We start from the raw sequence: 251,198 nt of genomic DNA on the forward strand, positions 1-251,198 counted from the left end.
TTGAAGTCCCCATCCCGAACAAGAAGAAATCAGAGGAAAAAGGGCGGAACGTGAGATTGCTACTGACGGGAAAACAGTGACAGAAAAATAACAGAGGATATCATATCATTGTATAAAGCATAACACGGCTCAAAATATTGCTTCTTAGCAGCAATTTGACAGAACAACAGCAGAACACCAATAGAAAATTCCCTCTTCGCGATGCACAGTCCTTGAGAGGCATTTTAAGATCTGCCTATATAACGATCCACTGAAAAATTCATTTTGATTTGGAGGTAGAGTTTGCACAGTGTAAATTCGCATGTGATTTAGAATTAAAATTAGTATTAAATAGAAGTTTTGAATAGTTTTCGAACTGAAGGTGAAGATATTCATTTCTGTGTGAATGATAATCTGTTATTGAACTGAAATAATAAAAAACTTGTTGTTTCTTTTTCGTTGGTGTAGATATTTATTCAACAAGAACTTGTTAGCACTGATGAAGGGAACAAGTGGTTCCCGAAATATCGGTATTTGCAAGAATAAATATCCACACCAACGAAAAAGAAACAAGTTTTTTTATTATTTCAGATAATGAATCGTTGGAAACACCGCATAATTACACTCTGTTTTTGAAGTCTTGTAGATCATGTTCGTCTGATAGTCAGGAACAAATTGTTGATAAATGCCGGTATTAAATATTATTAAATGCCGGAATGAATTCTTCCGTTTGTGATTTTTCTAGTAACCATCTGCGACATTCAAAACAAATATATTTGGGGACCATGCCTGCTATTTTTTTCCGAATATAACTGAATATCTGAAAACTTGAGCTCGACATTGGCTTTATCTAAATTGGGTGACGGCCCAAGAATCAAAAACTTGATTGATACTCATTACATATCATCAATTATAGAGCGTTAACATATATGTTGTCTTTTAAATAATTTTAATAGAAACCAGTTACATAATGAAGCTATTTTTTTTATTTATTTACGAATTTATTTACTTATCACATGTAAATATATACACAACTATCTATTTATACTATACATACATTATGTGGTTTTGTAATGGTAACATAAGGGGCCTACACACTACACTTCCTTGTTGCCGGATCGTAGGTGTGCAAAACAGCTGTCGAGAAAGGTTCTGACTACTTAAAATGATTTTAAAAGTTCAACTCCATAAATTAAAGAAATATTGCTTCCCCTCATTCTCAACCCACGCCACACAACTGCTAAAAGGGATAAAAATGTATGGGCTAACAGCTTCCACATTTCGAAAATATTTTGCTACCGAACCATCAGTAACACCTCCGATAGGGAGCTCCTCACCATGGCATTTGGCTATCGGAAACAGTTTATGAATGTGCGCACGCTCCTCAACAACGGTATCGAAGCCTCCTAGAATCCTCTCTTTTTCCAACTCGAGCGAGAATTCCAGCTGTTGTGACTCTGGAAAGTAGTTTTCTCCTTCTTGACCTCACTGACATTGTGCTTTTGTACTCTAGAAATCCAAGCGCTAGCAGACGCGAATCCGGTGTGAGACTGCTTGTAAAGACTACTGCAAGGCGTACTCTCATGATCTGGGAACCGGTTTTTGGCAAGAGGCTGACTGCAAGATTCCTCTCGAGGTTAAGAATCTAAATTGTGCAGTGCTGCCCCAATGACAATTTCAGATATGTTTGTAAGAATACTAATGACGTAAGCATCAGTGGCTTTTGGAAAACAATTATTCAAAAAAAAATTACGATGAATTTATCGTAAAGGACGAATTTTCTAACGGCAAATATAAAAACTATCATGAACAAATTTTTGAAGTACATAGATTCCTCAAGAAGTCAATATTTGCTAGTTTTCACTCCACCCAGATTGCAGTCTCCAGTGAAAACAACAGCATGAGCACAAACCTTCACAGTTCACGGACGCGGTCAAGTAGCATCACGTCACCTCACTAAGCTGCATCTCAACGCAAATGGTAAAAAATTCAAACAACCCGCCAGAGAATGTTGATTGGGCCACCATCAAAAGTCCCTGGGGTGGATAAAGATTGCGGACTCAACCCAAAAAGTCGTTAGACCTGGCTAGGTACGAAAACGTGGCGGTGGATCGATTCTCATAATGATTTTAAAGTGACTAAAGGAATTCTACCATTGCACTGGTGGAGAGAGCGGAAGCTGCTATAAATAGCAACGGTTGCACCACCATATATCGCATCACAAAAGAATTCGATGGTCTTGTGAACCTGCCAGGGTTACATGCTTTCACCGATATTATTTCTTCTTGTTATCGGTGACGTTCTTCATGCTCAATTGTCTGAAGAACGTGGAGAACTTCAATGGATCATGACGTCTTTTCTCAAACAACTCAACTATGCTGATGACATCTGTTCGCTCTCTAACCAAGTCATGGACCTTAGCTAAATGGATTTGGAAAGCGTGGCAAGTAAATTTAAACTGAAGATAGACACCAAGAAAACTACGGTCTCCAATCTGACGGGTCATGGCACTTTTCCTATTTTTATGAATGGGCGCTATACGCAGTAATAACGCTAGATTCGTTCTCGTTGCCTGCTCTGGGAATTTGAATTTACAGACATTTCAACACCAAGAGCAAATTGAGATTATCCTGTGCTAATCGTTTTTCTGTATTGCTATATGGGAGTAGCAATACAGAAAAATGAATGGAACGTGATCCCGACTGTCAATCCTAAGCTCTAAGCTTTCGTTTACACCGGAGCATGCTGGTCTGACACTATTTCAAACGAAAAACACTGTCGGTTCACTGGCCTGCCACTAATGGGCGACGAAATCCTTACAACACCGTTGCTACTAGCCAGCAAAGCCTATTTCAGCCTACAAAACTGTTCGCTTCGGAACGTTTCACCAAAGCTCTTACAGCGGGCGACAATGATCTTGCCAATCAATTCTCATGTATTCCTTGGAGACTTGGGTTCTTAGCAGGGAAAGTTGCAAACTCTTAGCTGCACTCGAGAGTAGCCTAGATAATGACGAAATTTATTAGCTGTGGAAAAAATCCGGCTCAATAAGCTGCGGTGAGCGGGTCACCTAATGCGTATAGGGTAAGCATGATCCAGCCCGGAAAGTCTACAAAAGCAATATATATGGTAGAAAAAGAAAACGTAGTAGACCCTGCCTCAGATGGACCGATGGCATAGGGCAGGACGCCAAAGAACTTTTAAGAATATCGAATTGGTGGATCTTGCCACAAAGATTGTTTAGGGTTCCTTACTAAGGCAGGCCTAGACCGGATACCGATTGTTGCGCCGACGATGATGATAATGTATCTATCTATCTTCAATTTATGATTATTGACAATCATCAAGGCAGTAAATTCATATATATTGATTTCTGGGAAAAGCAGAGCTGCAGAATGATGTAAAGCGGCGGAATTGTCGAAAAAAATTCAAGAAATCGTAATTACGTAGTTATGGCTTAGGAGGATGAAGGCTCTGAGGTGGTATATACGCTATGATGTCACGATAATTCATTACGAGTATTACGTCAGTAAAAAAATTCAATCAGGTTTAAGGGGAAATCTTCCTGTTTATAGGCCAAAAACCCAATAGATCATCGTAAATGTGTGGAAGTAAGTGTGTATTAGCAATCTTGATTTGTCCTTCGAGCAAATTTAAGGATATAGTCTCAAATAAAATCAATACGTAATGTGATAAGAAATTAAATCGATGTTTATTTAGCCTAAAAGTTTGGGAGCATTAAGATTCAACCACATTCATACCAATTTACGTCTACAAACAAACTTAACACTAACTAATTTGCACTTTTATTCGACAGTCAGTTAATATCTTTTCTTCAGTTTTGTGTATAAAATCACTTACTGCCACTCATTTCATTCTTTTTCCGTTGCTTCCGCAAAGCATTGATTCTCGACTGAAAATTATTGCGGAGTTGATTCAGTCTCCCGATCTCTTCTTGCATTTCGATATATTCCAAATAGGATAGTTGATTCGAGACTAGCAGCTCCTTTTTCTGTTCGATTACATTGAAGGCTTCCTGTTGCTTCTCAATCAACTTGCTAACATCGATGTCGCCGACCTCAGGAGCAGCGGGTTCTGCACTTCTTGAATCATTCTCTTTATCCTTTTTCGCCTTTTTGTGCTTTATTTCCTTTATGTCAGGTATCTGAAAGGGTGTCAAATAGTATAAAATGGTATGAGATTAAGAAATGCCGCTTTACTCACCTTTGCAGTTGACTTTTCCATCGTTGCTAATAATTCTCCAAGACATGCAACACTTCAGCCTGGAGCTGTCACATATGTAGCAGCAAACATTGAGCGTGGTAAACACACGTGCTCGCTGACAGTTATCTGACAAACTGGGTTCGAGGAGGATTGGCTTGTTGCTTAGGAAGAATTGTCTATTTAAGAACTTTGTAAACTGTAATTTGCTGCCAGTGGTTTTCAGATCAGGAAGTTACTATGGATAGTGAAGGTTGGTGCCGCTTGCAGTTTTTCTATTAATTCTGGAGCCAAAGTGTAGTGTGAAATTTTTACCGGGAAAAAGGGCTCAGGACACAGAACGCCTCTGGTCTCAAATTATAGTTATTCCAAACAAATATATTGTGACTCCCTATATCACCACAACTAGCAATATTACTCAAATATCTCTAACCTTAGCAAGCCTTTCTTGGCCCTCCTTCAAACTCTAGATAGACACTAACCAAGATAGCTTAATGATTTCCCTCAAAATAAATAAATTTTTAATTTCAATCCAGAGACTACTAACGGAGGTCCGCCAGTCATAAAAATGGATCAGGATTGGAATTCAGATGGCGATGACTGGAGTGAAGAAGCAGACGATGATGCAGAGCCAACAAAATGCCTTTTTTGTGAGGAGGTATCCCCTTCGGTAGAAAGTGCGATTAAACACCTTCAAGTTAAACATCGCGTTGATTTATTGGAACTGAAACGAAAGTTTCTAATGGATTGCTACTCGTACATAAAGGTCAGTTCACAAATATGTCCAATTTCGAAAAGAGTTAATCATGGAATTCAATTTCAGATGATAAATTACATTCGAATTAACAAAAGCCAAGATAGTGAGTTCCGTAATGCAGACACACCTTTTTGGGATGATAAGAAATATTTGAAACCCGGCGACTATGAGCCTTGGCTGACATTTGGTGAGTAAACTTTAAAGATCAGAATTTCTTCTGTCTTTATTCTGTTGTTTTTCTCTTCCACTAAGGATAGGAGTAAGATTTTATTCATAAGTCTCATAATACTATTCTGTAGGAACAGATCAAACATTGAATCAACAGTAAGTGCCTTTGCCTAAATCAGGTTTCAGACACATGGCGTAATAAATATTATCGTCATGAAAGGCGCAATAACTGGTCTAGGTCTACCTTAACACAAAATTTCGATATTCCTAAAAGTTGCCTGGCGCCTGATCTACCCCGCTCCATCTGAGGCAGGGTCTGCCACGTTTCCTATTTCTGCCATAAATATTGATTGCCTTATAGAATTTCCTGGCTGGATCATCCTCATCGATACGAATTAAGTGGCCCGCCCCCCAGAATCTCTTGAACCGGATTTTATCCACAACCAGGTCGTGGTATCGCTCTTAGATTTAATTGCTACATAGACTACGAAATCGCCCATCTTCTTGAGGAGGCTAAAAATTCTTCGGAGGACTCTTCCCAGCATGGCTAACAGTTCGCAATTTTTGTTACTAAGAACCAAAGTCTCCAAAGGATACATGAGGTCCGGAAATACCAAAGAGCTTTGACCCTATGGTGAGACGTTTCAAACAGAACAACAACTGTGCGCGGATTTCGTCGTCGTTGGTGTTATCGGTTGTGATTTTCGACCCTAGGTAGGAAAACTTATCAACGGTGTCAAAGCTGTAGTCTCCTATCTTTATTGTTCTCATTTGACTAGTATCATTTGATCCTGTTGCTTCTTTGGTTTTTGATGCTGACGTTGCCCCCGTTTATTTTGGTTTACTTTCATTAATGTGCAGCCCAAGATCTCGCCCACCCTGCTCAATCTGGATGAAAGCAGTTTATACATCTCTGGTTGTTCCTCCCATGATGTCGATATCGTCAGCATACGCGAGTATTTGTGTAGCGGCGGCTACGTTAAACGCAGTAACACGTCGCCTTACAATTTTCAACCCGCTCAGCAGGCGTTGCTCGACACGGTCGCGAAGGTGTTGGTTCTCTCCTTACTCCGTTCAAACATGTTAATACCGTAAATTTTGCGACTGGTTTCGCGAACTTATCTGCACTTACGGCGACAGGGAGGTGAACGTTAGCCTCAGATTACACCGAACATTTTCATGGCGATTCATTTGGGCGGACATTAGCACCCCCATTGTAGGCGCAGACTTGGTCGACCTACAGAATAAAGGCTCTATAGACCCCGCAACCTCTTTCTAGTCGTTGTGAAAAATTTCCACCTGCGCAAACGACACTCTTTCTATTGTTTTCGAGTACATTACCGACGGCATTCGCCCACTCCTCCGGAAATATCGCGACATTACTACTGAAAGTAGTTTCTCCCAACCGGGTAAGCACGATGTGCAGCAATACATCAACACTACCGGCTCCCCGATCTTCTCAAAAGGGCATTCCCATCACCTCAGAAACTAGCTGTTGCAAAAAAAAAGAGTTCAATGATCTCATGAAACAGCTTCCAATAGCTGTTGGTCATCTCCACTCCATAAGGTCCCGAGGCCAAACGGCGAATGACTTTGCGCAATCACTAACAAACTGTCATTTTCACGAACTTGCATCTGGCCAAGGCGTATCACCAAATCCCTGTTGCTCTCGAAAACATACCGAGAACGGCTATCTGCACATCTTTCGGACTCTTAGAGTTTACCACATTTGGCTTGTGTAACGCAGCGCAGACATTTCAGAGATCACTCTGTCCTACGAAACTCAAACTTCTGCTTCGTCTACATGGATGATGTTTTGGTCGCCGCTTCTTCCGAATCTGAGCAATGTCTCCTTGAGGCCGGGTTCGTCCTAAACGTTGAAAAATGGAGATTCCTACAGAAGTAGGTAAAATTTCTCGGCAACAAGATCACCCCTCACGGAATTGAAGCAGACCCAGCGAAGATTGAAGTGATCAAAAACTTTCCCCTGCCATTATTTGACATGTTAAACTTCTATCGTCGTTTCCTGCACAAGACCGCTCATCATCAAGCGATCCTCAACGCTTACTTGTCTGGGTCCAAAACAAAAGATTCCCGTGAGGTTGCGTGGTATACTGAGGCCGTTCAGGCGTTTGCCCAAAAGCTTACTGATACTCCTCTACTGGCATTTCCCCGGCCAGAAGATGCATTTACATCAGCATCATGGGTCACTTTTTACAGGTCAGGTTATCGCGAGAGTGATCTGTCGCTTTTACCTGACATTGCATGTTGGTCCGGTTCAACCTCAGCAGTCTTATCAATTTGGTCACGATATTGAATTCTCTCATGCCATGCCATCATAGGCCGCTGCCTTTGTCAGGCAATGATTCACCATCCAACACCTTGGTATAATTGTCCGCCTTCATATTCATCAGTTCGGTTGTAATTCTCTCGGTTCCTGGCAACTTATGATTCTTATGCGGATGAATTGCACTGTTTCTTCCACACTTGATGGTGGCAGCATTTGTCCGCCGTCTTCATTTGACGGGACCTCCAACTCGCCGAAATTCTGATTGTAGAGTAGTTCACCAAAGTACTCAACCCAATGCTGAAGCATTGGTTATATCCATACGATCGGAAATCGAATATCCCTCTTTGTCTCGTTTGTAAAACTACCGCTCTTGGTGCATTTGCTCCATGTATTTTCGAGTTAGCAAACCTATTGTTTTTCCCAGGCTTCCTTTTTCTGTTTGTGAAGTCACTTCTCCACTCAGTGGAGTTCGTAATAGGTCTCTGCGCGTGCCCGCATTGTTTGAGGGCGCAGCATTCTTCCGTTCCGTTGCTAGGGTAAATTCATCGCCGCACTAATAGTTGCGACCTTTTTTGCAACTCTGTCCAAATATGCTTGTGACCGTATCAACGACGACGTTCTTCAGATAATTATGAAGATCATTTGTCGATGCTTCAACTCCGTGAACTCTTTTAACAGCACTAATTGCATTCCCCCTTATAGATGGTACAGAGTTGTTTGTTACGGATGTTTTCAGTGTTCATTCTCACTTGATTTTCCGAAGGTATTTTAGGCGGTATTCCTAGTTTCAAATCTGAAGCACCATGACAACGGAATAGTGAACCGGGTCTGAGATGATCACCTGAATACGCGCTCCGTCAATAATTGAATGTTAAAATCTCCAAGCATGATATTGACATCATAGTTGGGGCAGACTTTGAAGATCCATTCTACTGCCTCATAGAAGGTATCCTCCAACTCTACCATCTCTGTAGTAGTATGAATGTTAATTAGGGCATAGCCTGTCGCTTACGTTTTCGAAGCCCATAACAGCAGGTTTCATGATTAAGAAGCACATCTCTTGTAATGCTGTTCCATCAGCATTATTTTGGTACATGGTATGGCTAGCTGCTTGACAGCTCCTGTATTCTTCAGAAAGCGCACCTTCCATGAAAAAATGCTCAAATCGTTAGTCCGTTTCCGTTGTCGGATTCGCCGTTGTAATAACCATCCAGTCCAAGGCTCCTTAAGTAATGAACCAATTTCGTTAAAACATTTTTTATTGGAATTAAAGTTAATTCATTATAAACATTTCTCTGGCCGCGTTTGAGAGAAGAATCCTCCGAAGAATTTTTGACCTCCTACATGAGGATGGACGATTCCATTTCCTACATAACAACGAAATCTGTGAGCGATACGACGACCGTTTGGTTGTGGATAAAATCCGGCTCAACAGGTGCGGGGGTCACCGAATCCCTATGGATGAGGATGTGTCCAGCCCAGAAAGTCTGTAAGAGATCTATGATAGAAAAAGAAGACAAGGCAGACGCTGCCTGAGATGGAGCGATGGCGTAGGTCAGGACGCCAGACAGTTTTCAGAGGTATCGAATTAGTGGACCTCGACACAAAACCGAGATGTCTGGAGTTAGGTTGATGCCCCGTTGATGATGATGACGACTTCTCTGATTATGGCAATCATAAATTAAGGCTACACAAAATCAAACAATCACAACGGAGTCTAATAGAAGTCAAGTATGCAATCCATGAAAGCAAACAACTAATCTATTTTTTTTCTTAATTTTTTCTCTTGTTGTCAAAAATTGAAAAAGCATGAATTACTTTCTATCCGTCTTCATGGCCGTCATCCTGACAAGTAGTCGCGTTGCTCAGGCGGCTGTGTTCCAAGTTGCTCAGTCGTGTTAAGCTGCGGAGCTCCGTCGAATCTCCGCCAAACCGCTCACACACTACAGCGCCTCTATACACTTTTTGGCTGGCTTCATAACATCGGTTTTCCATATAAGGTTGTAGCCCTACCGAACCCCCAACCTGGATGACTAGTTGGTACAATTTGTCCCGTTTTGAAGCGCGGGAGATTCACCTTCATCCTTTTGCGCCTGCAGCTTTCCGTTAAGAAACAAGTCCCAGTCATCAGCACGTGGAGATGGAAATATAGTTGGGTAGTAGAACTATTGGTGTTGGTTCAACAGGCATTTTCCTGGCTTCAATTTTATTCTGTACATTCTTCCGAAGGCCATCATGACTCTTGCAAATGTTTCTCCAAAATGCGGTTTAACTGATTTGCTAATTTATTTTCAAATTTCGATTGAAAAACATTGGCTATTCGTTTTCAATATTTTGGAATCGCAGAACCCAATTCTGAGGGTTGAAAATGATTACCATGAGCTACTAATGCGTATAAAATGCAAAAGAAAAATTTATTATTTCAGTTATTGAACAAAAACCAATGAAGAAAATTAAATATTAGTAAAAAGCTTCAAAATTTGAACTGAATGAATGCTATGATGCTATATTTTCTATATTTTGTAATGATTGTTTTTATTACGGAATGGGTATCTATGACTAAATAACCATCCGGGCTTGCAAGACTAGATCGATAAAAGGCGACTGGAAACCACGAAGCTGTCCAGGTTTTGGGATTGCGATTAGGGTACTGCTGCGATGAGAAAGGTGAAGAGCTTTGGTGGTAGTAGCGGATGCTCATGCTGTTTTCCAAAGCCTACAATATCCGCATTGATGTTTTAACCTCTGTAGCTCCACGGAACCATAACAAAAAAGCTATCTTTAAAATGCGTATTCTTCAAATCGGTGCCGAACATCACCGTAGTTCCGTAACCTAATCAGCCGACAGTAAGGAATCATCAAGTTGCACCTAACATACAATATTCCATAGTAGTGCAATCTAATTCTTCACCTTGTCTCAGGCTGCTCCGCTGACTGCTTGAAGTATACTGGACAACCAAGCTTTTAGGTTCTCGCACTGTAATACTAGTTGTCGGCAGTCCATACACAATGAGAATGGTGAAATGCATAATAGCTCTCTGTGTTGATGGGAATAGCCCACGTCGTAGAGTTTCAATCAGTTTCGACGTCGACATGGGGCACTCGAACCGCTATAGATCTCCGGAAAATTCGTCGAAGCCCTCATCTAGCTGTTCCGTCCTTCTCCGCATCAGCTTCCTCAGGTCATAATCATCGCACAGCGCAGATTTCAGCAGGTCTAAATTCAACTGGGCAATGGATCGGTAATGCCACCAGTACCCATTAGTTCCCTTCGGATACTACCTTGTCGTGGTGGGGTCGCATGTAGGATTTGGTTTCAAAGATAGAGGACGCGACTCTGGAAGACGAGTACACGATGAGGGTGTTCATGGATATTGAAGAGCCTTTGACTGTTCGCCTTCTCAAAATTTGGTGTAGCTGTGTGGTGGGTGTGTGCTGTGGGGTGGGTATTGATCACCACCTGACAACAGAAGCAACTAAAGACTACCATGAGAAGATGTGTCATCGCACCTCCTGTGGAGTATGTTGAGCTTATGTGGATGCCGTGCCTGTGCTCACTGTTAGTCGAGATTTCGGACAGGTGTATAGAAATATACAACGCGCCCATGATTTCATTGATAGTTGGTACCTAAGGCGTCGCTTTTCAATAAATCCAGAAAAAAAACCACAGTGATCTTATTTACAAAAAGAACTGAATAATCTTTGCCTTCCAGAGGTGAGGGGCTATTCTAGATAAGAACTTCTTGGAAACATACATATGGGGGTAAAGATGAAACGAGCTCTCGCAGAGTTTTCTTTGTAAACTGGCCTCAAAACAATAGCTGTATGTCTGAGTATCACCAGTGTCATGAGCACGACATTCGGCATAGCTTTAAGTATACCACTTAATTTGCAGCCCTTTGAATTATTTTTTCACTGCAATGAGAGCATCTCATAGACTAATTAAATTAAATCTATGAGGAAACGGGCATGTAGGCACAGAGCAGGGAAAAATTATTGGGAGAAATGAATCTAGCTTTCGCAGCGCCTTCTAATGCGCCGGATCCCCATTTATCTGTTTAGTAAAAGATATGGAGTTATCCTCAAACACAGAGAAAACTACGCCGAACCAGAAGAATACGTGGCAGGATATATATATACTACTTTCTACACCGATGATTCAAAAACAGAACAGCTTCTAGGACAGCCTACTTTTCGAATAAAAAGGAAAAGTGGGCTTTTCCCTTGAGACAATATGCAACCGCCTTTCAGACTAAAGTGATTGTGATTCTAAAGGAAGCAATCTAGGTGATTGATGAACGGTTGAAGGGCAGTTATTGAAGGCAATAAATAGTCCTTGGTCAAAAAAATCGTCCAGCAATGTAGAAAACGAATGAAATCTATTTTTAGTTTCAATATAGTTTAACTTTTCTGGTAGAGCGAAATTAAATTTCGCATGCCTTAGCAAAAGAGGGTTCAATTTCATCCATACCTAGACCGGAACCAGCAATTGTTTATCTCGACTTCGTAAATGCGGTCAGGTTGATTCTGGTCAAAGTCGATAAAAATGGATTTCAAGCGAGAATAGGGGAAAATGAGTCCAAAGAAGGATGTCGAAATCATACTTATAAATAGACAACTTTCAATGACAACCAAATTAGGGAAGTATTGTAGAAGGATGGAAGGAGGTATCCGAAAAGTCGATATATTGGGTTGGGGAAAAAGAAATGTCGTGTTTTGTCAATAGATGAGACACTTACGCATATCTTGTGTTGTACGGGGTCATTCTTTACGGTGATTTGAAGACGACAATCTGTGTGTTGTGATCGTACATTTCAGAGTCAAGTTATAGCGCATCAAAAATGGAGTCCACCAAGCAAGAAATTCATCATATTTTACGTTACGACCGAAAAAAATTGTGAAGTTTATGGGCCCGATACTGTAATGATTCGCACAGCACAGCGGTGGTTCGATCGATTTCGTTCTGGTGTAGTGGATGTCGAAGATACACCCCGTACTTGTAGGCCAATCGTCGTAGAAACCGATAAAATCGTCGAAATCATCCGAGTAGACCGGCATTTGAGCATTCGCTCGATTGGCCAGGAACTGGGTATAAACCATAAAACCGTTTGGAACAATTTGCAGAAGATTGAATTCCAAAAAAAGCTAGATGTTTGGGTGCCACACGAGTTGACGCACAAAAATCTCTTGGACCGAATCAACGCCTGCGATGCACAGCTGAAACGGAAAGAATTCGACCCATTTTTGAAGCGGATGGTAACTGGTAATGAAAAGTGGATCACGTACTACAACCTCAAGCGAAAAAGTTCGTGGTCGAAGCGCGGCGAGCCGGCCCAAATCATCGCCAAGCCAAGTTAGCCTCAAAAGAGGGTTGCGAAAACTGGCTGTCTGAGTTTTTTGCAAATAATAAAGGGGGGTTCTATAAAGGGGGGATAATGAAGTTGTCTTTTAAATGGCAACAAGTTTGCGAACAAAACGGCGCATATTTGACTTAAATCGGATAATTCTAAGTATGTTAAATAAAGCGTCAAATTTCGATCACAAATACGACATTAGTTTTTCCCCAACCCAATATATAGAATCAATAACAACTAAAGAATTCACCAGAGTACGATCAAATCTACAGGATTTAGTCCACTTGATTCTATTGACAACCAAAATGATTTCGTTTTTGTTTGGAAGAGTATTTCATATTCGCCCGTTACCTTGGCTAGCCATCTCGCATTCAGGTCCCCTTTGGGAGGTAGCCGATCACCAATGTTGTTCTCTGGTGGACTATTTAAGATATATCTCCTATGCAACAAAATCATTTTCTCGCTGCCAAACAATAGCCTGGTCGCAAATGGGACTTGTGTTGAACTTGGGAGGTAAAGTGCTCCTCATTTGCAAACGAACGTGACGAAACACGGTCTCTTTCAAGAGCACTAATACTCCTGTTGTTGTCCTTATCCAGAAATAATTCTTAAATCAATTGCTGATCGCGATATGGTCGATCTGATTTGATGTTCATTACCGAAACCGAAACCCGACTAACTTTATAGCACCCGCTGTGCTTTCGCATGCTCCTTCACTTGTGCATTTGAGGTCTCTATTGAATAAATGCATTATACAAGCGTGAAGTATGATTAGTATGGATCAAAAATTACTTCACTCGATTTTAGAATTTCAATTCGGTTCAAGCTAAACAATGTATTTATTTTATGTATTATTATTGAAGAGGATAAGTGTATTTCAATGACTGAAAACCAACAAGTCCGCCCGTATTCACGAGCATCTTAAATTTAGAAATTTCTAGGTTGCTAACCCACAGATTTTTATCCCTTTTAGTCACTTTTTACCACAACCGAAAAGAATTTGAATGAATTATTTATTCGCAATCCATAGAGGAGTCGGTATCTTTGTGGGTCTTTGATGCGTTAAGTTAATATTGATTCCTAATTATAGCACATGAAAGTTGTGGATTTTCTATTGATGTAATATTTATTCGTAGCTTTAAAAAAAAATTTCACATTGCCTATTCCTTGAACATTTCCTGCATAGATTTCGAATCATTTGGGGAAAACATTCCTGCATCGCAAGAGAAGCAGAAATTGGTATATGCATTTGACGACTTCGAAAGTATGAAAGCATTAGTACTTCGTTTAGAAGATGAATTAAAGGATAAGAACACACTTTTGCAACAAGCGGCTCAAGACATCGGGACGATGCGATCTGGCTTCCAAAATTTGGTTGAAAAAGAGCCAAATCCAGAAACTGCTGACAGCAAAAGCAAAGAATCGGGAAATAGTGTAGGAAGTATACCGCTGGAACGGGACAGCAACTATTTCAGCAGCTACTCTCACTACGGAATTCACCATGAAATGTTGTCGGTGAGTTGAAGAATTGAATTGAGTTGAATTTCGCCCATCCTTCCTAGTCCCATTAGATTCGTTTCAAAGTTTTTCTTGTTTACTATGATAAAAAATATTCTATATAATTCGAACTTTTTTTCATTTTCAGGATGAAGTTAGGACTTCAAGTTACAGAGACGCTTTATTAGGAAATGCTGAGTTCCTTAAGGGAAAGACTGTATTAGATGTGGGTTGCGGCACTTCCATCCTATCTATGTTTGCCTCGAAAGCGGGTGCCGAGGTTGTAGTAGCTATTGATAATTCTGATATTATCTACCAAGCCATGGAAATATCTAAGTAAGGATACAGCTTATTTGATTTTTTTCCAAACGTTAACTTTTCTACTTCTCCAGGACAAACAATTTCGAGAATATAAAATTCGTGAAAGGTCGCCTTGAAGATACCGAATTGCCAATAGATAGATTTGATGTGATTGTATCCGAATGGATGGGTTACTTTTTAATATTCGAAGGCATGCTGGACTCAATTATTTATGCACGCGACAAACATCTTAAGCTTGGCGGCACATTACTTCCAAACCGGTGTAACATCAGCATAGTCGGACACGGAGATGAAGCGCGGCACCAACACTACATAAGCTACTGGAAAGACGTTTACGGGTTCGACATGTCTTGCATGCAAAAGGAAGTGTTGCGCGAGGCAATGATTGATATTGCAAAACCTGAATTTGTTTTGACTGAACCAGTTGTGATAGTTGATTACGATTTGATGAAAGTTGATGTGAACTATTCTAATTTCTCATTTAACTTCAATCTGTTAGTCCTGAAGGATGGACGCATGACATCAATTGTCGGATATTTCGACACTTTCTTCGATTTGCCGAATAAAGTTTGGTTTTCAACTTCACCTGAAGCTAAAACTACGCACTGGAAACAAGTTACATTCTTTTTTAAAGATCCTGTCGATGTTAAAAAGAATGACCAGATCAAGGGAACGATAACTTGTAAACGGAGTATACGGGATAAAAGATCGCTAACGGTTCGAATTAAGATCTTCGATAAGGATTATACTTATAATTTAGATTAGAATAATGGAAGTAAATTTAAATGTGAAATGAATTATTCACATTGAATCACGTATTAAATCAAATATATCGGAGTCATTTGTATTTCAAACACAAACGCAATTTTTTTACTTGAATCCTTCAACTTAGAAAACTTTTTGTTCAGCGATTGAAGAATCTTAAGTCCGCATCCGCTTGATGTCGGACCGGACAAAATGGAGAGCAACTTGTTTGTGTGTATGGTGGGGGAGATCAACTTACTCCCACTCTTTTTGGGCTTACCATCCAAGGTTCAGAAATTAAAAGGGGAACGAAAACGGCTTACAGTTTCGTAACATTAGAGACATTTGAAAACCGAAATTGATTTAATAACCAATCATCAAGGTGACGATTTCGGGTAAGCTGAGATCTCATCATCAACGGCGCAACAATCGGTATCCGATCTAGGCCTGCCTTAATAAGGAACTCCACACATCCCGGTTTTACACCGAGGTCCACCAATTCGATATCCCTAAAAGCTGTCTGGCGTCCTGACCTACGCCATCGCTCCATCTTAGGCAGGGTCTGCCTCGTCTTCTTTTTCTACCATAGATATTGCCCTTATAGACTTTCCGGGCTGGATCATCCTCATCCATACGGATTAAGTGACCCGCCCACCGTAACCTATTGAGCCGGATTTTATACACAACCGGACGGTCATAGTATCGCTCATCGATTTCGTCGTTATGTAGGCTACGGAATCGTCCATCCTCATGTAGGGGGCCAAAAATTCTTCGGAGGATTTTTCTCTCGCCTGGTGAGTGCATAGGCGCTTGCCTTATTGACATGGAGAAGGCCTTTGATAACGTCTGGTTGGATGGACTGATTTTCAGGTTCCTGAAGAATGAGTTTCCCAGCCACCTCGTAGGAATGATGTGTAGTATGCTGTATGGCAATGCTTTGTTATTACGGACGGAAATCTCACTACTAGTAGAGAATTTTATGTTTTGAATGGATTACAGCAAAAGACAATGACTGCACCTACACTTTTCGCAGTATTTACCGGCGAATTACTCAATTTGTTCGAGTTTAATAAATCTCCTAAAAGGTAGTTGGTTGCCTTTGCTAACTAAGATGCAAGTTGAACTTCAGAAGATGTTCAATGATATTAAGTTCTTCACGAACAACTGGCGAATGAGAATCAATGGGCAAAAGTGTGTTTTGAAATCCTTGGCGTACGCCACTAAGAACTCGAGAAGAATTGTCGCTAACGAGGATAGTCCTGAGCGCATTCTTCATAAGAAGTGCGTTAGATACCTGGGTGTGCGTCTTGACGAGTGTCTCCAATTTAACGAGCACGTTAAAATCGCGCTAGAAAGCGCTCGCAAGGCATTCATGTCTCATCGTAGACTCTTTTATGCTCCACATCTTAGCCGGAAGGTTAAGATTATTTGCTCTTACTTTCGTTAAACCGGTGCTCACGTACGGGTGTCCTATCTGGTTTGATTTGAGAGCTAGCCAAATGGAGAAAATAAGGATCTTTGAAACGAAATGCTGCATTATGTAACTAATGAGGTGATGTATGCAGCTGCTGCTGTGCCGAGAATCGACACAGTTATCATCAGATTGATTCGGAATCATATAGTGCGATCTGTTTCGCATGGCGAGAACCCTTGGGCCAGCCGTTCTACCCAAATGATGGTTATTTCGAAAAAACTCTCACGACAGGCTCCATTCCTCCCGAAGCGTTCGTGTATGGGGAATTGTCTAATTCTTGATTCTGCCGCTGATCCGGTTATGTATCATATACATAGGCGGGCCACGGACAAAAGGGATAGAATATCCCCCGAACTTGACTGTGGGGGCTCCGGAATTCGACTGGAGAGAAATTGATATTAAGCAGGATGAAAAAGAAAAATCCTGGTAGTGGTGGTTGGGAGATGCTGGTTAGCGGCGGCCGTGCTCAGTTCTGTCATTTGTTTCTTGGTGGGGCTTTGTAAATATGTACATATTGAACGGGTGCTGCTTTTGCCTCCAGTTGTAACTTATACATATATATGTTATTATTCTTTGTCTCTTTGTAAATATTACAACTGTTATTATCACTCTCCCTATGGATGTTATTAATAATAATAATAATCGTTGGCGCAACAATTCATATTGGATCAGGGCCTTGAAGTGTGTTAGAGCACTTCATTCAAGACCGTAACGGTACACTACAGTATACTGTAGGAGGCAATGTGGTCAGCATTGCGCTCGCAATGACTCGGGTACTCATTCACAGCTGAGTTGACTGGTATCCGACGGCTGATGGATGGATGTTATTGTAATGCGATGGATGATATTGTAAAAAGAAAAGAAAAAAATATATAAACCGAAAAGTAAATAGTTTTAATTATGATAGTTTTAAGAACAATATTTTAAGTTAAAAGTATCTTTTAAAGCGATTAAACATTTATTATTCATGCATTTCATATTTCTTTATCTGCCACTAAGGCCAAGAGAATTCTGTGGCGTTTTTTGAGCATTTCCCGACAACCTATTGTAAAATTAGATTTTTATTTCTTACTGTTTCTCTTCTCTGGCTGTACATCGTTAACCACAGTGGCCGTTACATTTAAGTTATTTTTGTTAGTTTAAAAGATTTTTTTCTTTTGTTCATTTTTCCAATCTATATACTATTGTTACCTATTTCTTAAAAATCAAAAATGATTTTAAAAACAAAAAAGGTCTTGGAACCCAGAATTATACTCAAAGTACACGAATGGGTATCAAATGGCAACTCTATATTTGCGTACGACTCCACTCCTTGTCCAAAGGCTACAAAGAACAAAATTTTTACAAAAAAGGCCAAACAAGAGCTTTTATTCGGCCTGGTAATTCACCGTGACTTAACCCCAATAAAAGTCCTTCAGGATCAATGAAAAACGTAAAATGTTGATGGCGATTAATCATAGAAGCGATGAAATAAAAGGTAACTGCATTAAATGTATTGAAAGTATGTCATGAAGAGTAAGAGTTACCAACAAAAGACGGCTTGACTAAATACTAAATTTTTATTTTATTTTCAACGTAATGAAACTATTTTATGTATATTTCAAATGTCTACTCACTACTATTTGACAATATAAATAATTTGTGATGATTGGTTAAATGTTTGTTATCTTTCCTTGCACATAAACTGAAATTATGTCTGAGTGAAATTATGCGGTGTTTCCAACGATTAATTATATGAAATAATAAAAACCAAAAACTTGATTCTTTTTCGTTGGTGTGGATATTTATTCTGGTAAATACTGATATTTCGGGAACCACTTGTTCCCTTCATCAGTGCTAACAAGTTTGCTCATCTGTAGGCAATAAGGTTGTATTTATACTAGTCTAAATCTATACTATATACTATGATGTTCATTATCCGCCAAAGCCCATACTGCGCTCAATCTGTCAAGCAATTCTTTCGAATTTTTGACGGATTGGTTTCCGTTAATAAACCCCAATTTTTAGCATTCCTCGACCAACCATTTCGCAATGGTGTATGTAGGGGAGTTAGAATCTGCAATAATTTCCCTCATCATTGCCTGATTTGTGCATTTTTGGTTGGCATCTAATTCTAGGTAAAGAGGGGTTTGGCATCCGCAGCCGGGCTGGATTATCAACCACTAGAGAGCATTCTTTGAGGGCCTTCTCTACTCGTTTTATGGATCCTGGTAGCGGGTCGTTCCTTAGTTCGAAGTAGTTTCCTCCAGTCAACTTCTCCATTACTAGGTTATCGTAATGTTGCTTATCCATAATTACGATCGCATTACCTTTGTCCGCTTTTAGGTAGTATACCGGCTTTTTCAGTTCTCGTACGATATTGCCCATGAATTTTATAGCTCCTTCCACGTCTACTACAACGTGTTCAACTGGCAGGTCAGTTTTTACAGCATAGTTCCAACCCTTGTTTAGGAGATCCATTTCCTCCTTGCTGAAACTAATAGATGATCTATTAATAACTTGATTAGGAATAGTACTTACCGTTGGTTTTTCCTGTCTAGTGTGCCGCGAGTTTTTTATCAACAGGCTGAGCTTTTTCCTTAGCAAAGTCCGTTTGCGTTCCTGTTCACATTCGTAACCCCGTTGAATTTTGAAGAAGGTAGATTCCGCACAGTTTTCTGTTGCTGCTAATTGCAAGTGTGCATTATATGCCCTCAGTGTGGTAGATGCTAATTTGGCATGCAGCTTTTTAACACTAGACCTAATTAAGGTTTCTTCGACTGATCTAGTAGGATTAGAGGGTAAACTTAAACCTGACTTAATACTAACCACATGGGACTTGGGCGTAACACCATATTTCAAGCATAAAATTATTATGTACTTTTCAAAGGTGGCTCTAAAAATTTGGCCATCCACTGTAAATAGTACAAGCAACTGCAAGCAGGCCACAGACGCCACACTGCATATCATAGCGGAAGCCCATACAAACTCAACCTGACCATAAAAAGTTTTTCCATTGACGGAAACGTCCCCCGTCTTTAGAAGAAATTATATCGAGGAGATTGTAAATTGTCCTGTTTTTCGTTAGAGAAGTCTGAAAGTATATTTTTAGATCATGCCACATATGGGAAAATTCATTAAACTCCCTTTTTTAAATCCATATATCCTTCTTTCATTCGTATTCTCCCTATGGAACACCATGCAGTATTCAAGGTAATTTTTTTCTTCACTAAAAGTAGCAATTTCATGTACTTTTGAACGTGGGGCGCGGCGTTTTGTCCTTGGTGATACTGCTTGAGACGCTCGTTTGTTTATAACAAGAATTACGCCTAAAGTATTTCGTTAAAGCTGAACCCACCGATTCAAGACTCCCTGTCTCATGCTCGCAAGCCAACGACAAACGCAGAGAATACCAATCGACCTATGCCACACTATAGGAAACTGAGTAGTTGGATCTGCACAACTAGCTTTTAGAAACGAGACTATGAAGCTCGTTTGAATGTTGTTTTTTAAACAACAGTAGGGTTGTTGTGAAAGTACCTCGATTTATAACAAAAGGACCCAATCACTTTCAAGTAGTATTCGCCGGACAGTATTTAGTGGCCGCCTGTCCTACAGACGGTTTATCTTCCGCTTTCTATCATCGAAATGAATAGTGACCTTTTTTTTGTTGAATTTATTCAATGCCTCGATCTTCTGCATCAAATCATACATAAAATGGAATACATTAAAAAAACATGTTTCAAAATAACTTAAATTAATTGTATATATCCCGCATAAAATTAAGCGGTCCCCGCTTCCACTTCGGTTGCCGGCATGTCAGGCTCTTCATCATTGTAGATATTCTCCGCCATTTGCCACACTTGCATGATATTATCCTCTGACACGGAACAAATAACCCACGGCTCATTGGGATTCCACGAGAAGTCCGAAATTTTGGCGGTGTGTCCGCCATGGATAAACAGCAACTCTGGTGGTCCATCTTCTGCGTCTTCAGCACTTTGCTCTTCACCGATTTTCGATAGATCCCACACATGAAGACGACGGTCAGTTCCGGACGATGCCAATATTGTTTCGTTATGGGGAGACCATTGTACCTGGAAGATTTCGTCTTTATGTGACTCGAATGAATGTAGTTTCAGCTTCAAGTTCCGTAGATCCCAGAGCGCCACAGTTTTATCTGCAGAGCCAGTGGCCAGAATGTATTCCGAGTACGGATTAAAGCTCAAACAATTGACTTCAGCTGTGTGAGCGTCGACTGTGTGCGATGGTTTCGTTGTGTTGTTGCATCGAGTATCCCAAATCATGAGCTTCTGGTCGTCCGCCACCGAGCCGAACAAAGACTCGTGGAGAAGATGCCACGCGACATCTTCCACTACGGCTGTATGTCCAGTAAATATATTCTTCGCATCAATAACTCTGTGTTCCTTTGGAGTAGCGTTTATGTCCCATAAGCAGATAGTATGATCGTCACTGGCAGAGAGTAAATAGCCATTCAAATTCGGGTTCCATGAAAGGCCATATCCTTCTTTCTGATGTCCGCGTAAACGCAAGTCCGGATGACACTCCCCACTAGGCTCTGGTTTGCTTGGATGCTTTGTATAATCGAAAACAAGCACATCACTCGAGGGTGTCTTGGTGGCAATTACGCAAGCATTTTGTGGCATGTAACGAGCTCGATTCACCTCCCCCTCGTGATTTATCTTGATTTCTATCTCGATTTTACCGGAAACCGATCCAAAGCCTCCAAACTCTCCTTTTTCGTTGTCATAGTGCGACGCATCAAATTGTGCGTCTTCATTTGGTAGTTGGACGCTGGCGATGAGAAGGTGATTCTGCTCGTCGGATGTGTGAGTACCAAGGATCAGTCGGTGAACTGAGTAGTCCTTGCCCTCTTGCTTTGTGACATCAGGAAGCCATTGAGCCGTGAGCGATGGCCATTCCAGGGCGTGGGTCATCACCAAATCGTAGAGAAAAGGAGTGTTTTTCTTCCATATTTTGTATTCCTCGTTGATAACGCGCTCCTCGACGGCGTCATCAAACGATTCCGCTGGGAAAAACAAAGAAGGAAAATGTTCAGTCAGAAATACTTATTTACTTAATACTATTGGGTTATATGGGACTCAATAGAGCTGTTAATCGTGTAATCAACAATGAATAACTCATTGACAATCAGTGTAACCCGCAACGCTAAAGGCTTTCATCTTTCCCTATCTGTCTTGGAACCGATCATCTCCTCGCTGGCAGAAGGTAAATTGGAGAAATATAAATGCAAACAAGTTGCTTCACGTGGAAAGGCCGTTGGTTCGACATATTCCTAATGCTCCCGCCGATAACCTAGCGAGCTTCGTTCAGGACGACAGGCTTCGCATTTTCCATTCATCTACTCCACATTGCCAGTCTTACACCTAGTACGCAAATAATCAAGGAAATACAGACTCACCATTGTCACCGCGGTCCGTCATTTGTGGTTCTTATTCAAAAATAATCTTCAAACGCAACGAAGCTCCTCTTAGCGCCAAAACCAGACGCCTGTCAAGTGGAAAGGTGAGAACAAACCGAACATCAGATCAAAATATTTCGAAATATAAAAATCCAACACAACGAATTTTGCATGCACGATCTTAAATGAATAACATCCAACATATTTCACTTACGGTTAACTTCTGAAATTGTAATTCTTGCAAAGACTCAAGATCCTTCAGAAAACACCACCACTCGCCCTCGTAAATATACCGGGTATGCACATGAAGTTGGTTGATGTTGAAATGGTTAACAATACAAGACATTTTAGATTCAATTATTCTTTAATTTGGTTGAGAAATTTATTTTCCCTTTCAAATATCAATTACTAACTACAAATAAATATCTATTTTAAAATTGAAAAGATAAATTTATTAAATTTTTATTTTATATCCACATCCCGATCCTTACAATTAGCTACGATAACTTATTGATCGAATATGGGCATTATTAGTTGTCAAAATGAATGTCAAGCTTTTGTGAAGCTCGGTCGGGGTGGTTTTTGTGGGTATTTGTCACTGAATTCCACTTTAAATAAACGTCTTCAAGCGGAATACATACTCTTTCCGGAATGAAATTGAACCTGCCCAAGTGAAAACTAACATATCGAAGACATTAATGTGAAATATTCGCATAAATTCCGTTCAGAAGAAAATCCCATAAGATGTCGGCACAGATTTTCCAATTTTTTATTCTATTTATTCCATAAAATCTCATTTTCATCATTTAGATAATTTCTCTTAATACTAATTAGGACTTGTAGGATATATACATTAGCGTTTTTCAGGATAGTTCAGGGAATTTACTTATCATTTATCTTTTTATTTGTCTAAATTTTCTCATTCTATTTTGTTTTTTTTTTCTCAACGATGATACGCTCTTCTTGAATAAAAACAAATCGCGGACATTATATTCAATTTTGCTTGTGCTTGATATATTTTGTGAATTTCCCGGTTTGAATATCGCTCGGACTTACTATGAATATACAGACAATAACAAATGTTAATGATTGCGTGCCGTTGTACCTGCCGCACAGCCTCTACCTCAAACCTCAGGCGAAGTTCAATGTGTCAGTTTCGTTGCCATCGAATAAGTTGGGAAAAACTATTTCCAACTTAGATATTATGGACAAATTGAATAATGCCATCAAACCGGACAAGGTGACGGTGCTAAAGGTAAGTTTATAGCTTTATAATTTTTTTCTTGTTTTGTTATATAGCGCCTCGTTTTCTGCGGCGTACAAAGTTTAATTGTGTATCTGTGGATGATAAACTAGCAAGAACATAAAACAGTCAGAAGATCATCATCATCATCAACGGCGCAACAACCGGTATCCGGTCTAGGCCTCCCTTAATAAGGAACTCCAGACATCCCGGTTTTGCGTCGAGGTCCACTAATTCGATATCCCTAAAAGCTGTCTGGGGTCCTGACCTACGCCATCGCTTCATCTCAGGATCGGTCGGGGATATATCGTCCCTCATGTCAAGGAACCGTTCTCTTCTTCTCTCCCACGACTGGATGCAGCCTGCCCTGTTTCCTACTACTCCCTTCCTTACCTCTTTCCTTGTCTAGGTCAATTCGGCAGCTTTAATACCAATGTTGGTACTGGTCACGACCGTTTTCCTAACCTCAATTAAAACTCGTCAGTCTACTTTCCTTTCCCTCTCCACTATTTTCAAAAAGAACCTCCAAAAAAAATGATTTTCCTAACTTGCGGAAAGAGGCTCTCATCACCCCCATTTACAAAAGTGGCAATCGCACTCTTGCTGAGAAATGCTCCATTTCGCTCAACTTCTCCTGTTCCAAAAGCTTGGAAAAGTATGTCAGCAACTGGTAGCCCGTCCATTTTAGCTACCTCGTAGTGAAAGAGCAACACGGCTTTATTAAACTTAGGTCCGCTGCCTCCAACCTGTTCGACTTCATCAATTTGATGGTCAGATGTTTAAATTCCAATTCCAATCTTACCTCTCTCAGCGTTTCCATATCACTCGTAACATGGTTTGCCCCTTACCTTTCCAATTGATTTTGCCGCATATCTTTTGATGACTGTACATCTCATTCTTTTCCCTCACCCTCTGGTGTCCCACAAAGCTCTATTCTGGGTCCTTTATTATTTTTATTCTCTATCAACGGCCTTTCCTCCCTCCTTGTATCTGCTTGCTCTATGCAGATGACCTTATTCTATGCTATTTTCGGCTATATCGGTGCCTATGGACTGTATCTCCGTTCAATTACGTAGCCACACTGATTCGCTGGTGCCCTGTTAATGGTAGCGCTAAAAGTCAGTAAGTGCCACTGCATGTACTACTCGTAGAAATCCTCATTCCTTATCAAATCTGAACTACAGTCAAAGCCTCGGAGTGATTTTCGACAAAAGCTCCACTTCAACACCTACTGCCTCAAAGTCATCATTCCTTCTGGGGACAATATATACTTGGTATGAAATTAAGTTACCGGGTCTCGCACATAGATGGCGCTAGCGTCACATTTAATATACTATATTTTTTGATAAGAGGTGGAAATCTTTAACTTCAGGGTTCACGATCCCTGAGAGCGTGGAATTTTTAAAACCGCCTCGGGTGAAGCTGCAACTGAAATTTCCTAATACAGCGGCTTTTTTTGCATATTTAAGTTTCGTTTTTATTGGGAAAAGACCTTGTGGTCCACCCCAGCACTTTGATTGGCTTCGCTGAGGAACTGGCTGTTCCTCAGTAACTTATATCTTTAGGCATCCTTTATGTTAGCAAGTCGTTTGTCTTTACTCTTTTCGTCATCTCATTATATTAGAGATATCCGCCAATTATCGGACTTCGTTATTTTCATGTGATCGTAGTCGGTGGCTATGTTTGATTGCTTGGTCCTTAACGACCACTAACCAACTGTGCTTTCAGGTTCCTATGCAGATCCTGATTACGAATGAATCACCAGTTTATTTTGGAACGTTTGTAGTGACTTTCAGGTTTGAGTCTTTGCCACAGCCCCAAAGTTGGATGCCGTACGTCCGTCCCAATAGCCAATACATCCGTGTATATCTAGCATTTAACTCGTCCTTCTTTCTTAGGATGTGTTTTTTCCAGCTGAGCTTAGCACCGAATGTCATACCTAAATATTTTACATCACCCGCCTGTGGCACACCGTTTCCGTTTATGATGACTTTAGCTGGATCCTCTTTTTGTTTGTGAAGTTAATGTATATTGATTTGGATTCGTTTAATTTCAATAGCTGTTAGTAATTTTATTTTTGCTTCTTCCGTAGTTTTACCAGTGGGAAGGATAGCAGTGTTGTCCGCAAATGTCGCTATTTTAACTTCTTCACAACAAGGTATATCATTGGTATACAGGAGAAATAGTATTGGGCTAAGACACTACCCTGCGGACTTAAAAGATCGGTTTTCGATCTTCGTTTCGAAAGAAAAGACTTGGTTCTTCCTCGAGTACAATTTTAATACTGAATCAGATACAAATTTCTTCTTAGGTTTACACTTACGTTTCTAATACATATTCTTATCTTTTGTGGGAATTTCCAAATCTTATCTTTATCTTTACCTTATGCTTCTAAAATAACATCCCTCATATTTGTTATTTCAATGTCCTTCGTACATTTCATTATCTTATACCCTAATGGCCTACGGATTTCGCATATCTCAATGACCGTCTTGCATTTTTCCGACAAACACCCGATTTATGTTTTACAACCCATTTGCTAGGTATTGATGATGCATTATGATATTGTGGTGCGTCATCGAGTGTAACGTAACAGTGGTGCACCGGCTGCTGTTCAGAGTTTGTTCCCTCGTATTTTACACCGAATAGACGCTCTCTATGCAATTTATACAACGATTTGCTTCAGTCTCTCAAGGTAAAGCCTTTCAAATAGCTTGGCTGTAGTAGGAAGAAGCGAAATTGGTCGCTACGATTCGACTCTACTTGGCTTCTTCCCTGTTTTGGAGACTATTATAACTTCGGCCACTTTCCATTGTCGAAGGACGTATTTTAATCTGCAAGCTGCATTGATTATTTGTAATAATTTGATTAGACCCTTTTCTGGCAATTCATTTAGATCTCCCTGTAATAAGTTCATAGCTAGAAGCTTTATTAGGAGGCATATTTGCTTTAATTTCTGTCCTCAGCTCATTTAGTTTTACATGGCGATTGGGTAATGATCCATTTTTCTGACTCGGGTTTAGCATGTAGACGCTTGTGTGTCTAGATTCTGAAAGGATGGATGAGCAGGAGTGTTTCCCCAAGCCGCCTGTTTTATCTTCTTTGTTAGCAGTGTTGATTCGGTTATTTATGCAAATATTTTCTTGGATGTGTTTTTTGAATACTGCCCACTTTGTTTGGCTATTAGTCAGCCTGAGAGGATAGTCTTTTCTCTTCACTTTTTCGCTAATCAGCATCATAACAGGCGAGTGATCGGACATTATGTTTATTATGGATGTATTCGTCTGAAATCCCCTTAAATACAAAGAAAACAATGACATCGGTTGTTTTTGCTATGTCAGTCGGCCAATATATAGGCTTACCACTCTGCGGCAAGCGATGGAAAAACTGTTGGAATATCGACACCAGTTGCACCATCTATTCATCGACTTTATAGCCGCTTATGATAGCGTAGCCAGAGTAAAAGTGTACACGGCCATGAGAGAATTCGGTGTCCCGACGAAATTTGACCAATGTACGAGGCCAGATAAAAGCAGTAGGATCACTCTCAAGAGCATTCGACATGAACAACGGTCTACGACAAGAGAATGCCCTATCATGCGTCCTCTTTAACCTGGCCCTTGAGAAAGTGATCCGTGATACTGAGGTAAATGCAAGAGGTACGATCCTCTTTAAGTCCACCCAACTACCGGCCTATGCTGACATTGATATTGACATAATTGGAAGAACCACCCGAGACGTACAAACTGCCTTCATCCAGATCGAGCAGGTGGCAATTGGCGCGAGATCTTGGGCTGCACATTAATGAAGGCAAGATAAAATATATGGTGGAAACGTCAGCACCGGAAACCAACCAACCAACAACATCAAACCGCACTGGTCAAACGGGAAGAATAAAGATAGGAGACTACAACTTTGAGACCACTGATAATTTCTCTTATCTAGGGTCGAAAATCACAACTGATAACAGCTACGAAACACAGTCTGTTTCAGCTAACAAAAACTGTTTCGCTCGAAACGTCTCACCATAGGGTCAAAGCTCGTACCGTACAAAATAATGATCTTGCTAGTCCTCATGTATTCCTCAGAGACTTGGGTTCTTAGTGAAGAATCCTCCGAAGAATTTTTGGCCCCCTACATGAGGATGGACGATTCCGTAGCCTACATAACGACGAAATCTATGAGCGATTCCATGACCGCCAGGTTGTGGATAAAATCCGGCTCAATAGGTTACGGTGGGCGGGTCACTTAATCTGTATGGATGAGGATGATTCAGCCCGGAAAGTCTATAAGGGAAATATCTATGGTAGAAAAAGAAGACGGGGCAGACCCTGCCTGAGATGGAGCGATGGCGTAGGTCAGGACGCTAGACAGCTTTTAGGGATATCGAATTGGTGGACCTCGGCGCAAAACGGGGATGTATTCTACAAGGTAGGGCAAAAGCGAGATTTCCTGGCTTTCCGACACCAACTGGGCAAACACTACGACGCCTTGAAGAAACTGGGATAACACGAGATGTTCCCAAAGCTGACCGGCCTCGAAGCAGCCGTTCTGCTGAAAATATCGCTGCTGTTGCCCAAAATGTCAAAGAGGAGCCCGGAACACCGACCAGACGACGTGCCACGAAATTGGGCATTAGCCGGCAGTCCCGAGGCAGAATTTCGATGGAAGATTTGAAGGTGTTCCCTTACAAAGTGGAGATAGTACATTAGCTGTTAGCTGGTGCCGCCAAACGTGTCTAACCTACCCTCCTTCCATCCTGAATCTCAACGGCGAGGTGGACGATTTTTCATCGAAAATTATCATGAGTGATGAGGCTCAGTTCCATCTTAGCGATTACGTGAATAAACAAAGTTCAAAGTTATTGCATGGTGTGCTGCTTACGCCTCGGGCCAATTTTCTTTGAGAAAGCCGCGGGCCAAACTTCGACTGTGGACGGGGCGCACTACAGAGCTATGATTACCGATTTCTTCTTCGTCAATTGGATGAACTGGGGCTGAAGAACATGTAATTTCAACAAGACAGTGCAACGGCGCAGATTGCTCGAGCCGCAGCCGATACTCTGAAGGAAGTATTTCCGGGTCACTTTATCTCTCGTTTTGGTGATTTGCACTGGCCGGCCAGATCACTGGATTTAACCGTTCCAGACTTCTTTTTATGGGTTTTTTTTTTTTGAAGTTGCGGGTCCACATCAAATACAGCAACATCGGGTGATTACCTTGAGTGTAATTGCAACCTTGGCATCTTTTGCACTGGAATATTAGATCGCTGACTTTTCACAGTGCTTCTATTTTGACCTTGATATTAGGGATAGTTCTTTAGTTGTAAATTTTGCTTGGGTCTTCACACCCTATTCATTTAAATTTTTCTCTTTTTTCACAGCGTCTAGGATCTTAAACCCCTTCTTCATTAGGTCGTCTACAATGTCCTTTTTTGGCACGTTGGATGGAGTCCCCTATCCATAACCTTGAGATGCCCGTTGTTTTTGTCTTCATACGTGTACCATTGGATTTTTTCCATGTTCAGATTTTTCGAGAGAGCTCTGTAGTCATCTGCGTTTACAGTATGTACTTTCCAAACATTGTTGTTTATACCAATTATTGAGCACTCCTTTATCATGCATGCCGATAGAAAGCTATTAACTTTCTGGTACTTAATAATTCCGCTTATATTAATCGGCGGAGGAAGTTTTACTTTTAATATCGTTAGATTTTTCGCTTCATCGGTTTTCGCGGGAGTTTGTCTAATGATTTCCGGAGACGAGTCTGCCTTTCTTTTCTTAGACGCTCTTCTTGATTGCAAAATCCAGTCAGTTTCACTGGCCATTTTTTATTTTTCTATGTGGGATCCTCTTGGTTCATTTCAACCAGGGGTGCGGCACATCGCTGGGAGTGAACTAGTCTGGGTTGTTTTTTTTTTGAGGATTTGGTTTTCCTGCTGTAGTTCTTTAATTTACGAACTAAGCTGTAATGTCAGTTTATGTAGCTTATTGTGTGTTGTACCTACATTGGATATCTGAACCCATTAAACCCCTACTCTACTATAACTGCTTTGAAAAATGTCAATAATAAATTATCACTATATCAACAAATTGCAACGCTAACATATTTTTTTCAAACATTGAAAGATTTCAAGGTTTTTGTGCCAAATAAACGGCATTTGCGGGAAGGTTTATTTTTCTGCTCTAACTTAAAATACAACCGAAGCACGTCGTTAGCTTGAGGGGGCATACAGGAAACTAGCAACGTTTAAAACTACCTGCGAAGCTTTGTTAGAAGGCTTGAGACGTAACGATTTCGAAACCGAGGACAAGGAACGATAGGAAGGATATCGATTGTTGAGTCGTTGATAATGATGTCCACTGAAGCTGGACAATTAGTTAAAATTTCATGAAAAAGAAGCGCATCTGCATGGTTCATCGCTCAATATAAAAAAAAACATTCTTTCTGAAGAGTTGTAGTCGTTGTAGACTGGTAAGATCATTACGAACTGCTCACAACTGAGCACGTTCATTACCTTGAAAATGGATGCTTTCAACCAATCGTGAATTCTGCTATGATATTTCATGAACCGACGCAACCTTATTGAACAGGCATTCTGCGACTGATGTGCTTAAAGGTGAATATGCTGTCAAATATAAAGAGGCAACTACAGTTAAAGACTTACCGTCAAGATAATAAACGGAAATCATCGACACAAGTATCAGGGTTTGACTGAAGACTGATCAGTAGGCAAACTCACAACAGAAAATAGTTTCTAAATCCCCTGCGTATAAAAGAAGAGGAAAACTCTAAAGACGTCAGTATAAATTGTTGGAACATCTTGCCTAGTATTCTAATATTCGTAACCAAGTTGGTGGATTGTAATAAATTAGCTACAGTAGAGCGACTCGTGATCTATTACCAAAAAATACTAAAAATGCCGTTGATAGTATAATCACGATCATTGAGCCAATTTCAAAATTTTGCCCTTGCGGCCTGAAAGGAGAAGTTTTCTCCATCGAACTGCTACGCGATAAGAAATGGAACCATACAAACGGTTTATTCAAAATATCTATCTCAAAATTTTCCATTGATAAAAACCCCGAAACGTAGTTGTGCACCTAGTAATTGGAGCTTATTCTGTTTACTGCCCGTTAAATAAATAAAAGAATTTATATTTTGTTCGAATCAAATCTAGGATGTAGTTCTGAAAATTATGAGAGAAAAGCAAGAAAACTAACGCTTGAAAGTCTGACGAACAAGTGAATGAAATGAGTTCGAGGTACGCATTGAAGGGATCTTCGTTTGTGAAAGCGGGAGTTACTATATAAACGCAAAAATGCTGTGTTTGACTTTTGAAAGATGAATACCACTCGCCATTGCGATAAGCCGTTTTCCCAAATTCTGATAAATTTTGAAATAAATTAGATAATTTAGGTAAATCTGATAACAACGTTAATAATAAACAGACAAATACACTAGATCATTTCCGGCATTTTGCATACAATCCGCAGCAACGAGTGGTTAGGTTCCAATTTTCTAACGGGTCCGCACCCATGTGTTACCGGTACTGCACTTGGAACCCATTTGAAGCACCGGTTAAGCCAGGATGCCTTTGAATATGCGCTGCAAGCCTGAGTAAAAAAATATTCCGACTAGCAGTTTTGATCGAACTGTCTTCTAGATGTATGTAATCAGAAATTTTCCAAAGATACCAGGATTTGATGCTAAAGTTCAATATTAACAAAGATAAGTTAGTTCATGCCTACGTCTTTTGCTCCTTGGACCCATTTCATTTTAGTAGGAAAATGTTGGATGAGTGCTCCGAGTGAACATATTGCCATATCAGTCTACTCTCTTTTTTTTATCTATTTTCCTTGCGAAGAGGTGCATGCAGATATCCCTCCAAGTATCATTCTAAACGGGTGTCCTTCTTTGGAATCTTAACTAACACCACCTTCTTCCACTCTCTAGGAAAGGTCTGGAATTGCAAGGAGTTCCGTACAAGTGAAAGTCGCAGATCTGCATAAACTGCAGGTGCAACGATAAATAACTCTGCTGGGAGACCGGCGTGCACAGTGGCTTTACTCCGTTTCAGTGCATTGATGGCCGAGATGATTTCTCTTCTGCTTCGAGGAACAGCCCGTATCCGCATATTACGGTGGACATATCTTTGATAAGAGGCGTAACTTCACCGGATGTGATACGGCCGATTACCGTAGTGAAGTATTCCTTCCACTTCATTTGTGGATGAGAAGTCATCCTCTACAGGAATGTTTGCAATCGCGTTCCAAGTTCTTTCATGATGCTGTATACATTTCTGAAATCACTGCGATCTGCAGCTGCTTCCGCTTTCCCAAACAGCGCAATAGAATCTGGATTTCGCACAGTATTGGGGCTCGAACGCTTCACGCCCGCTATCATGCACAGTTAATAAAGTCGTCAATCCTCTCTGTTCATCGATCCGCAGTCAGCCAGATCTTATGACGTCCCTTGAGAAAAAGAAAATTTTTAATTGCAGTCTAATACGATATTCTCAAGCGGGTTACTGAGGTAGCAAAATAGCTCTCCCATTGTCGGAGGACAGCAGTATGGTAACCCATTTCATGGCTGATGTCAGTGCCTGTTATGACATCCAGGAGCAAGTCCTAAATCTACTCTTGATCGCAAAGTGGTCAATCCGATTGCTCGTATGGTGTTGAGAATTGACTGAAACCATTCATCATTGCCGTTACGGTCGACGAGACCGTGTTTGCCTATCATATGTCCAAACAAAGTAATGCCAGAAATCACCTTGGCAATCAGATCACTCATCACGATCATAATGTTTTTTTAGGAAGCCTCTCCTGAACTGCGTGCAATTGCTCATAGAAAGCATCATTCTCTATTAGAAGTTTCCGTTGGTGCATAGCACTGTACAATTGTGACGCTCTTTAACCTGGACTGGAATCTAGCAGTCAGAATACTGTAATAAAACCGGCTCTGCGGTCATAAGAGCACGTCTTGCAGAGGTGTCAGAAACAACCCGACACCGAACTCGCGTCTGCTACCGATTGGTTTTTAGACTGCAAAAGTACAGAGAGGGGGAGGAGTATTTTCCAGAGTCCCAACATCCAGTTGGAATTCTCGGTCGAGTTGGAGAAAACGAACATTCTGGGGAACCTCCATACCGTTGTGGAGGAATGTGTCTACATTCCAGAAATCAATCACAGTCCGTTTACAATAGTCAAAGCTCTAAGGTCAGTCCCTAACCGAGGCGTTGTTAACATTTTGGTGGCGGTAAAATTTCGAGAAAATATGATAAAGGAATGACTTTTGATAATTAACAAATCAGATTTTTTCAGCTATATTGATTTACTTTTATAAAAGGTTATTTCAATCTGACCCAGTCTTAAATGCGCATTAATTTAATTTCAGGTATCGAAAAGCACCTTGGAATTTATCCGATTTGAGGGCGAACTTGAAGATCGAACAAAATTACGTGGCGTATTAGCGCGACTAGATGGCTTATCGTTAAAGATTTCTAGCTTTACTGAAAACTTCAAAGTTCGTGCGTGTGAGGCCAAAGACGATTTTCCTACTCGCCACGACTGGGACTCGTTCTTTCGTGACGCTCGCAATATGGATGAAATGAAACCAGGCGAACGCCCAGATACAATTCACATCTCCAATCTACCGATTCGCTGGTTTTGTCCACGACACATGGAAAATGAGGAAAATGTGAAACCTAGTGAAAACATCTTCAGGCGAATATTTGAAAAATTTGGTAGTGTACGCTGCGTTGATATACCAATTTGCGATCCTTACCGGTCGCAGATGAAAACAGAAATTACTGGCATGAAAACGTTTACTTTCGATCAGGAAGTTATGTTTGAAGGGTACGAGGAAATCGAAGTCTATATATAGTATTTCCTGGTGGTAATCTTTTCTTCTGCTTAGGTATGTTCAATTCAGTGAATATCTGGGTTTCGTCAAGGCTATGGACGAATTCCGTGGAATGAAATTAGTGCGAAAGTTGGGCGACAAAAATCAAGCCGTGAACATTTCCGTGACATTCGATAAAACTAAGCATTTGAGCGATGGGAGCATAAAAAGGCGAAATATAGTTAGGGATCGACTTATAGCAAAGGAGAAGGCCAAGCATGAGGAAGAATTGAAGAATAAAAAGCTGGAGGAAGAGAAACAGGAGCGGGAAAGGTTTGAGTTTGATTTGCTAATTTGAATTTCCATTTCAGGAGACAGCGTATCAAATATTTTTTTGTTTCGATGTTTGTCGCCTTTATTTTTCGCTCGAAAACAGGTTGTTGATCTGCCCCCGTACTGATGGGGGGAATTGCATTTAGTTCGGTGTTTAACTAATTAGCAGCAATGTATAAAGCAAAATCTAGGGGAATTAACGGTCTGTTGAGAAAATTGAAGGCAACATTCAATGTTCACTAATGGTTTTGTCTATGTTATCGATTTTATAGGTTTTTATGAGTTTACATTTTATAGAAATCATTCAAAGTCGAAAACATAAACGCTAAACTGAAGATTGCTTTAGATAATTTGAAAAGTGATTTGAAGTGAGTGGTGTCTTAAGTCAAATTTGAAGAGATAGCGATCAATTGCAGGAAACGACAGGAGGAGCTCAAGCAAAAGGAGTTAGAATTGCAGCGTCAACGTGAGGAACGACGGAAAGAGAAGCATTTAAAGAAAATACATGAAAAGGGACAATGGGATCTAACAAATAAAATCCGCGCTGAGGAAAGGAAATTGATGATTGCACAGCGCAAGCTGGAAAGTCTACGTCTTTTCGAAGCCCTCTTCGATCGGATAAAGGTAAGCTGAAAAAGGCAAAGATCCTTGGTCTGATCCAAACTTCTTTTGCAGCAAAAAGAATTGTCTTCAAAGCAAGCAGATACCTCTACGAAGATTAAAAAATTAGAGACGAATGATCTTCGAAACAAACTTGCAAGCAAATACAAGACAGCACAAGAGGAACTTCTTAATAAGCAGAGATCCAAGGTGAAAGAGGTTAAAGGTAGAACAGGTTTGCTGCCTTTGATAGACAAAAACAAACTAGAAGATCGTTCTCCTAGTATAAATTCAATAAGTTCGGATGATAGTGTATTAAGCGATTCCCATCAAGCTAACAAAACCAAGAAGAAAAGAGCAAAGAAGAAACGAGAAGATGAAGAATCAGAACCTTCTATTTCGTCTTCCGAATCCGAATCAACAAAGGCCAAAACCGAAGCAAAGCAGCCCCTCAATCCTTTCACTGCTTTGTACAATCCGGAAATGGCAGCCGAAATGTTTCAACAGTTGACAATGTACCCCTACGCGGCTGCCTCCATGCTTCCAGTAATGGCAGCGGCAGCGGGAATTCGTCCGGGTTTCTTTCCCTCAGCCCCTGGTCCGCGTCCCAGTTTCCCATATCGAGGCGGTCGTTTTCCACGCAGAGGCGGACTTGGTCGAGGTATGGGTCGTCGTCGAGATACGTATTCATACGACAACGACCAGTACGTGAGATACTTCAAGAAAACATCTGGCTTGAAAAATGGTGATTACGACGGAAATGACTACCATGATGAACATGATCATCACAGATCTATATCGTATTCAAGGTAAGTTATCAAGTAAGTACACTGGAAAAGTTAACCACGTTCTTTATTTCAGAAGTCGCTCTCGATCCCGAACATCAAATCGGTCTCGGTCGCGCTCCCGCTCTCGATCGAATCATCGTTATAGGTCGAAATCTCGTCGGTCACACTCCCGTGGTCGTGGTAGGTCAAGATCTCGCTCGCATCACACTCGATCCCGATCCCACCGTTCATCAAAGTCACGTTCACGTAACAGGTCACATAGACGATCACGTTCTCGATCTCGATCGAAATCCAAGTCAAAAACTACCAAACTTGTGTCAACCCGCCGATCCCGGACTGTCTCGTCATCGTCAGGTTGGTCACGATCACGTTCAAAATCACGAAGTCGTTCCTGGTCACGAACTGATCAACGTGATAAAAATGAAGACAGCAAGCACGAGGACGTCTCCCAACGCAAAATAGTACTTCAGCCAGAAAAGTTAGTTCGATCGGCAAAAGAAATTCAGCGATCTGTACAACAAAAGTTGTATGAACGCGCCCAACAGGAAGAGAATGCGAAGAAACACCGAAAGGAGTCGCATAGCGATAGAACAAAAGAAGCATCGACTTCTAAACGGCGTTCAAGTTCGGTTGATAGCTCTAAATTTATCTCACCAAAACGGAAAGCGAAAAGTTCGACTCCAGAAAAAGATTGGAGCCGTTGATTGAATCATCAATCCGTAGAGAGTAGTGTGTAAATAGATTAATGACGCATTAGAAAGTATTTTAAGTCAAAAGTGAAAAATAGCTGTTTTTGTATTTCTTTTATTTGAAGTAAAATTAACTTCTAATTTATGCTATTGAGTTTTCTAGTCGAGTAACAATTTGTGCAATGTTCAGTCTTGTTTGAAATCACTCTTCCTTCTTCGTCTGACTCACATGACATTTCTCTATATGTCGCTGCAAATCAATCCTTTTGAAAAATCCTGCTTCACAGCAATTACACAAAAATGGTTTTTGGTCTAAATGAATGAGTGAATGTTGGGTAAGATGCGAGGCCTGCGAAAAACTTTTTCCGCAAACACTACACAGATGTTTTCGCTCCTTTTGATGGACACTCATTACGTGTTTCTTCAAGTGATCCAAAGTTGCAAATTTCCTGTCGCAAAGGGTGCATAGATTGGGTTTGGTCTCCGAATGAACGTATCGTATGTGCGCGTTCAGATTCACATTAGCGGTGAATTTTTTCTTGCAATATGGACAGGTGAATGGTTTAACTCCAGTGTGCGTTTTCAAATGATATTTTAGTCCAGCCATCGTTTTATATGTTTTATCGCAAATTGAACATTGTACGGAGGAGGAATGGGCGGAAAGTTGTGCTAACGCTGTTATATCGTTTAATGTATCTGTCGCGTGTAAATTGGAGTGCTCTTTAAGCTTTGCACTTCGGTTGAAAGCCGACCCGCACGCGTTGCATATGAGAACAAATTCGTCGTGATAGTGAGCCAAATGTTGGGTTAATCCATACTGTCCGGGAAAGTGCTGCGTACATTGCGGACATCTGTACCGCCCGACTTCAAATACCTCTGCGGGGCGAAGTGATGTATTGAAATCTTCTTCAAACGGTGTTAGGCTTAATTCATCCCAACAAAATGAATTCTGATCCTGATTCAGCAAGATATCGTCTAGAAATTCTTCGTCCATGTCTTCAAGAAACTCTTCAATCATGTCTGGTTCAATATCATCAGCTTTCTCTGTGAAAATTTGGCTGTTTGTCATCACTTTGCGAGGAATTGGATGAGTGCTGTTGATATGTTTTTCAATTCTCTCTCGACCTTTGAACGAAGACCTTTGACATTCATTGCAGTAATATTCCCGATCAACTGTATCATGGGTTTTCTTTAGATGTTTCCAAAGAGAACTCCTTGACACAAATGATGTTTGGCATCTCAGGCACTCATACTTCAAGTCAATATGATTATTTGCTACATGATCGCGAAGTACTTGGTCATCTAGAAAGAAAGTTCCACAATGCTGGCAGACATTCTCAACTTCGTGAGATTTATGGTGAGAAAGCAGTTGCCGATGTGATGTAAATAACTTTGAGCATTCTTCGCATGTATATCTTCGTTTTCGATTAGACGCTTTGCGTTCGGACTCTATGGTTTCGATTTCCTTGTCCAGTTTAGGCACTATTTTCCGCCACTTCGGATTTTCGGATGTTAACTGGTCTGACAAGGTTTCTTTTGCATTAAGTATTTTTGAATAAAACTGATAGCAAAATCTCAAGCTTTGCCAGCAAATGGAACAAGCGGCATTCGGAAAGTCCTCTAGGTACAGTGTCTGGAAAGAAAAAAATTGTAAATAATTTATCACTCATGCGCGGAATTATTGAATTCGATGAAAATATCTATGAGAAGTTTACTCAGGATAACCAATCATAATAAAGAAACGAAAAATGTGGTTTCGATTAATAAAGACCTGTTGTTCAAGTGTTAATAATGAAGCAGCGATTGCCATTGATCTATAGGCTGCAGTAATGTCATATTGGCAGAAATTAACTTCAAGTTTTTCAAAAGAGGTAGAGCGTTCAGGCGCATTACCCAAAACTAAAAGGAGTTCATGCTTGAAGCCATTTTTGTCACGGTATCTTCTTACAGCACGCATGCACGCACGCGTATCATTAAATACATTTTTTGCCGGCCACGCATTTTCGTTTGGTGTCTATATGACAGACGAATTTTCTTTTTAATGAACCTTAATCGTTCGTGGATTTTCCAAGTGGTATAAGAAAAGATGTTTCAATTCATAATCTAAACTTGCATTACCTCTATAAAAAATGTTAGTCAATCTTTAGCCGTTTTGAAGTGACTCTGCCGTTTGTTCTTAGAAATAAAAGCGAATGAAGATAACTTTTTGTAAAATAGCCCTACCACTGAACCGCCGATGCAAACTATACACGGCCATGAGAGAATTCGGTATCCCGACGAAACTAATAAGAGTGACTAGGCTGACCCTGATCAATGTGCGAGGCCAGATAAAAGCAGCAGGATCACTCTCAAGACCATTCGACATCAAGAACGGTCTACGACAAGGGGATGCTCTATCATGCGTCCTCTTTAACCTGGCCCTCGAGAAAGTGATCCGTGATGCTGATGTAAATGCAAGAGGTACGATCCTCTTTAAGTCCACCCAACTATTGGCCTATGCTGACGAAATCGACATCATGGGAAGAACCACCCGAGATGTACAAACTGCCTTCATCCAGATCGAGCAGGCGGCGCGAGATCTTGGGCTGCACATAAATGAAGGCAAGACAAAATATATGGTGGCAACGTCAGCACCGAAGACGAACCAACCAACAACATCAAACCGCACTGGTCAAGCAGGAAGAATAAGGATAGGAGAATATAACTTTGAAACCGTTGACGATTTCTCCTATCTAGGTCGAAAATCACAACCGATAACAGCTAAGATGATGAAATCCGCACACGGTTGTTGTCAGCCAACACAACCTATTTCAGCTTACAAAAACTGTTCCGCTCGAAAAGTCTCACCATAGGGTCAAAGCTCTTACTGTACAAGACTATGATCTTGCCAGTCCTCATGTATTCCTCGGAAACGTGCGAACTTGCGAACTCTTGGCCACGTTCGAGAGAAGAATCCTCCGAAGAATTTTTGGCCCCTTACATGAGGATGGACGATTCCGTAGCCTACACAATGACGAAATCTATGAGCGGTATCATGACCGTCCAGTTGTGGATAAAATCCGGCTCAATAGGTTACGGTGGGCGGGTTACTTAATTCGTATAGATGAGGATGATCCAGCCCGGAAAGTCTATAAGCGCAATATCTATGGTAGAAAAAGAAGACGAGGCAGACCCTGCCTAAGATGGAGCGATGGCGTAAGCCATGACGCCAGACAGCTTTTAGGAATATCGAATTGGTGGACCTCGCCGCAAAACCGGAATGTCTGGAGTTCCTTATTAAGGCAGGCCTAGACCGGATACCGGTTGTTGCGCCTTTGATGATGATGGAAATAGCCCTGTAGATGAACTACATTCAAAACAAATTTAGGCGCTAATTTCGATTGTTAACGAAATTCTTAAATAGGAAAGTTTAAAAGACGTTTGAACTGATGGTTGGTCTCAGAACCAGCCTAACCGAAAAATTTGAAGAAAATCGCAAAGCTGCCACTATACTGTCCAAAATATCCTCCATACCGATAGCTATTTAAATAAACTTAATAAGCCTTAAGTTCAACCTAGAATCATGAAATTTAAATGAAGACTGACTGCATTGCCGGCGGCGAAAACACCTCCGTCGACAACCGACGGCCTGGCACGAGGTCGGCACGTAATACTTAAGAAGAACTTGAGCGAGAACCGACATCGTCGCAAAACAAGCTTCCGGTTTTTTCATATGCCTCTTATACACAAGATTTTGTGCAGCAACAATAACATCAACAGCAACCACTGATACTTAATGCGGTATAAGCAATTCAACACCAACTGATATCGGCTTCAAAACCTACAAGGCAACAGCTGCAATATTATCAGCAACAGCAGTGAGCACATCAACAGCTCCCACATCTGTTGGTGGATTCATCTTTGACCAACAAAATCCTGTCACTGGCAAAATCGTTTCTGTTGCAACTTTCACGTCAACCGCGACGACTACGGCAACAACCGGCGGCAACTAAGCATCGACCAGCACAGGTTATCATTTTAATTAGCCAGTACCATTAATTGATTCTACTGTTTAATCAATTTTTAAAAGATCAGTAAATAAATAAAGAGCCGACGCGGGGTTTTTAGAAGAGAAAGGTTCCGTTCCGGCCTCCGCTCGAGTCGTTCTAAGTGTGGCTGTGTTGTTTCATTGCTTCGGCGGGGCGTAATTGAATTCTTTTTTGTTTTTTTTTCTCTCCTTTTACTCAATTTTCGATTCGGCCGTCAGGTTCCTCTCCGGTGTTCCGCCTCCACTTCACTCAGAATCACGATCCCCCCTGTGGCAGCGTCTTGGAGAACGACATGGCGACCGTACCTTATTGCTCGAAGTAGCTGGGCGACGAGAAAAGCTCGGATTAGAGTTTTTGAAATCGTTCTGGTTGCAGCGGCTCCCGGAGAGCACCCACGCTATCTTGACTCGGGCGCACTCGGGATCGCTGAAGGTGCTGTTCGCCACGGCCGCGGAAGTGTCTAGAGACACACGTCGTGAGGTTGAAGATGTTAAGCCAATCGTCACGACACTGGCGGACGCGGTCTCCAAGCTTACGGCGACTGTAAGAACTTTGCGTTCGGGAGGTAGATCTCGATCGCAATCACGGTCTGCTTCCGGAAAAGGGCGTTCGGGGGGTCGCATGCTGAGACCCTCATCCATGAAGTGGTACCATCGTAAATTCGGAGCTCAAACGGCTAAATGTAACACCGGATGCAATTTCAATATAACGAAAAACTAGACTCGCTACACGAAGAGCAGCACCACGTCGCCTTTTAATTTTCGACACTCTGAGCAGAGGTGTCGGTTTTCCTCGTACCTCGTCCAAACACCTTAATACCGCAAAACTTGCGGCAAGCTGCCGTGAACTCCTCTCCCATTCGCACTTATGGCAGGCGAACGTCAGTCTCGGATTGCGTCGAACGTTTTCGTAGCGATTCGTTTTTGCTGCCATCTGCGCAAACGACACTCTTTCCATTGTTTTCGAAACATTGCCGACCATCATATTCGCGCACTCCTCCGAAAACATCGCAACATTACTATTGGAAGTAGTTTCTCCCTGCCACTACAGCATCACATCAACACTACCGGCTCCCCGATGTCTCCCCTATCATCCCAGAAGCTAGCAATTGCAAAGAAAGAGTTCGATGATCTCATGAAACAGGGTAGATCTGGCCAAAGGCATATCACCAAATCCCTGTTGCTTCCGAAGACAAACAAACAAACTTAAACTTGTGCTTCGTCTACATGAATGGTATTTTGGTCGCCTTTTCTTCCACATCTGATCAGTTGGACTATCTCAACGTCTCCTTGAGGCCGGGCTCGTTCTAAACTTTGAAAAATGCAAATTCCTACAGAAGCTGGTAAAATTTCTCGACCACATGATCACCCATCATAGAATTCATCCAGACCCATACAAGGTTGAAGCGCTCAAAAACTTTCCGCTGCCAACTACGGAGGATCTGCGAAGAGAGAGCCTGAGGAAAAACTCCAAACACAAATTTAAAGAGTTTCCTATCTTCGCCTCAAACTCCTACTTACTCTGCGAGACCTCAGACAAGGAACCCAGGCCATTTATTCCGGCCGATTTTCGCAAAGAAAGTATTTTATGCTGCACACGATCTTGAGTACTCAGGCATCAGGTGAGGTTGTAAGATCAACAAGCACGTAAAAAAGAAGAAGTATGCGTATTTCCTCGGTCGACCAAACACTGCCAGACAATCCACCTCGACATCATTAGCCCTTTGCGAGACTCGCACGGATACTAGTATTGCCTCATAATCATCGACAAGTTCACGGGGTGGCCTGAAGAAATACCTCTGACTGACGTTACGGCACAACCATGTGGTGAGGCCCTCTGTCGAGAATGGATTCGGCGCTTTGGGGTGCCAGCCGTAATCAAAAATGGACCAGGGAATGCAGTTTGAATCTACACTTTTCTCGGAGTTAGGAAAACTCTTGGGTTTTGGTCTGATATCTCAGAGAAAACAACGGGCATTTCAACAACCTATGCAAAGTCCCACAAAAGAAATGTTTAAAATATGGTATACCTTTTTTGTGGGTCGAAATCAAAAGTTTCTTCTATACTGAAGCGCTGACCAGTAAGCCAGAGATAAGATGTAAGATTTTGAATGCCTTCAACGAGATTTGAACCATCTTTTCCACAAACAGCGGACAAAATCAAGCCATAAGAGCACTCAATGACGTCTTTATAGAAATAAATCGTCCCTCGAACTTATGTCAGAAAAAATTCGCCATCATGGCCACATTCCCACCATATCTAATAAAATACAAATATACACATAATACACCCCTAAGTCCAATAGACCGTTTAGAGAAGATCACTAAATTTGTATCCTATCTCATTGGCACTGATAGAGAACGCGGATCTTTACCGTCGTCAAAAGGTGCCTCTTGCACAAATGGACCAGGATTAATATGAATTACCGAATCGGCTGCCATTAAATGGGCAATTAAAATAGCAAAAAAACGTGGACTTCAAAAAATCGCCTTCTTGACCGATAATCTGGGAACGTGCACAAGTATTATATTGGACAGCCGCCCAGTATCTAGCATTTATCGCATCGTTGAGAATTCTTACCTTGAAGACGCTCGGTTTATCTGGATTGTCGAACATAGTGGAATCCACACGACTAAAAAAAATTTAGAAATTTAAACTCTTACGAATCTTCAATTCTCCTCGATTGTCGACTTGAAGATAGTTAATGTCCCGAAAAATGTATAGCCCCTGGAATGAGGAATGCCAACACATCTTCTGCACAAAAAGAATGTTTTTTACCAACATCTTCCGGTAAATTACAAATGGACTTGTGTCTTCTGCAATCGACTTGAAACCCAAAAGAAACAAGTTTTCATTACAAAGATAAGGTAGCCATTCTCCCGACACATGAAAGAAAGTAGATAATAACGAATATTACAATAAATACCAGCAACTTCGGCGAATGTTCGGATAGCTGAGTTGGCGGATACCAGTCGACTCAGCTGTGAATGAGTACCTGAGTCAAATTAGGGTAATAATCTCGGGCGAGCGGAATGCTGACCACATTGCCTCCTACAGGGTACTGTAATCCTTTAGTGTACCGTTGCGGTCTTGAATGAAGTTCTCTAACACACTTTAAGCTCCTGATCCAATTGGATTGTTGCGCCAACGATTATTATTATTATTATAATATCCGGCAGTGAAGCAATTATAAAGATATCATGTTGCTGAGTACCATCTATAAGATATTCTCCGCTATCTTGTCAGGCCGGATAGCCCCGTACACCTAGAACAATATCGGACCACACCAAAGAGGCTCTACTCCGGGTAAACCAGTAACAAATCAGATTTTCTCTCAACGATATGCGATGGAAAGACTGTTGGACTATGGACATCAGTTGCACAATCTTTTTATCGATTTAAAGGCCGCCTTTGATAGCATAGCCAGGATAGAACTGTACAGGCCATGGGTCGGCATCGCGACGAAATTTATAAGACTGACTAGGCTGACCCTAACCCATTTTCGAAGCCAAAAATAGCAGGATCACTCTCCGGACCGTTCGGCATCAACAACAGTTTAAGGCAAGGAGATGCCCTATTGTGCATGCTATTTAACCTGGCCTTGAAAAAAGTGACCTGTGCTGAGATAATTGCGAGAGGTACCGTCCTTTTTAAGTCCACTCAAATATTAACCTATGCTGACGATATCGTCATCATGGGAAGAACAACTTGAGATAGATAAACTGTCTTCTTCCAGATCGAGCAGGCGTCGCGAGGTTTTGGGCTGCAGATCAATGAAGGCAAGACGAAATATATGGAGAGAACGTCAGCACCTAAAACCAAAAAGGAGACAACTTCAAATTTTACTGGTCAAATAAGAACAATAAAAATAGGAGACTACAACTTTGAGACCGTTGAGAATTTCTCCTATCCAGGGTCGAAAATCACAACCGATAAAAGCTTCAAGGATGAAATTTGCACAATATTATTGCCAGCCAACAACCAAGGGTAGAAAAAGAAGTCGTGAAAGACCCTGCCTCAGATGAAACGACGGCCTAGGCCAAATTGGTAGGCCTCGGCGCAAAATCGGGATGCCTGAAGTTCCTTATCAAGGCAGCGTTAGACCAGATACCGATTGTTGCGCCGTCGATGATGATTAATGGGCAAAACATCGAAGGCGTTGATCAATTTTTATATCTAGGAGGCGTCGTTTCTGCGGGCGATGACGCCAAATTGATGAAGACTGACGCATTAACAGCGCTAAATCCGCCTTCGTTCTTTGTCCAACATTTGGAAATGCAACTACCTGTACACTAACATCAAAAGCAGGACATGGACAGTGACCGCCACTGTCCAGTGTTAGTTTCCGAAGATCATAGAGGACCCACTGAACTCATCATATACGCCTAGACGCTGTGAACCAACTCCGAATTGTAGTAGCAATACTTACTTCCAGATTGCGAAATATTTTCAGCATTTCCTTTATATTACGGGTCACGTCACTACTTTCTGGTTCGCCATTAATTCTAATAGAAATTAACTTCTCACTTTTCATTCGGCATAGTCTGCATGGCTCCATATTCCCGCCTCTCTCTCAGTCAACTTAAAAATCCAAGTTCACTAGCAACAAGCAACAGCTGATTGCCATTTATTTATCAGCTCCAGGCTTCGTTGCATGATACACGAGGTCAGATATCATGCAAGCGCCAGAGGGCTTGCGTCATCATTCTGTTGTCAAATTCGTGAAACGTCAACCGGATTGTTTTCAACCAGCCAGGGCAGGCTCCAACCAGTGTCGAAGGTGATCTGGAGTTCTGATAAGTGTAAATTTGCACTTGCGTTATTAAAAGGATGTTTCTCGTGGCGGTGACGGGCGGAATCGCAACTGGAAAGAGCACAGTTACGAAAATATTTCGTGAAAACGGTGTCCCAGTGATCGATGCAGATTTAATTGCTCGTCAAGGTAATGATCCAGAGAAGGGGAAGTAATAAACTTTGAACTATCAGTGTTGCCGTATTTCATATTCAAGAGTTGATTAATCTTTGTTTGATTTCTGAGGACGCAGGTGTGCCTCGAATCTGTGAGAGGGAAGTTTGGACACTATTGATTTAATTATTTCTAATATGGGTCCGGTTATGGATAAAATCCGGCTCAATAGATTACGGTGGGCGGGTCACTTAATCCGTATGGATGAGGATGATCTCCCCCAGACAGTCTATAAAGGCAATATCTATGGTAGCAAAAGAAGACGAGGCAGACCCTGCCTAAGATGAAGCGACGGCGAAGGCCAGGACGCCAGACAGCTGGATGTCTGGAGTTCCTTATTAAGGCAGGCCTAGACCGGATACCGATTGTTGCGCCGTTGGTGATGATGAATATGGGGAGAAGAATTTTATCGCTTCTCGGGACAGCTTGTTGAAGAATAACTGCTGAAACACCTACTCAATTAGCACAGGTTAACTTCAACCCAAACAGCCGGTTAACCTAAAAAAATAAGACTTCCAGGCCCTTAATGCTGAACAATAACTTCTATTTCTTCTTTGATTTACCAAAAATACTTTCATTCTAGCCCACTGTACAGTTCTAAACAACTTTGATTCTGAACAGTCTTATATTCGTTAATAGTCTAATCGAATTCTCTTAAACTTCCAGTGGTAGAAATCGGACAACCAGCCTATCGTGAAATTGTAGAAATATTTGGCGATGATGTGCTCAAAGAAAACGGGGAAATCAACCGTGACGCTCTTGGGAAAATCGTTTTCAATAATCGGGAATTACGGGGAAAATTAAATCAAATAACGCATCCTCGAATACATCGACGTATTTTCATGGAAGTTATTCAGAATTTGCTTTCAGGCAAGAAATATGTTGTCATGGATTTGCCGCTGCTTTTCGAGACGGGCATATTGATAGATTTTATATATAAAATTATAACTGTCACTTGGTAGGGATACAAGAATATTTTGCCAACAGGAATAAATAATAACAAGTGTATTTCCATAGCAATGACGATCTGCAAACGCAACGATTGATGAAACGAAGCAACCTGACTGAAGAGGAAGCACGGAAACGAATAGAATCCCAAATGCCACTCGAGCTCAAGTGCCAGAAATCACATTTCGTTATAGAGAACTCAGGAGACTACTCGGCGACTGAAAGTGCGACTTTAAACATTTTATCAGTATTAAATGCAAGCAAGCATCATTGGCGTGTTAGAGCTTATTTGTTGTTGGGATGTAGCATTCTGATTGCATCCTTAGTTTACTTGGGAAAAGTTTTTAATTTATTTTAGGCACTTTTGTCGTCCATTTGAAGTATTTTCGCTAGAAAAATCCAAGAGTTGCGTTTGAAGTAATTAAAGTGTGTTGAATAGTACAATTCCTACGAAAGATGTAGTTACCAAACAATTTTAGATGGTATTATTCTATCAAAATAAATACAATGAGTCCAAAACATCCCTTTCTCCTTCCACTCTATAAATCAGTTCTGTCACTCTGCTTGTCCCCATCTTGTATCGTCGCCATTTCCAGGAAATTTAAACTGTGTCCTCACATTTTTCCGACTATTGTTAGACGTTAGCGTCAATTTCTTCTAAAAAAAACACAAGTGCAGTTCAAAAGTTCACTTTGTTATTTTGGTTTAAACCTCTAACAAAAAAATGAGATATACAACTTAAAACTCTTAATTCCCTAAGTAACCATAGAACGCGTTTTTCCTCCAAGAATTTGGGCAACGGCTCCGCATTTTTTGTGTGCAACTTTCTGTTCGATAGGTAGATGAAAAGACGTGAAAATTAGTCGCGCAAGTCAGAAACAACAGAAGAATTCTATGCAAAATTTTTACATTTTCTATTCTCATTTGAATGCACACTCAAGAGCTCTTTACTCTCATCTTACTTCACGGCGGTCTTGAACCGTTCAAGACGTTGTTTCGCCTTTTCGGCATAGTCGACAGTTGCGCTCGTACCATTCGCCTTGGGTTCTGAAGAGGTTGTGGAGTTATCAGAATCATTTTTGCCTGCTCCAAATCGCTCCTGCCGTTTCATTAGTTTCTCTTTCCGCTCGAGTTGTACCATCCGAGACGAAACAGAACAACCGAAACGTTCTGCACGTTTTTTGAGGGTATCGATCGATGTCGAAGCCGACGTTGCACTACTTGCAGAGGTAATGCTTTCAGCGTTTGTCGACTGCCCGAATCGCGCAGCTCTGGCCAATTTCGCCGTGTCCGCTGACGCTGCCGTTCCGAACTTTTTAGCGCGCATTTCGAGTCGATCTTTCATTGAAAGTTCTGACAGTTTGATCACTGTCTTTGCCCCGTCTGATGCTTTATCGTTAGTGGTTGAGGCTTCTGAGGGTGAACTGGTCTTTGAAATTTTCTCTGGTGGTTTACTATCTGGTAATGTTGGCGAAGTCGCGGATGCAGACGTGTTTGACGGGAGAGAAATCGATGTTTTCCGCTTCAGAACAATCTTTTTCTGTTGCTGCTGCCCTGCAATGGTGGTTGCGATGCTTTTATCTTCATCTTTGTCTGGTGACTGTAGAACTGCATCTTCATTCGATAAATCGAGCCCTTTTTCATCTTCGTCAGTAAGAGCCTCATCTAGCAAATCTTCCGTTATTGAAGTGTCTTCCAGGCCGAAGTCTCCCGTGTCTCCTGCTAAAAGTGCTGTTTGCAGTCTCTCTTGCAATTCATTCTTATTGCCTGTGGTTGGACAACCTCTCAATTTAAGTTCGCGCTTCAAGTCCGCTACCTGGAAACGATTCAAGTATGTTAAGTGCCGGCCATTGAGAGGCTATGAACGATTTTAACCATGTAACGAGAATTACCTTCATTTTCAGGACATCGTTTTCTGCCATGGTCACTGAATTGGTCAATGAAGTGTAAATACAAACTATTCAACTTATAAAACACCAACAAAATATTAATTTTCGCTTGGAATCTAGACGCGAAATGTTTGCCCACAACTCTTGATGACAGCAACGAAGTGTCAGAACCGATGAACTGAAGTTGCCAACAGTTTCAATTCACGATAGACAGTCAAGAATGTCGCAGTGATGCTACAACTGTGCGGATGGTTTCTGTTATATTTCAATTGGAACCTCCTCATTGCGTCATGATTTCATAATTTGTAATTATAAACATTGCGATATTTCTTGATCTGTTTTGTTGGAATTCTTTTATATAAAATCTATTTAATAGGTTTACATTTCATATTGTTAGCTATCTGAGGTTTGTGTTCCGTGGCAGCGACCTTTTTCACGGTTTAGCTGATGGTTTGGGACTCTAGTTTCAGGGAAAATGCAATTTTGTATTATATATAAATGAGTAATGAATACTAATGTCGATCATAGCACGTAAACTACACTTACGTAGCCGATTTAATGCAATATGTGTCAATTGCTTCCAGGATTTATGGAGAAACGTACAGAGAAGAAAACATAAACCAAAAAGGAAGAAGAAACCAATATGTGGAAGCTACGAAAAATCTTTTATTATTTGCGTATTCTTCGTTTCACGTATACTTCCAATTTTATGTTGTATTCAAAGCAACTAAGGATAATGCTATTGTCCACTGCTGCTCCCTTGCATTCTTACCAGCAATAATCACTAAAAGTTAATTGCGGACACCACAGAAACTGCATTAAGAAGAAGATAAAAAATACGATGAATTCGACTATTTCACCTTCTGATAGTTTCCAACACAGGCTGAGAACTTAGTTCGAGAAACAGATAAAGGCCCACCCTTTGGGACGCCTAGGCATCGAGAATAAGAAAACCACCGTCTGATCCTTTGCCTACCGTCTTCGTTGCATAGTTAGTTTAGCTCTTATATTTGTCGATCAATCCTTCGAGGCGTTCCACACTTACTTTAGCTATTATTTTGCAACAGTGGGGAGCACGCGGATACCGCGGATTACCTTCGTTGGAATCTTAACGACCACCCCCTTCCTCTATTCTTTGGGAAAGATCTTTGATTATTAGGATTTCCGTATAAGTGCAAGTTACAGATCTGCAGAAACTGCAAGAGCAATGCCAAATAGATTATTATTTGGGATAATGAGGAACCCTAAGCCCCCATCCATTTGATGTTAGACCGGTCAGTTTCGGTCACGCTGCTCCCCGGACAAAACCGTTACTCCTTACTTTTGAATGGTAAATAGCTTTTCGGGTGACCGTCAAGTTCAGTGCTTTTATTCCATTTGAATGCATTGATGGCCGAAATGAATTCTCTTCTCCTTAGAGGAACAGTCCATTTCAGGCATTTCTTCCACAAAGGGGGGGGGGGACCCCACCTGATGTGGTACTGTTAAGAACAATGGTGCAGTGTCCTTCCATATTCTCAAAGAGAGTGAAGCCTTCAATCCCTTCCGTTTATCGATCCGCTATCGTGATTCCGCACTCAGTCAGACCAGACTTGCGTAGCACCCGAAAAAAGAGCGTTTTTAATGGTTGGGTAACTAGTGGGTAGAATAGTGAATAATTCAAGATATCTGTTGTACGATCAGCAAGATAGCTCTTCTATTATCTAGTGACAGCAGTATATATATGTGATCGATGTTGAACTTAAGGGGTCGCAGCTCTTTAGCTCTGAGAGAAGTAGACAACACGCAAGCTAAAGCAAACGATAACGATTCCATTCGAGGCCAATGTAATCGCCTCCCCTCTTAAGCACGTCCAGAAGATAACTTTGAAATCTACTGCTGATCACAAAGCGTGTTGCCTTCAAACAGTTGCTACCAATGATGATTCATTGGGAGCTACTGAAGCCTACAAATCTCCTACCATCTTGTAGTTAGAATTATGTTAGAAACCGGCTCACAGACCAAGGGAACGTGCCTTGCCGCCAATAATAACCCGACATAGGGTTCGCGTCTGGTGCCACTTGTCTTTCCAGAGTACAAAAACACATTGTCGCAAAGAGGAAAGGGATACTCTTCAGAGTTCCACCCTCTTACTTCGCTAATGCCCAGAGTGTCAAGCTTACATCATAATAACTCTCACTCGAGTTGGAGAAAGCAAGCATTCTGGGGATCCTTGGTACTGTTGTTGAAGACGGTATACATATTCTAGAAACCAATTGTAATCCGCTTGCGATAGCCAGATGTCCTAGCCGCGAGGTCAGTCACTAACCGAGGAATTTTTAAGGTTTCAGTTGCAGTAAAATTTCACAATTTGCAGGTTGCAAACGGACCAATTTATATCCTCCGATAGCCGGAATTTTTATATTTTTTCGTTAAGGGTTTTAGTAGAATTCCTTCAAAATAACGTTTTGGATACATTTTAATTGAGGCATCAACGATGCGGATGGTATTTAATTTTTGATTTTTGTTTTGGGAAAAAATAAGCAATAAATGCCTTCTAATGGAATGCAATAAAATGGGCCCTTATTTGAATTGGTGCTGGTTATTGTTGAAAGTTAACTAAAACTAACTAAAAAGTTGCATGTGCTTAATTATGTAGTATCGAGTGTACGATTGTGAATACGTACACTTAAAATCACTTGTCACCCTGTATATTTTGAATTTCTCTCATGACAGTTCTTCACGCGTTCCGTACACCTAATTTGACATTTAACCACGTGTAGTTACTAGGACCGTCGGTTCGGGAGTGCTTTCTGTCATAATTCACTGCGTTTAATTCTTATTTTACTGAAAACATTTGACAGCACCTACCATGGTTATCGTTGAAAAAAGCTTCCCTCGCGGAGGCACCATTGTACCACGTTCAAAAACAGACGAAATCGTGAGTAGCTTAAATTGCGTGTTTGCCGGTCGATTTAATTTCGATAAACATTTCAGGAATTTGGTGCCCGGCAAGAAAAACGGAAGAAGGACAAATCCAAGAAGAAATCAAAGAATGACGCGAGTACAGACATTTCCGAGGATATCCAAGCCGTCTCTGCTGAGTTGCTCAGTCACAAGACCATTCAGGAAGGGATGATCATAATGGGCTTAGTGAAAAGCGTAGATCCGACATTTCTTCAAATTTCACTTCCTGGCCGAATTGCTGGTCGTGTTCTGGCCTCAGGCATATCTGAATCTTACAATAAAGTGTTGCGTAAATACGTAGATAGCGAGCTAAGCAATCCAGATGAATTCAAACCTTTGCCTGAACTCTTCCATGTTGGGCAAGTTCTCTACACGAAAGTCATGGAAATTTCGAACACAGAACATGGACGAATCCACATTAACCTGTCGCTGAAGCCCGAAGATGTGCATTCAAATTTCAACCATCAGCAACTGCGAAAGGGGCAAATGTTTTGCGGCGCGGTCGAAGAAGTGCACGATCATGGTTACGTTATCGAAAGCGGAATCAAGAATCTCCGTTGTTTTTTGCCCTATGACAGCAGTGAGAAGGGCCTCAATGTGGGCCAACTGGTTTTCATGAGGATCGAGAAGATCACACAAACCCCAGCTGCAAGTACTGCTGTTTGCAGATCATTGTCTGGCGGAAATCGGAAAGTGAAAGATTTAGCTGATCCGAATTTGGATTACATTTTGCCTTCAGTTACAGTCAATTTCACGATAACAAAAGCACTGAAGGATGGACTGCAAGGAACTATCATGAACGGAGCGTTCACGGCTTATGTGAACGAACATCAACTCGAGAATCCACTGCACGTTCCGGCCGATTACGAAGTAAATTCAACAGTGAACGCTAGAGTTCTGTACGTCATGCCTTTGTCGAAACTTGTTTATCTTTCGCTGCGGACCAACCCTGTAAACGAGGAGGGAACTCAATTGAAGCGCGGGACGATTGTGGATGAAGCAACTGTCCACCACACCGGAACAGGAGGGATAATCCTGGACTTAGAGGGAAAGGGAAAAGGCTTGATTTCCTTCAATTCCATCAAGTCCAACTTCATCGGAAACTACGATCAAGATGAGATTTTCGCAAAATACAAGAAGAATTCCAAGCACAAGGTTCGTGTACTGGAGTATGATATCATCGACCATTTGTACACTTGTTCCGATAACCCGGGCATCGTCAATGAGAAGTTCTATACATTGGAGGACCTGAAGCCAGGTGAGTTTGTAACTGGAATCATAGAAAAGAAGGATTCAAGTGGGGGCTACTTCGTGCGGGTCGGTAACGTCCGTGGTCTCATTGAGAAGATGTTTCTGGCTGCGACAGCTGGCAATTTGCAGGAGAATGCAAAAATCCGTTGCAGAGTCACATGGACCCACCCCGAGCGCAACATTGTCTATTTGACGAATCGAAATGAATACATGTCGAAAACGGCAAAACTCCTCATGGAGGGCTCGGCTGTGAAAGCTAACCGGGTGTTCGTCGGAACCATAGTGAAAATACACGAAAAGTGCTACATTGTTAGGTTTTTCGGTAATATCAAGGGAATACTCTACAGAAATCAAATTTCCGGATACATGTCGAACGAAACGCTGTCGTTTTATGTGGGCGCAACTATGAGTTTCCGCATTGTTTCGAAAGACGGAGATAAGATCGTGTTGGGTCTTGCCGAGGAGATGCACAAAATAGGCGAAGTGCATGAAGCGACGATTACGAACATCATTCAGAACGGTCTCGAAGTTGCCATGGCGGGTGAAGGAGATGAGCAAGTCAAAGGGCTGGTCCCGGTTCGTTTGCTCTCTGACTTTCAAGAGTTGGTTGCTGCTCACCTGAAGACGTACAGTTTGGACGAACAAGTGACCGTGGCTTGTGTTCTCAAAAACTTGTACAGCATTCGTGATGTGAGGGAAGTGCTCGAACATCCCGTTAAGCACTGGAAAGATGTTCGCCCGGGTGATATCTTCAAAGGTTGGGTGAAAAATGTGGAAAATGAAATAATAGAAGTTCTGCTTCCCATTAGGAATTTTGACAAGCTGGTGAAGGTTCATTTGGATATGTTTCTGGAGCGCGCCGTCAACGAACCGAACATTGTGCTTGTACCAGATCAAACAGTCTATGTTAAGGTGCTGAGTAAGGAGGTTATGACGAAAACTCTTAATGTCACCGCCAAGCTTACCGAGGTATGGGACTGCGAACTAAAGAGCACGGGGCAGTGCTTTGCACAGTTTCTCGACGAAACCAAAAAGATTAGGAAGCGTTTTAAGGCGCTGGGCAAGCCGATAAGTGCATACTCAATTGGAGATAAAGTAACGGGGACGATAAGTAATTATAGTAAACTGGAAGGTGACTGGATCGTAGAACTACCTGACAACGTTAATGGAGTAATAAAAGCTGCAGTAGGAGCTAACGACAAAAACATGAAAGTTGGAAAAGAAGTTGAATGCTCCATTCTATGGATAGACTACTCATTAGAGGTGCTCTATTTGACTCACAGAACGTCCGATAGTAACCACATTTCCAAGGGTTTGAGCTTAGATGCAAAATACCGAGATAAAGTAGGAATCAATGCTAAGATTCTTCTGCAGACAAGTGATTTTGCAATTTGTTCGCTGAAAAAAGGACAGAATCCACTTATATTCGTCCCAGCCAAGTTGCATGTGAACGACTTCGAGAGTACAATGGCCGCAAGTATGAAAGAAGGGGAATTTTGTCGGCTAGCATTTATCCATGATAAGTATCCGATTGCAGTGCTAGAAAACACCTGGAAGCTCTGGAAGCGAATTGGAACTGCTAAACGGAAAATTGGATTGGAAGAAACCAATACGGAGAAAGTTCCTGCGAAGAAACGTAAAGTGCTAAAAGAAACTGTTGAAGAGGACTCTCACGAAACTATCACAGTACGCAAACGGAATTACGTTTCATTGCTGCAGAATTCAGAGCCGGAAGCAAATGGCAGAGATGATTTGAATCTTTTCTTCAAGGATACTGGAGCAAATTCTGAAAAGGACACGAAAAAAACATCAAAACGCACGAATACTGTTGATTTGCACAACAAAAAGTTACGCAAAGAAGATACTACTGACGAAGAAGAACATCGCACGAACAACAAAGCACCACACAAAAAGACAAAAGTTGAGTCGGAACGCCACCAAAAACCAGAGGAACGACCCAAACACAAAAAACCGCAAATTCATCCCGTCTTGCCTGGAGCAAATGATTTTTGGTCTACAGATCTTACAGCTCTAGATACATCCACAAAAGCACAGTCGGAAAGCAGTGACGAAGAAAACGAACACGAGGAAACTAGTCCCAAAAAGAAGAAAAAACTAACAGCGGCAGAGAAGTTTAAAGCAGCCCGCGAGGAGGAAGCCCGTCTTCGTCAAATCGAAGAAAACTACGCAAATCCAAACAAGCAACCTGAAACTGCGGATGAATTCGATCGTTTGGTCCTGGCAAATCCAAACAGCAGCATGACTTGGATCAATTACATGGTTTTCCACCTTCAGGCAGCAGAGATCGATAAAGCGCGCTCCATCGCTCGCAGAGCTCTAAAATCCATATCATTTCGAGAGGAGCAGGAAATTATCAATGTTTGGGTTGCTCTACTCAATCTAGAATTACGTTATGGCACGAAAGACACATTTACGGAAATTCTGAAAGAGTCTACACTTTGTAATGATTCATTCAAAATCTATTCGCGATGCTTACAAATTTTGTCGGATGCAAAGAAAGTTCAAGAGCTGAATGAATTGGTTCCGACGGTGACGAAGAAGTTTAAAGAAAAACCGGAAATTTGGAAGTATGCAGCCAACGCATACTTTGAAGTAGGTTTAGTGGACAAAGCGAAACAGTTGCTGAATCGAGCGCTTACTGCGTTACCGGAAAGAGATCGTGAGTATCACTTGTCTACTTTTAGATTTAACCAGTTTTTTTTGCCCGGCTTTTATTAACACTTCCGGTTTTCCTTACTTCAGACATCAACACAATAGTCACATTCGCAAACCTGAATCACAAATATGACGACAAGGAAACGGCACACACATTGTTAGATCAAATTGTCACATCTTATCCAAAGCGAGTGGATGTCTGGTCACAGTATGTTGATATGCTGATAAAGGACAATGACATCGAATCTGCTAGGTAAGCGCTCTCATTAGTTTTCAGACAGAATTATCTTTTTTAAATCTATCTAAATTTATCAACATGAAATTTAATGCTTTCTTTTCAAACAGGAGAACTCTAGAACGTGCAGTTGCGCAAAAAATACCAATCAAGAAAATGCGAACGTTATTCAAAAAATATTTAGAGTTTGAAGAGAAATTTGGAAATGAGGAGACCGTGCAGAATGTTAAAGACATGGCGGCAAATTATGTTAAGAATGAGATTAGCTCGTAGACGTTATGTATGGATGTTTCTATTAAATTACATATTAAGTATTTAAAGTGGACTTTTTTGTGGTTTTGAATGATGGCAACTTGCAAACACCTTTTGATGATTCTGAAGCGCTTCCTTCAAAAATAGAGAATGTTGTGTTTTCCCTTGCTTTATCACTGCATACAACCTCCCACTCTTCACTTTGGATGGTGCTCGCTCGTCTATTAGTTCTCCCTTTATGTGTGAAGGGGTATTTTGGGCGGGAGCAGAACATCAATAATAATAATAATAATCATTGGCGCAACAATCCATGTTGGATCAGGGCCTTGAAGTGTCTTAGAGCACTTCATTCAAGACCGTAACGGTACACTAGGAGGCAATGTGGTCAGCATTGCGCTCGACCGAGATTATTACCCTGATTTGACTCAGGTACTCATTCACAGCTGAGTCGACTGGTGTCCGACGTCAAATCACGATACAAATCCCACTGCCGCCAGCCATCAACCCTGGACCAAAATGGCTATGGAAGGATGGCCAGAGCGATGTATGGAGATAATATGAAAGTTAAGGGGACTTTTCACAGTCAGTAGTTTTTTTATTCACTAATTCAATAGAATATAGTCGCAAGAACCATCCTTCAATGTTTCAAGTCGAAATTAGCAATGATTTTTTTTGAAAGACAAGTCAAGAAATTTCATGCAAATCACTACTAACAAGAAGACACAAAACAGCACATTTTTCATATGAATTGTTTTGTGTTTTTCCGGATTCTTTTTCGGATTGGATGGGATGGGTAAGGGGGGATCGGCATACATGCAATAGGGGGTGAACAGTTTTTTTTAAATCAAATATAGTCATGTGGAGTATCAAATAAAAGGTCTCGGTTAGTACTTTCCGAAGCTGGTTTTAGCTTTGACATTTGTTGAGAAGGTGGAGAGTGCGGGGGTTCGAAATTGATCATTTCTTTAACGGACCCATTCTCAGAAACTAGCCAACCGAAAAATCTGAAAAAAACCAAGAGGCTGCCGATATGTGGTGCTAGGCTAGACCGGTCCAACAGCAAGTGGTTGTGAACTTAGGATCCCTCACTTATCCTAAACAATAATTTAGCTTTAGCCTAGCTTAGGCTCAAACTATTGGCAGTTTCAATTGGATATAATTCGCACCCTTGGCGTGTTTTTCCAAATATTTAAAGGAGCGTTTTCCATTTGATGCCACTCACGGTCACGGTGCTCCCAGGGCAGAGGTGAGGTAGCGTCTGACGAGTTGCCTCTGTCCTGGACGAAATAGTTTGTCCTATATTTTTTTTTATATCGTCTTTGTCTTCCGGAGATGAGGGGCACAACCCTTCAACTCTCCGAAAAAGTGAAATATCTGGGAGTACTTTGGAACAAACACCTAGAGATAAAGATGAAACGAGCTCTAAATTTTTTTTTTTTGGAAGAGTAGGTTGTCGGACTACCAACTAAACGCTTCCCTGTCATCAGAGAAATAGCCTAAAACCGTTTGACACATTACCTCGAGCTAGCCCTCCCGCTTTACCGGCTTTGGGAGCCTTCAAGTCAGGAAATTTCTTTCACTTACGGGAGGGGAGGGGAGGAATGGAGTTGTTAGTTCAGGGAACCACTTACCATCCGATTCCTCCGCCGGTCGAGTTCAATCTTCTTCGCAATAAGAAGAGCCTGAAAATAATGCGTAACACGATTCCAGCTGCCAGCGCTATTCAGCATCTTTTTGACAATGTATCTGGAGAGAGATACCCCCCCTGTGTCTGCCTCTCAAACGAGAAAAAGGAGAAGGAGATCGCGCCTTCCCAATCCTGTGCAGGTAACTCTGAAAACCTCCATGCCAGCTTAGAATTTGGGTAAGGAAGTAATCAATCTCACCGTGCGTTCGGTTGAACCACGGGTCTAAATTGTCGATGAGCCGCGCAGTCCATCTGCTCCTTGGCTCATTTTGCCAAGAGAGTTGCCATTCAGTAAGGGTGCGCTGACGTTCTTCACGGGCAACCACCTCTCTTAAGCGCTCGCCCTTACGGCGACAGATAGCTTTGCGTTTCTGGGCAAAGAGGGCAACGAGGATCACTCCCGCGATCACCATCACGGCCGGTTCAGAGACGATGCGATAATCAGACGCCATTCGCAAATCTCTCCGCCTCTGCACTTGAGCAAGGCGCTTACAATGTACCTCCTTGTCAAGGACCTTCGCGCCAGAGCAGAACCGATTGCGTTGCTCCCAAACACTTATAGCTTATGTGTAAGCGGATTTTTGCCTCGACACGGGGACTTAGGCTTCAGTTAGTAATGTGGATATATGTTGCTATGATTAGGCGGATGTCCGCTTATGCATCCGTAGTTTGGTGGGTTAAGGGGGTCATCCCGTGTGCCGGATCCGCGGAATCGAATTTTTTTTGGCATCAATTGCATCTAGATATAGTATAGAATACATGGGAAAAGTGATTTTTTGATATTTGGAGTCGTTCGGATATTATAGTGTTAAACACGTAATAAGTCACATGTCAGATTTATGTCGATCGCTGTAATAAATGACTTCACTAAAAGGACAAGAATTGCAGCCAAGGCTGTATATGTGTTTCTTCAACTAACCTAAGATTTATGGACTAGGTATAGCAGATTAATTATCAGTTAAGATTTTATCGCATCACATTCTACTTTTTAAATGTGTTTTTCTCGAAACTGCATATTGAAAATCTGCTGCCACCATAGCCCAAAATCTATCCAACGAAATTCTTTGAAATTTTCACGACTTATTTAGAACATATTTCTACGGTCCGCAAACTAGGATAATTGTGATTCATTCAGTAGTTTTTTTATTCATAAAAGAAGCCTTAAAAAAACGCCAAAATTCACGAAAAAAAAAAGTTTAACAAGGCGCCAAAAATGTAGCTTTTAATATTTTTTAATAATCCTAGTTTGCGGAATGTATTATAGTTAAGCCTGTACGTTAAAATTCCGTTTACTTTTTTTTTTAAGATGATCGCAGCGTCCTCTGGCGTGGCAGCAGAAAAACACCTTCTTCTAGAAATGGGTGTATAAATTGCTCTGTATTTCAATAATGAATTATGCTATCGGGCTGGAAAAATTATCACGCATGCTCAAGATATCAATAAATATATGGTGGGGTATTTGTATCTCGAAAAGTAGATTCAGTTTTTGCAATGCAATACATCTGTTTGGTGGAAGATATGATGTTATCTTGAAACGAAGAGAAAACTGGGGCGAACCAGAAGAATGCGTGCCTACACCGATGGATCAAAAACAGAAAATGGTTCTGAAGTAGGAGTCTACCTCTCGAATAAAAACGAGAAGTGGGCTTTTCTGTTGGGACAATACACAACGGTCCTTCAGGCTGAAGTGTATGCGATCCTAAGAGCGGCAACCTGGATGATTGACGAGCAGTGGAACCAGTAATTGAGGTGTCAGTAGCATTGGTTGATGCTGCTATCAACAACTGAGAACAAGCTTTCCATGATAGGTGACGAAGCCTTAATGCTGCTAGACATACCAAACTTTTCTTGTCAGAACCAAACAAGCATACCGCAAAGTTTATCCTGTCGAAAAGCAGGAAGACTTGCAGACATATTTTGGGCATTTTAACTGGCCGTAATTTACTAGCTGGGCATATTTTCAAAATAGGAATTCTCCAAGATGATACGTGTCCATCCTGTAATGAGAAGTGCGGAATCCACAGAACATTTTCTATGTGACTCCCCGCATATGGACGCATCAGACATAAGATTTTTGGTGCTGATGTGCTAAAACTGCAGCGGGTAGCATCACATCTACTAACGGAAATCCTACGATGCATGAACGAATCCGGGATATTCTATTAGACTGGGGAATCGAGTACAATGGACCACTAAGGTCTGGGCGCTCAGAGGCTTTGCCTCTCCCCTACCTCAAACACACTACACACACATGAGTAAGGATCAACCTGGGGGATGATAGAAGCACCAGTTTACCTTTCGTACTTTTATTGAAACAATTCTACGAATTCTTTTATTAATTTTATTTTATAAAAAATATCAGAAGATACATTATTCAATTCATAAAATGGTAATGTGTTTTCACACGATTTTAAAATCTTGTTTTGTGTCATTTCTTTTTCAAATTTATAAATATTATCATATCAATTTAAAACAAGGACGTAGGACCACAATTCACCTATTATTTTCTACAATTTTCCACATTTTTTATCTTCACTTATATTTATATGAAATTCAATTATTTTAAATTTTAGCTAGACTTTGTGCTTAACCAAAGCGAAAATAAAAACATTCCGATGCAGGTTCCACAAATTGGCAATCAGTTTCTTCCTGCATCGTCTTCGAATTAATTTGTCCTTTAACTAAAAGACATTAGAAACTATACAGGGGGTGAAGAGATATGTGCTTTTGTTGGGTGTGTTAAATAAAGAAAGTCATGAAATGTGAAAGGTACAATTAAGAGTGGAGGATAAAAGTCAGATGTGCGCTAATGAATAAAATACCGGGTGGAGAATAAAGACTAAAAGTAATAAAATAAATAGAAATAAAATTTGCTTTAACTAATTGCAAAGAAGATTAACACTTAATACTTTATGCTATTGAGTTGCCTTGATAGAATGAAGGTGCCTCAATGTGTCCAACTGGTTTTCACTTCTTTCTTGCCAAGTTACCAAACTTCGCATTTTTTGATCGGATTCATACGCGTGCCTTCGGGACAATTGAAATCTTTCGAGAAGTCACGCATGTTGCTGATTGGTCCTAGGACACGGAATTCGGCAGGTGAATGGACGCCAGTCGTGATGCGCATTTTGAGAGTTTCTGAAAATTTGAGGAGAGAGGATGCTATTAATATCAATTTAACAGGAATTCAGGAATAGTTTTTGATTATTTTCTGCTTTTTCTTTTTTTAAATTCTTGGAAGGAGAAGAGGGGTTATGCTTATTTCGTATCATAAACCATTTATTTACCTGCTCGGTATACTGAACACCATGTTTGGGCTGCTGAAATCCAGAACATCTGTTGCGGGCTATATGGAAGTCCAGGCAGACGTGGTTCTGGCCCGTTCTTTTCGGCCCATTTCTTATAGGCTAGATAGGACTCCTTGATGCCTCCGTTATCGGCAATGTTTTCTCCTTGTGTATTGATTCCATTAAGCTACGAAAATCAAAGATTGGGAATGTCTGCTTCGGAAGAGTTCGATGAAAGTATCTTACCTTCAACCCAGTTAGTACTTCTGTGTAGTTTCCATATTGCTCAATAATGCATCGTGCTTTCTCCAAGTAAGCCTTCTTCGTGTTTTCTTGCCACCAGTCAACCAAGTTGCCATCTGAATCGAACTGCCGTCCTTGATCATCAAATCCGTGAGTGATCTCGTGACCAATTACGTATCCAATCGCTCCATAATTCATATATTTTGGACGATCAGCTGAGAAGAATTTTTCTTGGAGAATACCCGCAGGGAATTCTAGAAAGGAAGATGTTGGTGAGTAGAAGTTTTACATCAGCAGTAAGTGAGTATCACTACTTACGGATACTGTTTTCAATTGATGAATAATAAGCGTTAACAACAGCGGGTTTGGCGTGATTCAACCAATCGGTTTTGTTGAATGGCTTTCTCAGCTTGTTGAATGAATAGTTAGTTCCGAACACGCTCATTTTCAGAATCGAAGGCAAGTAATTGTCAGGATCAATGTCTAAGTCTTTGTAATATTCTTCCAACTTGCTATCCTTCATGATTTCATCAGGGTATCCAATGTGTGTTGTCATGCGGTGGAGCTTGTTGAGAGCTGCTTCTCGGGTTTTTTCATCCATCCATGAAACTTCTTTCAGGATCTTCTCAAATTCTTCCCGAATTCCATTAACCATTTCAAGAGCTTTGGACTTGTCGTCTTCTTGGAAATGTTTCCTTACGTAGAGTGCACCGACCGCTATTGGAAGACTATATCAGTTGAAAAAAAGTATGGATTAATATGTAGGTCCGGCTAACAAGTTATAAAGAATAAGATTATTTTGTGGATATTTGAAAGTGTATTTTTTTATTTTAATTCGAAGTAATCAAGGAAAGACTAACAGAAGTTCGCTAAGCTGGCGTTTTTTGTTTTTTTTACAATGTCGTATTTCATCCCATTTTTGGAACAATTAGTCAAAGTAGGGAGAAAAAAGTGTAGAATTACTGAAGAGAGACGAATTTCAACTTCGGATGAAAGGAGTTTTCAGACCGACAAATTTTGATGCATGTCATTTATTAGAAGTGTTTTCCCTACTCCTAAGTCTAAAATTGACAAAGATTCAGGATTTTCGTTGGAATATGCCTTCAAACGACCTGGACTGTTATGGGCGATCTTGAGACTGTCAATCTCCACCAATGTAGTGAATAACATTGTTTTAGTTTGAATTTAAAGTAGGGAGTAACCATATATACAGAGATTTTTAGGGAGTCAAATGGGGCCTTAATTCTGTCGTTAGTTGTAAGGGGGGAGTGTTGGTGGTGGAAATGTGCACACTTAAATTACGAACCTATTCTCAGGAGTCACCTAACTGGAAGATCTGAAAAAAAATGTGGTTATGCTCCTATATAGGATCTAAGCTTCAAAACACCCTGTTCCGATTCCAATGTTTGGTCAAATAAAGTACTTTTACAAACTTTTACATTTTCGGAAATTTACTGAGGCACCTCCTTAAGTTCACCCTAAAAATATAAAATTATATAACCCATAATATGAAGCATAATTTTGGAAAGTTTTTTGAAAATTCAGTCATTATTAATAAAGTTAAAGCACATGAGATTTGTCCATTTTGCGCGAATTTACAGCACCCTGAGACATGCCAGTATAAAATTAAAGGGATTGGTCTGCAAAAAGGGAAAGAATGGAAATGATCGTGTCCCGAAACAGTTTTACATAAGAAATACATTAAACCTTTGATATTTGAAAAGTCAACTTTTCGGTTTCCGATCTAAACGAGCATTGTCTACAAATAGGGAAATCCGTTTTTCCTCAACACCCGTATCATTTGTTGCTGTCCGCGTGTTATTAACAGATTCTAGACTGAGGCTTGCCTTGCAATAAATATCCCCAATCTTCAATCAAAGAGAGAAAGATCCATTAAGCCATCAGAAAACCAAGAACTCGACGTCTGAGCATGCTAAAAATTTCAAGTCGTTGACAAAATATCGGTGTTCCCGTTACAAAAAACTTCGATACAGCAGATGTATTCGAGAGCAATAAATAACAATGGATAAAGCACCTTCAACTAGTGCAGAAGGCCATTGTAACAGCAAAACGTTGAAGTTCATGTAGGACATGCTTGCTGCTGTGTATGAACAGAAATCTCAGAGTAACGTTCACAGGCTTCCGCTCAGTCTCTCCCTTTGCTTCAGTTTCTACTACTACTTAATAGCATTGACATCATCAATGGCGCAACAACCGGGATCCGATCTGGGCCCGCCTTAGTCAGGAACTCCAGACATCCCGATTTTACGTCAAAGACCAACAATTCGATATCCCTAAAAGCTGTCTGGCTCCATCTCAGGCAGGGTCTGCAACGTCTCTATCATAGATATTGCCCTAAAAGATTTGCCTGGCCCGCCCCCGCAACCTATTTAGCCGGAATTTATCCACAACCAGACGATCGTGGTATCGGTAATAAAATTCATCGTCGTAGTTGGTGTGGGTCGTGAATTTCAACCCTAGATAGAAAAAGTTATCAACGGTATCAAAATTGTAGTCTCCTATCTCTGTTGTTCTTATTTGACCTGCGCCATTTGATGCTGTTGTTTTTTTGGTTTTTAGGGCTGACGTTACCATCATGCATTTCGTCTTGCCTTTATTAATGTGCAGCCCAAGATCTCGTCTACTCGATCTGGATGAAGGCAGATGGTACATCTGTGATTATTCTTCCCATAATGTCAACATCGTTAGCATGGGCCAGCAGTTAGATGAACTTGAAGAGGATTTTGCCTCCCGCATTAACATCAACATCGCGGATCACTTTTTCCAGGGCCAGGGCAAAAGGATGCATGATAGGACATGCCCTTTCGTTAGACTGTTGTTGATGTTGAATATTCTCGAAGAGTGATGCTGCTGCTTTTATCTGATCTCGCACATTGGTCAATGTCAGCCTAATCAGTCTTATCAATTTGGTCGGTATGCAGAGTTCTCTCATGCCATGTACAGGTTTACCCTGACTATCCCTGGCTATCATAGGTGGCCTTGTCGTCGATGAAAAAATGGTGCAACTGATGGCTATATTCCAGCAGCTTTTCTATCGCTTGGCGCAGAGAGAAAATCTCATCTGTTGCTGATTTGATGATGTTGTGGGCGTATGGAGCTATCCGACCTAGCAAGATAACGGAGAATATCTTCTTGATGGTCCTCAACAACGTGATAACTCTACAACTTCTACACTGCGTGATATCCCCTTGTATGGGACACAAAAACGGTACGTGAATATCGTACTTAGACTGTAATCTGTATGCGCAAAAATTCCATCATCTACAATTATAAACAGGCCCCTAATGGCTTTGTCAATTAGCATGCGTATGAGAATTGAGTGTAAAGTGCCAGAATTTTATTTCTCCCCTCACAATCAAAGCAGCTCTCACCAACAACACCGAAAAGGGATAATTTTCTGCAAGTAGGTACACGGTTCATGAAAGTATTATAACCTTTAAATAAAACAGGGGCCTGAAATTATTGTCATGAACCAGGAAGCTGGATCTGCAAATGTTAGAAGAGGGTGTCTGCAAATATGGGGTGGGTGCAGAAGTGTGGAGAATCCATTTAAGTGAAGTTTTTCTAGGGGTCCAGGACCATGGTGAGGATAGTAATATTTGGATAGTGGCCTCAGTAGTCATTGTTAATGATTCCATATCTCCAAGCGGTCCACGAACTTCAACCTTACGCAAATAGGTAGGACCACTAATTTATGGTATCGGGATAGATATCATCAATATAAAGGCACACACCGGAGATTGATGGATTCCTCAACAATGTCTTTCTACGTAATTTGTTGCGAAGCCTTTCCCAGGTTGATTATTCAAACACAAAAAACTTCAGAAAGTCTAACTTAACATCATTCTCACTGATGTGTGGATAAGCTTGTTGAGGGTCACATTTGTGAGGAGCTAAGGTCATATTCATTTGAAAATCAACTAGCGTGATTGACTGTCTATTCAGTAAATAGAAAAGTCGATCATAATATTCAGAGCCAGTGTTACTAAAAAAAAATACCCATTGAACCCAGCAGGTGCATGGAAGATTTTTTTCAAAAGACGTCCAAACGTCTCGACAAAGTAGTCTAAATCCTACGATCTGACAATGGCCTTGAAGTTGTCAACAGCCAAATTAACGAGCTTATCAACTATTTTAGGATAATCCACCAAAAGACCATCTTGTATACACTCTGGTAAAAAAGGGCGAACGGACTGGAGAACAGAATCATTTAAGATGTGGGCCAAAGCAATGAGCTTCGACCTAACAGAGCAGAGCGAGAGAGAAAAGGTCAATTGAACTCTGGAATAGCAAAAGCATTCTCTTGGCTGATTTTAAAGCCTTTGGAAAGAAAATGTCGTTATAAATGTTCTAAAAGAAAAACAACGTGAGACCAAAGGTTATCTAATTTGATTATTAGAGCAACACAGGGTGGAACTGTAGAGAGATACCTTTAAAGGGAAAACAGTACAAGAATTGCTCTATTAACGAAATGACGACAATCTACGCTTTGAATCCATCTACTGCAGTAGAAGTAGCCATTAGAGCGAACAACCCCGTTCGGGAAGATGAATTTGATGAACTCTGAAGAGCATTTTTCGGAAACACATGGATGGATGCCAGGACTCGAGTTAGGTCTCGCTAGATGGTGAACAAGGAGATATAATCTGAGATGCAGAAATGAACTGAAGTTACTGAGGAAGCATGCCGAAGTAAGCTCATCACAAGTCGAACAAGAGGAAACCGAAACCTGTCGACAGCCGTAGAGAAGCCTTGATGGAAAAAGATGGAAAGCGCTAATCGGCGACGAACTCAAATCGGTTATCGGTCAATGAATCAGATTATCGTCGACTTTAATGAAACATTCAGCTCCCTCTGGTGGTCAAAGGGTAGTAAAGGTCCCAGGGAGAAATGTGGATTGGTACCCACGACGGAACATAAAACCTGGGAAACGCCTGCTGAACCAACACCAACAGCTCTACTACCAAACCTTATCTCCAACTCCACATGGTGACCACTGGGAACTTTTTCTTAACGAAAAGTTGCAGACAGAGAAAGATGAAGGCGAGTCTCCCGCACCTAAAAATGGTAATCCAGGTTGAGGGTTGGGTAAGGCAACCCTAAACCGAAAGCAACTCGTTAGGAACCCACAAATGGAGCCTAGGAGTGGATTGACTACACAACAACGAACCCAGCTACGACAACGAAATAACGATTTGCGCATTTTCTCATGGGGCGTGCGCTCCCTGTACAGAGAAGGAGCTACCAAGCAGCTAGTCGATGCCCTGTCAAAATATAGGGCTGATGTAACAGCGTTGCAGCAATGCGTTGGACAGGGACCGGTTTCCTGGAGAAGCCAGAGCCTCTACACCATATATTATAGTAGCCATCCAGTAAATCATGTGTTTGGGGTAGGATCCAGTAAATCATGTGGTGGGGTAGCATACTGGCCCAAGACGTACAAACTGCTTTCATCCAGATCGAGATCTTGGGCTGCATATCAACGAAGACAAGACGAGATATGGTGGCATCATGAGTACCAAAAATTAACCAACCAACAACAGCAAATCTCACTGGTCAATCGAGAATAATAAAGATAGGAGACTACAACTTTGAGACCGTTAATAATTTCTCCCATCTAGGGTCGAAAATCACAACTAATAAGAGCTATGACGATGAAATCCGCGCACGGTTGTTGGTAGCCAGCAGAGCCTATTTCAGCTTATAAAAACCGTTCCGTCCGAAACGTCTTACCATAGCGTCAAAGCTCTTAATGTACAGGACAATGATCTTGCCAGTCCTCATGTATTTCTTGGAGGTTTGGGTTCTTAGCAAGAAAAAATGCGAACTCTTGGCACCGTTCGAGAGAAAGATCATCCGAAGAATTTTTGTCTTCCAACATGAGGATGGACGATTCTGTAGCCTACACAACAACGAAATCTATGAGCTATACCATGACCCTCTGGTTGTGGATAAAATCCAGCTCAAAAAGTTGGGGTGGGCTGGTCAGTTAATCCGTATGAATGAGGATGATCCAGCCCGGAAAGTCTATAAGGGCAATCTATGGTAGAAAAAAAAAAGACGTGGCAGACCCTGTCTCGTATGGAACGATAGCGTAGGTTTGGACGACAGACAGTTTTTAGGGATATCGAATTGGTGAACCTCGGTGCAAAACCGGAATATCTGGAGTTCCTTATTAAAGCAGGCGTAGATCGAATACCGGTTGTTGCGCCGTTAATGATGATGATGTTGATCCAGCTCCTTAAAGAGATTGGAGTCTATTAATGCTATATATTTTTCAACAGAATCAATGAATCTGAACTTGAAACTGTTCGAAATAAAGAGAGCTTCCCTCTCCAGCGACCTGGCGGAAACCACATAGGTTCCACGAACAGCAAAGTCTGGGAATGTAATAATAGTTTAGTCTTGTGAAGAGGCGCGTAGACAGAGGTGGGGATATCCGGGGTCCTGACCCTTTTCAAGGAATCAGAATAGAAATTTAAACGAAACGAGGAAATAATAAGGGGTGAAGGGTTGCACAATTTTCATTCCGGGCCCAGTTTTTGTATCGAATCGCCGTTTGACAGATGCATTAAAATAATTCGGGCCACAACCAACGCCGATACTGGCTTTTTGTCAAAAAGAGAAGCAGAGATGCAACCATGCTAGTAACATACAATACAATACAAGCCGAAGCAGAATTGATAATCAACCCGAGATCAAGCGGAATTTGAGGGAGTTCTAATAGCGCAAATGCCATAAAAAACAAGTTGGGAAATCGGAACCTGGACACTTCAGGTACGAAAGGTTTTGTGTATTTCTTCGTACGTAGAGCGTAATATCTCCATATATTGTATTATGTGAGAGTATCCACTTTCGGGTGATATTGACATTTATAGTCTTCAATTTTCAAAGTAGCAACAACTTTGACGTATTGTAACTTTGTTAGTACTAGTGCGATTTCCACCAAACTTGGTACGATCATGCTCTACATTATAGCCTATGTCACTGCAAATTTCGTGGTACTAGGATGAACCTAAGGGGGGTTGGGATTGGGATCGGTAAACTTAAATCGGGATCAGAAAGAAACGGAATCAGGACCTCATTCGATCTTTTCATCTTAGGGGACAGAGAATAAATGCCGCTTACAAACTAATACTTCGAGCACTTATAGCGGGTGATGCGAGTTTTCAAAAAAATATATTAAGATCAGGAGGAACACATCATACAACGACTTAACGTATTTCGGAATGATACAAGACTTCGTAATCAGGATAATATGCTACAGAGCTCCGCACTATGTGGGAAATACTTCTGAAAATTCGCTCGGAGCAAGTGGTTTACAAGATACCGTGCGGAAGAAAAACTAACGAGGAATGTGAGAACAAGAAAACAATTTCTCAAAAATAGGATCGCTGGGCACAAATCGGATTTAAAGAATAAAAGCGGACATAAAACGTTGCTGGCTCATCATTATCTAAATGAGAACCGTGTGCCACTTTTTGGTGAGGTTAAAATACTACCCAAGGAACACCACTCCAAGTGATGATACTGGAGGCCCTCCACATCTTGAAGGGTATCAATAACATCTATTGTGACATTCTAGACAATATTGCACGGAGGGAGGCACAGTCACAAAATTAATGTTGAAATGTTTCTATGGATGTAGATCGAGCGCATGAGTGATGACTCGATCTTCTTGCATCAGGAAGCCCATATATAACCAGTATGCCAAACAGCTTAAGATGAGGAAAGCAAACATGATGGGGATATCGCAATTGCACATGGAAAGGAGCGGAGAATTGCTGGATGTATTTTATCAGTAATTCGTCGGCAACTTAACGTATCTGTCAGTGTGACATGACCGGATATCGCGTACGCTATAATTCAGGAAACTCAGTACATGGAGAGTTCCTTTAAGATCCATTTTAAGTGCAGGAAAAGGGATTCCCAAATACCGCAAGAGGACCACGTTGATGGTTCTTTATTTCCCAGCCAGGAGGAGTGTCATTATGCTCATCTATAGCGATGTCGACCCCGCGGAAACATTACAAATGAGCTGGCCTGTATTGCATGACTATTGGCAGCGAACCTCAAAATCATATTAAATGATCCCAGAAGCCAGGACAGGGCTGTCCAAAATATTAAAGGGACCATAGTTTTAAGAATATCTATATTTCCATCAGCCTATATCGATCGAGTCATCTTGCTGGAAAGACCGAAAACTTCGCTGAGCTATTAGGTTCCAAAGAAATTTATTTAACACTATTGTTCCACGTTGCATTTTTTTCTGCGCCCAAAAGTTGACAAGAATATAAAATATATAATTCGAAAAAATAAAAGTGATAAAGATCAATAATTCAACAAATATTTTTTGGGTACGTCTTTTTAGCCTAGTGAGCGAACTTTTGTTAGTCTTCTTTTACAGCCTTGGGCAGCAGTATGAGTATGAGAAAAAAGTCGTTTGGGGTATTCCAGTGGTACATATTAACTTGTTGTTTCACGAATAAGTGGCAAAAACAAAGCATACCCTTTAAAAAATACACTTTAACAGATGACATTAAATATGTATGATATCCTATTATTCAGTAACTATAAGTAATTTATTAAATAACACAAAATGTCCCCAGAAGAACTTGAGTTTTGGATTGGAATGGATGTGTCGAGACTCCGAATTTCATTGGCATTGTCCTATCTTTTTGATCATTGTGCTGATCGATTTTCGGGAATATCTTATGGGTAGAATTCAATTCAAAATTCAAGTTCTCGTTCAGATATATATAAATAAGTAATGCTTAGGACCTAATATAGAGCTTTTTTGCATTATTTTCATGATAGTTGTGGTAATATCTACTGCGCTAAGCCAACTACTAACTTATTTTCTCATTTTTTTCTGAATATTATAAATAAAATGCATTTACTGGGTTCTACTGGCTTAAAAAAAGCTGCATTTTAGAACGCTTTAAAGTTTCTATAAAGCTATGGCCCAGTCAATCATGGACATTTGGGATAGTGCAATGCAAAAGAAAAAGGTTACGGCCTCATTGCGTAGGTGACAGTTATTTGGCTGTGCATGATGTGCTGTACGGGGTAATGTGACCGGGTTTTTTGCTTTTTCCTCAGGTATTATAAACACTTGTTACATAAAGGCTTTCAATATTCGTGCATAATTTGACATTTGGTTAGATGGGCAGGGATTCTTTGGGTGGTGCCAAGCAGATGGAATACCTGTGTTATAAAAATCAGTCTGACTCTTTGTTATTCTTCATTCAATTCATGTTAGAGCATCACTTTCATGGTTTAGTATTTAATTTAACATCAATAACCAGAGTAACCAAAGTAACCCGGTAACGACCCCAATACCGCTCCAATATACAATATGGAAAATGCACGGGAGACACCCACTGCGCGGTTAATATATCAGCCTCTAGCTTTGTGTTGAAGGCCACTGGCAGGCATCACGAGAGGTGAAGGGTGAGCGGATGATTCTCCCCGGGCCCCGAATATTGACGTGGATCGGGAATAGAGAGTTTAACAAAAGAAACTCTTTTTTTTTATAAAATAGGGGGGCCATGTTCACCACGGGTCTGGATTTCATTCTCGACAGTCTTGCTCACGAGTAAATATTTTGTGAACGCATTCAAAAGGGTGTTGATTGGTTCGGTCGATGCAGAAGGTATGGGGATAAACAACACATTGCCAAAGACTTTAGATCAATCCATTCTCATTCCAGGCTGATCCCTACGGAAACCTAATAATGTATACATCACAGATTAGGGTGGTGATGTAGCAACATGAGCGCGCAGTGGTCTCTGACCATTGAAGTAACGCATATAAAACAATTATATAATCGATTACGGGAAAGCTTTCATCATAGATTATCAACTGCTGCGAGATGCAGTTAGCACTGAATGTATATCTTGAATATGCGAGGGAAGTTGCCGAAACTGAAGTTCCATGCATAGACTGACCAGCAAGTACTAGATATGTGCGTTCGTTATGCTTTAAAGTCGGAGTTTTCTCTGCTCAGGAGTGCTATAAAAACAGAAACTTATTCTGGAGCCAAGCAAACCTCACGCCCATCTTTCATCCTACATGGTTTCTGAACACAATCGTGGAATTATTTGAATGGGTAATCTACAGTAGGCTAATATCGATCACAGAAAATTTCTCGGGTAAGCATTTCGGATTCTGGAAGGGCGACATCTATAGCCAAGGTAAGCAAGACGGTAACAAGAGTTGCGGAATCCACAATTGAGGCAGATATGGTAGATCTTATGCGATAATTATTTTCGATGTGAGTAATGCTTTTAATTCTGTCATTAATATGATCCCCCAAATAGACGCAGCACCTCGGTCACAGCTAAGCACCATGGCTGTCAGTTTACTGAAATTAGCTCTCTCTAGGTCCTTTTGCTGTACCTCTGTCCAGATCTGCCCGAAAAGCCCATACCCTTCCTTCCTTTGCTGTTTAGTGCTACGATTCCACTGCATTGCATAGCCAGCGATGGAGTTCTTGCCCTTCTTTAAAGTTTGAGTATAGTTCTCCGTTCGGGATTGTGTCAGGTCTGTACCCCGAAATATGGCATAGGCAGGTGTTAACAACGGCTTAAAGCTTCAGAGTAACATTGTCTGCCACTTTACAAGTGTTGCAGCGCAGGGGAGCACTGACGCGGGAAAACAAACTTGATGTTGGTGCAAGGTAAGGTATCTACGTCGTAATTGACTTTGCAGATGATATCGAGCTGATCATCATAGTAAGACGTCTTGAGGAGATAGAGATGTTGCAAACGAGATAATGTGAGAGCCTAATATTGACATAGTTTCGATAACCAAACAAGGAAAGGAAATATCTGGGAGGAACAGTTTGCTTGTAACCGACGCTCAAGTATCTGGTAGCATGACCTCTACCAGATACTTGAGTGTCGATCAGAATCTGAATTCCAAGCAATTTTGTGAGAGTATAGTGACAAGAGCGTCTGTGATCAGTACATTGTTTGCGGAAATGTTGCCAAATAAAAATTGTTAACCCGTTCTTAACGGGGAAATAATATTAGGAAGTTCTCAGAATCGATTTTTTTATTGCATGAATCGTTAACTTAACTATCCCAGAATAAACTGCAAAAATTTCAAAATGAAATTCGTGTTCCTTTAGATGTTATGAAGGTAAACCTCGCGATTATGCGGACGAACAATATGAATATAGGATGATATTATATTTTTAAGGGTGTTTTTTTTTGTATAATTAATGAAAAAAGTGGTGAACAATTTTAAATTCTTATTTTGATTATTTGTACTTGCATCGAGGTTCATATTCTTAGAAAATAAGTTAGTAATTTAAAATTAAAAGCACTGTTTCAGATAAAAATTGGAGTCGCTACTCGTTCCGAAGATATAGCTAAGAATTTTTTACAAAATGGTGGCAGTAGGACCTGTTTATATGATTTTTTGAAGGTCCTACGGGGTGAGCAGTAGAACTACTTTGGATCACCATCTCTAAACATAACAAAACTGTTTTTGGGGACTATATACATAAGCGGAGCTAGCAAAGTACACCTGATTATAATTTTAGATTTTTTTTTCGTAGAATGCCCAGGCTTACTTAAATTATTTATTAAAAAATTATTTTCATCAAGTGTGAAAATCGTGTGTACTTGACTAGATAATGAAATGAAGAAGTTACAGTTAAATTTCAATGTCGATCGCATGAAAACACTTCGAGTTTTATTGTTCGCCGATTCCGAACAGATGGTTTCGAGAAAAACGCGTTTGAAGTTTAAAAACGCTATAACTTTTCGAAAATATGTACTTCATTCTGCTACCCCAGTACCATACCAATGCCTTTTCACAACCATATTTTGCACTTGGGTTCTTTTCTGGTTGTTGTAATGCTAGGCCGAGTTTCTTGGCCATATTAGAAAGTGAGTGTTTAGTGGCTTGAATGAGGTTTTCTTCTTAGGAGTTACTCCGGAGAAATTAATTTTAAAAATATTAACTTGATTTATACTAGAGCGCTATTGATTATGAATTTAGGGATGTTTTGGCGTATTTTTAGCCAATAAATGGATAAAAAATTCCAAACAAGTATAACTCTCTAATATGAGCAACTCCAGTCAGGACCACTGCTTTAGAGAAAAAGTCAAATAGGAAAAATCTACTAAACGCATCACATACATATTGTGCCTATCGAGAAGCATTTGACAAAGCAATAACATGTGTGACAGTCGACATAGTTTCCATGAACGAAGAAATCTAAAAACAGGAGTTTTGTCTCCCAGTGCATTCGTAGAAATTGTATGGTGGAAAAAAATCATTGCGTATGTTCAGCCGCATAAAGTCTGGGGTTATTGCCGTGTGCATTAGTATGCGGCCACGTGGCTGCGAGCATAGCGATTTATCCCAGCGGGAACCAGAAAAAGCGCTTCCTCAAAGAAGCATTCATAATTAATGGCAATGGATCTTAGTGGATTCACTGACGGAATTATGCTTCTAAATTTCTCTGTAGGAAGTTTGGTGTAAGCAAACAAGCACAACAATGTCGTCAATTGATCCATGTTTGCTCTCCTAAGAAGTAAGGTGGAGGGTTTCCATAACTTTTTGTTACTGGTTTTCGGGCATACGCTTTTTGAAAAATTTTTGTGCTTCATTTTGGGTAGTTAAACGGGTGTGTCTGAATGGCTCAAATGGTTAGAGCGCTGGGTTGTCGTAGCGGAAGATAGCGATTTAGTAGGCATGATTTCCTTCAATCCAGGAACAAATCTAGGATTAATCTTTTGGAATCCAGGAGGAAGTAATAGGAAAGCTTTTTACTGCCCCCGTACAATAACAAGTAATTTTCAAATTAAATGAATTGTCGTGGAAAGGGAATGCATCCACACCTGTCGAGGCAGCAGTCAATTATCACCACGGCCCAGTTAGCTATTTCGTCCCTACCCCACGAATACGCAATGACATTTCGTGCTTACAAGAGACTTGATTTGTTCCCCCTGAATGTAGTTTTCTCGACATAGACCTAATGTGTTCAAAAGTGTTGAAGGGAAACTCAACGACGAAGCATATCCGGCATCAGGGGAATGTTGTTACCCTCACTCAGGGCTGGCAGTTGTCACTGAAAAATATCGTCACGCATACGCTGGGTTTCGCGATCAAAGGGTAGTAGGTCCCAGAGCGAAACGTAGATTGATACCCACGTTTAAGGCGAGTGTCTCGCGCCTAAAACGGGACAAATTGTAAAATTGATAGACCAGTAGCTTACTCCAAACTACAATTTCATTACAGCGCCACAAACCAAATAACGAACAATATCGAATCGCGAACAATGAAGATAGGAGACTACAACTTCGAGATCGTTGAAAATTTCTCCTATCTAGGTTGTTGGCTGCTAACAGAGCCTATTTCAGCTTGCAAAAACTGTTTCGCCCCTAAACGTTTCACCATATGGTCAAAGCTCTTACTGTACAAGACTACGATGTTGCCAGTCCTTATGTATTCCTCGGAGACCTGGGTTCTTAGCAAAAGAAACTGCGAACTCCTGGCCGCGTTTAAGAGAAGAATCCTCCGAAGAATTTTTGGCCTCCTACATGAGGATGGACGATTCCGTAGCCTACATAACGACGAAATCTATGAGCGATATCACGACCGGCTCAACAGGTTGCAGTTTGCGGGTCACCTAGTCAGTATGGATGAGGATGATCCAGCCCGGAAAGTTTATAAGGGCAATATTTATGGTAGAAAGGGAAGACGACGTAGACTCTGCCTGAGATGGAGCGATGGCGTAGCTCAGGACGCCAGACAGCTTTTAGGGATATCGAATTGGTGGACCTCGGCGCAAAACCGAGATGTCCAGAGTTCCTTATTAAGAGAGGCTTAGACCGGATACCGGTTCTTGCGTCGTTGATGATGATGATATGCTGGGTTTTCGCAATAATATAGAAAGCGGTTGAGAAGGCGATCAATTATCACTCGATGAGTTAAAGGGAAATTAGAAACCACAAGACGAAGTGATTATAATAAGTAAGAGTCTCATATAACCATATGGCAGGAGTCAGCAGTAGGTTTGGATTATAAATTTTGAAAAAAAGACTAAATCAATTTTAATATGGCTGTGTTTAATATAAAACCTTAAAAAGGACGATGAATTCATTGGCGGCAGTTGCGATGCTCGCAATACCACGGGCGAAGCAGTACCTGAACAGTCTCTTGGTACTTTCCGCAAAGAAAATGGACCCCTGCCAGAAGCTTGGCTGATGATAACGTCCGTGGCCGAGCGTTTGTGGACGAGATTTGGGTACAAATGTATCCAATGCCCAATTGACAGAACAGAACAGTGACAACGAGCGATACCGGATATTCGACGTAAAAATCATAATAACAATAATAATCGTTGGTGCAATAATCTAATTGGATCAGGGCCTTAAAGTGCGTTAGAGCACCCTCTTTTTCGAGGAAAACGCATCCGTTAATGAAAAATATTACAGCGGAAAATATCCTCTTAGTGTGTATAGAGAGGAGGTGATTTGATTCGGGATGGAGCCAGAGCACCTGGTTTGAAAACTTACAACCATAACACTTCGCGAATTTTTAGACAGATTTTCTTGCCAGCTCCTCCGACTTGAAGCCCGTAGAAAATGTTTGGTCCAGACTGAAGGAAAGTGCGTTTATGGAGCCCAAATAGGAAGCAGTTGATTGAACGGATGAGTGAGATGGTGGTGGATCTTCAAAAATTGCACGAAAGGTTCTGACAGTGAATTTTGGACTGTATAAAAAATGGAGAGAAACACAATTGTTATTATCCCCATATTATGTAACCCAATATGTATCTTTTATAATGAAATTATAAAAATTAATTTTCTTCTTTTGTTTTAACTTTTATAGAAAAAACAAAACAACTTTAATTAAACCTTACCCTCGGTGAGGGTGGGAATGTTATGGTGGGAGAAGAAGTCTGTCTTCCTTTGCAATCCCCATGAAAACTGGTGATAGTCGCCCCCTTAAAAATGTTATGGCGCTTCAAAGTGGTGCTTTTTTAAAAGGTTTTGCGTAAAATAAAATCTTATTAAAATTGGTTTACTGTCTGCCTGTCACACGGTTTTTTTTCAGAAACGATTACTCCTGTAGACACGAAATTTCGTGGAAAGGTGCGAACTGTGAACCCCTAGTGATCATTCATGCTCAAAAGCTATTCAACCGAAAAATCTATACCGATATCTTTCCAAATGAAGTTAATAAGGGGCCAATACGACGGCCACGAGTTTTCATCTGGGTTGCAGAGAGGGACTTCCTTCTTTTCTCCCTATAATAACCTTATCCTCTCCATAATAACCTTAGTGTCAGAAAGTAAGAGCGATAAGTGACGAATTCTCTCAAAAGCGTAATACGGGATTAAACCATGCCAACTGATCGTTAAAATAAATATGTAGACATAGCAACGACATAGATTTTTGCAATGAGGCTATGACCGGCAGTCTCTAACGATTTTCTAACAATTTTAAGTTAGTGTTTCTTTTTTCTTGTTGAGGATGCTGGGAGTCCTCAGTCTGCACCCACTTGGTGACGGACCGGACCACTTGGGAAGCAACTTACTTGCTCTTTTGTAGTCCTTTTCTGTTAAACCATCAAGTTTTCAAAAAAGAATGAAAAAGTTGACTGACTGTTTCATCCAGTGCAGAGGCAACTCATCAGACGCTGCCTCACACCTCTGCCCTGGGAGCAGCGCGACCAAAAGTAACGACAGATGGTAATCACCCCATTTAAATATAATCGCAAACACGTAATAGATCACGTTGCTCCCAGGGCAGAGGTGAAGCAGCGTCTGATGAGTTGCGTCTGCCCTGGACGAAACCGTCAGTCAACTTTTTCGTTCTTTTTAGTGTTTCTGTTGATCTACAAATATGCAGTGGTACTTCATCAAAGATTAAGTCATTGAAAATAATAGTAACAATGCGAACCTAAGTATTTCGTTTGCGAGTTTCAATAATTCAAATATTTTTACATCAGGCCAGGTTTCGAAAGAATCGGGATGAATAATCAAATTCAAGTTATTGAATAATAAACTGTGGATGTGATCAAAGTTTATGGAATACTAACGACTAATGCTAATCTACCAGTATGTACATATTATTTAGAGTAAATCTTTGCAACAATGGGGTCGACCAATTAAATCTTCATTAATAAATTCCAGGTTACAAATTATAAATAGTTGCTAATCCTGTACGCAGCGTTGCGGCAGTTTGCTTGAGCTTCAGCGCCCAGGACTTTCCGAGAAGCTCTCATTCATTTTCAACTGTTATGGGTTATGTACTCTAGGGAGTAATCGATGATCACAGGAAATAACTGGATAAGTTGGCTTTCTATTATAATAAGAGAAAGTTAGTTAAGTTGATTTATGATTAGCTACAGTATTCATGCGTGGAGTGTGTGCAAAAATTTACAACTTGAAGTCATAAAAAGTTGGATTTCGTGAATTTATTAACTTCAAGTGGCAGAGATTTCACGCTCCGAAAGAATAGTAAATCTAACCATCAACTAACTTAACTAAGTTCGAGTGAAAGTATCTAGTCATTGACTCCGCGTATTGTAGAAAGTAAAAGCACAATATGCTACAAGCCATGTGTAAATTCTAGGAATGCACCCATTATGCATGCAATGTTTTGACTACATAATTCAGGAAGTTTACTAAATATGTTATTCACTGGACTATTTCGGCTAGATCATGCGTATTTTTAGCTTACTGAGAAATTAGGTAGTTTCTAGTCTCTATAGGTAGTTCTCCCAATTCAATCCCATTTACAGAGTTGTTTTCCAAACTTATTAATTTTATCTATTTCGCGTATACCATTGCATATCGTTAGTAAAAACGCAAATTAGTTTGTAACGTGTTCAGTTAATTTCATGGAATCTACGTATTAGAAAAAAAAATTTCTTCGGATAATTTCAAAATTCTTAATATATAAAAAAAGTATCTCATTAAAAAAGGAATTGTTTGCAATTTTTAATATCGATATGCATCTCAAACACACGAAGAGGACGCGTACACACACTCAACAGAGAAATGGGTAAATTTCTCCAGAACAACATCCGTACCCGTATTCTTGTTGATCACTATCGTACTCATTACTGAAAAATTGAAAAGATAACAAAAAATTAATAATTTTAGATTAATATGTACAAATTTCAATTCAAAGTTTCACCGAAGCTGGTTGGAAAATGTTTGGATATACACAAATTTGAATCTCTCCTTTGCTACTGATGTGTAAGGTTAGAATTTATGTAGGGTGGAGTTATTTACAGAAATTAAATAAGAATAAATGTGTTAGGAAACAATTTGTACCGATAATTTGGGGTACGTAAAGGCATTAGGGCGACAAAAAAAAAACAAAATATAGCAGTGTATTACGAGAGCTTTAGTATATGGAGTAAGTTCGGTTTTTGAATATTGAATTTACAGACAGTTTAAGTGTGTTAAATCGTCACATAAAGAAGAGTTTTACTTTTCTCTTCCAATCACCTTGTGGGAAGCCGCATGAAAGTACTATTTGTTAGCTTGCGAACTAAGTGCATAATACACTCTAAACAGAACAGCGGTATCATCCGCTGTTAATTCGGCAGAATATGGATATTTACATTTTTAAAAATTAGAATAAATACAACTTCAGCAGGGACAAAAAACAGAATTTCATTATTAGTCACAAAGTGGTATTTGCGATGATGTCATTTCTACTAAGAGATCTCTACGATGATTGCATTTTCTGAATTATTGGGCCCTACCAAATTAATCCAATGGTTTCATAGTTTGCACGAAAAATGAACTTATTTCATAACATTTTTTTTTTAATTATTAATTATGTATGCAACCTAAATTTAGTGATTGGATGGCGAAGACAAAAACACAAGATTACTTCAAGATGCACTGAAATAAGCGCAACATCAGCATATGGAAGCCTTTGAAATTTCCCTAACCAGATAACCGTCGACATAGATTCTTGACTCTCACAATGAATGATGAATAGACATTGTGGCTCTATAAATGCAATTTCAACTTTATATTTGTTCGTTAAGCAGCGGTACTTACCTTCCACTTGTTATATCCACACATTCCTTCCAACGTGGCTCCTGTTCTTGGCGTCCGCTCAAAACCGTACTGTATTGAAGTTGACGTTTTCGTAGCTCCTCTGTGAGGAAGAATGCTGAAAATCCGTGGATACGCCACATTACATAATTGGCAATAGCTCTTTTCGGTGTCCTCTTTATCAGATCTCCTAGAGCTTCGAAGAACGTTGGTACCGAGACAATAACGATTTCATTTTCATCGACATCGAGACCCTCTGGTAAAAGGGCGTTAATGTAGTTTAGCCATGATACATAAGGATATTTGGTTTGAATATCAGCAATAGTCATTGGATTGTAGAGAGCTGATGAATTCCGACGTTTTTCATTAGGAAGTGATATCTAAAATCAAGGAGAGGATAAGTTTTAAATTTCTATAGACCAATATTGTGTATTATATTATCATGAATGTGTAAGGTGGATTCCTACCGAGCCTGACATTTTTGTGGGCTCAGAATATATATTTTAATGAAAAACAAGTCGGGAAACCCGAAGCATCGTTCATGTAATAATATTTGGGTACACGATAGTTTCATTTATACATACAGTGAACCAATTAAAAAGTTGGATTATTATTCTCAGATATCTCAAAAACCATATGATATTTTTAAATGAGTTATGAAAGAAAAACAGTAACCCTTTATAGTAGTTTTCTACTGTTATAATTATTTTATTAATTCTATGTTACACATAAATATTACAGAAAAACAAAAAAAGTGACCGTTTATCGCAGCCAAAACAAACTTGGACACTTCAAGTTATTATATCATATCGCAGCACATAATATGGTTGCTGCTCAAAAGAAGGCACCATTATGTTTCTTGTTGTATTTAGAACTTTTGGGCTCCCTGATATATACGAAAATGATTAAATCTTTGCAATTATCGCACGTTAAAGGGCCGAAAATGAGCAACGCGCAGCAGTTCTGCGACTCCAATGAGCTGATCATTAAATATTATAAAAGCATTATGAAAATAGCTCAAAAACAAAAAAACCAACGTTTACTGTTTGTCATACAATAAAAAACTTCTTTCTGTTTCTCGCAAAACAGGTGGTGGTGGAACAGTGAAAAAACATAAGAAAGAATTCCAAGATAACTACAGTATCTTTTGCAAAAAATTTTGGAACAAAGGTATAGTAACAGATCTTCCTCCTTTGATCAGGGCTTTGAAATGTGTTAAAGCAAGCACTTCATTCAAGACCGTAACGGTAGACTACAGTATACTGTAGGAGGCAATGTGGTCAGCATTGCGCTCGATCGAGGTTATTACCCTCATTTGGCTTAGGTACTCATTCACAGCTGAGTCGACTGGTACCTGACGTCAAATCACGATACAAATTCTACTGCCACAACCGCGACCTTCCGCACGATAGCTTTGCGCTTTAACCTCTCAGCTATCCGGACACAATTTCTGAGAATGGGTCCGTTAAAGAAATGATCACTTTCGAACCCCCGCGTCCCCAACTTTCCAATAACTGTCAAAACTAACACCGGCTTCGGGAAGCACTAACCAAGACCTTTTATTTGATACCCCACATGACTATATTTGGTGAAAAAAATATACCCCATTTTAAATGAATGGAGACCCCCCTTAAATTAAATGTAGAATTATGTATGTTCGCAGTTCCAGTTGTGTGTGACGGACAGACAGAGAGTAAACCGATTTTAATAAGGTTTTGTTTTACACAAAATGTTAAAAACGTGTCGAATTTGCTGAATAGATCGTTAATAAGACAGAATAGCTTTGGAAAACCGGTAGTTTTTATGCTGAGTCTAAATTCAACATTTTCGGTTCTCATGGCCTGCAATCGGTTTGGAGAAGGGTGGTCACTGCCTTACAAACTCGTAATATTGAGCCAACAGTTAAACACGGCTGTGGCAGCATCATCATGTGGGGTGCTATGGCGTCTAAAATAGGATTACAGCATATAAACCAAGAAAACGCCACTAAAATCGATACACTTGACATACCAAGCCAGTACATATTAGTTACGGTTGCTATATAGTACAGACTTAACTACAGTCCGCAAACTAGGATTATTAAAAAATATTACAAACTAAATTTTTAGTTTGGTTTGTTAAACTTTTTTTTTGAATTTTGGTGTTTTTTTACGGCTTCTTCAATGATTTTGGGCTATGGTGGCAGCCGATTTTCAATATGCAGTTTCGACAAAAACGCATTTAAAAAGTAGAATGCGATTTTTAGCCATAAAACCTTAACTGACCTTAATCTGTTATACCTAGTCCATAAACCTTAGGTTTCTTGAAGAAACACATGTACAGCCTTGGCTTCAATTCTTGTCCTTTTAGCGAAGTCACTCGAACGTTATTCGGACTGATAAAGACGAGCTTTATTACGACAATCGACATAAATCTGGCATGTAACTTATCACGTGTTTAACACTATAATTTCCGAACGACTTTGAATATCTAGATACAATTGATGCCAAAAAAAAAATTCGATTCCGCGGAGCCGACACACGGGATGACCCGCTTAATCTCCCGCCGCAGTGAACCTATTGTCCAGTGCCGAAAAAGTCCCGATATTGTTTAGAGCCAATTTTTAATTTGAAGGGCAGGAGATTGATGATGTAGTTATTTCACGGGACATCTCTGTTACTTGGATAGATAATTGGTGCAATAGTTTTCAAGGACATAACGATTGAGACACGATTTTATAAGGAAAGCAGTGCCAGCAAGGTCTTACCTTCAGGATGTTTTGTATCGTAGAGTGTGCATTTTTGGTGCCGAAATTGTATTTCCGTGTGTTTCAGAGATGAGCATGATATCTATTTCGTTGTTATTGAGGAAACATTTCAATTCAAATTTATGTTGGTTTCAATTTCAATAATAGTTTGGGAGTTTGTCCTAGCGAATTTCTAAAATATGACTTGTTTTTTGAATAACATCCATTAAAAACTTAGATTTCGATTTTGGTTGTCGTTATCTTCTTCTTTTTCTTCAGCCTTTGTCCCGTTCACAAGCGGGGTCGGCTCGTCGTGATCGGCTTCGCCATTTGGCTCTATCGAATGCCTGATCTGGGTGCAATCTCGAGACTTTCAAATCCCCATCCAGCGTATCAAGCCACCGTTGCTTAAGTCTGCCTTTTGGTCGTTTACCATCGACTTCGATGTTCAGACCAATCTTGGCAAGTGAATTCTCGTTTGCACGAACTGCGTGACCATACCATCGAAGACGCCTCTCTCGCAACTTTTCCACGATCGGTGCAACCCCATAACGATCGCGGATATCCTCATTTCAGATGTGATCTAAACGTGTGACGCCACTAGTCCAACGTAGCATCTTCGTCTCCATTACCGCAAGACGCCGTTCATTGTCTTTTATGTTCGGCCAACACTCAGAACCATAGAGAGCGACTGGACGGACGACATTGCGGTAAATTTTAGATTTGAGACGTTCGTTGATACGTCGATCACAAAGGATACCAGTTGTGGAACGCCACTTCATCCAGGTTGCGTTAATGCGTGAAGCAATTTCATAACGCAGTTTTCCATTGGCTGATAGCGTTGACCCGAGGTATTTAAATCGCTCAGTTCTGGGCAGATCACTGCCGCTGACAGTGATTGTGCCTGTTTCATGGGGATCGGTCGTCAAAAATTCAGTTTTGTTTAAATTCAATCTGAGACCGTGTTGCATGAGGCGATCATTCCATTTTTGAACAAGTTGCTCGAGATCATTTTTGCTATCAGATGCTAGGAAAACATCATCTGCATAAAGCAGTGTGTAAGGCGCTGGACGTTGGATATCCCGTGTGACGGTGTCCATAACAAGAACAAAGAGGAGTGGTGAGAGGACACTTCCTTGATGAACACCAACAGAGACACGAAGCGGTTTTGATACACCCGCCATACTTCGAACTTTACTTTTCGGATCGTGGTAGAGCAATTGAACCCAGCGCACGAGTTCTTCTGGCACGAAGTGTTGTCGTAAAGCATACCAGATGAGTTCGTGTGGTACACGGTCAAACGCTTTCTTTAGATCCAGAAAGGCAATGTAAAGAGGGCGATGCTTCTCACGGTGTTTCTCCATGAGTAATCGCGCAGCGTGTATTGCGTCAGTAGTTCCGCAGTTCTTGACAAATCCGGCTTGATTCACGGTTATTTCAACGATTTCGCGAATACGGTTGTCAAGAATGCGTTCAAAAATCTTCATGATATGGGAAAGTAACCGGATTGGACGGTAATTTGAACATTCTGCTGGGCTACCTTTCTTTTTCCATATTGGAACAGTGGTACTTTCTTGTCAGTCAGATGGTGTTCTTCCTTCCCCAATAACCCGGTTAAAGAATTCACTGAGCCACAGTGTTGGGTCCCAGCTCTTCGCTTTCCAGAGCTCAGATGCGATGTCGTCAGGTCCTGTTGCTTTCCCCGATTTCATTTGTTTTATTGCCTCCTCGACTTCAGTTGGGCTGACTGGTGGAACTGCTCCAAATGTAGGCAATGATTGTGGAAGTGGAGGATGAGCAAATTCTTCAGTTGAAATCTGCTCGAAGTATTCTCGCCATCTATCCGTTGCGACTCGACGGTTGGTAAGCAAAGTACCGTTCTTGTCATTAACACAACAGAAATGTTCGATATCCTGTGTGCGTTCATCACGGCTTTTAACAAGTCGATAAAGATCTCTCTCGCCATCCCGAGTGTCCAGTTTATCGTAAAGATTTTTGAAATGGTTTGCTCGGGTGACAGCGACCACTTTCTTTGCTTCCCGGTTGGCATTCTTATAAATTTGCCAATTAGCAGGTGTTTTATCGTCGAGAAATTTGTGGTAGAGGCGTTTCTTTTCACGGATCTTCATTTCAACGTCATCATTCTAAAGCCAAGTATCTCGGTTGATGTACTGCTTACCCGACTTGGTGACCCCGAGGGTTGCAGAGGCCGCTTTGTGGATCGTGTCTTTCATTTGGTTCCATGATTCTTCCACATTCGTAATGGTTGGCAATCGTATGAGTGAGACCTTTTCTTCTTTCTTCTCACCAAATCACCACCATTTAATGCGCGGCGGGCCAGTGCGTTCCTCACGCTGTTTTATCGGTGGCTTAATTCGCAGGACGGCAATCAACGGCCGATGTTGAGGTGCGATGGTCTCATAGGGAACGACTTTGCAATCAGTAACAGTGGTAAAATGTTGGCGTCTTATGAGAATATAGTTGATTTGCGTTTTATTGTTCCCACTATAAAATGTGGGAAGATGAGACAATCGTTTGATGAACCATGTATTCATAAGTACAAGATCATGGGTGTCCGCAAAATCGATTATACGCTCGCCACCTTCATTGCGCGCTCCGAACCCCTTTCCCCCATGGCACCTGTTACCGTCTGCCTTTTCACCCACATGACCATTAAGGTCGCCGACAATGATTATGTAATCGTCAGCAGGCACGTGACAAGTCTTTTCATCGAGAAGTTGCCAGAAGGCATCTTTCTCGGCATCAGGTCGACCTGTCTGTGGTGCATACGCGGTGAAGAAGTGAATAGTGCGATCAGCTGATATAATGGTGAGCTTCATCAGCCGATCGTCAAACCGTTCGACTTCTTTAATGGCATCACGGAAACCCTCTGAGATGGCAATGCCAACACCATATTGAGTGTGTAGGTTAAAAAAATAGAGAAGTTTGTAGCCATTTTTACCGCGTTCGCGTTCAATGTCGCAGCTTTTGGCACCAGACCATCGGGTTTCTTGCAGAGCGCAGATGTCAATGCGCCTTTTCCGAAGGGCTCTTGCGAGTTCCTCCGTCTTTCCAGTTAGCATTTAGCGTGCAGACACGTATTTGTTTTGTTTGTCGTTATGTCTTTTTCTAATTCAGATGTTTGGGTTCGATTAGAGATTTGTTGCAATTTACGGTTCGTATAGTTTGAACCTTTACTCCAATGGATATCAGGAGATTCACTCTTTACTTACACGGAGCACTAACTCAGATATTTCATTTGATAGCCCACATCGTTATATTGTGTATCATATCCAAAACGCGTTTCATAGAACATCTACACTCAACTAATTTTTCAAACTTCAATTAATTGCTGTGATAAGCAGACCGAAATATGTGTTCGTTTTCGAACGTAGAGAGCAGGCTATCTGCCCGACTGAAAAAACAAGGATATTGATAGCTCGACGGAGACGATAGTTGAGCCAACTTCATTAAGCTAGTTCCAAAAGAATGATAAATATTCCATGAAAGTGAGTTTCCGACATCATGTCAAAATCAGAAAGATATAAATTCCCCATTAGAAGAAGAGGATGGAAAAGCGACCCGTTGAAACTTCGCAGGGATTGTCACAGAGCCAGGCGAGTGGCCCAGAGGGTGAAATATATATATAACTTATCGTAAAAACGATTCAAGCTAGATGTCCAACGGAGTAAAAAGGAATGTTTAAAGATAGACATTGTTTTCGACCGATTCATAAGCCGTCTATGTTCGTAGATCATGGGGTAATCTATCTAAATAAATTAATAAAGGTTTATTCCCGCATCAAGCGAGAGGTAGTGACTACCTCCAGAGAGTTCTACATCGGTTGTCTGATCTGCTCTGATCCGAGAAGAATTGGCAATTTGTAGAACTTCATCATTCTCATCGTTACGTTAACAGTTACGAGAATGGGCGGTATACAGAATAAGGTTCTGAAGCTTCGTTCCCCGTTGTCCGAAGCATTTACACTGGGTTTTCTCTTTATTCTGCCTGGTAGTTATCCTAGATTTAAATCTTTGAGAAGGACTTTTAAGTCGCTGGAGTAGTATTCCTATCTTTTAAAGATTCCCTCACTCTATATACACAAAAAACTTAAGGATATCCTCTTCCTCCATTAGAGTTTCTAGCAGGCGCTGCGGCCAATGTGAGGGCGAGAACGAGGTGACTCTCCACTTAGTACGCACTTAGTCGATTTCTTCAGGCGTCAGCCGATAATACCCTGAAAGATTTTCTTCAACATCAAATCCGCCCGTTGCTCATTTTTAGGAGACGTCACAAAATTCACGTTGCATATGCTTGCTTTCCATCGAATAATAGACCTTGTCCAAATGGCTCTCGACTTCGAGATGGAGTCAAGCGGTACCAACAAAAGCAAGGACCTCAGTGTGACGAGTGTCGAAGAATTTGTCTAGGTAGTGTTGCTTCTGTCGATGGCGGCACCCAATTTGATATTGATCGACACATTAAAGGCCCTAGATCCATTTTCGCTATGTTGCCAAAATCTGGGAGTGTAGATTTTAGTTATACTTTGACAAAAGGAGTCGTGATGCCATGCAATAGAACTCACTATCCCTGGATGGCCGATGTGTGGAATGTGCTAGAACTAAGTGGTATAGAATAGCGAAAGAGAAGTGCAAGTTTTTCGGAAAATACTGGAAGAAGTTGAATAACATTGCCATTGGAGGAGGGGCTATGGAATCTCGATTATTACTTCGGGTTCGGAATTTTGGCATAAGACTAATAACATGATTCTAATTCTCATATGAATATACGAGTATATAAAGAGAAAATAAATTTAAGTGTATAACATTCCATACTCACGTTTGCCAAATCAATTTCGAATTGCAAAGACTCTCTCAATTCATTCACGGCTCGAGTGCGTTCGGCTCCAAACAAAACAGCCATATCCACCATGTAGTCATAATATGCCCGCACAATCTTATCCTCTAGTCCTTTAACAAGATACTCCCGGCTTACGCCAATAGCTGCTTGGTCCAGCTGAATAATGGTAAAAAAGTGTTAATTTTCTCTTGTTTCCTACTATGGGCTAAGTAAAGTATTCGAACATACATCGATCACTCGTCGAGTCGAATTTTTCAAGTCGATTCCAACGGAAAAGTCCAAAATGTAATCCATGCTGAAACCATATTTTCGGAAATTTTTGACAGAGTCTTGCCATGTCCATGAATTTTCGTCCCAGGCGTCACCTTTGATCACAGGCCAGCCTCCTAGTTTTTCAGCAATCTCGACAATTGGTTGAGTGCCTTTTTGCTCGATTAAAGCTGGAATTAGATATTATGAAATTTCAGGTTTTGCTTTTAAATAGGGGATTAATCTTTTTTGAAAAAAATACAGTGCAAATTCGAAACTACAAAACACAACACATTCATGCATATGAAGAAGTGCTAAAAATAGTGGACTCTAAAATCGGGACCCATACTCACTTTTGTTCATACACGCCTTATACAACTTATTGGCCAACTTGAATGGTTTCGCTACCGTTTCACTTGGTTCCTCAGTGATCAGTTGCTTCAGCTGAATCTGCAGCTTGTCACCAATGACTGAGAATGTGTTGACCTGTGTTTTTTCATCAGGAATATTTGTGTTCTTCAAAAACGAACCACATGCAAAGTTATAAAAATCGTCACATGGTTCTACCGAGGTGTCCAGTGCCTCCAGCACATTCGATGCCGTATGCACACATTCTGAGGTCAAGCAAATATCGTCCTTCTTCGATGTTACTTCATTTGTCTCTATGTCAGGATGCTTGGAGATGATATGTGTTGCCGGTGGGGCTCCCAGAGCTTCAGCAGTTCCGGGTAATTCTAACACTGAAAAAATAGGAATAAAAAATCTATATGTAGTCAAAGAGTAAGTAGTATACAACCAACAAGCATTTTATTGCATAATATCGATAAACAGAAGATGAAGATGAAGTTGCAGAAAATTTCGAGGTAAACCTAAGAGCTGACTGGTTTTATCTATAATTATGAATTTATGATGTGTCATTACACTTCTCGTGGCCGTAAATATCATTTATTAGCAGACTAAACACAATTTGTGACGTCAAGGGGGGTCAACCAGATCGTAGTATACGTGTGGATAGTATGTGCATAAAAAGGGGAAGAACAGCCGCTACAGCCGCTTGGATTCAGATGGTCATTCTGATGTGATATGTACATATATTGACTTAAAAAAGAAAGGCTTAGAAAAATAATTATCATGTACAAATCTAGTAGCAAAAAAGGCAATTGAAATAAACTCTTTGAAGATATCAGGTTCGATCTACGAAAGAAGAAAAACCAATTTTTATCATGATGATTCCAAGAGTAGCAGTTATCATTATGTTTAGATCATGCATAGCGAATCAATTTGAAAAGTAATTGGGGATTCCATTCCTTTTGCTCCCCTTTTACCACTTTGCTTAATTTTTGCCTTTTCCTTTTCAACCATCTGGTGGCAATGGATTACTGAATCATTATGGGGCCGCATCCTTGATAGTATCACAAAGACGAAGTGGTCGCATCATCGCAAAACGATTTCCCCCATGGTGTAATGATCGAGTTGCTTGCGCGTCAGCCTCTCGATCCTCGTTGCCCCGTATTTAGTTCCGGTTTGGTTATGGATGTTTGTGTTCATCTTTCTGAAGTTCCGCTGATGTAGACTTATCACTTACAAAATATAACTATGATGGCAATGAAATTGAAAGGTCTCATTAAAAAAACAGAGTGCGCGGATGTCCTATACTGCACAAAGGAGTGAGCAGGAGACACGACCAGTAGATGAAAACTGTGAGGCACAAAGTCAGCACGAGAAGACTCGACTTCATTATGGTATGTTGCACAATGCTAAACGCAGTGCTGACATTTCACTTTAGACTGATAACATTAAAAGTACAGCTGCAGAATAATTATGTAGCTTATCTGTACATCAGGGGCGGTACTTTATTTTATATTTGGTTGCCGTAAACTACGTGGGACATAGAGCGTCAACCATAATTATCCGTCATCATTGTTGGTCTCTTGTAATGTTTTTTAGCTCTCCCCGATTTTCCAAGAAGTTCACTCTTTTCTCTCCACTTTCCTACGATGATTTATGCTAAAAAACGATATGCGATCAATCGGCTGCAAGCGCTTGCAAATCCACACAAATCAAAGAAAACACTCTATCCACACCTTTGAATTTACAATGGCTTCTTGAGGTTTGGCAAAAGTGCGGATCCGGTGCAGTGCTCATCAACATTTTCGAGTGGGTCGTTTAGAATTTGTCTTACTTGAGCAGCAAAAAAGTTTTCCCGCCGCCGGAGGACAGCCGGATCGCGGAGACGGGCCGTGATGAATTTAGGGGCAGATACTCTTTTCGTCGCGAGCGAGTGCAATAGGGACACGCAAGCGAAAGTAAACGTCCATTAGATGATGGTCGCTTTCTACACCGATGTCCGCACTTTTTGTATTATGTACATTAAGAAGACAGCTCTTAAGGTTACTGCTATATGCTGGTCAGTTGAAACCTAACGACGGGAGAATAAAGTGGCAGTTGTGGCAGAAAAATAATTAAGGGAGGGGATTTATGGAGAATTAAAATATGAATTAATCAAGGAATCAGGAAAGAGAGTCGATCTATGCTCTATGCTCAGTTAGGTAAGGTCTTAACCAGGAGAGAACAGATGATGAAAAAGTCATTCAACGATAGTTTGGCGATAGTGCAGGGAATACTCGGGCTGTCTGGACTTCTCTTCCTGCATTTAAAGATTTATGAACGAAGAACTCTAACGAATATGTTCTATGCACATCATTGCATGAAGTAAAAGCGAACATTTCAAGCGGCTGTCTAAGGAAGCTTATTCAGACCACCGAGGCGGCGCCTACAAAACAGTGATGTCCAAAATCAAAGGCAAACACTCTCCATCGATTAGTTGCCCTAACTTGCTAGACGAGATAGTGATGAACCTCTTCTCGCAGAATTTAAATGCCGCTAGCCTTCCTTTTGCCCAAGTGGATCCCATCGAAATCCCAATGTAAGATAAGAAGAGATCTTGGAAGCTGCAAAAAAAAATAATAGAAAATAAGGCTACTGACTTGGATAGTATTCCTAATAAAGCCCTTAAGACAGCAGTGAAGATAGCGCTAAATATATTTGCCGAGGTATTCACCGCATGTCTTAAGGAAGGAGCATTTCCCACAGAGTGGAAGAAGCAGAGACTGATTCTCATATCCAAGCCCGACAAACCGCTGGGCCAACCTTCATCATGCAGACCCATATGCCTTCTAAATAATACTGGCAAATTATTTGAACGTATAATCTGTAACAGATTACTTCTAATTGCTGAAAAGGAAGGCGATCTCTCTGAGAATCAGTTCAGTTTTCGAAAGGGGAACGAGCACAAACACTGTGCAGTGATCACACTCGATGCGAAGAATACTTTCAATTCCCCGAGATGGAGCAAAATACTTGACTGCCTAATGATTTTAGGCGGGCCGAAGTACCTGGTGCGTATCATTGCCGACCTCTTAATCGCTAGGCGTTTGTGTTGTGAAACAGATGAAGGAATGAAACTATATTAAACGACATGTGGAGTTGCACAAGGGCTCGTCCTAGGCCCACTCTTGTGAATTATTATGTATAACGGAGTACTGACGCAGGATCTTCCTGGTTTCGCGGACGACATTGGCGTGCGATTGTTGCACGCCTCCTCGAAGAAGTCGAGCTTTATGCTAGTGAAGTAGTATATTTCATGAAGTCCTGGTTAGAGAATGCTGGTCTACTTCTCGCAGAAGTACTTATTACCGAGCGGAGAAAGTGCAAGCCCATGAAGATCAAAGTTGGAACAAAAACTATTCACCAGAGGCTAAACTAGAAATCACATGTGGAGTGTTCAGCAACCAAGGCATATAACATTCGAGTACTGATTGCAAGAATGCTTCCAAATATAGGTGGCCCAAGGCCGAGCCCACAGTTAGATACTAGACAGCTACCACCCTTCCCCTTGCCCCTCAAGGGGGGAAATCAGTGCGAGTACACACGATTTCAAATTGTTTTGCCCTTGAGCATGAGCGAGATGTAACGAAAATTCGATCAGCTGTGTTTGACATATCGCCCGGACTTGCCAATGTTTTGGTGAGATTGGCAAGTTTTTGCTTATGGATAAGTGAATGCGTGAAACAACTTTTTGCTATATGGATCAGCACGCCGTAATACCAGAATAGCAAAAGCTCACCAATCTCTCTCTTACCAATACGATTTGACGAATATTATGCCTTTTCCTTGTTTAGCGTTTCTGATGTGTACAGATAAGCTTCTGCAAGCACATTCGCAAGGGGGGTCATTTTAGTAAGGGTACTGCCTATAGTAGATCTACTGTGGCCGAGCCGTCGACTCCTTATTTCGAGTTGTTGCACGTACGGAACAATATGCGATGAAGAGGCCTGCGTGATAGCAGCAATGATCCCCATTGAGATTTTGGCGAGAGAAGGAAGACGACTTTACGATCGAGCGTATTTCACTGGAGAATCTCCTGCCTGTCGATGACAGCTCGCACGAAGTGAAACTATCACGAAATGGTAGGAGAAGTGGAACGAGTCAGAAAAGGCCGCTGGACCTACAGAATCATATGGGATATACCGATATGGATCGAGTGACTCCACGGCAAACTAGAGCATATCTCTATCGATTTGGGCATGCTGATTCGTTTTTTGTTTTATTTCATTGCCCGAGATTCGTATACCCGAAAATATAGTGGAAAATATGTTGAAATCAAAGAGAAATCGAAAGGGTCATGGCGAGCACCCAGGCAGGAACAAGTCAGCCGGAAAACTGAACGAGAGGAAACAGGAATATTAACATGAGTGAAAAATAAATAATACCATTTGGGAGTCGTACGGGGAGAGTGGAAGAAGAAGGAGGTGGTTTTAGTGGGTAAGAGTTCACAGGTAAGAGTTCACATAACTGTGTGGTAGGAGTCAGCGTTACCTTTTGAAACTTTCCACCTCCCATCGGCGCAAAAAAGACGGACAGACAGACAATGAATCGATTTTTATAAGGTTTTGCTTCAAACAAAATCTCAACAAGTGGGGAAACCGGAAGCTGGGCGCTTCAGGTAGGAAAGGTTTTGTTTGCTCCTTCTGTGAGTATATTTAAGTGTAGAACTATTCCATTTGTACGTAGCCCGTTATCTATTTGCATTTAGCATGTCTGGCTACCCACTTCAATGTGATATTGATGTTTAGTTGCAGTAATAGTATGATTTTGATCAAACTTGTTTCATATTATATTTTATACTTTTGTAACTCTGGCATAAACTTAAGGGGGGTTTTACTCAATCTCCTCAAAAAAATGATATTATACTATTATTAACTTAATTTGAATAGATATCGATATGGAGAGTATTTTGAGGTCTGGACACCATATAGAGGCAGCTTCATGAATTTTTTCAGATTTGTCGATTGGGTAGTTTCTGAGAATGGGTCCGTTAAAGAAATCATCACTTTCCACCCCTCCCACTCTCCGCCTTTTGAACAAATCTCAAAACTAAGACTGGCTTTGAAAAGTTCTAATCGAGACCTTTCATTTAATACACATTCAACTACACTACAGTTGTGTACATTCGGTGAAAAAAAAATTTTACACCCCACTTTTACATATAATTCAACCTAGAAGGATATCACTCACTGCATGTCTGGGGGTCCACAGTTCCCACCTTCTCACCAAATTTCGAGTCAATTGGTATAGCCGCTTCTGAGAAAAGTACTTATGACAGACAGACAGATGGACAGATGGCTCTGATGCGACACTGATGACGGACCGCAGGAGTACGTCGTTTTCACAGTTGTCCTGCAGGGCTCCGTATTGGGTCACTACTGTGGAACATTATGTACAACGATGTACTTAATCTTCCCCTCCCGGAGGAAGCCACAGTGGTGGGTTAGAGACATTGCAAACGCAAACACTAACAAACTGAGTGCAGTATATAGGAAGACAGCATTGAGGGTATGCTCTGCCTTCAGGATTGTCTCAGATGATACAGCATTCGTCATCTCTAGAATGATGCCGATTGACATCTTGGCAGATGAGATGGCGAATATATACAATGCGAAGCCAATCTCTTCCTTATTATAGACGAAGAATGCTGAGAGGGAGAGATCCATAAATAGATGGCAAGAGCGGTGGCGCTCGGGAAAGGGTCGGTGGACTCACAGGCTCATTCCTGCCATCAAGGAGTGGTTGGAGAGACGACACGGTGAGATTAATTATAATCTCACCCAGTTTATCACGGGGCATGGAGGTTATCGGCAATACCTGCACAGGTTTAAATTGGAGACCTCACCCGACTGTCCAAATTGGGATGGGGTCCCAGAGGACCCAGAGTATGTATTCTTCAACTGCCCGAGATTTGTGGAAGAAAGGAGGAAACTAGAGGATACTCTAGGAGAGATGCTGGTACCAGAAAATCTGGTGCCGAAGATGCTAGCACATCAAGAAAATTGGGATGCGGTCAACTCCATGATCGCATCAATCCAAACCATACTGCGAAAGGCAGAGGAGAGGAGAAAGGCGCGGTCACGTGCGCCGCGTATAGAAGAAAGGTGACTAAGCCAGAATGAGCTGACTCCGCCCCGTGATGTAATACCTTATGGTGGTTCCGCGGGGCAGGGACGGAGTCGGGAGTGGCTTTAGTGGGTAAAAATCCCACATGCTGGTGTGTCCAGACCAGCGTCTTTTGAAGATTTCCACCTCCTGAAAAAAAAAGACAGACAGACATTGAATCGATTTTAGGTTTTGTTTTGCAAACAAAACTTTGAAAAGGACTAGCTGCTTCTTCTGGGACTTGAGCCTTTTATTTTATGCCAATTATTTTCGTTAATTGTGATGTCAGCATCTTATTTGCATGGTTTAAGATGGAGTAAATTCGAGTGAAATTGATAAGTTTGAACTGTCACAACTTTTCGCGAGGCTTTGCGCCATATTAACGTCTATGTTTCTGTAAAACTTGGTACTCCTAAAATCAATTAAAAGCAGGTTTTCCGGTCAATATTATCAAGTTTATTTGCGAAGATATCGTAATGGGAAATATTTTGGGGCCTAAATTTCATATAAGTTCATTAAGTTTGCACATTTGAACCCCTTTTATATTCGTAGGCTAACGCACAGATGGAACTACTACCCTAACTTTCGAAAGACACGCCGGATTATTAGTTTGTATGATAGAGCCTTTTGAGTGAAGTAACTTTTGTTAGTTTGAAGAAAATAGATAAAAGGGAATTTCGTGTGTCAATAAAGCATTATGTAGACTTTGTACCAGGTAAATCAACCGTTAAGAGGTGGTTTGCTAAGTGTAAATGAGGTGGAATGAACACCGAGGACGATACACGCAGTGGATGCTGTTAACGATGAAAATATCAAAAAGGTCTACTAAATAATTTTGGATGACTGCAAAATGAAGTTGATTGAAGTTCTGAAGGTATCAAGGGAATGTCTTGGACATATCGTACATGAATGTTTGGGTGTGTGAAAGCACTGTTCACAGTGCGTGCTGCGAGAGCTCACAATCGACCAACAACGAGTTGACCATTCTGAACAGTGTTTGAAGCTCTTCCTCCATTAAAAGAACCGAAATATATGCGCCGATATTCGACAAAGGACGAAACATGGCTCCATTATTTCACACCAGAATCAAAACGATCGTGATCCGAATGAACTGCACGTTGTGAACCGCCTCCAAAGCGTGCAAAGACGCCACAGTCTCCTATCAAGGCTACGACATCAGTATTTTGGGATGCGCATGGTATGATATTCATCAACTTTCTTGAGAAAGGAAAAACCATCAACAACCACTATTACAAGCGTTATTGGAGTATTTGAAGGATGGAATTCTGGCCCCATTTGAAGAAAAAGAAAGTGTTGTTTCATCAAGACAATGCACCGCGTCACAAATCAATGGAGACGATGGCAAAATTGCATGAACTGAGCTTCGAATAGCTTAAACATCCACCAAATTCTCCAGATCTGGGCCCTTGTGACTTCTTCCTGTTCTCAGACCTCATGAGAATCATCATCATCATCATCAACGGCGCAACAACGGGTATCCGGTCTAGACCTGCCTTAATAAGGAATTCCAGACATCTCGGTTTTGCGCCGAGTGTCCATCAATTCGATATCCCTAAAAGCTGTCTGGCGTCCTGGCCTACGTCATCGCTCCATCTTAGGCAGGGTCTGCCTCGTCTTCTTTTTCTTCCATAGATATTGCCCTTATAGACTTTCCGGGCTGGATCATCCTCATCCATACGGATTAAGTGACCCGCCCACCGTAACCTATTGAGCCGGATTTTATCCACAACCAGATGGTCATGGTATCGCTAATAGATTTCTTCGTTAAGTAGACTACGGAATCGTTCATCTTCATGTAGGGGGCCAAAAATTCTTCGGAGGATTCTTCTCTCTAACGCGGCCAAGAGTTCGCAATTCTTCTTGCTAAGAACCCAAGTCTCCGAAGAATACATGAGAACTGGCAAGATCATTGTCTTGTACAGTAAGAGCTTTGACCCTATGGTGAGATGTTTCGAGCGGAACAGTTTTTGTAAGCTGAAATAGGCTCTGTTTGCTGACAACAACCGTGCGCGGATTTCATCATCATAGCTGTTATCCGACCCTAGATAGGAGAAATTATCAACTGTATCAAAGTTGTATTCTCCTATCTTTATTTTTGCCGTTTGACCAGTGCGGTTTGATGTTGTTGGCTGGTTCGTTTTCGGTGCTGACGTTGCCTCCATATATTTTGTCTCATGAGAATGCTCGCTGGAAAGAGATACTGATGAACGAGTTAAAGAATGAAAATTGACTTTCCTGAACTGGCGTAAAATTGCTTGTAGTTTGTAGCGTTTGAAGTGTTCTTCTTTTCAGGCTGTAGATGAGTTTTTAGAAACAGAAAAGAGGCTTCCGCAGATACTAACAATAGATTCTCCCCACAATTAAGAGCCAAACCACTGCATTGGCTCACACTTGTAATCAACACCTTGACTTATCTTCGAGTACAGAAGCACATTTAATTTTGAGCATTGATGGAAATATATATTGAAAGACCAATGATTCGCACCCTTTCAATGAACCTCTAATAAAATTCCTTCCGAGCTTGAAGAGTTGAATCTTCAAATTTCAATTTCAAAAGTGTCTGAAAGGGCAGGTACTCTAAGATAGTCGGGTCTGTTGGTATTTGCGAATGCTGTTACTCTTCGGTTGCATGGTCTGAGCACCACTGGCTCCGTTTATAAGTACTCTATTTTTCGGGGGCTTTGATACTCCACGTTAGTAGATTCATCGTAGGACCAGAAATATAAGTGCTCAAAGTTAAGATACCCCGTTCATGATTTGAAATGAAAAAATCTATTCTCAAGGAGCAGACCTTAGGGATTCTATATGAATTCGTCACAAACTTACTGATACTGTATCAAAATCTTCATATCATAACCATATAATATAACATTGCCTTACCTTCATGATGTTTATCAGATAAAACGACTGAAACTAATGCTATGACCAATGCTGCGACAGCAATTAGAGCAACTATACTAATTAATGTTAATGTTCGTTCCAACGTAGTGCGGCGCCTCCACCAACTCGGATTTCTGAAAGAAAAGAAGAACAATTAGAGCCAATAAGAAAACTTCCTGCCTATTCGGGAAGGTCATGCAAAGTTTTTATTTAAGAAAAATAATGAAAATTGTGTCTGGCGAGGGAATTTATAAATATAGGAAAGTAGATGAGAGACCGTGAGCCGTAAGTATAATTTCTGTCGTTACTTTAAGTAAATGATTCCAGTTGATAGGGTCATATCCTTAAGTGTGCTCAATGCATTCCTCCAAATGGATCTTAACAAGAATTGAATGTCATAGTTTTTCTCAGGATGCGTTCAATTATATTATAAAATGTAGACTATTCATAGGTATGTTTATGAACATGTACAACTTAAAACCGTATGAGTGTTACTACTGGAGTATAAGCTGGAAAACAAACACCGTGTCGTAATTCGCTTCACTGGATACATAGCCCCGCTCAATAAATCGGCGATGAGCGCAATTATAATCACTTGCACACAAATCTAAATATTGTGTATACGAGTATATCCGGTGGCTCTAGTAATTAACGGAATGTCGCGTAAATTGCGCATACTATTATCCATACCTACATACTTGTCTATCAGAAGGTTTCTTTGAATGCAATTGCAACTCAGAGAAGCCTGTAAACTGAAAACCCAATCATCAGGCCCATCTGTACTAATTACAGTTTATAGCACGCGATTCGTAACTAGCAAATATTCAGGATTGTAATAAGACCACAAAGATACTAATTCCTAGCTTCAGATAGTTGTGTAAATAGTGGGAATCATTGGATCCGCTCAAGAAATGATTCCCCTATTTACGGTGGGGACGGTAGCAAGTTACTTGACCGGATCAAACAGAAAATGAAATGCTTAGTTTTTTTATGTTGTACGTAATTCGTATTTAATTACAAAGTGAGACGCCGTTCGACAGAATGTGAATGAGTACTCATATGGAAGCAGAGATATATAGCAGAAGTTATTATTAACCTGGATTATTAGTGAGTTACGTGTTGAGTTTGTAGATACTTTCGCAATGTATACAATATTCAAACAGTATATGTCAACAATTTTCAAAATAGGGTGAGAGGAGTTACTTGCGAGGATTAGTAGGAGTCTTTGCTATAATTTTAGGTTTGTTATCTATAGTTTCACTTCTAACGCACTAAGGTTTCCCATATAATGGGAGAAAATTAGGCGAGCCCTCTTATTGTATCTTTATTTCTATAAAGTCTTTATTCCGAACCCCGGGAAAATTAAGGGCCTGGGGGCAAGGGGGCAGCCAAATACATACTAGAAATTAGGAGAACCCGCATAATTTTCTCCCTGGATGTAAAAATGTCAGTATCTGCTTTGTAATGTAAGCTTTAGGTCCAGAAGAGATGAAGCTTAAAATATAGAGGGGTAGACCCTTGACATTTTAAAAATTAACCCTCAAACGTGGCATAGTACATCAGAGAAGAGAAAAATTTTTTATTTAATTTAAAATTTTTATTCCATGGCCCTGAGAAACTCTGAGTCTTAATACTGTTGTGAATTATCTTTATCATAGATCTGATAATTTTGAACTTTCCAGGACATATTTTTTTTTCAAAGTTTTGATCCATTCTCGAATGCTCCAGGGTTCAGCGAGCAAATAGTTGGTGTGTGCAATGGTTTTTTTACTTAAGGTCGTGGGTTAACTAAACCCTATATAAATCCTATGCAAAAGCAATCAACAACATTTTAAAATGACGTATGAGAATCGAAATACTAGCGATGTGGCGTACAAGCGGGTTTAAAATCTTAAAAACATCACTTTAAACAAAGTTCAGATTTAAAAAATAATGTCTAATTGGAAAACTATGATCAATTTGATTATGTCCACGGAAGATATAGTGAGTGTAAACACCAAATGTTAACAGAAGAACAGTTAGCCCCTCCCGCCTTAGCGATATTTATTAGTGTTTTGTGTTCACTCCTTAGTGGAGTATAGGTCACAGTCTTTTTGTTACTATTTTTTATTATTTATTTTTTATTTTTCAGTGAGATTGTTCCTCAGTTGCAATATCATCACACTTAACGCTGTGCAAGTGTTAAGTTCATAACAGCGAGATAAACACAGACATCCATGATGACTGCGATTTGAACCCAGAGTAATGAGACTGACGCTCTACAATTTCAACCATCGCGCCGCAAGTGAGATTTCAAGTCAGGGAATTCCCTTCAGCAGTAGGAGGGGAGCGAAAAAAGGAAATGTGACTCCTTTGCCGGTCGATCTCATTGCAAAAAAATACCATAATATAATGCACAACACCGCTCTATCTATCAGTACTCTTCAGCGTCTCTTTGACAATATTGTCCGAAAAAAGCTGCCTTATGTCGGTATACATCATAACGTTGTTGGCAAATCTCATTTGATCCTCCACGAGAAAAAGGAGTGATTGGTAACGTCCACTACCCCATTGTAGAACACACAGCCAGGGAATTGTGGCTTCCCAATCTTGTGCAGGTAAGACTGAAAATCCTCCTCCTTGCTCAGAAGGGGGGTAAGGAAGTAATAAAGTTCGCCTGAGATCAATTGCACAGTCCCTGTTTCCCTCAATTCGTTTTTCGAAAAGTGTAGTCGTATGTTTTCCTTGCTCCCCACCTCTATTGAATTCTCTCCTTTGGGCTTGTAGATGGTCTTGCGTCTCTTAGTAGTGACGGGGATCACTCTTGCGATCACTATCACTGCGGGCTCTGAGAATTGTGCGGTAGGTAGACACCACCTTCAATGCCACGTGTTTGTGCCTGTGTGCTGCTTGTGATAAATCTCCTTGCTAAGGGCATGCGGTCAGGGGTTGCAGGGGAAGACGAAATGTGCGGCCCTGGGGGTAAAAAGGCGCCTACTGCTTGTAGTCGACTTAGTGCTAAAACTCGTGCTGCATACGGGCTAGGCACCGGTAGATTTGCTAATAAGAGAGTGTAATTGGAAGTAGATAAGTCGCATTTTAACAGGGGACGACGAACGCATTGCTGGTTATACCATGCAATGGACCCCTTTTTCCGAATGACCGACGAGTCGGTCGCCCTAGAAACATATCGCGCACCTCCCGAAAAAGCTACGTGCTTCGTGTTTCTCTGTGGGATTCATCGATTCGATTTTGGATATTCACCCCTCCTACTTCGTTTCGCTTTTGACTGTCAATAGTGGTTTTGCGTTGTAACGCTTAAAGTATGGAAGGAATTGAAAAGTATCAGGGAGCACTGAATGAGTCGTTCGAAGCAGAGTTTGTCGTTGAAGACTACGCTAAGTGAGTACTATGTCAGATGACATTTGTTGAAGGGTATTGGCAAGTCATTTATGGAAATTCTAGAGCATCAAAGAATCGAGGTACGATTAGAGGAAGAGACAGTTCATTGGAGGAAAGATAGAGGGAAGCACTCTAAGTTGTTAGCATATAGCCGACAAGGGGATCAACAATAGGGATCTTATATATGGGAAAATGGTACACCAAAGAAAAAAGAAAAAAAAAAGATAACCTATAGGATCGGTTAAAAGAATGAAAACCATATAATCATTTATGGTTAAAATTGAAGAGAAAAAATATCTGAAATATCTTATATATCTTATGATACACAGAGAGAATGACTTTAGAAAATCAATGTAGATAACTTGAACTTCATATCGATAATTTAGATAAAAGGTCAGTTGCCCTTTAGTTATAAGGTGCTCAACCAGTTGTTGATAGATTTATCCTGAATTTCGGAGTAATAGTAGAAGAATTGAATAGAATGATAATTCTCAGCGAGAGTAGTATTGTCTTTTTTATGTACAGGAATAATAATGGTCTTATTTGTTCAGGAAAATGGTTTCTCTGAAGGTTGTTTTCAAAAATGATATCAATGACCAAGTTAACTAAGGAAGAGATGGGAAGTAGACTGGAAGAAGGTACAGTGTGAACGGTGATGTGAGAAAGAAAGATAATACCGTGAAGAGTTATACAAAGAGAAGAAGTAACTGCAAAGTAAAACACAAAATGGTAGTTAGTAGTGGAGCTTCCGAAATTGAAGCGAAGACCCCTCGCCTGTGGAGTAGCCAGAGTTGTAAATTTAATTGCAGGGATGTAACTAGGTACTAGGTCAGATAGTATTAACTTAAAGTGACTGCGATGTAAACCTAGTGCATTGTTGCCAAGTTTATGCACAATATGGGAGTTAAGACTACCAATGTACTTTCGCCAGTTCTCAGACTATTCACAATTTGGAAGAAAAGTCTGAAACTAAGAAAAGCTTCACTAAAGCAAACTGGTAAATTGGGCATGCAGTCCTGAAGTTTACGATTTGTTTCTTTTGGTGACCCTTGAGTGAGTGTGTCTCTTTGCTATCTTCCATCAGTTTACCGCAGGGGAGTGTTGAAGGAGATGAGCCAACCTTGCCTTTAACCTAGTCACAAATTTCAAAACAATGGTAAAAGCTAACCTGGAATTGATTAGTTGAGGAGGCCATTTTTAGCGGAGGACCACTAAAGTGAATAGAAGAAGCGCTTAGGTTTAAGATAGATGAAGTCTGTGTTATCGCTGTGCCGGGACATCCAAGATATTGAAGAACTCCTCCACTCAACAGTTTCAGCTTCGAAAGAATGGTCAATGAAATTGCGCTACTTTCACTACATTTGATATGTGGACGACATAGTTTCTACCCACCAAAGTTGTTTTAAGATTTCAAGGCCCACCAGTTGCAAAATTCATAGGACGTAAGAACAAAATGCGTAACATTTTGATAAATGAGAAGTACCAGGGAATCTGATATTTTTTTTTTATTTCCCGTTTGTGCGAGGCGGGCCGGATTACGAAACAATAATGTTTAGATTCTTGACTACGATAACATGCTGTTTCATTGAGCTTAAACTATGGTAGCTTGTTTGATAAAACCATTGTTGTTAGTTTTGTTAGATAGTAGAATAGTAAAACTTATTTATTTAGTTAAAAATTGCTAATGAGTGAGCAAGATATTTCCAAAATTGCGGCATTATTTAGATTAAACTTATGAAACAAAGTCATCATATAATCAACAGAAACAGGATGAAGATTTTTGCAACTTAATTGTGAGTTCCTTATATTGTCGAAACCATTATTTTAGGTTTCTTTCATTAAAAATAAGCTGATTAAGCTTGATTGATTGAACCTCGAAAAGTATTGAAATGAACATTTATGGAATGCACCAGAAATCTCTAAGTTTTTATTAATAATTTTTATAGTTTTGTGCAGAATCAAACTTTATTAAAATATCCCATTCGAAGCGTATGTTTTTCCTTAGCCCCGATTATATAAAAACGATATCCATTACGCATAAGGTTTGAGGAAAATAAACTCAAAATAGTATAGGAATTTTCACGGCTCATTTGTTGCCGCAAATTTGTCACACAAACGTAAATCTCAACATCATTTCCACGGGTCATATAAATTAATGTTTCGGGTATAATTAGGTTTTCTGAGTAACTGCCTCTCGTTTTTCCCAGACTAGATAATTTCAACTCATAGCTTTATAAATTCACGACATTGTCATCAGTAAATCAAAACTGCCGTCATACAGTTGACACATTTCGCTCCACACATCTCAATATCCAATTTACGTGTGAAGCTTCAGAGCTATTGTAACAGAAATGTCATTCTACAATGAAAAATATGTTTACAAACTAACACTCACCAACTGAAAGGAAGAGCGTGGTACGCCAGAAATGTAAGCCGGAGGAGAAAATAATATTTCTGGAGCATTTAATCTAATAAATCTAAACAATAAATCATACTTCCATTGATCAAAATCTTAGTTTTGAGAACGACGAGGAAAAACGCGAGAAAGAAATGTTTAATTTGATTCTTTTGATGTTATTTTGGAATAAAGTTTTGATTTAAGCTTCTCCTTCATCCTTGCATGATAAATGGGGGAAAGTGGGGCAAATGTGAAATATTAACTCATGAAAAGTGTTTTCGTTCCCGAAGTCATCATATGTGTTTTGTGTAAATAATGATAATGATCATAAATAATTTATTAACGAATTCATTTCAGATAAATAACTTCACCATCGCCCGAAAACGCGGCACATGTATTTTGTTTTCGATTCAAGTCCGATGACATATACTTACGTGTCTAGTAGTTTGTAGCTTATTGTTGGGACCTCATGAACATTGAACATGTCTGGTTCTAATTGCGAGAATAAGCACAGATTATCACTTCTCAACTTTCGGCACGCACTCACAAGTTCGTTATTTTTATCTTGTCCGGTAAGTACGCATCACAACACGGAATTTTTCTTAACGTATTATGGCTGGAATTGAATATTGTACTAGTCTCCAATTTAGTTTCAATTCTGTAGCTAAAGAGTCGGCAAACACTAATGCCTACGTAATTATTTATGTACTGTGATTTAATAAATTAATACTAATTGGAAATATCGCATTTCTTTACTATTTGATGAGATAGAACGAGACAAGTTGCTGGAGTTGTTAGAGAAATGTTTATATACTGGTTGATAAGCAATTGAAAATACAGGTAGAGATTGCTTAAGCTTAAATGAGATAAATCAAGGCGTAATGAACAATATTGCACAAGCATAGAGTAAGGTCGTATCAAAACACAAATAAAGTATGCACTGAAGTTATTAAATAATACGGTTTACAACTTTTTGCCATCATTGTTGTCGAGGGCATCTTATGTCAAGTATCTTGCCCCCAGCAGTCGTGATAGTTCGGATCTTATCCTTTAATCTACGAGTTCAAGGAGTCATTGTACTGTCTTCCGTCTTTTTTGTTGAAAAAAAAACCTGAGACAAAATGTCAATACCACATCGAATTGATTGCCGAGTATGTTCAACGTATATGCACCACGTATATGTACACTATGTATACATGTACCGGAATATTATTATATGAAAGATCAACAAAACCTTTCATACGTGAAGCGCCGAGCTTCCCGGCTTGTATCAATATGTACTCTTACATACGAATTACGATAGATGAAGACTATCCATTCACTTTTGAGGTTTGGTGTGAAACAAAACCTTACTAAATTCGATTCAATGTTTCTCTGTTCGTATGTCTGTCTGTCACATCCGATTTACTTGGAAACGGTTGAAGCTTTTGTCAAGAAATTCGATGAGAGCATGTACTCCGTGTTCCCCATATATTTGAATGAGCTCGATTACTATTTTCTTATTTTTGACATTGGGTGAAAATCGGGGAGGACCCAAAATGTGTACCCCGAAAAGGGAAACAGGTGTCGTTTTCAGAGCCTATCGAACTGAACAATCACAGTGATGCACCTATGAAATATCTAGACCTCAAAATATATCCCATTGCGATATAATATAATAAAGTTAATAATAGTGTATTACTATATTTAAAAATTTGCCTGAAAACTCCCTTTCAGTTCATTCTAGAAGTTCGAAATTTGGCACCAGTAGAAGTGATATAAGACACAAGTTGGAAAGTTCGAATGGAATCCAATTATTACTAACAAAGTTACAGATTGTCAAAGTTTTGTATTCGACGTGAATTCATTGTACTCCAAGACATGTGTGACGTCACCATCATGTAAAGTGAACTCATATCAAAGTGCACTGATTTGAGTAGTAACTCGCTCCGCTCCGATCTTCAATAGACAGTGGACTCATGACCACTCATCCCTAACTGAAACCCGTCCGGGAAAATGGCCAGAAAGTAGAGGAATCTTTGCAAAAACTTTAAACCCTCGTATCTTCGTTAATATTGAGAATTTCGAGAGAGGGAGCTGAATTCATAATCACTTGTATAGACGGGAATTATACCTTTGCGATCGATACCGACCAGCCACAACATGGTAGTGTTCCATCCACGTGAATATAATATATGTATATCTACATTAGTATCAGCAGTATACGACTTTTGTACTTATATATGTACATATGTATGCTTTGGTGCATGTAGTAAAGTGGAAATATTCAGATACGTGCTATCAATTTAGATAGGTATGTGCGTAAATACATATATATGTATACATCGGTAATAGACAATGTTTTTTTAGGATTAGCATAATATTCATGTCTTTAATATGTACATATATCGGGAAGCCTAGAAATACATATATGAAGGCAAATTTTGAATTTGTAGCTATCTTCGAAAAGAAAAACGTGCATAGAAAGTTCCTCACATGAACACAAAATTTTTATGGAATCGTAATCAGCTCGTCATATGACACCCCAACCATTCCGGTTCATTACAAAGTCATAAGACCAAGGTTGACTTTCGTCAACCACGAGAAATGAAAGCTCAATTGAAAAATGACGTCAGGACGGCCGCAATTAAGTGCAGCTTCGCACAAGGTCCCCTCGATATGTGCCTACATGCCGCTATCCTAGCTACTTACGAAATGTAGGCGGGGTTTTCGACTAATCTGTTTCTCATGGCTATGTAGGCGGGGTTTTCGAAACATCCGCCCTTTTAAGCTATTTCAAAAAAATTTTCTTCGGTTACCTGATGCTAATCACGTTACCCAAGTATGCAACTTCCTTTAATGGTAACTTTCCTTTTCCAAATGATGAAACTGAGGTTAACGTGCTACACACAAGGGACCAATTTGCTGAAAAGTCGCAAATACGAATCGACGGTTCATGTAATGAGTAGCAGGTTGTTCTAGTATACAAGTGCATCCGTCACTGCATGATCTGACGTACATTACAGAACTCAAAATATCGATGTGATCAGAAATGATAGAGCGGCTGCCTTAGAACTGTGAAACTTGATTTAATCTTCCATATTTTATTGTGCAGTATCTGTTAGAAATATCTTTCAGATTTAAGTTCATGATCTACGAGAGGTAAGACTTCATTGGACGCTATACGATTGAGAATTGTGGTGAAGTACTCTCTCCAATTCTTCAGCTGGCCATCATTATGGATTGGACCGTTAATAACCCTCACAGGACTATCTGCGGTGTACGGTGGCGAAATCATTGCTATTTGCGGCAGCTTCAGTCTCCCGTACAATGGTGGAATTCATTTAGTCGCAGCACACGCTGCTCTGCAGTGTTTTACGCTAACTCCTGTTCGCTCGATTGACAGAGCTCGCAGTTTCTTGCGTTTATCGATCCTACGCGACGATTCCGTAGTCAGTCTAGTTTTCTAGCGTCTTATTGGGACGTGATCGGCAACTTGACAAGTGCCGCAGATAGAGGTACTTTGACGATGGCTTACAGAAAACATTCCCTCCCATATATCGAAAATCTCTTTTAGTGCTATAGTGTACTGTACAATTGCAACACTCCCTACCCTGTCAGAAATTCGACAACGGATCAGAAGAACAGAGTGCACCTTACGGTAGCTGTCGTAAATAGTCTGACACTAGATTCGTATCTACTGCTGCTAGCCTTATCACAGTTCAAAAACGCAGTACTGCAAAGAGTCCTACCATCTCATTTCACTTAGTCCAACTAACGTTGACGTAATTCTCGATCGAACATTCATCGCAGTTAAGTTCGGATTTCGCCATTAAGTAACGAACGGTATAAGTGGGAGAAATTACGTATCGAATTCAGGACAAATGAAGGCACAAAGTATTAACTAATACCATTTTTCATGATCCGATGGAATCGAATTGGTCCCTCATTATTCCGTTACTAAGCCAAAACTTTTATCTTGGTGCTGCTTCCCTCACACTTTTTTGCACCTTCTGTTTGTTTAATAGACAATTTTGAGAGCGCCGGAGATTGACATCATTTGAACACACAACAGCGATCAAGGCTCAAGTTTACTATTGGCAGTTACAATAACGTGTTAATCAAGGCTTCAACAGCCCTAGTAAACCGAGACACCTGCCACTACTCAGAAGTTTTTCTATGCTGGGATTAATTGGATCATGGCACTGAGTGTCATATAAGGGTTGCAGAGCGTCTGTCTTTGTCAATCGCCTATACGGTACAATCTGCGAAAAACTCCTCATGCTTGGATACTCATAAATTGAAACGCAGTTTCTGTTAATCCTTGGAAGGATTTTCCCAGTTAGTGGGACCGTTGAAAATCCGAGGGCACCCGAGTGTTGTGGAGAAAAATGGTGAGTTCCTAGAGATAGAATTGTTCCCGCATCAACACTGCTAAATCCACCAAAAATATAGCGCTATTGTTCTGTCTGTTCTGCTATCTAGAACATGGTTATCACTTTTGCTTGCAGGCTCTAAGCAAAGTTTTTCCAAGAAAGCTCAGCTAATCAACTTCTTTGAACAATGAGCAACATTAATCTATCGTCGCTATATTAATAGTATAGGATAGTAGGATAATAAGATTTCCAACAACCTTTCTAAATCTAATCTAAATGCCTCAATTTTATGATTCTAGGATAAACTGAAGGGGGTGAGTTGGAGGCGGTACCGTAAATTTACTGAATATAGTAACGTACTATCTTTATTTGAGCTGATATCAAGATGGAGGGCATTTTGAAGTGTAGACTTCACTTTCATGGTAATTTTTTCAGATTTTTCGGTTGTGTATTTTCTGAGAATGGCCTCTTAAAACAAGTGGCTATTTTCTAATCCCCATAGTCGCTCCTTTTTCAACTTGACGTCACCTAACTACTTCGGATCGTACTAATCGAGACCTTTCATTAGAGATCCCACAAGGCTATATTGGGGCGAATTTTTCCATGTATGGGGATTTAGTTTCCCAAAGAACCGCCTAAGGGATAATTTAGAAATTTACGAGTAATATAGCAGAAAAGTACATTGATCTCTTCAACAGAAATTATATCTGGGGTAACACTAAGAACTATGCTAATAATTTTCGTAAGTAAGATAATTGCATTGCATTCAAACAGATTCGATCAAGTAATAATTCCGTCCGTCTATCCACTCAAATTTCTAAATTATACACGTTACGGTCCACTGTTTATGATTCTGAGCGCTCATGTTAATTGCATTATCATTGATCTCAAATTGTTGGTCAATTCTTTTCGTGAATTAGACCGCAACTGAAACCACGACCCTCAAATTATTCCATGCTTGGTGTTTTGTTAACTTTAATCATTGTTATCTGTCGCGTACCGCAGGTAGTTGCAGCTCTATTTCTTTGATTCTATCAAATTAAGTCTCCGTTTTTTGCATGCAATATGCAAGCAGAAATAGGTTCAACCTTGTAATAATAAGCAATTTTAGTTATATGGTAGAACAAAGTAGGTAAATTGATTTTGCTTGATTACTTTTTAGCTTTGATTGTATGTAATGTCATGAATTGAACTTTTGCTTATTTTTAAAAATACTACGATGTTTTTTTTTTAAATTTTCCTACGAAAATTCAATAAAAAGACACAATATTTTTTTAAAATTGTAACGTGTACTATGAAATGAAATTTAGATTTAGATCATGACTACTAGGGAAGTCAAGTTGTGAAATAGCTTCAAAATTCGGATAATGGCGAGCCCGTACGTTGATTAAATCTAAGAGCTGTTTAATAGAGTTGTCTACATGCTATATCATCCGAACTAGGTGTTAATAACAGCGGATAACTCACAGCACAAACGCGAGAAGATAGGATTACAAAGAGTAGAATAGGCAGGAATTGGAAGATCTTTCAGATTGGAGTATTTTATAGTTCGCTATGTACATAACTTTATATCAAGAAATTATAGGTATGTAGGTAATAGGAAAACTGTAGAAAATTGAAGGGAATTTTATCGATGAAAACTTAACAACAAATTACATGTTTCAAACCTATCAATGAAGAAATATGCAATTTCCTGGAGTTTTTCGACGATAATTTTATTTTCTTCTGTATAAAATTCATAACGATTTGCCTTAAAATAATATTATACTCGTAATTGGTGGATTTGAACCTAAGGTTTGAATGGGAAGACCATAGAGAAACAAAAGGAGAATAGAGTATCAGACGAAAGACACATTATTCACTTAGCTAAATTAAGAATGTGGTTGTAAGGTCAATCTGCTTTCCATATTTCCGAATTTAAATGGTGGCTAAAAAATAAACAAGTCGGGAAATCGAAAGTGGAAAGCTTCAGGTATGAAAGGTGTTGTGTATTTCTTATATAAGAATATTTTTTCCATTTGTAAATAAATCGTTATGTTTACCAGGCTTTAGTAGGATACAGACATTCAAAATTTTAGAATGCAATAAATTTGCACAGACAAGTTTGACCCATTATAACTTTATTAGTGTGCAATTTCCACCAAACTTAGTAGTACCACGCTCTACAGTATACCCTATATTATAATAGGTATTAAAATGGGAACGGGAGGTATGTAGTTAACTTTTATATAGTTTTCGATTCAGTGTAAATTAGATAAAATATAGATGTCTAAAGTAAACCTTCAAAAACGCGTTTTTCGGGTGTCCAATAATTTAAAAAAAAACTCGCAGACACTTGTCATGTACTGTCAAAGTTGGATGTTATTAAATATTCGTAAATAAAATTATTATTATTCAGTTAAAGAAAAACAAGTTGGAAACTGGAAGTTCGGTTTCAGGAATGAAAGATTTTGTGGTTGTGTGTCAGTATATTTGGGTACACGATGATTCAGCTCGTAATGTATATAATTTGAATATACTCGATATTGAATTCAATGTAGTACTGACATTTTATCCACTAGAGAGTAGTAATTTGACCCGAAAGAGGCAACTTGGACATACTATAACATTGCTAATAATGGTAGGATTTCCATCAAACTTCCCAGTATAATGCTTCATATTAAAGTCTACATTATTGCAAGAGAATAGGATGAATTTAAGGAGGGTCGACAATAAATTTTAAAAATATAATTAATTTTATTTGAGAGATATTGCATCGGAGAGTATTTTAGGATGTAAATATCACATGCATGGGTTACCATAATTTTTTTCAGTTTCGGTTGGATAGTTGCTGAAAATGGGTCCATGAAGTAATTGATCTCTTTAGGAGCTTTACACATCTCCCATTTGCAACCAATGTCAAAACTGACAACTCGAAAACCGCCGATCAAGACTTTTCATTTGATATTTTCCACTCCCTTTTACGTGTATGGGGGGACCCCTCCCTTAATTCGCCGCATGTATTGGGGTTCATAGTTCCGGCCTTTCTAACAAAATTTCGTAACAATAGGTTTGACAGTTTCTGAGAAAAATGCGTGTAACAGACACACAAGTGTACAGGCAATGGACTGATTTTAATAAGGTTGTGCTCTCCACAAAACTTAAACAAATCGGGAAACCGGAAGCTAGACGCTTCAGGTATGAAAGGTTTTGTGTATTTCTTTTATAAAGAGATTTGAGTATGCATTTGCCCCATTAGCATGTAGCACTTAAAATATGTATATATTATGTGAAAATAGTCACTTGCAAGTGATATTGACATTCACAGTCTTGAATTTGCAGAGGAGCGACAGATTTGACCTAGTATAACTTTGTTAGTAATAGTGTGATTTTCACCAAATTTGGCAGGATTATGCTCTATACTATAGCCTACATTGCTGAGAAATTTTGTGATTCTAGGGTGAACCTAAGGGGGGTTTTCCTGTCAATTACTAAAAATTATAGTAATGTACTATTATTAATTTTATTGGAACAGGTATCGGTATGGAAGGTATTTCGGAGCCTAGGCACTATATAGTGGCAGCTCCCTGATTTTTTTCAGATTTTTCGGTTGATTAGTTCCTGAGAATGGCTTTTGAATCTACTTTTGATTGTTTGGATAGGAGTGGAAGCTACTCCAAGTATTGTTTTTTTGTTATCAAAGGGACAAAGAAAGGTTGCGCTAATCCATTTACGAACCGCTTAGTTCGAATTTTACATCTGGTTATATCTATAATATAGGCTGAATCGATCATTTTAAAATTTGTCACATATCCAAAGGACATTCTGGTGAGTGCCTCCTTTTTACCTGCGACAGGTGGTTCGCTCGCAATATACAATACGTACCAAATTAAAAAATAGTTATATGTTCCTGTCATTGATAGCGCTAAGCCTGATACCAATAATGATTCCTAAATATTATTTTTATAGTATAAATTTTTCGTTCTTTTTGATTGCAAATATTGCTGATAATACCTAGAAATTTACAGGTTTCACAAGGCCAGAATTGTATAAACTTATGGAGAAGTGTAATGGAAAAGTGTTTCGCGAAAAGCGCGAAAATCGCGTTGTTGCAAGATAAACTTGAGAATATTACTCCATGCTCTAATGATAAAAAGTATTTTCAATAGACTTCGACTTGGACCAAGTTTTGTCATGTCCAACAATAAGTTTGAAGAACTGTCTCAAAAATCTAAGTAATTTCTAACGGAAGCACTATTGATGCTGAAAAATTTTACGTCTTCAGTTACGAAGCAGCCAAAAATATGTATACAAAATTGTATGAATGACACCTTATATCACGCTCATTATAAGCACTTCAGGCAATCATAACTGACTGCAATACTCGTATGAATATTTTTTACAGATTACTGTTGACTTCGGATCCTTATTTAAGCTCAATTAGACCAAAAGTAAATAGAAAGATGCAGGGTACATCGATATAATGAAAATTAAATCGGTGTTTGCTATCAAAGGTCACACCTAGGTCCTCATAAGAGGCACTCTCGATTAACAGATGAACATCAAGATAATGAACGGGAAAGGTTCTTAGTGAATAGCAGAAAGAGTAGGATTTCTTTACATTAAGTGGCAACTTGTTACAAACGCACCACCAAGATAATGAGTCAATGGTTGACTGAAGGTTGTCCTAATCAGTAGGCAAACCGATAACAGAAAACAATTTTAAATCGCATGCATATAAAAGGCTAGGACAGGTAAATAAGGAAGGAAGATCATTCACGAAAAATTAAAATAAAAATGAACCGAGGACGGACCCTTGGGGCATTCCCGATGAGGGGAAAATGAAGGAGAGATGCAAGTATTAAAGAAGACATGATTTAGTCTATTATCCAAGTGAGATTTTAACCAGGGGAGAATACTTGCTGGAAAAGTATACGATCAAAGTTTGACCGACCGTGTTGAAAACCGCAACATGGTTTTCAACACAATAAGGTAACGAAAACGCAGTCTTTTATGTATATAAAGGATAGATATAGACCGCTAATTGTTGGCCTTTGTATTGTCGTCTTTTCGTGTAAGAACTACTTTCTACATATCCGGAAAAATACCTTCGGGAAAACGCTTGTCATAAATGTTTACATTTTTTAGAAAGGAATTCGAAATACCATCAGAAAAGTTTGAATTCTCGTTACTAAAGTTATAAACTTTGTCTTATATCGACATTACCGCAACGTTGGAATCTCAGATGAGCTTTGTGTATCTCACGAGAGCTATTACAGTCGGTATCGTAAGTTTTTATTATTTCAATTAATTAATCGTTGGAAACACGGCATAATTTCACTCAGATATTACAGTCTTCTACGGTGTACTAGACAGGAAAGTCACGCAGACTAGGAAAAAAGAGGAGAACGAAACAGGGAAGATTTTTTTTAAAAAAGTTGTGAAATACTAAAGCCTGGTCGCATGATAAATTTTCTAACGCACCACTACAGTCAACTGCTTTTTTAAGGTAAGGTGGAAAAAAAATGAATCGACTGTCAGGAATTTTCATCAATACCAAATCGAGAATGTGGTTCCACAAGGAAATTAGATATATGATATTATAAACGAGGCACTTTTTCCGAGAGAAATTTGGGCAGTGAGCGACTTATACAGACCATAGAAATGAGGTAACCTGAAATGTTACAACGTTCAATTTCATCTTCCTCCGCTCTGACAAATTCAATTCAATTGAATTTTTTTTTAAGGATATTTTGTAAATTCTTGTCCTACGGGAATCTTCACCGAGGGATTTAATGAAATTCGCACTAAAATTTTCAGTCTTATTGTTTTTATAATTCCACTTGTTAGCACTGATGAAGGGAACAAGTGGTTCCCCAAATATCGGTATTTGCAAAATAAAATTCTCCACTAGCGAATAGAAAAAACAAGTTTTATTATTTCAAGAGAAGAAGAAAAATGGATAGAAGATATTACTGACCATCATCAAAAGTGAAATAAGATCTTTCATTCGTCTAAATACGCAATGAAACCTCGACTCCTTAGAACTGATTCAATGCTAGTTGAAACGATATTACCAATCACTTTTTAATTTTGAAAAGGATTTCTGTTTGCAGAATTTACATTGTTGTGAAATGTGGAAGATGTCCTTTCAGCAGTTTACTGATGAATCATTTGCTGCAAATTTTAGTATGTTTGATACCGTCATCAGTAGACATCACTACCAGTGACAACAACAAACTTGTAAAAATATAGGTATAAAACGCAAAATGTTATCAGAACGATTGTATTATACAATGTACTCCAGAGGTGAATGTTTACGTTACGTGATGATCCACTTTGAATTTCCTTATCAAAATAAACCACAACAAATTGACAATTACCATAAGACTTTAAAAGTGGCTATCGTGTCAGACCACGTTAATTACTCAGTTTCTGCGTACGACGTCCATATGGCTTAGCCAACTATATTATACAACAAGTTGTTGATTAATACAAGTATAAACGCCACAGTAATTAAAATCTAGCCGCAAAAAAATCACATTGAATTTAAAATTGTTGCATCAACTTTAATGTAGATGGTTAGTTGCTTGGCTTGAACTGACACAACAAAATTTTATTTTTGGAGTGTAAATACCCCAGTAGTTTTTGAATGGTTGAACTTGAGGGTATGAGTTGAATATTGGATTAAAGGCAAGACTGGCCGATGGGTGCTGGCTACATACATTACAGAAGGATATGGTCCCCCCCTTACATGTAAAAAGGGGGTGTAATTTTTTTTTCAATCAAATATAGTCATCAAATGAAAGTTTACATTTAGTACTTTCCCAAGTCGGTCTTAGTTTTGACATTTGTTGGAAAGTGGGGGTAAGTGATCATTTCTTTAACGGACCCCCGGACGGTGAATAAGTGTGCTTTAGCGAGTACTAAAACTGTTTCCCGCAGCGAGGCGTGGTGCTGTTGATGCCGCTGCCTCTGCCCCCATCGACCCTTGGTCATTAGTTTCTGCAATGACCTCAAGACGATCACGTTCCCTGATGAGACCCGAGATTGTGTCGCTGCCAGTAATAAAGTGGTACTGGTTTCCAACCCACTACACAGTCACGTGCGTCCATTGCGGGAAACGCTCAACGAATCTCTAGTGAAACAATCGCTGCCACAGATAGTGGCGAAACCATGCACCTACTCATCGATTTCCATTTTATACCTAACTGCCAGGTCGTCAGTGCGTAACCTTCAAGACTCTGAATTCTATCATCATTTTTTTATTGGGTAAAAGTTGAATTTTTTTGTCCAAATGAGGAAGGCGTGTATGGCATCTCCGGTTAAAAAATGTTAATGCCTGACTTGAACTTGAAAACTTGAAAATTTACGGTTTTCCAAAAAGGGTATATTTTCGCGTAATTATGGGATTATTAATAATAATGTGGTCGCAACAATCCAATTGGATCTAGGCCTTCAAGCTTTCTAAAAAACTTCATTCACGGTAGGACACACTAGGAGGTAATGTGATCAGCTCGCTCGTCATTATTATCCTGATTTGACCCAGGTATTCATTCATAGGTGAGACGAGTCGTATTCGACTAACAGTCACGATACACATTTTTCTGACACCAGTGGTTTTATAACTGTGACTTTCTATTGCGACAATTTAGCACTCTAACTACTAAGCCCTCTGAATGTTAATAGGCTTATAGGCCAGGGGAACTCGCACCCTTCCTCCGCCACCCACTCCTGTAAGCCCGCCTTCCAAAAGGCCTGGCTTAGTGTAAAAAAAAAATATTTAAAACAAACGCTTTTCTTTGCTTCAGTTTCCCCATTATAGGACTACAAAACAACGACTAAATTGTAGAATTACATGCTCCAAAAACTAGGGGTCACCTTCATTACAAATAATTCAGAAGTAATATTCATATCAGCACTCGAAACTTGCTAGTTTTACTCATCCGTCAACCGCTCAATAATTAGTGAAATGATCAATCTATGCACATGAGTTCTTTATATAATCGTCGAACGAAAAAAATCGATAAATTATCTTATCCTAAATGAAGCTTATATTTAAACAAAATCCAACAATGAATGAATTTAATGACTGGAACACATTTGGTTCTTGCCAGCTCAATAATTTATCATTAACGCTTTTGAGGAAATACATGGCTCAATATAAAAATAATGCAAATTCTGTGCCTATGTAGTTATTATCGAATAGAAGGCAAGGCTGTTTGCCATGACCTTTTTGGCATTTTTCAGTATTATCTATATTTGTTGTTCCGTTCTCGTTTCTAGTTTGGAGATTATTCACTGCTTGGGTGGTGCTCAAACAAGCATATCATTTGATGATAGTTCTTTATCTGATTTTACACGACCTTTTGATTTAATTTTAACAGAAGGAAAAATTGCTTTCCAATGTAAATTTGATAAAAACAAATTTCGTTCAATTTGGCGTAGTGCAATAACCGCAAATTCGTTCTCAAGAATTTTTTTGTAATTTTTTTAAACATTAGCAAACAGATGAGGAGATGTTGAATTTGGTTTATGATATCTAATTTTATAAGCTGCCTAACAGCATTACTGAGTAGAAATAGAAATTTTGTTTCTCTTGACTTAACAAAGGGACCGTTTTTATATATTTATTAAAATATTATAAACGTGACAGTTGAATTTAATGTTCACCATTTCAAAAAAAGAATAGCATTTTCAAATTTTCCGCTGATAACTAATCTACATTCATCTAATTTTCCACAATTTTTTTTTTTAATATTTCAAAACTAGATACTTGATTTTAACTATTTCATAGAGGCATGAATCACTGATAGAAGAAACCACTTCATAATTTTAAACTCAGAGTTAATAGAAAGATTTAAAATAGTGTAGCAACTTTTAGTGGCCACTTGAACCTAATTCAATTCGTTAGACAAAAAACTCAAACACGTTTCTCTACTGCAACTACCAGAAGAATAAATCATTGTTTACGGATAATAAAAAAACATCTGAGAATTAACTCAAAGGTGTACAAAATACAATAGTATTCGTAACTATTCAAAGGTTGCTGCTGTTTTCAATTAAAATTTTTGACTCAGAATCACACTACGCGAGTATTGTAATTTATCTGAAAGCTTAATTAACCACTGCATTTTCAATAACATCCAAAAAAGATTCGATAAGTGATTGGCAATCTGTCCGTCCCATCTCATCTTGGAAACAATAGTTAAGCACAGGAATTTAAGTTAAGTCACTACAAAAAAAACACATTTTACCCGTATAGAGACTAGAAAAGTTATTAAGATTTATTATTTGTTTATGTTTCACAAGAATCAAATGCCACTACTGTTTAGCTTTATTTTACTTTGCAAAGTATTTTGTTATAAAACCCAATCTGATTCTACGAAGCTTTTGCATTACTGAGCTCAAAACGCAATGCTTTGATTATCGCATATACTTTGATACATACATAGTGAGTTTTTTGGTAAACAGTCGCCTATAAAGTGGTATTTTGCGATAAAAGTATTCACTTGTATGTATACACAATTTTATTAAAGATGCCGAGTTTAAGGGATCTCTCTGAGCTGATAGAAAATTAATTTAATATAAATATAAGAAAAGTGAATTGAAGTTTCATCCGGAACAGATAGAATTTTTCAGATACTGCGTCATCTCTGGCTTGGGACGAGAGTGGCCACAAGTGGCAGGTAGATTATGGATGCTTTGTTTTTATTAATTCACCAACAAAATATGAATTGGAATTATATTCAACAAAAACAGCTGAGATTCAAGACTTAGCTGACGAAGTCATTTTTAAAGTTTTGTTTGCGAAACAAAACCTTTTTAATATCGGCTCAATATCTGTCTGTTCGTCTGTCCATCTGTCCGTCTGCCTGTCGGTCTGTCATACGCACTTTTCTCAGAAGCGGCTGTACCGGTTGACAATAAATTAATCGGGGAAGGTAGGAACTGTGATCCCCCACATATGTAGTCACATCTCTTTCTACATTAAGTTTAAGGTGAGCTCCTCATAAATATTAATATTACATTAAAGTAAGTAGTTTGACATGCTGAATATACATATAAATCAGATAGTACTGCTCTCAAATATACTTACATAAGAAAGAAATAAAACTTGTCATACCTGATGAGGAAGCCCTGTTCTCAATTAATAATTTCAGTGGCGACAACTTTGTCAATTAACACCGATAATTTCTTAAGGCGCTACGTTCGCATAATCAAGCAAGCAAGAAAGGTAATTGGTCTTGTTTTAAGGGGGCTTTCTTGTGTGACCGTTCCGAGAAAAGTCTTTACTAAGTTACAGCAAATAGAATATCACGAAGCCTTTCTGACGTGTATATAAAACAAAATACGATTTTCTCAAAACCACTTTTTTCAACAGGTGGGAAATATAACTAAAATTTTGTTTAACCGATCCGGCTGACATTTTTACACAATATTCTACACATTCGTAGTTCTGGTCCGAACCACGATTATGTATTAATAATTTTTTATTTTTATTCTGCATTTTTAATTAAAAATTGACCCGATCTTCCATGATTTTGCTTTACAACTGCGCCAACTGCAATTATAATTTTACCTTACTAAATAAGTAAGGTAAAATTATAATCGCAGTTCAAACGATTGCCTCTATACAGAATAAGAAAAAGTTTGAATTTTTGGTTTTAGATTACTAAAAATCGAGGTGTGCTTCCCATCGATAACGAACCTGTATTAGATGAGCCCAAATTCGCCAATTGAAAATTTTGTATCATAATTCAAGACTCCAATAATAACATATAAAAATATAGAAAAAAATTAATTTATTTTTATCGTCAAAAAAATCTTGAAAACGGTTGAAATATTGAGCGTCACATAGAAAAAGCCCTTTAACCTTTTAATGGAGCTGAAAGCGGTAAGTCTATCGAATAATTGGAGAACATTTTATCTTCATTAAGCCGGCTTCATAGCAAACACTCAAACTTCTAATAATAGCATTATGACATCCCCACTTTGGAATTGAAAGTGAAATCTGTCGAAATTTGAAAATCATATAATTGAACCAGACACAAATAAGATGAGAGTAAAGCGACTATTGATGTATTATATGTATTTAGTCTTACATGACTTCACTACTTCTACCGTTTATGCGAACCTATATTACCTTTGAAATGATTCTGAATATTTCTGGAATTTCCACATGATTTTATTCAATAAGAGGTCTTGATTAGTACTTTTCGACGCCAGTCCTAGTTTCGCGTGGGGTCGAAAGTGATCGTTTCTTTAATCGACCAATCTTCAGAAACTATCCAACCGAAAGATCTGAAAAAAATCATGGAGCTGCCTCTATATGGTGTCCAGGTCTCAAAATACTCTCCGTATTGATATCTACTCAAATTAGCTTAATAACAGAATATTACTATATTTTTGGGAAAATTAACTTGAAACCTCCCTTAAGTTTATATAATTAGTAGTAATATAGATTGTTGTATGAAGCATCGCATCTGCATTTTGATAAAAATCGTACTATTACTAATAAAGTTACAGTAGCTCAAAGTTGTATTTCCCGTGTAAATTTACTACAACTCCAAATACTAAATATCAATATCACATTAAAGTGAGTGGTTTGATTAACCAATTGTATGTTAGAAACGTCTACATCCAGATCGATGCGGCGAAAATCGTTTTATGTTCCTCAAAAAACCAACCAGGCCCGCACATAGAATTCCTGCGCATGTACTAAAATGTATGCAATGTTGGTTGATGCGCAGAAATTCGCTAAGTAGGAGGATTTAAACTACTGTTTCCAAGGAGAAAATTTTATATCCATTTATCAAGTTGTTTCATACCATATGGCGGATTTCAAAAGGTTAAGAAAAACTCGATTATTTTCGATCGAAATGTGTTTATTCCTCAAAATATTCACCGTGTTGGCAAATCTAAAATTCCTTTTTAAAACCTTTGCTTCAACAATTTTTCAAAGGACGAAATTACAGCGTATTGGTTGGAGTAGCATTTTTCATGGAAATAGTTCCCCAGGCTCCGGAAAAGATGATAGTCTGTTGGTGAAAGTTCTGGAGGAAAGGGGGGGAACTCCTGTAGCTTTTACAAGGTCAAACGGGATACGTGCGTTATTGTGTAACACAATTGGTCCATGTCCAGGACTCCGTAATTATCGTTTCGCCGGAATTCAGGAAAGGCTAGTAAATGACGTCTTCAGAAATCCATCAAACAATCACCATGGCCTTCATAGGGTGCAGTTCCGCTCTTGCTTGGTGCCCGGGAGCTTCTCCGCGATCCAACCACTGTCCTGAATGTTCTCTATTATCGCACAGAATCCATTTTTCAGCACAAGTTAAAGTTCTCTTCCTTCTTATGTCGCATGTTAATTTATGTGGAACCCATCGATTGAGTTTTCTCACTTTTCCAATTTCTTTGAGGTGGCAACTAAAGGTTTTATACATTGAAGGTCTTAGCAAGGCATTGTCAAATTATCGATGTATTCCGCTCAATTTCTGCTCGCAGTTGTTCCTCATCAGCACTGCCACCTTCCTGACCACGTGATTCATTGCCCAAGCCAAAATTGCTATCTGGGAAATTGACAAACTATCGTTGCACTTTGCGTCTGTTGCAGGTATCTGGTTCCAGAACTGTATTTTGTTCTATTTTAAACAAAAACAGGTAAAGGACCCGAATATATCTTGTTGTATACATATCCATAAGAGCGAAAAGGATCATCATCATCAACGGCGCAACAACCAGTATCCGGTCTAGGTCTGCCTTAATAAGGAACTCCAGACATCCCGGTTTTGTGCCGAGGTCCTGGCGTCCTGGCATACGCCATCGCTCCATCTTAGGCAGGGTCTGCCTCGTCTTCTTTTTCTACCATAGATATTGCACTTATAGACTTTCCGGGTGGGATCAGCGAAAAGGATGGATATAGTAAACCGCACAGGTAATAAATTAGACAGTAAAAGAAAGGTATTCACCTCTATTTGCAAACATGAAACTTATTTTGAATTTTACCAAACACGCCTGTTCACCTTGGAAGCACTTTCAAGACTGACAGGAAATCCCACATTTGTTATGAAACTACTTGATATTTTATTATTTATTACCTTTCCGAAATAACCAATCAATGGACCCCCGATTATGTTAAGAGATGGTACGGAGCCGCGACTATAGACCCTCAGGCATTTCATTTGGCCCGTTGTAGTTAAAATCACTTATTCAACAGTCTCCTGCCTATGAAATTCGCAGATTTTTGCGGATCTGAGAATGTTTTCTAGAGGTCAAGAGTACACTGATTTTTCGCTAAAGAAAATCTTGGCAAGATATCTTATTTTAAGGTCTGACGAGGCCGGCAGATGCATATGAGACACAGGGTCGCCTCCTTCTCTTTTACATTTCAACGCCTAAATTCTGATTAGGAGATGTTTTCCTCGAAAGGTTCCGATTTCACCCAGATTCGTTTAACGTTTTGTAAATTTTACACGATTCCCATTGAACGGTGCGATAACGACGGACCCTCTTGATCATAAAGAGCACCTCAATCAGAATACAAATATTTGCGAATTGGAAACACAAATTATTACTCTAATATGAATCTCGACAATAACAACCATTAGATACTGTTCCTAAACCCTCTTGTATCTCGGCGACTCTATAATATCCTGAAATTGAAAACACTGACACAAACAGAAATCTGTTAACAATGTTGACAATTTTTTAGCATAAAGTCTTTGTTTTTCTTTACTTGTAGCTTGTCAGTTAGCATATTGGTGATGGTCATCTGAGTCGATTTTTCTATTCAATGTCTCTTCCAAAAATTTATGCTAATCAGAAACGGTCGGTTTTGACATACACTGATCACTGAAAGATTTCGATCTTCTATCTACTAAGAGCTGCCATCATCCAATTTACGCATTTATTTAGTAATATCCAAGATTTTGTCCACTTTCGTAGAAACAGGAAATGGTCACAAATAATGATGACCCTTAAGTAAGGTAAAGATCCTGCGCTTGTCAGATAAGGCTACTTCTATCGCTATCAAAGCTATTCTGTAATAGAAACTGTTGCTACCCAAGCTTCATCACTAGTTGAACGAAAAGTAAATTATTGTTCCTCATCAATTTGGGGTGGAAAAAAAATAAAAAAATCCCGAACAAGTTTATCGGCTAGCCTACATGATAAACTCTGCTTTGGAAGACGAGATTACTGAGGTGACGCGGACATATTCTTAAATATTCGTTGCGCTTGCTCAAAAATATACCACGCAAAAGTCTACACGATCGCTTGAAGAGTAGAAGGATAGGTTAGATTGAGATATTGGGAGAGTTGAATCCCCAAGGAGTCAGGTCTTTTATTATGCCCATTGTACTACCATATTCAACTGCCTCCTACGCATCTAAGACCTCTTTCCAGATTCTTCGTGGAAGAAAGCTTTCCCCAAGTACCTTCGTATAGAGTTTGAGCAGCTGCATATGAAATACAGGGTTCTCCTCTTTTAACATTGATTACATACAGCCTACTATCCCGATTTTTTCATTCTATAGTTAAGCAAGTAATCCGTCTTTTCTATTCATATCTCTCTTCTTAAAGGATGATTAAAATGTCGGTCTAGAGGTCTCACGTACTTTCACAAAATGAAAAGCAACAACTATTGATTTTTGAACGTTGATGAGGGATATAAGAGTATTTCAAATTTAATAACTATGCACTAGAAAGGTAAAATAATAAAACGTAATAAAAATGTAATGTAAATGCGTCCAATAATAAAATGTAATGATATAAAACAAGCTCTGACATCAGATTTGAAAACTTCGGCGATTCTTTAGAAAATGAACACTAAAATCAAAGCTGTCAAAGATGGAAGTCGAATGGACTTTAGTCATTTAATTTTATGTTAGAACACATCAGAATAACAAAATAGTTGGGAATTACATTAGGTTGTTGAAAAGAAAAACCGTACTGGAAAAAACGTACTCTACAAAGCGGCTTCAAGGTCTTGGGTGCCTATTTACTCTAGCACACTTCGATCTGTTGTCCTAGTGCTTAGTGTATTTAACAACCTGTACCTAAAAGCACTACCGGACTGCAAACTGATGACTTTGATATTAACAGCGAATGTTTCCAACCCGGAAAAATACACGCTTGAATGCTCTATTATAAAAACCTAAAGCTAAAATAATCAACATCCAGTACTTGTCATACCGACACCAATTTGAGTTGCTGATCCAGTGCATAGGAGTTGGAAACGAACTAACAAGTGGAATCCTATTCCGAAAAAAAAAATAAAAAACAACGTTCGTCATAACAATGACTTACTATATCATCATGTAGGGCGTGTTTTATCCATTTGTAGAGGACACAATCAAAAGGTTGACCTGAACCTGAAAGTCGCTTCCTTGGCTTCAAACGTACTACAATTTATAATATTTTTCCAAATTCACGTTTTTTTTCTGTAAATAGCTTTTCTTATTTTATATTTGCAACCACCCTTAAGTTTGTTATCAAGAACAACCTAATTAAATGCCTAAAAGCCAGCTGAAACAATATCTGATAAGCGAATATCTAAAAAAAGCTGCAGCGATAAACATTGAGTACTCTCAATGATTACGGTTAAGGCCGATCGTCACTGATACAAATGCGTGATTTTACTTCCTTAGAAATTGGAAACGATAATCAATTGCGCTATCAGTTCTAACGCAATAATGCCGGATTGCTTTGTTGTGATCGTCAAATTATAAAAATTAGTGGAATCCATGATTAAGTATGGATGAATCGTCCCATAATTTCAAATGATTTTGAAATAGATAAAATTAGCAATTACTATCTGATTGTTAGCCAATTTTATATTAATGGTACCTCGAGAATCGTTTCAAAATTAGATCGAGGTGAATTTACTTTGAAGAGTTGGTATGCAATAATAGTTGGGATATTTGGAAGAATGGGGATAATGTACTCACTGGAATGTGAATCTCCCATATAACTGGAGGGCGATTTGTAGACAAGAAAAGATTGTGGAAAAGAGAGCAGCGTTTACTATTTTTTTGAAAATAAAGGCACATCCAATCTGGAAATAATCAATTATTTTCAAGATTGGGTTACTTTAACAAACAAGCAACAACATCAAAGAATGGTGTTGAATGGTCTGGGAAAATTTTCGAGGCCATGAAAAGTCCTGATGGCAGGTAGAAAGTAAATCCAACAGGCGACCTAATAAACTAACCATTTATTGCTAAGGTTTCAAGTGCAAAGCGATTAATAAGAAACCACTTTTGTATTTTGACCAGCACATCTATCACACCTGGTAGCAATGCTCCATTGAAGCTCCCCACATTCTCCGAATAAGGCAGCATGGAAAATGTTACAGTACTGATAACAAGGGGGAATACTATGGTCGACAAGATGAAACCCTGCGGACTCCGCTTTCCAGTTCGAATTCCTCTCAGATTTTACCTCGATGCAGCATGTGAAATTTTGCGATGCCATATAGCACTTCGATGAAGAGCAGATGAAGTAGAAAAACCATTCCAAGATGATCCGCAGGTTATGGATGTGGTCAGTGAAGTAGAATCCAGATCGGAAAGTATTTTGTTCATTATCGATCGTGCTTTCGAGGTACCCTTAGATGCACTTCAGGATAATTTTAGCTACTATTTTTGCGACAGCAGGGTGCACGTACACACCTGGGAAAGATCTCACGAAAAGTGGAACTTGATCGTTAACGTTAACGTCCCTGGCCGAGCCATCAGAGAACTTGTGACCACTTGCACATTCTTTCGTGGAGGGGTATACGGGGTATATAAAACACCACGCTAGTTATGATCGCATAGGCTATATATATATATATATATATATCTTTGGCTTGATTTTTTTGGGAAATCAAACATGGCCATCAAAACGCTTGCTAGTTCATTAGTATGTTCTGAACAAGCAAGCATGATGGACAGGCTTTCCTAAGGCAACTCTATACATTAACTACTCTCTTTTTATCCTTAGGGTCAAACGTCTGGATGCGTCACAATCCATTTCGGCAAACTTTCTTTTGATTTGTGCAAGTGCTTGCAAATCTACACAAACCAACTAAGCCCTACACTGCATCTACTCTTTGAGTATACGACGGCTTGTTGAGGTTTGGTAAACATGAGAAGCCTTGAGAAGTATAGAACAGCGGAAAAGTTAACCAACAAACAATAGTTATCTCTAGTAAAGTCAATTGTCTTTTAAAAGTTCACGGGACTATGCTGCAACGCTTCAACGAAGTATACGCACGATTGTTGTTGGTTTTTGACAATGTGGTTCAGTTTCTTCCAAGTCTTTCCAAGAACCTTGTAATACCGGATCTGCGTGCTTGGCACTTGTCGCAAACTCCAAACCTCTGGCTTTATTTTAGGGAATTAACCAACGCCATTCATATACTTGCTGCGTTCGTGTATCCTGAGCAGGCGAACATGACGTACAGGCTTTGCTAAGGCAACTCAATGGCTCTTTTTTTTTATCCTTATGATCGCAATTGTCTGATTCCTAAGTGTATAATGCTCTATGGTAGCATTACAGGAAGTTTAGCACGTCTTCGTCTGTTCACCCACTCATTTTACCAAAGCCCTTCAAAATGTGTGGATTTATCGCAGGCGCTTGGGGCAAATCCCATTTGATTTATGCCATAAAACCGACACTCGATCGGATCCAGTACAGGCGTTTACAAACCTATACATACTAAGCCAAACTTTCTTGGTCGAGGTTTGGCAATCGTGCGGAGCCACCATAAGAATATGGAGTTCAATTGGACGGTATAGTCTGCAATGCAATTTAAGGGCGAAAGACACATTAGAAGACCTATTATATTTTTAAATTAAATTAATTAAATCAAATTTGGAAAAGTTTCAATTTTACATTACCAACTTATTTTCTATGAATATGAACCTTAATGTGAAGAAAAATTATTTGAAAAATCGAGTTGCAACAAACAAAATTGCGCTCGTGGAAGGGACTGACGCCACGTAAATACGTAAATACGCTATTTACGACGCCCACCTGGGCGTTTGGACCTGATCCTGTACCCGCTCCATTCTACGCTCATAAAATCTAAAGGAATACGAATTTTGCTTTGGAATTTTTTCAGTGTATTCTTGGATAGCTAAATTTACGATTTATGCAATAAAAAAAATCCATTCTGATAACATCCTAATGTGTGACTTGCGGTCACGTTCAGAGCAGAGGCAACTCATCAGACGCTGCCTCACTTTTGTCCTTGAAGCAGTGTGACCGAAGTGCTTACAAGGTGGCATTTGCTCCCTTATTTAATTCAAAGCACGACATGTGTATGAATTATAATGAAAAACCGCCTTGTAAAGTTCAGGCCTAACCAAAATTTTGTTTGGGAATTGAGGAATTCCTAAGTCCGCCATCCACTTAATGGGGGACTGGACCAGCTGGAAAGCGGAACTCTCATTCTTGAGCAAGCACACAAGTTGCAATGTGGTCTCGACCCTCAAGGAGTGACCTTTCCACTGCCACTTTCGACTTTTAGTCAACTAGATCGTTTGAGATTGTGTAAAGCCACAATTTCTATCTCGTCATCACGACGGAGACAACAGTTCATGAAAGCTTCGAGTTTTCAAAACACAGTGGAGATAGACGAAAGCCAGCCTTTTAAGGTATTCCTTCATACGTGTCAGTATTATTGAATAGTTTTCTATGAAATAAATTGTGTTTTGTTTGCAAGGTACATGTCTCCTTTTTCAGAAAAGTACTTGTCATTTAAAAATATTAAGATTTGTATTTTTTATAACAGTTTTAGTGTAGTATGAAATTCGGGTGTTAATGATATACCAGTTCCACGGCAAAATCACAGCGTTCGACACAGTTTCGAATATTAACTATGTATTTGATGCTAAAGTCACTTCTCAACTCAAAGTAAATCGTTGGTTTAAAAAGTTTCCTGCCGGCAATTTCAACCTATTGAATAAGCTACGTGGTCGACCTAAGACTCAAGTGGATAACGATGCGCTGAAGGCCACTGTTGAAACGGATCCCAGGCAAAGTGATCAAGGACACCAATGATGTCCGGTGTTTTTGAAAAACAATCTTTCGTCACCTGGTGAAAATCGAGAAGGTAAAAAAGCTAGACAAGTGGGTGTGGAATCAACTAACCAATGTGTAAAAGCAAACACTACTCGATTGGAACCTTTTCAACTGAATCGTAAAAATGAACCATTTTGAACCATGTTTAATGTAAATAACTAGGCGATGTTTCTTTGTAGTATTTATTTTGATGCGCACTTCATCCATTCCATTCCATACGATAACCATTTTTGAGTCGAATTGTTCCAGGTGATGAAAAGTAGATCATACATGATAATCATAGAACACCGTGTTCAACGCAGCGACGAAAATAAATTACAGGAATATTGTCTGAAATCCAAAATTCACCAAAAGTTGGTGATGGTGTTCTTTTGGTGGTTTGACTCAAGAACCATCGACTACAGCTTCATGAAATCTGCAACATTGATCACGACGGATGTCTACTGCTAGTGACTAGACGAAATGATGCGGAATCTTGGAGTGAAGTGAAGTAACCGAGATTAACCAACCGATAGGCTCTTATCTTCTTGTATGGCGACGTTCAACCATGTTCCGCCAAAGGGACCGTAGCAAAACTACGGGTCTTGGAGTTGGAAACTCTCCGTCACTCACCCTACACGCTAGATGTTGCACCTATTGATTACCATTCGTTCGAATTGATTGACTGATTTTTCGCCGTCAAGAAGTTATCTGGCTTGGCGAGGAAAAAATTCAATTCCACAGACGCTGTGAAAAGGACCTTTCAGTAGTTCATCTAACCCCATCAGCCAGACTTCCAATAAATGATTTATCGTTTAGATGGTAGAAGTGTGTCGTTAGCATGGACAATTGAATATATTTCTTTAAAGAATAAATAGTTTAAAAAGTAAAAAAATGTATTGAGCTTAGACTTTTCATTTTCACTCAAATACTAATCATCACCCTCTAGACGGATGTCCTTAAGGATCTTAGCGATCATTCCCTTCTTATATGTTAATCATTGGGAAAAATCTCAAATTTCCTGGATTTACTTGCAAGAGCGGTAACTATACAACAAGTCGGGAAACCGGCGCTTCAGCTATGTTTTGTTTACTTCTTCTATGAGTATATTTGAGTGCAGAACTATCCCATTTGTAATATATATGCATTTAGCATGTCAGACTACTCACTTTAGTGGGATATTGATATTTAGTTGTAGTAAATTTACACGGTAAAGTCAATTTTGAGCTACTGTAACTTTGTTAGTAATAGTACGATTTTGATCTGATTTATTGGGGATAACATGCTTCATATTATATTCTATACTACTATCAACTTTTATAACTCTGGGATAAACTTAAAGGGGGTTTTACTCAATTTCCTCAAAAATATGGTAATACACTAATATTAACTAATTTGAACAGATATCGATATGGAGAGTATTTTGAGGCCTGGACACCATATAGAGGCAGCTTCATGATTTTTTTCAGATTTTTCGGTTGGGTAGTTGGGTGAAAAAAAATGTTACACCCCCCTTTTGCATGTATAAGGACCCCCTTAATCCCAACGTAGAAGGATATCACTCACTGCATGTCTGGGCGTTAACAGTTCCCACCTTCTCACGAAATTTCGTGTCAATGGGTATAGCCGTTTCTGAGAAAAGTGCGTGCGACAGACAAACAGACAGGCATACAGAGAGAGATGCTTCCAAATGTAGGCGGTCCGAAGCACAGTCGACGATTACTCTTATCGCAAGTCGTCAGCTCTGTACTTTTATACGCGGCACCAGTATGGGCGTCGGCGATAAAAATCGGAGAAAACCGTAGCCAACTTCAAGCTACATATCGATTAAGTGCTCTCCGAACATGTTGCGCCTACCGAACAACATCTTATGAGGCAGCATGTGTGATTGCGAAATGATCCCGATGATTCTAACCGATGAGGCAAGTCGTCTATGAAAATCATGAAGCAAGCCTAAACAAGCAAAGTGAGCGTTTGCGGTTACTGGCTGCATGGCAAACAGCATGGGACCAGACGGATAATGGCCGGTAGACACACAAGCTTATCCCAGACATAAGTATGTGGACTATGCGGAACCACGATGAGACGAGTTACGATCTGACTCAGTTCTTAACTGGACACGGTGGATACAGGAGTTACCTTTATAGGTTCGGTCTAGATGAATCGCCTGTTTGTCCCACGTGTGAGGGTACAGCCGAAAATGCAGAATACGTTTTCTTTGCCTGCCCCATATTTAAAAGCTCAAGGAGAAAGCTTGAAACAGAGCTAAATACCCGTTTAACGGTGGAAAATCTGATAAAATACATGGTGCAATCAAATACGACATGGGACGCGGCAGTTCCAATGGTGAAACGGATTCACCAGCAACTAAAAGCAGCAGAAGTACAGCGGAGACATAGAAGGGAAGTTACTGCAATTAACGCCACGCAAAGCGGTAGCAGCTCGTTTAGAGTGAACAGCTAAGATCTGAACAACCCCGCGAAGCAATACCGGAACGGTGGTCCCGCGGGGAGAATGTGGAAAAAATATGGGAGGTTTTAGTCGGTAAGAGTGCGGCATGCATGTCCTAGATTCCAGATGCGTATCCATGATGGATTTCCCCCAGCCAAAAACAAAAACAGGCAGACAGATAGACAGACATTGAACCGATTTTAATAAGGTTTTGTTTTGCAATGGGAATATTACTCTGGATAGCAGGCGGATACAGTTATTTTTTCGAAGCGGGACTGTGAAATAGTGAAACGGTCGGTAAGCAATGATCTTGCATAGGCTGAAACGGAGTGGTTGTCAGTTCAAACGACGATCAATTGGAAAATGGAATTATCCACTCATTACACGCTTGATTGAATTTGCTCCTATTAAGGAAGTGGTCTCTAAAGTTGGCGAATGCAAAATATTGAGCTTATTTGAAGCAAAATGGAAATTTTCCCTCTGGAAAATAATTTTCTCTTAAATACCCGGCATTAGGCTATATTACGTTTATCTTTGGTCGTTATGATGGATCTCAAAGTTATTCAATCGACGGTAGCATAAGTAAAATACCACGCTGATATCTTTCTAAAGTGACATTTATCACCAGACGAGACAAGTGGTAATTTAGTTTTGAAACAAAGTGTTACCCGTAAACTTTCTCCTACACACCTAAGCACTGATAATCTGCAAAATAACAAAGCAATCTAGTTACCATATAGATAAACAACTTTAAAAATTGCTTCCTTCGAATACTACAACATTACATATATATTCAAGCAGTTCCCGCAACTTTCACACACTACATACCTTCACATCTCTTACCTTTTTTATCTTAACAAAACCCAGACATTTTGAAATATATACACGTCGTCTATTTGCAAGTTGCATATCCAAATATTTTTATTTACATTTATTGTGTTGGACCATGTTATACGATTATTGGACACTTGGCTTTCTGCATTTGCATAACAATCTTAAAAGACGCAAACAGCCATGAGTACGTTATTTTAGTGGATTTTTACAGCATCAGTATATCATGAATGATGATGAATATTGTGCGATAACTAAACTAACACTGGAGAGTTGTGTGATTGTTAACAGTCACCAATTTTTTCATTGTTCTCTCCAGTGGCAAGCTGAAGTGAACGACGTGGTGAAAAAAACTCAGCCAGAAAGCAACCGTGGTTTTTACAAGTCCAGTAATCCATTTTGCTATCAATAACGAGTCATCCAAAATAATGATTTAACTTTAAATGATTTCTTTTCCAAAAAGTCTTTTATGAAGAACACACAGGAAGCATCCCATGATTTGGGTGTTTTACATACTATCAGTGATTATTTATGCTGTGGGAATTCCCAAATAATAGTGGTTGCCCGTCATTCGTCAAGGTTACTTTCCGTTATTTGGTTGGTGAGAAAAATACGTTTAAATTTCGCTTCTATGACGTATTTTTGTACCTAGAAATGAAGTCATGATGTCTGCGGGAAAAAGGAAGACCACAGCAAGAAAGGTATTTACATATTATTCGAAGCAAAATGATTAATGTTGATATTGTTTGGAATACGCATGGGGCAAAAAAATGACTAATTGAATTAAAAATGCCCACATTTGTAATGAGAGTGAAATGTGAATCATGGGACGAATCAAGGGATTTGTCGTATCTTCCAAGAACATGGCACTTTCAATGTAAATTAGTTAGATTTTAATACAATTCTACACACTTTGGAAACTAATTGTAATTGGGTTTTAGTCGCCCTCAACTGGAAACAAGTCGAAAACCGCAGTGGGACTTTAGGTATGAACAATTTTATGATTATTTTCTTCAATAAATGCAGACGAGTAACAACTGTGTATACAGTTATATGTACATATGTGCATGCATTTTTAATGTGTCAGTGTTTATTTCATGATCATTCTATAACTAGGTGATATTTTTGAAACCAGTTCAGTTCCAGTTACTAATCTCCAAGGTCAAAACAAACAAATAAAATGTATGTGATGCAGTTCCATCATATCTTATATATAAGGGACGATTGGTTTGGACCTTTTTTGACAGATCATGCGTAACTCGTGTCAAACTGTTATGTCATTTTTATTCAGTATTGTTTAACAAGTGGCCAAAGGGTAGTATAAGTCCCAGGGCGAAACGTGGTACCCACGATGCAGCATAAAATCTGGGAAACGCCTGCTGAACCAACACAAACAGCTCTACTTAAAAACCCTATCTCCACCTCCACGTGGTGACCGCTGGAAGCTCTTTCTTAACGAAAACCTGCAGACGAAGCGAGTCTCCCGCGCCTAAAAACCGGACAAATTGTATTATACCAACTGGTCCTCCAGGTTGAGGGTTGAGTAGGGCTGAAAACCCTACGCGGAGGTTACGAAGCCACAGCAGGAGCCTCGGACTGGACGGATAACACAAAGACGAACCCGGCAACAACAAAGAAATAACGTTTTGGGCATTTTTTCATGGAAAGTGCGCTCCCTGTACAGAGATGAAGCTGCCAAGCATCTAGCCGATACCCTGTCCCAATATAGGGCTGATGTAACAGCGTTATAGGAGATGCGTTGGACAGGGACGGTTTCCTGGAGTAGAGTCACTACACCATATATTATAGCGGCCATCCAGTAAACCATGTGCTCGGGGTAGGTTTCATAGTCAACCAAAAAATGAAACCTGGTGTTATCGGCTTTGAAAATATAAGCAAACGGCTATGCACTCTGCGCTTCCGAGGCAAATTTAGAAATATAAGCCTCATTAACGTTCACGCCCCTACAGAGGAAACTGCAGAGTCGGAGAAGGATACTTTCTACGAGGCAGTAGAGCGAACCCACGAAGCCTATCCCAGATATGATGTCAAAATCATACTTGCGGATTTTAACAGTCAAGTAGGAACGGAGCCCCTATTCAGGCGATACGTTGGCTCCCATAACTTTCATCAAAATACAAATGATAATGGACTGAGGATTATTCAATTGGCAGTGTCACACGAAATGGTTGTTGGAAGTACCTGGATTGCGCGGAAAGCGGTCCACAAACATACGTGGGGCTCTCCAGATGGACCACTTTCAACCAAATTGACCACGTGTTGATCGAACGCCGCCACCTCTTAGCCTTGATGAATGCCAGAACATATAGGGGGCCAATATAGACTCGGATCACTATCTCATTGGCATGGGGCTCCGGGCTCGGATAACAATACCACCTAGAATCCCCTCTGTCAATCAGGTGAGAGTGAACACTGAAGCCATCCACAACAAGGCCCTCCACAACACCTATAAGAGGAAAATGGATGCCGCAATAATCGCAGTCAACACAGATCCTGGAGATGAAGCATCAACAAATGATCTTCACAATTACCTGAAGAACATTCATAAATACGGCCACAAACAAGAGTCGGAATGGCTGGTTTGACGATAAATGTAAGCTAGAAACGGAATGGAAGAATGCTCCATACCGCGTAATGTTCCATTCTCAAAGGACGCGGGCACGCGCGGTCACGAACTCCGGCGAACGGAGGAGGAGAACCAACAGGTTTGCGAACTAGAAAAGTACAGGGAGCAACCGCGCCAAACGCACAAGTCTGCAGGATGAAGCCTTATACACCTCAACGTTCATCCTGCCGAGACAAAAAGGGAAATTTCATTTCCGATAGAATGGGCATATTAGAGCGATGCCTTGAGTACTTTGATGAACTACTGAACAACCAGAACATCGGCGAGTTGGAGGTCCCGACAACTGAAGACGACGGACAAATACTGCCACCACAGTATAGAAGAAATATTCCGTGCAATTCGTCCGCTTAAAAAAGAAGCTTCACTCCAGGCAAATCAGCAACAGATCAGATTTTCTCTCTGCGGCAAGCGATGGAAAAACTGTTGGAATACGGACATCAGTTGCACCATATTTTCACCGACTTCATGATAGCATAGCCAGGGTAAAATTGTACACGGCCATGAGAGAATTCGGTATCCCGAAATTTATAAGACTGACTAGGCTGACGCTGACCAATGTGCGAGGCCAGATAAAAGCAACAGGATCACTCCCAAGACCATTCGACATCAATAACAGTCTACGACAAGGGGATGCCCTATCATGTCTCCTCTTTAACCTGGCCTTGGAGAAAGTGATACGTGATGCTGAGGTAAATGCAAGATGTACAATCCTCTTTAAGTCCACCCAACTACTGGCCTATGCTGACGATATCGACATCATGGGAGGAACCACCCGAGACGTACAAGCTGCGTTCATCCAGATCGAACAGGCAGCGCGAGATCTTGGGCTGCACATCAATGAAGGCAAGACAAAATATATGGTGGCAACATCAGCACTAAAAACCAACCAACCAACAACATCAAACTGCACTAGTCAAACGGGAAGAATAAAGACAGGAGACTACAACTTTGAGACCGTTGATAATTTGTCCTATCTTCAGTCGAAAATCACAATTGATAGCAGCTACGATGATGAAATCCGCGCACGGTTGTTGACAGCCAATAGAGCCTATTTCAGCTTACAAAAACTGTTCCGCTCAAAACGTCTCACCATAGGGTCAAAGCTCTTACTGTACAAGACAATGATCTTGCCAGTCCTCATGTATTCCTCGGAAACTTGGGTTCTTAGCAAGAAAAATTGCAAACTCTTGGCCGTGTTCGAGAGAAGAATCCTCCGAGGAATTTTTGGCCCCCTACATGAGGATGGACGATTCCGTAGCCTACATACCGACGAAATCTATGAACGATACCATGACCCTCAAGTTGTGGATAAAATCCGGCTCAATAGGTTACGGTGGGCAGATCATTTAATCCGTATGGATGTGGATGATCCAGCTCGGTCTATAAGGGCAATATCTATGGCAGAGAAAGAAGACGAGGCAAACCCTGCCTGAGATGGAGCGATGGCGTAGGTCAAGACGCCAGACAGCTTTTAGGGATATCGAATTGGTGGATCTTGGCGCAAAACCGGGATGTCTGGAGTTCCTTATTAAGGCAGGCCTAGACCGGATACCGGTTGTTGCGCCGTTGATGATGATGGTGATGATTGTTTAGCAAATCATAATAGGAAGGCTGACTACAACAACGTATCCAAATTGTTCAGCTGTACTACGAAAATAAACGTTTAGTTAAAAGGGTTATTCATGTGCTTAGAGATATTTGTGGTGCATCATAAGCGCTTCTCCGCCTCAATGGGTACGTTAGTAAACGAAATTGTCGTATTTATTCTAAGAAACATTTCAGTTGCTGACGTGCCATTTTACAAAACTTACGTATCCTTAAGCCGACGCGTACGTCCGCACTGGAACCGGAAAACAAAGCAAACGTCGGAATATCGCGCATACCTATCGAAAGTAAACACGCGCGCTAAAGCCGGAAAATGAAATACAAAAAAAAAAAATACCGACTGGACTACCTCCTTGCAACCGTAAAAGCTAAAGTTATTATTTTCATTTGATAACCCACATGACTATACTCGGTGAACAAAAAATTACACCACCTTTTGGATGTATGGGACCCCCACCCCCTTAACTTAATGTGGACGATGTTACTCACTGCATTCACAATTCCCACCTTCCCACCAAATTTCGTATCAATAAGAGTAACTATTTCTGGAAAAAGTGCGGGCGACCGATATACAGACAGATAGTAAACCGACTTTAGTAAGGTTTTGTTTTATATAAAACCTTAAAAAAGGTCTTCATCTTATACTACCTGCTCCTTTTTGATGACAGTTCCCATAAGAGACTTATCAATCAAACACTACTGACATTTGGAACAAGTCTACCTTATAGCGCCACAAAAGTTGAAGAGGAAGTCAAAACAAGGAAGCTTAGGGAACAAATAGGAACACCCTGACGAAGCGATTTCTTGGATTAGTGGCAAACTCACTATATTCATATCCGAAGTGACGTATAGGGTGGAATTGGAATCATAGAAAATTTGCAAGAAAAGCAGCTTCGATGATTTGGTCATGTCGTTCAAAATGAAAATAAGTCTTCAGTTAAGATTGGCCTAGACCTGCTAGTCGACGGAAAGCGACGTCAAGGCCGATTAAAACAGCAATTCAATACTTGTCGTGTAAATTATGCCTGAAAAGCAGCTAGAAGGAGAACCCATTTAAATTTAATTTTATTTTTACACAACCTCAACATTTCTTTGAGGAATAATGATAAACTTCAAAATGGCAAGTTGTCATTTTCTTTAGTGAAGCTAAGAAATACTTGGTAAACTATTATAAATGCTTATTAATGAAGCCATTTTCCCTTCGAACTGAACAAGAATAATTAATCTCCCGTTAACATCAATAGTTGGATCAACCTAAACTGAAAGTTTAGCTAGAAGGAGCGTTGTTTAAACAACAATTCTGGAGCGGATATTTTTTTAGCAAAACCCTTACCCTTTGTATCCATCTACTCTTCTAATCAATAATGCCATCAAAATAACGTCGCGAACCATTTCCGCCTTTCTGTCAATTCATAATCTCTGACCATTCGAGGCGCATTAAGTGAGAGAGAGCATAAGGAACAACTATTTATACCTCGACGATATCCTGATAAGCAGCAAAATTAGCATACGCCACCGGACCACCCCAAAATGGCAAAATTTAATTAGCAAAATTACCAGTAAAAACCCTTCCGACTTCTTAAACAGGAACATCAATTTGCAGGACATAATTAAAAATGGCGGCTCATCGGCCAATAACATAGAACTAAACTGTTCCAGTTCTACCCCGTATGAAATGATTCCATCAACTTCATGATACGTCAATGCATGGAAACAATTCATAAAGTTTGCGATGAATTAATCTATCCCCATCCCGGACAGTATTCTCTAAAACATAAAGTAAACAAGTCGGAAACCGGAAGCCTCGCACTTCAGATATGAACGGTTTTGTTGATTTTTTATGTAAGAATATTTGGCTACATGATGCACTTATATATAGCTCTTAGCGTATATGCGAAATAAACCTGATATTCAATTCGACCTGATACTAACATTATACGAGTATCTTTTAGCGAGTAGTTATTTGCCGCGAAAGGGGCAATTTTGACCCATTATAAATTTGTTAATAGTAGTAGGATTTCCATCAAACTTTGCAGTAGGATGCTTCCTATTTAAAGTTAACGGGGTTCGCAATAAATTTTCAAAATATAAAAATGTACTGTTATCAACTTTACTTGTACTGATATCGCAACAGACAGTATTTTGAGGCCTAGATACCATGGGTACGGACCACTATAATTTTCTTGTGTGTTTTAATTGTCCCTTTTCGGACCCCCGCACTCCTCCCTTTTGCAACTAATGACAAAACTAATAGCTACCTCGAAAAGTACTAATCGAGACCTTTCATTTGATACTCCACACATGATAATATTCAAGGAAAAAGAATATTATACCCCTCTTTTAGTAATATGGGCACCCCCTCCCTTAAGTTCAACACGCAGCTATGCCATTCACCACATGCGTGGGGGTTCACAGCTCCCACTTTCCCATTAATTTTCGTAACATCGATACAGTTGTTTCTGAGAAAAATGTGTGACCGAGAGACAGACATACAGTGAACCGATTTTAATAAGGTTTTGTTTTGAACAATTACTTTAATTTTTTTTTGTGAGGCAAACTACCTACCCATCTGCTCCCCTAAAGACTGGCTCTTATAATTTTCATTCGCAAATCTAAAAAGCGATCCCGGTAACCTAGTTTATAACCTCGACTATTGAGCTAAATTTAAGTACATATAGGAAACTCAGCATAATACTTTTATGGCAAAACTGTCACTCGTAAAGATAACCTGTCAGAAACCATTTTTCCGACACTTTCTGAAAGCTTACCACTCCATTGAGCCCGTGACCAAAGCTTTAAAGCCGAAGTGCCTGCCTGCAATTCTCTTCAAGTAGGTTCTTAGCTTTTCGGATGAACACCAAACTCAAATTTAATTTAGCAGTAGTTGTTCTCTCTACCTACTAACATGATTCGAATTCAGCCCCCTCTTTTGGTTTTTTTTTCATGAGAATATCCGGAAACATCTTCGGATACGTCTCCAATTGGGACATAGAATAGAGCCTAGTTCGCCTAAAATCATATCTGCCCAAACTATGTACACCGATACCTCATATCAACAAAGCACTAAGCGAAGCAAATGATGTCTTCTGAAACGCTTAGCCCATTTTTAGCAAAAATAGAATCTTCGCTCCAAAAAAGTTTCTCCGAATAAAAGTCACTAATGAGTTGAAAGTACGGTATATGTTAGATTGAATTTTAAACACCATCTCCGGAGCGGTTAGGGAGGTTGCAGAAGTATGAGGGGAGATCCTCCCTCTACAACCCTGATGAGAACTCGTTAAAAATGGCGATGAAGCTTATGTGATATCATCAAGGTAAATTTTTAATTTCGAACCTCACCTCCGCTAGCGGGGGTGAGGGGAAGGAAAGAGTACGCAATAGAAAGGACAAGGTCGTTCCTCTCTAAGTCCGTTGTAGATTTGAGTTATTGACCCTCAAAGCGAGGATATTTTTATTTCAAAATGGTAGTTTGAGCCGCACCGCCAGAAGGAAGTAAATATGAAAGGTGAGCGGAAGGTTCTCTTTCTTCAATCTTGTTAAAAAATTGCAGTGCTCATCACATTGAAGAATTTCCGCGATAGGCTTTCGTTAAAAAGCTAAGCTAAGACTATCACCGCAATTTGGGAGGGGGTTGGAGAGGAGGACTACCCTATCCTCCTCCTCCCCTGGAGAGACCACCACGAATTTTCATCAGGATTCTAGTGGGGGACCTCCTCCCGCATCTAAAAAATGGGGTAGAACATTTACCCTTTACCGAAGAAATTACTCATCTGCCACTGTACTGGCGTATTCAAAAATGACTTTAGTGCGTAGTACATATCCAATAATCCCCTATATATTGCTTCATAAAACATGCGCATCAAAGCCGCTCTCACTTGATATAGTGAAGAAAATTTCCATCGTTCAAACTAATCCGAAATTTCAATTTGAATCAACCTTTTCAGATGCCTGGAATTGTGGGGAACGGAAATAAAAACCTAAATTTACAGCTTGCTGAGTTGAACTTCGATGGTAATTCAGAATTTTCTAGCGTGAATTGAGGAGGTCATTGTGAGGAGGATAAGTGAGATACGTACGTAGCTCTGTAGAGTTGGTTTTCTGACCACCGTTAATATCCCGTGATCATTACTATTGGCAAAGGTCGTTGACATAGAGAAGCCGAATGTTTATACATTGTAGAAACTGCATTGCATGGCACTAACTTCCCTCCTTTTATAAATATAAGCAGCTACCTACTAATCTAGTCCATAGTTGACTGCAATATTTCGAACTAAGTAGAAAATATACATATTCGTATATAATGTTGGAGCAATATAATCTTTACTTACGGCTGTTATGGTTAATAATCAGTTTTTTTAGCTTACCTGGAAAGAAATATAAAAAAATTAACAACACATCTAATTATCAAAAATAGTTACTTGTATTTGTTATTATTATATATTTTAAAATATATATATATACATACATAAATAAAAATAAAGACAGTCAGGGTAAACAAACCGTCTAGCCGACCCGCTTGTGAACGGGACAAAGGCTGAAGAAAAAGAAGAAGAGGGTAAACAAACCGTCTCTACTTAATACTTGTATCTAATTAAAATCGTCATGTTATGTAGTTGACAGTGGACTCGACTTTCCATTGGATGGCAATTGAATATGAATTATGAGATTAGACTGAAAAGTAATGCACCCATACTTGTAGAGTATGCGCCTAACGACCTTCAAAATCGTGCCAAGTAGCCTTGACGAGAGAGGGTGGGAAGAGAGTGATTCCCCCGGAACCGAGATTTTCTAAGTAGTCTGGAATAGAGACTAACAAAATTAGGTATACACACCCGACATTCGTACATTCTGGTTATATATAGTACCATAGAAAGGTGCAGATATTCTCCCTATGGGCTTGTATGCTTATATATGCATATTCCACAGAAACACGCAAAATGATATTATTATTAATAGGTCCGGTCAATCCGGAAGTGTAAGGATAAAGGGCATATTGCGAAGGAGTTCGTCACCTAACTTTCATGCTGTATGCAGGTCTGATGCAGTTATTGAACTGACATTCGTTGAAGCGGCACTGGCAGATTGTAACACGCACTGAGGAAGGCTCTCAAAATTTTGATATTTGCAATAAATATACCTGATTTGTATTTATATGTCTTAGCACTCTTATAAGGATTATTCTAAAAGCAATTGTCAGATAATTTTATTCCAGCTAGGGAGGGAGCCTTTAAGCCTAAAAAGAAACAAGTCGGGAAACCGGGGCGCTTCAGGTATGAAAGGTTTTGTTTGTTTCTTGTGTGAGTATATTTGGGTGTAGAACTATCCCATTTGTACGTAGCCCGTTAAGAATATGCATTTAGCATATCAGATTCAGTACTTCGGGTTGTAAATTTACACGGTAAGGCAACTTTGAGCTACTGTAACTTTGTTACTAGTGCTATGATTTCGATCAAACTTGGAGATAATATGCTTCATTACATTTTATACTACTACCAACTTTTATAACTCTGACGTAAACTTAAGGGGGGTTTTACTCAATTTTCCCAAAAATACGGTAATATACTATTATTAACCTAATTTGAACAGATATCGATATGGGGAGTATTTTGAGGCCTGGACACCATATAGAGGCAGCTTCATGAATTTTTTTAGATTATACGGTTGGGTAGTTTCTGAGAATGGCTCCGTTAAAGAAATCATCACTTTGCACCCCTTCCACTCCCCGCCTTTTTAACAAATCTCAAAACTAAGACCGGCTTCGAAAAGTACTAATCGATACCTTTCATTTGATACCCCACATCTTTGGTGAAAAAAATTTTTACACCCCCCTTTTACATGTATGGGGACCCCCCCTAAATCTCAACGTAGGCGGATATTACTCACTGCATGTCTGGGGATCCACAGTTGCCACTTTCTCACCAAATTTCGTGTCAATCGGTATAGCCGTTTCTGAGAAAAGTGCCTGTGACAGACAGACAGACATTGAACCGATTTTAATAAGGTTTTGTTTTACAGACAAAACCTTGAAAAATGGGAAAAAAAGGGAGATATCGAGCTAGTTAAGAAAACAACGATCCATTAAACTTTCGTAGAGGTAAATCATATACCCGTACAGGGAGAACTCTCTACAGAACGAAATGCAACTCAGCGCTGAAATGGTACATGCAGAAAATCTAGCTTCTGATGAAAAAATAAGTACTGAACTATCTAACTCCGCTCGCACTGCCATCGAGCAATTGATCAGAAGGTGCTAGATAACACAAACAACGAAATACCCAACCTTCGACATGTCACGGTAGTACTCATGTGAAGCCAAACTCGCGGAGTGGAAAACGAAATATCTTCACAGTACCGTAAGAGATATGAAACTTTCATCAATATTGGGAACTAGATCCACCACTTGGCCAAGGTTATGTCGTACAGAGAGGCGTGTGGCACTTTTTTAAGATCAAGGCTAAGGAAAGGAAGAAAGGAGGAGAAAGGCCATTTTTTCCAGGTCCGAAATTTTTTAGAAGACCTAGAGTGGAGGCATGGAGCAAAATAATCTGTAATAATCGTTGGCGCAACAATCCATATTGGATCAGGGTCCTGAAGTGTGTTAGAGCATTTCATCCAAGACCGTAACGTTACACTACAGTACACTGTAGGAGGCAATGTGATCAGCATTGCGCTCGCCCGAGGTTAGTACCCTAATTTGACTCAAGTACTCCTTCCCAGCTGAGTCGACTGGTATTCGACGTCAAATCACGATACAAATCCCACTGAATGAAGCTGATTTTGGTATATTTCAGAAAACGTTTGCTTTCTCCAGTGACGAGGCTTACTTCAACCTTTCTGAATGCTAAATAAATGGAATATGTGGTATTGGAGCCCTGGTAATTTCAGGCAAGTTTACGAGCAGCTCGCATATCAATGAAACCTTATTATTTGGTGTCCAGTATAATTATTGGTATTTGTCTTTTCGGAGAAACAAACTATGGACTTTGGTGAATTCTCACATCATGTACGCATGGTACAAGAGGTTTTCCTCTTGGCAGGACTCAGTGAGGTGGCTGTAGAGGATGTGTATATAATATGAAGCCCGATACGAAGTTTGGTATATGTAGGGCAACATTGCACTGAAATATGCTTACCTAATTTTGCTTACCTGATAATGGTCTAAAGACAAACTGAAATGAACTGAAATTGTCTTGTTTTGTTTTTGTTTTCAGCGTTAAGGACATTTTAGAAGACTTTATCCCTATCACATAGTTCAAGATTTTTCTGAAGTTTTCTTTATCATTTGTAGTTTTTTGGAAATCTCTATTTAGGAAATGTAAAATTCATATTTGGTGGTTTGCTTAAGCACGGAAACATTAACCAAGGTAACAACTGATTCCTGAAATATAGTAAATATAATATTTATTTATTTATATAGTATTTATTTACTAGGCTGCTTTGTAGCCAACTTTATGCACAGCGAAAACAGGAGCAACTGGCTTCAGAGACATCTATATGTTCAAAATGAAAATATATTGTGTCCGCCTTTCAATTTATTGCCAGTTTCGTCGTGGCGCAGACGAAGAAAGAAGTTTTTTAATTTAAAACGCAGACGCGATTTCCTTCATTGTGCCTATATCAATATTTCGATAATCAGATCCTCTTTTCGGTGTGGGAGCATATGGCCTCAAAATCAGGTAAAAAAGAAATATTTTCATTTTGGCGAACTCAAACTTTCCTAAGAAATTTACTTTATGAAAAATTTGGATGTCGAAAGAGTCGCTCTGAATAATTTCCTTATGCGAGGTTTCATACTAGTTAGGTGGGATGGTGCGAGGTAGTTGAGGTGTCAGCTTGGCAACCTCGATCTTGTGCTCCGGGTTCGAATCACGACAACGGTCATGGACGTTTTGATTCTCTAAAAGGAATAGATATTAAATCTCTCTTTATTAAACGAAGTCATGCTAAATGAAATGCAGATTTGTAAGTATCGTTCTACTGGTTTTTGAGAAAATGCGTCAGTTTCTCCATACAGATAAACCCAACTCAGGTCTCCTCCTAAGACCATTCCTTGTTTGAGGTCTTTAGAGAGATCAATACATTTTTGGGATCTGTTGATCTGCAGAAGCTAGGGTAGAGGCAACTCATCAGACGCTGCCTTACCTCTACACTAGAAAGAGTGTGGCCTGCGGTAATTGCTCCTTTATATGTTTGCAAACAAACAAAAGAAATTTTGTTTAGGGATTCAGGGAATTTTGAATCCGCATACACTTGAGACGGACTGCACCAACTGGGTAGAAAAGGCAAAAAGGCCCTGCACAAAATTGTCCATCGTACCTTTTTTTAAAAACTGTCCGAATAGGGAAAAAATAATTATATCTATAGAAACATGATCCTTTTGGATTTATTTTTAATATTTCTGCCATATTACCTGCTATTATAAGCCCATGCATAAAACTATCTTTTAAATTTTGAAAATTCTATTTTCCGTAAACTTGTTATTGTATGTACAGTTTCCAGGTTCGCGGATGGTACCGAAGAGGAAGTTTGACGAGCCATAAACAGCTCGAAGAACTGGAGGGACCCAAACTGAATCGGGTGCAGAATTTCTGGTATAAGAAATTTACCAGCGTACACAGTCGGTTGGCACGAAGCATAAATCAGTTCATGAGTCGGTCGAAGGAATTTCCACCCTTGCTCACTGCGGGGATTACCTACCTTATCCCTAAGAAAGACACGGTGCAGAACCCTTCAGATACAACACCGATTACTTGCTTACTAACCCTCTACAAATTCATAACGTCGATTATTAGTGGAAGGGTCAATGCGCACCTCGTGACCAACAACATTCTGTCCGAGAAGCAGAAGGGCTGCCGAGTTGGGTCAAGGGGTTGCAAAGAGCAACTCATTATCGAATCGGTAGTTGTAGGACAAGCAATTGGAGGCCAAAGAAACCTCTATATCGATTATGCCAAGGCTTTCGGTAGCGTCCCGCATACCTGGCTAATCGATGTCCTACATCTGTATCGTATTGATCCGATACTAATGAAGTTTTTGGTGACAGTCATGGAAGGGTGGCATACCATCTTATCAGGGCGCACATCTGAGGGTGCTAATACCTCAGAGCCCATCCGTATACGTATGTACAGTTTCCAGGTTATTCTGAATCTAAGGAACTACTAATGGGAGAAAGATTATTTGGTTCTGCCAAGCAAGATCATATCGATATTTCATCATTATTTACTATGTACCAATAAAATATGAAAGTTTCGAGCTTCAGAATTGAAAACCAGAGATACTAAAATTTTAAATTGAAATAACGGTGCTTGAATATTCTGTTATCTGATATAGAGAAGATTGGAACTATTGACGTTCTTTGGTTTTTATGGACTGTAAAAAAAGTGGATTTATAGGATGAAATTTAAATTTAAAATTTAAGACAAGATTACCCATATCAATTGACCTAAGAATAGAGTGAAGCATGCGTAAATGACCTTAGAAACGTAAGCTGCTTTTAAAGTGATAAGTATTGTAGAATTCTGGTGAAAGTAGAACCGGTGATAATTTATTTCGTTCTATCAAATTCAGTATGTAAATATCTCCCAGAAAAAAACTAGAACACATTCAAACCATTCTTTTCGATTTTTTCCAATGTTAATAATTTAAATTTATAAATATAAATGAATCACCATATTCATGTGTAATTTTTGTAACGGTGCTCTGCAAATAAAATGGCTTCTATGACCTCTACACGATCACATCATTTCAAGGTGCGTTTTGTCGCGCGACAACAATTTTATAATCCAATTGTCCCGTTCGATACAATCAAATCCGACGTTGAAATTTAAATTGAATTTCTATGTAAATTTCCAATTCCGTTTCGTCAGCACTCACATGAGGAGGCACATAAGGTAACCGATAATTGTTTGGAAGTTGCCATTCATAGTGAGAGTTTGAAGGTGGATCTTAGAAGCCAAGGCGAAGGCCTCCAGCTGCTCAGATGCAAGAAATGAGATTTGATTATCCTAAAAAGTATAACACGAGCAACAGTGATTATGTATCATTGACTATTCGAAAAATCGCAGTCTCAGAAACCGAACTGACGAATTCGCAGAACATGTAAAGAAGAGATAGCTTGACCCCAGGTTCGATTGGTAACCCTCTAATGGAACGTTTCCTCCAGCATAAAGGCAGGTAAATCAGTGAATTAAACGAAAGTAATATATCATTGAGTACTTCAATTTAATCGGATTTGGTTTTGGAAGTGATTTAAATCGATATCTCTACCGATATTGCGGCTATTTAGAAAGTTGCCACTACGTTTTAATGTAATTATTATGTATAAGCAACTGAAATTATTGTAAATGACTCTGAGGTCAACAAACTCTAAATGATGTGATAGGTTTGTCTTGGTACATTTAGTACCAAAATTAAATCTTTTCATAGCATAGATATACTTACTACACACATTTGATGTACATGCGTACATTAGGCGACATAATTCATCGTACGACATTTTAAAACGTTGCAAACTGCGTTTATTCAAACTAACTCAGAATAAACAGTACAGAAAGAGTAACATAACAAATAGACAACTCAAATAAACTTTGTATTCATCTACAGTTCTTTACAATTTGTGCAAAAATTATTAAAGTAATAAAGAAAAATGCTACACGACAAAAGTGATCATACCACTATTGTTATTCTAAGAAATTTGTCTATTGGTTAAATATCAATACTTGGTTAGGCCTCCTTTGCCTTCCAGGACTGCTTGAATCCGCGATGGCATAGATGACATGAGTTTCTACGTAATACATTGAGGTATAATATTCCATTCATTCTGGTAGAGCCCTCTTTAGAGAACTCTTTGAAGGAATGTGGTGTTTATGTAACTGCTTTTCGTTGTAGACCCACAAGTGCTCGATTGGATTTAAGTCTGAACTCTGCTTTGGTGAATGCAGCTGCTTTGGAACATTATACAGTAGCTACTCATGTACCATACGAGCTGTTTGGTTGGAGTCATTTTCCTGTTGGAAAATATAATTGTGATCCAAACCCATTTTATCATCCTCATCAACGGCGCAACAACCGGTATCCGATCTGCCTTAATAAGGAACTCCAGACATCCCGGTTTTGCACCGAGGTCCATCAATTCGATATCCCCAAAAGCTGTCTGGCGTCCTGGCCTACGTCATCGCTCCATCTTAGGCGGGGTCTGCCTCGTCTTCTTTTTCTACCATATATATTACCCTTATAGACTTTCCGGGTGGGATCATCCTCATCCATACGGATTAAATGACCCGCCCACCGTAACCTATTGAGCCGGATTTTATCCACAACCTGACGTTCATGGTATCGCTCATAGATTTCGTCGTTATGTAGGCTACGGAGTCGTCCATCCTTATGTAGGGGGCCAAACATTTTTCGGAGGATTCTTCTCTCGAACGCGGTCAAGAGTTCGCAATTCTTCTTGCTAAGAACCCAAGTCTCCAAGGAATACATGAGGACTGACAAGATCATTGTCTTGTACAGTAAGAGCTTTGACCCTATGGTGTAACGTTTCGAGCGGAACAGTCTTTGTAAGCTGAAATAGGCTCTGTTAGCTGACAACAACCGTGCGCAGATTTCATCGTCGTAGCTGTTATCGGTTGTGATTTTCGACCCTAGATAGGAGAAATTATCATATATTTTATTGACAGCTTCCTGTAAATTGCGTTTCAAAATATTTAGGTATACATGCTGGTCCATTTTATAATAATGATCATCGTTGGCGCAACAGTCAATATTGGATCAGGGCTTTGAAGTGTGTTAGAGCACTTCATTCAAGACCGTAACGGTAGACTACAGTACAGTAGGAGGCAATGTGGTCAGTATTGCGCTCGCCCGAGATTATTACCCTGATTTAACTCAGGTACTCATTTACAGCTGAGTCGACTGGTATCCGACGGCAAATCATGATGCAAATTCCACTGCCACCAATGAGATTTGAACCGCGACTTTCCGCACAACATGGTCCATTTCGACATCAATAAACACTAGATTACCGACCCCTGACCAACTCATACTCCCCCAAACAAGCACATTACCTCTCCCGTGTTTCACGGTGCTCCGTAAATTCTTTGTCTCTAATGCTTTGTTAGCTATCCTAGAAGAATACCCAAGTTTGTTTAGAATTCTTTGCACTGTCCTAGTGCTAACATCCATATTACAATTTTGTAATAGTTCTTCTTTTATTTTTACTTATTTGCAGCTCGCTTATTTGCCTTAGCTAACTTATGATGGAGAAACTACTGTTGATGATAGAATGAGGATTAATTATGGGATAGGTTTTAACTAAGGATACGAACGCATTGAAGGAATAAAACCAAGAATCTAAATATCTCGCAATTTGGTTTCAGGCAGAAATACAGGGCTGTCGAACAAATTCAACGCGAAAAAATAATTGCGCTTTTGTGTTACACAGGCATTCAATAAGGTTTGGTACTATGGCCTCATCTGTAAGATTGGACAATCTCTATCTCGGAACGTCGCCAAAGTTTGGACTTATAAGAAAGTTAATTGTCAAATGGAAACTGACGGTTATCGTCAGGGCCGTTTCGGATTTTGGTTGGGTGGTCTAAGCACTGGCCAAATGGCCGGAAAATGCAGGCATCTATTGAAAAAATTTAAAGTCCACATCTCTGTTAATTTTGAGAATTTCGAGGAAAGGAACTTAATTCGAGATTATCAGTTTGGAGGAGAATTGGACCTGCAAAATGACCTAAGAGACACTGGTATTTCCTCTTTAGATTTAAACTGAACCCTTCATCGAATTGCTCAAAGTACGATGATCAAGGGTCCGGAGCATATGTCCTTCCTTTTCGAATAAAGGAAGAAACCTAGAGAATGTTCTAGGTGAATTACTCGTACTGTGAAATCTGGTGTTTAGATTGGGATGTGATTAACTTCATGATTGGACCTAACCCCGCTTAATGATGTAAAACCTTATGATGATACCAGGTAGCAGGCTAAGGGAAGTGGGGGTAGTTTTAGTGAGTCAAAATATAAAAAAGGGCACGCGCTTGGCATTACATAATGGGATGTCCCACACGAACCCACAGCCCACTCTACGAAGGATCGCAAGAAACTATCTCTCTGCTAGAGAGCTATACTACAACAGAAGAAGGATGCTGCAAGCTGTACCTTGTATACGCCGTAAAGGGCCTGTATGGCAAATTATAGCTTGCTGCACCTAAAACTAACTTGAGTGGTAAACATAGTGGGATATCCGAATAAGAAATCTGCTGGAATTATCAAGGAATGGTTAGAGATAAAAGGATTTGAATTGGCGGACTACAAGACGAAGGTAGTGCTTCTCAGCAGGCAAAGGAGCTATAAATGAAAAAGCAGGAGAAGCAATGACCGCACTATCGCGCATCATGTTAAATATTAATGAACCCAAGCAATAAAGAGGGTTACGGTTTGGTAACATGCGGCACCTATCAGAAGCGGAAACACTGGAACCATTGTCTCACAAAAGATTACTGACAATGTTGTATAATACCATAAGAACAGCAAGCACTTACACCACACTATAGGAAGTCGCCGTATGTTTGGTGGTGGGGATAATATCGAGGTGAAAGTACTGGATCAAGGTTTTTGCAGTGATTATTGCTTATCTGGCAATGAAGATTGAACACATCGCAGAGAGGAAGATGATCAGTCGGTATGGCTGATCGGATTTCTCCAAATTTATGAAGGAGGGAGAAGCCCTGCACTCCGTACTGAGTGTTATTACACTAACCTAAAAAGTGGGAGATGGTTTAGGTTGCACTGAATATAGTCATCAGCCGAATTTACAATAAACTGCGAGAGGCGCAACAGAAAATGATACCAATTCACCTATGGCGAAATTAACAGCGAATAACAAAATTCGATGGTGATATCAGCTGGGAAGAGGTGCTTTCAACATATTAAAAACTTTCATTGGTTTCTATTGCTACAAAAAAAGGCTGCAGTGTTTTGCTCAATATTTGAGTCAATTGGAGAAGATGATAGTTCTGACTTTAATAATCATAATCGTTGGCGCAACAATCCATATTGGATGAAGTGGTTAGAGCACTTCATTCAAGATCATAACGGTACACTACAGGATTACAGAACCATGTAGGAGGCAATGTGGTCAGCATTGCGCTCGCCCGAGATTATTACCCTGATTTGACTCAGGTACGACAGCCTTGCGCTCAAACCACTCAGCTATCCGGTCTGACTTTACTGGCTGGCTCCATCTCCACCCGGTGACCACTAGGTGTTTTGCCTTCAAAACAGCAAACGGAGGAGCATAAAGACGAGCTTTCCGCGTTTTAAAACCGAAAAAAAAACACTGGCCCTTTTGGTAGGAGTTTGAGCGAAGCGCTGAAAACGCTTTCTCGAAAAATATCAACTTGTGCAGGAACCCAGGATACAGTTTCGGATTGGACAGATCAAACGACAACGGCTTCGGAAACGTAAAATGAACTACTCTTTTGAGTCTTGGAATGTGCAATCCCTTTTCCTAACGTGTGCACTGCGGGAGCTCCGTCAGGAAGTATCCCGTAACAGCATGAGCATCCTCACGCTCCAAGAAACGAAATGGCTCGGGGGCAAAGTAAATAATTACGAACTTTACACAATATTTACCAGCGGCAAAGAGCGGCGAAGCAAAGAATTCGAATTTGCTTAATCCACTTCAAGATGAAGTCTCTCAATGTGTGGTATATCAAATGCCGTACACCAACGGGGACAAAGACGATATCATGAAAGACGGATTCTACACGCGACTGGAGAGAATTTTTAACGATTTGCCTTCCAATGACATCAAAGTATTATTATCATAGAACATTTCAACGCTGAAATTGCGAACAAACCGTTCCATAGAGGCATAACAGGAGGGCATAGCCTTCATAATGAAACAAACGATAATGGCCAAAGACTTATCGACTTCGTCAGCAGAAAAAATTTAGTCGTAAGCTCCACTTGCTTCCCCCATAAGAACATACATAAACTGACGTGGACATCACCAGACAGGCAGACATTCAATCAAATCGACCACGTCCTCGTCAAAAAAAGGCTGCTTCAAACAAATTGGACATGAGGACCGCTATGAGGTGCTAACTGTGACGCGGATTATTTCCTGGTTAAAGGGAAATAATGTTGTTAAATAGCCAAAAACAGCCACAGGAATTGGATTCGTAAAATCATTGTGGAAAAATTAACAAGTCGGAATAACGGAAGCTCGCGCTTCAGATATAAAGGTTTTGTGTTCATCTTACAATATGTGAGAAACTTCTACGCACATTTTTCCATCCGTATATAGCTGCAAATCCAACATATTCCTCCATATTTTTCCAAACCACAAGTTATATATTACAGACACAGATAGTATTCTTATCCTAAACAAACAAATTGCCTAATACCGAATACTGTACATATCCGTGCACGTATATAAATTAATCGGACCTATATTTCTGGTTTACTTCATGCACAAAAGTACACATATGTACATATATAGTACGTATATTGAATACTACTGGTTTAATGTACAAATATACAAATATATCTGTCTGGATTAACTACCCGCAAACTTCATTTGCACGCATATATACCTACATACACACATGTCTGTCTGAAGTAATTGATATTGATATGTATATATGTTAAATGACCCAAAAATTTAAAATATAATAAAATGTTTCTTTCTGCCCCCCATTCAAATCAGCTGACTTTCTTGTGGTATTGACGAATTGATATGGGATGATGACGTCATTCACGTTATAGAATGTACGTAATTCACAACAAATGGCAAAGTTTCACCGCCTATAACTTTGTTAATAATAGTTGGAGTTTCTTCTAACTCGACCAAATTGTGTCCTATGCCGTCCTTTACACTAATGCAGTTCTAGTTCTAGCATGAACTTAAGGGGGGGTTCCGGCTAAATTTCTAAAATATGCTTATATTCTATTATTAACTTTATTTGTGCGGATAGTGGAATGAGATGTATTTTGCGACCTAGATTTCATTTAGATACACCACTGTGATTTTTTTCAGATTTTTCAGTTGGATAGGTTCTGAGAACGAGACCTGTTACACCTTTTGATGTCATATTTTGAGCCCTTACTCCCGTGTGTTTCACCCGACATCTAATATGGGGCCTCAACCCAACGACGATGCATTTCCACCCCTTTCCAATTTCGGATGCCGCAAACGGAGAACCCATACCTCCGACTTTGCACGAAATAGAGGCAGTTTTTTTGTAAATTAAAATCACATAAAACTCTCGGAATCGATGGCATCCCAGCCAAGCTCAAGACGGGGGAATAGAGCTCACCAGTGGACTCTACAAACTAATCAGCAGATTCTGGACAACCAAATAAATACTTGACGACTGGGAAAAAACTGTAATTTGTCCAGTGTACAAAAAGTGTGATCGTCTGCGTTGCAAAAACTGCAGCGAAATCTCATTGCTGTGCAGGTGTTACAAGTTGCTGACGAAGATAATTGAATGACAACTGAGAGAGTGTACAAAAAACATCATCGACGAATACCAAGCTGGCTTCAGATCCGGAGGAACGACAACGGGTCAGATATTCCCAGTTAAGCAGCTCTTTGAAAAGTGTTGGGAATATGACATCTATGTGCACCAACTATTCGTTGACTTCTGTCAGGCGTACGATAGTGTAAATCTTAATGCTCTGTACAAAATGATGATCGAACTAAAAGTTCCACCGAAGCTAGTGCGGCTAGTGAAAGCCACAATGATTAACAACGAGGGCCAGGTAAAAATCCAAAATGAACTGTCACAAAGCTTTCCTATAGTGTCAGGACGCGTTTTTTGGATCGAGATAATTGGAAGCGATGCCTCTGTGTGCCCAAGGCTCGATTTGGACTGTAGCGCCATCGAAGAAAAAGGGTTTTGCTATTTGATCATTTGGTTCCGGAATTCGCTAGTTTTATAATTAAAAGAATTAACATAGAATTTAGACTCGCAATGGAATATTGTACTTATCAAGGACAACGATCTATGACACAAAAAGAACCCACTTTCCCGAACTGCCTAGCGTAACATAATGCTATTCTTTATCGGCGGCCACTTTGGAACTACTGCGCTACTGCTACTGTTAGTGTGCCTATGCAATAAATTCATACCAAATTTGCTAGTTCGCCATCATCATTCATAAACACCACTCTGCTGCTGATCTGCATTGATCCTTAGGGGTTAGAAGTGATCAAAAACCATCAGTAACCACAGAGAGTCAAATGGTTCCCGTTATAGGGTCCACACAACTTAACTTAAGTAGTACAGCATGATATGATAGATCTTAGAGTCCCAATTTGGCTCTTTTGTTGGGGTCGATTTGTAAAAACCAGGCAATGTAGGTGGAAGTTGGAAGACAAAAAGTGAAGAAAATTTCCGTACTTTTTTCAATTTGTTGAAGTTATATAACTACTGTATTTCGGGGACAAACTGTCCCTTTCATTAGTGTGTTCTCACGCTACACCGTATACTGCAGCAAAAAACGAAAATTTTTATACTTTTCTTTTTAAGGTTGTATATAAAACATCATCATCAACGGCGCAACAACCGGTATCCGGTCTAGGCCTGCCTTAATAAGGAACTCCAGACATCCCGGTTTTGCGCCAAGGTCCATCAATTCGATATCCCTAAAAGCTGTCTGGCGTCCTGGCCTACACCATCGCTCCACCTTAGGCAGAGTCTGCCTTGTCTTTTTTTTCTACCATAGATATTGCCCTTGTAGACTTTTCGGACTAGATCATCCTCATCCATCCGGATTAAGTGACCCGCCCACCGTAACCTATTGAGCTGGATTTTATCCACAACCGGACGGTCATGGTATCGCTCATAGATTTCGTCGTTATGTAGGCTACGGAACCGTCCATCCTCATATAGGGGGCCAAAAATTCTTCGGAGGATTCTTCTCTCGAGCGCGGCCAAGAGTTCGCAATTTTTCTTTCGAGGAATACATGAGGACTGGCAAGATCATTGTCTTGTACAATAAGAGCTTTGATCCTATGGTAAGACGTTTCGAGCGGAACAGTTTTTGTAAGCTCGCCTGGCTGACAACAACCGTGCGCGGATTTCATTATCATAGCTGCTATCGGTTGTGATTTTCGATCCTAGATAGGAGAAATTATCAACGGTCTCAAAGTTGTATTCTCCTATCGTTATTCTTCCCGTTTGACCAGTGCGGTTTGATGTTGTTGGTTGGTTGGTTTTCGGTGCTGACGTTACCACCATATATTTTGTCTTGCCTTCATTGATGTGCAGCCCAAGATGTAGCCCCGATTGCCGCCTGCTCGATCTGGATGAAGGCAGTCTGTACATCTCGGGTGGTTCTTCCCATTATGTCGATATCGTCAGCATAGGCCAGTAGTTGGGTGGACTTGAAGAGGATCGTATCTCTTGCATTTACCTCAACATCACCGATCACTTTCTCGAGGGCCAGATTAAAGAGCACGCATCATAGGGCATCCCCTTGTCGTAGACCGTTGTTGATGTCGAATGGTCTTGAGAGTGATCCTGCTACTTTTATCTGGCCTCGCACATTGGTCAGGGTCAGCCTTGTCAGTCTTATTAATTTCGTCGGGATACCGAATTCTCTCATGGCCGTGTACAGTTTTACCCTGGCTGTGCTATCATTGGCGGCTTTGAAGTCGATGAATAGATGGTGCAATTGTTGTCCATGTTCCAACAGTTTTTCCATCGCTTGCCTTATTAAAATGTGTGTATATTATCCGCACTTTTCTCTAAAATGATTAAACCGATCCGAACGAAATTTGGTGGACATATGGAAACTATAAAATCCCACGCATATGGTGAGTGACATCAGCTTATAAAGTACATACATACAAAGGGGGGATGTACAATTTTTTTCATCGGATTTAGTCGTGTGGAGTATCAAATGAATGGTCTCGGTTAGTACTTTCCGAATCTGATATTAATTTTGGTATGAATTGTAAAGTGCGCGAGTAAGGAGTGCGCACTTAAAGTGAGACGGACCTCATTTTGGGAAACCACATAAACCTAAAATCCGAAAATATGAAAATTCCATTCATGAAGAATCTACTTTTCCTCAGCCCTTTTAAGTTTTTTTCTAAAACAAAATCTTATTAACGTCGGTTTACTGTCTGTCCGTCCGTCTGTCACATGCATTTTTATCGGAAACCGTTATAGCGATTGATACCAAATTTGTTGGAAAGGAAGGAACTGTGAACGCTCATGCATACAGTGAGCTACATCAGTCTACGTCGAATTTCAGCGGGGAACCTCATACATGCAAAAATGGGATGTACATTTTTTTCGCCAATTATAGTCATATGGGGTATCAAATGAAAGGTCTCGGTTAGTACTTTCGGTCTTAGTTTTGACATTTGGTGATGGTGAGTGCGGGGGTCGAAAGTGATCATTTCTTTCTCAGAAACTACCAAACTAAAAAATCCGAAAAAATCAAGAGGCTTCCACTATATGGTGTCTAGGCTCCGAAATACCCTCTATATTGATATCTGTTCAAATAAAGTTAATAATAATATATGTATTTTTTGGTAATTGACTGCGAAACCCCCCTTACGTTCATCCTAGAATTAGGAAATTTTGCAGCAATGCAGGCTATAACATAGAGCATGATTCTAAATTAATCAATGTTGATAATTTCTATGCTTGGTCGAAAAAACGTTTGTTTTGCATGTCAGGATAGAATGTTAATCTGTTGACATGTTATTTGAAAAATTATTAGAATTAAGTCAAGTATAGAATCATGCTATGCACAGTCAATGCAATTTAAAACTGAGAACAATGATCAATTTCCATTACGTTATTATAATGTAATATGTTTTGTGTTAAAAGTATTATATTTAGTGAACCGTGAAATCTGAAAACAAAGCAATCCCAAATATATACACATGATATATATGTTACATATTTATTTACATCAAACTCAAAGTCATTCCAAGCATATTATACCATTGGGTACACAAAATGAGAGAAGAGCACGTATATAATTTCATTATTAGTGGTGCATATACTCATTAACCTGACGATCGGGAGAGTCGATTCCTAGATAACAAGTTTATGGGCAGAAACATTGTGCCAAACATCCTAGACAGATTGAGCAACAATAAAGGTTACAGAGAGATTGCAGCAACCAATGACTAGGGTGTGATTCAAATCATGCGTTTACATATCTACGTATGTACTACTACACATGTGTATACAAACATAGAGAGGATAATTTGCAAATTTATGTTGCGAAACATCCCCCTCTATTATTACTTCATTCTCTCGAATTGTTTATACTTTAAACCCTTCTTTAAGTGAAAGAGCGCGTAAAGTACTTGCATTAGGCGTAAATTGAGGCATTTTCTGGGGATTACTAAGAGACTTCCTTGAATTTATTGTCAGTTAAATTCTCAGTGAGCATCGGAAATGCGATCCACTAGGGGGGAAATAAACAAAAAAGTATTTCTTACATATGCTCGTATTGCACAATGGTAGTACACCTCAAGGAATTGTGGGAATATACATCTGCAGGATTTTCCTGAAAAGGTCACATTTTAATTTTCGATCACACCCTTAATACTATGTAGCTTGGCAAAATAGATATGCACGCAGATACTACATATATTCGTAGGAACGCATGTCGTTTACTAGAGAATATGGTTTGTTTATGGCATGCATCTATATCAAAAATGCTCCCTATTAAAAACATATCATACCTACAAAAGTCAAATTCGATTATGTATCTTCCTTAATTTGATATAGTAGAAATTCATTTTTAATTTTTTTATAATAATGGTCACCATTATTCATAGTAAGGGAATATTTTTTAAATGGACAACTCCACTACATCTGCATCCTACCTACCGGGTAGTTTAAGCTGACCATCGGTCGCCCTGTTCAATGGAAGTAGCGAAAATGGAAGATATCGTGCAGGCCTTTTTTCCTCTCAACCTCATCCGAACTAACCCTGTTGATGAAGGAGGGAGTACTGAGGAATATCCACAGTTTACTGCAAAAGAACTAGACGAGATGGTCCTGCCCATGAGGGACAAAAAAGCACCAGGGTCGGACGGTATTCTCAGCGAAGTGTTGAAACTCGTATGTAAATACAAGCCAGACTTGCTACTCGGCGCATTCAACGCATGGTGTTCCCTCCCACAGCTTATCGTCCGCTCACAGCGAGGAAGCCACGACTGACTGACTCAATATGTGCTGCGGGAGACTACTCACCAACACAATATAGTTTCAGAGCGGGACGACCTACCATTGAGGAGATGATGCAAGCGATAAAACTGGATGAGGCACACAGTCACCACTGACGGTGAGTGGTGTTCTTTGTGACCCTCGGCGTGAGAAACGCTTTTAATTTTGCAAGGGGGTTCTACACGTTTGAGGCACTGGAAAATCGTTTTCATACTCCAGGCTAGCTATTGCTGATGGTAAGGGAGTATTTGAAGGACCGTGCCTTATTCTACTAGAATCGGGAAGGACAGCGCAGAATGAAGGTAACATTGACGGCGGCTCAGGGATCTATCCATGATCCGGACCTTTGGAACGTCTTATACGATAGCTTTCCACGAGTCGGGATGACTGGTAAATTGCATCTGGTCGGCTACGCGACGACGTTGCGGCACTGGTTATCGCATGCACGGTTGAGCAAGCTCAGCGCACACTGGAAATGGGGATGCGCCGTTGTGCTGACCAAGAAGAGGGCTTCCACAGTCACCACAGACAAGGCTGCGACTAGAATGTTTGCGATTTGCCGGTTGATGTCCAATGTCGGAGGTCCCTTATCGAGCAGCCCTCGCTTGCTGATGAGCGCGGTTCATTCAGTCCTCATTTACCGTTCCGAAATATGGGCTGACTCCCTCAGTAAGGAAATGTACCGTAAGCGCTTAGTGCAAGTACAAAGATGAGGGGCTTTGCAAGTTACATTCGCCTATCGTACCGTCTCGGAACCAGCTGAAAAACGGAGGCTTATATATCTCAGGAAAGGCAAGGAAAATAAGGAAGACATAATGTACTAAGGGAAATTTGCTATTTTATAGTAGGTTTTTTCAGAACCCTTTTCAGTCGGGCGCATTTTTGCAGGGAGAGCCCAAGTTTTGAAATGCCGAAAGATTTAAATACTATTCTGCATAAAATCACCCTAAATAAACATAAATTTCACACACCGCAAACTGAAATTTGTCCCGGGATGAAAATCATGTACAGAAACTGGGCCCACGGTGAACACTATTTTTTCATTCAAATTTCTGTGCCGCACGTTAGTTTGTGAATATACACTTACATACATAAATATAGAAAGATTTGTGATTTGTAGTGCGGAACCGATACTTCGAATTCATTTCAGAAATTGTAATGTATGAAATATTTCCCCAAAACTTACGAAAAAATACTTGGACTAAGAGGAATTCGATCGGAAATGCCAATGAAAGGTCGAAAAGTTCGAAAAATTAAAAATTAAATTCGAAAAATTAAAAATTAAATTCCTCAAAAAACCAAAACTAGTTGAAAAATTTCGAGAAAAAGCGTGAAAGTATATGTACAAATAGCGGTCAAAGGGTAGTATAGGTCCCACGCCGAAACATCGATTGGTACCCACGATGGACCATAAAACCTGAAAAACGTCTGCTGGACCAAAACCAACAGCTCTTCTACCAAACCTTATCTCCACCTCCATGTGGTGAACGCTGGGAGTTCTTTCTTTATGAAAAACTGCAGACGGAGAAGGATGAAGGCGAGTCTCCCGCGCCAAAAAACGGAACAAAATGTACCAACTGGTCCTCCAGGTTGGGGGTCGGGTAGGGCTGACAACCCTACACACAAAACCGATGTTACAAAGCCACGCAAGGAGCCTAGGACAGGATGGATTTTACAACGACGAACCCAACAACGACAACGGATTAGCTGGGACCATTTTCAGCCTAAATGATCACGTGCTAATTGAATGCCATCACCTTCAGCCTTGATAAATGTCAGAACACATAGGGGGACTAATATAGACTCGGACCATTACCTCATTGGCATGGTGCTCCGAGCTCGAATTACGAAAGCACCTACAATCCCCTCTGACAATCAAGTGAGAGTGAATACTCAAGCCATTCACAACACAGCTCCCCGCAACACCTATAAGGGCGAAATGGATACCGCAATAGTCAGGCAATCAACAGAGATCCTGAAGACGAAGCATCAGCAGATGATCATCACAACCACCTGAAGGACGTTATCATTGATAGGGGCACAAACATACTTGGCCCCAGCGGCAAGAAAAGTCGGAACGGATGGTTTGACGATGAATCTAAGCTAGCTACGGAAAGGAAGAATGCCGCATACCGAGTAATGTTATATTCTCAAGGAACATGGGCACGCGAACTAGCACTAGGCGCGCAAGTTTTACCAACAAGTCAGCAAGATGAAGCCTTATACACTTCGATGCTTATCCTGCCGAGACAAAGACAGACAGATTGAGCATATTAGAGCGATGGATTGAACACTTTGATGAGCTACTGAACAACCAGAACATCGGCGAGTTGGAGGTCCCGCCAACTGAATACGACGGACAAATACTGCCACCAACCAAGTATAGGAAAAACAGTCTGTGCAATTCATCCGCTTAAAAATCATAAGTTGCCAGAAGCCGATGGGTTGACAGCCGAATTGGTTATATATGGAGGCGACCAACTAAACAAATCAGTTCATCAACTGGCAACGAATCAATGCCTGATGACTGGAAACAAGGCACTATCTGTCCCATATATAAAAAGGGGGATATCACGCATTGCAGCAATTATAGAGGTTGCTGAGTACCATCTATAAAATATTTTCGGCTATCTTGCTAAGCTGGATAGCCCCATACGCTCAGAACCTCATTGGCCCATTCCAAAGGCTTCACTTGCGGCAAATAAGTAACAGATCAGATATTCTCTTTGCGGCAAACGATGGAAAAACTGTTGGAATATGGACATCGGTTGCACTATCTATTCATCGACTTTAAAGCCGCCTATGATAGCATAGTCAGGGTGAAACTGTACACGGCCAAATTCATTAGACTATTTAGGATCACTCTCAAGACCATTCGACATCAGCAACAGTCTACGATAAGGTGATGCCCTATCATGCGTCCTTTTTAACCTCGCCCTGGAGAAAGTGATCCGTGATGCTGAGGTAAATGCGAGGGGTCTTTAAGTCCACCCAACTACTGGCCTATGCTGACGATATCGACATCATTGGAAGAACGACCCGAGATGTACAAACTGACTTCATCCAGATCGAGCAGGCGGCGCGAGATCTTGGGCTGCACATTAATGAAGGCGAAGACAAAATATGTGTGGCAACGTCAGCACCGAAAATGAACCAACCAACAACATCAAACCACACTAGTCAAATAGGAAAAATAAAGATAGGAGACTAAAACTTTGAGACCGTTGAAAATTTCTCCTATTTAGGCTCGAAAATCAGAACCGATAATAGCTACGATGATGAAATTCGCGCACGGTTGTTGGTTGTCAACAGAGCCTATTTCAGTTTATAAAAACTTTTCCGTTCGAAACGTCTCACCATAGGATCAAAGCTCTTACTGTACAAGACAGTCCTCATGTATTCCTCGGAGACCTGGGTTCTTAGCCAGAAAAATTGCGAACTCTTGGCACCGTTCGTGAGAAGTATCTTCCGAAGAATTTTTGACCCCCTACATGAGGATGGACGATTCCATAGCCTACATAACGACGAAATCTATGAGCGGTACCATGACCGTCAGGTCAGGTTTTAGGGATATCGAATTGGTGGACCTCGCGGTTCAAATCTCACTGATGGCAAAGGGATTTGTTATCGTAACTGGATGTCGAATACCAGTCGACTCAACTGTGAATGAGTACTTCAGTTGAAGCAGGGTAATAATCTCGGACGAGCGCAATGCTGAACACATTGCCTCCTACAATGTACTGTATTTAGTGTACCGCTACGCTCTTCAGCCAAATGCTCTAACACACTTGAAGGCCCTGATCCAGTATGGATTGTTGCGCCAATGATTATTATTATTACTTGTTCACACATGAAAACACGAAGGAATCTTTAGTTACTTTCAGATGGAACAGCCGTGCACCCAAGATTCCTCGCCTAAGCAAACGCAAAACCTTTCCCTGCTTCTTATGATATCATATTCAATCCCGTTTGTTGGTGCAAACATGGGAAGGTTACTTATCAATATTTTCGGCGTAAATTATTGAGTCGTTAAACATAGTTAACAGACAAAATATATGGTGGCAACGTCAGCACTGAAGACGAATCAACCAACAACATCAAACCGCACTGGTCAAACGAGAAGAATAACGATAGGAGAATACAACTTTGAGACCATTTGACAATCTCTCCTATCTAGGGTCGAAAATCACAACCAATAACAACTACGATGATGAAATCCGCGCACGGTTGTTGTCAGTCAACAGAGCCTATTTCAGCTTACAAAGACTGTTCCGCTCGAAACGTCTCACCATAGGGTCAAAGCTCTTACTGTACAAGACTATGATCTTGCCAGTCCTCATGTATTCCTCGGAAACTTGGGTTCTTAGCAAGAAAAATTGCGAACTCTTGGCCGCGTTCGAGAGAAGAATCCTCCGAAGAATTGTTGGCCCCCTGCATGAGGATGGACGATTCCGTAGCCTACACAATGACGAAATCTATGAGCGATACCATGACCGTCCGGTTGTGGATAAAATCCGGCTCAATAAGTTACTGTGGGCGGGTCACTTAATCCGTATGGATGAGGATGATCCCACCCGGAAAGTCTATAAGGGCAATATCTATGGTAGAAAAAGAAGACGAGGCAGACCCTGCCTAAGATGGAGCGATGGCGTGGGTCAGGACGCCAGACAGCTTTTAGGGATATCGAATTGGTGGACCTCGGCGCAAAACCGGGATGTCTGGAGTTCCTTATTAAGGCAGGCCTAGACTGGATACCGGTTGTTGCAACGTTGATGATGATGATGATAAACATACTTTCCATTAGTGATGATTTTATTAAAGTTTGATGAGAGATTTCGAAGCTGAGAGCTGAAAAGCCAATCAGCTCGAGATTACTTGCCCAGTGAAAACTTGTTTGTATTGCATTACAGGCTGCTACTCAACCACGTAGGTTGTTTCTGAGTTCTGCAGCTAGATATGGTAGCATAAGGATGTCTTATCAAATATTGTATTAATAAACCTCCAGATATTTATAGGTGAAAACATTACCTCTAAAAATAGGTTAATAAGCAGACAGAGTGTATACAAACATCATTTAAGAAAAATTCGAAGTTGAGTTGAGATAAAACTTTCGCTCCAACCTATAAAGTAATTTATAAAAACCTGTTGAGGTTAAATTTAGTTCATATAAAATACAATAGCCGCACAAATAAATTGTTGACAACAATAGAACAATCAATTGAATCGTGGGAGACTGAAAGAAGCTTTAATTTGCAAATCCATGTAAATAATTTAATGGAATTATTGCGTTTTACAATGACCTCTCAACATTTCGCGTTGCCAGAAATTACAATCTAGAATACTAAACACCAAAAATTCAAATCTAAATGGCTGCGACCGTTTCCGTTCACCCTTCATTTGAATTGCATATTTTCGCTTTTTTCACATAAACAAGAGAATTAAAAATATAAACAAAATATCCAAGTTCCAATGACAAACATTTCCACAGATTCACCCAGAAATAAATCTAATGTAGATTTAAGCTTATTAATACTTTTTTTTCTTCCAAAATGGCGGTAGATTGAATAGGTTTGCTGTCCAATTCAGCATTTTGTTAACCTTGTGCCAACAGCACTTTTTTCCTATATAAAATCGGCTGTGCAACATACATACATATGCACACATATGTGACAATTTGTATAATCCAAATATGCGTAAGCGTTGTAACTCCAGGTGATAATTACCCGAAAGGTAGTGTTGCGGCTTTTCTGCATTTCAAATGCGTATAGTGAGTAGATATACAGAAACGGAGAACTGCGAGAGAAAACCTATGCACGGCAAATTGCAACATTTAACATTATGCATGCACGTTATGTAGCATTTATCATACATGCTTATAAAAGAAAATGCTTTAACCTTTTCGTCTTGTGAAGGTAAGTAAATGCCGATTTCGAGTCCACAACGTAACGGCTGTGGGCAAGAACTTTAATTAATTATTTTAATTCAATTTAAATATACCAAAACCAGACAGTAGCACTGCATAAGTTGCCTCTATTTCCAGTAATGTCTGTTGAAAACACTCATACAAATTGACCATCACTTATTCTAACTATTACTATCATTATGTCAATTGGAGCATTTTGGTACGAGGTAAACCCTTCAATTCATCTAAAGCAAAGAGCAAAGCATTCCAGACCCGTATGATTATCACGACCTCTCCCGGCCGGTATTTTTTTTCTAGGGCTCTGAATATACCCAATATTCAATTTGACGTAGTGCTGATGTTTTATCTTTTAGCGAGTATTTATTTGACGCGAAATATGCAAATTTGGCCTGCTATAACTTTGTGAATATAGGTAGGATTTGCACCAAACTTTCCAGTATCCTCCCCATTAAATTCTATTTACTGAAATAGGATGAAATTAAAGTGAGTTCGTAAATTTCCAAAATTTTAAAATGTACTATTATTAACCTTATTTGAGCATATAACATCACGGAAAGTATTTAGAGGCATAGACACCGTATGCGCAGACCACCATTATTTTTTTTAGATTATTCGGTTGTGTAATTTCTGGGAACGGGTTCTTGAAGTAAATGTCCCTTTTCGGACCGCCGAACTCCTCCCCTTTGCAACTAATGCCAAAAATAATACCTGCTGGCATGTCACTTGACTATCTTCGGTGAAAAAAATTTTGTACGCCTCTTTTAGGTATATGGACCCCCCCCCCCCCCTTCAGTTCCCCATGCAGCAATGTAATTCATCGTAAAGGTGAGAACCTTTCAATTGAATTTCGTGTCAATCGGTACAGTCGTTTCTGAAAAAAGCGCGTGTGGCAGACAGACGGACAGATAGACAAACGGACAGACGGACAGACGGACAGACGGACAGACTGACAGACAGACCTATGCGGAGTTTCCAAATCTCCCATCAGGCGCGTCCTTTCGTGCGGATAAGGGAATGCTCGGCGGATGCGTAGGAATATGCACATATTCACATTTGGAGGTGTGCATGCTTATGCGCAGACCGAGTAGGTGGGAAATAAACGCCCGCCCGTGGATAAAAATTGGCTATGGGAAGGATACCCAGAAATAAAACCAAACATGGAGGAACAGAAGGAGAATAAAGTTACGGTGCAGGGCTTCGGAAACCCAGTACCGGCGGCTTTTGGGAGTGGGCAAGCAGGCTCCCGGCTTTCGATATCCCTTAACTGCAGTGGCTCGGTAATGGATTACTTGACCACCGTTGCATCGAATACTACAAGTAGCCTGGAGAAAGAGGCATTTAAAAGGAGTATATCACTCCCGAGAACGTCTGCTCAAAATACACGAAAAGATACGGAGGTCATGTGGTTACATGGAAACCGGGATGGGATGACCCTCTGAGATCCTATGCTCCAGGGGAATTTTTGGAGGATGTGGTCTCGACCCGATTATTTGCGGTTGGTCTCCTTGTGGGAGTTTCATTATAGTTTCACCCACATCGCGGGCAGAGGTTCTTGTGAGCTCAAGGGTGCAGTTGCGCTGTACAACTCGAACGCCATACACCTTAGTCGCAGCAAATGTGTTAGATAGGTTTGCAATCAGTATAAAGCAGAATTACCAGTACCCAAAGAGGATCGTAGCATTATGTCTGCATGGCAGCTACTCATGTTAAACCCCCAGAATGTTTGGTCCATACCAACCAAGTTTTGCCTCCGGTGGCAACCTAGCATAAAAATGCATAACCTTCCTCATTACTTCTTACTGTAAGTTGTCGTGTGTTCTAAACGTGTCAACTTCGGTCAAAGGGCGAGCGACCCATTTAGCTGCCATAGTCTATTTGGACTCTCTCGGCAATTTTGCAAACTCCAGATTCATCTCTCCTCTTAAATAATGTCTCAAACCCCTCGGATTTAAAGAAATCGCGCGATTGCTTGACCATGTTTGATTATCACACTGTACAGTTAAAAACTGTGTTTTACAAACGAAAAATTGGGTGACTATGTGTTGCGCAACAGAAAGAGTACCGGTTGCTCCGATATTAAAAGCGCTGCTGATTCACTAGACACGCGGGATCTGTACCGAACTGCCGAATGGGTGCTGACATCGGCAACGAGGTTGTCGTTACTGTTTCTGCTCGCGTGGGAACTCCGCAATTCTGCTACTGTCCAGCAATAGGAAAATTTCTTCCTGCGTCGACCGAAGTAACTTTGAACAATCCACCTGAAAATATTGATAATTCTTGGCTTGCCTTTAAAAGTGTTTTTCTCCCTGGAGCGTCTGAGGTTGCCGGCCGCATCCCAAGAAGATGCAGCAAGACCTGGTTCATTAAGAGAACTAAGGAGCGAATCAATAAACATGAGCGGTTCACGGCTTTGCTAATCGCTGCTAATGCAAGCGTTCGCGACACTTTCGAGCTCCGTAACCATGACAGAGGACAAGGCAGGTAGTGTAGCATACGTCTTGACACAAGGGATTTCGCCATTACTTTGGCCAGGGAAACTGAAGCCACCGTAAATTGTAACGATTCTGCTACCATAAACCGCATCACGAGCAAATTGCAGGTAGTCTTTCGATTGAGGAACGCTAATGGTGGGTTTCTGATTGACAATGGAGAACCGCGTAAGAGGTGGAAGAACACCTTACGATAATTTTTGATTTTAACATTCGGGTACACAGTACTACTCGAGATAAAAGTAAATTCGTTTCTGCCATCACTGTATTCGAGCGCCGGTCTAGAAGGTCTCTCTCCGAAACTTTTTCTGATAGTAGTTTCTTAAAATTTGCTGTTTCCACTCATTCGTAAATGTTTCGAATCTGAGATCTTTCCCAGAGAGCAAAATAAGGGGATACTCGTTAAGATTTCAATGAAGGCCACCCGTCGGTAGTATTTAGGTCCCTCTATCGCCACAAAGACAATATTTAAGTAGGCACACCAACACCCTACAAATCATTTTGGAGCAGTGTGGGAAGTTGCTGCACTTGCTTTTCATCAATTTCGGAAACACATTCAACAGTGTCAAAGGAGAGTGTATCTGGATTGCTCTAGACTGGAGGGGTGAACTAACAGATTGTGAGAGCGATAAATAATAGCACAGAATGCTACGCGCTGCATTATGGTAAGATCTTTGAAGAATTCGACGTCCAAAGCGGAATTTGCAAAAGTTAAATTCTGTTGCCAATATTATTTCTTCCCATTGTTAGTCGAATATGTGGTCAGGTTCAAATGGCTTTGTATTCAGAGAAAGGGCAAGCAGAGTCGAACTGAAAATAAACATCAATAAAACTGAAGTTTTCAGTCTGAAGGATTATCGTACTCTTTGTGTTGACATTAATGGGCAAAGCATTGAGGGCACTGAAAAATGTGTGCATTTTGATAGCGCTGTCACACTCAATGTCAGCGGACGTATTATCAGCGAGAAATCCACCTTCGCTGTTTCATTCGAAATCTGAAAATATTACTATCTAGATACCAACTTCAGGCGGAGGTTGTTCCGCACCAACGTTACCTGTGCGCTGCTAAATGAAAGAAAGGTATAGACACTATTATCCGAAGCTTCGTCATTTTACGCCGAAGTACTCTATTCCATTAAGGACTATACCATGCAATAAAAGCTACTATCCCAGGAAGGCCGCCTGATGGGACGCTCTAGGCTTATTCGGCACAGGACAGTGGAGAGAGCACCAGGTTTTCCAATATTCCTGTGGGATGCTGAATACGTTGCCAAAAACCATCAATCACGTAGACGTGCTTGACGAGATATGCCTTACGTGGGATAAAAGATTTGGTTCTGATTTCACATTAGTTCCGGCATCATGTTTTGCATGGATTAATTGTTTAGGTGAATGTAAGAAAAAGGTCTCCCCAAATATAGACTGGGAGACAAATTTGCTGCATTTACTTATTTTCGAGAAATTGTAGTGGCCGCGGTTTCGCAACGGGAGCAGAATATCATTCGCCTTTTTCTGAATTAATTTGTTCAAATAATGCATTCTATAATGTGCAATTATCTTAACTTTCGCCGCAGACTGCACATTATTGAATGCATTGCTCTTGACAGAGGGGAATGGTTTGCTGAATCCGTAGGCTGATGCGCATATTGCTGCAACATGAACTCTCGGAGTTCAAGGCGAACGTAGCGGAATGGGGACCGTTTCGTGGGTGACAGTTGGAAAAACGTGCGGATTCGCGGAGAAGATTTGGAGTCATTTCTGAAAGAAGAGAAGAGTACGCGATATTGTCAAGAGATTTCATGTCTGAGAAAACTTTCTTTCGCGACAGAAATTTCAATTAAGTTTTCGTGTAAATTTTTAGTTTAATAATAAATATTAATAAAATATGAGTACCAAAGTATTATTTTGCGGGCTCAAAGTGCTTCTCAAGGCAACCATTTGAAGAGTTATCGGTAGGTCACCAACTCTGCAAGGACTGTCGCGGAGCACCTCAACTAAGTGTAATTAGTGCAGGTCGTTGAAGAAGAGTGGGAAAAACGTTCGGATTTTTAGTTGCAGTTTTTGGGATTTGATTGCTATAAGAACGAGGAAGTTTTTGGATTGGATTGCCGAAAGAAGGAAGGAAAGAAGAAGGGACGATCTTTTCTACTTTATAGTTATAAATATGTGTAATAAAAGGACGTTAATCAGGTTTTAGCAAATTTGTACATGGGCGTGAGGCGACAGGATGGAAAGCGAAAGAAAACATAGTCTGCCAGTAGTTTCGTGGAGCTGCGGGGACACCTTTTTCATTGATTGTGCGACATACAGAGAATATCGCATTTGTAGCCTCTAAGAATTTCTGGTCGGAGTGTGTGCGAGACATTTTCCCGTTTGTGTACGCGGCGCTGGGAGGACTCAGGAAAGCAAACAAGGAAAAGAAAAAATATTTTTGTTACCTAGGAGGAACAACCTTGCTGGTTTTATTTGGAAAAAGGTAATTCCCACTGGAAAAATCTCGTTATTATTCCAAAGTATTCCGGTATATTTTTACATTAGGTCCATTATTTTATTACATTTCAATATATTTTCTTTCTTGAAATATAAGTAATCTTCTTCATGAAAACCTACAACAGATACACGCCACGGCGAGCTCGGAATGAAAAGGTGTAAGTTTTTTTTCTTCATTTCCTTTTTATTTTTATTATTTATTCTTTTCTTTTGTATTTATATTTAATTTTTTTTTATGACATCTGATCTATTTTAAAGCAATATTTATTTTACGATTTTTTTTATTGGTATCTCAATTTGGTTTTTCGTTTTTAATTCTTTTTTTTATTTTTCTTCTCGTTTTTTTTTTTCTTTGAAACGATAAAATTAATTTCAATTAAATCTTTTTTTTAATTTGAGGACTCGCGCCTCAATAACCATCTGAGGCAGGAGAAGCAAGGATCGAATCGTGGATTTTCTTTCTCGATCGCGGCACCTGGATCCGGAAAATTATGGCTCCACACGCGCGATCGAGCCGGTTTTTTTCATTTTTCCAAGTTTATTTCTGGTTTATTTCGTTAGGCAGTCGCGAATTCCCTTATTCCTTGTGTTGTGTCATTTTTAGATCCGGCATGGACTCACGCATCGGTATAGACACGTTCATTTTGTACAAATGACACATGAGGGATCAAAGCGCTCAAAGAACCCCCCCCCCCCCACATTCCCGAGCCTGGCTAGCACAGAGGGGTACATGAACGTGTCAACCGAACACTTTGATGGAGCTTCAGTATTTCCGAGCGGACCTTCACCGTCAATTTCGTCAACTTTTTAGGTTTTTGGGATAGCTCTTCTCCCTAAGTCGTCTTCGGCCACTCAGGATGGTCGTTTTATTATCCTATTTCCCTTAGGTTCATTACAGAAGGTATTTCATTTTGCCCATGAAATTTTCTGTAGCCAGCAAGTCCCCAAGAAAGGATTATTAACGCAAGTTGTTATACGATCAAATTGTTGGCAATTTTTCCATTAAGGAGGGACACTTCTTTTACGTGACTCATCCCTTCCGGCGAAAAAAATAGTGTCATGGTAGGGTGGAGTTTGCAGCCTTAAAGTTAGAATCTCAACCTTGTTAAAGCGGTTGAGGAAATCCATGATTGTGTGTAGTCTTACGTATCGAGTTCAAATGAGTTTTTTCTATTTGCAAGTACTTTTTTATCATCCATGTGGTACTACTAAAACGTTTGGTCTCCGGTAGATGAGTAATAGATGAGTAAGAGAATTATAACTTCCAACACAAGATGGAGAGCCACCATCATGGAATTTATAGCATCTCTGGCTTAGACTGACTGTATTTGAGTTTGTATGCTTTAGGGAAAGTCGCACCGCGTCCTTGAAGAACTATTGTGCCCCTTTTACTGGTTATAGTGTACCTATTGATCATAGTATCTCAAGCAGGCCTGTAACCGTTAGGAACTTTAGTATGTTCCCCACTTCCAGATGTTTTAGCTTTGCATCTGGTATTAAGTGTTCTCCCAGATGTATCGACCTACTTTGCACAAGTGCCGGACACTGTCCCAGGACGTGCATAGAGGTTTCGTCCTCCTCCTCACAAAACCTGCAGGCAGTGTCTGACCAGTGAGAATTCCCACTATGATTCGGAGGTTCTTTTTGGTGAGGTTTAAGCAATCCTTTGTACGCATGGGTTCGTATCCCCCAATAAGCACCCTGGACTGCTCCATCCCTGGTAGGCCCGTCCAATATAGTTCCCTCAACCGTTTCTCTTCGTTTCTTAGATTCATAGCCATGAAACCGTTTCCGATTCCACAGAAGGGTTCTGGCCCGTGTAAAGGCATCCCTGCTCCCTTCTTGGCTAGTTCATCCGCTGCCTCGTTGCCTTCCAACCCAGCATGGCCTGGAACCCAAAGTACTCAGACCTTGTTGGACGAGCCGAGTGTATTCAGTCTCTCAAGGCATTCCCATACCAGTTTAGAGTTCACCTAGCTATTTAGAAATGTCACTATACAACGGAATCTCAAGCAAGGGTAAAATTTTGCTACAAACTTAGAAAATCCACCACAAAACGATGATGATTAATCGGATACTACCATGCGCCGCTCAACTTTTTTTGAATGGAGCAAGTTGTTTGAGGAGGGAAGGGAGCCCATCACGGTGGTCCGTCGACCTCAAGGTTTATTGAGGATGTAGCGCAAGTGAAACAACTTCTGGCCTCTAGACATCGCCATCATCTAATTATTCAGGAGTTAAGCTTTCTCTATAGCACAGCTCAAATCATCATTACAAAAAATTTAGCAATGGGGAAAGTGTGCCAAGGATTTTGAGTGATGAACAAAAAGTTAGCCGTTTACAAATTTTATCAGGGTCCTTAAAATTGAGGGGAAGGATGAATTATTCCTGTGATTTACTCCCAATGAAAGTTTAGTACAGAAAACTTTGTATAAATTATTCCTTTATTGAAAAAACGAACTCATAGTCAGTTGGGAAGAAAGTAATTCTCCAGTAATAATTGACATAAACATTCAATCTGTATGTGCAAGTGACTTTCATAACCTGTTCCTGAGGTAACATATAGTATAATCGTAACCGTCTTGTCCACCATTTTTTATCACAATTTGAAACTTAATTCACTTAGTTAATAAGGAAAAACATCTTCAATGTTTATGTCTGCAATTAAATTCATGCACGTTACAGCTAATGACTTTCAGTGAAAAGCATTGGGCATTTGTAGTTATCATAACTGAGACTTCCCAATTACATATGTGAACCACAATAGAGCTGACAACTGCAATTAGGCATCACCACTTCTTTGCAAAATATATAATTAATTCCAGCTTTTTATCACGCAAAGTTAGTAGTAGCCTTAGATATTTACATAACAGCTTCTGTTGGAGTAGATTTGAGTTACACGAGAATGGTGTGGACATTAGATATGACAGAATACTCATATCACATACAAATCTGGAAAAAGAATTAATCAAAGAATAAAAGTATGAAATAGGGTAAAAAATGTGCATATGTTATCTCGCTTGTAAAATAAACAATAGAATTACTGAAAGCAGGGAGTTGATGAACTTTTTATAGTAGATTTTGATACGATACGATACGGGGTGAAACCTGAGAAATTCGAAAATGTTCGATGCTTACATTCCAAGTCTATATAGTGTGTATTCGTCGATTGTAAAACACATTTTTTTACAGAAATTTCTTCCAAATTTTTAGAATATCTTAGTAGAACAGCTCGAAAATATTCACGTTTTATTAGTCACAAATGCAGTATAGTATGCAGCGATCTCTAACTGATATTCACAGTAAAATTCTTACACGAACCACTCCAAACAAATTTCTTTTATTATTGTGGAAAGTAGACACTTGACTAATTATTTTAGCAACTTATCACTAGATTTAAGATACATTCATATCAGAATGTTTTTGAGAAGTTTGACTAACCATATTTATACAAGTGAGCAGACCAGACATGTTGGCTTCTAGGAATTTCAAGTCGTGAAATAAAACTGAATGAACTAACAGAATTATACCAAATGCCTACAAATTATAATTTCATGGTAAATGTAATTTTAACATCTGAATAGCGATAAAATTGAAAGTGCAATTACAATAAAGTCTACTTTAATTCATTGTAAACTAAAGGTTCCGCTTTGACTCGTGGCGTTGCAACCATAATTTCACAGATTAATCTGAGAATTATAAAACTTGGATTCGGCAACAATACGAGGCGCAAGTCATACCATCCGGCAAGCATCAGCTCGAGCTAATAAAGCAAGGATACTCCTGGCAGGGAGCGAAGGATATGTCTCACCGATGAATATACCCCCAGGACATAATACGAATATCTTGTTTAAAACGAAATTCAAGAACAAACAAAATGCAGTTTCTTCCAGTGCAGAGATAACTTTTCAGAGCTTTCCTCACTTTTGCCTCGTGAGTAGCGTTTCCGAAGTTGTTATAAGGTGCAAACACGGCTTGGATATGAATGAAGGCCGAAGCCAGACAAATCAGAATTAGATTTTTTATTTCGGGATTGAGGGAGTCGTTAATCCAACATCCCCTTGATGCAGACCGGACCAAATGCAGACAAACTACTGTTTCTGGTCTACTCCTATTTTGGACTTCGGTCACACTGCTCCCAGGGCAGAGGTGAGGCAACACAGAGATACGTGGACCAAAAACGGTAGGAGAAATGTTCTCCACAATTGGTCGCGTTCGCCATCAAGTGGATTAAATTAGAGGCATATAGGGCACATAACTTCGCACCAGTGAAAGGGCATTAGGAGAGCTTGTACTACCTCTGATCGCGGCCAAGGAATCAAAGCAAATTTGTATAGACTTCAAAATGATCAAAGCAGTTTTTTCATTACAATTAACAGTAAACACGTTCGGACTATGGACCAATACAATTTTTACTGCACAGCTTCCATAACAGGATAATGTTCTCTATAAAGCAAATTCGTTTCCCGAGAAGCGAAAACAGTCCCAGTGTATCCTAAATACAAAAGAGTTCACTATAGAAATATGACAATACCTGAGAATGCTTCATAAACATAGGCATTGGATGGAGAGTAAAATAGGGGATCCTATCAGAATAATTATACCCTCGCGCTCGATTTTCGATAGCAATATACTTTCATTGAATTACTTAAAAATTTCCCCTGCTGCTGGAGAAATTTGTATTTGTCAACGTAGAGAATTAGATTATTTTTCAAAATGCACTCAAGATGTGCCAAATGCTCGGACTCGGCAGAAGATGCGACCAGAACGCCATCCAAGTAGACGAAAGAAAAGTCGAAGTTTCGTAGTACAGAGTGCATTGTACAGGCCAAAAGTCATCCGTATGAAATCGAAGAGTCCAAAAAGTATGCAAATTGCTGTTTTTGGAATATCTTCGGAATTTTGATAGTAGGCCTTGGCGAGTTCCAAGGTCGAAAAAACACGACAGTTTACCGAATAAGGCGCAAAGTGTTGGATGAGTGGAATGGGGTACCGGTCAGGAAACGTCTGAGCATTTAGGAGTCTATAATCCCCACAATGTCCCACTCGCCATTGTGCTTGGAGACCAAATGAAGGAGAAATGACCAATTGCTGTTGGAAACTGCGCATATACCTAGCTTAAGTAGCTGTTCAAACATTTTCTGGGTTGGTAGAGGAAACACCTTTGAGAAGAGACTTATGCTGCATATCTGCCAGCAGCCCATAATTTCGCAAGAAATCTGTGCCTAATATGGGGACACAGATGTCGGCCAAAATGGAGCGCCACGAAAAGGTTCTACTTGCTTGTAGTCATAAGTTCTGATGGGCGTGGAGGTTGCTGCCACAAATTTTCGCTGCTGAGGAAATAGTTTGTCTGGGGGTCTAAAGATGGGGAGGAACGAGACTTCGCGCCTGTGTCTACCAGGTAATCACACTTACAAAGGGGGTCGTACACAGTAAGGCTGTTGCTAAACTTCGGGTAGACGTCATCGTGACCCCCACTAGACTCATTTTCGCGATAAAAGCGCATAGGCTGGTACATTTCATGGCTTGATCCGCAAACCCACCGTACGTCGGAGCTCGATACGGACCATGTCGCGCGGCTACCCGGACGCCCGCTTCTCGAGCCGCTATTGAACGAGTTCGTGACCTCGAACGCAAAGCAGTCACCGGCACTATTAATGAGACCGAATTGGTCGCAAGCCCAGCGGATTGCCTAAGCAGTTCCGTCACGTCGGTTGACTCCAAGACAGCATCGCGACCACCTCGTGTATCTTGTCCACAGTCATGGTCATCTTCTCTAGAGAACCGCTGTCGGCGCAGGCTTGGATGACCTGCATGTCCTCGGGCAGTCGTTGAAACCACAAGAACTTTAGCAGCTCCGAATACACCTTATCCCACCCGGCTGGTTCATTTTCCGAAGTAGCTGGATGTGTGTACGATCGCTAAGTATAAATCTGTCAGTAAGTCATTCAGCTTGGCTGTTTTACTTACCGAGAGGCACCTGATGAGCTGGTTCTTCAGCCGGGCGACGGATTCCTCGCCCAGACTGGCCAACGAGTGGTTGAATTTGGTGGCGTCTGTCGTGACACACACCAGCACGAATTGTGCCTCCAGGTTGGACTGCCAAAACCTTAACCTTAACCGGAATGCCGGTTAGGGCGGCAGAAGGCTCCCGCCACATCCTTCCTCTCGCGCGACATTATCAATCAATATTTTTTTTAGCTAACTGGTACAGTGAAGCAAGACCAGGGGAGACTCGAAAGAGAGAGGACGCAAAGAAAAACCTAAACCACGAATCCGATCAAAAGAAAGAGATAGTGCCGACTCTTGCAACCTGACGTGTTTTACTTCAATAAAACAACAATAACAGAGAAAGGAAAATGAAATTTAAACTAATTTTAAACTAAATTCCATACATTTCGTTCCTTCTTTCTGATTCGAGTCCACCGCATAAATAGTTTACGAATATAAATCACAAATCGGCCATCCAGGTGCAATCTAGCGCTTATTCCCTGTACTCAGCGTCAACGTTGAATGCACCCACCCAGCAAAAAAGAATCTTCAATCTTGTATCTGCATTTTACAGTTGACTTCTATTCTCGGTCTCATTGTTTAACTCAACAAAGGAAACCTCCTCCGGTATAGATAGATTGATTCTGAGGGGGGCGAGATCTACGGTGTCACCACTTATTGGTTGGGTTATTTTTTTAATACAATCATTTTACAAAATTTTTAAGCTTGTTTCTCGCTTGAAATAAATAATATTGCAGAAAAGACAATAAGAACAATATATAACCAACAGACAAATGTTACATTTGGACAACGATTTTTCGTTTTCAAATTGTAAAATTCTCTAAAACTTTTTTTTTTCAATTGTCAAAATTGGCAGGCATGGCCTACTTTCCACGATTACTCTGTCTGAAGTAGTCCCGCTCTTTCTAACCGGCCTCGTGGACGGCCGCACTCTCTCCAGTCGCCCGACATCGCTCCGCCGCACGTTTACATGTATATATATGTATCTATGAATATCTACAGTGGCGATTTTCAATAATTAATTAATTGTTTTCAAATGAATAAAAGATTAATATATTGGAAACCACATACTAGCCGCTGCAAGTAAGAAAGGATTTACGATTTTCTTACTTGTAAAATGTTGGGTGCAAAACAATTTTACTTTATTGATGATATTGACCAGTTACGATGCATTGAAATGAAGCCGCTCCACATGAAAAGCACAAATTTAGCCTACTATAATTTTGTTAGTAATAATATACTTTCGACTAAACTTATCGCATTTGAAACTTATGATATCGCAATTTCATACCCCTAGAATCAATTTCAGGGGTGTTTAATAAATTTTGAAAATGTAGTAATATGCGATCAATTACTCTGTTTGAGTACTTTTTTAGATGAATTTATTTTCAAGCCTATATGAAATACAGGCACCACCCCATTCTTCTCAGATTTTTCAACTGGCTAGTTTTTGACTGACTCCAGATCTGTACTTTCGAACCCAAACTTTTCGATTTAAAAACGAATGTCAGACCTAAGACTTGTTTTGTAAACTACTAAATAGCCTACAAAAGGATAGGCGATTTCGTAGCCGTAACGACGAAATTTATTAGCGTTACCATGACCGTCTAGTTGGGAATAAAAACCTTCAATAAGTTGCGAGGAACGAGTCAATTAATCCGTATGAGTGAGGATGATCCACCTCAGAAAGTCTATAAGGGTAATACCTGTGATAGAAAAAAAGACGCGGTAGACCCTGTCTGAAATGTAGTTATGGCCAGGACAGGCAGAACAGCAAATCGCTTTTAGAGATATCGGTGCAAAACTGGGGGATCTGGAGTTTCTAGACCATATACCGATTGTCGCACCGTTGATAATGGTGACTAAGTGCAGTCAACCAGTCAACCGATTTTAATAATGCTTTGTTTTACGCAAAACCTTAAAAAGGTTGACAAATAAGGTATATCGGGCAAAAAAAACCATTAGTGAATGCTGTTGTTCTTCCAGGAAATAGCGAAACTGCTGGAATTGGTGCCGTTGTTGAGTTAAGACTAGTAAATGCTAAAGGCGCCGACAAAACTAGAACATATAGTACTCAACTCAACTTAACTAAAAGACTTAGAATACGGTAAAAAGAAAACTTACTTCTTAATCGATATTCTTAAAATGGAAGTTCATGTTAACACTCACAAATATAGTACATTCTCATAAAAATGACCAAGGCTTACCTGGAAGGAAAAAACAAAAATTATTATTTTACAATGCATTTTGAGTAATTTCAGTAATTCTGTTTCATTCATTTTGCTGATAACAGTCAGCATTTGATCATGAGCAAAGGTAAGCTTTATTGAATTGTAGGCGGCGCTTGTTGAAAACAAAGGAAGTCAAATGAATATTGAATAGCGAAGGTTCGATAAAGGATAAGAAGCATATTTTCCTTTGGGTTTGTTTTCCTCTAACTCTTCTTCCCTTCAGGGACAGGGAAGTACCCTATAAAAAACTTGTAAAGCGGGGTGACGGAATCGATGCGCCTGTCGAATGAACGGTAATGACGTGAATTTCACTGGAACCTGCCCATATATCATTCCTACTTTTAAACGTAGTCATGCGATACTGCAACATCGGAGTTGTTTTGTAGAGCTGATTGTATAACACATAAATGATGGTCAATTAAATTGCTTTAATTAAAGCCCAGAGACGGTCGCTCAATATCGCTCTTAGTGATTTGGGTTATGGGAGCCGCGGTTATTCGTCTCCGCGTGTAACATAGGTATTTCAAGGAGGACTTTACCGTTCTGCGAATTTCAGCTCAAGAAAAAGTTCTAAAAATTGACGATAATAATCGTCGACAACTAAAATCACCGAGGTACTGAAACGAAAACTTGACATATTTCCCAATCGCCTCCCCAAGTGTTTAGCGAAAAGCAGACGAGACTTTTTTCACCTAAAACCAAAGGGGTTTTAACAAAAATTTCGTCAATCAGACAGGGAAAGCTTGAGGTTGCTTTACAGAGCAACGCCAGTAGCTGGAACTTAGAAGCAACACACCTTGTTAATAAATGGAGGGAGCAAATTATTTTAATCAAATGATTGCTGCTCCAGACAATTTTTAACCAAGGGAAGAATTTGTCTTACCCGCAAAAAGCCGAATGCTTTTGTTCTTTGAAATATCAACCAAATACTTGTCTTTCAACCTCGATAAAATTTTTCCAATGAACATGGCAAAATATCCTGGAACTCACAAGTTGTTAACTGAGGCTGTTTAACTCCAAGGATGTTAGCCTTCATTAATAATAAATGAGCCTTTGGCTCCTTATCAGGTTTATATCTACTACAAGTTATAGTTACCTGTACAAATTCACCCCCAATATACCCTTTCTGAAAGGAGCAGTAAAAACTTATAGTACGGAACTATCGGCTTTAAACCCACTCCTAAGCTACCCCTCCGCCCGGTTGGGGTTGGTTGGAGAATTTGCCCCATTAGTATATAGCACGTATTATAGGCATATATCTTGTCTTGAATTTGCAAAGAAGCAACAACTTTGATTTATTATAACTTTATTAGTAATAGTGCGATTTCTACCAAACTTGGTAGGGTCATGCTCTACGCTATACCCTACATTGCTGCTACGTGGTGCTATGATGAACTTAAGGGGGGTTTTGCAGTCAACTACTAAAAATTGTATATTATATATTATAATAATAGTAATAATATATAATATACAATTTTTACTTTAATTGAAAGGATATAGGTATGAAGGTTATTTCAGAGCCTAGGCACCATATAGTGGCAACCCCTTGATTCCTTTCAGATTTTTCGGTTGGGTAGTTTCTAAAAATTGGTCCGTTAAAGAGATGATCAATTTCGACCCCCCGCACTCTCCACCGTTCACAGTTCAAAGTTCCCACCTTTCCACCAAATTTGGTATCAATCGCTATAACCGTCTCCGAAATAAATACATGTGGCAGACAGACAGACAGTAACCCGATATTGATAAGATTTTGTTTTACACAACAATTTTGTTCAGATTTTTGAGTTAGATAGTTTCCGGAAATGAGTTTCGTCTCACTTTGAATGTGCACATTTAGACTCCACTTTACAAGTCCCTTCAAAACCGATATCAATTTCGAAAAGTAGTAATCGAGGCTTCCACGTGATATCCCAGATGACTATATTGGGTGAAATCCCCCCCCCCCTTTTTGCATGTGTAAGGACCTCTCCTTTAAACTCGACCTAAATATGTCCACCAAATTTCGTTCGGATCTGTTTAACCATTTTTGAGAAAAGTCTGTGTGACAGACAGGCATACGGTGAAATGATTTGAATAAGGTTTTGTTTTACATAAAACCTTAAAAATGGAAGCTGTTGGTATATGTACCCGTTTCTGATAGCCGGATTCTGAAACATCAACCGATCGCCATGAGAATTAGTATATATAATAATAATAATAATCGTTGGCGCAACAATCCATATTGGATCAAGGCCTTGAAGTGTGTTAGAGCACTTCATTCAAGACCGTAACGGTACACTACAGAACACTGTAGGAGGCAATGTGGTCAGCATTGTGCTCGCCCGAGATTATTACCCCGATTTGACTCAGGTACTCATTCACAGCTGAGTCGACTGGTATCCGACGTCAAGTCACGATACAAATCCCACTACCACCAGCGAGATTTGAATTCCCAATTTCTTCGCGCTGGCATGCAAGTCCTTTTCAAAGCTTTGATGTACATGTTCGTATCCATATTCCCCTCCATGAATACCACATAACTCATCGAAAAGCCAAATATATCATCAGATTGGTTCACTTCTTTTAGTATTTGAAAGCAAACATTCACAAGCAGAACAAGGTCTCCCAGGTTCTGCTAGTAACAATATGTAAAAAAAAGTTGCAGAACACAATTTACAACCCATGGAAATAATGTGTACAATTCGCAGGAGCGTTGAGAATTGCGTGTAAGGATTTTCAGAGACTTCATGTAAAGCCCGCCATCGACATTCAGTATGGCCTGTCAGTTACGCCTGAGTTGACCTCAGTTTTCACGGCCGGTAAGCGAATGAAAAATGATTCAAACAACCGGCCAGACATGTTTGTTTAGGCTGTGAGTAAGAATTTTATTGGCATGTTCATCGTTGGTAAATATTTCTTATGCTCACGCACAAAAATATCTCAAGTTTGCATTTCAAAGTCTAGCACGTCCAGAGTTCAACTAATAAGGCCGCTTGGCTTACCTGTGCTTTCAGTTCAACTGACAGCCGGGTGCACTGCGGGAGTAATTGCACGAACGGACAAACATCCATGATCAATCAAAACTCAACCCATGATTACCAACGGAGAAATGCATGCAAATGAATGACAACCCGACGGATCGCCCCTTTAAGATCCCAGGATACTTGTTCCTTTTCATTGGTGTCAATATGTTAAAGAGCTATTGCACTATGCACTATTGTACACTGATAGGTAATCAGCTTGATAAAATTATCTTTCTAGATATTTATCTTCCGTCTGACTTTTCTTTCTAAATCTAGCGGCCATTTAGCCAATATCCACTACTTGATGGGAACAAGCAAACGTCATTAGGGTTATTGAATTAATACCGTCACTACAATGTCACCAAAATATTAGCAAAAGCATTTCCACCCTTGGGGTTGGATGCCCAGTTGGTTCTCGTCTCTAGGTCCACAAAAGCCACTGTTTCGGATATTTCACATTATGGTAAGCGATCCATTTCACATTGTTGGCTATGACTCGGACAAAAATGGGTCTTTCTGTAATTTTTTTTGAAAAATAGTCGGCTTACTTGCCATCACTAGGCTAACGTGGACCAGTTCACCTATAAATCTTTCTCATTTAATGCAACTGACATTTGGACCTCAAGTTTTATTACTTTCAGAATGGGTTCGATAGACGACTTTAATATATCAACATGGAAATGAACAGGACCGTCCGGTTATATTATAATTTTTATCAAGAATCTTTTTATAAAAAATCTGATTGTCGACGCTTCTTCGTTACTAGTGTGGATGCTTTACGTCGCTTATGCAGTTTTAAATTAACATTAAGTAATCTTTGGTGGTTTAATGCATATCAATCATATGGTCTCTTATTTAGACGAACTGGAAATTATGTATTTTGCTAATTTGCTTGACTGATAAACAGGAAGTATTTTTTGCAAAGTGGATATTTTCACATAACATATGCATATTTTACGTGCTACATGCTAATGGGACAAATGCACGCGCAAATCTCTTCATAAAAGAAATACAGAAAACCTTTCATACCTGAAACGTCTAGCTTCCGGTTTACCGAGTTGTTCTGAATAAAATGAGGGATCTCCATCCTCCATTCAGAGGGCGGGTAGAGAATACATACAGTTAGTCACAGTAATATTCCGTCGCCTTTCTCTCAAAGTATTAGAATTTGCACTGAAGAGAAAGCTTTGGCCTATTATAGCTTTGTTGGTAGGTGGTCAAAGGGTAGTATATGTCCCAGGGCGAAAGGTGGATTGGTACCCACGATGGAACATAACACCTGGGAAACGGCTGTTGCACCAACACCAACAGTTCTACTGCCAAACCCTATCTCCACCTCCGCGTGGTGATCGCTGAGAGTTCTTTCTTAACGAAAAACTGCAGACGTAGAAAAATAAGGGTGGGTCCCCCGCGCTTAAAAACGAGAAAAATTGTACAAACTGGTCCTCTACGTTGGGGGATGGTTAGAGCTGAGAACCCTACACGGAAAACCGATGTTATGAACCCACAGAAGAAGCCTCGGACAAGATGGACTCTACAACGGCGAACAAAGCAACGACAACGGAGCAGCCGGATACTCTGTCCCAATATAAAGCTGATGTAACAGCGTTGGAGAAGAGCCACTACATCATATATTAGGTTGGGGAAAAAGTAATGTCGTATTTTGTCAATAGATGGCGACACTTAAACATATCTTGTGTTGTACTTATCGCATCTATACATACTATACGGCGATTTGAAGACGACAATCTGGGCTACAGGTGCCTCTTTGACAGTTTTATGATCGTACGTTTTAGTCTCAAGTTACAGCGCGTCAAAGATGGAGTCCACGAAGGAAGAAATTCGTCATATTTGACATTTCTACTACCTGAGAGGTAAAAATGCAACGAAGGCGGCCAAAAAAATTTGTGAAGTTTATGGGTTCGATACTGCAACGATTCGCATAGCACAGCGTTGGTTCGATCATTCTGGTGTAGTGGATGTCGAAGATACACCCCGTACTGGTAGGCCGTTGAAGCCGATAAAATCTTCGAAGTCATCCAAGTAGATCGGCATGTGAGCATTCGCTTGATTGGCCAAAAACTGGGTATAGACCATAGAACCGTTTGGAACCCTTTGCAGATTTTTGGATTCCAAAAAAAGCTGAATGTTTATATATTATAGTGGCCATCCAGTAAACCATGTGCTCGAAGTAGGTTTCTTAGTCAGCCAAAAAATGAAACCTGCTGTTATCGGCTTTGAAAACATAAGCGAACGGCTATGCACTCTACGATGGCGAGGCAAGTTTAGAAATATAAGCCTCATTAACGTTCCCGCCCCTACAGAGGAGACTGGAGAGTCGGAGAAGGATACCTTCTACGAGGCAGTAGAACAAACCCTCGAAGCCTGTCCCAGATATGATATCAAAATCGTACTTCGGGATTTTAACAGCAAAGTAGGGAAGGAGCCCGTATTCAGGCGATACTTTGGCTCCCATAGCTTACACGAAAATACAAATGATAACGGACTGCGGATTATTCAATTAGCAGGGTCACACGAAATGGTTGTTGGAAGTACCTGGTTTGCGTGGAAAGCGGTCCACAAACATACGTGGGCCTCTCCAGACGGGACCATTTAAACCAAATTGACCACGTGTTGATCGAACACCGCCACCTCTCAGCCTTGATGAATGTCAGAACATATAGGGGGGCCAATATAGACTCGGATCACTATTTCGTTGGCATGGTGCTCCAAGCTCGAATAACAATACCACCTAGAATCCCCTCTGACAATCAGGTGAAAGTGAACACTGAAGCCATCCACAACACAGTCCTCCGCGACACCTTTAAGAGGGAAAAGGATGCCGCAATAACCACAGTCAACAGAGGGCCTGGAGATGAAGCATCAACAAATGATCTTCACAACCACCTGAAGAACGTTATCATGGATACGGCCACAAACATACTTGGCCCCAGTCGCAAAAGGAGTCGGAACGGCTGGTTTGACGATGAATGTAAGCTAGCAACGGAACGGAAGAATGCCGCATACCGAGTAATGTTGCATTCTCAAAGACCGCGGGCACGCGCAGAGACTTATCACGAACTCCGTCGAGCGGAGAAGCGACCTCACAGACGGAAAAAGGAAGCCTGGGAGAACCAACAAGTCAATGAACTAGAAAAGTACAGGAAGCAACCACGCCAGTCGCGGAAGTTTTACCAACAAGTCAGCAGGGTGAAGCCTTATACACCTCGATGCTCACCCTGCCGAGACAAGGAGGGAAATCTGATTTCCGACAGAATGGGCATATTACAGCGATGGGTTGGGTACTTTGATGAGCTACTGAACAACCAGAACATCGGCGAATTGGAGGTCCCGCCAACTGAAGACGACGGACAAATACTACCACCACCAAGTTTAGAAGAAACAGTCCGTGCAATTCATCGGCTAGAAAATCATAACTCGCCAGGAGCGGATGGAATTACAGCCGAATTATTTAAATATGGAGGCGACCAGTTACACCAAGTGGTTCATCAACTTGTGCTCAAGGTATGGGACAGCGAATCAATGCCTGAAGATTGGCAACGAAGCATTATTTGTCTCATACATGAAAAGGGAGATATCACACAGTGCAGCAATTATAGAGGTATCACGTTGCTGGGTATCATCTATAAGATATTCTCCGCCATCTTGCTAGGCGGAATAGCCCCATACGCCCAGAACATCATCGGCCCATACCAAAGAGGCTTCACTCCAGGCAAATCAGCAACAGATCAGATTTTTTCTCTGCGGCAAGCGATGGAAAAACTGTTGGAATATGGACAACAGTTGCACCATCTATTCAGCGACTTTAAAGCCGCCTATGATAGCACAGCCAGGGTAAAACTTTACACAGCCATGAGAGAATTCGGTATCCCGACGAAACTAATAAGACTGACTAGGCTGACCCTGACCAATGTGCGAGGCCAGATAAAAGCAGCAGGATCACTCTCAAGACCATTCGACATCAACAACGGTTTACGACATGGGGATGCCCTATCATGCGTCCTCTTTAACCTGGCCCTCGAGAAAGTGATCCGTGATGCTGATGTAAATGCAAGAGGTACGATCCTCTTTAAGTCCACCCAACTACTGGTCTATGCTGACGATATCGACAACATGGGAAGAACCACCCGAGACGTACAAACTGCCTTCATCCAGATCGAGTAGGCGGCGCGAGATCTTGGGCTGCACATCAATGAAGGCAAGACAAAATATATGGTGGCAACGTCAGCTCCGAAAACAAACCAACCAACAACATCAAACCGCACTGGTCAAACAGGAAGAATAAGGATAGGAGAATAGAACTTTGAGACCGTTGACAATTTCTCCTAACTAGGATCGAAAATCACAACCGATAACAGCTACGATGATGAAATCCCCGCACGGATGTTGTCAGCCAACGTCGAAACGTCTCACCATAGGGTCAAAGCTATTACTGTACAAGACTATGATCTTGCCAGTCCTCATGTATTCCTCGGAAACTTGGGTTCTTAGCAACAAAAATTGCGAATTCTTGGCCGCGTTCGAGAGAAGAATCCTCCGAGGAATTTTTGGCCCCCTACATGAGGATGGACGATGCCGTAGCCTACACAATGACGAAATCTATGAGCGATACTATGACCGTCCGGTTGTGGATAAAATCCGGCTCAATAGATTACGGTGGGCGGGTCACTTAATCCGTATGGAGGAGGATGATCCCACCCGGTCTATAAGGGCAATATCTATGGTAGAAAAAGAAGACGAGGCAGATCCTGCCTAAGATGGAGCGATGACGTAGATCAGGACGCCAGACAGATTTTAGGGATATCGAATTGGTGGACCTGAGCGCAAAACCGGGATGTCTGGAGTTCCTTATTAAGGCAGGCCTAGACCGGATACCGGTTATTGCGCCGTTGATGATGATGATGATTTCTTCTGTAATACTGGAATATCCCTGTGCACCTTCAAAAGTCTGCAAAAATTTAAAGTTCAAATTTCAAAGGTTTGCATTGGACCTAGTTAAATTCACAACTACTCATATATGCACTGGAAGTATAGATTTTATATTTTATCTATAACAGTTTTTAGAATGGATCGCTCTAGGTGATTTATTCAATTTTCATTTACCCATTAGAGTTTTATCGCAACGGAGCAATGCCTCCACTATTTACTAAGGCTAAACTACGTTTGCCACGTAAAATGTTTTCAAAACAATAACCCTTACCTTACAATGAGCCCTACTGTCCAATTAGTTGCTCACTACAGCCCAAGGGAAAACCCCTTTAACATATAAGCAATCAAATCTGACTAAACGTTTCTTAGATCCGATGTTATTATTTTCTTTCTCTCAATATTATTCATTATCCTCCTAAATCCTCTGGCATGCGTCCACGTTTTGCACTGATTTCCCAAGCTCTCTTGGAAACTGATTCAATCGAAGAAAGGACCACCTAAACAAAACAGTAGCCACAGTAACGACACGATTAGTGTTCTTTTCTTCCCATAGCCAACCCTCCCCGGAAAAAAATCCATGTGATTTCTTAGATTCAACGTTGCTACTTTAACGGGAGGTGTTTCTCCGAAAATCCGAAGTAAACGATAATGTGTTTTCGTCTTTTAGACTTGGGCAAATGCCCAGCCAAGTTAATTGTCCCCAGGAAATTTAGTTGGTCAACATCATAAAATTTCCAACAGCAGTTGCGTGACAAATGCTAAGAGGATGATTTTAACACTGTGTCCAGGACCATATAATATGTATGTGATTTACGCACAGGACATGAGCGTGCGGAAGGAAAAGTTAGCAAGAATGAATGCATTATTCTGGAACTTTCCTCCTTCGAGAGTGCCAGTTCCATAAAAATAGTCTCGTATTTAGTCAGGTCCAGCGTAAGAGGGTTGGGGATCAGCAAAGATAGGAGAATTGAGATAAGGGAGGTGTCTATCTTTCTTTTTTTCTCAAGTGTAATAGGGAAATGCTGCCGGGAACAAGTGTCTACTAAACAATTTCACCTGAATTGTGTAAATTTAGAATGGTATGTTCGCATGTAGATATGTAGAGCAAGCTGCTGACGCCAGTATTTACAAAAATAAAGAAAGTGCACCTGAGCCACCACAATGATGTAAGCAAAGCTACGAGTAGCTAGACCTATTTACTATAAGATCAAGTTCATTGTCGTTTTCCAGACCCAATCACACGCATTAGCTTGACCAATATCATACCCAGCTACCAGCTATTAACCACGATTTAAATCGAACCGAGCTCGAATCTCTGTCAAGGTGGTCAAGGTATTTTCATATTGATTTCAAGTTTATTAAACAAGTCAAGAAAGTTCGTACACATAAGTTTATTTCTTTTTATGCTCACTAAAACAACTGTTCAGAAAGTGCTTATTACATGAGAAACGGCAGAATCAGTGTCTTAAAGGGACGCCGAGACATGCTTGAACTCAATCAACCTGTGAATTTTCTCATTAATTTCATGGCTTGACCAGAACAAATAAATGCATACGAGTACGATTTGCTATACTCACATACTTACACTATCTGGCCGCACATGAGCGCTTAATCAAAGTCCCTCCACTATCTGGAATATATCTTAATTTTGGGGGCCAGCAAGCAACAATAGCAAATATTTAGTATTTCCATTGTGAGAATCCAAAAATATTGTGTCAGCGTCCAATGCTTAATTGCTTAGGTAAATAACTGAATGTTTTTATTCGGCATGGCACTGGCTGGAACCGACAAGAACAGGTTCTCACATAGGTGAACCGCTTCCAAGGGGGTCTACATCTTATGAATGTAAAGATAATTCGTGAATTGTGCAGTGATAATTTGGAGACGATATTAGCGTAAATAATCGAGTTACCAGGCATCCTCCAAAAATATCTGATTGAAAAAAATTCATTACGGTTTCCTCTAAATTAGATGGAATCTCCAGACCCTGCCTCACCTCCGCCTGGATGCTACAATTGTTTATTCAAAGCACTAAATCCTAATGAAGTATATACACTTAATTTAGGAGGCGTTTCGAAGTAAATCTATCTAAAGTGTAACACATTGATACGATTATGAAAACTGCAATGAATCTTAAGTGTATTTAGTTCGAGGAAAATCGTAAAAACCTCCATTGGTTGAAACTTTTTATATTAAAACAAACACCAAACATGGCGGGAAACCGGTCTTAGATTGCAGTCAATTTGCACAAAGCTGGTAGGTAGGCAGAATCATACTTTATATTTTAGCGTATATTGCTGATTCTAGTGCGTGTGACAAACAGACAAATATAGACAAATAGGGGGGAGACAAACACCCACACGTGGACCAAAAACGACCAATATGCAAGAAAAGAGAAGATAAAAACTTAAGATGCTTGGAATCCCAGTACCGGCGCAGTGGGCAATCAGTCGCCCGACTGCAGTGCAGGCTCCTCATTGTGGCAGTCATTAGGGTTCTATACAATTCCGGCAAGGGAGGCAGGATGCTAAATGAAAAAGTATAGGAGGGTTGGACTGAGGTTGAGCTAAAATAGGCTAAAAGGAAGAAGAATAAAGAAGGAGCTTCCGCCCCGAAGCGATCATCATTTCAGGCACTTGTACTATGTCCTACGCAGACATACTAAGAAAGATGAAAGCTGTTTCTGATCTCAAAGAGTTGGGCGAAAATATCGATTCGGAGGAACCGAAAGGGAGACCACATATTGGAGTTAAAAAGGTCGGAAGAGAGAGGTCAAGTCAAAAATTTATTTGAGCAAAGTGCTGCCATGCTTACTCAGAAGCATGAAATTGTTATACTGTACAAGGGTTTAGACGAGGTCACTTCTGTGCGGTTCAAATTACTTCTAGACGCTTGCCTGGAATTAGAACTTTTAATTACCTTTCCCTTTTACCGAAGTAATCCAAAGTAGTGACCCCGAATTCAAAAGGAAAATTTCCGAGTTAAAGGTAAGCAGGAAAGCAGGACAACCAGAATGCCGAGAGCACGCAACACGTCTGCAGGTACGAGTACTACACCGACCGCGATAAACTGCGTTCGAAGATTTCCGGACTTCAATCCCCAGGAGCCTGAAATTTGGTTCGAAATAGAGGAGGCAATCTTTGTGAGGTGTAACGTAACGGACATACAACAGCAATATTTCCAAGTCATAGCAGTGCTACCACCGCGGTATGCCACCGAAGTCCGGGACATAATTTTAGAGTCGGTGACAGGTAACTCATATAGCCGCTTACGCGAACAATTAATAAAGCGATTGAGTGCCAGCCAGGAGGAGAAAACAAGGCAGTCCATGGATAGCACTTTCATAGGTGACGAGAAACCCTCCCAGTTCCTCCGCTGCCTGCAATGTCTCAGCGGTACCAGTGTTCCTTAGCCGCTAATGCGTAGTCTATGGGTAAGACGCCTACCATCTACTCTTCAACCGATTATGAGGACTGTTGATGACCACCCTTTACAAACCGCAGTCGACGTAGCTGACAAGGTCTACACCGCACTTCTTGGACACCATCCTCGTGGAAGCTACGTCAAGTATACAAAAATCATCGCCTTCAGCGGAAGAAACATGCTTAACGCAGCTAGTTCAACAATTGTTAAACCAACTCACGGAACTGCGAGCGGAGATATGCGCAGTTAAGCAGCAGATTCACTCCGTGAATTCATCCAGGCGGAAATCTCAACGTTCTCGGTACAGCTCGCGGACACAGCACCCGAGGGTATATACTGATACCACTTCGGTGAATGCGAATGGCCCCCTTTCATCCCCTTCACGACGCCTGTCCATATCCAACCGAAATACAAACGCGGTTGCCTATAGACACAGGTACCGATATAAGCATTATATCGCAAGAACCCAACAGCATTAGCAACGGTAAATTTCGCAAATATCACGTGACCAAGAGATGCAAGCAGTGGCGTCAATATCCCAGTAACCGATGCAAAACAGAACGTTGCCAAATGAATCTGCAAACAGTGCTGCTGTTTGCTCCCACGGCAATGACCAGCGCGTGTATTAGTAACATCCATCAATTCGAATCTTTTCTACTAGTATTTTTTATTTTAACAAACATACCTACCTCGATATTTCGGAAACTACATATGTGTTCCCTTCTTCAGAGCTACACACGCTTGTACGGGTATCTGGCGACGGCACGTATAAGCGCGGTTAATCGGTCTGACCGATGTGGAGAAAGGGAGCTGCCCAGAAGCGCAAGTGTCCTGAGTTCAAAAAGGCGCTAAATATTGGTTGATCTAAATCACCTTCAATCACTGTACGGTCGCTCAAAGCCGGCTTTCGCAAACTAGCAAGAAACCAGCGTTGAAAGTGACTATAATAAGGGAACCCTACAGAAACCCCAGCCATAATATATGGATCATCGATCATGAGGCAGCCTATAACTGGGTTCGTATGGGTAAAAATAGACCGCATATACGTCTATAGGCTATTCCAAGCCTGACGTGAGCTAAATTCAAGATCATGTTGAACAGGCTGATCTTGGACGAGGAGGGGTGTAGATTAAAAGTCATTACCGATGACTGTAATACATGCGAATGTGAAAGTTCACTATCATCATCATCATCAACGGCGCAATAACCGGTATCCGGTCTAGGCCTGCCTTAATAAGGAACTCCAGACATCCCGGTTTTGCGCCGAGGTCCACCAATTCGATATCCCTAAAAGATATCTGGCGTCCTGGCCTACGCCATCGCTCGATCTGAGGCAGGATCTGCCTCGTCTTCTTTTTCTACCATAGATATTGCCCTTATAGACTTTCCGGGTGGGATCATCCTCATCCATACGGATTTAGTGACCCGCCCACCGTAACCTATTGAGCCGGATTTTATCCACAACCGGACGGTCTTGGTATCGCTCATAGATTTCGTCATTGTGTAGGCTACGGAATCGTCCATCCTCATGTAGGGGGCCAAAAATTCTTCAGAGGATTCTTCTCTCGAACGCGGCCAAGAGTTCGCAGTTTTCCTTGCTAAGAACCCAAGTTTCCGAGGAATACATGAGGACTGGCAAGATCATAGTCTTGTAAAGTTCACTAACGAATGCAAAATGGCGGCGAAGGGAAGGGTCCGGTTTTGTCGTGGAATTGACTTTTCTTAGTTCAGGAACGTCAATGAACACTGCACCCACAGTGATTACCGGGCAATCGTCTTTGACCTGAAAAACAAGCCAAACGATTCGGAAACTGCAAGCAAACATGTGGTTGAACCAGGACACTATATCAGCTACACCCTCGGAGAGGGCCTTACACATTACGGAATGTATGGGACTCGTCGTTGCCAAGACGTTATAATTTCCCCAGTGGAAGCGCTATCTGTTAGTGGGATAGTGAACTGGCTGATCTTCTGTCGACGTGTAAAGCCTAAAAGCTTAAAAGGTCAGGCAATTTCGCAAATTACATGATCCGATCCCCTACCGAATATTTGTTTCTTGAGGAGCGGTAACGGTTTCGACTATCGTAATACTCCAAGTAACGACGAAACCAGTACTGGAGATTTTTAGTAGGCTGGTAGCCAACGAAGCACAGATCCTGAATGGTATACCGAAGAATGTCTTAAAGCTGACTGTTAAATCGGCTGGACATATTTGTAGAGTTCTTTGAAGGATGCTTGGTGGATGGGATCTTTCCTGAGATAGGGAAACACAAAAGGATGGTGTTGCTACCTAAAGCTGGTAAATCTCTTGGTGAATCATTTTACTACAGACGTATATGTCTATTAGATAGTATGGAAAAAATGGTGGAACAAATAATATATACTAGATTGCCCTCGGCTATAGAGAGTCTTTGAGGCTTACCAGATCGGCAATTCGGCTTTCAAGTGGCCAGATTAACCATCGATGGCATCAAATTTCTGGTTTCTGGCATAGCTATAAATGCAATGTGTGGAAAGGGTTGTACTAGTAAGTTTTGTGCAGTGATCCGCGCAGTATCCTTGGTGTGCTAAATGCATTCAGCTTGGCCAATTGGAACCTCAGAATGAGGTATTTGTCGACCCGTATAACTAGTTACTAAACTGCATTTCTCGATAGCCATCTAACAGGAAGGCCTTTTTATGACACAGACAATGGACCCAGGTACTACATTGTCTCCGCGGGTGTTCCACAGGGCTCAATGCTAAGACCATTATTGTGGAATATCATCTATAACGATGTCCTCAGCGTTCCAATTTTTAACGAGGCCACAATAGTAGCACATAGCTATGATTCTTGTTGCAAAACATCTCGCGGTTGTGGAATTGAATTCATCATCAATTCTTCCATAGAGAAGTAGCTGAAAGACGCAAGTCTTTCATCCGCGGTATACACGAAGCTCCATAAGGAAATGACTGCTCGCATCAGGATGATCAAATACTTTGGACTGATGATAATTGCGAGGTTTAATTTTAAACGGCATGGTCCTGCCAAGGATGATGTCAAATTTTGAGAGCCCACGATGCGCCCGTAAGCTACTTATATCTAGAGCCGTACGCTCTATGCAGTTCTATGCAGCGCCAATTTGGGCAACGGCACTGCATACATATCACATACAATGCTCAGAAGATAAGTGCGGTTTACAAGAGAACCACTTTAGGTATGTACTGTAGCTTTAAAACCATCTTAGACGAGCGGCCTGATACTAATCGACACTTAAACCGACAAAATGACATCTTTGACGGGCCAGGTTCTTTTTTTGATCGGGACATGTACAATGTCGGGGGTGGGGTGGATTCAGCATAGGTTGAGGGAGGAAGAAAGAAAGACACTTTGCGGTGATTCCGCGGGGAAGAGAACAGAAGCCAGGAGGTTATTTTTGTGAGCAAAAACTGGGCAACATGTATCAGTGCTTTTTAAAAATTTACACCTCCGGAAAAAACAAGAAGACATGTATCAACCAGTGCTTTCTCTTTTCATCCACAGTTCCCAAAGTGTGAATTAATGACTGGTACCACATCTCCCAAATTTCACATTGTGCTACCTCTTTTCTTAACTATCGTTATGAGATTTGAGGTTGTTATAACTCCAAGACTCTAACGAAGATTGTTCCGCCCTAAAGCTATATTGGGCAGAAAAACTGAGATTAATGGAAAAAACCCTAGATCGACGAAAAGCGACGCTGGGGACCTACAACAACTATTAATATTTGAGGATAAATGCATGTCAGTAACGTCTAAAAGCTGACTGCGGAAGCGATGAGTTAAATTTTTGGCATTCTACCGCTTATCTCATGGATATTATTTACTGATGTCACCAGATTAGATCTCCGTAACTTATTTGTATCAGTTGACTTAGTTAACGTAAAAACTTTCAGCAACTTCCTTGTCGTCAACTTACAAGTGCATAGCTTTAACGTCCATACTCTTTTTAAAGCATCTACATTTACTCTGACTCGAACTGAATCCGGCAGGAAAAATGTGAATTTGTTTTGCTAGCACTACAACGTAGTTCCATAGTACGTACGATAAAAGATAGATATTTCTAGGTTAAGTGCATCGTGTCTACCGCAGAGCAACTACGTGTCAGGTAAATCTTACAAAAACCCTCCAACATATCTTTGCCAGAGAAAAGGATGTCAATTACTTAATAACTGGAACACGGTCAATAACACACGTTCAATAATTCCAACTCAATTTTCCTGCGATATTTCGTCCATTCAATGTTAATCTGTCAATTGGGCAGGTCGAGCACATGGAACAAAACCATCTCCATTTACACATTCATGCCACTAGTCACGGTATCAATTTATGAATGAAAATTGTAAGATGACAACACAACCCCGTATATTCCCATGTGGGAGGAACTGCAGAATTAGACTATGACACACGGTCGTAGGATAGTTTGCTACTCCGAAGACGTAAATGTACATATAGCACGTATGGCTGTATGACCAGCCGTGATGCCTTGCATTCATCAACCTAAAAGCGGACGCTCAAAAATCCTCTCGTCTAAAATAGTACACTATACCACTAAGTGGAAGTGGAAGGACCTAAAGAGCATGACGTTAAGTGGGGGAAATCCTTTGGAGTAGCTGTTCACTATCTGCTATAATAGGGCGTCCAGGACCCGACATCAGCAGTATTTGTGCTTATGAAGACTCTATGCGGAGGTTACCAGCATCAATAGCTACTCTATTGTTTTGTTATCTTATTTCCCAACCCCTGTACAATTTGCTTCGTTCGTTTGATATGGCAACAGTCGATGCTCCTTGCTGCTGGCACTCGAGTGTGCAAGGACATCAGCGAAAGTATTTTCTTCGGATTTCTGTTTTTCTTCTCGGTGGACCCTTGAGACAAAGCGTGGGAACATGAATAACATGAAAGAGAATAAAGTGATGCCGCGTTTATGTTCCAATTATGGGATGTAAGTTTTTGTCTTTCGTATATGCTCCACGAGAGTTGTATATGTTTATGTTTGGGTATGGGTTCGTGCATATGGTATTGTGTTCCGCGTTGATACCCAACCTTTTTTAAGCTGATCGTGACTGAATAAGCGGTTTACAGACCTAGCTGAAAGTCCTTGGAAGGGAATCAAGCGAAAAATCAAAAATACATCATAATATGATGTGATATGCTTTATATAATGCTTTATGTACAACTTGAAAGATATCCTGGGTCAGTTAGCCGTTTGTGTATATTTTCTTTTTTGCCGTTTCACCAGAATTCTTCAATCCAAAACGCGCGGCAATAACTTTTAATACTTGACCTATGACTATGCAGGTCACCCAACACAAGCACAATCCCAGCTAAACGACGGTTACCATATGCTAGTCTGGCTCTTTGCTAAATTCTCAGTTTTTTCTGGGAGTGAGAAGGGCACGATTCAACAACCTTAGATGTCAAGGTTGTCTGAATTCTGGGCCGAAAGTTCCAAACGAAACCAATCACAACCAAGGCATCTAAGAGACTTTTTTTAGGATCATGCATTCTAGGTGCATTTTGCACCTTAAGACAAGCATATGATAATCAGGCTCAAATGGATGTAGTACTGTGATGACAAATGGATATGATATCACTCAATGTAACTATGATTTCTGGACGAACTGTGATGAAGAATGACCGGCGAAAACCATTTTAATGCAGTGATGAGACACGAGATTTTATATGTCACAGAAACTACTGAAACTGGCAGCTCCATTTGTTTACATAAAAGGATGGCTGATAAAAATTCCTCTACTTTACAAAACTTTCAGCCGTCTCCAAATCTACAATTGACAGCATTGCGTTAAAATTGAAGAACTTATTAACTAATTGATTTTAGCTAAATAAAGTATTCGTGAAACTACTCCAATGTAACCCAATGCATTTGCGAGAGCTCCAATCAACTGAATCACTATGCGGTGCTTTTCTGTGCCCTTGGTGGTAATCATTGCGTGCGCATAATTTGCCGAAGCTATAAAGACACAACACAGCCTCAGTATATTCTACCTGCAGGTTGCACTCATGTTTTGAGCATCATATTGCTATTCCCTATACTGGCATAATATGCAACACGTTACACTTATTACAGGTGAATGATTCGCTTGCTGTCTCTTCAAGCTGCTGCTGATTGTTGTTGCGAAAACATGCTGTAAATGTACCTGTGCCTCTGCCTGACATCCAAATAGCGATATGTTCCCTTCCTGGCGACATTTGCTATGCTTTACTTTTTCTTCCTCATTGAGTTTTAATCGAGCATATTCCGCGCTACCGTGGTTGTAATTACACGTTTGACGCAACAGTTACCTCAGTAAAGCATGCTACGGAACATCTGCCGAAGTAAAATACTTCTCTGACAATGCCGAACTAAATTCTCCTTTCCCTCAGTTAGACGTTGATTAGTATAGCACAACAATTGAGAATCCCATTCATATCTAAGAACATGGTCACTTTTAAAGGAATGATAGCGAGATATTTGCTTGTACTACTAATCAACACCCACCAAGATGAAGTCGGTGGTCGCCTCCGAATCTCATCGGTCGCCAACAAGAAAACAAGAGAATTTAAGATTATTTCCTTCAACGTTCCTTTCATGGTATCTAGAATCTATATATCAGTACCAATCAGTGTCAAAGCCTTGGTATCGGCTCTTTCGATCTCGCGGACTCAATTACTCAAGGTAGCGAAAGATGGGAACCGTCACTTCACTTTCTATGGAATACCTAAGCGCTGCCAAATCCGTCTTTGTTGTGGTATGTCGGAAATATATAAGTATATACAGCCGAGTTGAGAGGACAAATGTGGGTATTTGGTATGAACAACCCAAGCATATGATTAGTTTGAGGCCAATAACTCTATCCGCAAAAACCAACCACGTTAAAGGGCCACAAACCAAATTAAACGACAACCAACCCGACATCGAAGAAGAACAACATGTAATGACATGATGGGATTAGCAATGGCTATACGACCATCCAGAGTAGCTGAAGACAGCAAAGAGACTATCCCGAAAACCTAAAAAGATGTTCAAATTGACCGTAATGGTCCGCCCGGATATGTTGAAGCTCAATGGAAGTGCTCCATCCGCAAGTATTAAATAACAAAAAACAACAAACAAACAAAAGGAATGCGAGAATTCAATCTTCTTCGTTTGGACTCCGAAAATGAAGTGAGTATGAACCACTTAGGACGGAATGACACAACATTTAACCGACTGCTTCCGTATCCCATTGAAGATTCATCGCAACCGTCACTTCAGAAAGGTTGGGAAAAACACTCCTCAAAAATTCTGACTTCAATACCTTTCAACATATAGTCACAACGGCCCATAGATGTAGACTTCTAGAAACAATCACCTAAGAGATACGCGATCTAAATTTGAAAATAAAAATAAAAAAAATAGCGGCTGGACCGCACATGTGAGGCCGTAAAACTTCGGATCAATCGTGGGTCCTCCATTTCGATCACGGCACTCGAGTTCGGAGTTTTACAGCTCCACGCGCACGATCGGACCCTTATTTTTTTATTTCGACTTTCCAATTTTTGATTGGATTTCAGATCCGGCAGGGGTCCGCCCTGCATCGGTAAAAAACACACGATTTTTTGTATAATGACACATGAGGGATCGGAGTGTTCAAAGGACAACCCCCCTCCTCTTCCATATTCCCGAGCGTAGCTACAACAGAGATATGCAAGCATGTATCGACGGAACACTCCGATGGAGCTTCAATATTTGGGGGCGAACCTGCACGATGATCTTTTTAAACTTTTGGGATAGCTCTCCCCCTTAATCGCCTCTGGCCACTCAGGATGATCGTTTGACCATCGCCAATCCCACTTTGTCATTGCAAACAATATGCTAATTTTCTGAAGGAACAAAAATATGAACCTGTATGAACCCCGAACTACCGACAACTGGTCGATACCCGGTCCACATATATATAATGCTAATAATAACTCGATCATCATCTCTTTGACGTAGGGCTTGGAGCCAGGCTTCATAAATCCACCAAATAAAATATCGCGATATGTCAGGTTAAGACTAATAGAGGATAAAACGCTGCGAAGCGATTGCGTACAACAAGTAGAAATGAAGCAAATTGTCCCGGTGCTGAAACTAAAATAAATAGATTCTCAAACATTAGGACCTTTGGAAGTACTCATTGTAGGATCATTCGAAAGAAAAATCTTCCAGAGAACTTTCTATATAAAAACGGGGAAAATTGTGACTATAGAGAGTCAGCCAGGTGCGATGGACAGGCCACTTGCTCCAAATAAACGGAGGCTATGCGGGCTGGAAAATCTATAGTGGAAATGTACATGCTAAAAAGGAACAAGATAGCAAATGCCCTCGGTAAAGCGATAGCGTATATCAGAACACCGAGAATTTATTGCAACGAACTGGATGCCAGTGTAGTGCCAGAGGTAATAACAAAACCAAAATATTTTTCTACGAACATATTGGTGACTATGCTCATAGATATCCTCTACTAAAACTGTTTTTCTTTCATTTCATTTCATTTCATTGAAAACCTCAAAATGTGAATGTGAAATGTGAATGTCAAATGTGTGAAACTACGCAAAGAGAAAATTAGAACAAGTTCAAAATCGGAAGCTCAATGCTTCAGGTACGAAAGGTTTTGTGTATTCTTGGTGTAAGAACATTGTGGATTACAGTAAATTTACACCAAATAGGCAGCTTTGACCTACTATAATTGCGTTAGCAATAGTATGATTCTCACCAAACTCTATATTATAGCTTATACAGGGTGCGGCAGCATAACTTCCTTTTTTGAAAACTCAATAAAAACTATTGTATGCATCGGAAAATATTTATTTATTTTTTATAATGTAGGTACATGTCTAAAGTTTTTATTTACATTGTTTTGAAGATCAAATCTGTTAGGTGACGTCCCCCATTCTCCATACATTGCGTAAACCGATTTCTGGCGTTTGTCATGACACTTGTTAGCATAGCAGGTGTTATGTTGGCAATTTCTTCTTGGATGTTGGTCTTCAAATCTTGTAGGGTTCTTGGACGGTTCACATAAACACGAGATTTCAAAAAACCCCATAGAAAAAAATCACAAGGGGACAGATCGGGAGAGCGTGCGGGCCATTTTAAATCGCCTCTAATTGAGATAAGGCGCTCTGGAAAGTGTTCCCTCAAAACAGCCATCGATGCTCTTGAAGTGGTGCAACAGCACACACAGTCTTGTTGGAACCAAGTGTCCCCCAAATCCAAATTTTCTAGCCGTGGGGAAAAAAAATTCTGTAGCATGTTTACATACCGGTCCGAATTCACTGTCACTGTAACCTCATTTTCCTCAAAAAACCAGGGACCAATAATTCCAGCTGAAGAAATTGCACACCACACTGTGACTTTGGGTGAATGCAAAGGCTTTTGATGCAATTCTCGAAGGTTGGTGTCAGCCCAGTAGTGCATGTTTTGTTTGTTAACCGACCCACACAAATGAAAATGGGCTTCATCGCTAAAAAAAACAATAGCACCCTCGGGAACGACATCAAGAAGAAGCTCACACGCGTTCATCCGAGAATTGAAGTCACGTTCTGAAAGTTCCTGCACTATCGCCATCTTATAGGGATGAAAATGAAGATCATCACGAAGAATTCTTCTCACAGAACGATCGGATAGTCCAAGGGCAGATGCGTGTTTGCGCGCAGAACGCCGTGGCGATCGCAACATTGACGCTCTCACTGCTTCAATGTTCTCAGGTGATATAACGGGCCGAGGGACTCCAGTTCTTCCTTTTGTCGCACTTGCAGTTTGTCTGAATTTAGTGACCCATGTAACAATTGATTTGCGGTCTGGGACGGAAGCCAACGGGGCTAAATTAAAGCGATTCCGAAATGCACGCTGTGTTGCAATAACCGAACATCCGCTTGAAAAGTAAACCTCAACGGCAAAGGCACGCTCCTCACTATTCCAACGCATGATGGCGACTGAACCGTGTCGGGACAAAACTTTACAGTATCCGCTCTTGAACGACAACACTATCGCTCCGCTATGACCTCAACTAACTGAGTGGCACGCATTTTAAAAAAGGAAGTTATGCTGCCGCACCCTGTATTACTGCAAAACTTGATGAATCTAGGATAAAGATATCGATGTGGAGGGTACTTTGAGGCCCAGACACCTAGTAGCAGTTTCGTGATTTTTCGATTGAGTAGTTTTTGAGAATGGACGCGTGGAGGAAATTATCGCTTTCCAATCCCCGCCTCCCCCCCCCCCCCTTTTAACAAAATGTGAAAAATGAGACTTTGGAAAGTACTAATAGAGACTTTCCAGTTGATACCCCATATGACTATATTCGGTGAAAAAAAATACATCCTCCTTTTACATGTATCGGGACCCCCCTTAAATTCAACATAGAACAATGTTCACTGTGGAAAGGGACTCACAGTTCCCAAATTTTATATCAATAAGAGTAGGAGTAGGAGAGTTTTGTTTCTCACACGCTGACTTCATAATAGACTTTCGAAATTGGTCGAAATGCGTTTTTTATATAATTAAAAGGGTACCAAATCGCCTTCAAGTTTATTTCAAAATAGTGACTTTATTCACTTGCATAAAATATAATATAATATATTGAATCTGGAAAATTCGATGAAAATATTATTTTATTTACAAAGTTACACATGATTAACAAAATGGAAGTTTACTATATTCAATTTAATCAAAGGGAAGCAATGACCTAACCACATCACTTCTGGTTAGGGGTAACCACGAAAAGCTACTTCTCCCAATCTCTGAAATGGGAAAAAACAAAACCTTTCACTTATAATGTATCGAGCTTCCGGTCATATGTACAATACCGTTTTCTAAGTTGATGCAACCCTGCCCAAGGTGCCACCGAGAAGATCCTTTTTACTGATGTCCTTCGAGTATGATATCGCAACCTTCACATGTTATCTCAGTGCTCTCGAAAGCCTTCCCAACGTTTCATTGTTCGTTGTCACAGCACAAGTTACCCAATCTCCTCCTTCGCCCGATTTCTGACTAATTTTATAGGAAAACAAACAACGTTTCAATGTTCATATGCAGAAAATTGTCTACTCCATTGAAAAGGTTTCACCATTCACAAAAATCATGATAAGACAGGGAAGGCAACTCCCCAGCGGTTAGTAGTAAAATGATCCTGTTGCTTTACATCTGGATACGACGTAGAAAATCCTTTCAATGGATTCTCGCGGGCGAAATTTACGCTTCTCAGTCAAATATCTTTGCGCGATATGAAGAAATACCCTCGGGAAAGACTATGGAAAAGTACTCGGCGGGTACTTTGAGGTTGTACGTAGAGGGAAAAGGACACGCTCGAGCGATATGCACGCGATAGTCATCGCTTATTGAGAAGTTTGTCTGTTTGTTTAAAGGCATTGGAAAACAAGGTGAAACGAGTGGCACGGATGATGGCTGGCATCCGCATCCAGGAGCAGGCAGCAAGCAAGAAAACAAAGTGATTGTGATGAACTTTGAAAAGTTGTCATGATTTCAAGGAGCGTTATGAGTGTTCCCCATATAAGAGTGTAATTTTAGCTGGTTTGGGGTTTTGTTAGCAATTTATACTTTTTATTGACTCTCGATCTATTTTGTCTCTGGTGTGTGTACGCGAAATAATCAGAGTTGGAAGTAAACATTTGGTTGAATTGATGAACTTGGGAAAATTTAAATTGGAGCTATCGAGGAGAATCACGTCCTAATAGCTCAGAGAGTTGTTTCGATGTTGGAAGCTGGCAGATAAACATTGAGTCCGTTCAGTTTATTGGGAATATTCTATTCAAAAGTCAGATTGGAATTTATGATTGCCAACTCAGTATTCCGTTTTTGGGTCTCAGTCTCCATAAGACTTGTTATAGCAAATTTTATTGATTGTACCAATTTACCGGAAGATATTCAGTCTTTCAGTTACTTAGGCATACTCATGGAACTCATTTGGATAATTGTTTTGTTGACTTGTATGAAAGAGAGATTTATCAGATCTAATTCAGCCGATAGAAGAGACTTACTAATAAAATTTCTAGCTGACATTGAACAAAAGGATAACGATCGCGTAAACCTAGGTGAACCTCAAAAAAGCATCGGCGAAATTAAGCAAGGTTAAGCCAGAGCTCATATTCACGCTCAAAATACTAAAGGCAAAATTTTGAAGACCAGGATCAATAATGAGGGGTAGGACTTCTTTGATATGAATAGTGGGGGGCGAGTTATGAGAACCTATTCCTATTTCCGTCTTAAAGGTTTTGTATAGAAATAAATCTCTATTAAAATAGGATTATAGTCTATCTGTCATACGCACTTTTCTCGAAAGCGGTTGAACTTAGTGAGACAGGATTTGGAGAAAATCTACAGGCCATGAAGTTTGAGACGGTACAAAGCAAGGCAAAATATAATTTTTTTTATCCAAATATCGTGCGAGTCGTGGTGATATCAAATGAAGGTTTTAATTAGTATCTTACCTCTTAGATTTGACATTAATTATGAAAAAGAAAGTTAGGAATTCAAAAATATGAACTTAAGGTGAGACAGGAAACTACGTTATCGAAAGATCTAAGAAAAATCATGATAATAAGACCTGTATTTATTTGAACAGAATTTGGAGAGAGAAGTATTTTGAGGACTAGATTTATATAGTCCTCAAAATACTTCTCTTTCCAATCTCAGTAACAGTATATTACAATATTTTTTAAATTTTCTGGAAAGCCCTTATATTTATCCTGGTACGTTATTACAATATTTTGCTGTGCACACCACAATATCAGACTTACTTCTGGAATGTTTAGTGGAAATTCTACTATTATTGAAGAAGGTTTTTATATACAGCGGCCCAAAAAAGTATTCGACATGTTATTGTGTTTGCAAATATCCTTTAGAATATCAAAAACTAAATGTAGCAATAAAAAAATGCTTGTCGATTTGTCACAAGCCATGGCTTACTTTCTTCTCTAAAACTTTGTAATTAAAGGTATAGCAAAGGAACAGTTATTATTTGTATATGCACAGATTAGCGAGCAAAAAAGTATTCGACATTGCTAAGTTGTTAGAATTTTGGAAACAAAAACACAAAGGGCCATTAGGTAGAATTACACATTTTGAAGGCAAGAAATCTTGAGTGTTTCTAAACGCATTAATCCTAGTTTGGTTTTGATTTTGAGCGAAATGGGTTGCAAAGGACAATAGTTGTCCGTAGAAGAAGAAGAAGACCAAAAAAAAATTACAGAGACTGCAGAGCGTTGGCTGGTAAGGGAAATTAAAAAGGGGCAAAGACGAATGCCACAAAATTGGTAAAAGCTACCAAGGAACATTTAGACATAGAGGTTACACACCAAACCATTACAAATTATCTATTTTCAAATAACTATGAAGCCAAATCAGCTCGAAAAAGGCCATATATATCCACAAAAACCGGAAGAAAAGGCTTCAATTTTCTCGGAAATACGGGAATACGGATTTTGGTTCGATTTTATTTTTGCAGACGAAGGCAAATACAACCTCGTTGGATGCGATGGAAAAGTGATTGTGCACAGAAAGCCAAACACTGAGTTGGAAGAACGGAATATGATTTCCACTGTGAAGCACGGCGGAGGTGGTTTGATGGTTTGGGGGTGTATGGTGGCGTCGGGGGTGGGAAATATAGTGTCATTTAAAGGGACTATGGACCACCTATACACTATATTAACATTTTAAAAGAATATTAACATTTTAAAAGAAAATTTACGTGCCAGTGCCATGAAACTCGGAGTCCAACGAAGCTATAAATTTTATCAGGATAACGACCCAAAGCACACAGCTCACAATATAAAGCTTTGGTTTCTTTACAATCGCCCAAATCTCATTAAAACCCCCAATTGAGCATGCATAGAGTAATTTGGAAAAAAGGCTAAGACACCGCGACTTCCCTCATGTTACCCAGATGAACGAGATCCTGAAGAAAGAGTGGCTGAAAATCAACGCAAAAAACAAAACTTTATTAAGATCGATTCACTGTCTGTCTGTCTGTCTGTCAAACGCACTTTTCTCTAAACCGATCCGAATGAAATTTGGTCGACAGGTGGGAACTATGAAATCCCACGCATAAATTTTGGCTTGAAATTGATCATCTGGATCTGATAAAAATCTGCTGCCACTATATGGTGCCTGGGCTCCGAAATACCTTTCACACCGATATCTGTTCAAATAAAGTTAATAATAGTATGTTACTATAACTTTTAGTAATTGGCTGCAAACCCCCCTTAAGTTCGTCCTAGCACTTCCAAATTTTACAGTGATGTAGGCTATAATATAGAGCGTGAGTTTGGTGGAAATCGCACTATTACTAATACGTCAAAATTGTTGCTTCTTTGCAAATTCAAGACTATGAATGTCAATATCATTCGAAAGTGGATATTCTCACAAAATATATGCGTGTATTACGTGTTACGTACTAAGAAATACACGAAACCTTTCGTACCTGAAGCGTTCAGCTTCCAGTTTCCCAACTTGTTGTTAATTTACTTTGTTTTTGTAATTCAGGAAAGTGTTTTAATAAAAACTGAAGTATTTCATGTTTCAACATATCAAACATTATTTCTTTGTTGAATTTAAGTTTTTAATATTTTGTAGGATATTTACAACAATGGCCACATATCGAACACTTTTTTGGGCCGCTGTACGTGGTGCGCCAAGCTCCGGATTTGGTGATAGGCAAATCGAGAAATAATGTAATCTCTTCTGTTAATGAAAACAGATCTAGAAGGCCACCGAACATTTACATGGAGATTTGAATGAAACCCCTAACTCAACTGAGCATGAACGATCAATACCGGTTCATACAACCTGTTAATAAATTACCTGCTGGTATGATATACCTGCGGCGGAGCGAGGTGCCCGTGGCATACCTAGTATGTCGGCAATAAATTGTATTTCTGCGACCTAACCTTATCTCTCGCCTTAAAAATACTTCCAAGAAAACATTACATACAATGAATTCTGAATTGACGTGATTTTGGATAGAAGCAATTTTTAAGTGATATAAACTATTGCATCAAATCACTACCGATAACAGCTACGACGACGGGGCCCATGCATGGTTGTTAGGAGCCAACAGAGCCTATTTCAGCTTACAAAGACTGTTTCCCTCGAAACGCCTCACCATAGAATCAAAGCTCTTACTGTACAAGACAGTAATCTTGCCATTCCTCATGTATTCCCCGGAGACCTGGGTCCTTAGCAAGAAAATTTGCGAACTCTTGGCCACTTTTGAGAAAAGAATTTTTGGTCCCCGACATGAGGATGGGCGATTCCGTAGTTTATATAACAACATGATACCACGACCGTCTGGTTGTGGATAAAATCCGGCTCAATAGGTTGCGGTGGTCGGGTCATTTAATCAATACGGGTGAGGATGATCTAGCCCGGAAGGTCTATAAGGGCAATATCTATGCTCGCAAAAGAAGACTTGGAAGACCCTGACTGATGGAGCGATGGCATCGACCAGGACCAAAGACAAATATGGTATATGAATCTGCATCTTACACCGTTATTGTTGCAATCCCAAGTATTCCATTTGCCCATCATTTGTGTAGAAACCCACTTCGGTACTCAGAAGTGTCTTGTCACCCGTTCATAAAAAAAATCTGCTTCTGCCTCAAAAGTCCCGGTTAGTGCATGGCGTTGAACTAATGTCACGCTAGACCGACATCTCAAATATCGTGAGTGATACCGGATCTATTGAATTTTGACACAAGTCTGGGCCCTCACTCCGCAGCTGAGAAATACAAGCACATTCGAAAAAAAATTTGATTTTTTCTTTAGCTGAAACGGAAACCGCTCGCAAATTGTTGACTACTTTTTTTTTTGAGAATATAACAATTCTCTCCGAAACACCTTTCCGAAAAGCAGAAAGTTAATACTGGTTACAAAAAGATCTATGGTAAACAACCAAGAATATAGGTATACTGCAGTAGCAAGAATGTGCACCTCCATTCTGATATACGCAGTTCCGCATAAGTAGACTCAACAAAACATAGCTTGCTCAATTTTTCACAAAAAAAGTATGACCAACAAAAATATATAAACCGTCAAGAATCAATATTTCTTCTGTACAAACCTGAGTACGTTTGCACCTAATTTGTTAACACCATAAGCTCTTCACGAAATAACTCTCTAATTAAGAACATCTGTCCATATGATTTATACTAATCACCATTATCAGATACACTAAGAAGATTATTTTAACTTTTTCCCGTACAACCCGTCAAATTGGTATCCCGTCGAATTATTAATATATGTATATGTACATGGGATTGGTTTGAATCAAAACAAGCGATACTCATAGTCATAGTGCTGCTGGCATTATTGAGAGCCTAAGGCTTAAGCGCGCAGCAGGCCATCTTTAAATGGTATTCATTTGGGGATCAAGAGTAGAAACAATCCAGCGTAAAAAACGCAAGGTACAAAAATCACCGAAACCAATAGGGTAAGACATGCATATAGTATTAATTTACATTGAAATTAACCTGAACGCTAGAATGTATTCCAGTTGAATGGATTTAATTTTTTGCTTGGATGTATGATGACTGAGATCTAAAAATAGGAAATTAATTAAGCCATACTACATAGTATGGACAGGATGCCCCAGACTATCAATTAATTTACCTTAGTGAGTGATGCACACATCATCACATTTGTGATAAAAGTGAATCATTTATATTTAAATCTGAGTAGAGATAGATTGAATAGTGTGCACTGTAAGCATAGTATCCTTTCCTGGAACAATGCTTCTCCTCACAATTACTTCAACCTAAGTAATAAACTTATATGAGTAGAACAAAGTTACTTTAGTTAAAGTGTTATCTTGAAGTTCTTCTCTTCAAGAACCGTCTTCCAAATCAAATTCTCCTTTATGGAATTTTGTGAGTTCAGAAAATCTCTTTGAAGTGAATGCTTAATTGCAAGCAATTTCTCCCTGGACGATCTTTATTTTTCATTGAATTTCACAGTACTATCACAATATTGTCACGTTTTCAGCAGGCTGCAATGCAGTATGTCCTAACTGAAACTTTTCCACCAAAACGATTCTCTTTGGGATTTTGACTCGACATGTCTTGAGGAGAATATCTGACAGAATATTAAAAGCTGTACGGGTTTTATATATGGTTTTTACGATTGAAACAATTACCTGCTAGAACCAGTTAGTCATCTGGCGAAGAGTAACAAATATCCTTTTAAAAAATTAATTTCGAATCCTGGGAGAACTTTTCGTTTCAACCCAACCCCCCAGAAACAAAAGCTGAAAATCTAGTGAACAGTTGCTGTACCGCATCCTCTTCGTAAAATTGAAAGGAGGCAAACAAACAGTGGACAGTTCTAATTAGAAAGAAACCCTAAGATGCATCAAGGACAAACAGATATCCATTCATACAGCTAGCAGGGATCCCTCGGATGACCCTCATTAGGAGGCTCGAACAATAATACTATTCTTAATATAGTACTGTTGAACACATCCATCTTCTTAAAAGTGGTGATTAGACGGTGTTATCAAAATAGGAACCGTTGATTTGCTGTCATCTGTCTGCTCTATGTTTAGTTCGTCTTAGATCTGATGGGCAGTTGCATATAAAATGTAGAGCTTCTCCTCCTCATATCGGCTACATATCGCCGATATCACCACCCCAATTTTTTCAGTGAGGTAGTTTAAGCAGGATTAAAAGCCCTACTAGGGATTTTTAAAATGTTAGAAGGGTTTGACAAAGCATATCCAGGAGAAGGATGAAATACCGCGGAAATGATATAAAATGCATCAAAGGTGTCTACTTGGTGAGTACGTGCGCAAGTAGTGTTTTTGCCACAGTGAATGCAACATAGAAACTAAAACGGATTGTATTCAAACTCTATCGAAGGAGAAGTTACGCGACACTTGTTAAAATAGGCTAAAGAGGAAGTCAGGAAGTCGTTTAACCTGCGAATCTTTGAAAACTGGTGTTGTGTTTATTCTGCTCCCGATACTCAAAGAAATAAGTCGGGAAAAAGGAAGCTCGGCGCTTCAGGTATGAAAGGTTTTGTTTGCTTCTTCTGTGACTATATTTGAGTGCAAAACTATCCCATTTGTACGTAGGCCATTATGTATATGCATTTAGCATATCAGATTACTCACTTTAATGTGATATCGATATTTAGTAGCACTAAATTTACATGGTAAAGTCAATTTTGAACTACTGTAACTTTGTTAGTAATAGTATGATTTTGATCATACTTCATATTATATTCTATACTATTATCAATTTTTATAACTCCAGGATAAACCTAAGGGAGGTTTTTACTCAATTTCCTCAAAAATATGGTAAAATACTATTATTAACTTAATTTAAGCAGATATCGATATGGAGAGTATTTTAAGGGCTGGACACCATATAGAAGTTACTTCATAATTTTTTTCAGGTTTTTTGGTTGAGTAGTTTCTGAGAATGGGCCCGTTAAAGAAATCATCACCCCCCCCCCCCCTCCCTTCCTCTCACACTCGGCCTTTCTAACAAATGTCAAAACTAAGACCGGTTTCGAAAAGTACTAATCGAGACCTTTCATTGGATACCCAACATGACTATATTCGGTGAAAAAAATGTTACACCCCCTTTTGCATGTATGGGGACCCGCTCCCCCCCTCTTATTCTCAACGTAGAAGGATATCACTCACTGCATGTCTGGGCGTTCACAGTTCCCACCTTCTCACCAAATTACGTGTCAATCGGCGTAGCCGTTTCTAACAGGCAGACAGACAGATGGACAGACAGACAGACATTACACTTTGATCTTAGCCATAAGGCCGAGAATCTCCTACCCGTCGGCGACAGTTCGCACGAGCTGAAACTGTCGCGGAATGGCAAGAGAAGTGGGACGAGTCAGAAAAAGGCCGTTGGACTCACAAAATCATATGGGATATCCGGAAATGGATCGAGCGACCGCACGGCGAAGTAAAGAATGAACGCGAGAGGAACACGAATATTAACATGAACGCAGAATAAATTCTGATCCAGCCCCGCGACGTAATACCAAATGGGAGTCCCGCGGGGAGAGTGGAAGGAGAAGGAGGTGGTTCTGGTGGGTAAGAGTCCCACATAACCATGTGGCAGGAGCCTGCGGTAGCTTTTGAAACTTTCCACCTTCCATCGGAAAAAAAAGAGAGACGGACATTGAACCGATTTGAATAACCTTAAAAACAAGGGAAGAACAATGATAGGAAAAAAACCGGAGCTTACGTCTTTCTGTTTTTTATGTAAAAATATTTGAATTCAGAACTGTTCCATTTGTACGCAGCTCGTAATGCATATTTGAGTACATATCGGTATGCAGGATATTTCAAAGCCGAGAGACCATAAATGGGCTGCTTCGTTTTTTTTCAGATTCTTTGCTTTGGTAATTTTTAAGAATAGGTCCGTGCTCTCTAGCCCCGCACTCTCCAATTTACAACTAATCTGAAAACTTCGGCTTTGAAAAGTACTAATTGAGCCCTTTCATTTCATGTATGGCCGCCAAGGACATAGTCGTTGCGGAAGAAAAAACGGAGGCGTTCCTCAACACCAAGCGCTACAAGTGAAATTACGTTTGCTTTACAATTGGGAGCCATATCATCACTTCCAAGTAGGGCATCAAATACTTGGGAGTAATGATAGATGCAAAGCTCAATTTTAAGCAGCACGTAGAATATACTTGGGAAAAAGCATTCACAACCATGGCTCTAGCATGATTGTGGCGCGGCAGGATTCGCAGCATTCGAAATTTATTTCGAATGTTGCGAATGCGAACGAATAGATGGCGCGGATCTATCCACTTTGCGGAGCTCGCCACGGGAGTGGAGGACCGGCGAGAAAAGTGTGCCATGAGTTAGGGGCAGAAAAGAAACACATGAAGCGAGACTCTCTTCTGCCTCTAACGAGCATACAGTCACACAAATTATTTAATAAAGTCACACAAATTATTTAATAAAGTCTAATGGTTAAATATATCGAGTATTGATTGTAAAAACCCAGTCTATGTTCCGGTGTACCTAAAAGTGTGGTTTACAAAGAAATTAATATTAAAGTTAAATGATCATGCAGCATTCGGCAACCCAAGAATATTACCGATTGGCATTTTACTAGATAAAATGACGAACATATATAACGACAAGTTCATCGCTTATCTATTGCAGAGATCTATCAGTGGCAACAGGGATGGTTTCACTCAAAAAAGAGGTTGTTAGCCACACGAAGAAGAAAAGGGAAGCTTACAGGTGAAATTCTATCAACCGAAAATTTTGTGCGACCAACTCAATAATTGGAACAATCCAGGATAAACTACGAAAAGCGAAAGAGGTCATGAAGGCGGACCGCGGACCGCCAGCAAAAGCAGAAAGGAGAATTAAATAAAGTAAGCTAACTCTCTCCCTCCTAATGGTAGGCCTTAAAGCTAGGAGGGGAGTCGGGATTAATTTTAGTAGGTAAAGATTCCCCGACCCCGTCGAGGCCAGTGTCTTTTAAAAATAATCGGCCGACACTAGATGAAAGTCGAAGTAGCCTCCTGGCTAAGGGGTTAGGGTGGGAAGCTAACACTCCTTTATATTTGGTCAAATGGAATGAGAGCTATTCTTATACTGTCGCAATTTCTGGTCTCTATGGATGTTTACATTTTTCGTATACCAAGATTCGCCCGTGATCATTTATAGTATCCTGGACTCAGCTCTCTACATCAATTGAACATCAGATATGTACGCTGAATCCCAGAGTTGAATTCCGTATATTCGAATCATGACGGGTTCTAGGATCATGACGATAATATATGTATTTTGATTTTGGATTTATTTACAGTGTTTTTATCTCGATAAATTTCCTATACGTTAGTCACCAGATGCATATTAAAATACTTTCCCTCATTCTGTTGAGGGGTCGCTAAATCATTGACTGAGACCGTAGCATTTTGGTGCTCCAGGGTGAAAGTGACGCGAGAAAACATGGTTTGGCTCAACCAATTCCTCCTATCCAACCACCAGTTTTCGATATGCCTATTCCTTCTTATATTTTGGAATCATTGTAGCATCTGAAATCTTCCAAGCCTTTGGACGAGATGGAGAACTCCATTGAATATGTAGGTCATTTGGGTGATTGCGATCATCGGAAATCCCTTCAAAATTTTTCCCATTATGAGGTCGTGCTCTGAAGCTTTCTTTGGATGCACTTGTTTTTTAAAGAGCCGATCAACTTATTTGTTTCAAAATGAGAAGCTTTTCTTCGCGTAACTATATATATTTTTGGAAGTCTTATCTTCATCTGCAGTAAATGGGGCAGAAATTCCGTCGCCGGGTATTTTGCCACCGGAATGCTGCCCTATGTTCGGAATCCCTTCTTGCCCAGTTACCATCATCTAATTTTAGTGGGACTTGAGTAGCTCCCTTCATACTTTTACTAGCTTTTCACAGAGTAAAATAACTTGATGTAGCAGGCAATAAACCTCGTAGTAGCTTTGTAATCCTTCTTTTACTGGGACTGTGTCTGCAGTCTTCTATGTACTATTTTTTGGATGGACAGTAGGTCATTTTGATATAAATTATCTGTTCAGTGAAAATGCTAAATTGATGCGATCACCGCCAGCAAACCCTAATAAAAAACCATTGCCACAACAATCGAATAGTAGCTGAAGCTGAGGTTAATGCATTTCTGAAGCTGAGGTTAATGCGTTTACACGGCTGAGGGCGATGATCCAGAATTTAATGGAGTGCATTAATTAGTGAAATAAGCTACAACACACGATTAAGAGTCAGGTGATTTCTAGTAGGTCAACTTACTTCGAAGCTAGAAAGGACGCGAAAGCACATACATAAGGAAGGAAAAGTGCGAACAACCAGCAGAAAGTAATAGTTGCAGTCGCAACATCAACTTCTCTAAAGACACTTATTTCCAAGAAGCACTTTGCAAAGAGATTAACAGCGTGGCAAAATATTTTTAAGGTGGTAAGAACAGTCCAGAAATGCGTAACAGGCGACAATCCTAATGAAGAGGTGCGACCTCTCCAACGAATGGCAAAGCGGAAAAAACCGGAACCGGAACGGAAACTGACAAATCCTAAAAGGTCAACAGACGAAAATTTATCCATCACCCGGAAAAAGATACTAACCCCCTCGAACAATCCATACATAAGAAGTGGTTGCAGAAGAGAACTAGATTGGACCCGCTCAAAGACCAGCGAGCTTATGTAGGCGGATATCTTGCGTAAAGTCAAAGCAGAGATCTCTCTGATTAAACTGGGTAGAAATGTCTGGATGCCTAGAAAGGCTGTTAGCGGAGCTTAAAGTGGTTGAAAGTACGAAAGAAAATCGGAGCGCCACTGGTTATGCAGTGGCGGTCAAAATGAGCAACAATTCAGTTCAAAATCACCATGAAATACGAGATCCTTGAAACTTTGCAGTCTCAGTTATTAGGTTCGGGGATCTGGGTGCCAGAAAAATCGCTGAAAAATGGAGGAACCTTGTGAGCACAGCTACTGCGTTTCGACCTTGAAAAGCACACAGTAACAGACAGAGAGCGTCGACAATTCTTCCTAATGAAGCAGCGGAAAGGGCGATTTCAAAGTATTAAATACCCATTGATCAGAAAGACGTTCATAAATCGAAGTCACTGTCGGGCGGCCAAGACCTTCTCTCCAAGAGTGTGTTCGGAAGCAATGTTGAATTAGCTAACGTATTTGAATAATACGAAAATTTGCATAGCCAAGTATGGATAGCACGCAAAAACACTAAAATAGCAATATGAAGCTGCGGAAATTGAGCTGTAGAAGATGCAGGAAAACACCCAGAGGACAGATTCACGCGTGCCAAGATAGCGGGTATTCATATATAAAGCTGCTACATAGCACCGAGCTCAATTTGGAGAAATTCACATCGCTGCAAAGAAATTCACTGATAGTCTAAACAGCACGGGATGTTTGCCAAAGCCTTTACCGCATGTATTAAAGAAGAATTCAGTCAAAGGGAAGTATAGGTTCTAGGACGAGAAACGAATTGTTACCCGCGATGGAACATAAAACTGGTCTGCTGAATCAACACCAGTAGCTCTACTACCAAGCTTTCTTCACCTCTACGAGGTGATCATTGGGAGATCTTTCTTAATAAAAAATTGCAGACGGAAAAGGATTACATCACTTGGTCATACAGATTGAGGACATGGGGACAAGGAAAAACAATGTTACGGAGCCACGAAATGTACCTCAGAGTTGACGCATTTTACAGCAACGGACCCGGTCACAAAAATGGACAAACGATTTGCGCATCTTGTCATAGAATATGCGCTCGCTGTACAGAAAAAGGCCTGCCAGGCAGGTCCTAATGTAGGGCTGATGTCACAAGATAAAATGCACTGGACAGGGTCCGATTTCCTGGAGAAAAGCCACTACACCATATATTACACTGGTCATCAAATAAACCTAGTCAGCCAAAAAATGAAATTTGTTATCGGCGTTGAAAACAAAAGCAAATATGCACTTTGTGCTCGCGAGGTAAATTTCGAAATATAAACTTGATTAACGTTCGCGCCCTTGCAGAGGAGACTGCATGGTCGAAGAAGAATTCCTTCTACGGGGTTCCATGATAAATGTAAACTGGCAATGGAACGGAAGAAGATCCATTCAACGTCACCCTACAACCTCAAAGAATACGAACACGCGCATGGACCTTTCAGGAAATCGGTCGAGTAGACCACCGAGTACCACTCCAGATGGGCAAGTTTTACCAACAAGTCAGAAGGACGAAGCCTTATACGCCTCGATGATCATCCTGCCAAAACAAAGAGGGAAATCTGACTTCCGACCGTATAGGCATATTGGAGAGATGGGTTGAGTACTTTGATGAGCTATTCAACAACCATAATATAGGCGCCTTGGAGGTCCCACTAACTGAACACGGCGGAGAAATACTGCCGCCACCAAACATGGAACAAACATCATCTTAATCAACGGCGCAACAACCGGTATCCGGTCTAGGCCTGATTTAATAAGGAACTGCAGACACCCCGGTTTTGCGCCGAAGTCCACCAATTCGATATCTCTAAAAGACGTCTGGCGTCCTGACCTACGCCATCGCTCCATCTCAAGCAGGGTCTCCCGGAGTCGGATTTTGTCCACAACCAGTGTCGTGGTATCGCTCATAAATTTCGTCGGTATGCAGGCTACGGAATCGTCCATCCTCCTCATGTAGGGGGCCAAAAGTGCTTCGGAGGATTCTCGTCTCGAACGCAGCCAAGAGCTCGCAGTTTTTTTTGCTAAGAACAAACAGTATAAGCAATTCATCGGCTTAAAAATTAAAAACCGCCCATCACGTTGCTGAGTGCCATCTATAAAATATTCTCTCCTATTTTGCTAGGTCGGACAGTCCCATACGGCATATCGGTAGCAGATCAAATTTTCTATCTGCTCTAATCGATGGAAAAACTGTTGGAATATGGCGATGAAAAAATTCGGTATCCAGACCAAATTGATAAGACTGGCTAGGCTAACGCTAAACAGTGCGCGAGGCTAAATAAAAACAGCAGGTTCACTCTCGAGACTATTCGCCACTAACAGCAAGAAATGCCACCAATAGCAAGGGGATGTCTTATAATGCATTCTTTTTAACCTGGAAAATGTGATACGGCTTGCTGATGTAAATTCGAGAGGCACCAGCTTCTTCAAGCCAACCCGAGGTGTACAAATTGCCTTCATTCTAGCACCACGAAATAATGCAATAATGTAGGGTATAATATAGAGCATTGTTCCACCATATGAGGATAGACTATTCCGTAGTCTATATAACGACGAAATTTATGAACGACACCACGACCTTCTGGTTTTGGATGAATCCGTCTCACTGGGTTACGGTGTAGGGGGTATAATGATCTAGCCCGGAAAGTCTATAAGGGCAAGAAGAAGACATGGCGGACCCTGGCTGACATGGAGCAATGGCGTAGGCCAGTATTCCAGACAGCTTTTAGTAACGTCGAATTGGTGGACTTTGAGGTAACACCAGGATGTCTGCAGTTAATAATAATAATCGTTGGCACAACAATCCATATTGGATCAGGGCCTTGAAGTGTGTTAGAGCACTTCATTCAAGACCGTAACGGTACACTACAGAACGCTGTAGGAGGCAATGTGGTCAGCATTACGCTCACCCGAGATTATTACCCTGATTTGACTCAGGTACTCATTCACAGCTGAGTCGACTGGTATCCGACGTCAAATCACGATACAAAACCCACTGTCGCCAGCGAGATTTGAACCGCGACCTTCCGTACGACAGCCTTGTGCTCTAACCACTCAGCTCACTGTCTGCAGTTCCCTAGGTTTAACTTAGAAAAAAAAACATTTCAAGGCCAGGTACTGCGTGCTACTGTACGCAATTTCAGTTTTGGCAACTGCGCTGGAATAATCTGCTTTCCAACTGACGGTGCTTGCCGAACAACTCCAGGAGAAACCACATACATATTAGCAGGAAGGCTAGGCATTGACACCCTAGCGAAGGCCGGCGCGTCTGTGGTCAAATGGAAGCAACAGTGGGAATGTACCCCAGAATGGGAAAAAAAATTAACATGGCTGAGAATTTGGAGCATGTTGTATTTCATGCTCTTAGGCTTACTACGTTTACTATAAAGGCACGGAGACAGCACTCCATGAGCTTACGGAAAAAATTGAAAAGGCGATCTCCAAAAAAGAATACGCCTTAGGCGCATTCATGGACATCGAAGGTGCTTTCAATTATGCCTCATTCGCGGCAATTTGTGATGCGACAAAACAGCATGGAATCGAACCGCTAGAGTGGAGAAAAATCCACATATCGGTCGGCCAGAAGTCTATTGAAGCAAGATGTCTCAGGGGCTGCCCACAGGGAGGGGTTCTCTCTCCACTGTTATGGCTCTTGTTAATGGATACCCTGCTGTGGCTCCTGGAAGACAAAAAAGTCTTTGCGCAAGCATTTGCGGACGACCTAGCCGTAATAATTACCGGCAAGTTTACGGACACAGTATGAGACCGCTTGAATGCAAGTCTGCATTAAATCCACAGCTGGTGCCTCCGCAATGGACTCACGGTGAACGCTAGGAAGACTGGACTAGTTATGTTCACTACGAACGTCAGCTGGGGCAACTATACGCTACCCAACTTAGCAGGGGCGGAAATTCAGCTGGCACAAACAGTCAAGTACTTAGGAGTACATTTCAACTCCAAGTAAACGTGGAAGCATCATATCCAGGAACAATATCAGAAATCCTGCAGATTGCTCTGGTGCTGTAGGAATGCGATAGGTAAGACCTGGGTTATTTTACCCAAACGGATATACTGGATGTATCCACAATAAAACCCATTTTGATGTATGCATGCATCGTCTGGTGGCCAAGACTGAACAGGAAGCTGCTAACGCAGATTCAGGGACTTGGTCCTCTAAATATTACTGGAGCAATGAGTACTACGCCGACTGCGGTACTTGAAGCTATCCTAAATTTACCCCCCATTCACTTGGAGGTGAAACGGAAAGCAGCCAACGACGCATATAGACTCGATACCATTGGGGCGTGGAAAGGCGACCAATCAAACGGCCATGCGTCTATCTGGAAATAACTTGAAAAACATCCGGTAGCCTTGATGCCGACCGATCATATGGTTGCCAGATTCGTCTTTGAAAGGACATACACTGTCGTAATCACCGAAAGAGAAGAATGGTCGACAAGTGGTCATGAGTCTTTTCAGATTACAGACCTAATAATCTTCACCGACGGGTCAGTCACGGAGGATGGATCGGGTGCAGGTGTGTTTTCGGAGAATCCGATTATAGAACTGGCCCGGCCCCTCGGAAAAATGATGACCATATTCCAGGCGGATATATATGCCATTTCATTGGCAGCAGAAGAATGTCCGCGACAAAAATGGAGGGGTCGCACCATTCGAATCTGCTCCGACAGTCGGGCGGCATTATCAGCACTAAATGGCAACAACATATCAAGCCAGTTGGTGTGGAGTTGTCATTAGGTGCTGCTGAAACTTGGCCGACTGAACGAAACATTCCTGATGTGGGTGCCGGGGCACTCTAACATCGCCAGTAATGAGGAGGCTGACAGACTGGCTCGCCTCGGGTCTGGATCCACATTGGTGGGGCCAGAACCAGCTCTTGGAATCCGACCATCTACTGTCAAGTCTACTCTGAAGGGTGAAATTGCAAGGATTCACGCAACCGAATGGAGAAATTTGGACTCTTGCCGGCAAGCGAAAATCCGTGTGAAGGAGCCTAGTGCCACTAGAGCGGCATTTTTGTTGTCCCTTAAGAAGTGGGACATGAAACCCCTAGGAGCGCTTTTGACGGGACACTGCCCCTTAAACTACCATATGGAAAAGAGTGGGGTAGTGGTTTCGGCTGTGTGCAGCCAATGCGAGCAGGAGGAGGAGACGGCCCTGCACTTTTTATGAAGCTGCCCGGGATCCTCAGATCTCAGACGAAGACACCTTGGCAAGGTTTTCTTCAATGAAGAATCTGCACACTTTCTGCCTCTGGAGAATGTTCTCAGGATCGCTAAAGCCTGCGAACACCGTAAACGGGAAGCCATTGAATAGGCAATTTACGGGGATAGTATAATGGGCTTAACAATTGCCTGAGTGCTCGGAGCTGCGGCTCCTGCCAGTAAACTAAACTAACTAACTAACTACTACGCCTCGAACAAGACTTAAGGCTGTCACAGAAAGCCGTTTATAAGATTCATGTTGGAGACAACACGTCAAAAAGGGTTTCCGCATAATTGACCTAATTAACCTAACCTAAGATAGAAAAAATTTAGAGGATGACAAGAAAGAGGGAAAACCACAATAAAATGCAATTAAGAACTGATTTTGTCTATCACAAAACCTTAAAAAAGTTAGGATATGATAGTCGAGATGATACAGAATATGTTGTGGATAAGGGTATAACAGAAAAAAGGCCCCGCTAAAAATATTGAGACTAGATGAGACATGTTAGTTAGTTTTCATATTCATGTGCAAAAACTATATAGTAAGGGTCTCCTCTACAAAGACAGAAAATCCAAAACGCTATAATAATTTTCCATGACAGGCTACAATTTCTCCTTCTTATAATCGCGATATATTTTTCATACTTTGAGGAAACTTCGACATATTTTCCCGCAGAAACATACTCACATGCATGAAATTTTAACAGTGAAAATTGCAATGTTTCATTGTGCACAATAAAGTTGCATTACGACTACCTTGAAGTAGCAAAAATGCAACTAAATTTCTTCAGCACATTTTTTTACAAAACTGCATATTTAAATAAAACTGCTCCCCCCAATGCATCTGAAACAACATTGAACTAATGCATTGTTTGCATCTCCCACACAACTCTTTGGTCTGGTTAAGCGTCGCCAGGGACGAGATTTAATCTCCTCGAGATTAGCGCGAGTCATTCAAATACAAAGCCTTCTTGGTGCGTCGCTGCACTTCAGGTGAGTGCAGAATTATCCATCGCACTCGATTGGCACACTATTTGCTACATATTAGACTATTCTTCCACCTATCGATTTCAAAAAAGAAGTGAAGAAAACGATAACAAACAAGTTTACAGGGAATTGAACTGAGGCGACTTTCGAGGTGGATAGTGGTTAGTTCAGTCCCATATGCAAAATAGTTATTACTTGCGCTAGGCACCGCACCACAGGTATCTCAAGACATGGGAAAGTATGCACTAAATCTACATCGGGTGCAGAGCACGCGGTTTGGTTTTACGTGTTTAGAGGTATAACGTAATGTTTGTAGGTGTTCCTCTATTTGGGTCCAAATCCAAAGAAGTAGTTGGGAACTTACTTTATGACTGTCTGCATTTTCTTCAAGTCCGACTGTCCTTATACAGGTAATGTAAATCCGCCCAAAATAACGCTCGGTGTGGAAGCGATTCACTTTTGCAATTTCTTTAAACTTCCCGGTAGTAGTAAAGAGTCAACGGATATATTTGGCTACAACTGAGGGGCAACCGGCCAGTCACGTATACGCAGTTCGTATTTATTACACTTTGGAAAGTTTTAATATATCCAAGATTTGAACTCTATAATTTAATATTCACAACAGCAAGCACTGGACAAATATCAACACTTTCGAATGTTCGGCAGATAACGTACAAAAGTTCACTACACAAATTCAATATCAAAGAAACTACAATAAATTCGCTGCAACGAACTTCAAAAGCTCCTTACGCGGAGGGTAGTTACGAGGTCGAATAGTTCGTAACCGTTTCCAGGATTCCGCTCAAATCGCGGAATACCCAATACAAATCTGACGACGACGGAGAATAACGATTTCTCCAGTGAAATGCACACAATCGAAATTTCTCTCGGAATTTCGACCCGCGTAAGAAAATCCGCTCAACGTGACCGGCACCGTTGAACTGAGGTCGCCTCCAATGCTCCCCAACGATTTTATATGCCGCACAACTTTTCCATCGAACATCAACAACAAACAGCAACACTGGCCAGCAATAAGATAGCCGTAGCCAGCCAACAGCTACAGCACAGCAAACCACAAATCAGATCAACTTCTAGCGTCTTTTCCTGCTTCTGTTTCTTAGCTCTGCTGGCACGACAAGGCTTGTGGCGCGAAGAACGCGTAACAGACCCAAAACGCTTCGCTTCCTAAAGAGGATGTTGGGCCCAACGGAAACACAGCAGAAAGGAAAGGAAGCGGATTCTCCCCGGCGACAGCAGCGCCGCTGCTCACCTCACTCTTATACTGGGAGCAACGATTGCTGTGGGGCGTATAAGACGGTGCTTTGTGCGTGGTAACGGCCGTGCTATCAAGCGCCAAGCGCGAAGGCGGTGTGTTTGTTGACTGGGCAGCGTAGTTGCGGAGCTGCTGTGGGCTATCGGCCTGACCTGTGACATGGACTGAAGCAAGACAAACTGGCGCCCAACTACGCGCGCAATTTCCATGTCGACCGTCCCACAAGCGATGCTGACCTGTTCAACCTGCAACGGATTTCCGGTAAATAAAGTTAATATGAAAATTTCTCCAGCTGTTTTCCTTATTATTTCTTGACTTTCCGATTGGATTTCCGCACATGCAAGTGCATTATCTTATTTTGCAGAAGAAAGTAAATTGGCGAGAGTGTTAGCATTAAAAACGGCCACTATGAGGGGAAAATATTGTTATAATAGAGGTCATGATCTCCATTCATTTTTGTAAATCTAAAATGAAAAAAATCTTGTAACGCTTTTAAAGTTTTTCCATGATCTGAAACTACTTGAATGCTGCTCCGTTTTTCGTGAAGATACACTATTTGAAGTTCGTGGAAAAATACATTTATTCAATTTAAAAAATAGAACATTTCCTTGACTTTGTCTTAAATTCCTAGAAAAAAGGCGTCTATATATTTTGCTTTAGCTTAACATGTGTCCCTCTATACACACAAAAGAAGGGAGCGAAACTTCCTGTTTACCAAATATATTCATGGGGGTATCAAATAGAAGGTCTACATTAATAATCAGGTATTGGTTTTGTCCCTAATTGTAAAGAGGATGGTAGGGGTCAAGCAGTGCACTGCAGGATAGACTGACGGGGAACATAGTTCCCTGAGGCCAATTTATCTCTCTCTGAGGATGAGCTGTCTCTCCTCTGGGGCGGTGCGTGGCTTTTCAGGGGCCAAGACTCTCGTCTACCAAGACCGTTACTGAGTGGTGATAGCCACACCCTGTACGAGGTGACCCTCCTATTAACAAAACGCCACGGATCTAGACTGGGGAGTCGAAAAACAATCCAGGGTGCCATGCGAAACGTGCCCATTGGATAGTTTGCAGTCGGAGGTGACTGACTGTATTCGAACGAAGCCTCACTGATACCTGGTCGCCTTAGTGAGTAAGGTAGACCTTACCGTACTACGGAGGGCTATGGCACGGCGAGCCTCCTAACCCCCATGCCCGTGGGAATCAAATGAGTACAAACAACAAAGAAAGGAAAACGAAAACCAACAAAGCGTGGCTCCGTACCGTACAAAAACTGGTTAATCAGGCTGATTACACCCAAGAAGGGAAAAGTTGGGACGTCAAGCAGTGGATCCAAGGTTAACATTGGTATACTGCGTGGACAACAACCAACGAACGCCACTGCTCAAAGAACAGGGACCAGCAAAAACACGTCTGAGATAAATATAACAGACGTCAGGAAGGAGACAGGTCTCAGTGGCGCTGGTGTTAAATGGTACCTGCGCTATCTGAAGGAAGGTCTGAAACGAGAAGAGGCCCTTAAGAAGGCTCAGGACAGACCTAAGCCATCTCTACCGGAGCCGAGAAAGCAGCGATCAGCAAAGATCAGCCCGCATGAAGGGAATGCTCCCAAAAAATCCAAACCTGAACCCAAGAGGGGAGAAAACCCGGGCAGGTCAAAAGTGAAGGCAGGACTCAGGAAGCCCGCCATTAGCTATGCTAGTGCGGTCAAGTGCATCGATTGGTCATACTTCCAAAAATGTTTCCTGAGCGAATACTCACTGGTGAGGAGCAGCAAACCATTGAGGACCTTGTCGTCAGGCAGATATGCAAGGGATGGAGAGTCTTCAGAAGCAAGGTGGAGGGCAAGGGTAAACTTCTCATGATTGGGGTAGATAGTCGATCCCTGGTAGGCAATCAAACGTCGGAGTTGCCATTTCAACTACCGATTTGGCAACATACCCGTGCATGTGCACAGGGAAAAGCCGAGGAAAGATACTTCGGAGGAGACACCGAGTAAAAGACATACCGAAGTCCCCGAAGAAATCTCGAAAGCCATAGAGGCGGAAAGGACTGGATCAACCAGGGAAGTAGACCTGCTGCCCAGTGAAGAGCAGAAGCTGGACGACCTAGACCTAGGACTCCTAGGGCTCAGGGTGAACAGCGATGCCCAGAAAGCGCCATGTCGGAGGAGGAGGGCGACACTCCGACAGTGGGGAAGAGCTCCAAACAATAACGGAGCCAATGGCCAGCACTAAGATAGCCCAGATAAACCTCCACCATGCGAAAGCTGCATCTGTAGTAATTGCAAGGGCAAGTTCCAAGGAGAACATTGGAATAGTGCTCCCTCAGGAGCCCTGGGTGTACCGGGGGCAGATTCGCGGTCTGCAAGGATGAAGCATGCAGGGTAATTTGGGGCTCCTCTTGTGAAAAACCAAGAGCTTGCATAATTCTTAAACGTGATTTAAAATGCATATGTCTTTCACAGTTCCTAACCGGGGACCTTGTGACTATCCAAGTCTCATTGAAAGCCGGAAGGAGCACTCGAGATGCAATCCTGGCATCGGGATACTTCCAAGGAGACGAAATCTGGGCTCCACCGGAACAAGTCGCAAAACTGACGAAGTATTGTGAGAAGAGGGTGTTACCACTTCTCCTCGGCTGCGATGCGAACGGCCACCACGAAGTCTGGGGAAGCAGTGACACCATTCGTAGAGGTGAGTACCTTCTTGAATTTATTCTTAGCAATAAGTTAGAAATATAAAACTTAGGGAACACTCCAACATTTGTGACCAACACTAGGCAGGAGGTACTAGACATAACTCTAGGGGATCCTCTAATGAACGGAATGGTCAGGAATTGGAGGGTGTCGGATGAACCCTCTCTGTCTGATCACAGGATAATTAGATTCGACATTGAGGGTAACTCCGAAATAAAAAGAATAACTATGAATCCCAGGAAACGGATTGGGAATGCTATGCAACGCACTTGAGCAACAACATGGCTCTCCTTCAAGGGGCGGTGTCATCAGGAGCGAACTGGAACTAGAAACAGTAGTGCAAAATCTCAACACAGTCGTCATTGACGTATATGAGGCCAGCTGTCTGGCTAAGATAGTTAAGTTATCAAGGGACGTACCATGGTGAAACAGGAGCCTGGCCGGAATGAGAACAGAAGTACGAAAGTCGTCAACCGGGCAAAACAAACCGGGGACTGGCAGAGGTACAAAAATGTCGAGGCATCTGGGAGAACACTTAATCATCATCATCATCAACGGCGCAACAACCGGTATCCGGTCTAGGCCTGCCTTAATAAGAAACTCCAGACATCCCGGTTTTGCACCGAGCTCCACCAATTCGATATCCCTAAAAGCTGTCTGGCGTCCTGACCTACGCCATCGCTCCATCTTAGGCAGGGTTTGCCTCGTCTTCTTTTTCTACCATAGATATTACCCTTATAGACTTTCCGGGTGAGGGGATCATCCTCATCCATATGGATTAAGTGACCCCTCCACCGTAACCTATTGAGCCGGATTTTATCCACAACCGGACGGTCATGGAATCGCTCATAGATTTCGTCATTATGTAGGCTACGGAATCGTCCATTCTCATGTAGGGAGCCAAAAATTCTTCTGAGGATTCTTCTCTCGAACGCGGTCAAGAGCTCCCAATTTTTCTTGCTAAGAACCCAAGTTTCCGAAGAATACATTAGGACTGGCAAGATCATTGTCTTGTACAGTAAGAGCTTTGACCCTATGGTGAGACGTTTCGAACGGAACAGTTTTTCTAAGTTGAAATAGGCTCTGTTGGCTGACAACAACCGTGCGTGGATTTCATCATCGTAGCTATTATCGGTTGTGATTTTCGACCCTAGATAGGAGAAATTGTCAACGGTCTCAAAGTTGTATTCTCCTATCCTTATTCTTCCTGTTTGACCAGTGCGGTTTGATGTTGTTGGTTGGTTCGTTTTCTGGGCTGACGTTGCCACCATATATTTTGTCTTGCCTTCATTGATGTGCAGCCCAAGATCTCGCGACGCCTGCTCGATCTGAATGACATGCAGTTTGTACGTCTCGGTTGGTTTTTCTCATGATGTCGATATCGTCAGCATAGGCCAGTAGTTGGGTGGACTTAAAGAGGATCGTACCTCTTGCATTTACATCAGCATCACGGATCACTTTCTCGAGGGCCAGGTTAAAGAGTAGTTATCCATATGCGCAACGTTACTACTATTTACCTATGGAATCGATTCGTTTTTTAGGATAGACAATTTTTTATTTAGAACGCGGCGTCTCTTTATAATTTCACACTGAAAAATCCGGTGCAGTTTCGCGGCTAGTAGCCCGATTGGCAGACCCGATTCTGCGGCTTCTTTTGCCATCTTGAGGTTGGCTCTATGCCAGTAACGTGATGCTATTCTGTTTAGCGTAAAGAGAATTGAGAGTTACGGTGACGTGTTGCACTCTAACTTTAGAACTAATTTCTTATTATCGCGACTTCAGCTTAATGCGAAGGGACTTCGGTATTACGCGGGATTCGATGCATTTCCTTAAAAATCGGTTATTCTCGTTGTTCCTCGCAATTATTTTCTTCAGTCTCAACAATTTGTTCAATTCTGGTTGGATACCATTTCTAAGAGATTAGATTTTTTTCTGTTAGTTGTAGTCTAGCCTAAAATTGATGGACAAGTTGCTTCCTCCAGACTACAATTTTTATTTTTCTATGTAAATATATGTTTCGGGAGCTACTTAGCCCTATACAATTGAGATTATAAGTCCATACCTTAAACATTGAGATAATTTCATATTTATTTTCTTAACGACTGGATGCACATGTGTATATTTATTTGTCTCCAAAATTTGATGGCAGGACGCCCACGAAGATAATGTGATGACGTAACTATCTATATCATACATATAAACAGGGCTTTCATTCAACTTCTGCTATCAACTTAACCTGGCAATTCCCAAACTCCTATATTTGATCATTTTGATGATCTATATATATAAAAGAAAGTGGTGTTAGTTACACTATTTATAACTCAAGAATGGCTGAACCGATTTGGCTGAAAATTAGTGGAGACGTAGCTTAGAGCCAGGAGACGGACATAGGATACTTTTAATCCCGCTCGACCACGTTTCCGTGAAGTCCCTATAAAACGTGGTATAACAAAGTCGCATCTGACATAGAATAACAAAACGCAATTGACAGCTAAACGTAATTTTGTCTATGGTTAAGTAGAAAATTTGATAATATAAATTTTGTCAGAAATATATAATCACCAGTAATTTGTATTCTTTTCGAATCATTATTAATAATGCCGCGACCACGACGATCGAATCTTTCCCGAAAAGCCGTAATGCAAGAAGGATACGAAACGTTGCGAATGAAGTGACTGAAGAAGCACCAGGAATTACCCTGAAGAGCGCCCCGTTAGTATGGCTCGACTTCGTGCTTCTCAATCACAAGAGCAAAGCGAGGCAGCCCGTGAAACGGCTCGGTTGGCAATGCGAAATCGTCGAGCGAATAACAGAAATCAACAAGTAGATAATTTTCGACGCACAAGAAGAGATTTATCAAGTGCTGATTTGAATCGAACAGCGTTTCGACATGATCGACGGCAAGTATTCCAAGCGATAACCACGGAAATTAACGGCGGAGACCGTCACTGGCAACGATGGTTATCCACTGTATCGCCGTCAATCACCCGATGATAGCGGTCGAACTGTCGCAACAAAAGTGAAAAGAATGGATTTCATTGTCGACAACAGTTGGATTGTTCCATATTCGCCACTTACTTCGAAAACGATCAAGACACATTGCAACGTTGAGTATTGCAATTCAGTAAAGTCCATAAAATACATTTGCAAATATGTCACGAAAGACAGCGATATGGCGGTTTTTGGCATCCAATATTCCAATACCAACGATGAAATTGCGCGCTATCAACTTGGTCGTTATGTGAACTGCAATGAAGCGATTTGGCGTATATTCGCATTACCTATTCACGAACGTCATCCTATTGTTGTGCATTTGGCGGTGCATCTGAGAATGATCAACGAGTATATTTCACGGCTTCGAATGTTGTTCAACGTGCTGAAACACCTCCAGCGATAACATTGACCAGTTTCTTCGCGATGTGCCAAAGTGAGCCGTTTGCACAAACTTTGCTTTACTGGGAGGTGCCACGTTATTACACTTGGAATTTTCAACGACGGATAGACAATACGGTTCCTGGTTATCCGGATGTGCGTTCTACTGATGCTCTTGGTCGTATGTATACAGTTGATCCAAAGAATGATGAATGCTTCTATTTGCAATTGTTGCTGGTAAATGTGCGTGGGCCAACGTCATTTGAGTGACTACGAACTGTTAATGGTAGAATATTTCCAATATATCGTGCTGCAAGTGAAGAATTCAATTTACTAGAAAACGATGCCCATTGGGATACGACAATCGTTGAAGCCATTATCTCTGCATGTTCTAGTCTGATACGCACATTATTTGCAATCATCATTTCGACATGCTTTCCGTCGAACCCATCTAACCTGTGGTATAAATACAAGGATAATATGTCAGAAGATATTTGACATCAAATAGGTGTCAGTTCCAGAAATCCCGATCTTGAGATGAATGAGGAGATAAATAATCGGGCTTTACTCTTGATCGAACACATGTGTTACCTTATGTGCGGTAGTTTATTAGTCAGGTTAGGAATGCCAGCGCCAAATCGCGAAGTGAATGACGCATTTAATCGAGAATTGGAACGAGAACGTGAATATGATCACCAGGAATTAAATTTAGTAGTTCAAACGAATGTACCACTGTTGAATCCCCAACAAAAGGAAGTTTATGATACATTAATGAAGGCAATTGATGATGGAAATGTTGGTTTATATTTCCTGGATGCCCCTGGTGGAACTGGCAACACATTCCTCATGTCAGTAGTTTTAGCGACTGTTCGTGCGAGATCCAACATTGCGCTTGCGGTTGCTTCTTGTGGAATAGCAGCCACATTGTTAGAAGGATACCGTACCGTTCATTCAACGTTACAATTGCCGTTAAATCTTCAAACTATTGAAGAACCAAAATGTAATATTTCAAAAAACTCCGCAATGGCCAAAGTTTTATGAGCATCATCTGGAACGAATGCACAATGGCGCATAAAAGTGCATTAAAAGCCACTTAACCGAACATTAAAAGATCTACGCAATGACTCGAGATGTTTTGGAGGCGCAATGATTTCAATGTCTGGCGATTTCCGCCAATACTCCCAGTAATTCCAGGATCAACGGCTTCCGACGAAATAAACACTTGCCTCAAATCATCGAATCTATGGCGCCATGTGAAGAGACTCCAGCTGACAAAAAACTTGAGAGTTGCATTGCTTAATGATACATCTGCTGAAGATTTCTCTGAGCAATTGCTGATTATCGGTAATGGTCGAGTACCTGTCGATGAATCGAGCGGATTGACTTTATTTCCTCAGAATTTCTGTAACTTTGTCTCATCGAAAGACGAACTTAATAACAAAGTATTCCCAAATATCATTACTAACTACATAAATAATGAATCGTTGAGTTAGCGAGCAATTTTAGTGACTAAGAATAAAGTTGTAGATGACCTTAACTACATATTTCAGAATGATATCATTGGAACAATGCATTCATTCAAATCCATCGACTGTGTAACAAATAAAGATGAAGCTACCAACTCCAATAGAATTTTTAAACTCCTTGTTCTCATTCCGAGGATCCCGATGATCCCAACCGATATGACGTTTGAGTTTAAAACACTTCAATTTCTGATTCGTCTTGCATTCGCCATGACCATTAACAAATCACAAGGTAAATCCTTGAAAGTTTGTGGTCTGAATCTGGAAAGTCAATGTTTTTCACATGGTCAATTATATGTGGCATGTTCATGGATCGGAAGACCATCTGCGTTGTTTGTTCTTGCGCCTGATTATAAAACAAAAATTGTCGTGATAAATAAAAAAAATAACTTAATAAAATCAATAATCTGCTTAGTTTTTGCCTCTAAGGCGAAGCAAAGTTCGCAGGGTCAGCTAGTTATTTATAAAAAAATATTTAGAATACTTTAATATTTTTGTACACGGTAAAGTCGGAATAAGATTTAAAAGGGTGCGACCTTACGGAAACAAATATGAATAGCTTGCTTTAAAAACCCTCTGAATAAAATCAGTTATAAAATGTTCACAGCAACATAAAATGATTTGCTAATCCTAATACAAATTGCGGCTCAAACCAATCAACTCAAATAAAAATTTGTAGGTTCCAGAGCGATGCTTGAAAGATTCTCCATAACGATTCCCAATAAATTCAAACTTACGAATAGACCGTATACAACTCACTTTTAACACTATCTTCATCATTTAGTTATCTCTGTATTATGTTTTCCATATGAAAGGAACCTTATCAAAACTTTCTTATTATTTTTTTTTTCTCGTAGGTCGCAACACTAATTAAGTAATCGTAAAACAAATTTCTCATATCGTCTATTTTTTCAATTTTAATGTTTTCAAACTCATAAATTTTGCGGAAAGTAAAAAAGATTTCCCCTGAAAACTTGAAATGATACATAAATGTGAATAAACAAAGCTAATCTCGCTTAAATGGTTACTAATGACAGTAATAGCTTTACTCACGTCACACCAATAATTGGCCTTATCCATTCATGTTCAAGGGGTCAAGTCAAAACAGTGATTAAACAGGGGAAAAGTGATTTCCGGAGATATTGATTCAAATAGACTGATGGACGCCAAATTGTGTTCAGTGCAAATTTTGTTTCCGGAAAAAGTTTTTATTTACACATAAAGTTGAAAATGCATGAAAAAAGCGGCGACCCTCCATTTACCGTAGAAAAATTGAATAGTAACAACAGGTTCGCGATGACTGGTAATTGGCTTGAGATAGGTCACATTCTAAAGCATCATTTAAAAGATAAGATATTTAAGAACCAATTTATCTAATTTTGTGCTCATAATAAACCTAATATTGTTACGTAATTGCTTTACGTAGATGTTTGCTGGGATACCGAGATATCCGTACTCAGACTGGTTTGTAATAACCTGGGACTTTCAAAGCCCCTTTTATAAATACCCGGCCTGACCGAAAGATGGAGATAGTTGTTTGAAAAATATCACTGTATTAGAAAGAAGACAGTATAGTAAGCATATGTTTGAAGTTTAAAGACACGACAATGGAGCAAACCAAACTTACCACTTAACATCTGCGAGCCCCGTCGGTCATACTGCTCCCAGGGCAGAGATGAGGCGTCTGACGATTTGTCTCTGCCTTGGTAAGAAACCGTAAAGCTGTCTTCCCCTAATATTTTTCAAAGTTTGGGCGCTAAACCCTAAACGAGGTTTCCGTGAATCAAAAAAACAGGGAGTAAGATGCGGACTTAGGACCCCGCAACCCTTAAAATACAAACTAACCAATATAAAATTTGAACTGGATTCTACTCTGGGTGAGCCTGCTCCTTGGTTTACAACAAATGAAGTGACGACTCCAGAAATGGTGAAAAAAATCCACAAAGCACAACCAGACATAGCAGACGAGCAGACACAGTACGCATTTCGAAAAGTGTGGTACATCGCCTATTAACAGAAAAATTGGGTGCCACGTTTGCTCACACTCGAGCAAAAACAGTGTTATGGAGATGTTGACTGTTTAGCGAAATTTAACAGCAACAAGCGCCGATTCATAACCATAAATGAAACATGGTCCTGAAGCAATTGGGTGGGAGTCCGATCTCCCAACGTTAGGCCTGCCAGCAAGTGATCCAGTTTTGCTGACTCACTTACTGACAGGCGCCTGATTAATTCAGTGTTGAGCAGTGAATATGAAGCCGATTTCACTAAGTCAGACACGAGCTCGATGGACTCCTCGTCCAGGCCGACCACCGCGTGATTAAAACGGGTCGCATCCGCTGTGATCCCGGACATCTGGAACTGTGCTTCCAAATGCACGAACCACAGTTCGGGGTACCGCCGCCAAAACGGAGGGACGCGCACGGTGAGGGCGGTCACTTGCGGGTCCGATGGACTTGCCGCGTCTTTGCCGTCAACCGACATTTCAAAAGACTAACTATTACGCGAACTTGTGGGAAGGTAATACCGACTTAGCCAAATCCCTACACGACACGGCAGGCCGCACCTTCAAATGACCGCACGAGCGAAAAAAGTAAGCGACACCAACGACGCACCCTAAAGTAAGAAGCTCGCTAAAAGAGCGGAGAGCAAGCGAAAAGATACCGATACAAACGCCTCGACGCCGTCTCTTGCTGCGATTTTGTTTTTATTCTTACCACCTTTTTTTAAAACAAAACATTTTAATGAAATTATGAATAATAATAACGCGGTGTCTGTTTTGTTGATGATTGTGGCGGCGGCTACGGCGGTGACGCTGGTCTTGACGACGGGGGCTGCAGTGACGGCGCCGGTTTCGAACCCTGCGGCGATGGTGGAAACGACTGCGGTGGTTGTTTCCGATAGCACCTGGTTTTGTGATTGGAACTGAATTACATTCTGATGTAGTGACTGTACATGTTTTTTGACGTTAGAACGGAAAGATGGATTGTTTTCGAAAGACGCGTAGTAAATTCGGTTAATTATATCCAATGACAGTGGGGGAAAGTTGGAAATGCTTCTCCCACTTCGGAGTTTCCTTCCAAGATGGAGAACGTGCACATTTAATACGTTTGCAATGATTCGATCAGCACTGTGCGCGATTACGTCGGGGTCACCCATTTAGGAGCTTGTATTCTTTTCCTTTTGACAAATTTAAGAGCTTCTATTCTTCGAAATAGGTTTCTGACATGTTTTTCGTATTTTACAAAGTTCAATACACAATTTCAAGAAAGAACTCTTATTATAACTCCGAGATATTAGAAATTAAGCTGATTTCCGTCTGTAACTATTTTCTTTCTGCACAAAACTCGTTCTTCTCACAATGACTACCAACTGTCTTTTTTCTTATTATTATTATTTTTCTATCTCGCGTTTCTCGTCACCTACTCTGTTCTTCACTCTTGTAGCGAGGTCTGAACTGAGTGGAGAGCGCCGGTGACGTCATCTGTCCGCTGGTATTCGCGCCACAGTCCCACCATTTTGCACTCGAGTGAAAAGAACAATCGAAACAATGCACCCAAAGGGAGAACTGGCTGCAAAGAAAATAACGACCGTTTCATCCGCAGGCAAGGTTATGGCATCAGTTTTTAAGGCTTTGTGTAAAACAAAACCTTATTTAAATCGATTCACTGTCTGTCTGTCTGTCACACGCACTTTTCTCCAAAACGGCTAAACCGATCCGAACGAAATTAGGTGTACATATGGAAACTATAAAACCTCACACATACAGTGAGTGACATAAGTTTAGGAGCAGTTTAAAGGGGGCTCCCCATACATGTAAAGGGGGGATTTACAATTTTTTTTCAATTAGTCTCAATTAGTGCTTTCCGAATTTGTTTTAGTTTTGACGTGAATTGCAAAGTCCGCGAGTAAGGAGGACTCATTTTCGGAAACTACCCAACCCACAAATTTAAAAAAATCAGAGTGGTGCGCTTAGATGAAATTAGGGCCTCAAAATATGTCCCATTCTGATATTTGCTCCAATAAACTTACTAATAGTATATTATCATCTTTTAGAAATTGACTGAAAAACTCCCCTTAAGTTCATCCTACACTGACATAGAGGACAGTATCGTGCATACACATGCCAATTTTCATGAAAATCCAACTATAATATTAGTGTCAAAGTTATAGCAGTTCAAAATTATCAATTTTGTGCGAATTAACAGCATCCTAAGCCATAAAAATAAGATGGTGACGTCATTATTAACGAGAATAATTGATATTCCAGTGAAATACTAAAATCTCATTCATTCATTGTATCTGTTATAGGTTAAGTTCTTCACATTTGCTAATAATATTAAATTCCGAGCGTGAAGCGTATGAGGTTGACTATTATCAATGCAGTGCTTTCTTCAAATAATAATAATAATTATTTTATCAAATGCCTGATCTGGATGTAATCGCGAGGCTTTTCAATCCCCATCTAACGTATCAACCCACCGTTGTTTCGGTCGGCCTTTTGGTCACTTACCATCGACTTCGATGTTCAGACCAATCTTGGCAAGTGAATTCTCGTTAGCGCGAATTACGAGACCATACCATCGAAGTCGCCTTTCTTGCAAAAAATTTAAAAAATGCGGATCTCCAGCTATTTTTCAAAAGTTTTTTTTTAGGAATGGTTTGCTGTGGACAAATAACTGCTCAGAAAAAAAACAGAATTTTAAAAAATATTCGTTGGAATATCATATTATCTAGTTGCTGAACGAATGATTTGTCAAAATATAAAAAATGGCGACGATTTTAACAAAATGTTTTAAAAAAATTGAAAATCTTTCGTTAGCTATTATCATAACAAACAACAAAAATTCGGGGTTGAATGGACTAGTTACTTTTTTTTTATTCCTGTCTACCGCAAAAGCATTTTACAAAAACACCGATTCTGAGATAATCGCGTTTGAAGTTTCAAGTTTGTGTTTTTCATTTTATAAATTGACTGATTTATTTATACCCTGTTATGGATGCCAGAGCCATACAGTCTTCCCTCTGCAGACTCCAAAACATCGATTTGATGCTGGCTACAAGCCATTATCCTTTTTTTGGGCTGAAACCACAAGGAGTGGACACGGTAATAAAGTTTTAAAAGTCTATGCACAACTACGAAGGTAACACGTTATAAATAGCTATAACTTCGAAACTAATGCCCCAGTCATTATGAAATTTGGTGAGAATATTCATGAGATAATGTATGTAATGAAGGTGGCAGTTCTCCAACTGCGTCGCTAGTACTTCAAAATCAAAAATTTTTTTGATGCTCAAAAAATATCTTTCGGATTGCACCAATTTTTTTCGCTAATTATGCAAAAAAATCCGGCCTTAAAAATATGATTTCATCCCAAATGTTACTTCATATTCTTCGTAACTTTCTAAAGAATCATACCTCCAAATTTCATGATAACTAATTTATTATTTTTTGAGCTAGAATTACCGCAAATGTGAAGAACGCCAGTTTGAGAAAAACACGTTTGAAAATAAATAGCTTGAAAAACCCCCTTTCGGATATAAAGACATTTGTCACTTTTAATTACGAGCAAAATACGGTAACAATAAATACAAATGCACTCATCCAGAGGACTGATGTCAAGTATTTGGTTTCGCATTTTCGGAGGTTTAGGGTTTAGTTTCCATTTGGAGATGGTATGGGGAAGTTCAAGATCCCGGGAAGCTTAAAGGTGAGTATGTACTGCCATACGGAGTCTAAAATCTTCATCAGGTTGAGGAAATAGGCGATTGTCGTGGTTTTCCTATCTAGACCCAGAAGAACATCGTTCAAAATGAGCAGGACGTGTCCAACCGAGCGGTTAGGTCGGCAGGCGAATTCTATAGTTGGTTCGAAAATTTTGACGAAAGAAAATAGGATCGAGATAGGCCTAAAGCTATTGAGATTCACTTTTCTGATCGGCCGAAAAGTGGGCGTTGGGGAAGCAAGGGTTAATGATTCAGGATAGGATGACGGAAATGCTTGAGGCCTGTGGTCTCTGGATTGCTTTACATATAGTAAGTGGCGCCATTTTGTGTTCAGTTTAAGGGGGCTCCCCATACATGCGAAAGGGGGTGCAACATTTCTTTTCACAGAATATGGTCATGTTGTTTACCTTTTGATGCGTGTTCGGACTGAAATGTAGGATGTTTTCCCGGTAGCTCATGCTGGCTTGTCGCACTAGGAGGGATGGGTGTGAGAGCTGTTTGGAGATGGAGGGTGCATCGGTGTGCTGTGCGACGATGTTCGCTTTTTCGTGCTGGGAAGCGTTTTAGAAAAAGATGGTACTTTATTGGGTTGGTGGGTTTATGTTGCAGGGTTCAGTTCAGTATTGGCGAGGCGGTTGTGGAGATGGTTTATGTAGAGGGTCAGAACGCTCTCGCAAATTCACCTGTCGAATCAGACTTCATTTAGAAGTTGCGAATATTGTCGGGAATATCTATTTCTAAATAATCTCCGCCAGAAGGCCTCCTTATTATTGACCATCATCATCATCATCAACGAGTTCGCAATTCTTCTTGCTAATAACCCAAGTCTCCGACGGAATACATGAGGACTCGCAAGATCATTGTCTTGTACAGTAAGAACTTTGACCCTATGATGAGACGTTTCGAGCGGAACAGTCTTTGTAAGCTGAAATAGGCTCTGTTGGCTGACAACAACCGTGCGCGCATTTCATTATCGTAGCTGTTGTCGGTTGTGATTTTCGACCCTAGATAGGAGAAATTGTCAACGGTCTCAAAGTTATATTCTCCTATCCCTATTCTTCCTGTTTGACCAGTGCGGTTTGATGTTGTTGGTTGGTTCGTCTTCGACGCTGACGTTGCCATCATATATTTTGTCTTGCCTTCATTGATGTGCAGCCCAAGATCTCGCGCCAATCGCCGCCTGCTCGATCTGGATGAAGGCGGTTTGTACGTCAAGGGTGGCTCTTCCAATGATGTCGATATCGTCATCATAGGCCAGTAGTTGGGAGGATCATACCTCTTGAATTTACATCAGCATCATGGATCACTTTCTCGAGGGCCAGGTTAAAGAGGACGCATGAAAGGGGATGCCCTTTCATGCGTTCTTAGACCGTTGTTGATGTCGAATGGTCTTGAGAGTGATCCTGCTGTTTTTATCTGGCCTCACACATTGGTCAGGGTCAGCCTAGTCAGTCTTATTAGTTTTGCTGGGATACCGAATTCTCTCATAGTCGTGTGCCCTGGCTATGCTATCATAGGCGGCTTTAAAGTCGATGAATAGATGGTGCAACTGTTGTCCATATTCCAACAGTTTTTCCAACGCTTGCCGCACAGAGAAAATTTGATCTGTTGCTGATTTGCCTGGAGTGAAGTCTCTTTGGTATGGGCCAATAATGGTCTGGGCGTATGGGGCTATCCGGCCTAGCAAGATAGCGGACAATATCTTGTAGATAGTACTCAGTATAATTGTTTTTTATTATTGATATCTTCCAAAATATCATTGAGAAGGGAGATCGTCGCATACTTGCTGAATTGCTTCAGTATACTGATAAACTATTAGGTCAATGCTATCGTTGGAAACTTAGCAGTTAGAGGAGAGTTAGAAGGCTGAAATTTGAAATTGAGGGCCGTTTTCTGGAAGTCAAGGTAATGGTGGGATGGGGCATATGGCTCTGTTGGGCAGTGGGATGCTGAGGATTATGGCATCGTCGTCGCTGATACCTGGGACGGTGTCAAGGAAAAGGAGAATATTGGGGTTAGGTATGACAGTAATATTACTAACTCCGCCATGCTATTAACATAGTATGCTCCCAAGCACAAGTAAAGGAGGAAGGTTTGAGGCAACGTACTCTGTACTATCCTCAGTAAAACAAAAATAAAATGCTGAAATCCGAGAAAGAGATAAATAGAGTATAATTGGAGTTATTCCACTCTGCTAAATCCTACCTGATCTCTTTGGTGACAGATCCCGCGACAGGCCGACCAAACAATTGCATACAATGTCGTTACAAACATGATGATCGGATTGAGTCACAAGCCTCGGAGAAATACTAGGTCGTCCACCTGAGTCGACGCGGCAGGACGGGCCACGGTCCTGTCGAGAAATGGGCAAGGGTTCTTGACGCATGGACGGTGTCAGGACGTAACCAAGTTAGTCCAAACAAAACGAGCGGACCCCACTTGTGAACGGAGAAAAGGCTGAAGAAAAAGAAGAAGAAGAAATATGACAGTAATATTACTGCTGAAATGTTCGAGGTACGAGTGGACAAACCTTGTGCTGAAGGTGCGGAGGGCTGCGCTGAAATAGAGGGAGGATGATGCTGGGGTGCGAGTTTCTGAGTAATTGGTGAAAGCGTGTCCCTTTCGGGTTTGCCCATACTTCGAACAGGAAGATAGCGCAAATCTCTATGCGTTTCTCCACAACTCGGACGAAGCATTAGCGAGGTGGTCATTACCAACCCCTTCCCCCGTCCCCCAATTTTTGCACTTTGGTTCCTGTTCTGGGGTATTTGGGAACTCGCCTGGCCCATGTAGCCGGTCATACTTGACACAACCATAGCTTAGGTGGTAGTTTGTTGCTGCGTTACCCACTCGCTGACAGTTTCTGCATTGCAGCACCTGTTTATTCTTAATTTAAAACGACTGGACAACAATTCCTAAATGTAAAAACAGTCTTGATGCAAATAGACGCTTGCATAAATTCACGACCACTCATGGAAATCAGTAAGAACCCAAGAGTTAGCTTTCATCAGTTCATGTAAGTGTCATGTCATCGGGTTTTCTGGTCTGACATAATAACTAATGAAGAACTGGGTAAGATACCACTGCGCTTGTTGATCAGAAAGAGAAAGCTATACTATATAGGTCACGCATTTCGGAAGGGAAGCAATTCCATTGCGAGTTACATCATATAATGCAACTCATTAACCCAGAAGGGCCAACGAGTGCGTCACCCGTACACCATTGGAAGAATACAAGCTTCTCGGAGGATAAAATAAAGTGCACAGCACTATTCCCCTCATAGGGGTTTCTGGCAACCCATTAATAACAATAAGACCAGCAAAAGCTAACTTAGGTAATAAACAATGGGTATTCTTTTACTACTCTCTGTGGCTCTGTCTTAAGTTAGAAAACGGTTTTTGTCCTTTTGAGACTGATGAAAGCAAACCAATCCAAATTGTTAAACTGAATAACAAACAAACGCAATGACGAACCTTTTCGTGATATTCTGCACGGGGTACCATGCGCTGGGTTATTTATCTAGTTTTCTAGGCTTTTCCACGAATTATCTATTACCTTGAACTATTATAAAAATGTTAGATCATTGCTTAACTCGCCTTCTTCCGAAAACCACTTGACTGAACATAATCCATTCAAACGTTTATCAACCAATCACGATTCTGTTAAATTTTAGTCTATACGCGGAAGCATCAGTAAAACCATGGATTAGCTAGCTTTGGACAGTGCAATACTGATCGCCACCTGAAATTAGAATCCAGTGTTTGTTTACATTCACAATCATATGTGTTCTTGGACTGAACTCTAAACAGGTATCTCATGGATCTGCATTACTTTCCGTTGCCTGCCTTCAATCGCGCCTCACTTCGTTCTATTTGTTGAATAATTTCCAATCAATTTACAAACAATGCAATTTTTCTTGTCTTCTGTGCACACGTCTTCCGCAATTTCTCCTGAGCATTGTATACAGAAAATTGCATCATAAGCGTTTCCACTAATAAAATCCAGGTAACCGGTTTCCATCACGCAAGCAGCCAATCTATATATTGCAGACGCACTGATATATTCCGTCAACGACTTCTTGTTTGCTGCACCAAACTCATTCAGAGGTTGGACCTTGCCTCAGCCAACTGGGCCCAGCTAAAAATCCAAACGCATAGTATCGTGGAGCAGCTACACTCACTCCTATACTCGCATACGATTTGGAATTGCATTTTCCAGCTGTAAATTGATTTCCACGGGGCCAACTACCTGTTATGGACCTAAGATGCTGCGGTTGTTGACCTTTTTTTCTAAAAGCGAAAAACAGAAGTGACTTCAAGAGTAGGTTCTTGGGCACACATGGTTGCATAGCCACTTTTGCGGAAACTGCACCTTTTACGTAAAGTGCATCGAGAAAATTACTCATTGGGGATTTAAATAATAATTGCTCTAAGCCAGAATTTCGTGTTTATATGCGGCCTGCGGATAGTAGTCAAGTAACATATTTATTGGAAGTTCGAGGAAATGAACTGACAAATCAATTGATTGGAGCAGAAATATCAACCGCTCATGGAGTTAGTCTGTATACTTACAGCGCATTTCGTTCTTGTGAAAGATAAGTCAAAAGCAGTTGAATACATACGCTACCATGGGATGAATAATTAAAATCATTTTCAATTTATATGTTAAAGTTGGTGCCAATATCTGTTACATATACATCGCATTATCGGCATGTGGGGAAAATATTATTATTATTGAAATAAAGAAAATACCGTAGTGTAGCTTCATTGTATGAACATTTTAAAAATAATATAAAAGGAAAACAAGTTTTCCATCGACCATTACAAATTTTACATATTATTCTATTATATTAACGATTTCAATCCAGCGATGTCTTATATGCATACATATGTTCATATTGTGGCGCGGCAGGATTCGCGACATTCGAAATTTATTTTGAATGTTGCGAATGCGAGCGGACAGATGACGCCACCGGCGCTCTCCACTCAGTTTAGATCTCGCCACAGGAATGGAGAGCAGAGTGCCATGAGTGGACGGCAGAATGTCATATAAAAAACAAGTCGGAATACCGGAATCTCGCGCTTCGGGTATAAAGGTTTTGTGTTCATCTTATGTAAGAAATTTCAATGCACATTTTTCTATCCGTATATAGCTACAAATCCAACATAATTCTTCATATTTTTCCAAACTACGAGACATACGTACATACTACAGCCATAGATATTACGCTCACCCTAAACAAACAAACTGCCTATTTCCGAATACTGTACACATATATGCACGTATATAAATTGATGTACCCATATTTCCGATTTACTTCTTATATCTATTTGAATTAGGCACTACCCCCAAAGTTCATTAGCACGCATATACTATATACCTACATACACACATGTCTGGTTGACAAATAACTAAAAAACTAAAACAAAATAATTCTCTGGAACCCAATTCATAAGAACTCATTTCGTTCTGGTATTGACGGATTGATATATGATGATGACGCCATGCAGGTTGTAGAGTGCATGAAATTCACAAAAAAATGTAAAGTTTCACCCCCTATAACTTTGTTAATAATAGTTGGATTTTCTTCAAACTTGACCAAACTGTGCATTATGCTCTTCATTACAGGCATGCCAGTTTTGTACTTCTGGGATGAACATAAGGGGGGCGCCGGGTAAATTTCTAAAATGTGGAAATATACTATTGTTAACTTTATTTGTTCAGATATCGGAACCGGATATATTTTGAGGCCTAGACTTCGTAGAGATGCACCACTGTGATTTTTTTCAGATTTTTCAGTTGGATAGGTTCTGAGAACAAGACCTGTTACAGTTTTTAATGGTCATCTTTTGAGCCCTCACTCCCCTATGTTTCACCCAATATCAAATATTGAACCAGTCTCGAAAAGTACTAATTGAGACCTTTCATTTGATACCCCACATGGCTACATTCTGTGAAAAAAAATTTGCACCCCTCCATTTACATGTATGGGGAGCCCCCCTTAGACTTAACACAAAATGGCGCCACTTACTACATGCAAAGGGAACACCAGATTACATACTCTCACCACTTTTCGTGACAATCCGTCTAGTCCTTTCCAAATAAATCGGCTGTGACAGACAGATGGACAGACAGACACTGTCTCGATTCTAATAAGGTTTTGTTTCACACAAAACCTTCAAAACATTATTGCTAGACTTCTAACCACTACTGATGAGAACCACCCAAAAAAGCAATCGACATCCGCACTCCGCTTACGATGTGAATTTTAAAAACTTTTTATGAAATGTATTGAAGTTTAAATAAAATATAATCTATTAAATACTAAAATATACAACCGGAGAAGCACGCATAATCTTGAATTTAGTTTTGTATTATAATTTTTTTTGAAACCAATTCTCTGGTGAGATATTTTCTTGTGTTCTGTGTATTCTTATTCCGATTAGGCGATGTTCCCTCTAATTATTCACCGGGTCGGTGAATAAGCTGCGAATGTCATGTCAGCAAACGCCACACGATGTGCTACTCGCATAAATCCTCCCATTATCCTTTGCATATTCTTTTCTCCTTTGAAAGCCTGTAGTCCAGTCATTAAAGCTTTCAACCTCCGGATTCTTTCAGTCGATACCGGTTTTTTCGCAAATAACTCGAAAATCATGCATTTTATGTAGAAATGATATTAAGCTAAAACAATTCAACAAAAAGGATGGGGGAGCTAGGTATCGGTGGCAGCTCTGAGGAGCCCAATTAGCGCTATGGTACGCCGTTTTGATGCTACAAACTCCGAAGACCGTGACTGCTGTTATGAGAGCAGGGAGGTAGAGTCCAGCCGACTCGAATCTTCAAAGCCAGCCCGTAGCATTCACGAAGGAAAGTAGCTCTCCCACTCTGCAGCTAGAAATCTCCCTGAGGTCCCCAAAAAATGGTTTACCCAGTGTCTGTAGCCTGACTTTGGCTAGAGCTAGGCAATCGCAGAGAAAGTGCATGAGGGTTTCCCTTCCTTCTCCGCAGCTTCGGCAATGCAAATTGTAGGTTATGCCGAGTCTGGCAGCATAGCGCCCGATATGCCAATGCCCCGTGCAGATCGCCGTAATCTTGAATGCATTTGCACGCGTCTAGCATAGGAGCTCTCGTCATCGGGCTATGTTATAAGCGGGCCAAATCCTCCTTGACTTGGCACAGCTGGTAAGCCTTCGCTATCTAAGGCCCGCGGCTGCTAAGTGGTGCGAGTAGATTCCGCCCTTGACAGCCACCAGCGAGATCGAGTCGACTCAGCTTTGACAGCTCGTCAAGTATTATGTGTATGTTGATCACATTGTTTTCAGGGTACTGTAATCCTGCAGTGTATCGTGACGGTCTTGAGTGAAATGCTCTAACACATTTCAAAGCCCTGATTCAATTCGATTGTCGCGCCAAAGGTTATTATTATTTTCTGAGTTGTCACAATCTCAGTAGATGCCGGATTTTACCTTATACTAGCACCAAGTGCCAAGCATTTAGGCTCGGACGATCCTACCTATTTAAATTATAAACGATCTGGTGGTAGTGGCCGGTGGTAGGTCAATGAGAGAATATGTAAAGAGCTCCCCGCAACGTCGAGCACGTGTGCAGAATGGTGTACTTCTGCATAGTTTGAACCAAACTGTGTGAGAGTCCCAAGACATCTAGGGAAGCCGTGAGGGGTTTAGGTATAATACCTGTAACTGACAATATTATGGGAACTACAACCAACTGCTTGATACGTCAAATTTCTTTGATTTCTCGTGCCAATGGCATGTTCGATGTTGCTATTATGGGGGACAGCAACATCAATAATATGCGCGCAGCGACCCAACTAACAACTAACAGTACGTCAGGCTTGTTATGTGGAATATAGCGATCAGTTAGAACTTGCCGGTCCCAATACATGCGGTAAGCAGAACTATCAAGTACTGCTTGCGGCTCATATCGGTCAACCGGACATGTTCCCGTGATCAGCCCATGCTTGTATGCAAGGTTTTGATGGATCACCTTATATACAGCATTATGCCTGGTGATGTATTGCACCAGCGCCATAACAGAGCAGCCAGAAATGAGATGGTCAACATCTCTAACGCCAAACCATACATTCTGGACTAGTCGTTCTCCACCCGTTCTTTCATAATGAGCTTTTTATAAGCTCGGGTAGCGATCACGCCGTCCTGAATGACACACATGAACCCCTCCGTTTCAGCAAAGAGCTCTCCAGCACACAGCCATCTGTTCGACAAATGGCTGTCAAAGACAATTCACGTGTTTACCGTGCATTGCTTTCGACTTCCATTCATCGATTCGCTCTTGGTCCCACTTCATCCCACTCAAAGGAGAAAGATCGATCCTTCAAGTTAAGTGGAGTTAGTCCACAGTCTGCCTTACAGACAGCCTCATGCGAGGAACTCACCTGCTCTTTGCTGTAAAAATAAGCGCGCAGCGAGTTGACTTGGCGATGATGTAGTGCCGCCACCTCAACCACGCCGCTACCTCCGATGTTACGAGGCATCCGCTCTATAACAGAGTTTGGATGGTGCATTCGGAATTTGGACATAGTTGTCCGTATCCGCCGCTGGACGTTTTCCTGATGGGTCTTCGTCCACGGCAATATACCGAATGCATAAGCCAGTGAAGGGATAGCCAATACATTCAATGCGCTGATTTTATTCTTCCCCGAGAGATGCAATTATTTTATTATTATATATCATTATTATTATTGGTCAGGCCATATCTTGAGAACGACTTTACGGATTTTTCTAATACTTTATAAATGGTTCTTACGGAAAGAAAAATTAACAAAATTGCACACAAATTTGGAAAATATCCAGACCACTTCTGTATTTGACAGTTAGTAGTTTAATACATATACTTTTTCTGTTGGAAGCCGGGGCTTAGAACAACTGTATCTGAAAACGTGTTTGAAAGTGTATATATCTTAGCTAAAACCAGCCAAGGCTGCGAACCTGATGGTTGCGATGAATACGTGGCGCAGCCAATACTCCCGCCGCCCGTTCAGTGCTCGCGGTGCGTGTCTAGCACCGATTTCCAAGATCCTTGGTTGTAAGAAAATTTAGTTTTTGATTATCTTATTCACTGATATATTTATATTATATATTATTTAGCATCTTTATAAACTTGAACTGAAAGTCTCATTCATACCTTTTTCGGGTTTTTGTTGTTTGCTCCGCCTATAACAAGATCCATAGCTGCTTCTGGTCGTGAAGCAGTGAAATCGAAATCAACAACGTAGAAATGTCGTGTTTAGTCCAACGTTGTTTCCACATAGTAAGACATTCAATTTAAAGGGGTCATCCCATGTGAAGGTCGTTTTTTTTTTCGTTTTTTTTAGAAAATTTTTGTGACGAACCGGATAAAGGTACAAATTCGAATTTTTCACCATATATTTAGTAATGTCTTGAGCATGCGTAGTAATTTTTCCAGCACGATAACATAGTGCATTATTGAAATACAGAGCAACTTATACCCCCATCCCCAAAAAAAGGGGATTTTCTGCTGCCACGCTAGAGGGCGCTGTGATCATCTTAAAGAAAAAAAGTAAACGGCATAACTACAGTCCGCCAAATAGGATTATTAAAAAATATTAAAAGCTAAATTTTTGATGCCTTGTTAAACTTTTTTTTTCTGAATTTTGCTGTTTTTTCAAGGCCTCTTCAATGAATAAAAAAAACTACTGAATGAATCGCAATTATCCTAGTTTGCGGAACGTAGAAATATATTCTGAATAAGTCGTGAAAATTTCAAAGAATTTCGTTGTATAGCAGTTCTAAGCAAGCAATTCAAGACTATGATGGCCAATAACCACAGAAAGTGGATACCCTCCCATAATATATGCATATATTACGTGCTACGTACTAATGGGGCAAATGCATACTCAAATGTCTTCATATAAGAAATAAATAAAGCCTTCCATGCTTGAAGCGTCCAGCATCCGGTTTCCCGACTTGTTTATTCTTAAAACTTTGTAGGATCCTGCTCCCTGTAAATTTCTAAAATCCGAGTGAGAGAGAGATCTTGTTGTCATATTTTGTATCAAGTTTTTAATCCTCCTACTCCTTTAATTTATTAGAAATGAGAAAACTAACACCGGTTCCGGAAAGTATTAATAAAAAACTTTCATGGCTTTATTTTAGAAAAAACAGCCTTGCACTCTCTTTTGCATGCATCAGAAGCTTCCGCCCTCTGAAACTCAATGTAGAATCTTAGCACCCAGGCGTGCCACCTAAAAAAAGGGGAGGGAGTAGGGAGAGGGTTTTAGATGCATGCAAAAGAGGCTAAAATGCTGTTTTTTTCCAAAATATTGTCCAATTCCAACATCTACCCCAATATGGGATTAATAAGTTTATCGGTCTCCAATTTCTTGTATCCGGTATCCGGATACAAAGCCGGGCTTTGCGCCGAGGTCCATCAATTCGATATCCCTAAAAGCTGTCTGGCGTCTTGACCTACACCATCGCTCCATTTAAGGCAGGGACTTCCTCGTCTTTTTTTTACCATAGATATTGCTCTTATAGACTTTCCGGGTGGGATCATCCTCATCCATACGGATTAAGTGACCCGCCCACCGTAACCTATTGAACCGGATTTTATCCACAACCGAACGGTCATAGATTTCGCCGTTATGTAGACTACGGAATCGTCCATCCTCATGTAGGGGCCAAAAATTCTTCAGAGGATTCTTCTCTCGAACGGGGCCAAGAGTTCGCAATTCTTCTTGCTAAGACCCCCAAGTCTCCGAGAAATACATGAGGACTGGCAAGATCATTGTCTTGTACAGTAAGAGCTTTGACCCCATGGTGAGACGTTTCGAGCGGAACAGTTTTTGTAAGCTGAAATAGGTTCTGTTGGCTGCCAACAACAGTGCATGGATTTCATCATCGTAGCTGTTATCGGTTGTGATTTTCGACCCAAGATAGGAGAAATTATCAACTGTCTCAAAGTTATAGTCTCCTATCTTCATTCTTCCCGTTTGACCAGAGCGGTATGATGTTGTTGGTTGGTTGGTTTTTGGTGCTGACGTTGGCACTATATATTTTGTCTTGCCGTCCTTGATATGCAGCCCAAGATACCGCGCCGCCTACTCGATCTGGATGAAGGCAGTTTGTACGTCTCGGTCCGTTTTTCCCATGATGTCGATATCGTCAGCATAGGCCAATAGTTGGGTGGACCTAAAGAGGATCGTACGTCTTGCATTTACCTCAGCATCACGGATCTTTTTCTCCACGGCCAGGTTAAAGTAGATGTTTAACTTTAATATTAATTTCTTTGCAAACCACACTTTTAGGTACACCGGAACATAGACTGGGTTTTTACAATCAATACTCGATATATTTAACCATTAGACTTTATTAAATAATTTGTGTGACTTTATTAAATAATTTGTGTGACTGTGACTGTATGCTCGTTAGAGGCAGAAGAAACTCTTGCTTCATGTGTTTCTTTTCTGCCCCTAACTCATGGCACACTTTTCTCGCCGGTCCTCCACTCCCGTGGCGAGCTCCGCAAAGTGGATAGATCCGCGCCACATCACTCCGCCCCCAGATGAAACCTAGGGGGTTTCGGCGACTGATCCCGGAACTTCGTTCGCCGTCAATCCACAAAACGGACACGACGCTGCTTCGGGGCGGACACGGGTTTCAGCCTGGACAGAGAGACCGCCTTCCTGCGTCCACCGATCTCGAGCTGGAAGAAATGTCCTCCCCGCTCGAGAACGCGGTACGGGCCCTCATATGGAGGCTGCAGCGGCTTCCGGACGGCATCCGTCCTGATCAGCACGTGCGTGCATGTGTCCAGTTCCTTGGGCGAACAAGCAGGTATGGACGAGTGTCGAGTGGGTGGTGGCGCTTTGATGCGTCGGAGATTGTCCCTCAGCAGACGCACCAACCCCGACTCCGTGAGACCCGATCTCTTGTCGAAGACCGGATCGCTTGGGAGTCTTGGGTTCTCCCCGTATACCAGCTCTGCGGGGCTGGCAGCAAATTCCTCTCGTCGGGTTGTACGTAGGTCGAGTAGGACGAGAGGCAAGACTTGGGACCAGGACGGATCGTCACGTGCCATAATGGCGGCTTTCAGCGTCCGGTGCCAACGTTCTAGCATCCCATTGGATTGCGGGTGGTATGCAGTAGTCCGCTGGCGTTTAAAACCAAGGAGTTTGCCTAACTCGGAGAAAAGGGTGGACTCAAATTGCATTCCCTGGTCAGTGATGACCACTGCAGGGACGCCAAAGCGAGGTATCCACTCTCGACAGAGGGCTTCGGCACATGATTGCGCCGTAATGTCTTTCAGAGGTATTGCCTCAGGCCAACGCGTAAACCGGTCGATGATTGTGAGACAATACCTATAACCGTGCGAGTCTCGCAAAGACCCTACTATGTCGAGGTGTATCGTGTGGAAACGCTTGGTAGTGCGGGGGAATGAGCCCACTTCTTTCCTTACATGCCTGGAGACTTTACACTTTTGGCATGCGATGCACTCTCTGGCCCAGGAATTGATATCCTTGTTCATCGAGGGCCAGAAGTATTTTCCGGTGACTAACCGGTTTGTTGTCCTGATGCCGGGATGCGCCAAGTCGCCTTGCGCCTTGCAAAATGTGGCCGGAATGTATGGCCGAGGTCCCTTTTCCAAGTCTTCGCAGCAGAGAGAGAGGTTTGAGCCGAAGATGGGCAACTCCCGAAATTTGTATTTGGGGTTGGATTTGAGGCTCTGAAATGCTGCGTCATCCTCCTGCGCCTTGGCAATAGCCGAGAAATCGAGTGAGGCGGGGATGTTAACCTCGGAGACACGAGACAAAGCGTCAGCAACTATGTTGTCCTTGCCGGACACGTGCTGGATGTCTGACGTAAACTGGCTTATAAAGCTCAGATGACGAAGCTGACGAGAGGATGCTTTGTCGGGCTTCTGTTTCAAAGCATACGTGAGAGGCTTATGGTCCGTGAACACTGTGAACGGCCTGCCTTCTAGGGAGAAACGGAAGTATTTGATGCTCAAATACGCGGCGAGTAGTTCGCGATCGTAGGTACTGTAGTTCCGTTGAGCGGAATTCAACTGCTTCGAGAAGAAGCTCAACGGCTGCCAAACTTGATCCACCTTTTGGTGAAGGGCAGCACCTACTGCGATGTCAGAGGCATCAACAAAAACGGCTAGGGGTGCATCTTGCAGAGGGAATGCCAAGAGTGTAGCGTCGGCCAATTGTTGACGGGATTTGTCAAACGCGCAGATAGCCTCTTCAGACCACACGATCTCTCGAAATTTGCATTTCTCAACGTTTAGGACTAAACCGGCCTCAAGGAGACGTTGAAAAATGCACTCGAGATGGGCTAAGTGCTCAGACTCAGTGGAAGAAGCGACCAAAACATCATCCAAATATACGAAACAGAACTCGAGGTTTCGCAGGACTAAGTGAATGGACCTTTGAAAGGTTTGCGCCGCATTGCACAATCCGAAAGTCATCCGGGTGAACTCGAAGAGTCCAAAGGGTGTGCATATTGCCGTCTTTGGAATGTTTTCAGGAGCTACTGGGATTTGGTGATAAGCCTTGGTTAAGTCCAAGGTCGAAAAGATGCGGCAATTCGCGAGGTCATGCGCAAAGTCGTGGATGAGTGGAATTGGATATCGGTCAGGAACAGTCTGTGCATTTAGCCTTCTGTAATCCCCACAGGGGCGCCATTCGCCGTTTGGCTTAGGGACCATATGCAGTGGGGAAGACCAACAGCTGTTTGAGGGCCTGCAGATACCCTGTTGAACGAGTTGTTCAAACTCTTTCCGTGCAATAGCCAGTTTCTGGGATGGTAGAGGACGCACCTTCGAGAAGATCGGGGAACCAGTAGTGATAATGTGGTGCTGCACATTGTGCTTCACTGGTTTGGAGAGACTACACTTGGTAGTAATCTGGCTGAACTTTTGGAGAAGTGCCCGAACACGAGAGTCGGTAATGTCTTCTAAAAGAACGGAAAGATTATTGCCTGGGTGAGATACCATATGTCCCGAGGAATTAAGGTTGGTCGTGGAATCTATAAGAGACTTGTTTTGCAAGTCCACCAGCAATCCACAGTGACACAGGAAGTCTGCGCCTAGTATGGGGAAGCTGACATCCGCCAGGATGAAACGCCACGAAAACGTCCTACGCAAGCCAAGACTCACGTCCACTTGCCTATACCCGTACGTGTTTATGCGGGAGGAATTTGCTGCCGCAAGTTTGAGCGGTTGTGGGAAAAGTTGATGTTGTCGAGGTACGGGAAGAACCGAAACCTCCGCACCAGTATCGATGAGGTAGCTGCGCCTGCTGAGGGGGTCGAAAATAGTTAGGCGACGTGGCGCTGCGTTCTGGGTGGCCGTCGCCAAGACCCCCCGCGGACCTAGTTTTTTGCGGTAGGAGCGAATCTACACGGTAGCGTACATCTTGTCGCTTTATCCCCGAATCTGCGGTGGTACCAGCAAATCCCTCGGTCCGCGGACTGTCCTGACGACCTGCTACCTGATCGCCCTTTTCGGGTGGCAGACCGCGAGCATGCTCGCGATCTGGCGCCCGAACGCTGAGCGTCCAACGTCGCCCGCATCTCGGCCACACTGGCTGTTAAAGCGGCTATCTCGCGCCTCAAGTCACCCACCTCATCCGACGGTGGTTGAACGGCCGCCAAGGTTGGGCGTACGTACACCTCCTGCACCTGGTCGGCCGTCGCTGCCAGTTCCTCCAAGGAACCGGAGACGCAAGCGAGGATCGCCTGGGTGCCCTCCGGGAGCCGTCGCAGCCAGAGCGACTTGATCAGGTCATCGCCAATCTTGCTCCCACCCAATTGCCTCATTTCGCGAAGCAATTGGCTGGGAGTTCGATCACCCAACGTTAAACCCGCCAGCAAGTGGTCTAATTTTGCCGACTCGCTTGCCGACAGGCGCCTGATCAACTCGCTCTTGAGCTGTGTGTACGATGCCGACTTCACTACGTCGGACACCAGAAGAATAGACTCCTCGTCCAGGCCGACCACCGCGTAGTTGAAGCGGGTCGCGTCCGATGTGATGCCGGACATTTAGAACTGCGCTTCCAAATGCACGAACCACAGCTCCGGGTTCCGCCGCCAAAACGGAGGAACGCGTAAGGCGAGGGCGGTCACTTGCGGGTCCGATGGGCCTGCCGCGTCTTTACTGTCAAACGACATCTCGAGTAACAAAAAAAAAAAAAAAAAGTAATAGTTTTCAATGAACACCCGGTGAGTTTATGATGAAACGCGGTGAATTTTGCTCCGACACGGCAGGCCGCACCCACAAATGCACGCATGAACAGAGAAATGACGACCGAAGCGGACGCTCTCCAGCGCAGACCAAAAACACCACCAAGGAAACGGAGAACCCGCGATGTGAAACACCTAACGCCGTCTCTTGCGGCGATTTTCAATTATTATTATTGAAATATTATCACAATTTTAACTTTTAACAATTAAATTTGAAGATTGATTGCCAAATAATCTATATCCTAAGTTGCTGCTGCCAATGTTGAAAGGTGGTCGCGCTCGTTGAATTTCTGATGCGGCAATAATGCTGGTGTCAGCTACGTTTGAGATGGTGATGGCTGCGGCTGCGGCGGCAACGATGGTGGCTGCGGCAGTAATGCTAACGTCTGGCACTGCGGTGCTGGCGTCTGGGGCTGCGGTGCTGATGTTTGGTTAACTTGATAAAACGCGCTCGAGATCAGAGGAACAGAACGAGTCATCTGAGGTATCGGCTGCACGGGTTGTTCAATAGTTATGCTTACAGGTGAGGGTCCAGCCTCTCTTTCTTCAATTTGGATACTGATAGTACTAGGGATTTGTGCTCTTCGGGGTCACCAATTTAACTTTAATATTAATTTCTTTGCAAACCACACTTTTAGGTACACCGGAACATAGACTGGGTTTTTACAATCAATACTCGATATATTTAACCATTAGACTTTATTAAATAATTTGTGTGACTTTATTAAATAATTTGTGTGACTGTGACTGTATGCTCGTTAGAGGTAGAAGAAACTCTCGCTTCATGTGTTTCTTTTCTGCCCCTAACTCATGGCACACTTTTCTCGCCGGTCCTCCACTCCCGTGGCGAGCTCCGCAAAGTGGATAGATCCGCGCCATCTATTCGTTCGTATTCGCAACATTCGAAATAAATTTCGAATGCTGCGAATCCTGCCGCGCCACAGATGCATGATAAGGCATCCTCTTATCGTAGACCGTTGTTGATGTTGAATGGTCTCGAGAGTGATCCTGCTGCTTTTATCTGATCTCGCACATTGGTGACGGTCAGCCTAGTCAATCTCAATCTCGTTGGGATACCGAATTTTCTCATGGCCGTGTACAAGTTTTACCCTGGTTATGCTGTCATAGGCGGCTTTAAAGTCGATGAAAAGATGGTGCAACTGATGTTCATTTTCCAACAGTTTTTCCATCGCTTGCCGCAGAGAGAAAATCTGATCTGCTGCTGATTTATCTCGAGTGAAGCCCTTTGGTATGGGCCAATGATGTTCTGGGCGTATGGGTCTATCCGGCCCAGCAATATAGCGGAGAATATCTTATAGATGGTACTTAGTAACGTAATATCTATATAATTGCTGTACTGTGTGATATCTCCCTTTTTATGTATGAGACAGATAATGCTTCTTCGCCAGTCGTCAGGCATTGATTCGCTGTATCGCGCATATTTAACCAATTCGGCTGTAATTTCATCGGCGCCTGGCGACTTACGATTTTTAAGCCGATGAATTGCATAGGCTGTTTCTTCTATACTTGGTGGTGGCAGTGTTTGTCCGTCGCCTTCAGTTGGTGGGAGCTCCAACTCGCCGATGTTCTGGTTGTTCAGTAGTTCATCAAAGTACTCAACCCATCGCTCCAATATGCCCATCCTGTCGGAAATCAGATTTCCCTCTTTGTCTCGTCAGGATGAACACCGAGGTGTGTAAGGCTTCATCCTGCTGACTTGTTGGTAAAACTTCCGTTCATAGTTCACAGACCAGTTGGTTCTCCCAGGCTTCCTTTTTCCGTCTGTGAAGTCGCTTCTCCACTCGACGGAGTTCGTGATAAGTTTCTGCGCGTGCCCGCGTTCTTTAAGAATGCAGCATTACTTAGTATGCAGCATTCTTCCGTTCCGTTGCTAGCTTACATTCATCGTCAAACCAGCCGTTCCGACTTTTTTTGTGGCTGGGGCCAAGTATGTTTGTGGCCATATTTATGATAACGTTCTTCAGGTGATTGTGAAGATCATTTCTTGATGTTTCATCTCCAGGATCTCTGTTGACTGCGGTTATTGCGGCATCCATTTCCCTCTTATAGGTATTGCGGAGGGGTATGTTGTGGATGGCTTCAGTGTTAACTCTCATCTGATTGTAGGTATGCACACATTTAATTACCCAAAATAGTGCAATCCCACATTCTTTTCGCAAATACATCCTAACCCTATCATCTAGCTAAGAGCGAAGATACTCTTAGCACTAGATACAAGTACAAGTAACTTGAATAGTGTTTGAAAGTCTAGACATGATTCTAATGCGTCGTAGAAATTAATATATTCACCTATTATTAACTTAACATTTCTTACCTTTTAAGGGTTTGTCGTGTGGGTGTATTACATACATATCGAGGAAACGTGTGCATTAGCCGCACAAGAATGCAGAATACATTACAACTGGATACGCTCCATAGCCTCACGCTCCCGTTTGTTTTGATTGATGCGCACGAGTACGAGGTAAATGAATCAGAACCGGCCATCGCTCGTTTTCTGCTTATTATTCCCACCGAATCGCGACAAGGTTTAATGTACCCATAGTGACTGACCATCATCAAGGCAAATACGTTTTCCAAAATCTACCATCTTTTCATGAGCTCGAAATCAACAACAGACTCCGGTATAAAACTCGTGATTAATATTTATCAAGTGACCACAACAAAGTTGTCCCTTGAAAATCCATAACGATAAAACAATGGCCATTTTATATACATAAATATAAGTTTTCCTGCGGAAAAGCCACGCATTTCCTCATTGCACGGAAAACTCCAATCGAATGGCCAATATGCCGGAATTATCATTTCTGTAGGAATGACTTCAGGGAAGGCTTAAACTTGGTTGTTCGAAGTGTTGCTTTATAGCCACCACCTCTTGAATACCAATGAGTTAGGATTGACATATTTTCAATGGAAATTATCTTGTGCCTGGCACTCGCGCACAAAGTAGTGCAGGTGGATAAACTGTTGGCTCTGGAAGCGTTCACTTTGCGATGATACATTCATATGTGTGTCGTTGACTCTTAGTTTTGAATAAAGGAATGCATATCATTGCCATCTTTTCTCCTCTCCACTTATTGCTTTTTTCTTTCTTTCATTGGGTTGTTTATATTTTATTTAGAGGTGAAGGACATCTCCAGCTATAAACATTGTTTTCTTGGTATCACTAGTCACTGGAATCCAATAACTGCTATGATTCACACTGGTACTCACGGCAAACTGTGGTGTAACTTTACAATAAAATACTTTTTGAATTATTTTATCAAACAGGATTTAGTATTCCTTCCGTGTTTCTTCCTGAAATATATTGCATCCCTGACTTTATTGAAGAATTATTTACGGTTGGTTCATTGTAATCGATGATTGGTGTTAAAAAGAGGATTAAAAGACCATAACAACCAACGGTATCTGTTCACGTCATGACAAATTACCAAACTCAACGCCTCTATTAAAAAGTGACCATTTGAGTCAGAGAGCCTGCGCTAATAGAGATGGCGTTATGGTATATAACATACATGCTCATAGTAACACATATCAGTTGAGTCTACATAGACTCAGGTATCAGAAGTGGGAGGAAGAGAACTGGCGGTTTCTGCAAACCTTTCAACACGAAGGTGTTACAAGGGGAATTGAGACACTGCGAGAGCGGGTGTTACCAATGAAAAGGGGAGAGCTGCTATACTACGCTTGAATACTTTAAAGCAAGGATGGCATCTACCCAGTGATGCTAAAGGAGGGTATAAGTGATCTATACTAACTTCTAAGACATATTTTTCGAGGATCCCTTGCTCTGGACTACGTGCCTTCCTAAGCCTGGGAAAGATGACTATTCACATCCAAAGCACTTCAGGCAAATCAGCTTAACATCATTTTCGGTGAACTGTCTGGAGAGACTGGTTGAGCGTTATATTCGCAAGAAGGCGCTAAGGTCGCATATACCAAATGAAAACCAACATGCTGCTTCCACCAACGTAGAAAGTCCTGTAAGTGTGCTCTTCACTCTTTGGTTTCAACGATAGACGATGCAATTCTGAAGGGCGATTACGCGATAAGAGTATTCGTGGGCATTGAAGAGGCGTTTGACTGTGCGCCCTTGCATGTGATGCCGCCAGAGAGCATGTTGTTGATGTGATCTCCGAGACCTCAGAACGATGTGTAGAAATAGACCAGTTGATGCTGGACTCTCAGTAAATCCAAATGGAACCACAATGTTTCCTTTACAACAGGTCGGATTACCAGAAGCTGGCGCTTCGGGTGTAAAGGTTTTGTGTTCATCTTATGTGAGAAATTTCAAGGCACATTTTTCCATTCGTATATGACTTAAATCCAAAATATTTTTCCAAGCTACAAGATATACGTACATATTACAGATGTCGACGTTATGCTCATCCTAAACAAACAAACCTTGCCCATTACCGAATACTATACTTACATATGCATGTATATAAATCGATCATACATATATTTCCCATCTACTTCGTGCACAGAAGCATAGATATGTACATGAAAAGTATCTGAATTACGCACTACCAATCTTCAAATCTTCAGAGCTTCATTAGCATATGCATATAAATTCATACATATATTTGTCTCGAGTAATTGACATTGTTATATAAATTATTAAGAAACTAAAACGAAATGCTTCTCTGCGATCCCCCATTCATATGAGCTCACTTTATTGTGGTATTGGCACGTCATACACGTTTCAAAATGCAACAAATTCATATAAAATGTACAAGTTTCACCTTTCATATCTTTGTTCATAATAGTGGGATTTTCTTCGAACTTTCCTCCAAACTTCTCAAAATGATGGCTTATGTTATTTCTTATACCACTGCCAAATTTTGTACATTTAGCATCAACTTAACGGGGTTTTGGTTAAATTTCTAAAATATGCTAATATAGTATGTATGTGTTTTGTGGCCAAGATTTCATTTAGATACATCTCTGTGATTCTTTTTTTTTTTAATTTTTCGGTTGGATAAGTTCTGAAAACGAAACCGGTTATACTTTTTGAGGATCATATATTGAGCCCGCAATCCCCTTCATTTCACACGATATAAAATATGGGAATTCAGAAACTACTAACTGAACCCTTTCATTTGATACTCCACATGGTCATATTCTGTGAAAAAAAAATTGCATCCCCCTTTCGCATATTTGGGGATTCAATAATTAAATTCATTGATTAAATTCAATGCAAAATGGCAGCACTTTCCAAATACAGCGGCAGCATAACTTCCTTTTTTCATGCAATTCTCGAGGGTTGGTGTCAGCCCAGTGGCGCATGTTTTGTTTGTTAACCGACCCACACAAATGAAAATGGGCTTCATCGCTAAAAAAAAACAATAGCACCCTCGGGAACGACATCAAGAAGAAGCTCACACGCGTTCATCCGAGAATTGAAGTCACGTTCTGAAAGTTTCTGCACTATCGCCATCTTATAGGGATGAAAATGAAGATCATCACGAAGAATTGTTCTCACAGAACGATCGGATAGTCCAAGGGCAGATGCGTGTTTGCGCGCAGAACGCCGTAGCGATCGCAACATTGACGCTCTCACTGCTTCAATGTTCTCAGGTGATCTAACGGGCCGAAGGACTCCAGTTCTTCCTTTTGTCGCACTTGCAGTTTGTCTGAATGTAGTGAGCCATGTAACAATTGATTAGCGGTCTCGGACGGGAGCCAACGGGGCTAAATTAAAGCGATTCCGAAATGCACGCTGTGTTGCAATAACCGAACATCCGCTTGAAAAGTAAACCTCAACGGCAAAGGCACGCTCCTCACTATTCCAACGCATGACGGCGACTGAACCGTGTCGGGACAAAACTTTACAGTATCCCCTCTTGAACGAGACCACTAGCGCTCCGCTATGACATCAACTAACTGAGTGGCGCGCATTTTAAAAAAGGAAGTTATGCTGCCGCACCCTGTATAAACCGATTCTAATAAGGTTTTGTTTCACACAAAACACAGCAGGAAACTGAATGGTCTTTGTTTTTCAGAAATGAAAGATACAACCCTTCAACTCTCCGAAGAAGTAAAATATCTGGGAGTTATTCTAGACAAGAAGCTTTTTTGAAACAATCATGTAGAGGTAAACATGAAACGAGCTCTCACTGCAAATGGGCTGTGTAAGCGGACCTTTGCCTCGACGTGGGGACTTAGCCCTCAGGTAGTAATATGGATATATATTGCTGTCATTAAACCGATGTTCACTTATGCATCCGTAGTGTGTTAAGGTGAAACAAAAGAGTTTTCGCTGTGAACTAACCACACTGCAGAGAACTGTGTGTCTGGATATCACCGGTGCCATGAGCACCACATCCGGCGCAGCTCTAAATGCATCCCCATACATCTGTTTGGTAGAAGATATAGAATTATCTTGAATCGAAGAGAAAACTGGGGCGAACCAGAAGAATGCGTGACAAGATATACTAACGTCTTCTACACCGATGGCTCAAAAACAGAACAAGGTTCTGGAGCATGAGTCTACCTCTCGAATAAAAACAACAAGTGGGTTTTCTCTTCGCACAATATACAGCTATCTTTCAGGTTGAAGTGTATGCGATCCTAAGGGCAGCAACCTGGATTACTGACGAGCGGTTGAAGGGCAGAAACATCGCAATCTGTAGCGGCGAGTTGCATGGAGAACGTTGAGCAGCCCTTTGGTCAGCTCAAAAATGGTTCAGGAGTGTAGAAATTGATTGAACTCTGTTTCTAGATTCAATATGGTGGAACTACTCTAGGTATCCGGTCATTGTGGTGTAGAGAGAAATGAATTCTCGAATGCTTTAGCAAAAGAAGGTTCAAGTTCGCCCATGCCCGCTCCGGAACCAGCAATTAGGGTGTCAGTAGCAGTAAACTGGGAACAAGCTTCCTATAATGACAGGTGGCAGAGCCTTAACCCTGCTAATCACACCAAATTTTTCCTGTCAAAAACAAATAAACATACGATCCAGGTTATCCTGTCGAAAAGCGGGAAGACTTGCATAAGTATTGTGGGCAATCTTACTGTCATAATTCACTATCTGGGCGTATGTTTAGAATAGAAATTCTCCTAGATGATACTTGTCCATCCTGTAATAAGGAAACGGAATCCACGGAACATTTTCCATGTGAGTGCCCCGCATATGAATGCATTAGACATCAGATTTTTGGTACTGATGTGCTACAACTGCAGCACATCCACTAAAGGAAATCCTGCAATATATAAACGAATCCGGGATATTCCATTAGACGGGGGAATCGAATACAATGGACCACTAACGTCTGAATGCTCAGAGGCTTTGCCTCTCCCCCACCTTAAACACACACAAACCATATCACGGTAAATATGCAATATACAAATGTACAATATCTATTTGAATTAGACACTACCAACAAGCTTCATTAACGTATGCATAATTGATATTGAAATGCAAAGATATTTTCTCTGAAGGACAACAGACCAGAGCAGAAGTTCGTCAGGGGTGTATGCTCGGTCCTATACTGTATCTCATCTATACAGCGGATTTTTCTGTTACCGGGCTAACCGCCTAGTTAGCTTCGCTGAGGGTATCGTTATCCTTAATTCACAGACAGCCTAACTGGCTGCTCTACAGCGGGAAAGGCATCTAAGGGAAGTAGAAAACTGACTTCAAATGTGGAAGATGATGGTAAACGAGTCGGAGTGTCGGCAAATAACTTTCACTTTGCCAAAAGAAAATTTTCACCAAGTGAAAATAAATAAGATTCCCATGCCCAACTCAGATGATTTCTTATCCAAACTGAATTCCACCAATGTCTACCCAGAAAATATTTTAGTTATTTATTCCCAAGGAACCGGCTTCTTCATGCCTTTTGAAATCTCGACCGACTACTTATCCTTTCAAAACGTCTTTATGGCCATAAATAGCGGCGGGATCCCACCCACCTTCCGATCGCCAGTTATTTGCGGACTGTTCAGGCGTAACTGACAGACCTACCGGATCGTATGTGACCGCCTTAATGATGAATTGGAGCACGAAGCTATTGAGCACAAAAATCAGAAGATTTACCAATCAGGAAATTTTCCTCGGTGATTTCAGTCCTCACACACTCGACAACTGAGGAGTAAACGAATTTGAATTCGAATTTAAATGTTCATTAGTCCATCAGCCATTGCTATACATGATCAGTATGCCATAATTTTGTTGTTCTCACTAACGCCAAACTGATGAAAAACTGACCTTGTAAGGTAGGTCTGAGAGGAACTTCACCGAGTAATCAGCCAGGGCAGTACCGATGGGTAGTGTTTTGGAGGTTAATAGCGGATCTGGTTGAATATGTACTTTATACCATTACTGTTTTTAAATCTGCAGGTAAAATGAAGCCTTTCTTTGAGGCGCAGCCTTTCCATCTGATTAGGAGAGGTGTCATATAGTAGATTATACCGACAGTAATTAGCGGTCGAATAGCAGAAAATCTTAACTTCTGTTGAAATGGGCTTATAAAAACAGGATATGAAGTAGAGTACAGACCGACGTCGGGCGTCGGCCGCCTGGATCTTTGTCCTCCATTTATATCGCTCACGTGACCATGTCCTCCAATCTTAGAAACCTAGTAGTTACTCGGCGTTTATATATATTGTGCTCTCCCGTCGTGCTCTCGGTCTTCCTCGTAGTCTCGCTCCGTCGACACGTTGTCCGTTCATAACCTTTTAAGGCATGCAATCATCGCTCATTTTTTGGACTTGCCCTGCTTCCTAAAAGCGTTGTAGTTTAACCAATTTCGAGACTTCTAGCTCATCGTATGCTCCATCGTATGCGCCATCCATATTGGTCGCAAACTGCTCCGAACATTCGCCGAAGGACGTTCCTTTCGAATGTGCTTAGAAAATTTTCGGAGGATTGGGTTAAAGTCCAGGTTTGACACCCATACCATAGCACTGGTCGTATGATGGTTTTGTATACGCCGAGCTTCGTGTTTTTGTGCACATGCTTCGATTTAATTACGGGGCGGGC

The 251,198-nt window shown here is 40.7% G+C and overlaps 9 protein-coding genes across 14 annotated transcripts; 4 read left to right on the plus strand and 5 right to left on the minus strand.

Moving 5' to 3' along the window:
* Positions 1–3,664: 3,664 nt before the first annotated feature.
* On the minus strand, positions 3,665–4,359 carry LOC119659744. Its single transcript, XM_038068006.1, has 2 exons — positions 4,204–4,359; positions 3,665–4,144 (listed from the first exon to the last, which is right to left on the minus strand). The coding sequence occupies exons 1-2, from the start codon at positions 4,222–4,224 to the stop codon at positions 3,833–3,835; spliced, it is 333 nt and encodes a 110-aa protein (XP_037923934.1). The 5' UTR covers positions 4,225–4,359; the 3' UTR covers positions 3,665–3,832.
* On the plus strand, positions 4,317–15,441 carry LOC119659743 (protein arginine N-methyltransferase 1). Its single transcript, XM_038068005.1, has 6 exons — positions 4,317–4,453; positions 4,737–4,966; positions 5,024–5,144; positions 13,956–14,284; positions 14,415–14,602; positions 14,659–15,441. Exons 1-6 carry the CDS (start codon positions 4,441–4,443, stop codon positions 15,350–15,352), a joined length of 1,575 nt encoding a protein of 524 aa, XP_037923933.1. The 5' UTR covers positions 4,317–4,440; the 3' UTR covers positions 15,353–15,441.
* Positions 15,442–20,440: 4,999 nt separating this feature from the next.
* LOC119659967 (chromatin assembly factor 1 p55 subunit) lies at positions 20,441–22,594 on the minus strand. Its single transcript, XM_038068327.1, has 3 exons — positions 22,442–22,594; positions 22,228–22,316; positions 20,441–21,834 (listed from the first exon to the last, which is right to left on the minus strand). The coding sequence occupies exons 2-3, from the start codon at positions 22,247–22,249 to the stop codon at positions 20,567–20,569; spliced, it is 1,290 nt and encodes a 429-aa protein (XP_037924255.1). The 5' UTR covers positions 22,250–22,316; positions 22,442–22,594; the 3' UTR covers positions 20,441–20,566.
* Positions 22,595–22,750: 156 nt separating this feature from the next.
* On the plus strand, positions 22,751–35,870 carry LOC119659965 (A-kinase anchor protein 17A). 3 transcript variants are annotated; one of them, XM_038068325.1, is made up of 7 exons: positions 22,751–22,973; positions 23,297–23,482; positions 32,869–33,329; positions 33,391–33,648; positions 34,065–34,272; positions 34,324–35,057; positions 35,110–35,870. In XM_038068325.1, exons 2-7 carry the CDS (start codon positions 23,432–23,434, stop codon positions 35,738–35,740), a joined length of 2,343 nt encoding a protein of 780 aa, XP_037924253.1. In that variant the 5' UTR covers positions 22,751–22,973; positions 23,297–23,431; the 3' UTR covers positions 35,741–35,870. The 3 variants fall into 3 exon arrangements, with proteins under 3 accessions (XP_037924253.1, XP_037924251.1, XP_037924250.1); XM_038068322.1 differs by having other exon boundaries at positions 22,774–22,815; XM_038068323.1 differs by having other exon boundaries at positions 22,751–23,482.
* On the minus strand, positions 35,830–44,464 carry LOC119659966 (zinc finger protein 26-like). Its single transcript, XM_038068326.1, has 2 exons — positions 44,183–44,464; positions 35,830–37,358 (listed from the first exon to the last, which is right to left on the minus strand). Exons 1-2 carry the CDS (start codon positions 44,309–44,311, stop codon positions 35,928–35,930), a joined length of 1,560 nt encoding a protein of 519 aa, XP_037924254.1. The 5' UTR covers positions 44,312–44,464; the 3' UTR covers positions 35,830–35,927.
* On the plus strand, positions 44,455–46,186 carry LOC119659969 (dephospho-CoA kinase). The gene is made up of 3 exons (XM_038068330.1): positions 44,455–44,695; positions 45,386–45,677; positions 45,737–46,186. The coding sequence occupies exons 1-3, from the start codon at positions 44,584–44,586 to the stop codon at positions 46,023–46,025; spliced, it is 693 nt and encodes a 230-aa protein (XP_037924258.1). The 5' UTR covers positions 44,455–44,583; the 3' UTR covers positions 46,026–46,186.
* Positions 46,187–46,340: 154 nt separating this feature from the next.
* On the minus strand, positions 46,341–47,723 carry LOC119659968 (SAP domain-containing ribonucleoprotein). The gene is made up of 2 exons (XM_038068328.1): positions 47,560–47,723; positions 46,341–47,483 (listed from the first exon to the last, which is right to left on the minus strand). Exons 1-2 carry the CDS (start codon positions 47,587–47,589, stop codon positions 46,626–46,628), a joined length of 888 nt encoding a protein of 295 aa, XP_037924256.1. The 5' UTR covers positions 47,590–47,723; the 3' UTR covers positions 46,341–46,625.
* Positions 47,724–50,289: 2,566 nt separating this feature from the next.
* On the plus strand, positions 50,290–54,984 carry LOC119659441 (protein RRP5 homolog). Its single transcript, XM_038067525.1, has 4 exons — positions 50,290–50,476; positions 50,533–54,433; positions 54,517–54,682; positions 54,775–54,984. Exons 1-4 carry the CDS (start codon positions 50,408–50,410, stop codon positions 54,935–54,937), a joined length of 4,299 nt encoding a protein of 1,432 aa, XP_037923453.1. The 5' UTR covers positions 50,290–50,407; the 3' UTR covers positions 54,938–54,984.
* A 3,946-nt stretch (positions 54,985–58,930) lies between these two features.
* LOC119660343 (neprilysin-2) lies at positions 58,931–213,364 on the minus strand. Of its 4 annotated transcripts, none has more exons than XM_038068832.1 (11): positions 212,718–213,364; positions 95,428–95,561; positions 86,388–86,774; positions 86,014–86,225; positions 85,765–85,941; positions 78,204–78,580; positions 77,216–77,248; positions 60,452–60,861; positions 60,137–60,387; positions 59,891–60,077; positions 58,931–59,741 (listed from the first exon to the last, which is right to left on the minus strand). In XM_038068832.1, exons 1-11 carry the CDS (start codon positions 212,732–212,734, stop codon positions 59,590–59,592), a joined length of 2,337 nt encoding a protein of 778 aa, XP_037924760.1. In that variant the 5' UTR covers positions 212,735–213,364; the 3' UTR covers positions 58,931–59,589. The 4 variants fall into 4 exon arrangements, with proteins under 4 accessions (XP_037924760.1, XP_037924757.1, XP_037924758.1 ...); XM_038068829.1 differs by lacking the exon at positions 212,718–213,364 and adding an exon at positions 101,641–101,849; XM_038068830.1 differs by lacking the exon at positions 212,718–213,364 and adding an exon at positions 95,736–95,782.
* Positions 213,365–251,198: the final 37,834 nt, after the last annotated feature.

This window comes from Hermetia illucens, chromosome 6 (assembly GCF_905115235.1).
Source record: "Hermetia illucens chromosome 6, iHerIll2.2.curated.20191125, whole genome shotgun sequence".
NCBI classification, from domain to species: Eukaryota; Metazoa; Arthropoda; class Insecta; order Diptera; family Stratiomyidae; genus Hermetia; species Hermetia illucens.

Coding starts and splice junctions, on each gene's coding strand:
- LOC119659743 (XM_038068005.1), top strand. Junction 5,145..13,955: donor TGAGCCTTGGCTGACATTTG/GTGAGTAAACTT, acceptor TTTCCTGCATAG/ATTTCGAATCATTTGGGGAA. Junction 14,285..14,414: donor TTCACCATGAAATGTTGTCG/GTGAGTTGAAGA, acceptor TTTCATTTTCAG/GATGAAGTTAGGACTTCAAG.
- LOC119659966 (XM_038068326.1), bottom strand. CDS start 44,311: ATGGAGCCATGCAGACTATGCCGAATGAAAAGTGAGAAGTTAATTTCT. Junction 37,359..44,182: donor AAATATTTCGCAATCTGGAA/GTAAGTATTGCT, acceptor TTTTCTTTCCAG/ACACTGTACCTAGAGGACTT.
- LOC119659744 (XM_038068006.1), bottom strand. CDS start 4,224: ATGGAAAAGTCAACTGCAAAG. Junction 4,145..4,203: donor TGGAAAAGTCAACTGCAAAG/GTGAGTAAAGCG, acceptor ACACCCTTTCAG/ATACCTGACATAAAGGAAAT.
- LOC119659968 (XM_038068328.1), bottom strand. CDS start 47,589: ATGGCAGAAAACGATGTCCTGAAAATGAAG. Junction 47,484..47,559: donor ACGATGTCCTGAAAATGAAG/GTAATTCTCGTT, acceptor AATCGTTTCCAG/GTAGCGGACTTGAAGCGCGA.
- LOC119660343 (XM_038068829.1), bottom strand. CDS start 101,690: ATGTTCAATGTTCATGAGGTCCCAACAATAAGCTACAAACTACTAGAC. Junction 86,775..95,427: donor ATCTGATAAACATCATGAAG/GTAAGGCAATGT, acceptor CTATTTTTTCAG/TGTTAGAATTACCCGGAACT. Junction 85,942..86,013: donor CGACTCGACGAGTGATCGAT/GTATGTTCGAAT, acceptor ACCATTATTCAG/CTGGACCAAGCAGCTATTGG.
- LOC119659965 (XM_038068322.1), top strand. CDS start 22,774: ATGTCAAGCTTTTGTGAAGCTCGGTCGGGGTGGTTTTTGTGG. Junction 23,483..32,868: donor ACAAGGTGACGGTGCTAAAG/GTAAGTTTATAG, acceptor ATTTAATTTCAG/GTATCGAAAAGCACCTTGGA. Junction 35,058..35,109: donor AGATCTATATCGTATTCAAG/GTAAGTTATCAA, acceptor TCTTTATTTCAG/AAGTCGCTCTCGATCCCGAA.
- LOC119659969 (XM_038068330.1), top strand. CDS start 44,584: ATGTTTCTCGTGGCGGTGACGGGCGGAATCGCAACTGGAAAGAGCACA. Junction 44,696..45,385: donor AGATTTAATTGCTCGTCAAG/GTAATGATCCAG, acceptor TTAAACTTCCAG/TGGTAGAAATCGGACAACCA. Junction 45,678..45,736: donor AAAATTATAACTGTCACTTG/GTAGGGATACAA, acceptor GTATTTCCATAG/CAATGACGATCTGCAAACGC.
- LOC119659441 (XM_038067525.1), top strand. CDS start 50,408: ATGGTTATCGTTGAAAAAAGCTTCCCTCGCGGAGGCACCATTGTACCA. Junction 50,477..50,532: donor GTTCAAAAACAGACGAAATC/GTGAGTAGCTTA, acceptor TAAACATTTCAG/GAATTTGGTGCCCGGCAAGA. Junction 54,683..54,774: donor AATGACATCGAATCTGCTAG/GTAAGCGCTCTC, acceptor CTTTTCAAACAG/GAGAACTCTAGAACGTGCAG.
- LOC119659967 (XM_038068327.1), bottom strand. CDS start 22,249: ATGACGGACCGCGGTGACAATG. Junction 21,835..22,227: donor GACGGACCGCGGTGACAATG/GTGAGTCTGTAT, acceptor TGTTTTTCCCAG/CGGAATCGTTTGATGACGCC.